The sequence below is a fragment of the Crinia signifera genome, chromosome 5 (assembly GCF_055691185.1).
Source record: "Crinia signifera chromosome 5, ASM5569118v1, whole genome shotgun sequence".
Taxonomy (NCBI): Eukaryota; Metazoa; Chordata; class Amphibia; order Anura; family Myobatrachidae; genus Crinia; species Crinia signifera.
In genome coordinates, this window is record NC_139221.1 from 213,928,726 (window position 1) to 214,217,083 (window position 288,358).

The window sequence follows — 288,358 nt, forward strand, 5'->3', positions numbered from 1 at the left end:
CCGGAGTCCAGAGGTGTCATCAAGGAGGCGGCGACCAGGCTGCCGCAGCGTCATCCAGGAGGCGGAGAGGGGCGGAAACCAAAGCGGTGATCGTCCGGAATCTGCAGCAGACACTGAAAAGAGAGGAGGTGTGGTGAGTCGTGACCCAGCCCCAAACAGGCGGCCCAACACCTCCCCAGTCCCGCCTCCCGCACAGCATATGACACCTTACTAAGTCTAAGTGACAGTTCACAAGTAGCACCCCGCTGCTCCGCTCAGCCAAAGCCGCATATTTGTGTGCTAAGCCAGCATTAACTCTATGAGTGACCTATGTTCAGGACTTAATTACAAGTCTATTCTCCAGTATTAGGGGAAGCAAATCTCCCAGCCAGTATATTCTGGGTCAGCAGCTATTACTGAGGCGACAGTGATTATAGAAGAACTTTATCATTAAAGACTTTTATTGCTCTCATAGTACCCAATAGACTCTCTAACCTGGGAGCTTTAGACCACAGCTGCCAATCCAACTAGAACTTTAGGAAACTACATCTGGAGATAGCATTACTAGCAGCAGTGCACCAGTACAATCTTAAGCCTCATTCAGTAATCACAGGGACAATTCATAGAGCACAGTCTCCAGTGAACAGAAATTAATTCTGCATTGCAAACAGCAGAGAGTTCAAGGCAGAGCACGGAGAATTATTATAAAGAAAAGTGTCAGCGCAGGTTATTCCTTTATTGACAGTTTATTCTTCGAATTGGGTATATACCAAGGCAGGACATTATTTAGGAAGACTTACCTGATACGTTTCCCACTTTGGATTACAAATATCTAGGAATAAACATCGCAGCGTGGGACCTGAAATCCTACAATAGAAAGGATAGACAATTATTAAAAGCGTTTATATTACAGGTGACTATAGTCATAAAAAGAGCTAACTCCAGACTATTATCAGTCAGAAATATTATTGCGCAATAATAACCCATTTGGGTAACTAAAGGCCTTATAGGAAACGAAAGGTACTGGGGAAATGTTTAACGTTCTAATGTAATTGATATAGAGTAAATGTTTTAGCAGCAAATTAGTTTGCCTATTTATAAAAGTAATAACTACCTAGGGTAACAATTTAGACAGAGGCCTCTGGGTTTTGGTAGAGTATTTATTTGCGTTATTTACCATCGTAACGTTTTGATTATCCATTATAATTGAAGTGCTAAATACTTATTTATTCTGCTGTCAAACGGTGGAACTGATTCTTAAGTATTATTGTTAGACAGTAACTTCTCACAAATGTTATGTGAGTGAATGTTTGTATTTGCATGTTGATATCTCATGCCCAATAATAACCTTGATTTCAAGCAGGCTTTCATCGAAAGTAGAGTTCCAGTGTAATAAAACTACCTTATTGTTTTATTTGTGTTTTATTGTAATGAACTGTCCATAAGTGTATATCTGGATATCCTGTAAATGAAAAGCGATACTTACCTGTAAAGTAGAAGATACTTACCAGTGAGGACTACATGTGGACCTTACACTTCCAACCTGGCAGAGCGGCACTGCAGGGGCAGACAGGGTGACAGTTTAATAAACTATCCCAAAAAAAGAGAAATGCTCCAAAGAGCAAATACAAAGAGGTATCCGCCTTGTCATGACTGGTGGTAGCAGCTTCAGCACTTCTATCAGGTTGCTGATCTCCCACTATTTCCTCCTCCATCATCCTCCAAAAATGTGTTTTTATTTTATTTATTACTTTTATTTATTTTTCTTACTTTACACTGGACACAGCCTGTCACACTGGACACAGCCCCTTGGACACTGGACAATGCTCCTGGACACTGCCCCTGGACACAGCCCCTGGACACTGCCCCTGGACACTGGACACAGCCCGTCACCCTGGACACAGCCCCTGGACAATGGACACAGCCGTCACACTGGACACAGCCTCTGGACACCGCCCCTGGACACAGCTCCTGTACACTGGACACAGCCGTCACACTGGACACTGCCCCTGGACACTGGACACAGCCTGTCACCCTGGACACAGCCCCTGGACAATGGACACAGCACGTTACTCTGGACACAGCCTCTGGACACAGCCTCTGGACACTGCCCAGGGACACAGCTCCTGTACACTGGACACAGCCGTCACACTGGACACTGCCCCTGGACACAGCCCCTGGACACTGGACACAGCTCCTGTACACAGCCCCTGTACACTGGACACAGCCCCTGTCACACTGGACACTGGATATATGTAGTCACACTGGACAATGGATATGTCGTCACACTGGACAATGGATATATGTCACGCTGAACACAGGATATATGCCGTCGCACAATGGTTACATGTCACACTGGACACAGGATATATGTCGTCACACTGGACAATGGATATATGTCACGCTGGACACAGGATATATGTCGTCACACTGGACAATGGATATATGTCACGCTGGACACTGGATATATGCAGTCACACAATGGTTAGATGTCACACTGGACACTGGATATATGTCGTCACACTGGACACAGGATATATGTCGTCACACTGGACAATGGATATATCTGTCACACTTGACACTGGATATATGTCCTCACACTGGACACAGGATATATATCGTCACACTGGACACAGGATATATGTCGTCACACTGGACACAGGATATATGTCGTGACTCGTGACACTGGACAATGGATATAGGCCATCACACTGGACACAGCCCCTTGTATTACTGCAGCCCCTGTACACAGTGTACTACTCAGCAGCACTGCAGCCCCTGCGTGTGAGCACTGCAGCACTGAGTTAGTTAAATCACACAACACAGGGCTCAGGGCTAAATAAATCACAACACAGGGCTTAGGGCTAAATAAATCACAACAGGGCACGGGCCACAGGACAGCCCCTGGACAGTGGACACTGCAGCCCCTGCGTGTGAGCACTGCAGCACCTAGTTAGTTAAATCACACTACAGGGCTCAGGCCTATAAACAGTCACTGACTCTCACTCAATACAAGTCTACAACACAGTGCACGGAGCACAATGGCAGTGAGGGCACAGGGCAGGTCACGGAGCACAGCACAGCACAGCATGGCACGGAGCACAGCACAGGGCACACGGAGCTTCCCAACCACCCTCTTCCCTCTCCAAGATTGGAGTGAAGATGGCGGGGCGCGCGTGCGTCTTTTATAAGATCCCGCTCCACAAGAATCCGACAGCGCGATGATGCCGTTTTGCCTCATTTTCGGTCCGGAATTGAGGCGGGAACTCCCGAGCCGCCTCGGATCCTGACCCGGATCCCGAGGTTCGGATCTATCGGATCTCGGGATCCGGACCCGCTCATTTCTAATTTTGAATACGAATTTTATCGATGGAGAATTTCATTTACAAATTCATATTCCGGAGCATAATTTACAGAGGTGTAGTACAGTATTTTGGAGATTCGTATTTATTGATGTATTATGGAGTCATATTTGTATTCATATTTACGGCGGCCATAAGTACGAATCGGCAGCCTGCACCTATCAGTCAGATCCGTGCAGGCTGCAGTGTAAAAAAATTAAATTAAAAAAAAAAATTCATTCAAAAAAACAGCGTAGGCTCCCCACCCCCCACAGCCATAACCAGCCCTAGGCTCACAGAGATGGTCATGGTTCTAGAAATTCACAGGAAAAACACGTAGGGGTCCCCCTGAATTTCTACTACCAGCACCAGGGCCGTATTTTTGGGAACCAGGACCGGCCTTTAAGCCTAGGGCTGATTGTAGAAATTCAAGGGACACCTATGTGTTTTGCCCCGAGAATATCTAGAACAAGGACCGGCTAGTTATGCCCCTGGGGGAGTACCCCATTCCGTCTATTTTAACTACTTATTTACTTTATCTTTTATTTTTTTACACTGAAGCCTGCACGGATCTGACTGATCCGTGCCAGATTCAGCCAAATACGAGTGGAAAATGAGCTGTATTTCCCAGGCGTATTTTCGCTGCAATTACCGGCCGTATATTGCATACGGCTGGTTAGTAAATTAGAAATCACCTAATTCAACTGAATGGTGATTCCTATTTTATTCTGTCGATGGTGTATGCATTCGTATTCGTAAATACGAATACAAATGTGTCATGAATATGAATACGTATTACGTATTGAGGTATATGCTAAAAATACGAATACCCATAAAATAGGCGTGTTTTTTAGACACTATATCATAGTGTATCATGCCTAGCCTCCCGGAAGTTAAAATCCCGCGATTTATAGGTGCATGCGGAGGGTTAAAAAATTAAGCAATTTGCGTCATTTAGCCCCTCCTCCTCATTGTACACCTGCAAATCACTGGACTATTTTCAATGAGGCAGGGCTTGATGATGTAGGGCGCCATCCCAACCCAACTAATGGCAGCTAAAAGTCTCCTCTCTGGGCTTCTCCCAGAGAATAGAAATTAAATGTCGGTAAGTATGTAGATTATTTTTCTATGTAAGAAACCAATCAAAAAGTGGATTGTGGGTTCTGCAGATCTGACATGTACTGTAGTTTTCCCATTTCCTGGTTTATGACCCAGGTGAAGTAAAGCGTGTGCATGGCCATTTTCAGTACATGTGCCATTGCTCACTATTGGAAAACAATGCCTCAGATGCTTCTCTGGGACACATGATTGTAGAATTGCGGCCAATAGGATATAATAGCCAACTCCAGCTAATGATGCAAGCTTCACAAAATTAAGGGTTTCCGACCTTGCAGCAGATATTGTACGGCTTAGCCTTAAGGTGCCCACAGACGCTACAATTATCGAATGCGTTTTGTACTTTTTAAGCACAAATTGCATCTTATGTACAATTATTGGATGGTGTTTATGGGCTTGTGCGATGCGATGCGCGTTCCCGGGAGCCCGATATTGTATGTCTAAAAAAGTACGTGCTGCACGTACTTTTTAGACTACATCTGAAATTTAACATTACAAACATGGGTTCATCACATCGCATCGCATGCATCCAAGTGCACATCGCATCGCAAGCTGGAAGAAAAATTGTATAGAACCATTGTACAGACAAAAACACATAGCACAGTACAATTGTAGCGTCTGTGGGCACCTTTACAACTGAAATCATGAAAGTGTCCCTACATCACCTGGGCTGCAAGCCACACCCATAGTGGCAGTGGCTGCAGGGCTAATGGTAATGGAATATTGTTTTTACAGGCAGACTTCAGGTACCAGCAAGCCTTCCACACCATAGCAGCACTTGTAAGTGCCAGAATGTTTGTGACATAAAGAACTGCTGGCACTTGTAGTCCACATGTAAAGAACAAGACAAGTCATCATGTGGTTTTTAAGCATTATTGCAGGGTAGTATTGGGGTATGAAAAGCACACTAGAAAAAGGGAGTGGTAGGAGCCCATGTTTAGGGGTGTGACCAGCTGACATAGAGGCTTGGAACCAGCCAGGATCAAGCAGGTGAAAGTGAGCTGGAAGCAGCCGGGTGCCCAGTGGCTTGTGGCGAATGGCCTGGCAGCCGCTGAGAGCTTGGGCAGCTGGGAGCAGAGAACTACACCTCTCTTACGGTCTTCAGAAGGGGCACTAATCCTGGTCACCCTGGCTGCAGGGTGTTAACTGTGTTGTGGGAGAAGGTGTCCAAGTAGGGAGAGCACTGCTGCCTGTCCGGCCAGTATACGCATCAAGACTGCGCTATAAGCTGTCAGCCGCTGACAGGTAAGCACGTCCCTAGATGCTTTAAAGCAGGCATGCCCAAAGTCAGGCCCGGGGGCCAATTGCGACCCGTTCTGTCACTTCAAGAGGCCTGCAGCCTCCAGCTGGAAGCGGGCAGAGCATCAGATGTGGGAAGCACAGCACATAACACTAAGGGTGGGGCCCCGGCGAGCGCGCCTTTACCTTGCTGTCTGCTGCAGTGAGGAGGTGCCGGCCGCCACAGTCAGATGTGTTTGGCGTCCTACCCCTGCTGCAATCATATATCACCCTACTCCACAATCACAGTGACAGCAGTGTTTGGGGAGTGGGGCAGCAAGGGGGAAGCTTGCTCCCGTAACATGCAGAGCAGAGGAGGGCAGCAGCGGGAGCCCAAACATCCCCTGTTCTTGCAGTGCCTGCTTTGCCTCTCCTTCCTCTGGTTCACACAAGGGGCTGGGAACCATACAGAGAAGGGAGGGGGCAGAGTGGGGGACATACAGCCAATGGGGGCAGAGTGGGGGACATACAGTGAATGGAGGCAGTGATGACCATTCAGAGAAAGGGGAGCAGGGGCAGGCTGGGGGGCATACAGTGAATGGGGGCAGAGTGGGGTACATAGTGAATGGTAGTCATACAGTGAAGGAGGGTCAGGCTTGGGGCATACAATGAATGGAGGCACTGATGGACATTAAGAGAAGGTGGGAAGGCTGTGGGACAGAGTGAATGGGTGCAGAGTAGGGAACATACAGTGAATGGGGGACATACAGTGAATGGGGGCAGGCTGGAGGAAATACAGTGTAGGGGCAGGCTGGGGGACATAGAGTGAATGGGGGTAGAGTGGGTGACCATTCTGATGTAATTAATGATTCAAAGAATGTCAGGCTGAATGGTCGGCCCCCCACATTTTCACCTCACCAAATCTGGCCCTCGTTGCAAAAAGTTTGGACACCCCTGCTTTAAAGCATACCAGCCCATGGGAAAGATATCACACTGCCCTCTGGTCCAGCCCTCCACTGCTTACATGCTAATATACACCAGACTGAGTGACCAGTGCATAATTAAATACAGTAAGCCATAATTGACTTGCCAAAGCCATTAAACTCTGCAGTAGCAGCTGACAGGATTCAGGTCAGTCACCATACCGGTGCCCAGAATCCATTGGGATTCAGTCTCGCTTCAACAGGAGACACTTGATAAGCTCTGCCCTCAACAACAATTTCTAAACAGCGATCTGTCAATTGTTCTATCGGTAATACTATTGACACCATGCAAATCTAAAACCCGGAACGATTGGTAAAATATATTACACTAGCTGACTTCATTTTCCAATTCCAATTACTTTTAGATTGGACTTGCCAATTGAAGACCCCCATACATTACCAATTTTTTGGCATAATCATCTGCAAAAAAAAAGAGATGTTTCCCAATTAATCACAGATATGGGGGGGGGGCCTTAACTGATACTCTATATATCCCCAAAATGTTCCTGGACAGGGCAATGTACCACCCTGTAATGTTGAAGCATTCACATTTATTTTCTGACACAAAAGTATTCCTGTTATGTGATGGTTAAGGTAGAGTAATGTTTAATTTCTATGAGTGTACAAATATATCTATGCTAACTAAGCCGGGCTTTCAGATGAAAATGGTATAAACTGAATTAGATGAAAATGGTAAACTTTCTATTACCCTACTCAGGTTTTCTATTACCCTACTCAGGTTTTCCATAAGAGATTAAGGGGGAAATTTACTAATATGAAAAACCTAGTTTTTCGTATTAGTATTTTCCCTACGACTGCATACGACTGTTTCAGTCGTATGCAAAGTCGTGTTCCGGAGGGGGATTTACAAAGCAGTCATATACGACTGCTTTGTAACCCTCCGATGTCGTAGGAATTCGTATTAGCAGCCGTATATACGGCTGCTAATACAAATTATTTGTAGGCAGTCTGCACGGATCAGTCAGATCCGTGCAGGCTGCAAGGTGTAAAAAAAAATTTAATAAAAAAAGAAGGAGCCGCCTAGCGGCCAATCAGGAAAGACCTTTCCTGATTGGCCGCTAGGCGGCTAGGCGGCTCCTGATTGGCCAGAATTCATTCTGAGCCCAGACACCGAAGAGGAAGGTTCTCTCCGGCTCTGAAAGCCGGGGAGCGTCGCGGAAGATGCCGACAGCTGCTGGAAGTCGCCAGCAGCTGTCAGAAGACCTGGATGTCGACAGATGAAGAAAGAAGACCATCCATGCAGGACCTGGGTGAGTAGGATTTCCTTCCACAGGTCCAACATGGATTATCCTCGGACAGGACGCTGTCCCCGGAGCCGCCGACACGGAGCCGCCGAAACGGAGCCGCCGACACCGGAGCCAGCGACCTACCAACGGGATCAAGATAGGTAAGTATCAGTATGTGTGTAATGTGTGTATTAAACTTTTATTTAAAATGGGTGTCAGTGTGTTTTATTTAACTATTTTTTTTACTGTGGCACTACAAGACCCAGCGGGCCCTTTAATGCCCAGCAGGCTGGGACTTGTGGTTCTCCAAGTCCCAGCTTGCTGGCACTTGTAGTGCCACAGTAAAAAACAATCGTTTGTTCTATTTTTTACACCGCTATCAGCTCGATGCCCACCGCCCAGGGGCATCGAGGACAGCACCAGGCTTCAGCCTGGTCAGGTAAGTCCTGGAGGGGGGGGACCCCTTTATTGGGGGGGTCCCCACTCCCCCAGGCCAGGCTGACTGGTCGGTAGGGTTAATGCTTTGGCCGGGGGGACTTGCATAAAAAGTCTCCCCCCGGCTGTGGCATTACCCTGCTGGCTGGTTTTGCCTGGGGCTGGTTCTTAAAATACGGGGGACCCCTAGTCATTTTGTCCCCCGTATTTTGGGAACCAGCCCCAGAGCAGGAGCCTGGGGCTGGTTGTTAAAAATCAGGGAACCCCTATTTGTCGGGTTCCCTGATTTTTAATTACCGGCTCCAGGCTCTGTCAGCCTGGTGCTGGTTTCGGCTGTGGGGGGGACCCCACGCCGTTTTTTTATTTTTTTATTTAATTTTTCTATTTTTTTACACTGCAGCCTGCACGGATCTGACTGATCCGTGCAGGCTAAAACGCAAATAGAACAGGAAAATGGTGTTCTATTTTCCTGTCGTATTTGCGTGGGTGTTTTACACCACTAAGCAGCCGTATTATCAGTACGGCTGCTTAGTAAATCAGAAACCACCATTCTTTTGAATGGTTATTTCTGTCGTATCCTATCGATGGTGTAGACATTCGTATTTGTAAATACAAATACGAATGTTCCATCTTTAGGACTACGAATTGTTGTATTTTTGGGATTCTAAATCCCGAAAATACAAATTCGTAAAAAAAAGGTGTATTTCTCCCTACGAATACACCTTTTTTCTACGAATCCATTTTGGTAAATGTCCCCCTAATTCACCGTTTCAAAAAAAGTGTTCCTTTATTCCAATAATTTATTTTCATAATTAATCACAGTGCTATGGAAATTATTGGCTTTTTATAACTACTGTATAAACTCGAGTATAAGTCGACCCGAATATAAGCCGAGGCACCTAATTTTACAACAAAAAACTGGGAAAACTTATTGACTCAAGTGGGAACCTCACTCGAGTATAAGCCGTGGGGGGCTTTTTCAGCATAAAAAATGTTCTGAAAAAGTAGGCTTATACTCGAGTATATATGGTAAATAAAAAATAATAATATCAGAATTTTTTCTTAAGTATTCAAAGTTATAATGGTGTTACTATAATCAGTGCTGGTTGCAGATGTGATCAGCATCCCTGCAGTCAGGATGCCAGAGTTCAAAATCCCTACTGCTGTCCGAAGACCAGTGCATGAACCTCAAAAAGGATCAGGATGCTGATGTCGGAATACCGACAGCTGGCATCCACTCTGAGTATGTGGGGAGGGTTAGTGTCATGCCAGGTGAGGAGGATTAGTTATAAGCACTAGTGGGGACATTTAGAAATAGACTGTGGGGATGGAAAGGTTAGGGTTAGAATGCAAGTAGGAGGTAAGGCTTTGGAACTTTAAAGAATGGTTTAGTGTTAGGCTGCGGGGTGGGAGATTAGGTTTAGGCATTAGTGTGGAATGTTAGGTTTAAGTTGTGGGGAGGGTTCGGGTTAGCCTGCTACAAAGCATAGGGCTATGGTAGAGGGCATGGGTGGAGGGTTAGGGTGCCAACGGAACCCCTGTTGGGATTATCTGTATTGTGATGCCGGGGTAGGACTTTTGAGCACTGGGAATCTGTTTGTATCCCTCTGGATGTAAGGTACTGCAATATGCACTCTTGAATGGTCCATGTTGGACAGGCCAGGGCTGTAACTGCAGCAAACAGTATATGCCTATTCCTATAGATGTACAGATTATTCCGATTTTCAGTGGATACAGGAACAGGAATCACAATTCTTATCATGTAGATGTATGTAATACACCAGTGGTTCCCAACCCTAGTCCTCAAGTACCCCCAACAGTGCACGTTTTCCAGGTCACCTTGGAGGTGCATTCATTATTTAGACACATTTCAAAAGATCGAAAAAATACAGAGTGATAGCAGCGCTCAAAATTAGATGAGTGAATCAAAATTAAAGGGTAAAATACACTTATTTATTAATACCAATTAAGGTATGGCATTTCAAACACATAATAAAATGGACAAAAAATATATTAAAAAAATGTAGATTTAAAAACGAATGGTAGCCAGATCTCACGTTATGGGGGCAGTCCCAAGGCAAAAGATGGTTGGATTGAACCTGCACTGTCCTTCCAATTGGTCCCAATTCGAGCTGGAGTCCCAAGAACGGCGATTTGTAATCCGAGTGGGCCAAATGAGGGAGGAGCCAGTTGTTGGGGGCTCACCTACAACCTCGTGGCTGAAGTATTCACTCTTCTGGAAATTAAGCCGGTGACATCCAATGAAGGGAGATGACGTGGGCAGTGGATTGAGCAGGTAGATCCTCCAATGTTAGTCCTTAGATCTGGAACCAAACAATAGCACAGCACCTACGCGTTTCGCTGGCCTTACACCAGCTTTATGCCTTGATAAAGCTGGTGTAAGGCCAGCGAAACGCGTAGGTGCTGTGCTATTGTTTGGTTTGCAGGCTTCCTAAAAATCAGGTTCGACCAAAGGGTTCAATTTCATGGTTAGGCCACACAGCTTTTCCAATCACAGGCAAGTTAGTTCAATTTAAGCTACAGTATATTGTCATAATTACCTTCTGTGGTGTTTTTTTTCAGGCTGTGAATTTGCACCAGCTAATTAGCTCCTAACTGTCAAGTTACATACCTGAATTTAAATGTGACAGTTAGGAGCAGACTGGCTGCTGATATATCACCTTCCACTTTATCACTTCACTATGCTAAATACATCTGACCCTTTGATAGGAGACTGGTAATGGTCCCAGGCACCTGAGTGGACAGGTGTGGTATAGGAGCCCGATAGTCGGGATCCCGATAGTCATTAGCCCGACCTCGGGATCCCGACTGCCTGGACTCAGACAGTGGGGGAGCGCAACAAAGCCCCTTGCGGGCTTGCTGCGATCACCATGCTGCGGGCACAGTGGCTCACTACCTATTCTATTCTCCCTCTATGTGGACCCCCATGAGGGAGAATATCCAGAGGCCGCCAGGACCCAGAGTGTCGGGGTTTTAACAGTCGGGATCCCGACTATCTGTATCCCGAATGTAGGGATCCCATCCGGCACCCAGTAGGCAGTAGGGTGGTACAGGGTCCCTTTCTTATTAGACATTCACTTATGTTACACAACACATTTATTGGCAAGCTGCTCATACAGTTTGTGATGTCACTCAGGTGCTAAAAGGGAGGGGTAAAGGGGTTAGGAAAAAACATTTTGTATCACTGAGTGAGTAATAACACTGCATAATGATCAGATAATACAGAGATCATGGTTGCATATATCTGCAGATATAGGGCTAAGCCCCAGGCCGTACGTTAAGGCATCTCTTTGTCACTGAGGGAGAACCACAAGACCCAGCATGTGGGTGATTAAAGGTCCAACTGGAACTTGCAGTTCCCAAATAGTGGAATAAACAAACACTGACAAAATGAAAGTAAAACTTTATTACATACTGAGCCCATACCTACACTTACCTACCTTGACACATATGTAGGTATCCATCCATTCACTGGTCCTGAAGAAATCCATATGGGGTACCTGTGGACGGAAACTATACTCACCAGGGTCCTCTGGTGTATGTCGGTATAGGCACAGGTCGCTAGGCCAAAATGAACTGAGTAGAGCCGCAGAAAGCTTTGTTTACTTTCTATCAGTGGCGTAAGTTCATCCGTGACACCCGGAGGCAAGAAATAAGCTGGTGCCCCCCACACACACACACACACACACACACACCAGCATAGATACATAGCTATAGAGAGGGAAAATGAGATAGGGGGAGCAATGGAGAGAAAGAGAGAATGATAGATAGGGAATCATGGAGAAAGAGAGAAACAGGTGTCAGAGATGGGTGAGAGGGGTGTCAGGCAGAGAGGGTTCAGGCAGAGACAGAGGGGGAATTAAATAGGTGTCAAAGGAGAGACGTAGGGAGAACAAAAGGGTTTTTGGGGCACACTTGAAATTTTAAGATAGTGAAAAAATGGTGTACGAATGTGTGACTTAAAATCTAACCTTTATTGATTACTCTTAAAAAGCATATAAGAACACGTCAATTAGATACAAAGAACAGTTTCAAGATCAAAAACAATTTTTTAAATCAATCAGCATATGGGTATATCTACGGAGTTTATTTTATAATCGTAATATACAAATGCAGACAAAAACGAAATTATGATACAATCACCGTCAAGTGGGCGAAAATGTTTTGGCAGGGAATTTCCCAGAACGTAAATATTTGGGCAAGACAAATCAGCACAAGATAGTGATACCATGCAAATACATGCTGCAAAGGTTCATAATATTTAAAATATTTTGGAGTCTTGCTTCAGACCCTCCTCTGACACAAGATATAATTTGTAATGGACCCAAATGCAATGATACGGGTAACAGGTTTACATTACTATTGTTGAAACCGAATTTAATGGATAAAGGGAGAGATATGAATGCTCTTCGTATACATTCGTTACTTCTGCTGTCTGAATGTGTGATACAGCACTGGATATTCCCTGATGGTCCCCCAGGAGGTACTGATCCAGCCAGTCGCTGCTTAGCTGCTGAGTTCAGATGGGATCAGGCGGCCCAGCGTTGTATGGCTGTATATGGCATCAGATGAGAGAGCCCCAAATGGAACTAGGAGCCAGTTGTCACTTCTGCTTTTCCCCGATGTGGCTCAGGAGAATGAGAGAGTGAGCGAGTCCAGATGCAAGATGAAAGTAGATTAGAATGAATAAGAAAGAATAAGAGGGATAAGGAGAAATATGCTCACAGAGTAATGGTATATGTGCCCACTGCTGGATTCAATGAATTCGTGGTCACTGAGCTAGTAATGGGAAATACTGCACACAATGCCACATACAGGGGTGAGTAAGGTCTTTATAAATCTTAAATCGTTGTATGTGCAAGATATATTTATTCATCAGCAGCATACATCACAGCATGTGGTTTCAAGCATGTATCAAAACAGGAAGTATTTGTTAAGGACATCAAATATTGTTACCAATTTTAAGGAAGAAAAGAAGACAGGAATTGTCAATTTAACTGATTATTGCTAAATAGCAATGGTAGAGGGTTCTTAATTAGGGCTGTTAGTAATGGTCTAATGGTAATACCCGTAGAGCAGGTAAGTGGATTTGAGAAAAGATAATTTGGTATAATAAATGAGACAAAACAACAATAATATGCTGAGAAGCTCTCAGCAAATCACATTCATAACAAGCGCTAAGTTTTTCAATTGTCAGAAAAGAAAAAATGGTGGTTTGTCAATTTGACTGACTGTTGCTAAATAGCAATGATTAAAGGTTTTAAATTGGGGCTGTTAGAAATGGTAACACTGGTAGAGCAGGTAAATGGATTTTAAAGATAATGTGGTATATTGAATGAAACAACAATAGTATGAAAGGAAGTTAAACCCGCAGGTCACATTAATCACAGGTGCTCAATTTCTCATACAGTGGACGCCAAATTAAAGCGTAATCAATAGTATGCAAGGAAGTTTAACCCGCAGGTCACATTAATCACAGGCGCTCAATTTCACATACAGTGGACGTCCAATTACAGCGTGCCCCATATGATAAAGAACAACAAGTCCCGCTCAGTAGCGGTATCGGGATGCGTACGCATCAGACACAAAGTCTGTGCGCAAGCGGCAGCCTGTGAACTGAGAAACAAGTTACCTTGTGTAGGCGGCAGCGGAATCCAAGCTTGGTATAGTAAACCGTGCGGTGAGAGATCCCACCGTCCAAATTGTAACGGCCGCGCTGCTCTGAGGAGAACTGTGGGAGGGCTCTGAGTGGCTGGAAAATGCCCTGACGTCAGAGACACGTGTTTCGCCCCGATTGGGCTTGATCACAGTAACGTGCTGGACTGGGGACTCCCAGTCTGTATAAGAAAGGTGGACAGGCCAATCCTGTGTTTGGAGAAGTGATGGACATAAAAATGTCCCAATGAGGAAGGGGGGTGTGTAAAGCCTCTGATGTTTGTAATTAAGGTATTAACCTGAGCTGTAATAGCTGAGGAAATTTATTGCCTTCGACTATAGGCACCCTAAGTACTGCGCTGGGGTTATCAATAGAGGACTATGATGGTGTCTGCATATAAACGTTTAGGATAATAGTTATAAGACATCAATGGTGTCTGAAAACACTTGTGGCTATGATATAGGTATTGATTCCTATTCTGTGGTTGACATTAATTGTGTCGACCCCTAGCACAAAGTATGGTGTTGAAAATAGAATAATCAAAAAATAATATCAATATGAAAATAAATATAGAAAGAGAAAATAAAAATATGTTTATTGGAATGTTTTAATAGCGAAAACCACTATATAATCGACATAGTTTGTGTCGACTATTAATACCACAATTAGGCATTTTATGAGGGGTGGGGAGAATTTTTACTATTAGGTAAAGTAATAAGGGATGGGAAAAGAAATAATGGTAAAGAAAAAATGGTTAAAGGGAATAATGATAATTGATATACTTAATGATAATTGGACTTAAAAAATGGCCTGGATGGAGACCAATCTAATGGCCATGCTGCAGACATGGGTATAATTAGTTATTTGAATGGACAGCTTGGGTGGGTCTAGACTATGGTGCGAATGGAATGACAATATATTATTGTCATCAGATAGTTATGGTTCACCCGTTCTGAAAGAAATAATTATAGCATGTGAGTATACATTATTATTAGCATATTTAGCATATTTAGCATATTTGGCATATTTTGCAATTAGCCATCCCTTGATCTTGTGTATCAAAATGTTTGATATTGTGATAATAACGTCAAATTAATCATAACTTGGTTAGTATGTTGATACACTGTAGGGATAAGAAATTGTAATGTATTGAGGGTAGATACAACTATATGGATAAAAATTTTTATTTTTTTTTAAATTTATAATATATACATATATGGATACAAGATAGTCAATATTATGCTCATTACAATAAATATAATTAATAGCATAATGACTAGATCAAACTGGTTAGATCCTACGGTAGCTAGCTGTCCAGATGGCCCGTATGTCCTAGAAGAGAAAATGTGGAAAAGTGATGTTAAGCAAGATTCTTATGTGCTGTAAAACCAGAACAGCACAAGATGGTTCAAAAAAATAAAAAAAAAATATATATATATATATATATATATCCCTACTGATCGGACCAAGGATTTTACAAGAATATATCGATTTAATCATTTTGGTGATTAAATATGGCTAAGGTCTAATTGGTGATAATGGATGAGGAATGTCAAAGGAAAGAGCTGAAATTAATGTCTTTGTTAAGACCTTTGGGAGAAAGAGTATCAAGCTGAAAAATCCACCAGCTCTCTTTTTGCAGCAAAGTTTGATTTATGTCACCCCCTCTACGTCCGAGATGGATTTGCTCAAGTCCTGAGAATGTCAGCAGGGAGGTATCCGAGTTGTGGTATTTAAGGAAATGCCTGGCTACTGAGGTTAGTTGTTTCATTTTAACTTTATCAGTAGCCGCATTCCTAATATTCCCAATATGTTCAAGCAATCGTTGTTTGAGTGGGCGGGAGGTAAGGCCAACATACTTCTTGTCACAGGGGCAAGTAATGCAGTAGATTACGTTTGGAATTTTGCAATTGAAGTAGCCATAGATGGTTATTGGATCTCCATAGCGGTTCTGTATAGTCAAAGTATTCCTGATGTGACTGCAGGCTTTGCAGTTTCCACAGGGGTGGCTGCCCTTGATTCTAGGTTCTTTGCGTTGGTTTTTCACAAAGTGACTGTGGACAAGGTTGTCCTTAAGATTTGGGGCTCTTCTCCAACTCAAATCTACCTGTGGCTTCAGTTTCGCCGCCAGGTCTCTGTCCGTCAATAGTATCGGCCAGTGTTGTTGCAGGATGTTCTTGATGTCCCTCCATTCTTGGCAATATGTGCCAACCATTCTGATTGTGGGTGGTTCAGCCTCTTTAGTTTTATTTTTAAACAGGATGTCTTCACGGGGGGTATGTTCCACTGCTTTCTTGGCTCTCTTGATGTTCCGATTGGAGTATCCTCGTTCCCGTAGTCTATCTGTCAGCTCTTTACACTTGACTTGAAAAACTTGTTCATCTGAGCAGTTGCGACGTACCCTAAGGAATTCCCCTTTGGGTAGATTTTTAACTGTTGGGGGAAAGTGAGAGCTGGTGCTGTATAGTAAACTGTTCGTGGATGTAGTCTTTCTGTAGAGCTCTGTACATAGTTTATTATCTTGACCTCGGTAGAGATGTAAATCCAGGAATGTTATGCTTGATGGGCTGCTCTCATGTGTAAATTTCAAATTGAGTTTATTGGTATTGAGCTTCTGGATGAAGGTGGTAAGTTGATCTTGTGTGCCCTTCCAGATTATGAAAATATCATCGATGTAGCGCATCCAGTTGTGGATACACGCTACATCGTTATCATCTTGGAAGACCACCTCCCTTTCCCACCATCCAAGGAAGAGGTTGGCATAAGTAGGGGCACAAGCCGCCCCCATAGCGGTCCCTCTTCCTTGGATGTAATAATGATTTTCAAAAACAAAATAGTTCTTGTGTAGAACAAATTCCAACAGTTCCAATAGAAAATCATGAAATGGGGTTTTGCCTTCCATGTCCAAAAAATATCGTGCCGCTCAGATGCCCAGGTCGTGTTGTATACAATTGTATAACGACTCTACGTCGAGTGATACCAGGAGATGATCTTCATCCAGTTGGATATCATGTACTTTTTTAAGTACTTCAGTGGTGTCCTTGGTATATGACTGTAAGCTGGTCACATGGTGGCGCAAATGGATGTCCAAAAATGAGCATGCATTTTCAATTAATGAGCCATTGCCTGAGACAATTGGTCTTCCGGGAACTGCCTGTGACACCTCACCCAGTTATTTCTAAGAGACAGAGGGGGGTAAGGTAGAAAAAGGGGAGTCAGGCAGAGAGAGAGAGCGAGAGGGGGCTAAGGCAGAGAGAGGGATGAGAGGTCAGGCATATAGAGAGGAGAGTGAGGCAAAGAATGAAGAGGTTAAGGCAGAGAGAGAGAGAGAGGTGAAAGAGGGGGTTCAGGCAGAGAGAGGTGGTGGTAAGGTAGAGAGAGGGGTGTCACGCAAAGAGAGAGACAGAGAGAGGGCTAAGGCAGAGACAGAGGGGTCAGGCATATAGAGAGGGGGGTGAGGCAGAGAACAAGGGGGGGGGGTCAGGTAGAGAGGGGTCAGTTAGGTAATGCGCATGAATAGCTCCTGGTAAACAGCAGCCCCCTGACCTTAGCGACACCGCTGGAGCTGAGTGCTGGGAGCCGCAGGAGCTGCCGTGCCACTGCTACCTTCCAGGCCTCCTGTCCTACCCGCCGTCCTGTCATGGAGCCCGGGGCTGCAGGTTTGAAGTTTCACTGGACAGGCGCTAGCTCTGCAGCGCCGGCAGCTGTCTATCAGCGCCTGCTTAGGACAGCCTGATAAAAAAACAACCAGCGGTGCTGCAGAGCTAGCGTCTGTCAGGGGGCTGTCGCGGATAGGGGTGCGGACGGGGGAGGGGACAGGGGGGAAGCCCGGTGATCGAGAAATGTGCCCGGTGACAGGGCGATGTGCCCCTTCAGGGCTTAGCGCCCGGTGGCTGGAGTCTCCGTTGTCTCCCGGAGTTCCGCCACTGCTTTCTATGACTCCACCCCCTAAATAGCGCTATTGGCCACCTGGCAGCCTAGCGACTCCTGATTGGGTGCTAGGCACCGCTATGCGTTTTTTTATTTTGCCACATCCCCGGGATGCCTACATGGAACGAAGACGTGATTTATGCCGGAGGACCTTGGTAAGTATGGTTTCCTTCCACATACCCATATGGATTTCTTCAGGACCAGTGGACGGTCGGATATCTACCTACGTGTTAAGGTAGGTAAGTATCTGTATGTATGGGCTCTGTATGTAATAAAGGTTTACTTTCATTGTGTCATTGTGTGCTTATTCAACTATTTGTACTGTTGTGGAACTACAGTAGGCCCTTTAATCCACTGCATGCTGGGACTTGTGGTTCTTCAAAGTCCCTGCATGCGGTGCAGGCTTGCTGGGACTCATATTTCCACAGTAATACACAATAGTTTATTCTATTTTTTACAGCACAATCAGCATCGGGGACAGCCACAGGCTTCAACCTGGGCAGGTAAATTCTGGAGGGGGTGAATTCCTCAGGATCCTTGACTGGTCAGGGAGAAAATGCTTTGGCTGGGGTGACTTGTATAAAAAGTCTCCCCCTGGCTGTGGCATTACCCTGCTGGCTGGTTGGGCCTGGAGCTGGTTTTCAAAATACAGGGGACCCCTAGTCATTTTGTCCTCTGTATTTTGGGAACCAGGACTGGCCCTTTTTTTTTAACTCCTTGCTGGTGGGAATTTTACATATGTATATTTTCTAAAGAGCCAGATTAGGAACGAGGCAGGTGGAGCTGCAGCTCCAGCACCACCCCAAATAATAGGCCAAACGGTGGAAGCATGGTGGTACTGTCTGGTGGCCATACCAACTTGCTTGTAGAGAAACTACCATATAGGTAAGGTCTATTTTTATTTAGTACACACAAATAACTATACAGTTTTTTTAGTAAAGACGGGAAGCAAAGGGACTTTTCACTGTGGGTCTACTTTGTGCAGATCGCGCCCTGGTGACGGAACAGGTCATAGTGCTTGTTGGTAAGACAGCTCCTCCTATTTTTGCATGGCAGCACTTTGTGTCCGATTCCAAATCACCAAATAAAAAACGACATTTTGCCCTTAACCTTTTATGTCCTGTCATTTCTGCTATCTCGAGTAGGTACATGGGAAAGCTGATTGGGTAGCACGGACAGTGCAATGCTTAGTATTACTGCCTCACAGCAATGAGGTCACTCAACATGGCGCCATGCCTGCATACGTTTCCTCCAGGTACTCTGGTTTCCTCCCATTATCCAAAATATACTGGTAGGTTAATTGACTCCCAACAAAATTAACCCTAGTGTGACTGTGTGAGCGTGTACATGTGGTAAGGAATATAGATTGTAAACTCCACTGGGGAAGGGACTGATGTAAATGGTGAACCTGAGGAATATGTGTTATAGGAATAACTGGTAATAAATAATAAAAATAAATCATAAACATTACAATTTAGAAATGAAATAATGATGACAATCAGAATATTTACAAACCGGCATAACTAAATGAAGGCATAAATGTTGGTAAAGAAAGGGAAAACTTTTTTGCTAATTAATAAACTGGTTCACAAATGTATGGCCGCACCACAAAGAGACATTATTGCATTCCTTTGATAAGTATCTGCATGCATCACTTCAGGTAAGTTTATATTAGTCTTTGGGGACAATTAGATATAATGTCCTAACTTACAAAATCTATATACTGTAGTAGACACCGTATAGTACATTTTATTTCAATGCTTACTGTACTGTTCTATGGCTTACTGCTACATAGGGCTATGGCATCAGAGCAGATTACATAAACGGGGTTTTTTTTCATTTCTGAAGTGATGTTAACTTTATAGTAACTAAAATATTATATTAAGTTCAGTAATTAAGATATATTTAATGCAGAAATCTTTTGGTTTAATTGGAGTTCTGTTGATTACATATCGGATGAAATTGCTGCAGTTAATCTAATATAACAGAATCAAATGACTCTTATAAATCAGGTCATCTTGTCCTATGAGTATTACAACTTAGTGAGGATAGACACCTAATAATATGAAGGATTAGTAAATGTAATAATAGATAACTCTCTGCTCAGTATAAGCCTACACTGGCACTGTAGAGCTTGCTATACTTTGTACCTTTATAGGGGAGCTTGAGACACTCTAAGGAAGTCTGACTGCGAGAATATTCACATGGTCTAAATTGTAATTAGATGCTATTTGGTATTTTACTATGGAAATCCCATGATATCAGCTTCATTTGTGTTATAATATCATATTTGCAGCTAATCTGTGAAGTCAAACTTCTATTATACCGTCTTTATAGGATTTCTAAGCCTGCTGACTTGCACCATAGAATTCTAATCCCAATGTGTAATTAATTGCTGAGCCACTGTTCTCCCCTAGAAAATAAATCCATGTACCCCTCATCAGTTTTATGGCACCTGGTTGGCAGCGTGGAATGATGGTTGGCAAGTGAGTTGAATTTATTGTTGCATCCAATTTTATATCCATCCTGTTATGATAGCAGTTACCCATTAGTGTATGCAACATATAAAGACATGGTAGAGAGAACCGGTATGTCTTTGATTAAGTCTCTCAGAAGTTACCCCAAAAATAATAAATTCTTTTTTTTCCCCTGAAATTAACAAAATTAAAATAACACTTTGTGATACCACAGGAATGCAGTAAGATTGGCCAAATCCATGATGTGGACAGTGGTATACTTTACCAGCATGTGTAAACTTATGATGTGGTCTCCTTTTACTATGCGATTAACTGTATTACAACTGTGTCCATACAAAAGCGCTGTAATTTCATTGATCACATGGAACAAGGTAAAAGGAGGAACAAAGGAAATGGGATAGTTTAGTGACTACAAGCAGACCATAGAATATAATGGGGGGGGGGGGGGTCAGTATACATACTTTAGAAATGCCTACCAGTTCTTTGCTCAGAGGCAGGTACATGAGATTTTTCCAAGTTATACCTAAGTCTAATGCCTAAGTGGAGTAAAGGGGTGATCCCTCATATTAAGTACGCATAGGTACAGTGGCGTAACTAGAAATTATGCGCCCCCCCCTGCCAAAATTTCAGCAGTGCCCCCCCCCCAACAAACACAGTTAAAGACCCCCCCCCCCACCTGTCTTGCCACCTGCCGGGAGCTCAACTGTGGTCGGAGCCCAGGACCCGCAGGAGATTTGTCTGTGGTCCCGGCTCCCCTGTCCACTCCTGGCTCCGAGTCCAGCGTCTAATGAAAATGGACCATAACAAAATGTCTGCCCCCATACAGCAGACAGTTTTCTGCTGTATGGGGGCGAACATTTTGTTATGGTCTGTTTAGATTAGAAGCAGAATTCAGGAAGGGAAAGGGGAGCATGGACCGTGGCACAGACAAATCTTCTACGGGTCCCGGACTCCAACCACAGGTGAGCTCCCTGCAGTGGCAGCGGCATTAGAATAGCCCCACAGACCACGGCACCCACACCTATACAGCGCCTCCCCACAACCGTGGGGTCTGCGGGGCTATTGTTACGCCACTGCATATGTAAATGATGTGCTTCAGATGGTAGATACCGGTTTCACCTCATAGTTATTGGCCCAGGTTGCGCAAGTGGGTGCAAAATTATTTGGGAGGTCATTTAAGATAGCTGTGATACTATTAACTGTGGAAGTGGGGTATTGTGGTTGGAATTTTTCAAAGTAAAAGCATTTTGCTACTGAACTGTATTACACTATGTGTATGTTGCTGAGAATTCAGCCTAAGTTTGATTAAAAGAGAATTGTGAAGGGATTCAGATAGCTGGACTCTTACCCAATATAACTGTAGACGAGGTTATATGAATTGTTTGTGACTCTGAGATTGAAATAATTTATTTTGTACCATTTTTGGAATTTTTGTGCCCCTCATTAGACTTCACCACTGTCCTCTGTGCTGTAATATTAAGATCTGTTTCATATTTGTGTTTATTAATTCCTTAGATGGTACTAGTATGAATTGTCTGTCATTCGCTTTGTAGATGGCAGTTGGGGGCGGCATTGCCATTTTCTTCTTTATCTATACTCACCCCCTTTTCCGCTTTTCATGTCTGAGCCCCTTTACAATTTACCCCATCTCTTTCTCTTCATATTCCTTATCTGGCACTCCGGTGGGGCGGCATCTCAGGTACTCAGTAAGCTGCGAGCTAACCTGAATCAGGGGGATGCAGTTAAGATCCCGGCGGTCGGGATCCCAGCGTTCAGAATCCCGACGCCGGAATCCCGACCGCCGAAATGCCGACACTTTCTCCCTCCTGGGGTGTCCCCTGGAGGGAGAATAAATTAGTGTGCCGAGCGTAGCGAGGCACCGGGCCCGCTGCATGGCAAGCGCAGCGAGCCCGCAAGGGGGGGGCGATCCACGTCCCCCCCTTGTCGGCATTTCGGCTGTCGGGATTCCGGCGTTGGGATTCTGAACGCCGGGATCCCGACCGCCGGGATTCAATACTGAATCCGAATCAGGCCCTCAGTGCAACGGAAATTAGATTTACTGGTGTGATCTAAAGGATAGAGGATATGACATGACTATGCCAAAGCCAAATCTGTACAAAATATTGAGGAAAAAGGGTTTCTGAAAAGAACGTATTGGGCCTGATTCTAAGTTGGATGCAGCCGCTTCTGCGTCTTTTGATGGTAGCACATCTGTGACTTTGGGGGATATTTAGGTTCACTCCTTCTGGCAAATTCCTTCTTAAATGGACAAAACCATGTGCACTGCAGGAGGCAGATGTTAAATGTGCAGAGAGAATTAGATTTGGGTGAGTTATTTTGTTTCTGTGCAGGGAAAATACTGGCTGCTTTATTTTTACACTGCAATATAGATCTCACCCACCCAAATCTAACTCTCTCTGCACAAGTAACATCTACCCCACCTGCAGTGCACATGGTTTTGTCCATTTGAGAAGGAATTTGCCAGAAGGAGTGAACCAGAATAACCCCCTTTGTGCAAATGCTCCTACAAAGCCCTACTCTGGTGTATATCCACACATAACAATGTACATGAGATGTGCACTTTGAGCATCCATACCTGCTGTAATACTGATTGGTGTGTCTGTTATGGGGTAAATTTGCTAAAATGGGAGTTCTATTGAAGATGGGGATGTTGCCTATAGTAACCAATCAGATCCTATCTTTTATCTTCTAGAAGGTGCTAAATAAAAAAGAATAATCTAAGCAAAAAAGGATTGGAGTATTCGGCGAGCAGCTCCAAAATCACAAAAAGTTGAATAACCCAAACAAGTAAAATGGAAATTGTGAACTGTAAAAATTAAGGATATCTGTGTGTAGAAAACTTTGTGTAAATGTGTAGAAAACAAATTCTAAACAGCGGGGTTTAAGCAGGGTAAGCGTGGGTACAATGTGGCTGCTGCTTGAAAAGTTGAAAGCAGTTTTACGGAACAGCGGTGACGGACGTACAAAGTCCGCAGGAGAACACTGGCTCTCTTCTAATTGGGATCTGCAAGGAGCTTCTACGTGGCCGTAAGTCTGTTCCTGTGAGCGTCTGCCCCCAGCCGAGTGTGTGCAGACGGCTCGCTGGTGCAGGAAGCTTATTCCATAAAACTGCATTCAACTTTTCAAGCACCAGCCACATTGTACCCACGCTTACCCTGCTTAAACCCCGCTGTTTAGGATTGGTTATCCGGAGTACATATTAACATTATCCAACCCCTTATTGGGGTAATTGAAAACTGCTAAATACAGCGACTAAAGATCAGTATACTATTGATTGGTTCTTAAACAGTTATTCTTGCAAAATAGCCCTGAAATATGGGTAAATAAGCTAATACTGAAAAATGTCAGAATCATTCAGAGACTGAATTGGAAGTTGCCATAAGTTTAACAGTCCTCGGATACGCATAAATACAATCTTGCTAAATAATTACCAATTACAGAGACTGATCACTGAGTACAACTATTCGTATATGCTGCTAAAAATTGGGCCAACAAGCTTATGATCTAATGTGTTGTCCACAGCTATTTTATGCTTTTTTTAATTGACGTGTATACAATTTATTGCTTTTTATGTATAGATTTTTTATTGTCCATCATACAGGTGTGTGAATATGAATACATTTTTCTATTAGAAAATTAATAGTGTCACATATGCGCTCTCTAATTATTGTCTTGATATTTTGTATGCATTTCTGGACCTTGCTGGGGATTGCAGAATTCCCCAATTGAGAGCATCAGGTGCCACACTTTTCTTTAAATTTGATAAATTTTACTAGATACTGTGCGCCCGATTTTGGTTCTCCTGATCCTTCCCACTCTATGTGCTAAGTGGACGTGTGTCTAAATATATCATACGCTATCCTTGTATAACATCGTGAGGGGGGGAATAGGAGACCAAAGTTGTGTATCTTACATTGTGCACTGAATTGTGAGTTTTGAAAACGATCCAAAAAGAAACCTTTATATGTGTATTCACCAGTGTGTACATGTGAGTTGAAAAAGTACATTACAGTTATCCTCTCTTTACCACTGGGTATATCTCATAAAGGCTGAAGTACACCAGAAAGAAACCTTTATGAGTTTATCACCACACTATTGCTTGTGAGTGTGGTATGTCACACAGGGATTTCTCCATTAAATTTTGATTTTGTTACTCTAAATTTTTAAACGTTTTCTACAAATTTGTTCTCTCCCCCATCTATTTCCAACATGCCTAACTTCATGTGAGCTGGAGTAGAAGGGAGGAAAGACTAAAAGCTTTATTGTTCACAAAGAAGAACAATTTGATTGGTTGCTATGAGCAACATACCATCTTCAGATTTACCCCTTTAAGTGCAGATTTTTTCATCCGAGTATTGTCTCTAATGTGAACGATGAAAGGCATGCAGTCACTTCAGCAACATGCCCATGGCACTCATTTGTGTTCTGACACCTTTCTATTAACCTGCATTAACTTGTTCAGTAATTTATGCTATAGTAGCTCTTCTGTCACACTAGAGCAGATAGGTTAGACTTCATTCCCCGGTGCACAATGAGCCTGAGCCTGTTCTTTGGTTATCCTTCTTTGGACCACTTTTTACCACTTTATATCACACACTACAAATGTTTCAGTGTAAGTAAAGTAGCACCAGACTAACCTAGAAACATAGATGATGATGACAGATAAGAACTATTTGGTACATCTAGTCTGCCCCTTCTTTTATTCTTTAGGTATAATCTCAACCCTAATGAATGTCAACCTAGACATGGTCAACCTAGCATTCCATAACCCTCCCCTGGTAATACTTCCCACCATAGAATGCACTCCATTTACTACAACTGTCTGTTTCTCATCCTCCAACCAGGTCGTTATCCATTAAACTGTTTTATAATCCAATCCCATGATTTTGTGTTTATTTAGCAGTCTGCGTTCTAGGACCTTACTAAAGTCTAGATAGAATTTTTTTTTTTTTTGCTTCATCTATGCCCCCCCCCCCCCCATCCCCCATATATTATTTTAGTTATAGAGTCAAAAAAGCCAATAAGGTATGATCTCCCCAGTAAATATATGCGGTTTGGGATCTTGTAAGTTGTTTGATTCATGAAATCCCACAGTCGTGTCTTTTAATAGTTATTTTTTTTCCATTGCTTTATCTTCTACTGATGTAAGGCTTACTGGTCTGTAGTTACTCAAATTTTCCTAGGTTTTGATCTTTTGCAGTTCACTGTAATTGCACCTGTAGGTAGTGCCTGGTTGAATTATTCTGTTAATGGTGCTACCAGCACATCTTTAAGCTATTTTAGTATCCTTGGATGAATCCCATCTGGCCCCATTGATCTATTCACCTTCAGTTTTAAGAGTTCTGTTTGGACCTTCTCTGTAAATGGACTTTCATTTACCTTATTTTTGTGAATGTATTTGCAACTGAACTGTGGCCCCTTTCTCTCTCCTCCTGTAGTGATTACTGCTGGGCATTTGGGTATACATGTATCATTACTGTATATTCTTAATGCATGATTTAAGTTATTTCATATTTATCAATAAGCCTGATATTGAATATTGCTGTCCTCATACCTAGTCCGTATTTCTATTGTTTCCTCATTAACGTGTTTGGATAATCCTATTTGCGTATGACGCTGCCTTGCAATACGTGGTGGCATGGTCTATTAGCAGGGTGAAGCTATGGCATACATATAGAAGCAATATGGAATAAACTGGGGCTGTGGCATTTCCTAAGTTCTGAAAATAACCAATTGCATTACATTTTGTGCCATATAAATACCCAAATGATGTATCTATGAGAATATATTTATAGATATTTATCAGAATTATATTTAATTTGTTTTGGGCAAAACCATTCTGCACTGCAGGTTGGGAAGATGTAACATGTGCAGAGAGAGTTGCATTTGGGTGGGGTGTTGAAACTGAAATCTAAATTGCAGTATAAAAATAATGCAGCCAGTATTTACCCTGCACAGAAACAAAATAACTCAAACAAATCTAACTCTCTCTATACATGTTACATCTGCCCCACCTACAGTATACATGGTTTTGCCCATTTTGAGAACAAATTTGTACTGCGCTCAGGTCTGAATAAGGACTAGTGAGTAAAGTCCACTTGGGTTAAAAAAATAATATAAAAAATCAATCTGGCAATAAACAACCTCTTAATTTTACTTATGTGCTTTAGTAAATAGACTAACAAACATAGGTAAGTACAAAGTTCTTTTATTAAGGTAAGAATTTTTTTCTTTTTCTTTTTTGTTACAAAAAGCTAAGTGGGTCTGAGAGCAAAAAGTACAATTATTGTGTACATAGTGCTACAGATCCTTCACGCTGGTCCAAGGTTCAAGACTATTAGATCCACAGCTGCTGCATGTCTGTAATGAACTATGGCTAGCAAGCCTATAAAGTCATACTTCTATGTCTAGCGCACTTTAAGGTATTTACACAGTAAAAAAAAAGGAGTACACATTTCAATACAAAAAAAGATTGTAAAAAAAAAGTGACAAATAAGAGTACTTGTTTTTATCTTACAATTTTGCTAGATGCGCCATACAGAGGCCATTCTGTCATTTCACACAATGAACGATCATGAAAATTAGAAGATAACAGAAGTCAGACATGAGTAAAAGTGGCATGCTATCTGCTGACTTCACTGACAAACTGTATCAAGATGACTCTGATTTGACAATATTCTTGGTCCCCTTAAAGAATAAACATAAAATAAGGCACATACATTTCAAGAATGTAGTAAACAATGGTGTGTAATGAACAAAACAGTAAAAACATGAGAAAAACGTAGTACCTTTTTAGAATTAACAAGTAAAACCAAGTATCTTTGGGAAAACATGTCCGCAGTGCTACACGAAATCAAGTACTGTACCGTTCCGCAATATTCAAGAATACCATACACTTTGCACGTAACAACAATTATACTGATTAGAAGTGGGTAGTTCCCTCTCTATGAAAATAATGCCTCTCTGCAAATCAGGGCATAGGCAGAAATGACCGTACGTATTAATGTAGATCTGGCCTTTAGGCAGAATATAATTTAGAAGGACAAAACAAGTAAAGTATGGCGTTTTTAAAATCAGACATGACACAAAAACACAAATTGATTGCCTCTGTTCTAGATGTGCCCATTTCTAAGAAACAAACTTGCTGTTTAACATATGTTTTTACACCAGATAGAAAACAGGTCTATGTGAAATGAACACAAATTGAAAGCAACATTTATACAAAGACTGGGACATGTCTGTACATCCGTTTTAGCATGCAACCTTCAACACTATCCACATAGACATTGCCCTATAGACTAGTGGTGCAGAAATATGACAGCATGTTCCTTATAAACAGGCTGAGAACACATTGGATAGAAATGTGACTGAGACATGGGCAGAGAAGTCACAATAAGTTGTGATGAGTCTGCTGAAAACTGCAAACAAATTCGGATTATCCTAACAAAGTACATTTTATATAACATCAGTCTTCTAATTGACTAACATAACAACTAAACAGAATAAGACGTTTGTTCTTTTTTTACATGTCGTACATGCACAGACATTACACATTTACTTTGTGTTACGCTAAGGGAGAAAGCATTGGGGGAAAAACAAAGACATGGTTTTCAGTTGACAATACTGATCCAAAATTGAAATGGAAGACTATTTCTCCCTACAACACTTTAGGGTGTGAGTCTTTATTCCATAAATGGAACATACTTGGAATGTATCCCATTTCGTTGGGATAAAAATTGCTAAAATACATATAAAACGAGTTGCTTTCTTTTTCATTTTAAAGTTCAGTCCAGTCCTCCAATCTATTGCATTACAGCAAGAAACTTGCTTTCTTCTGCAAGTGAGGTTAGCAAAGAACTCATGTCCCCAATTGCCATGTTACTGGTGCTCACTGGCATGGTTGGGAATGTAAGAGACACTCGAGGAGTGGTAAGACGTGATGAATTACGCGACAGATTCTGGATGATGCTTGGACTAAGAGCGCCTGAAATTAAGCTGGCGTGATCACCATCATCTATAATCGCATCAAAATCAATTTGCACCCCATCTAAAGTGCTACCATCAATGTTGTTTACTGTGCTGGTCACTTGGTTAGCGCCTGGCGAGAGGAGCTCTGAAGTATTTGTATTGTTGCTATCTTCTAGGAGACAGTTGGCTTCTGTGAGAGTCAGGGAGCCAGATTTCATTCGCTGTTGATTGTAGCCAATGGACAAGTCATAGAATGGACCGGAGTAGTTTTGAGTAGCCGCACAATGTTGCTGTGGCTGCATTTCCACTTTAATACCATTCACTTTGTAAATCTGCTGGCTGTTGTCATTCACGTGTTCCTGCAGATAGCCCATGCTTCTTTGTATATTTTGCCTGCCATTTCCACTCATGCTTGCATATGACTGGTAGTTCCTGCTCAGTGGCATCTGCTGGTTAGCATTGGGCTGTGACAAAGATGGGAAGCTCTGTGCAGCCTCCATGTTGTGACCTAAGACTGTCTGATTAGAACGATTTACTCCTAAGAAATGCATGCCATGTATCATGTGTTCAGTCGCAAGTTGTTGCACATATTCTTGGTTTAGAAGATTTTGATTCTGAAATAGGTCAGCTGTATCAGGTGGCTGCTCACTATAGTGCATGGAAGGTACAAGGTTCTGCTGAGCATTATTCAACTGACTATTACCCGTACACTTCTGTCCCCGGGTGGCTGGACTGCAGGAAATCCCTGGCACTGGGTACTGCTGATCTTTGTTGGGCTGGCTAGACAGAGAATTATTATACAGATTAAGATTGTGCTGTAAAACTTGAGGATTGTTTTGTGTATTCTGATATGCTCTTTGCTGCAGCTGTATGCTCTTTGCCATGTTTTGCTGCTGAACCATCATATTATTGTATAATCCAAAAGCTCGATTCTGCTGTGTAGCAAAACGCTGCCCATACTTTACCCTGGAAGGGGAATGATCTGCACTGCCTGAGGTAACTTCATTCCATTGTATCGGAAGGTGATTTTTATTATTAGCTTGGTCTACCTGCTCCACATTGTGAAATGACTGATTAAGGGAGTTGTTAGCGATATGGGATTGATCATAATTGTTAATGTTCCTCCCTGAAGCTGCACTATTTTGTAATTTATCTGTATCACTGTTTTGAGAATTTGTTTGATTTTGGTTTTGTAAATTAAGATACTGAACCACATCATCAGGTAAGAAATCCTCATCATCCAGGTTTCCTTCTGCTTCCATGATCATGGCCTCAAGAGCCACATTTTCACTTATACTGGGAGGACAGGGAGAATACACGCCGTGGGTATAGTTTTGCAGGGACAAGTTGCGCCTTTCCATAGGTGGCTGCACATCATGATAATTTATGCTGTTGAGACTATTGAAGCGATGAACTCTACCAGTAGACAAGTTAGCAGAGACCATTTTTACAGGGTCGCTTGCTCTTCGCATAGAATTTCCTTGCAGCTCATTTGATATCAATTGCCTTCTTCCATAAGTGCCTACTCCGCCATCACTACATCTTCTTGGGACATTGTTTGAAGAAAGAGGATACAATCTACTATCTCTGGTATCACCCAGCAATGCCATTCTGGACTTTAGACTCATCATGTCCATGTTAGGCAATGGTGTTGGTGGAGGACCACCTGTAGCAGCAGCATATTTAGCTTTTAGCCTATATTGCTGTGCAGGAGTAAAGCTAAGGAGGCTTGGTAGCCCATCACACTGACTAGCTTCACTTGATCTCCTTGAGGCATCAGTGGAGATGGGATCATATGAATCTGTAACACTTATATTCTGAACCCTTCCTTCTGCCTGGGAAGCTTCACTGGATCTTCGACTGGAAAAGCATGGTGAGATTCCTGAAGACCGTCGACTGCTTAAGTACGCAGAACTAATTGTGCTAGTATTGCTGTCCCTCCTGTTGTTCAAAATATTCAATACTGTGATGTCCGTGCTTGAAAGCTCATTTCTGTTTGGAAGAATGGTCATTGATCCTCCCAAACTGAAGTTGCCGCCCAACTGCAAACCTGAAGCGGAAAAAAAGGACACAGATTAAGTGTCATCAAAGTACAATATATGCACATGGTAATGTGTTGCATACATGACATTGTGAACAGAGCAACAAAGTACAAAACTATGAAAAAAACACAAAAATATTTGTTACTCTTGGAAACAAAATAGAAATGAAGAGTATAGAAATAACTAGATTGCTGGAGAGCTAAACTTAAGATCAGGTATGAATCCTCCACTCCTTAAGTGCTATACAGTATTTACAATATGGACTGAATTAAAAAAAATGGAATTGTGCTCCCAACCATAATAAAATTATATTTTACCATTTCCAGTGTGTGGTGGTAGAGACAGTGTCTTGGAAGGTGGAACTGGGTTCAGTCTTGGAAGCATCCCATTAATCTGCTTGATTCTTTCTACTTTTACTTGTTCCATCCATTTGGTTCCTGTCATTATCCTCCTGCCTTGTAAACCAAGTCCGGTGGTTGCTGTGGAAATGGTAGAGTCCATGATCGGGGTATCATCCAGGGTGCTGAGGTCTCCTACGCTGCCTCCATTATTTAGAGTAAGCTCGATCCCACTGTTGGTATAGTTGCTGATGGGGGACTGCTCGCTGCTGCATGAAGACTTACCACCAGGGCTTGGCTGAGATGTCTGTTTGGAGAAAATGACAAATAATAAACATCAGTCTACTATAACCAAATGTATATTAATATATGTAAATATTTTTGAAAAAAAAACTATATCGCTTTCAATAAAACACTAGACACAAACTTTGTATACCTAATAATAATAGTAACATTATACATTTGTTAAAAACAAATGATAGTTATGTCTAGGAGCATGAATGCACCTTGTACACCTATTGTCTGATGATTCTGTATAAAAGTGTGCTATGAGCTACAGTTTAGTGCTGTTAATGTAGTGCTGTGCAACCTGATAAATGTCAAGAGCTGCATGTGTGCACCGCACCCCAGCCTTCAAAGGGATGAATAAGCCTTATTTCAAGAATGAAAATAAATAAATGCATAAATAAAACCTGCCCTGGCACCCTCACAGCACTCATCCCTAAAAGGCCCCCACAAGCTCCTTACTTGCTCCAAAATGTCACCACAGCCCCCCCTCACATGTTTATCAGATATTCACACATTCCACTAAGGCTCTACCATATGTCCCTCATAGACCTTCTTTCATGCCCAACCGGCCTCACAATATGCCCATCATACTTCCCAACATGTCGATCAGACATCCCCACGTGCATTTATCTAATGTCCCTTTTCTTTCAATCAGTCCTCCCTATCGGCCTGATTAGAAATTACAACTCCCGGCGTTAGGCTGCAGGGGGCCACCCAGCACAGGGCAAAGCCATGATCCGTGCTGGTCCCTCCCCATGATGCAACCATAAGATTTTGCGTGCACATTGCTATCGCACACTACTGGCTCCGCCCTGCTGCGCAGCCTAACTGCGAAGCAGACCACACCATGCTGTCGTCGCAGCTCTATGCAATGCAGTCCGTTGCTGCCCCTGTCACACGTCTAGAGTGGAACGCCCAGCGTTTTATGAGTTTCCCAATTAAAATGCTCGATCTTCCCCTGGGAACGCAGATGGGCAATGCCTGGCGGGGGTGGATGGCTGCTGTCACATGACGTCAGCGACCGCCTCGTCTTCAGCGGACATCGAACAATTTTTTTTGCAGGCATTAGAAATCATTTCATGATCTGCGACCATCAAATGAATTCTCCTGTTAGCGGACACATGCGAGGGGATGTTATTGAGCACATCCCCTTGCACATCCCCTTGCATGGTACTGAGGGAATTCATTGGGTGCGGAGGGCGGTCGTTCGGTAGGGGTCAAGCCAACATGAATCACCCCCATAATTCAAAACTAATTCCTGTTACATCATGTGACAGCTCATGTAATTTGACCAATTCCTTAACTAGGCTCATTAATGTACACTTTCACTTTATACACTGATAAAACACACAAAATACAAACATCACTAATGACTGATTGAAATAACACATACAACATGGTACAATGTAACAAAAGTAATGATTGCTCTTCTAGGAGAAATGACATGAGAATCACAATTTATACAGAAGTAAGGCGATGCATTTTTTACTGCAAACATATACAAAATAATGTAATCCCTCACCTTATTACCCACTGTCCTTAGTAAGTTTGAGTAAGACATTTAAGAACATCAGACAGAAAAGACATTAAATTAGTCAGAGTAAGTTACAGAAACAATCAGACAACACAGTAGCAGTCACAGAAACATTACAAGGTTATTTTACATGCATTATGCTGATAGACAGATGTACTGTATCCCTTCTCCACACAATTCATTACAAATAAACATATTGGATACACACATCGGCAGTACTTTATATTACCCACACATTTTATATGACTTATCTCTTTAAGGGCCATATTTGTTATAAAGGATTCCTTATTTCATGCATTAAGGATTCTATTTTCATGGGGAATGTGCCGATCTCATTTACTGGCACATGGATGCCGATAAGAGGGAGAGGGATTGACCTGGATGTATAAATATAAATAAGGCCATCACAAGCCAAGAACTGTAATTACACTGTAAAGTCATGAATACACATACAGAATCTCTCATCTCTAAGATAATTTACTGCTATTAATATCACTAATATTAAATTGTTGAACTCAGGATTTTAAACTTTATATTCATAGTGAATACAACCCAATATATTGCTACAAATTGTAAGTATAATGCTAAATAAGTATTACGACTATAATATTTATTCTGTGCAATTGCTGCCTATGAGAAAGATCTCACTGGAACCTGTAAGCTAAACTATGAAGAAGAGTCACTGAAAGAAGCTGTGGGCTTTGTTAAAAGAATCATTTTTTTTCAATTGTTCTTTATTAAAAAATGTAAAGCATGCGAAAAATCCAGACTGCTTCCTAAAGCCCTGTGCCCCCCTACCCTTTGCTTAGGCTATTTTACTTTAGGTTTTATTTATTGTAGGTCTAGCAAATATCTCATGCACTGATTAACTTGTTAGTAACCCCAGAAAAGTTGTCACAGGCTTAGACGTTAATGTATCTCCTTTCACTTGCCCTACAATAGTACCGTATATTGTGGAGGAATGCTGTTTGAGTTTCAGGAAGAGAGATGTCTTAATAAATAAATATTAAATTATTTTCTTATGCCTTGTAAATTGAAAGACAACATTTCAACTTAATGTATCTGGTTTGAGGGTTAAATAAAGCTTCATGCTCTTTTATAACAGTAAGAGGAAGATTTAGCAAAGCTCAGAGAGATAAAGGGGTCTCTGTACTAAGCCTTGGAGAAAAAGTGAAGATAAAGTACCAGCAGGGCCTGATTACAGGTTCCAGGTGCCCTAGGCTAATACATATGTAGCTCCGCTTGTAATGCTGCTAACACACGTGCATGGGTGCTCAGGGACTCGCCAATCATACTGCCCATGTGCATCTGATGAAGGTTATACAAATGGCATGTAGGATCTAATGCTTGCTGTGTGAGAAGGAGACTTTGTCTTTAGGCTGCCCAGCTGGCGCTGTAGCACAATGTACATCAAGTTCATCAGTAAGTTACATTGGCATAGCCAGTCAGTCACCTTAAGAAGTTTTCCCCCCACAGTACGTTGGGAGGTCTGATAGCTAACTAGCTTGTAATAAAGCAGGTATTAATTGTATTCCTTGGCCATCACTGACAAGGTAATAATTGCGATTACTAGGTAGGGTGAGGAAGGGTAACTATACAACAGTAAGTGACATACCATTGGCTTTTCAGTTTTCACTGCTTTGACATGGAGACATTCTTCGTGCTTTGAGGTAGTGTTACTGAGGTCCTTGGGCTCTCCATGCGCACCATGAATTGAATGGCCTGGTGACCGGGATTGTGAATGGCTTCCTGGTTCTCTTGGTGGAGGAGGTCTTGGATGGATGTCTCCCCTCTGCTTCTTCGTGACATGGGCCTCAGGACCATGCACTGTCTTCACGTGTTTTCTCAATGAGCTGGGATCTGTGTAACGCTTAGTGCAGCCAGGGATCTTACACACATATGGTTTCTGCAGGGAAAATTGTTAACCATTAAACTTACAGAATGGAAACATAGTTGATCTATGACTATCTAAAAAAACCTAAATATTGGTTTAGCAACAAAAACGCTTATTTTTAATTTAAATAATTTAATATACAAAGATCCATATAGAGACATTTGCCCTAACCAGTATCAAAAGAAGTAAAGTACAAAACCCGGGTTGAGCGACCTGGGTCCCAGTGACACTATAGGGAGGAGGCAGCGTCAGCTCCAAGTGCTGCATCCCCCACCTCCTGTTCACGCACCGCCGCCCCGCCATCCCGATGATTTCATCGACCTGGCTTATTGCCCGGTTTCTGTGGAAGCTTCACCTCGCAAATGTCAAGACAATCCCAGGGCAGACCCATGTCAAAATCCCAGGTTCGACCTGGCATTTGCAATGTGAAAGGGGTATCACTATGTTTCAATCCAACTGATGTACACGTCCCAGAGTTTAATGAAACTTATTTGTAAAAGTATTAATTCATGGCTGATTGTAATCTATTTCTATATAAAGTGTAAAAGAGATTGATCATATGTTGGTGGTGACCCACTTCTACCATGTAATATCCTAAAACTGCCAGCTTACAATAGGATGAAGAGGAAACAGCTTTGTCATCAATTCTCACACATGTACTGCCATTTAGTGATGTATTTGCAGCAAAAACAAAAGAGGGACGAGCCGCCTGATTAATGGCAAAGGCACTTCTAAATACTCCACACACATAAACACGGAACATAAAATCAGGTCAGACTAGCTGGCGAATGAATGTATGTCTGCAGTGACACAATTATAGAGTACAATGTGGCATTCTGAATAAGAGCATGAGAAATATGTTTTACAGCACTGAACTACCATGGTGAATTCTTCCCTAGTCAACGTTCTATTCTCTATCGTATTTACAGAGGAAGACTCATATCTGGAAAACACCTATCTACTTCTCTCCACTTCACCTAAAATATTTGATTACAACCTAAAAAAGTATAATACACTAAAAATGACTTCATAGTCAACAGCGATCCTTTTAACAGTGGGGTAAATTCAATTCAGCATGCTAGTTGCATTCTGAAATTACTGATAACAGAGAACACTAAGGGGGGCATTTACTAAGATGGGAGTTTTTCACATGGGATGTTGCTATGGGCAACCAAACAGATAAGAAGCAAATTCTCATTGTTTGCCCATAGCAACATCCCATGTGAAAAACTCCCATCTTATTAAATGCCCCCCTTAGTGTTCTCTGTTATCAGTAATTTCAGAATGCAACTAGCTCCTTCAGAAGCTTAAAATGTATACCCTTTAAAAACAATGATCATACTTGAAAGCACTTTTATTTCAAATATATTAAGAACTGACTATTATTAATATGACTTATATACTAAAAATCCAAGAAATTAATAATTCCAGTAAAAAACAAAACAAAAAAAACCTGAGTTCACTCTCCACATTCCTTGCATACTTCCCATGTAGAGAACTGCTCAATTAAAATATTATCCTGATGATATGTTATAGAGACAGCTGGTAACAATGGTACACCTCAATGAACGATTATAAGCATTATCCGATTTTGTAATGTTAATAGGCATTTGCCAGATGAGTGTGAGAAGAGTAATAGTATAAAATGAATTAGAAATGGTAGAATGAAAGGGAAATGGATAATAATAATGTCTGATATAGTAATATATATATATATATATATATATATATATATATATATATATATATATATATATATACATTCTGTACATGTAGACAAAATTGGGTTTTCCATTTGGCAATACATGCTTTCAAACCATCAGACTTTTATAGTGTATTTAGCAATTTATATTCCTCATACTGTATATAATCTTATGTGGCTTTTGGATTAATTAACAATACTGTATGTCCCTTACACATTGCTCCCTGTAGACACTGACTGGGTTGCTGAACTTTGACTGTCTATTGTCAGTTGAAGTTTTCCATAGGATGATAATGTCATAAGCTGTGCACATACGGTGTGATTTTCACTATATAGTCAAAATTGCATAGCAAGTTAATCAAAATCGCACGGTATTCAGCCGCATGCAATCCCGATGCAATTCCTGACGCGCAGCCTCGCAGCATCGATATCGCATGGCTAAATAGATTGTACAGGGAAGTCTATCTTGATTATGTTGTCTGTAGAGTGTATTTGGTCTAGGGCCAAATTGCAAGATAGCGCTAATCTCAAGTAAATATTAAGTGCAGTTAGCCAAAATCTGATAGTCAAAACTCTACACACAAATAGCTCTTCATAATATAATGGCGTGGCAATGATAAATTCCTATAGCAATTGGCATATACCTCATTGGAATGAGTTCGGTTTTGGTGCTTGGCTCTGTCAGATGCGTTAGAGAAAGCCTTGTTGCAGCCTTCATGCTCACAGACATACGGTTTCTCTCCAGTGTGAGATCTTAAGTGAGTTTTCAAGTTTTCTAATCTGGAGTAAGCCTTCGAACAACCTTCAAACTAAAGAAAATAGAGAAAAGTTTACTAACATTCTCTTGAAATAGCTGCTAAACCTTGGTAAAACTCTTAATTTTCTTTTATTTGTTATCGGGTCAGCATCCACATTATCTAGAAGATTTTTAAAACTAAATATATTTACCAATTTTAACATACTACTAACAAATTGAAAAATAAAAAGGTCACATGGGTCCAAATTATGACAACTAAAAATATAAATCCACATTTTTACAGAAGGAATCAAACATTATTTTATGGACTAAAACAAAAGTTATATGGTAGAAGCCGGACACAAGCATAGAGTGGAACGTTTTTGGTTTCCTAAAGAAAGTAAGGGAAAAAATCAACAAAACAAAACCTCATACATCTTTTATGTCTTACTTACAGTGCATTTGTGTGGCTTCTCTCCTGTATGTCTCCTCATGTGCACCACCAACATATATTGAGCCTTGAATGGTTTCTGCTCTCTTGAACAGTCCAGCCACCTACATACAAATTCTTTTTTTTCTCCATGTATATGATCGTTGTTTATATGCTGCAGGTAGGGAATAAGAATACTACTATTAATATTTATACAAACACAGTAAAAGAGCAAATTGGGCTTAATTTACAAGAAGATGCATGGGAGTGTTGGTGGTTTATGTTGCACACTGGAGATGCCATTTTGTTTCTCTTCTGTTATAGAAAATGTGTTCTTTCAAACAGCAGTTTTTGAATATATCACAATATGTGGAATGCATGTACCTTTTTAATTGTCCAAAAAGTGCATGGAGAGTTGTTAATGTGATCCTTATGGTGCATACAGATGGGGTGATTAAAGCCCAACTTGTAAGTGATCTGACTAGATCGCTTAGGAATGAAGCAGGGATCGGTCCGTGTGTATGCTCCTTGGCAATGCGCGGTCCCGTGCGCCACTATAATCTGACTAAATATATACTGCACGTGCTGAACGATCTGTGCTTAACTGTCAAGAGCTTTGCTTTTAGTAGGGAAACATTTGTAGGGAAACATTTAGAACATACGTATTCATTTCATAACAATTATAATGTACAACACTCTAGAAGTATGTAGTACAGTCACCAGAACGTGGGTCTTCAAACTGTGGCCATCAAGATGTTGTGAAACTACAAATCCCAGCATGCCTTGCCACAGTTTTAACACTCCCTTATAGCAAAACTGTGGCAAGGCATGCTGGGATTTGTAGTTTCACAACATCTGGAGGGCCGCAGTTTGAAGATCCATGCACTAGAAGAAACCACTTTTTATAACACACTTTGCTAATGGCTACAGTACTCAGTTACTCGTGTTAATAAGTCACTCAGTTCCTTTCTGTTTTGTGTAATGTTTAGTTCCCCACACACCTATGTGGTTATTTTATTCAATTTTGCACCATTTTTACTGACATATTAAACCACTAAAGTAGTAAAACCAAGCCGGTAATGTCTAGGTCAAAGCTGGCATGCAGCTTTACTTCTAGAAAGCTACAGGGACTAATCTCTGTAACTATTCCAGCTGTACTGATTCCGCCAAAATGACAGCAGGCGTTGTACAGACAAAGACACATAAACCTACTTTCTTTGTGAGGGAGGAATGGATCAAGCAGCAATTAGAGGTAATGACATCTGAGAAAAGCCTAAAGGGACTATTGTTAAGTCCATCAATTTCAGCAGACATGGCCTCTAAGTAGTAGAGAAATGAACAGTGGAAGACAAATATACTTTAGTGAAAATATAGTGAACAGTAACTTCACATATGTCATAAGTCTGGGAACAAAATGGCGGCTGTCCCATATTAATGAATGTCCCCACAATTGTCTTTGCACTGGGGAGAATGCTCCCGCCCCAAAAAGGAAATGAAAAATCATTAAAGACATATGCTGCCCATGTCTTGTACTGTGGTACAAAACATAGAAATCATATATTTACAATTGTAATTAAAATAAACCAGATATGTTCTAGGGTACAGTTTGTGTGCTGACACACAGATGTGTTTCCTCTGTGCACAAAATATCATAGTAGTAATTCTTCCCTATTACCCCTAGATGGCAGACTATACATAGCAAATGCATAATAAAGTGAAAATGTCCTATATCATTATAAAACAGATCAGTATATTTTGTTTTATACAAAGTAATAGTAAGTTACTTGTAATCAATACATTGAAAAGTATCCCCCCTCCCAAAAAAAAAAATTGTAACAGCAACATATGTAATATTATTGTAGTTGTGGTTTTACAAAGTAACATGTTTGTTTTGACTCTTTAACGGTGGATCATATAAAACTTGAATGCTTTCAGACAGCGGCAGACAGATTATACTTCTAGTTGAAGTTCAAAAACAGCTACAGCAGGGTTTCTCAACCCATGGTGCGTCTATAGCCCGGGGACTATGTCAATTTTAAAGATGTACTTTAATTGAATGAAGCTCAAAATATCAGTTTGATATCCAAGTAATGAAAAAGCAAACATTGAAACAAACCAGGTCAGACTTTTTTATGCAAAGTCTGCAGGCATATAGGGCGATTTTTAAACACCTACAAAAAAATCAAGTTATTTGGAAACATTTTTTTCCCCACTGCCGTTATATACAATGAAATTGGTGCTATATGATACAAAGTGGTTAAGAAGATCTGAGCAAGAGGGACGACGGAGGCTATTTGTTCTGTTTTATATCAAACATAAATACTGCTCGTTTGTAATCAAGGTTTGAGTATGATATCTAGTGCATGTTTTATATGAAAAGCAAAGTTTGCAGTCTTTAGACAAGTATTCAGGGGTAGATGTATGCAGTGATAAAGGAGAAGAGAGCCATAGGAGAAATATTCTATAGCAACCAATCAGCACTGCAGTTACATCTATAATTTGCATAATATAAAATTATACAGAGCAGCTAATTGGTTGTCATGAACCACTTCCCATCTGGCTCATTTCTCCTCCATTATCACTGCTTCATACATCATACTCGTTCACAGGTAGGATGTGTTCTGAGGGCATTTGTGAGCATGTAGACACAACTGTTTTCAAATTAATTTCTCACACAAGGCTGGTGCTGATATTTATGACGCCTTCTGCCACAAGCGGATTGATAGGGGAGAGCACATGCATGCCTTGTATCAGGCCCACAATTGTTATTAAATAATAAAGACTTATTAATGCAACATGATTTTTTACAATACTTCCAATGAATGAAGAGTTTGTGAAACTCATAAAGCTCTTTACAGTGAAATCTAAATAAGACATTGCTATTGCAATGTACACAAACTGACACTTTTTGGATAAGTGCCCATTTATAAACCACCAGTCACACTGCATACCATGTGTAACAACACTTAATGATAATTTTAATTGATAAGCCTTCTTTAAAAGAAAAAAACTAAAAGCTCTATGCCATCCAAATATAGTTACTGCAACAAGCGACAACTGTGTGTCTGTCAGATTTTGTAGGGTCTCCTATTTTTCTACCTGTCAACCTTCTTGAATCCCTCAGATAAAGCCGAGCTGTGTTACCAGAGTAGTTTATGCTCATGCCCTCATTTCATGCTATAGCGTGCCTCTATTTTTTATCCATTGGTTTTGCAGCTGCCCATACATAACAGTCAATAGGTTAAACACGCTCAGTTTGTATGTTCAAATACAAGTCCGAGAATTCCCATAAGAGAAGAAAATCCCTGGCTCTTGTACAAAGAAAACACTGTACTTTGCTCCAAAGAGCTTTCTGTGGCAATTTAAATGTACAGAGACAGACACAATATCCTGGAGAAGCAAAATCTACCTTATAACATTCCTGACCCCAAGAAGAAGATATACCCCCTGGAGGGACGTTAAGAAGTATCTATCCAGAAAGTATACAGTCATACATAATGCAGCACGGAGATGCTCATAATCCCTTCATGTTACAGCACATATACGTGTGTGTTACACAATAACAATAGTCAAACTCTATAACAATCACTAGCATACAGATGTGTCTGGATACATCTATCCTCCGTACATTACAAGTTATGTTATATATAATGAGGCATCTTTTGTGTGCGATCTTTTCCGCTAAAATTATATTTATTCACAAAACGGAACAAATAAGACACGTTTGCTGACAATGATATGCGGGATGCCAATATTCAGTGTTTTCCAGTAAAACAATGCAACATAACATTTTGTATGCAGATACATCCATGGTCGCACACAGAATATAGGCATGCCACATGTAATTTTAATCAGTAGAAGCTGCTTGCTCTGTTTCACGAATAAGACGCATTTTAACATGAAAAAAAAAAATTTGCCCGGGTTGTTTAACGTTTAAAGGCTAGATGTATGTGAACACATCTGTATAGCTTAGTGCAATGGAATATGCTGCGCTATATAAGAAACGTAATAAATAATTAAATAAAATCTAACAGTGTGTTTCACATTATCCACACAATGCAAGGCAAACTGTATACCGTGATAATGTTTGGGGTTAAAACCACTATTAGGCCAAAAAAGGATATAAAAGTACAAGTAAACATTTTATGAGTTTGAATAATGTAATAAACAGTCCTTGAACATAATTGCATGTTAACAGTTCACAAAATGTTTGCTCTCCTAAATAATGAGCACCCAAATTGGTCTTCTACTAAGGGGGGTATTCAGTTAGTCCTGTTTTTCGCCTAGCCCATGTCAACCAAATTGTGGGTGTTTTTGCACTTTTTTTGTCATTTTTCTCCCATGCCTTTTCACCTTTTTTTGGAGGGGAGAAAAGGCATTGGGGAAAAAATGACTAGAAACAGGTGGAAACGTCCTCAAATTTGCCCCAAAAAGGGTGAAAACACGTGAACCATTGGATAGCTTGACCATCCGCATGTTTTTCACCAGTGTAGATATTTTTGCCTAAGCTAAGGATTGGCACTTTAATTGAATAAGGCTAATCCAAAATGTACCTACATTTTTTTTAAAATTACCAAATTTTTGCCTAGGCAAAAAATCTCCACCAGTAAGTCTATAATAGCAAATTAAAGTATATTTTACAGGAGTCCCCTTCAAATATTTGCAAAGTTTTCCATGCAGTATATGTGTTTGTATAGACAGTTAAAGGTTTGAAGCAAATATAACTGTTCTTTAATTCCTTTAAAGCAATTCTGAGCTCAGGAACACAGCAAGGCTTAGATATACTCTGTTCCACAGCAGTGTTGCAGCGTTTGTCTGCTCTGTCAACAGTGCGTTGGAAGCCAGTAGCAATGCGATGCTATTTCACTTTCCACATGCAGCCTTTGCTCTGCCTGAAGAAATGGAATCCAGCAGGAAGCTAGTTAAGGAGGTGGCATTTATGATGTGACATTTATCCCCTGAGATATGTACCTTGTTGGCCTGTGTAGTCTCCGTGGAATGGAGAACAGCCCTGAAAGATGCATTTAATATTTTCTAAAAAACTTTCTTTTCTAAAAAACTGTGTCATAGGAATACAGTACTAAACACACGGAGGAAATCTCAGACAGCACAATGGTGATGATTTACGACAGACAGGCGTACTGAAATAAAAATATAAAAAGAACATTTATTTTTTAGCCTAATTATGTATGGCCATTTGGATGCCTGGACAAGAAAAAGTTTGCTTCTAGTCTCAGATGCATTATGTTGACCAATGCAAGCTATTAATGCATTTAATTATTAGTACTTGGCAAGAGTTGCTGGCATTTGTAATGCCTACCCAGCAGGGCGACATATAGAGTTGCGCAAGAAAAATCGCTAATGTTCTCAGCAATTGCGGACATTGGGCCTAATTCAGCATTGATTGCTGTTTATAGGATTCTCAACTCTGGACAATTATGAACCAACTGCGCACGCAAACGCATATTACCGTAAATATAGCAGTCGCAGTTTCATTGACAGGAATTCATTGTTTCAAGGCAGAAACATGGGGTTTCCTGGGTGTGTTTGCCAAAACTCAGTCTTGCCAGGGCATTTTTAAGTTGGGTCTCTGACGTCAGCAGATTTGGGGAAGCCTTAGACTGGCGCAGATGGAAAAAACTCTCCGATGTTTCAGGTTTATTCTTTATTTCTGGCAGCGACTTTTACATTACAGTCTTTTCTTTAATTAGCGATCTAAGCCCATTTGGCCAGGTTCAATGAAGCAAAAATAAAGTAATGTTGTGTCTGGAACAAACCATGTTACTATGCATGGGGAGCAAATATATATTTATATTGTTTCTCTGCAGATTAAATACTGGCTGCTTTTGCATGTAGCCCACAAATGTTAGACAGCTTTATTCTTACTTGCATATCAGATTTAAATTTGAACACACCCACCCAAATCTAATCTCTCAGCACATGTTACATCAGCCCCACCTGCAGTGCAACAAGGGTTTGCCCATTTTGAAATGCAAGAACTTCAGCAGCCACATTGCCACTACATGAACAGCTTCAATGTTTTTGGCGTCCATGCACTAGTGCAATATCAGCTTTAAACTCTTCCTTCCTGTATCTATTGGCCCACAGCACTCATTAAATCACGATCGCCTTAGTGCTGGCAATATGCTCTGCTGCAGTTTCATATTAATCAACTCACCACATAAAGGGAGTCAAGTAAAAGTGTTTTATTCCAGCGTGCTGTATTTTCCCAAGCACACATCTGCACGGCATGCGCTGTACATGTAACATAACATTCACAAAAAATAATGAAATCTCTACCAAAAAGGCCCAAAGCCAAGTTACTTCTCATGCATCCACTCCTAACGTAGGGAAACTGTTCAATTAAGTTTGCCCTTTTTCCATATAAAAGCAAGGCAATTTTAAAAATATGTACAGGTTCAAGAGGAGGAAAAAAATGCAGATTTCATTGTGAGATTTCTTTCTTTTTCCTACTTGCAGGAAACACTATTTTATAGGTGCAATGAATTTTCTCATGAGGTATTAAAAAATAAATTCCAGCTAAATTCAGGAATTGATAGATGGAAAGTTAATAGCTTAAATTGTGCATTCCTGTGTTGTGGAAAAAAAAAAGGCTTGAAACACCTCCAATCTGGCGCACAGACTGAGTCTTGCCAATCTCTTCCACACGGTGCTGACATTTTTATAAAGCATTTGCATCGGTCCAAGGCAGGCGTAATTATTTCCACACATCATGAAATTCAATTGCCAGAGTTCAGTGTTTTCACATGTTTATGGGAAAAATGTATAAATCAGGAGACAAATTTTACACCTCAGACCTCGCTTTTCCCGTTACCACTGTTGTGCTTATTAAAAGGTTAATGTACTGTAGCATTGGAGCATTCTAATAATGTACAATCCTTGGAGACAGTGGCATAGCTTGAAATCGGGCACCCCCCCCCCCCCCAGCAAGTAAATATTGGGCACCCCCTCACCTCCATCCATTGCTGCCCGCCGGACCAGCAGATCCTCCTGTCTGCGGTCCCGGAGCTCCTCCTGAATGTCACTTCCAAAATGTCCGCCAACTTAAAGCAAACCATTATTTAGGATGCAAAAGGAGGTCACCGTCTAGCATCCTTAATAAACATCTGCTGTGGGGGGCTGCCATTTTAAGTGTGACATACTGACAGGAGGAAGATCTTCTGTTCCCGGTGGGCAGCAGTCACAGCAGTGACATAAAGACACAGACACTATTGCGGCAAAAGAGACACTTCATCTGGGGTCGTCTCAAAATAAAGCTCAATATATTCATTTGATTAATTATTATGTATGCTTTACAGACTTATCACTCCTTCCAAAGAGGACAAGTTGGTGTATTGCCTACATCAACCAACCAGATTCTATTTATGATTTATATAGAACATTCTATAAATGACAGCTAAAATCTTAGGGTTTGCTATGGACACTTTAGCAGGTTTGATATATCTCCCACCCACATATTATAAAGATAACCAGCTTAGGTGGAATGTTTCAGTAACTACTAATCTGACATGCCTGCATCCTAAAAAGTACAAATCAATTGAAAACAGTAAGTCACTGCTAGTTCTGAGAGGAATTACAGACTGACCAACAGGACAGCAGAGAGAGGAGGGGGAACAGGCACTAATTACCCAGCTTGTTGGACAGGCCCGTCCCCTCTTAAGGGGGCAGATGTATTAAGCCTTGTGAAGAGATAAAGTAGAAGGTGATAAAGCACCAGCCAATCAACTCCTAACTGTAATTTTTCAAATATAGCTGATTGGCTGGTGCGATATCACCTTCCACTTTATCTCCACTTTTTCTCTTTACAAGGCTTAATACATCTTCCCCAAGGTCTGTAGCAGCCTTTCTCCCCAGCCCAGCACACTATACTATGTGCAGAATTGCAGTGGGACATGCTGACCAAACAACAAATGTATATATGAATCTGGGGTAGTTGTTTCTAAACTGTTTGCCGTGACACACTGGGGTGCTTTGGAACAATTGTAGGGGTGCCTTGGATTTGTGACTCAGGACTATTTCAAATTATTTATGGTCAATATAATATGAAAAATCAGTGCTGGTGCCTGCCAATCAGAAATTATGTTGGCAAACAAGTGAATCTTGTCCCTCACCACAAAACTGACCCTAAAAAAATGTGGTACTTTAGGGCGTTCTGACACAAAAAAGATAGGGAACCACTGAACCAATATGTCGGTATCAAATTACATCCACTGACTTGGCAAACAAAAAAGTCAGTCAGTAAAACAGACACAAGTATTTTAAATGAGGTTATATACAATATAACTTAAAAAAAAAGGTATACCTGTGACTAGCTGCCAGTGAAATATATATCACACATCCGAGTTACTTTGCAGTATTCATTTTTACTTTGGCAATGTTGTTTTAATTCTGCACCAGAAAAGAACACAGCTAAGGCACGATGATGTGTTGAATAACAAAGTAAAAAGGTATAGAGCAATATTACTTATGACATCTGGGATGTGTGATGTATTTCACTGGCAGCTGGGCACACACATAAGATAATAGTCTGCCCATATACTGTAAGCTCTAATAAAAAAATCCAGGAAAAATAGCAGGCTAAAAACTTGTTAAATAATTTTATAAGTTGCACTTTCATAAAAAAAAAATACCTGGCAATGTCACTTTTTGTGTTTTTTGGCAGATTACATATAGAGAACTGGCAGTGCCAAGAAATGCGTTATTAACCGCTGGCCACTTAGCTGTTGAAGGGAATTTAACCTGTTTCCTGCAGAGAAGACAGACAGGATTCTGTAAGGGAGAGGTTCCAGGTCTAGAACAGGTTTACGGAGTCCTGTTTTCAAACACATAGCACATTGTGGGGTTTTATTGCTCATTTCCAACATGGAGAAAATCTCTAAAATATTGCAGGAATCAAAAGGGTCGGCCTGGAGAGTCTCATCTGCTTGGCACTGTTTCCACTTGGCAATCTATCTATGTACTTTCTGTGTTGTGGAGTCCAGGATTCACTTAGTCATGCTAATAAACTACATAACAGTGCAAAAATACAGATGTAGCACAGGTCAGCAGCTGAAGGAAAACCCAAGAAGCGGAAATACACAGAAAATCAAATTACAACTAATTGCAAAGATGAGGTGAGGGGTATCATTGTTGGTACCGAGCTGAAGGAATGCTGTTATCTCTCGCCTCATCTTAACCACTTGTAATCATTATCAACCACAGTGCCAAGAACTGCTTTGATTAGCATCCAATACGACACAGCTTATTGAGATTAAATATTATAAATTGGTGCAAGAGGCTAAGGTGAAAAGACATCAACAAATGATCTGGTTTACCCTGCTGCTGAGACTAAGCAGTTTTTCCCTTCCTATCTTGCCAATGCCTTCGGGCTAGTGTCACTTAAGCATGCTAGCGCTATGCTCTTCTGCAAACAGAAAGCCACGGTAGTGTGAGTCTCCAGCAGTGACACACAGCAGCAATGAGAAAGCCCCAGTTTGTCATCTCGACGGAAAACTTCAGCAGCGAGAAGGCGACATGCAGCATTAATGCAGATCAAGCTCTCCAAGTGAGAGCTTGATCTGCACTTGTGGGAGGGGAACGTATTCTATTATACCTTCAATTAATTAACACCAGTTGTCAGTGCCCTTCTATATACAAGCCTGGCAAACTGACCACTCTTACACTCTGAACATGAATAGGACTATACCTTTCAACAAAACATCATAAACTTGACCTTACTCGCCCCTGGTCTGGGAACATGAACTATGTTTCTTTGTATGAATTTTGTGTAAAGATACTGATTACTTGTTAATGCTAAATGCTAATTTAACCTTTTGGCCAGCACTGCTTTATGACACAATTAGGAGGAGGGCCAACAATCACACCACTTAATCTTATTACATATTACCAGTTATGTATATAGCACACACATATTCTGCAGCGCATTACAGAGAATATTTGTACATTCACATCAGTTTCTGCCCCAGTGGAGCTCACAATCTATATTACATACACACAGTCATTCTAGGGTTACATTTTGTTGGAAGCTAATTAACCTACCAGTATATTTTTGGATTGTGGGAGGAAATCGGAGTACCCGGAAGGAAACCCACGCAAGTACGGGGAGAATATACAGACTCCGCACAGTTAGGGCCATGGTGGGAATCGAACCCATGACCTCAGCGCTGTGAGGCAGTAATCCTAACCATTGCACGGTACGTGCTGCGATATGTAGTAGGACATTTGCTCTATGAGTAGGGTAACCTGTGTTAATGCATAAACATAATTTCTTCTGGGCAACAACAGGTGGATTGTATCTGTGGCTCCATTAACCATTTCAGTGCCAACGTTGGTGTGAGAGATCCTCAAATTATCCACTAAAAATACCTACGTCGCTCATAGCGACTTATTTTTTTTTGGGTGCAATTTTTAATTAAACTTCAGTTAATTGGCTTGGCTGTATTTGTATTTATTTATACTAAAAGAAAATTTGCTGTGAGTGATGCTGGCATTTTCAGTGGATATTGTGAGGATCTCCCACAGCAATGTTGGCACTCAAAGGATTAATAGAAGTAGAAGATCTTTGAATCATTATGAAGTTCAAGTTTCCACAAATTTTGTAACATGCTGATGGAACCATCTTTACAGTGCCCAAGAAATTCTGTTTTTCCACTTATAATTTGGAGTTTGTGGTCAGGCAGCAGCACAGCCGCTGCCCGATATATCTGCATATATGCAATTTATGTGCGTATCTGGCTGTGTGTGTACAGGTGTTTTTTTCTTTCTTTTTTTTAAAGAAAACTATATATTTATTTTTTGTAATTTCCTGGGGGCCCATTTTTTCGCTTGGTTTTAGTTCACAATAACTTTTAGCTACAGAGTTTACTGACACCGGGGGCGTGCAGATCACTGACACTGAGGGCATGCAGATCACTGACACTGAGGGTGTGTAGATCACCGACACTGAGGGCGTGTAGATCACCGACACTGAGGGGATGCAGCTCACTGACACTGAGAGGATGCAGCTCACTGACACTGAGGGGATGCAGCTCAATGACACTGAAGGGTACAGCTATATTGCTGTTGCAGGACCATCAATAGAACAGTGAAGTATTTTTGAACAAAAACCTTAATTTATCCATATCTTGCTGATAGCACTAGTATAATAGCATACTTAAATTTCCTTACTTTTGTACAGACAATCACACAGAGATTTGTATTCCGGAGGGGGTCTATGTGGTACGTTGAGTGAATTGGACAAGTCTTGCAGCTCCACTTTCAATGGACTGGAGACAGAGCAGACAGCTTAATGTGATGCCAGTTTGGCTGAGTCTGCAAAGTCTATCCATGACACGATGAGTGAGTGGATTAACATCTTGGAAACATCTTAATTCACAAAGTAATAATTTCTAGATATGCTTTAAGTGATAAACCATCGATAATGAGATTGTGATGCAGATGAAATGGTGACACTCTAGACCACAGCAAAAACACAAATGGATAGAAATATATACTCTGATAGAATACCCTGAATGATCAATATGGTTGTCATGAAAAAAATGAAAAATGTGTCCTCCAGTAGATAATCGAAAGAACAGTAGCTGCCCACTGACAATGTGCCCTATAATAATGTTTGTTAGTACCAATACGGTAAAAGTTCAAGACAGCACTGAATAGGGACGGGAAACTATACATTTTTGAGAGAGATAGAGCATGATATTCTATGCCAGAAGTAGCACTTAAAAGTTGCTTATTCAAAATTGAAGAAAGGGTTAATTAATCTTGCTCTAGAGACGATGATGGGAAAGTTGGCCTTCTAAGCAGGTTTTGCCTCACATGTGCTCTTCAATAGACTTCCGTTTGAACTTCCTGCTAGATTTCTCCTTGCACTATCGTAACCTTCGTTGAGGCATGTAAAATTATAGTTGTCCATGTAGTCTGTATAATCTGCTGCCAAACATCGAAACAGTTTGTTGACCGATATCAAACTGTGGGATGAATAACTGTTGAAAGATTATTGGAAACACATTTCCTTTTCCTCAATCAACAATAAACTGTTGGCCAATTATTAAAGCTAAAAGATTTTGGTGACTATTGTTGCCATTTGTTGAGATAATTGTATGAATTGGATAGGATGAAAAACAGAAAATGTGAGGGGGCTTTATGAATGATAATCTAAAAAAATGTCAGAAATAACTAGAAATTTACAGCAGAGGTGTGCCAACTGGAACAAAACATAGAAGACATTTACGAATACTCTCTTTTTTCCAGTGGGATTTAACTCTGAGAATGCCAGCAATAAAATGACTTTTTGATGTGTACTAGTGCTCAGACCCAACCACAGTGTGTGGATCTGAGAATCAACATTGTTGATTTTCAGACACAGGCCTATACATTAATTGCAAGTGTAATAAATGGAGGTCAACTCAGTTTCCTCAACTGACCTCCACGATTACATGCACCAAGAGGGCCTATTAGCCAACTCATGTCAAATGTGTTCATGGTTGATTTGCAATGACACTGGTGTGTGAATTTGCAGTATTTTACGTCAGTGGGTGTAAATGCCCATATACACTGGGTGACTTTGAGCTGAAAGTCCCTCAAAACAGGATGTTTGAGTAGCTTTCAGCTCAAAGCCGCCCAGTGTGTGTGCCCCGGCGATGAGCAGTGAGCACTGCACTCCCACATCATCATGGGGAAAGATACCAGCAGATGTGTATGCACCGAGCGGCTTTCCCCCCAGAGATGAACGCGATCATCGCCGTCCATATATACACGGCCATAGTCACCCAGTGTGTATGGACCTTAAAGGCCCGTACACACTGGGCAACTTTAAACTGAAAGCCAGTCAAAATAGCAAGTTTGAGTGGCTGTCAGCTCAAAGCCACCCAGTGTGTATGGCCCGGTGATGAATGGTGAACGCTGCTGCGCGCTCCCGCCTCATGGCAGAGAAAACCAGTGTGTATGGACCTTTAGGCAGATTCTACTTTAATATGTAGAACAGAATTAATCCTCTATATCTGTGGTAGTATCTACTATCTAGGCAATTTGCCACAGGGTGGGACATAATTATATAGTGAACTAAATAATTCTTATTTAGTTATTTCTAAATGCTGTAGCACAATTTACTGGCCACAGTGACCACCTTAGCATGAATTCTAGACTGTGTATGCTCACAAACACAATATAATTTATTAACAAAAGGTAATATGTGTTCTCATCTAAAACAAAACTAATCTGAGTCCAATAAAAAAAGGCAGCCTCAGAACTGTCTAGTTTCTCTGTGATCAATAAAGTTCTTTCTAAGTGGGCAATCATAAAACAAATGACTGCCACCCTCTGTTCTTCTTCTCCGGTGTGACTTTGTCTTTGTCATGTATTGCTGCTATGGCTTTGCGTGTTGTTCTTAGTTTGTCGGCACGTATATAAAATGGATATCCCTAATAGGTGCGGATGTCACAGCAATATAAATGAGCCCGGCAGAACGCATGATTCATGGCTCGGCATCTCACTGTCCGCTGCTGTTTGTGATTATGGATCAACTCACAACCTAATGACACTTTTTATTTAATCAATAATTTCCATGCTGAGCAGACAGGCCTCTTACAGGGAATTGACAAGACGCTACTGATAGTGACAAGGCACTGTTATTAATCTTCCGTTTGCCAGTATATCAGACAGAACTGGAGAAGAACCACCAAGACAGATTTGAAGAAATGTAGGCTGGCTTTCGTATCCTAAAAATGCGATTAACATTTTTCAGCTCATTTCTCAGGTCTTTGCATCCTTTTCGCGGCTGTTTGTATCACTTATTGCAAATGTCGTCATTTTAAGACATATTAACAGGGAAATGTATATAAAAAAGCAATTCATTTTGCAAAATGTGCAAATCAGCGAGACCTGCAGTAGACTACTTAGGCCAGGCCAGCCAATACAGGCTAATAAATCACAGTTTCATTCGAGATGTCAGTCGCCACAGTGCCTTGCAACAATGTTGGCATCTGTGATTCAGCGAAGCCTTTTCATCTTCAAATAAGATGCTTTATACTGATAACAAGAGTAATCCTCTCCTGATCAAAAAAAAAATCTGCATTTTACCAATTAATGCTTCTGCCAGGAGCAGCACTGAGTCTCCAGTGAAGTTTATCTCTGCTAAACACAAGGAGGAATACAGTCAGAGCTTTGTTTCAGTTTCAGCTAGGATACTTATCTTTCCTTAAGAACTGCAGTGTCTAGGCCCTGTGATATGCTAGTCCCATACCTACACCACAGCTAAGTATATGACTAAAGCAAAAATGCAGACACACAACCAATTCATTTTGCTGATCAGATATGCAGACACCTTGGCTGAAAATAACTATCTGCGCTAAACACAAATACATAAATAAATAGCACAGAGGATAGATATGCTGAAGTTGGAAACACATTTTCTAACCCTTCTGCTAAGGGAGAAAAGGACCTTAAAGTCAGATGATAATTAAGAATCCTTTTAGGTGGCCGGCTCTATGCAAACCACTGCTCTCTTCCAGAGCTTTGGCAGTAGTTTCACAGATCACTAGCTTCATTATCTAACTTATAAAGTCTCATCCTTGTCCACATTGTTACGAAGAAAGCACGGGTTATATTAATTGGCTTAAATAGGCTTACGTTTTGTCTACTGCGGCTTTCAGACATTGTCAAGAACATTAAATAGTTGCCTCTTTTATATGGTTTGTATGGTTTGTGGATTGATCTGTAACTTCTAATGCTCACATCATTTATTAGTTATATATTAGCATGCAAAACAGAAGTGGTATTAATAAAGGTACAAGCTTTTTCAAGTAATATCTATGTAAATATCTAATTAATGAAGTTGTTGCATATATAAATGAATAGCTGTGTCTCCAGTTCAGCATTCATTTACTGCATTTGGAACCCAAAAAGAACCAGTCACTTTTATAAGCTGGGCACACTTCACAAAACCATGTGCACTGCAGGGGGGGCAGATGTAAAATGTACAGGGAGAGGAGAGTTAGATTTTGCTGAGTTATTTTGTTTCTGTGCAAGGAAAATACTGACTGTTTTATTTTTACACTGCAATATAGATCTCTCTTTGAAGTAAAACCCTTCCCAAGTCTAATTCTCTCTGCACAAGTTACATCTGCCCCACCTGCAGTGCACATGGTTTTGTCCATTTGAGAAGAAATTTGCCTTTGCGAGTGAACCAGAATAAGAGCCAGTATACTACTGTATAACCCAGTGTATAACCCATCTGCACTAACCATTATGTAAACCCCTCTCTAGTCAGTCAAGTCCAACAAGCAGGAACCTGCCTTTCATCTTATACAGAACATATCTGTAATGTCTCAATTGTAAAATTGCTGAAAAATAAATCCAGCACTTAATAAAGAATAACGATGACAACAAAGCAACAACTGCATGAAACAACGGAATTGTGTGTGTAATATAACTATGTGTAATGAAGCATTGTGTGTAACATAAAGATGTATGTAAAATAACTGTGTATGTAACGTCACTATGGGCCTTATTCTGATCGGTGCGGCCCGATCAGAATATGCAGCCAGGACCGTGCAGGCGAATCCCCGCCTTCCATACGGATCGCCACCTCCGTACGTACGCGGATATGTGCCGGTGATATGTGCCGCATGAAAGTGGACAGGGATACGCCTCCTCCATCTTGGGAGCAGCCCCTGCATTCGATGGTCGCCGACCATCGAATGCAGGGCCGCACGCTCCACCAGCTGCCGCCACCCAAGACCACACGGACACTTGTCTGTATGAAATCATGTATGGGGGCGGGCAGCTGACATCCGGCGATGTCAGATGCCCGCCCCCTACACATGCGTCACGGCTTCATTACCATGCATACGCCCCGCGTTTGCATGGGAACGCCCATGAAACGCGGGGCGTATGCATAGGGTAATGAGGCTAAGTAGCCCTTCACGCCCCTCTCCGCCCCCTGTGCGGCGTCTGAAGAATACGTGCGGCGAAATCGCCTGCACATGCGCAGAGTGACCTCTGCACATGCGCAGACGATAACCATCGGCGGGACGACCGCATGCGGTAAAATCCGCACCGATCAGAATAAGGGCCTATATGTGTAATGTAGCTGTGTGTGTAGCTTCACTATGTGTAATATAACTGTGCAATGTAACAACTTAACTGTGTGTATACAGTATGGCAGGGTTGTCTACCCTCCCAGAATGGCCAGGCGGCTCCCAAAAATCAGGTCCCCCTCCCGGCCCCCTGGAAAGTTGGGCAACCCTCCCGGAAGGACTATGTAATGTGGCTTCACAATCATCTATATATGTCTAGTGTCTGTGATTTTCCGAAACACTGCCATCTGCTGGCAGAGAGTGAAACTACATCTCTTTCTCACACATATGTAGCAGACTAGCTTTCGAAGTTTTTGCTTTGAGTGGGTTTACTAGTATGTAATATAACTGTGTAATATAACTGTGTGTAAAAAGTAACTGGGTGTGAACTGTAACTGTGAGCAATGAGACTGTTGGAAAATCAGTATCTATCATGACTAATAATTTCCCTTTCATATAAATAACAGCTCTGTAGTGTTTGTGTGACTTAATAGAAAAAAAAAAGTACTTCAAAGATTCCGTTTCGCTTCTAGTAAAATACAGTAAGTTATTGAAATTAATGTAGGGCAACAACAGAACAAGTGCTGCAGATGACTGCAGATAATTGTAAATACTTCTGCTGTGTGATCTTGAATAGTAAAACAACAACTGTTTAATACAAAACTGAATGAATGTAATATATTTAGTATAAACTTGTCTTTTGACCTTGCTTCAAAGCCAGAGAGAAGTAAAGCATTTCATAAACACTTCATAAATTAAACACCACAGTTATGGTAACAAGAGAGTCTGGAGTAATAGGGCCTACACACATGCCGATGTTAAGGCATTTCCTTTGCATAGTTTGGCAAGATCGCTTAGAAAATTCTCCTGCATCGGTGTGGGTGTGTAGGGGCTATAGCGCCAGCAATTGGAATCGCTGGCCGAGGTTGATGGACAGTGTCCATCAGTCTCGCTGGTCGCCAGTGTTCTCCACGGGAGATCACTGGTGCTGTCAGCTCGCTCAGCACACATAACTGACAGCTTGTGCTGTGTGTGGGCTGTCAGCACTGTGTGCTGAGCGACAGCGGTGCAGCAGTGCCCGACCTAGCATAGCTAGGTCACCCTACACACATCGCTATGTGTGTAGGGCCTATATACTGCATTTTCCTGCTTCCCGAGTTAAAATGTTGTCCCAGGTATGACCTTGTTGTCAAGTGCTGCTATTTCTAGTGTTCTATAAGTTATTTACCTGCATGCTTTATAGGCCAGTTACAGTGGCGTAACTACTGTATGGCAGCCCCAGCAGCTGCTTGGGGGAGCAAGCAACAGCAGGGTCTATGTGGGTGCCGGCACCCACTTGATGCACTGCCATGCTGCTGCCTGCCGCTGCCCACTGACTGAGCACTGGACGCTAGTCAGCTGCAGCGTGGGTGGGGCCATTTCAGAGATGACAAATTCCCTCCCTGATTCAATTTACTGTACACAGAGCCGACCATTGGCTTCTGTGTACAGGAGGGGCGGGCGGATGGGTGTGCTAGGGCGGCCTGGGATGCATTGGAGCAGTGTATGCTGGTCTCTCTTCCTCTCTCCTGCTTCAGCTTCTCCGTTATGCATGTGATGTGATGACGTCACATGCTGGGGAAACATGCGGGAGAGGAGCCTGGAAGGGGGGGCACACTTTTTGGCAGGGGTAGCAAAATTTATAGTTACGCCACTGGCCAGTTACCCAACTCAGACCAAGTATCTGTGGTCAAGCAGTGACACAAACTTTGTTGGGAGAATCTAGTGGCCTGATAGTTTTAACTAATTGCCAGTGGAATGTGTAGTGCAAATAGAGATAAACACATGGTAAATTATTGCCTTGCAACAATGTTGGCATCTGTGATTTAGCGAAGCCTTTTCATCTTCAAATAAGATGCACCCACTCCCCTCTTCTGTGGAGCCGGCAGGTGACTTGACAAGGCTGGATTGGAGTGCCTGCTTGTATAATGGTCTGTGCCACCCTGCCCCCAGATGCACAGCTGACAATCCCAGTACATTTAGGTTGAGGATGCCTCATCTGAACACCCCATGCACACACCTATACATTAATACACATTGCAAAACCATCCTGATAGCATTATCTCTCACTACAAGTAAGCCATGGCAAAATCAAATATAAGTGTTTGATATAGTGTTAAAAAATTTGAATTAAAAGAAATGTAGAAATATAAGAATCATAGCCTTCCACCTCTGTACAACTTACTTTATTAAATAATACAATGCCAATGTAATTAAAATAAATATAAAATAAAAATCCCATTTAACTTTTAAACCTACGTATGACTGGTCTCATCATGGCACACACTAGCTATTTCCCTGTACTCGCATAAAGCCACATGCATCTTTAAAAAGCTGAAACAAGCCTCACATATCAGCAGCTCACTCAGTAGTCAGAACAAGAGGCAAGTCTTGTCAGGATTTAAAACTGCTCAGCAAAACTCTTCAATTGCAACCTATACCCCATTCCGTGGAAGGATATCAATTATAGATAGTGACTTGCTGTAGGAGGAAGCCTGCACTGTCACACACTAGACAGACAACCATGGAGAATCATGAATCCTGCTATTAACTGGATGCAGTAGTGGCCACGGATAGGTGCTATAAATACGACAGGGAGTCAGGATGGTTTAAAACACCTTGTATGTCAGATAATGTATCATGAAAGCTTCGTTATATCAATAGTGTAAAGTTGCTTTTTCCATTTTTTAGTCTCACATTCTCTTCTTTTTACTAAAGCTAAATAGCATATATATATATATATATATATATATATATATATATATATATATATATATATAGCATGTACATAAGTCAAAGGCATGTATTCAATGCCGGTGCGAGCGGCCGGCGAGGGGGTTAAACTGCGAGGATCGCAGAAAACCAGTTTAACCCCCGCGCCGGCCGCTCGCACTATGCAATGTTCCGGGGGAATCCTCGCAGTCACAGAACTGCGAGGATTCCCCTAAACTGCGAGAGCCGCGGCTATTGCAGCAAACTCGCTGTAATTAGCCTCGATTCTCGCAGCTTTTGAAGGCACATACGCCAATTCTCCCTCGCTCAAAAAACGGAGCGAGGGGGAATTTGCGTATGAGGGGGGTCAGTTGAATACTGACAGGGTAAGCGGTGACTGCGAGCAAAAAGTCCTGCTCGCAGTCACCGCTCGCCCACGGTATTGAATATATGCCAAAGTGTATGTATACTGTTCATTATGTACATTACTTTACAGCTGAATTTCAGTTTGGAGCCTATAAATCTACAACATACATCAAACACATAAAATACACAAATATATTTTATTTGTGCGTGAAAAAAGGTTTCAAAACATGAAACAAAAGTTTGTGTACTATCTCAGGCATTTGAATGGTAAGCAATCATTTTCTAACACACATTCAGTGCCAGTAACATATCATGTCCCCAGTAGTGCCAGTGACATATCAGATTGTAAGCTTGCAGCAGGGCCCTCTAACCCCCAAGTCTGTCTGTTGTTACCCAGTTTGTTTTATCACCGTCTACTATTGTAAAGCGCAACGGAATCTGCTGCGCTATTTAAGAAACTGTAAATAAATAAAAATAAATAAATGTCCCCAGTAGTGCCAGTTACACATCATGTCACCAGTAGTACCAGTTACATATCATGTCCCCAAGTAGTGCCAGTTAGATATCATGTCCCCAGTGGTGCCTGTTACATATCATGTCTCCGGTAGTGCCCGTTATAGATATCTCCAGTAGTGCTTTTAGCAAAAAAGTTTTGTAGCTGTAAAATATGAGAAACATAAAATCATAGTAGAATGAGATAGGCTGGCTTTAACATTGTGGTTTGATTAGACAACGGGAAACTTTCAGATGAAACCAAACTACTCATTGCACTGTGAAGCTACTCCCATAACATGGGCACTGTAACAGTAATAAAAAATAAAAAAAAACTGTTTAATTATACATTCTATGATTATGGACATAGTATGAAACCTCTTTAAAAGGGTACATACATCTCACCCCTAAGTAGAGTAGGTTTGAATTTATGTAAAGAGTACTTATAAACTAGTGAGCTACAGTTATTATGGCATGACCAAAGCAGTACCGCCACCAGAGACACCAAGGGGCGTATTCAATGAGAATATTGACGGCGTGCAGTGAATCCTGTTTAGGATTCGCTGCACACTCGCAACTGCCCGCCGTGTTCCGGAGGCTCGCTGTCCCCCCTATTCAACGTCGCAGGGGCTCGCTGCCCCTGACGGCGAGTGTGAACCGCCGCAGGGAGCCTGAGGATGGTGGAAGGCAGGGAGATGGAAGTCTCCCTGCCTGCCCCAGAATGTATGTGGGGGGGAGGTGGGCTCCCCGGGAGCCAGGCAGTACAGGCTGCCCCCCCGGGAGAGCCAACAGGGGACCAGGTATTCACTGCACCCGATCGTGCATATGTAATGATCGGGTGCAGTGAATGTAAGAATATGTAATGAGCGGCTCTCGGCTCCCGGCCCCCTGCTGGCTGCTCTGTGTAAAAAAAAAATTTTTTTTATTAAATATATATTCATGTGCTATAAGCACATGAATAAAAATAGCATGCCCCTTCTCAGAATAAAATTCCTGATTTTTTTATACCAAATGTAAAAAAACAACAACTTTATTTTAAAAGTTCACTTTCCACTTCACCATGAAAAGATGGCGATTTGCTACACTGTGAGGGATGGCGAAAATCACTTAGAAAGACGGCGAAAATCACTTAGAAAGACGGCGAGAAGTGCACATTCAATAGGGTGATTCGCTTTCTGACCCAAAAAACACCTTCCAACGCGAAAATAGCACAAATTCGTCATGAAACAGGGTGAGTTATCCTCATTGAATACTGCCCCAAGGCTGCTTTACAGGAGAAGCAAAACTTTTTATAAAACATTCTTTATAGTTCATGTTGACCATCCAAATTGATTTCTATTAGTATGACAAAAAAGTTCCTGGGATGTTCTGTGAAAGTAAATCTAGGACCTAGCAGAGGCAGTAAGAAGTTTAAAGGTGGTAAAAGGTCCCTTTTGTTTGATTTACAAAAAAAACCTGCAGTATTACTTGCTGATCACAATACCAGCATCCAGCATTATCTGGAGCTGATATATTTCACCCTCTACCAACATATCTACTGAATGATTATTATTATCCTTTATTTATCTAGTGCCACAAGGGATCCGAAGCGGCCAATTGCAGAGTACATAAACAAATAGGTAAAAAAAAAAAACAGTGACTTAAGGTGCCCAGGGTTCGCAAATACTCGCCATAGCGAGTATTTTACCCACTTTTGAGTAGCAGGGACTCAGTTTCTGATTATGGCTGCGTCCCTTGGGACGCGCTCTGCCCGGAATCACATGCGCGTCTGTCTTCATTTTATCTGGGGTGGAGGGATATGTGTTTGTTTGTTGTGATGCGGCCACAGAGGTGAGAGCGCCGGCGCCGGGGTGGACGGAGGCTCATAGCAGCCGGCGCCGGGGTGGACGGAGGCTCATAGCAGCCGGCGCCGGGGTGGACGGAGGCTCATAGCAGCCGGCGCCGGGGTGGACGGAGGCTCATAGCAGCCGGGGTGGACGGAGGCTAATGCAGAGAAGGATGCCGTGAATACTTGGCGCCGCCTGTCCCTCCGGTGCTCCAGAATATTCGGCTACCGCAGCTATTCAGGTTCTGTGTCTGGTGAATAGCACATACTCCGGCATCAGCTACATGTTGTCCAGGACCAGTAGTGAGTACCCAAATGTGGGGGACTGGGGGTATCATGTTAATTAGTGGCCCTTAGCAGCACAGGCTTGGCAACATGGGGGTCCGCTCCATGTGAGGGGGATGTGCAGAGTGGTGGCATCTGAGACACTGCCACTATACACATTCTGCATAGCAGGGCAGCTTCTCAGTTCTACAGCTTGTATAATGGTCTACCTAGTCACAAAAACAATCGGTCAGTTACCACCATGATCTGCCAGCCTCCCTCTGCCTTCCCTAACTAGCCCACATTACCTGCCAGGAACCCCACTTTCTGCCACCCCTTTCTAGTTTCCACTGTGATTTGCCACCCTCCTCCACTGTCACTTTCAGTATCTTCCACCCCTGCCAGTCACCATGATCTGTCACCCACCCTCCTTCTGCTGCCCTGTTTACCTGCCACCTTTCACCCCGTTTATACCACCTCTCTGCCCGCACAGCCAGATGTCATTTAAATGGCACTATTGTGTGGTATAATGTGAATTGGTACTAATATTTGGCCACACCCCTTCCCCAGAAAGCAATGCCCTAATTTTTTTGCGCACACCCTGTCCCTTACACCCCCCCCCCCCCCCTCCAAAAAAAAAAAAAAATAGGCTCTGGATGGCCCTTGACCCAGAGTATATGCCATATGGGGGAGAGGAGGAAGTTTCTGTATGTGCTATGCTGGTGGGGAAAGGTAGAGGAGGTTTATTTCATTGGGACCCAGAAAAGTTCAGGTAGGACCCCGATTTCTGTAAGTGAGGGGTCCCAGGGACCCACTATTTTTTTGAGTTTTCGCAATCACTGGTGCCTATACACTACTGCGATGTATCACAGCAGTGTATGGGCCATCCTACTCCCTTGAGCCACCCGGGACTTTCCCGGGCATCAGGATAGCATATGAGATTGCGCATTGGACCAGAGGTGGACACCACACGCATCCGATTTGGGTCGTTTTTTACACCGATCTGTTGGATAAGTATATTTATTTATTTATTTGCAGTTTCTTATATAGCGCAGCAGATTCCGTTGCGCTTTACAATAGTGAGCACCCTTACAGTTCAAGACAGTATAGGACAAATACAGGGTATATAAACATAGATGAATCAACAGGCAATATTGAAATAAGTATTACGGTGGCAGAAAACCAAGAGCTCTGGTGCCATCGAAGGTATATGGAATAGAAGATGGTTTCAGTAAGATGGTTTAAGCAAAACAAGGAAAGGCACATACGCTTCTAAAGTATTATAGTACGTTCAAAAAAATATATACATATTTATTTATTGTTCTGCATAAGAACCTGCAGACATAGAAGCAAAATTGTCCTCTCTCAGCAGAGACAACTTGGATGCTCTACTATAGGAGATGGGAAATTTAGCTGAGTTCCCAAGAGGTGGTCGAAAGATGTGAGGGTCAACAATCATTTTCCGCCAAAAGCGAACAATCTTCTTTTAACAAAACTAATAATGTATTAAATTTGTGAAGAAGAAAAAGAAGCTTTGGTTAATAGAAAGAAGCCTTGGCTTCAGGTTAGTATTAATTCATGTTCAGCTTACTATTACTCAATAAATATCAAAGTCTCCTACAAAAAAAAATAATGTTTGCTGGCTTACAAGATCAGAGCCATTACACTCTCTGCTGAAGACTTTATTGAATTTTGCAGAGAGCTTTAGCTGACTGAACAGGTCAAGCACCACAGCTAAGACTTCCCTTTATTCTCTGAAACTCATAAAGTCCTCTCCAGCATGCAATGCTGCTGGCTAAGAAACTTGACTCAGCACGGGGTCAAAGACCCTGACCTCCACGAAGAAAGGTCACATAGCTTTCAAACCCCAGTTCCTGAATTCCATTAACTTACATGCACTAGCTGTTCTTGTGTGTCAAACTCTCTGGAGCAGGCTTCCCAATGGCAGTTTGTCTCATAGACTACTTCGGGCTCTTGTTTACTTTCATCTTTGTCCCCCTCCTCTTTCACCAGAGTCATTCCATCTGGCTGATCCTAGACATAGAGATAAAAGATGGGAATGTTAAATGAAGGAGGATAGGTGGAGATCTGTAATGCTTAATTGTTCAAAATATTTAGCTATTACTTTTACGTTAAAAGACGTTCATTTTGCTGAACTGTTTAGCGATAGAATAACAAAAAAAACATATTTTTCACTTGTTGCAGCCGTTTAAAATGCATTTCAAAATTAAAACACATGATTTCACTTTGTTTAATAAAGCAGTATGGAATGAGGAAATAAATAATAAGTATAAAAGATATAAGTTTGTATAAAAATGTATAGCTCAGAATGAGACCCAAAATGTATTACATATGCTATTGAAGCATGGGAGGAGGATTTTGTGAAACTAAATTAAGGGCTTCATTTATTTACTAACAAAACTTGCCATGTGCGATTTTTCTCAGCTTTGCAATTGGAGTTATTAGCAAGCGAATCAAATGACCAGGAGTGAAAATTGACGGCCACTGGAGCCAAGTAACATTGGGTCTAAGGGTTGGCCTATGACTGCGCAGACTGGACATGGCAGTAGCAATGCAGCCACCATGTTTTTGAAAGTACTAGCCTGCAGCTGACAGCAGATACATGCCAGAAGATGGCCAGCGGCACCGATGCATGCGCAGTTAGATCGCAGCACACAAAACAAATGAATAACTAAGAGAACTCTGAAATAGCGTGCCAAAGAAAGTGTTCCTACAGCTCCAACCTTACACTCATGGTTCACTTACACTATAGGAAAGAAACATGCCCCCGCTTACTTAAACTCATATTGTACATGATGCCAGTTGTGTGCAATACTAATACCATATGTTTATACAGTAAAAGGAAACAAATGTTGTGACACTGTCACTAGCACTACAAGCATCTAATAAATAAAGCATATATAAATATCTAAATATAAGCTGTATGTTCCCCAACTCTTTAGCTGTCTGGGTTTGAGCTTATAAATCATGCACTTTTTCCTGGGCAGAGAAAGCATAGAAACATTCTGAGCAAAAATCAATTTTCATAAGAAGTTTAATCACATATTTTTATAGAATAGAACCAAACACAATATAAAAATAACCACAACCAAAACAAAAAAAAAAGTACAAAACCTAAGATATTACCTGAATGCACCCTGCAACAGGACTCGGCAGCTCTTCCTCGGGTTTAATCTTGGAGCGCTTATTGTGCATTGGGTCCCCTGTACTGCTGACTGCAGACTCACTGGTGGGTTTGTTCTGCTGAAGGATTTGGTATTGTAATTTTGTCAACTTTAGGCATCAAGTAAGACCATCATCCTAACCTTACACACATATACAATTCGAATATACAGTATGTCCGAATATACTCACGTTGCATCATGTGCGTCAAGTGCATATATATATATGTGTGTGTGTGTGTGTGTGTGTGTGTGTGTGTGTGTGACATTAACTATTCTTAACAATCTTAACAATGCATAAAGTGTTCTGAAATCATGTGTTTCTATTTGTAAGCCAATACTACTGATTAGATGAGTTTGCTGTTATAGTACTGTTTAGAAAAGATTGACATATATAGGTGAAAGCTGCTTCCATGTGCAAGTGATGATCAGTAGCATCAGTGTGTCCATATCTCACAACATGAGGTGATTTGGGACATACTGCAGAAGGGGCTGTGGTACCATGGGGGAGTGGCCTTGTCATGACCATCACAGTAATTTTGTTCTATGTATTTATTGAACATGAAAGTGTATTTACTGTGGGAGCGATCACTGCAACTGTGTATACAACAGTGTGGCAAGGTGCAGAATATACAGAGGAACAATAAGTAAGTTACAATGCCTATGGTTTCTTTTTTGAAATAGTTAAACAGTATTTCTTACAGAAATAACAATTTGGATCACAAATTAATCTTTTATCTTTAAAAAACATGTAATCTGTATGAAGGCAGGAAGTGTTTCTGATTTGTGACTCAGATTAAGAGAAAAATCCTAAAATAATTGAAACCTAGACAGTTTACTATGGAGAGTATTCAAAACTGATTGCTGCAACGGCTGATTATTGATTGACTGTGCATGCGTATGGATCATGGTGCATATGCGCAAGGCCAAACAGTGAAAAAATCCAGCATTTTTCCGATGCCAAGTCATTCGCCACTTAATTGACAGAAAGCCGGCATTAGGGGGTGGCAACCAGGCAACCAGGTGTACCCCGGCGTTTTCAGGGAGGGGGTGTGATGTCAGTTCCAGGCTCAATCAGTCTGTTTCTATCGCACAGGCAGAATAGGTTCTGCATTACAAACAGACTGCACACATGGGAAAATCATTCGGTGGTGAGCGATGTTGCGAATGGATTGCAGCTAAATGCCAATCTGCATAATTATTGCAAGCCATTTGCAGCCTTGCACAGGGCGGGTTTTCACTGTGTCTGGGTGGTGGCTATCTGATCGCAGGGCTCCGCAAAATCATCCATCAGCGATCAGGTCTAAATAGCCCCCTATGTTTATATATATTTGGAGATAATCCAATCAGATCATGTCATTTATCAAACACAGCCTGTAAAATATAAGGCAGAAGCTGATTGGCTAGTACTTTATCTCTAACAATTTAATATTTCTCCGAGCTTTGATAAGTACCCCCTATATGTGTAGATATCTCATATGGAGGCTATAACTGGTAAACAAAATCATTTAGTAGAGACATAGAATTCCTGGAATATTAATTTGTCTAAATGCAGGCATGCAAATCCTTTCCACGGCCATCCCCAAACAATCTGATGGTATCACATGCTATAAGACAGCATTGGTTGGGACTGTATATGAGCTATCCTTTGCATCAAAGGAATCCTCTTTATGCAAGAAAGCCCATTAAAAAAAAAACTTGTATAAAATGTGATTTATTAGGGAGGTGGCATTTTCAACTGTTGTATTACATTTGCCCAAGTTCCCATATCAGTCTGAAATCCAGCAAATTGTCACAAAGACCGACAAATATAAATCATTCTCAAAATTGCAAATCGGCAGATTTTGTGGTCAGGAAATGACCCTATTGTCATGTTTTGTTTATTTGTATAAGGATGACAGTGAGAGGTACTGTATGTAGGAGTGCATGTATGCCTCTGTCCTGGGACATATGATACAATGACACCAGGCGGGCGTATGCTCTGAAATGAGGGTGCTGCTTCTTCATTACTAAGGTAGACAAGAGGTACCAGGCTTGCACTGACAGTTAATTAGCAGCCGACACTGAACAACATGCTAATATAATGATGTGCATAAAGCTAGATGTGCAGACATGGGAAAACCTAGAACAATGAGCCAGACAGCAGTGATATATGTACTTATAATGTATACTCTACATAACGCCTCTGCAATCTACCCTGGAGCTTTGAAGTTGCAGCCTGGGATGGACAGGCAAGTACAAGTTGATATCTATGATTTATCAATGCACTCACACATTAAAAATGATTTTCTATTCATGCAATGCACATAGAAACAAGCATTCAGAAGTTCCTGTTTAAAAAACATTATCTAGAAGGCAAAACCAGATACGTAATGCTAGTTTGACAGAGGAACACTTATTTGTTATTCCTATTACACTTACTAGATGATAGTTCTGACCCCGGACGCACAAGAGTAAGGTTATTATATAACTGCCAGAGGTGGAATGAGGCCAATTCCAAGCAGAGGCTGTGTGAATTAGTGGATAATGTGGATGTGTGTAACAGAAGGTGATATAGAGGTTATGCATGTATACATAAGAGACTATATCCAAGTGCACAGGCTAATAGCTAATTATATAAATGTTGATTATATGAAGGAAATATAATTATTTGTGTTTCGGTCATGGAATAAACATGAATGATGAATTTGTGTGGACACAATTGTATAATACTCATACATGTGGCAGCTGCTATATTTATGGTGTAGTCTGTAGCGTGGGAGTGTACACACTTCCCTGGCTCTTCCTTTAATAAATTTCCCTAATTGATATCATAATACAAAATGTAAACATGTCTAATATTCAAAGTAACTGAAGGCAGAGCTGGCTCAGCATTGTAGTTAAACAAGACATTTATGGCATTCTAAGTTGAAGGAATATCTATGGCCTGTATTCAATGCGGCCGGCAAGGGGGTTAAATGGCGGGGATCGCAGAAAACAAGTGATCCTCACCGTTTAACCCCCGCGCCGGCCGCTCACCCTATTCAAAATCCCAGAGATTCCTCGCTGTCAGAGGATGGCGAAGATCCCCCAAACAGCGAGGCTCACAGGTAATGCAGGGAGTCCGCTGCATTTAGCCGTGAGTCTCACTGTTTTAGTAGCCGCATACACCGATCCCCCCTCACTTCAAAAATGGAGCAAGGGGGAATCGGTGTATGCAGGGGGTCAGTTGTATACTGACCCTACGAGCGGTGGCAGCGAGAAGGCAGCATTTTATGTCTCTTTTTTTTTAATTACTAAAAAGAAGTTCTCACCTGTGTGACCTCTGATGGCCCCACGCTGACCTGGACTGGATTCAGAACACTAGGGATCCCAGGAACAACTCTCTGAGTGGGAAAGGTGGGCGCAGGATGTAATAGTGGCGGGCTGTGTCCAAAAGCTGAGCCTATGCTGTGCTGCCGATTTATTATATGCTGATGCATATGCTGCAAGGACACTGGGGTCGGAGGGTATGTAAAGCTCAAAGCTGGACTGCAAAGAGACAAAAGTAGTATTGTAAAATGAAATCACGTGTACATACATACATATTAATAAGCAACATATTAACGTAGAACGATGTATTGTACATTACACTTCTCATAAATCAGAACAGGGAATTTTCTAAATCTGAAACTTTGGGAATGAATTTGTACTGTTTTTGCATTGCTTGCATGGAAAAAATACATATATTCCTGTGTCTTCGCAGGTGAATGCATCTCTGTGGGTGCACCACCAATATCCTTCTGACAAGCGCAATTGCACAAATGCACAGATTTGAATGCACTGCAATCCCACCAGCGCACCCTCACTAAGACACGCAGCTCTGCAAATTTACCTATGTTCAATTCTGCATCAGCCCCTTGGTGTGTAATAAACAAAACAGCTATAAAACATCTGATCTGCAAACATATTATACAACATGGAAATGCAAAACTAGTTCTGAAATACTTTAAGGCAATGAACAGTGCATGGCTTAGGTTGCCTTGTGTAATGAGGGAGATCTTTAATCTTAGAAAGTTAAACTCCTACATATGTCTCCAAATGGCATCAGGAGAGAAAATCAATTGGTAAATGTGTTTTATACACAGTGCTTGTCATATCACTCATTTCTTTTTAAACGATGGAAGGTTCTGCTCAGCCAGGATGTCACCTAAAAAGAATTTCCGTCGGTGTGACTCTAAAACCTGCTTTAAGACTGCTGATCAATGTGTTTCAGTGAGGGGATATTCCAATGGGAGATCCTGTCTCTCTCTTTCAGTTTAACATCATTAAATGTCTATTAAAGCCCATTATGCATGCTAATACCTGTCATCACTTCATTACTCCTCTGTGTTTCTGAGCCTACAGTTCAATTCTGAGGAAAATTATATTACAGCATAAAGACTTCACTCTGCAAGCAGGCATTGCAAAACCACGCTTTATTGCCTGCTCCTTAAATAAACTGTTCTCAGTGATACAATTTAATTGCAAATGTAAGATAAGAGAAAGCAACATTTAATGCTTGCTTTTTCTTCTAATCACCTCTCCAGTTTCCTATTGTATGTTTGGTTCCAGGTGTGTATTAAGGACCCCTAACTATCTAGTCTACAGCTATCAAGAGCTAAAACAGTCTGTCAAGAGTCCGTCAATTCTGTTTTACAGCCTGTGATTAATTTCTGTTTAAGACATTAGTGGTAGCTTTGCAGATTTGGGGCCAGATGCACTAAGCTTCAAAAGTGATAAAATGGAGAGTGAAAAACAACCAACCAATCAGCTCCTGCCTGATATTTTCAAACACAGTCTGTGACATAGCAGGTAGGAGCTGGTTGGCTGGCTGCTTATCACTCTCCATTTTATCACTCTTGAAGCTTAGTGCATATGGCCCTTGTTGTTTTAGCACAGAATGGCAAAAAATAATATATATTTGTGTACATGATTTATGGTGTGTACACACGGTGAGATCCCCTTGCTATTCAATTTAAGATTTGAGTGCTATGCAATCTTTGTACTTTTTACATACAATTCCTACAATCAGCATTAGATTTGCACTATATAGTCATTGCTGCCCTGTCTATCTGGGTTTTGATTTGTGCTGTCATTGGAGCGCGCATCGGGATCACAAGGTAAAAAACCTGTGCGATCTGCATACAATCTGCATACGATCTGCATGCGATCCCGATGCAGTTTTGACTATATAGTCAAAATCTCATGCTGATTGTACCTGTGTGTATACACCATAACACTCATCATAAAAGTTAACTGTGAAAAAAAAAAAAAAAAAAAACTTTTCTGACAACTGAAATAAGCAGCACCGTTTTCATTGTTCTGGTTCCTCTTCTTGTAAATGCAAACAGATAAGGGTGGCAAATCTACCTTCTGATCTAACCTAAGGGTATACTGAGATCATGTGATACACAGCGTTGCCTGCAGATTAACAGCCAATGTAGAAATTAATACATCTCTCTTGAGTCCCATTAGATTACAAAATAGACATCTTATAATTAAAGCCAAATTAACTCATTAAAGCGAATAATTCCAACAATTTTCATTATTTCGCTTTCTTGATAAAGAGCAGCCCAAACAGAACTTATTCAGAGTAATTATATTACTATTATTACCACTTGCAAGAATGATGCCTTCTAAGACAGAATATCATTATAAATACCCTAAGAGAATGTTGGCAGCGTATGAACTATTTTCATTTTACTCCGTGCTGCTTTTTTTTTTTTTTTATAATGCAAAGCTCTAACATGGGGAACATAATAATTGTTCTCTGGAAGAGTCAGTAGGAAAACAGTAATAATGTTCAGTTATTACAAGCCTATAGTCCCTGCCAGTGTTCCTGAAAGGAACTATGAATGATTACAGCCAGACTTTGCTAAGGTAACCACTACGGATGATTGATAGGGCATTAATCAAAAGATGCATATCAGCTTCAGAATTTGTTCACAAGCTTCCTTCTAATAGCTGATTTCATGTTCACTGACTTCTATGCCAGTTTGTTCAATTTATTCTTCAATGTACAGTACAAACCATTCATCACAGAGCACAATGATTTAATGCTCCCTCTTCCTTTCAGTGAACATATATTACAAAGTGTAACTACCCTGTTCTGTTCATTAAAACGCAGAAAAACAATGTCATACGTGGCTTTGGAAGAGCACTCTGAATTGATCGAGAACATATGCACAATGAGGGAAAACAGTTATTTACGGAACCAGTGAAGTTTAATGTTTATTTTCAGAACGGTTTATTTTTCCAATTTAAAGTACTATCTATACCTGACTTTAAAAATCATTGCCATTTGAGTAAATCAACTTGCAGTCAGTTATATTTTTCCCAATAACCCTCAATGCTCTGCATAGTTTATCTGTCCTGTACCAATAATTAATTCATGTACAGTAATTATCTATCCACCCACAGAGGCATGTTGGAACAGCATAATAAGACACTACAAGGTAAGATGAAAGATAATAAGAACTATAATATATCCACTGCTGGCCATTAAAATATTTCAAAGCCTATCCATTGCTAATATATGTGAAATAGTGGAGAGTTTATTGTAATGGAAAACAAACAATCATGCTGTTCCGATGCTTTTCCTGAGAGACACCAAGCTTAAAGTTGTATAGTTAGAAGCTTGTCTATCTTACAGGAATCTGGGCCAGGAAGCACGGTGCCTACAGCGGGTGCCGGACAGGGTCCCGACAGTTGGAATACGACAGGTATTTACCCGACGTCGTGATCCCGACTGTCAAAACACGGACAGCCTGGTTCCCGACGGCCACCTGCTATTTTCCCTCGTGGGGGTCCACGACCCCCATAGAGGGAAAATAGAATAGGTGGTGAGCATAGTGAGCCACTGTGCCCGCAGCATGGTGAGAGCAGCGAGCCCGCAAGGGGCTTAGTTGCACTCACCATGCTGTCTGAGTCCGGCCAGTCGGGATACCGACGTCGGGCTAATGACTGTCGGGATCCCAACTGTCGGACACCTGTACCACACCCGCCTACAGCTGCACTACACTGACTGAGGGACTTACTGTCAGCCACACATAACAGGAATATTACACATATTTTGATTGCATTATACAAAGTAATAGCTCTACTTGAGACATATCTGTGAATGTACATATGAGCCGCAAGGATTTTGCAGGTGTGAATCATCGCGGCAGCGGAAGCACTTTAAGAAGCCGAAATTCACACAAAAGTGCTCGCTGGCCAGCAATTTTATGCAAATTTTGGTGTGTGATGTCATTGCCGGTGTTTTCATGCCATAGCAACGTATATATATATATATATATATATATATATATATATATATATATATATATATATATATTACAAAGGTGACCCCAAGTGCGCCTCCAATAATCAAGCAGCTACTCTATAAATCTCCCCTGTTAGTGGGAGATAGAAAGGGGATAGAAATGGAAAAATAGAGAGCTCCGATAAATCCACCACCTTGTTAGGTATCAAAATGAGCTATAATTGGACAAATATGGAAAATGTGAACAACTGGAGACAATAAAACAGTTATGTTTTTATTAAAACATTTTTTTTTTTAAATGTCGTAATCCACAATTGCTTGTTCAATTCAAGACGATACAAGGTAAGGGTACTTGTGTATTATAGCGGCGCCCCCAATGTTGTTCGTACGATGTTTTTATCGCATTGCATGCCCGTGAGGGGCGGTGGTACGCGTCCTACGACCTTTTCATACCCCCACTATCCACGTCGGCGTGGAGTTGAGAATAGACAGTGTGGCGAGCACAGCGAGCCACCGAGCCCGAAGCGTGGCGAGCGGACGCGGAGACCTTCACAGGTCTCCGCATCCCCTCGTGGGCTTCACAGGTATCCGCTGCGCTCGCCACACTTTCTATTCTCAATATAACCTTATCAGCACCCTATTTATCTCAGCTATCCAATGCATAATCGCTATCCCAGTGATTAATATACCCCACAATATGGACTACGAGTCTAGTCATTTGTATGCCTAGTGTGATTTTTACATATATTTGAGTGTTTTTAATAAATTGTTGTTTATTTTTTGAGAAACGTCTGGTACAATTATTTGGTACAGCCAGCGCAGGCACTATTCTTTTATTTCTATTATTGGGTTCACGTTTATAGTGGGGGGGTGGCATGGGGGTGCATTTAACATTGTAAGCACCCATTAGGGTGCTTATACAATTTTTAATCGCATCGCATTGTATGGAATTGTATGTCATATACCATGTCATACAATTTAAAAATTGTATGACATTGTACAATATTGCGCAATATCGCATCGCATACCATCGCATGCCTTTTGGCATGCGATGCGATGGGCGCCGCTATAATACACAAGTACCAAGGTAAGTCCAAACCCTACGCGTCTCGTCTCAAAGACTTCATCAGGGGTTACACAGACGGGTAATACATCAAAAGTATGAAGCAAGTGGGTCCTTTCAGACAGATTCTTACTGTAGGTATCCATTAATCAAAAGCTGGGTCTGTCAGGGGAACTCCTAAAATTGTACAGGTTGTGTTTGAAAAATGTCAGGAGCTGATTAGTTAGTGCTTTATGCCTCTCCACTTTATTTCTCTCCATGCTTTGATAACTATCCTCCTTAATGATATTTATGCACTTTTTGTATATATCGTTTTCTATTAAGCACTGCATCCACCCTCCAGCTATAACAGACTATATAGCCCATACTGTTATTTTGCAGACTAAAACACAGCTTCTCCTATGTGCAAAATACTAGATAAACAACTTATACTCTGAGCAGTAAATTGTGGTAACATGCTAGGTATGCTGGGGGAGGAAATCCAGAGTGGGTAACAATCTGTAGTAAGGTTGACCAGAAAATGATAAACCATAATAGGCAGTACACACATGGTATATAGACAAGCAGAAGTAGAGGCTGGCAGCAGGCTAGAGTAGTCAGGACAAGCTCATATGAGAAGATGAGAAGACCAGACAATTAGACAAACTTACTTTAGAAAAGGAAGATACAATGAGTTAAGCTATCAAATACATGCCTCCGCCTTCTAAACCTGCCCCTAACCAATCCCAAACAGTGCATACTTCCTAGTGATGATGAGGATGAGATGCCAACGTTTTAGAAGAGACTCTGTCCACACTGACAAACATTGCAACATAAATTCACACATATCATACTGATCAACTAAAACCCCTTACTGACAATCACAAAAAGAGCTTTTATCTGGGCCTGTGAGAAGCACTGGTAGAGCGCAAGAACAACCCTCTGCTTAGATAAATCCCCAGTGTTTCCATTAGGGAAGGAAAGAAGTTATCAGGAAAGAAGTCCATCAGGTAAGTATGAAAAAATGGTTCCGAGCATTTCGGATAAGGGATACTCAACCTGTATTTGTAAGTAAAATAAAAGTATTAAACTTCAACCATTCATAATGGAAATAAAGGGTGAAATTTAATAGGATGAGAGATTCACAAAGTGAAAGATTTGGTAAGAAATCTCCAGTTGTTTTAAAGCAGCAATCATTTACACCTAAAAATGGTTTTGCAGTGTAATCTATGATTTTTTTATACTGCAGCCTGCACGGATCTGACTGATCCATGCAGGATGCTGACTCATATTTGTATTTAGCGGCCGTATATACAGCTGAATACGAATATGAATCTGGCGGAATACTAATGTATATGCCATCGGTCAAATTAGAATCTGTAAATATGTCAGATTAGTAAATCTGCCCTAATTACAAATTGTATTTCTGCAAAAATACGGCCGTAGCCAGTCTTATTCCTATTCTTAGTAAATTTCCCTTGTTATGAGCAATGCTGCTATTGTTGTTTATGTAAAGTCCTATAGATTGTAAGCTTGTGAGCAGGGCCGTTCTATCTAAACTAAATACCCAGTTTGTTGTATCACTGTTTCCAATTGTAAAGCGCAACGGAATTAGCTGCGCTATATATTAAACTGTTAATAAATAATTTTAATAATAATGAATAATAATGAATAATAAGTCCTCCTACATAGGTCTTCCAAGTGTACCTGCAAGTATTTTTATAAACACTGAAGACTTTAATGCACATTAAATAATGCACTGTGGGGTAGATTATTAAATTTCTACAAATAAAATAAAAGTGGTTGCGCAAAGGAACCAATAAAATTGCAGCTTTCATTTTCTAGACAACACTAGGTAATGACAGCTAGAGTCCGATTGATTACCATGAGCAAAATCGCCATTTTTTTCTACTGCTAAAATGTATTAAATCGACCAATATGAGATCACATAGCATATCAAGATAAACCCTATTGACTTAAATGGTAAATTTAAGTTCTGGTAAAATTTATGTAAAATAAATTCTGCATGTAAGCAATAACAAACCCATATGTAAACACAAAACAATATATGATCAAATGTAAGCGTATTTAGCTAACAGCTTACTGAAGATTTTTAGAAAAAAAAATAGAAGCAAGCAATACCTTACAGATGGGGCACCTCTTAGCCAGCTCAGGGAATCGCCAGATTCCCTGAGCTGACGAAGGCTGGCAGAGGCGCTGCATCTGATGGGGTCGCGCCGGTCTCCACTTCAGGGAGACGGGCAGGATTAGGGGGTGCGGCAGCTGCTGAGGACCATCGGGGAGGCGGCGGAGGGCTCTATCACAATGGGGTGCGCAAGCGTCTCATGCGCGCGTGCCCCTTTCTGGCGGATGGCGAGCGGCAGCGGATGGCGATACAGCTGCTACATCTGTATTTTACAGCAGCAGTAAAACACTTATTTTTAAAATTCAAATGTAGTCTAAAAATAGAAGTAATTCTAGATAATACAGATGCTTGTAACACATAAATTTGATCACATTATGTAAATGTGTCAGTCATGTTGTTGGCTAAGAAAATGTATATTTCCGTAAAGATGTGTCCGTTCCGTCCTATATAAGGGATCTCTGGCAGTCTGAGAGTTCCTACTTCTGTCAATCTACTATTTCCTTGTATAGTGTTTCATTTCTGGTGTGATGCAAAATAAGTCACAGCTCCATGCCTTATTAGGCCAACGTGTGGAGGATTAGCTGCGTGTACATGAGAAATATGCAGCAGGAATAAGAGCTGCTGCATGTGGCAAGCAGGACAAATGAACAACTCCTCTGTGTACATGGCATTCCGAAGACTGATACTGCATGCAGAGCTCTGGAAAGAATTGCCAAGCAGGGTCAGCGAAGTGCAATTTCATTAAGACGTGGAGTCTGGAATAACCAACATAACTAACTTAAAAATAATAAAACAAAATATTCAGGCTTTATAATAAAAACCAAACCTATGGCAATTTTGCTAACAAGCTCATTCTGATACTGGTTGCAGCTGTGGATTTACAAAGAAACAGCTGCGACTGAAGCTACAAAGTTGCCTTCTATTTTATCTGCTATACAGTAGTATCATTATTACTTATGAAACTCATTTACTATGGTTCAAAAGTGCAAAAATGCTTGCTTTAAACACTGCAATCGGTTTCAGATGTACTTATGTGTCCAGCAAGACTCCACAAGCATAACGTTTGTGAGAAGTGCTGTGTAACGTAGGCAGAGTCAGTCTTTTGTAAAACCACATTCTCAACAGGCAACAGTTGGAATGTCTGGGCACTTCATATGCTGCAGGAGATTTTAGAAGGCCAGGGGGATCCAGGGTGTGGCCTCATTGGAGAAGGCGACATTATGTATGGCAGAAATCAGTTCAATCATTTATATTTGACGTTAGTAGGAACACTGGTAAAGAATTGCAAAGCATATGGTAAATCCATAGTTTAGAGATCCTAGCAACCAATCAGTCTTTTGGGGCCAAATATACTAGCCAGATGCAGATTCAGAAGTCACGTGGCCCTAAGATAGACACTTATTTTGGACCCCCTTCCAAATAATCCTCAGTGAATCCCCCTATCTTAATTGTAGTAGGTGATAGTGTACTTAAGATCACACTGCAACATCACATGAATAATACACTGAATAGGACACACACACAAGAACTGGGACATTATTTTGGCAGAGCTTGCAGTCCACTGGAAATCAGAAGTTCCCTCCTGACTTCATGATTCAGCCCTGTCTACAGGGGTTAGGATCATTTGGTCTACAGCATGATGGTCGACAGTCATTAGGTCAACATGGGAAAAGGTCGACATGGTTCTAGGTCGAAAGGTTATTAGTTGGACAGGTCATTAGTTCGACAATGTCTAGGTCGACAGTCAAAAGGTCGACATGGGGTTTTTCACCTTTTTTTTTTTTTTAACCTGAATGTCAACACAGTCGACATGGGCACAGTTTAAAGTGCACATCATCCCTTCGCTGCGCTCACAATGCTTCGGGCACACTATTATATTCTCCAACCATGCCCTAGTGGATGGTAGGGCATGAAATACCGCCTGTCGGCACATGTCGGCTCATAAAACAGTGAAAAACCCCATGTCGACCTTTTGACTGTCGACCTAGACACTGTCGAACTAATGACCTGTCGAACTAATGACCTTTCGCCCTAGAAACATGTCGACATTTTCCCATGTCGACCTAATGGTGTCAACCTGTCAACCATCATGCTGTAGACCAAATGACCGCATCCTGTCTACACGACCCCTGGGACCCACAGGGCCCTGAGTAGCCACCTTGGATACTAGCCTGCAAATTTGTCGAAGAAGGAATCACACCAATGACTGTAAATCATAGATTGCTACATTTAGGCTTTGCCATCATATAGGAATGTAGCCAACTGCCTGATATAGATAAAATAAAAACATTCTCACACCTTGGTTTTTATGGAAACTGCTCTTAAAAGTTAAGCTGTGATCACTTCTTTTTTAATGCAAATGTACCCCACAATATACACATCTATTGGGGTGCATATCAGTTAATGAGTTAAATGATGGAACACAAGTGAGGATAACATGTGAATCATATTTAAAATGGCAATACACTTTCCACTGATCGGATAGTGATTTATACAGGATGAGTATCCCTTATCCAAAATGCTTGGGACCAGAAGCATTTTGGATAACAGATTACTTTTATATTTGAATGAGGTATCTTGAGGTATCTTGCATTTACATTGTATAAACACATAAAACACATGAAATGCACACAAATATATTTTATGTGTGCATGAAACAAACGTTTGTGTACTATCTCAGACACTGAATTTGAATTGTAATCAATTATTTTCTTGCACATATTTAGTGCCAGTTGCATATCTTGTCCCCAGTAGTGCCAGTTACAGATGTCCCCAGTAGTGCCAGTTACAGATGTCCCCAGTAGTTCCAGTTACAGATGTCCCCAGTAGTGCCAGTTACAGATGTCCCCAGTAGTGCCAGTTACAGATGTCCCCAGTAGTGCCAGTTACAGATGTCCCCAGTAGTGCCAGTTACAGATGTCCCCAGTAGTGCATTTGGCAAAAAAAAAGAAAAAAGTACATTCTGAAAAGTATGATTTGCAGAATAATTTGTATAACGGTTATCTGGATAAGGGATACTCAACCTGTAGCATCTTAATAAGCCCTTATTTTGAGTCCCTTAAATAGTTCCAGAATATAAACAGACTTCAGTATGTTGTCCCCTGGTATGTAACCTGGCATTGTGTTGATGCATGTATTGGACACCAGGAATGTAAACACTTACAAAATGCAGGTGACAGAACAGCACCCAGAATTTTTCCTTACTGGTACAGCTTACTGGTAAGCAGCACAATGGGGCAGATGTATTAAGCCTTAACAAGAGATAAATACAAGGGTGATAAGGAGAGATAAACGTCCAGCCAATCAGCTCCTTACTGAGTTTTTTCAAACACAGCCTGTAACATGGAAGTTAGCAGGTGATTGGCTGGACGTTTATCTCTCCTTATCACACTTGCATTTATCTCTTGTTAAGGCTTAATACATCTGCCCCAATGTCTTTAGGATGGAAGAGAAAGATAATCCCAGTATTATTGATGAGAAAATAAAGAGATAATTGTACCAGGTGTCTTCATTATTATCAGTGAAGAGTGTCCTAATCATACAAAGCAAATATTTTAGGTATCACAAGATAAGCAATTTCAAATACAATTGTTACCATATAGCTATGGTTTGCTGTGATAATGGGTCAATACAAAAGTTATTTATAGTTAATTTTTTTATCATAACGTGAAAAAAGAGCGGTTATGTTTCACATAAACAAACATTTTAGCGTTTTTCTAATCTCATACAATATTGTATTACCTTAATGCACTTGCTGATAAATGTCCATAGGAGCCGCTGGCTGAGGAGCTGCTACGTGAGTTGTTGAGAATGGTAACAAGAGAGTTTGGGGATGTCCGTATCATGGTCTGGAGGTCAAAGCTGTGATCCGAGAGAGGGGATATAGATAATGTTCGTTTTCGACTTGGTCGGGCTGTCAGTCTGGGACTGGAGTACCTGGAACCTGAGAAGAAGTAATGGAAGGTTACAGCTAACTCTGTCATAGTACAGGTATAAGGAAGATTATCCAGCACTGTTGGGGGGTCCTGAGGACCAAGGTTGAGAACCACTGACATAGAGGATTATGCTGATTTGGGTGAAGCCCATATTCCCACAAAAGAATTGAATGCATACATCAATATGGAGACATTGTACTTTCCTCTCCTTAAACTAGGAAAAGTGAAGTGGGGTTTTGTATAAGGGTGTGCAAAAGCAGACTGAATACATCAACGGTTTTCTTTCAACATACTGTAATTCAGGGGTGGGGAACCTCAGGCCCGGGGGCTGTATGCGGCCCCCGTAACCGGTCTAAGTGGCCCGCCCTCCCGCCTGGTGGCTTTGCCGGGAGTCAAGTACAGGGGAATTCTCGTGAGAGGTCGGTAGTTCTTGCGAGAATCCTCTTAATCAACAGCAGCCGGACACTGTCAGTCCTATTCAGTGGCAGCCGCCGGAGCATGGGATGGCTGCAGCAGGACAATTTTTACAAGAAATTTTTACATATGGCCCCCGAAGGATTTTTTCCCCATACAAACGGTCCTTGGCACAAAAAAGGTTCCCCACCCCTGCTGTAATTCAATATAATCTGAGGCAGGTAAGAAGTGAGGTATAGATACTGTATGCTAGTCCGTAGCTGTACTGAGTACCAATGCAAATGCATGCTGCTAATAATGACGACAATGAGTGGATGGATGCTTCCACCATTGTTGGTGCCATGAAATCTGGGTGTAGGTAGATGACTGATAGCTGGTTGCATCATGAAAAACCACTGTCTCAGCACATGGATGCAAATACTCTTTGCCATAATGTGTATATTCTGTCTCTGATAGCACAGCTGTAAAATATGATGTGTACATACAGTACAAGATACTATTATTACAGTGTAGCCCTTGTTCTCATTGAGTGGATCAAAACAGCGAGTGGTTTTGACAAGTGCCTTCACGTTCCACCTGTGATCTACTGGCCACAATTGCGGAAAATTAGGAAGAAAAATGTATCTTCCCAAAGCTGTCCCCAAGGGAGCTCTGTTTATTAATGTGCAAGCAACATGATAAATTGCTAAACAAAAGGATAAGACTTCTATGTATTAGCCCACTCATTTCTGCTGATTTATGAATCTGACGGCTGCTACAACATTCCCATCATTAATTCACTACAAGCGATGAGACGCTGAGAAGCAGCGGTTCGGGCCTGAGCGGCAGAAAGTACTGCACCTTCTCCAGCAAATGAGTTGTGCTGAAAATAAACCAACATTCAGATTGAGTTACAGTACATGCTGCTTAGTCCTGTGGCCCCAATTGGTTTCATTTGCAAACTAGGACTAAAAACATTAAAAAAATAATAATAAAAAAACAAATCTTGACAAATGTAATAAATATAATGAATCACTAAAGTCATGATTTTTATTCTTGTGATAAATGTACTACTGAGGGCGCATTGTGGTGAGTTGATAGTGTGTCCTACTGTATGTGTATTCAGCGAGTAGCATACATGTACAGTGACAGTGTATACTGTATGTACAGTAGATAGTTATGTGTGTGCTTCTTGCTATTGGACAACTAGTTGCTAATGCCGCACAGATAGGAAATAAGGAGTTCTGGGCTAATATAATCTACCCTTTAGGAGTTGTGGAGAAAAATTAATTATGAGTTTACTAAATCAATTGTCAAAACTCCGGCACTGAAGTAGCAAATATTATTATCTCTTATTTAAAGGGGAGATGAAATGTCACAGCCGCATTAATTTTCAAGCACTCATGCCATGTAACCCCATTAATGTCATCCTGCTACTGAGGAGATTAACATACGTTATCCACCGTGAATACAATTTATCTGCTGTTTAAATAAAGCCTTTGGCTCTCATTATAAGCACACACGGCAGGATTTATTTGATGCCCAGAGATAATTATCTGTTCAAAATGTTTTTCCAGTTAGGCCACTGCAGACTGTTAGAAAAAAAAGGGGGGAGGGATGCTCTGTCCTTTTTGCTTCAAGTTTTAGCAACCATACCCCTGAAAGTTGGATATTTACTTTCTATCTGTATAAAATGGATCATTAAAAACCTACTGGGCAACATGCTTGAATCAATCATATATTGCAGTATAAGTAATGTAGATGAATGTATTGAGACAGGACTGCAATTCATGCATATTCTTTTCAGATTTTCACCTCTTGAGCTTTTCAGACATACAGTTTTATACTACATCCAGTTCATGAACACAAGAAATATTGAAAGGGCAAATGAACAATAGGGCGATTTAAAGTGAAAGGGGGGTATTCAATATGGGATTCCGGATGTCAGAACGTCCCACCTGTTGGAATCCCAGGCCATTTTCTCACAGCTCAGCTAAAACTCAAAAGCGGGTATTTAGGGGGGTATACAATCACCGGCGACCATCTCGTGAGGGGGAGGTGGCCGCCCGGCCCTATTCAATGCTGTCTTCCCCGACAGCATTGAACAGGGGAGCTCGGCAGAACGAGCCCGGCTTCACAAGCAGTCGTGCTCGTTCTGCCGAGAACGGCCGGGAAGGGACAAGCTGCCGGCTGCAGCTCGCCTGTTCCCTGCCGCAACTCACGGACATGCCCCCGGGATGATCACAGCTGTCCAGCAAGATTGAACACTCCCCTTAATGTTTCAGCTGTCGAGTGTCGGAAAGTAAGCGGATTGTCCAAAAACCTTCCTTGAATTTGACAACACGCTGCTTTCTGTTTTAAAGTCGGTTCTGTTTTGTCGCAATCTGTGTCAAAATCCATTTGGGTGTATTCTATGTGTAAATTTACATAATGTAAGATGCCGTGTATAGCATTATATACTTTTTACATGAGTAACTGAGTAGTTTCTAGGAAGAGAACATTTTTCTTAAAGTTGGCTCTTCAGCACGAGGTACGTAATGACTGAAAGACAACAAGCAATTCATTAGCTCAGACAGAAAATTGTTGTTCTTGGCTACTAGCCCCAGGCTGCAGCGGCTGCGAGGATATGGCTTCTGTGCTCCATGTATGGTAAACACGATTTACAATCGCACAATAAAGGTAAAATTCTAAATGCAACTATACAAGGCAGTATATTGTACTGAAGTCTAAAGATATATTATTATCTCAGTAATAATCCGCTTGAATACAATTCAGGTGTCCATTCTATAAAACTGACAAAACTATACAAAAGAAAACTGGAATAATTTTAAATAAATAAATCAATGTGGCGCCATTGAGTTGAGTGGGCCGTGGTGATGTACAGATAAGTTCATGCTTTGTTACTCCGATATCCCTTCCCACCCTCACAACTGCATCTTGAATAATGAGTAGGGATGATGTCAAAATGGCTGGCTTAGTATTCTATAGCTAAAAATAAATATTAGCAATATTATTGTTATCCTTTATTAAGCACCACAAGGTATGCAAAGCACCGAACAAGGGATGCCTTTAAAAAAAAATTATGAAGCAAAAATACTTCCCACAACTGGGAACACTACAAAGCATAAATACAAGTACAACAATAAAACCACAGACAAGTACAGGGGGAAGAATAGGGCAACTTGCTGTAGCTAATGAGCTGTAGGGGCAGGTACAACAGTTCTCACTGATCATGTATTTTATATAGCTAACTACTCCTTACCTCTACGAGGTGAAGTAAAGCCAGCGACCACTAGAGGTCATTTGACGGATAAAATTACTTTGTGCGCTAAACGATGTTATAACAGAAATTGAAAGCAATTTTTGCAGAGACACTGATCTGTTTCAAACTTGCTGGATATGGAGAGAGGGAGCTTTTAAGACAGAGATTGGAGGTAAGAACAGATAGGGACTGGGGGTGAGGTGGACAGTTTGTGGGCTAAAAACTGTCACAGCTCAAAGTGAAAGTAAAAACTGTCACAGCTAAAGGTGAAAGTACATTGCAGAAGACATCCATTTTGATGGGCTTTTAACTAGTTCTCCAATGATAATATGCAGAAAAATTCAACCTGGACAACTATTTGTAAAAGCTGGCATACCGTTGATGTCACTAAGATTTAAAATCCATTAAGGGCTATGTGCTACTGAACATGGCTGCAGGGCTTGTACAGGGAAAGACTTTTGTTTGCGCTGTGTGCAGCAGCTACTCTATAAGACCTCCCTGTTAGTGGAGGACAGGTTTAAGGGATATGTGCAAAAGATGGATATACAGAGCGCTAGATAGTTACCTCCACCTTAGTGCCAAATTCAACAGTGGATACAATTTTTTACAATTTGTAAACCGATTTATTTAAAAATATATGACATAATTTGTGTCAGACACTGTGTACATTTGAAATGATGATTACAAGATGATTACAAGATGGATTCCAGTTGAAATAGAGACCCAACACGTTTCGTCAAAAACAACTTCTTCGGGGGTTATTGACTCTAAAAAATGTATAGACAGCCTTTTATAAAGTGATATTTTATACATTAATTGCAAAGTCCCATAAAAGTAAATAAATATATATACATACCCAAACTGTAGGGTTTGAAGGTTAAAAAATAGTCTTCCCGATGTAATTTACCAAATCATCTGCCTGTGTGGGCTGAGTTACATCGGGAAGACAGAGAGGTCATTCAAAGAGAGGATGGCAGCCCATAGATCCTCTATTAAGAAAATGATTAATATGGGCAATAGTGACCAACCTGTGGCGCGTCACATTGCCACTCATGCCCACCCTCTGATTACATTAAAATATCAAATGATCGATCATGTGAAAGATAATATTCGACGTGGGAATAGGGGTTTGCGGCTGCTTCAGTGTGAGGCAAGATGGATCATCCACCTTAACACATTATCACCTAAAGGTCTGAATGAGTCTATCGGTATGATTATATTGCTGTAAATCTGTCTGGCTATTTGATTTTGAGTGGCTATTTGAATTAGATGTTTATACTTATAGATATTCACTATGGTTTTATTTATATGATAACTCCACCCGATGACAGTTTGTTATCCAATGTATTATTTTATTGTCAGTATTTTGATTAATTTGTATGTACAGTAAGATATATATTTGCGACTTTTAGAATTTGTCACTGTATTGTTTGTATGTTAATTCTATATGTTTTATGTTATATGTATCTATGCACGATTGCACATTTTTTATATTTTCACTGGCGTCTCCGTCCCCACACGAGATCACCTTGTATGGGACACCTGTGAATTGATTGCACTGTGAGCGCGCGTTTGTTGCGTGCACGGTGTCGGACCCTTTTGTATTTATATGGCTTTTGTTTGCAGTGTATTTTAAGCCTGACGACGATGCACTAGCATCGAAACATTGCTGTGGTTTCTATTAAAACACATTACCAGTAATTGCATGGTCAGAGTGCTGCTCTTTGTTGGAATATATATATATATATATATATATATATATATATATACATACATACATACATACATACATACATACATACATACAAGATGGCATTTAAAATCAGCTTGCTATATGGAAGCTTATATTGCTCTGTATTGTCTTGCATGTCTCTGAATTGTCTGCCAGAAAATAAACGCTAGCAATGCCTTAAATGAAATGTGTTGCAGTCATTACTGTAAGTAGTGACTGCAGAACTTACATATAACTTAAGTATACTGCCTAAATGTAAGGCACGGGAAGGCTACACGGATAGAAAACATGACTTCATTTGCACTTCCACGTATCACTAAGGTCGCTTGTGATGTTCAAGTCTGATTGTTAAAGGTTTCATTTTCTCAAGTGATGAATGATAGGGCATTAAACACCCATCTTAATGACAACTAATTTACAGACCAGGGAAATGGTTTTAATTGGTTTTCCCGCTTTCTTTTGTCTAAATAAAAACACCCATCATCCATTACCTGACTAGACCAATTCTCATCATCTGAAGAAAATGAGACTGTGTCACTGTCTTTTGTTTTTCTCAGCATTTTAAACTTAATTTGTCTCTTAAAATTAATCATTAGCAATATTTCAGCAAATAATTAGTATTTTTGGAGGCTACAAGGATACACAGACAACAAAAAAGACCCTCTTCTGGAGCTTTACAAAAATAAATGAAGAAGCAAAAGTTAACATCTGCAATTATAATTTAATTAGGGTGGGGGCGGGGGGGAGGGGGGTAATAGAAGCCAGAAAGTACATAAACGAGTGTATTTTGTCTACTGCTCTCATGCTTCTTGCTTACCTTTGTGAACTGTGCACAGGTTACACAACCTGAATATATAAAACAGTCTATCTACTATTTGCTGCACATGGAGAACCGGGGTAAAACAAAACGCTTGGCTCAAAGAACATTTTATATTTTTATTTTGTTTTTATTTACACAGTACTTCTCAGTGCATCCCCCATTTTACAACATGAGCTACATATAATATATTTTATGGATACTGCAGTTTCAAATCCAATAGTTTCATATGCTTGATCTGATGTGCATAGAAGGGGCATATAACATCCTGGTTGTGTATAATACAATATTTTAGACATAACTGTCCCACGAAGCAGGACTTTTGTCATGATTCCAGGACAGTTTAGAAGGTATGTCCTGGTCATGGGTCAGATGTTTTTAAATTATGGTGGCCATAGAGATGTAGTTATGCCGTCTATAGCATGCCCAAGGCTCTGGTCATGCATACCACATTTCTAACTAGTTTCAATCAATCCTTCATGCTTGCTGAACACTTTATATAACAGTGGAAGCTCAGGAAGGTCTGTACTGAGACATCCTGGGTACACATTCTGGTACGGAAGCTATTGACTCATACACGAGATGCAATAACGTTGGTGGTTAAACTCTGTCTTCATGTGGTGAAGGGAGTCTAATCAGTTACTAAAATTCTACACTAGGAGGTGTGCATCTCACCCTTTTTCTTTCAGATTTTTATGTATAGGATTTCCGGGAACAGGAACCCATAGGAGAGGAGCCGCCACCCCCAAAAAGGAGGGGAAGTGTATCTAAAAGCCAACACAGGACTGTGTAACTTTAGGGACCAATAGATCCAAGTAGCTGGGGACATTATTAGCGCTGGTACCACTTTGCTACATATATATATATATATATATATATATATATACACACACACACACATACACTAGTAAGCCCGTTCAAAGCTAATGCTTCGAAAGCTAGTCTGCTACCATGTTCAAATATGCACAAACATTTGATTCTGTGTTTGTGCATGTGTGAGAGGGAAAGAGCTTTAATTTCACTTGCTGCCAACAGATGGCAGCATTTCGGGGACACACAGACACTAGACCTATATATAGATGATAGAGCTACTTCTGTAAATGCTTACCTATATTTTATTTTATATACGTGACTTCATTAATGCACACCTATATCACAAATATCATGGAATCTATGGTTCAACGTACAAAATGATTCCTTAGCCAAACGTGCTATTGAATCCATGTACGGTAATACAGTAAAACAGACATAATTACAGTATATTATGTGCTGCCCAAGCTTTTTCTATTGCCTCTGTGAAAATAATTCCTTGATTCAAAAAACAAAAGTTGGTAACACAGTTACAAGATCAATCATCATGTTTTCTTCACAGAATCAAAATTATCTATATTTATGTTATAATGTAGTGCTTACTCGCAGATGTAATAATAGTTCAGCAAAGGGAGTGAGGGGGAAAAAGTGTTTTTGGCTGGACACTCGATTCCTGTCTGCTACAGTCTGGCATTCTTTGTCTGCTTAGTAGAATAGTTTAGTCTAACATTTATACAATAATCCCTCTTTTAATGAGCTTCCTCGAAAGTTGACCCATTAAGTGTAAGCATTTTACAAAGGTTGTATTAACGTAAATAGTGGACATATTCAGATGAACTCTCATGTCAGGTAAATACTGTTGCATTGATCTATCCTTGTCTACATATAGCTATTCGAAATCTTTAACATACAGTATAAAAAAATGTAATCAAGCAACACCTCTGTAAACACATAATTGAAACACCATGTTTAAATATAATACATAAGCAAAAACTGTCTGATGACAGTTTGTATATGGCACCTTTAGTTCTTTTTTTGGTTGTTGTTTACATAAAAACAATAGTTTATTCCATACCTTGTGGAAGTCTAAGTGTAATTCCTCATTGACCTCATCTATAGACTTGCAATAATGTATTTTTATATGCGTAACAGCATTTTTCAAACAATAAACTCAATCCAATTAGATGCAATGAACTTGCATGTGCAAACCACCGTGGCAGCCGCCATACTTTTTGGCTGCCTGAACTCACACAATAGTGCTTGGTCTGTTGGTTTCTTCCCATGACTGTATTCATTACATATATTTGAAAAAATATCTGGGCAATTTCTTTCATGGAATCGGACATAAACTTGGATGAAAACGATAAACTAAAAATATTTTGGAACATTGAGTTTAAAAGGATGGTATGCCTGTTTATCTTTGGCACAAAGATGAAGGTTGTAAGCCTTTTCCAGAACAAGAAAAGGAATAAGGTTCATTTGCAAGTGGTAATTTCTTCAATGAGTGGTTCATCTCTCATCACTCCACATTTACCTCCCATTCCGACCATGCCACAGCAGTGATAGCTGCATAGCAATCTTAGTCGACTATGGCTATTTTATTTTTATATGTATAATAATAATAATAATAATAATTATAATACTTATATAGCACCTTTCTCCCAATAGGACTCAAAGTGCTTTACCATTGTCTTTACAGCTCAATATACAAAACTTATACTGGGCATACACTGTCAGATATCATGTCCGGCAGACCAGCAGACATTTTATCTGATGGCACGAAACCCAGCAGATATCGTAGCCATACACTGTGTGATATTTCACAGTGATGGCCCCATGATATTGACTTCACCCCTCTGAAGGAAAAGGACAGATGTTTGTTGCTTCGGAAATGGACAAGCATACAGTACACTTCCCGAAGTGGCTGAGTCACAAATGATACGACCTGTATGACAATTCCACATATCTATCGAACTGATAATTTGCGGTCAGTCGTGGCTACACACCGCACGATTATCGGCCGAAAATTGCATAATTATGCTCAGCATTACTGAAGCAACATGTACTTTCACCACAAACAGCTACAATTGTCATTTCACTACCTCATGTATCCATTGAAAACAACAACAACAACACCTCCTAGACTGTAAGATCATGTGGGCAAGCATTGTTTGGCACTGTATATCATGTAATTTTATGTTATATATTTTTATTATAAACTCACTAGAACTGAGCTTTCAGGTATAAATTAAGTAAAAAATGAAGTATAACTAAAGTTAATTTTGCAATTAATAATTCAGTCAACATATTATAATTGTAAGTTAATTTTATTTATTTTTTAGTTCATTTTGCAAGACCTTATTATAGTGCATGCATCAAGTCATTTCAGGAAGAATGCTCAGTGGCGTGCTGGTCATATTTAGTCATGTACAGTAAGCTAGATAACTATTATTCTATGCTGCTCTGACTATTATACATGAACTGTTCTATGGACAATCAGAAGTATAAAGACGACAAACATTTCCTAGTGCAGTACTTATTTGTCTCTGTGCCAGACTGCTATTGCTTGGGCCAAAAGAATTTATGATTAAACACTACATTTCCCAATGCTTCTCCCATGCTACTTAGCGGCATAATAAATGTCCTAGCTGGAAACATCTACTAAGAAGAGCACAAGAAAGCATTTTTAAAACCGTCCACAGCTTCCCTTTGATGTTCTTACAAGGTCCGCTCAAGAAGTTGTTTGACTTTGGACTTAATCCCAGAAAATAACCGGGCAAACAAGTAGTGTAAAGTTAGTGATGACTTTATTTGACTATTAGAGTGGCACACAGAGGAAAATAATGCTTGGAAAGGAAGTCAATTAAAAATAATCACAGCTACAATGGCCAAAGTCAGGGGTTAGTAGTCATTTCAGGTTTCTGCCTATTAAAATTAAAATTTTATTTAATTAGACTGCTGGACTGTAATAACATAACACAAGAATGAATTGTTGAAAGCTTATGACCCTTTAATATATAGATATATTTACAGATACAAGCACTCTTATCTGTAAATATATCTACTGTATATACTGTATTTACAGGTATAAATTATGTTACACATATAACAGGTTATATGTGTGCTTTGGCAACAGTCCAGGTTGCTTTATTAGAGTGTGAGGTGATCAGTGCAGATTATAGGTAATTATTACTGATTGTTTCTTGCGGCCAAACTTTTCTTTTTCTTTTATAAACCATTTTTATTGAGTAGTGAATAGGGACCAATACAATCAGATCTTAATATTCCATAGATTGAGTAATATAAAGGCAAGGTCTATACAAAATAAAACAAGAGCTATGATCTGTTTTAATTATAATAGATATATACCGTATATACTCGAGTATAAGTCGACCCGAATATAAGCCGAGGCACCTAATTTTACTACAAAATAACTGGGAAAACTTATTGACTCAAGTGGGACCCTCACTCGAGTATAAGCCGAGGGGGGCTTTTTCAGCATAAAAAATGTTCTGAAAAAGTAGGCTTATACTCGAGTATATATGGTATATATATATATATATATATATATATATATATATATTTATTTTTTTTTTTTTTGCAGACTGTTCATTTTATTACCTATGTACTAGCAGCTGAACGTTTTCTCTCCATTGCAGCCAACTCACCTAAATTATAATGGGGAGGCAGATAAAGGTGACCAAGCAGTGAGCACATGCAAGGTCCCTTTACAAGTTTTCTATAGAAATATTATTAATACTGTATTAACAAAAATGCCAATGACACAAGACTTAAATGTGAAAATAATGACTCACTTTCCATTGCGTGAAGGTACTCCATATGAAGAGCAGTGGCCCCGGCACTTGGAGTTGTCGGGGAAGCGATGATGTCAGCATAGGGACTGCGCTGTCCTGCGAGCAGAGCCATATGTTGGTAATATTCAGCAGGACTCACACCGGCATGTGGCACTGGAATACATGATAGCAATGAACATGACTGCAATGCACCAAAATGATATCTACTGACCTGACCCTATCTGATACATTATACTGTTATGTAATTAAAAACTCATCCTATAATACCAACAAAGAATGATATAAGTATGACAAACTCAGAACATGCAAGATTCTGCAAAAATTAAATCAAAGGGGTTTATTTACTAAGATGGGAATTTCACTTGAAGATGGGATGTTGCAACCAATCAAAATCTATTTATTATTTATTAAGCACCTTCTAGAAGATAAAAGATGGAATCTGATTGGTTGCCCATAGCAACATCCCATCTTCAGTAGAACTCCCATCATGTAAATAAGGCTAAACAACTTGAATCATATGTTATACAATTTGACATACCATTTAACGGTTATGTCTCCCATGCATCTGCAGGTGTGATCCCCTAATACGCCGGCACTGTTTATCCACCAATCCTATGTGCCAATCGGTGGTCAGCAATAATCGGCGATTCATCAAGGGATGTTAAATATAACCAATTCCCATAGCCATACCAAGATCGGGATTTTTATTTATTTATTTATTAACAGTTTCTTATGTAGCGCACACATATTCCGCAGCGCTTTACGGAGAATATTTCAACATTCACATCAGTCCCTGCCGCAAAGGAGCTTACAATCTATATTCCCTACCACATATACACGCACACACACAGAAATTCTAGGGTTAATTTTGTTGGAAGCCAATTAACCTACCAGTATATTTTTGGATTGTGGGAGGAAACCGGAGTACCTGGAGGAAACCCACGCAAGCACGGGGAGAATATACAAACTCTGCACAGTTAGAGCCATGGTGGGGATCGAACCCATGACCTCAGCGCAGTGAGGCAGTAATGCTAATTATTACACCATCCATGTTTAATATCCCAGATTCTCTGACACCACAGTTAGGGGATACGGGTATTGCTCCAATCCGTGCCTAATGCCTGAGGGCTTTACAGCTAGGAAATTGAATATCAGCTTTAATGCAATCACAGGAAAAGAAAAGTAGGATGACTGAACAGAAGAATTGGTTTCCTACAAAGAAGAGGCCACAGGCACCAATGGCCCCACTGGCTGCTTTAGATTCTGACGCTGACTGATCTACAGGATTTTTGAGTGATTCATTATAGTTTTACTATCTAGAATCTCTAATCGGTGTATTTGGGAGAACATTGAGAACATTGCCTTTTTCTAAAAAAAAAAAAAGTGTCCTTATTTCCCTTTCAATCGAGGAAAACCTATTAGGATAGATGAGATCTGAAAATTTTGTCCATTAGAGGGAAAGTATCCTATTGCAACACAGTTCTGCTGATACTATTGAGGTGGATTCAAAATCTGTGGGGGTTTTTTTGTGTTTATTCTTTAATATGTAACCAAGTGACAAAACTGTCAGGTTTTATACACACATCTCTTGATGTGGTGCTGTCAGCAAACTCATCTTTCTGTAATATGCTAATGCAAACAGTACAGATGAAATAAATGCTGTGGTAGATTGTTACGGTTAGATTTACTGATGTTATTTATGTGTGTAGACACAATACAGAAAATACAATGTACACAGTAGGTTAACGTCAACAGCAGCGCTTGTTGAAAGAAGACAGAATGCAAGATCTTTAGAAAGTGTAAGAGGAAATGTTAGCAATTTCCTACCATTCTGTCTTATCTTCTATAATTTATGAAGGTGTCTAATAGACAAGACATGTCCTTTGCTGTCATCCAGTCAGAACAGAAATGGCTGGGGATGCCTTTCACATGCTGAGCAGGAAAATATGTCCTGTAGCTGGTGACTCAATTTACACTATGATATGCCAGGCATTCAGATTAAATCTGTGTACTTCTGGTCTAATATAAAGGTCACAGAGTTCATATGTAAATCCCTTATTTATCATTGACTAGTACCATATCTTGCATGGCTTTTCTAATAAATAAGTTTAATTACATTATGACATTTACTGTTCCAAGTACTCATGATGTGAAGGTTTCTCTTGTTGCTGGCTCACAAACAGCTGATGTAGAAACTATGGGCCTAATGCAAACTGGATCAAAGGACAAATTTGTTCTTAAAATAGGCAAACCCATGTGCACTGCAGGTGGGGAAGATGTAACCTGTGCAGGAGAGTTAAGGCCCCCGTACATTAATGCTAAATACATGAGACACTAACGGCCAGGTAGTCTTTTTTTAAATTCTGCAACCCCCCCTCCACCCCGCCACTCACTGGTTGTTGCCCGCCCCGCCACCCAGACCTCTGCCGCCTACTGCCCGCCCTGTCATCCAGACCTCTGCCGCCCACCTAGCCTTCAGCCGCCCGCACCACTGCCCGGACCTCAGCAGCTGCCCCCGCCCAGACCTGCAGATAAGTGTGCCAGTGGTGCTTTACTGCTGGCAAACACATTAGGAATCGGACCCAATACATTGCAGGTGCTAAAAAGTACCCACGATGTGCCGCTAATGGGTCCTATCCGATGAATCCTTGGTGCAAGAGGTTCAATCTGTAAGGTTCGGCCCGATGCACACGGTACTGCACGAGGTCGGATGAAATATCAAACAAATGCGATTTGGTCCGATTTATCCAGCCGATCTGTCAGAATCGGGTCAAATCGCAGTAGTGTATGGGGGCCTTTAGATTTGGGTGAGCTGCGTTGAAACTGAAATATAAATTGCAGTGTAAAAATAAAGCAGACAGTATTTAGACTGCACAGAAACAGAATAACACCCACATCTAACTCTCTCTGCACATGTTATATCTGCTCCATCTGCAGTGCACATGGGTTTGCCCATTTTGAGAACACGTTTGTCCTGCAATCAGGTCTGTATTAGGCCCAATATGAGAAACACAAATTCCTTTGAATTTGGATTGGCCTTTCCTTGAAGGCATAACACAGCTAGAAGGGTAACTGCAGGCAATTGGACTAAAAGGGTTGGCCTTTGGGCATGAATGCATGGTGTGAAGGCACACTGCACTTGCTAGTTTTTGTCAGTAGGGGCACCTCTATGACATGGCTTTCAAGCTTGAACATTTGCAGTTACAGTAGGTTCCATTGCAGAGTTAAGGTGGTAGAGGTTCCACATAAATACAACAGAGGCTCCAATGTAAAATGTACTTACATATGAGAATGAATTACCATAACGTTGAGAAAATTCCGCAGTGTGATTAAATTAATCATTAAATTACATGATGTCCGCTAAACTGAACAGCTTTTCATTGATCAGGAAATAGCATCTTATTTGTTTACTGATGTTGTGGTGTTGTCCTTCTTTGGTAATAAAAACTTTACAATACTTTGGGAGTTTTTCCTTTCCAATAAATGTGTTACTTTATTTCATACATATTGGAACTCTGTGATGGCAATTTTAATATTATTTTTAATTACCATTTAGGAAAAAAATAAGCTTATCTCAAACTGTGAGATATAAAATAGACAGTTACAGCAATAAGCCATCTATGTGTTTGTATGACTATAATATACAACTTATCGTGACTGTTCCATACCAATCAGTTTCTTTTACACCAGCTAAGTGACATCACAAGGCTGAGGGATGTCAGTCACATCATGAGCCAAGCCAGCATTTCATAATTTGATGTAAGGAATCATGTTCTTCCTTACAGGGAAGCAATGGCTAATCTGTACACTTAAACCTAGACTCCAGCATGTTATTCTGGACATTATAGCGATGCTCAGCTGCAAAAATTAACATATATTACAGACCACAATTTTCTCTAATTTTCCCTTGCACCACTATTAGGTGTTAGGTAAAATTAGTAAAGATACTGGCACAAAGTGACTTTGACTGATTGTTCTATTAGCTCTTTGCCGCTATCATGCGGAATTTAATTTTGATATCACATCTAGAACCAAATTCTATGCCCAGAATTGCCATATGACAGCTCATCCTACTCCCCAAACCACATGGGGCATTTCTGTGTCAGTAATATACTAAGTCATAACAATCAATGGATTATTCGCATACACGCCACAAATTTTGGGTCAAGAAATGATGTTCAGCATGCCAATATGGCTGAGATATCTACATGTGTGGCCAGCAGTAGAAACATCTATAGTTATCACTATGATAAACCTTGTTGTACAATAACAAAGCAGTAATACAGAGGTGTAACAGCAACATTATTACATATACAGTACCACATCTTTATGTTATCTATTTGTTTTATTGTTTCACACACTCACCATCAGTAGGGCTGAGTCCACGAGCTGCTGATATCATGGAGAGTGAAGGGCTACTGTGCAAAGACCTGATATAGTCCATATATGGGTTGATGTAAGGGTGAGGAGGGCTAAATGGTGAGTCGGAAGCTGATGCAGGATTCCGGTGTGGAGATATCCGTATGAATGGAAGATCTGAATATGTTGGGCTGCTTGCTAATGCAGAAGGCCTGGAAAAAAAAACCCATCATAATTAGGAAATCTCTATGATCATTTTACTATTGTTACAGTTCTTTCACTTTAAAATCCTTCAACCTTTAGAAATGTGGAGAAGTTACAGTATGAAGGTTCGGATTTACCCAAATCTCGTGACGGGATCTTATTGGCTATCCAGCTGTCACATGTTTTGGAGCAAAAACATGTGACAGCATGTAACCAATACGAACAGGTTTTGAGATCCAGGTAAATCAGAGTAAATCCAGACCTGCACATCTCTAGATAATATTTGGATGGTTACATATTACAGTTTTGCTTTTTTAAGTGTAGTGTACACAGTAGTGTATATAACTGTTTTGTAGCCAATATTACCAAAATAAGAAACACTGTAAAGGCGTGTACACATGATTAAGATTTGGCGGCAGCCAATATCGATTCGGCGGCCGCCTGGACCTGGTGGTCTGCCATCGTCTGCTAGCATGGAGGGAGAGATGGTGCCGAGGGGGGGCATGCTGCTCAGTCTTTTTCTAGATTTCATTCCGATGCCTTGGGGCCACAAATTGGGATCAAATCGGTATTGGGTGCTGCACGGTGCAATTTGCACTATGTGCTATGCGATTTTTGACTATATTGTCGAAATCGATAGTGCAAATTACACTATGTGAACACAGCATAAGACCAACTTAAAATGTGCACACACTAATAGATATAGTGCATACATTGTATACATTGTACCCTGCCTTACAGTAATATGCTTTAGAAACTAGTCCAGATTAACAATCAGTAGTTACCACAAATCAAACAGTATTTGCTACACTGTAAACTAGACAAAGAGATACTCTTAAAGTCAGCCATATTGTACTGCAGTTATCACTCCGCCACATAAAAAAAACTTCCTTTCACAGTCTGTAACTCTTCTCAGCTTTACTATAGTTGAGGCTCTTATCTGATGTTTCCTGCAGTTCAACCCTATTAAACAATCAAAACATGGGAACTATCTGTGGTCACCTCTCGCAGACAATTACAGCTGTTACAGTATGTGCCTTCTCACACTCTCTCACCCTGACACAGACCTGAGGCGTCTATATGTTGGTGCATATACAAATATATATATATATATATATATATATATATATATATATTTACACACACACAGGAGTGTTTTAGTTTTATACTATAATATGTGAATGTATATAGAAAAACTTTCTTGAATTTTTTTTCATGTATTTATTTTGGCTTTTCTCATACACTACAAAAACAAATACAGGTTAATTGGCTTCCATTCAAATGGACCCAAGTGAGCATGTATGATGGGAAGTGCTTCATTACTATATTATGGCATGGATATTTCTTCTGTGGGAATTTTCCTAAACTTAGAATCACCCTTGGTCTGAAGAAACAGCAAGTGTAATCATGTAATATATAGCAGGAAGGCAGAGGGCTCCCCAATACAGAATGTAAGAGATGTGTTCTGATAACAGTGCGGGCTGCTATTGGCAGATGTCACCAAAGCAGACTGTAATCTAATGTAAAAGGCAGTTCTACCATGTCTTCCAGGCTAGACACAAAGATATCTTAATCACAGATCAAAGCAATTCCCCGGAGAGCTCAAGAGCCAATGAAATGTAGTATGGTGGTTATGATACTTGTCTCTTTTCCCTCATTCCTCTTCTATCTGCTTGATCTGTAACTCGTACAACTTTGTTTTATCCTCAGCACAAATTAAAATCTGTTATAAATTGAAGTATGCAGATTCTAGTAAATGGGCAGCCCTGCCGAGTCACTAGAGCACCACACAACATCTATGACATAAATGAGGAGAGTTAGGCAGCAGCTTCTAATGTGTGTCCCTTGGCAACAGGAATTTAACAAAAGAAAGTGTTTGTTTTAACTTTTAAAGCATTTTCTACACATATTATGGGCAGCAAATATAATGGGCACTGAAATTTTTTTCAGTGTTTACATTAGGGCAGTACAGACAGTGTAATGGTTAGCATTACTGCCTCACAGCAGAGGTCATAGGTTAAATTCCCACTATGGCCCTAGCAGTGCAAAGTTTGTATATTCTCCTCCCCAAGTTTGCATGGGTTTCCTCCCAAAATCCAAAAATATACTGTTAGGTTAATTGGCTAGCAGCAAAATTAACCCTAGCATGTTTGTGTGTACATGTGGTAAGGAATATAGATTGTAAGCTCCACTGGGACAGGGACTGATATGTATAAATGTATAAATATTATCTGTAAAGTGCTGCAGAATATGTGTGCGCTATATAAATAACTGGTAATAAATAATTAAGGGCTATACTTAATAGTCCCCAGAGCTTACTGTGGTTTGGTTGCATTGTCTGGAGCTATTCAATAGCAGGCTACACTTAGCGCAGATTCCTGCTCACACCCTCCTGACGTGCTAACAGAAATCTGTGGAGAATAGCTGTTTGCCCTTACCTCAGCAAGCGCATTAACTAAAGAGACTTAACTCTTGCGCTAGACCACAGGAAGAAATGGGCTTAAAAATGTTTCCGGGCATTAAAGATCAAGGTTATCCTCCTGCAGTAAGACCCACACCTAATTGAATGGGCACCTAAAGCTAGATACGCATATTCTCAATCCTTTGTAAATCAGGCTAAATGCTCGTGATCAGCTGAGCAGTGTGCTTAGTGGGAGAGGCAGCAACAGCAGCAAAGCCGGGAGTGAAGGTGAGGCTGACTAAGGCGGCTCCTCTATGGGATCAAGAGGTTGGCTGTGCAGAACATAAGATGAAACCTCCCGATCTCAAACGTTGCAGGAACGTTATAAACTAGCAGCTAGCGCTCCTGGCACCTTTTCTGAATAATCGTTTGTACAATCATTGGAAGAATGGGCCGAAGATTGTATATGTGTGTACCTATTAAGAGAATGGGGGTCCAACTGTGGTAAAGTTTCGGAATACCAGCCAATTCGACAGTCGGAATTCAATCTTTCCGACAGGCGGAATACATGTGGATTATTGAATCCACAAGCATTTTGTCAAAAACAACCGCAAATAATCCAGCGGACATTTTTGACAATGCAGTTTTAACTTTTTAAAAAGTCAAATCTGCACGGCCTTCAATGCGATTGAAAAACAGACGCATTGAATAGATGTGTGCCAGAAATATCAGCATACATTGAATACTCCCTAACACTGTAAATATATGCGAAATGAAGAAAAAGACTAACAAATCTAAAGTGACATTTCTCTGGATAAGTATTCTACCATGCATGGCCCGTGCTTTAGCAGCAGTCTCTTCAGCAGCAGGAAAAAAACATAGGAATGTGTGGTGTGGCTAGTTACAGACAACGTAGTTGGCAAGCTTTGTAACAATATACAGTTTCATTTAGTACAGTTTATGCTACGTTATTAATAAATGCAGACTCACATACTTCTTACCTTTCTGTCTGCCTAATAGTAAGTTGCGTGCAAATGATTGAACCATGTCATGTATATTCAAATACACTATAACTATGAGACACTATTCTGCCTCATTTGTATTTGCCCTTAGGAATGAAATTCATCTCACAATACTTTTCTAAATACTGACAGTTGCGGGCAAACATAGCAGATATTCGCAAAAGTAATTACGCCTTTCTTTCTTATTTGTTCTAGTCTTCAGAAAGTATTGATTGCAAAGAAGCAAATTGGGACTGAATACTGAAAGAGCAGAAAATACAGTGTACAAATATAAAATGTAATTTTAAAATTATTAGATCATAAATAGAATTAAAGTTCTTATCAGCTATTCTAGATATACTGTGTACATTTTTTTGTCTTTTTTCATACATAGGACTTTATTCTGGTCCGTTCGGTCTCCCGCGCGCTTGCACCGGGGACCGATGTTTGGCGTCTGTATGTGCGTATTTTTGCCCTTTGCGAACGGGCATGGCCATCCTATTCACACCCACCAGTGCGGGGGAGGGAGTGGGGCAGCGGCGGATGGACACGCCCACGGGAACGCCCAGCATTTCATGGGTGTTCCCATGAAAATGCAGGCTATTGCCATGGAAATTAGGCAGTGACGCAGCTGCCGGGGCAGACAACTGACATTACTGGATGTCAGCTGCCCGCCCTGTTCTCGTATAAGGCGCACGCAAAGTTAAGGCACCCGAGGGTGCCTAAGGGGGATATTCAATCTCCGGCGAGCACCTCCCGTCGGGAAGATGCCCGCCGGGCCCTATTGAATGCTGTCTTCCCCGACAGCATTGAGCAGGGTATTTCGGCAGAACGAGACCGACATCACTAGCTGTTGGGCTCGTTCTGCTAAGAACAGCAGGGAAGTTAGAGCTGCCGGCTGCAGCTCGCCTCTTCCCGGGCGCAACTCACGGCCTCTTCCCGGGCGCAACTCACTCACGGCACGGCTCCCCCCTTCTCGCTCCCTGGCAGGAGGGACATTGAATCCCGCCTGCATGTTCTCGGTCGAGCTGACCGAGAACGGGATTGGGTCACGGCGGTCGAGCAAGCTCGTCTGCCATGACCCTCACATTGAATACCTCCCTTAGTCTTGCGGGTACGCTCCAAATCATTTCATGGTCAGTGACCATCGAATGATTTGGTCCACCTACTCAAGGCTCAAAATAGATGTTTATGCAAAACATTCATTCGCAGCAGTGCAGGCGAATTAGGCGAGCAAGGGGGGGTGAGCGGCTGGACGAGTGGCAGGCGGCATTAAAATCACACGCAGCACTGCAAACTTTGCATCACTGCGTGTTAACCAGAATAAGGTCCATAGTACAATGATATGTGCATATATTTCAACATAATTGCATGCCGGCTCTTCTAAGCAATGGCAAAATGGTTACTTTTGTATAGCTGCTAGTCTATAACACATGTAAGGGAACATAGCAGATGTTTTTCATTCATTTTAGATATTATATTGTCAGTTTCTTAAATAGATTGTTAAAAAGAATGCAGATACAGCCTGCAATTACATCACATTGGGGTAAATGTATAAAGTGGGTGTTCATATCTCTATTGCATCCTAGAAAATGCTATGGGTAACATCACCTTTATCATTTTTAGAAGCTTTAGTAATTTACCCCTATGGGAGTGAGCATTTTGCAAATATGCAAAGTGGTCACATCACAAAGGTAAGGATCAATTTATGCAATGAACAATGCAGACACAGAGGTTAAATTCAGGGACAATTATATCACAATGGGCTTCAAAATGGTGCAATAGTATGCTTGATACAATTCACACCTAATAGTGTGGAGTTTGTATGTTCTTGCTTTGTTTGTGTGGGTCCAGGTTTCTTCCCAAACACATAAACATACTGTAATGTATTTGACTTGCGCCAAAAATTAGTGAACATAAATTGATAGCTCCGCTGGGGCTGACGTGCATCAATAAACTTTATTTACAAAGCACAAAGCAATAAGTGTGTGATACATGAATAGCAGTTAACACATAATTAAGGGGATTGTGATGGTATGTCCACAATGTCTAGGTGGACAGTCAATAGGTCGACGACATATGGCCGACATTCATATGGTCAAAAGGTCTACACAAACAAACTGTTCACATGGTTATGATTTTTTTTTTCTTTACCATCCCTGTGGACTCTGGTTAGGAGCGATAATGTGCCAAGCGCAGTGATAGGAGAGCAAAGCACCTGTCTCAAAGTATGGTGAGTGAAGCAAGCCATGTGAGGGTACACTCCATAATCAAGGATGGAGAAATCCTACATTCTTTGTTTTATCAGCTTATCCTGCTCTGTGGTAACAAGGACTAGTTATCCCAGACCCACCAAGTTACTATGTACCAAACAACATGCTCTCTGAAAATCCCCATATGGGACATTCCAATTATTATCAAGAACAGGAGCAGGCTGATCTAGTACTATTGATCTGGAATGACTATCTATTAAGAGATCATTAGTGAAACCATCCATTCACACTTATATAGCCCAATCTGATAAAAGGACATTAGTGTTTTGTTTGCAATAAAGCAGTTGGCATAATTTATCAAGATCTCGTCAACAGTATACAGCTCTTGTGACAGCTACTCCTGTAAGATAAGTATGTTTGTATGCCTCAGCAAGTAGCCGGGTTCCATAAGTTCATGTGTCAAGGACTGGGTGTCAGGCCTGTACATAGTTGTCTCTCCTGATCCATGAGAAGTCTAAAATATAACATGGCACCAGGACCCTATCTGACAGCAGATGGCCTCCAGCAACGTATAACTCCAAACACCAGCCACACATTATTTTGTAGATTTAACTCAGCTCTGATTTCAAAATGTACGTACGTTTTTGGGGTGTGGTATAGTGGCCCACCATTCTGGATTCCGACGTCAGTATAACAACATCAGAATCACTACTGTTAAATGCGCAACTATTTTCCTTCGTGGGGGTCCATGACCCCCCATAGAGGGAGAATAGAACCTGTGGCGCATGCAGTATGCCACCGATCCCACAGCATTGAGAGTGTAGCTTTGATGCGCTTGTGAATCCAGAATGTCACACCACTACGTACATTTTGAAATCAGAGCTGAGTTAAATCTACATAAGAATGTGTGGCTGGTGTTAGGAGATAAATGTTGCTAGAGACCATCTTCTGTCAGATAGAGTCCTGGTGCCATGTTATATTTTAGACTTCTCACGGATCAGGAGAGACAACTACGTATAGGCCTGTGTTACACTACCCCTTGGCAGTAATGAGGATATAATGAATTGATTGATGGTACTTGCTACAGCTTAACGCTAGTCAGGAGCTGCTCAGTTTAGGGATTAGAGCTGAATTGTCTAAATCATAGTGTTCAATTATCAGTAAATCTACTGAAAAGGAAATAACCTTCGTGTTCAGCAGTAACTACAAATGTAAAGGAATAATTGGGGAAAATCTAATAAGGAGAAAAAAGTGACATCCTGCTGTAATTAGTATAAATTCATAGCAACTATTGTACCACTGTTTCATCCTGAGTGGATTGTGCGCCCCTTAATTCCTGTTTCTAAGCACAGTATACTGTAGCTATATCCTATCTCCTTTTTGTTGTGCTATGTTATGAACAGTTTGTACAGTATGTGTGTGTGACTGTCAGTTTTTTTTTAGAATTTGAATCATTATCTATTCAACCCAGTCTTTACATTACTGTACATTGTGAATTGTAGTTTAAATTTTATGCATCATGGTTTGTATGTATAAATGGGAAACATTATATTCATAACACTTCAGGAGATGCTGAGGTACTACAAAGTTGCTTACTGTACTGTATATAATTGTTCGTATTGCAAAGAAGTGCAAGCAAAAAATAAGCAATGCTTTATCTACCACTAGTTAAAAGCCCATCAAAATGATGGCTTCTGCAATGTAATTTCACTTTGAGCTGTGAGTTTTTAGTCCACAAACTCCCCACCCCCAGTCCCTAGATCAGGGGTGGGGAACCTCTGGCCCATGGGCCGTAAATGGCCCCAATAGCCAGTTTGTGTGCCCATTTGTCTGTACCGTAGATAAGGAAGGGAGTCTCGTGTGAGGTGGTGAGTAGGGTGGCCAATCCCGGGATCGGCGGGATCCTGGGATTTGGCCCCCAAAACGCTGGGAATTCAATCCCGGGATTAGACTGCGCTTGCGCAGTCTAATTCCGGGCAACGTCTGAGCACTCGCTCAGACGCTGCCCGGCTTCTCCCATACCCGGAAATGTAGCACTGCACGCAGCGTGACGAGGTCACGCTGCGCAGTGCACAGCCCGCCCATCTGCCCGCCTTCCTGGCTCCAGGCGCCTGGCCAGCGGCCCTCCCAACTCGTATCCCGACAGCACCCTGCACCAGCCCGGCGGCCAGGGCATCAATGATATGTTCTGCCCGGTGCCGCTCATCGCTGGAGGTCGCCAGTGCCACTACCGCCTCGTGGAGCTCAGAAACAGGTTACCAGCCCGGGTCATGAGTCCTAGGGATGCCAATCCCGGGATCCCGGGAATCCCGGGATTGAGCATTTTTCAATCCCGAATCCCGGGATTGAAAAATGCATCGGGATTGGCATCCCTAGTGGTGAGTGACGTGGGCGAGTGTGAGATCACGGGACAGGCATCCAGCAGCACTGCAGCAGAAGTCGGGCGCCGCAGCAGTTATTGAGCGGCAGCCGGAGGGGGTAATCAGGATACTTTTTAAGGTGATAATTTTGGTCTGGCCCCCGGAAGGATTTCATACATTACAAATGGCCCTTCTATGAAAAAAGGTTCCTCACCCCTGCCCTAGATGCTCCTACCTCCAAGCTATATAATTTCCCTGAATCCATTTTTCACATCAGATAGGTTAGTAAATGCTGTAGAGCTTGTTTTAGAATGATCCTTGGCCACCTTTTTTGATATGCTAATTCTATCATCTCTCCCTGCTCTGTAATAGCTCACACAGATGACTCCTTGTAATACTGTCATTTCACTGAGCCTACCTGCTTGCTTATCCATTATGCCTCCACAACATTCACAAGGTCATACTCCAGTAAGTATGGGAGTCAGAACTGGACTTGTGCCACAATATTTGAGAACTGCTCACCCCAACTGAATTTATAGCCACATTTCCTACTCTGTATCACAGTATAACTTCCATTGCTTCCCTTATTCACTTCCTCTACAGCAATCTCACAAATATTTCTGGCCAGAGATTCAGTGATTTTTTTGACCTGACACAGTGATATGTGTTTTGATTCCTGCTATAGACTTATGACATGGTTCATTGCTGCCTATATTGTATATGGTGGATTGTTACAAAGGTGGACTGTGTTGCAGTCACTTTCCATAATACGGACCATGTCCACATGTCATTTTAGCCAGTGCCCAGGAATGCCAAGCATTTGCCAATACATCTCTGATACCGTGCGCTGTGCCTCATTTGCAAATCTTTGTACACGATATTGGGACACATGGAAATACGAAAAACATATCCAATGCATCATCAGTGCGACCCATAATCAGACCCAATATGTCAGGGGGAGGTGACTGGATTGCAGCCCACCAGTTCTGTTCTTCTACACTAAAAAAAGTGACTTCAATTTCAGACTCCCCAGGCAGCTGTCCTGCTCAGGTGGGCAGACACATATCCATATTGTAAACATAATTAAGTTTTTCTAAATTTATTATATGACGCAAACACGCAGGTATGTGTTGGATCGCTGAATTATTGGAGGACACTGAATCTTTTCTCTACAGATCAGGATGTATTACAGGAAAGTTAGTGAAAAGATACTGTTTTCAATTAATTAATGGATAAAGGGAGACATAAACACAGTATCCTAAGCTCTATTAGTAACAGACATGGCAATGGTTAGGGTCTGGGCTATTCAAAAACAGGGAATTTTATGTGAGAACATAGAGCTCAGGAAGTAATTAATTTGTCAAACAGCCTTTGGGAATCTCACACCTGCAGTGTTCTTATAAATCCATACTACTGAAAACTTTACAGTGTTTCCTGTACACTAATAGCCAGACTGATAGAACACGGGGCAATTTATCTCTGCATCAATGCACAGCAACAAAGCCGCAAGTTTTTCAACTACTATTTGGAGAATGTCTTCTTTCACTAAATTGATAAACTGCCGGGGCTGACTAAATATTACACATGATGCAATACAGAGTCTCATGTGCTGATGTAACTGATATACCATGATGGCTGATATCATAAAGATGCAAAGACCAGGCAAGGAAGGAGCCAGATGTGAATCAAGTAATTCTGCTGATCCTACAGGAGACAACTGGAACAACACATTCTTGACCACTTAGGGGTACTAGCTCCATACATCCTATATACAGTACAAAAGTCTATCCAACAATTATTAATGAAATTGCTCTGTCACACACAGAGAGAGAGAGAGAGAGAGAGAGAAGGTCTCACTCTCCAGAAGAATGGTGGTAAACGGTGATGGCTCTGTTTGAGATGTTTGGGAGGGTCTTATGTATCAAAGCTTGGAAAGAGAGAAAGTTCTATTTAGCCACTGTCTATCTTAAAGTAATTAACATGCTTATTATTATTATTATAATTATTATAATTATTATTATTATTAATGACATACTCCTCTCTATAGTCACACTTTCAAAATTGTTAAAAATGTCAATGTATTTTGAGTCTTTACCACTTTCATGGGGCTTAACACACACATTGCATGGTAAACACATTTCCATGAACTTTTCAAGTGCGTACTATTCCCTGCAGTGTACTGTTAACATCAGCACAAAGACAATATATAATATTTTACTCTGAAAGTTTGATACACTGCTAAGACCCAGAATGCTTTTTACTAAAGCACCTACTGATAGTAATTTATAGTAATTTTTAAGATCTGTACAGTTTTCAAACTGTATTTACGCTAGTTTACGCTAGTTAAGGTGTTTTGCATACTGTAAGATTGTTTTAATTATTAATTGATCTCTTAATGGTGCCTGTATTGATTCTAATGAGGGTCTTAACAGTACTGTATACTGCAGCTTTACAGACTGACTTGGAAATTGGGATTTAGTACTGTTGTTACCTTTGTAATTGGTAATGGCAGATTAAACAAAAAAACTAATGGGATGTATTAGATTAGCAGTACACATGAATACATTTTACACATTAATGTACATTGTAACATCATATAGAAGCGTAAGTATAAAGATGTTGACTGAAAGGATGGCTCCACTAAAATGTTGTTCTGGATGGAATGCAACCACATTATGGCCCTTATATCTAAATGCAGTACAAATTTGTTCAGAAAATGGGCAAAACCATGTGCACTGCAGGTGGGGCAGCTGTAACATGTGCAGAGAGAGTTAAATTTGGGTGGGGTGTGTTGAAACTGGAATCTTAATTGCAGTGTAAAAATAATGCAGCCAGTATTTACCCTGCACAGAAACAAAATAACTCACACAAATCTAACTCTTTCTATACATGTTACATCTACCTCACCTGCAGTGCACGTAGTTTTCCCCATTTTCCAAACAAATTTGTACTGCGATCAGATCTGAATAAGGGCCTATATGTGTTACCAGTCCCAGCACAGAGAGGAAAGAGCAATGGGAGAAGTGCCAGAAGCATTAGCAATCAGGTGGATCCACCAAGCAGAGTTATACCTGACATTGAACATTTGGACTGCTTTTAGAATTGCCCATGCATACTGTATTTTTTTTTTATGTTTTTTTCTGGCTAAACTAATGCCCCATTACCACTAAAGTTGCATATGCACTAGGTGATTTTGAGTGCAAAGTAGCAAAATGTTGCCGTTTTGAGAAACTTTGAGCTCAAAATTGCCTAGTGTTTTTGGGTGGACGATAAGCGGTGAGTGCTAAAGTGTGCTCCCTCATCATCAATGGCCGCTGCCATCTGTCTGCCTGTTCTACAGGTCAAGTGAACCACTTTTCACAGTCTCCTACTGTGGAAAGTGGTTCACCCCCAGTGAATATTAGTTCAAGTTAAAATAGTTCAGTGTGTATGCACTGAGTGATTTATCAGCCAGCGATTTTCACATCTTCGCTCAGCATACACACCGGCCAAAAATGGCCAGTGTGTATGCACATTAACACCATGCATACCATCAAATGTGGCCATTATCAGGCTGTTCTTACAGACTATCCTTACTGACCTACATTATGACAGACCCCAAACAAACGTTGTTACGGATCTGTGGTCCTTCTGTAATTTGCAGGCAATTTGATTTAAAATAGCTTAATGAGTTAGTAATAATGTATTAAACATATTAACCTTACAAATAAGGAGAAACTGCTTGACAAATATGGTTTTCTTAAAATATGAATGCTAATGGCTAAGCTATCTATAAGTGATTTAATTGTCCTGCAATCACTTAGTCTGCAGGAGTCTCAGATCGTATTAGCTAGATACGCCTTATTATAAGACTTGCTCATCATTTGCCGTTTCATTTCAAATTGCCATAAATACTGAATGGAAATTTCTAAACAGCCAGCGCGCTGGTCTATAATCAGCAAGATGAATGATAGGGTCTCCCTGAGACCAAAGCCGGGATGTCATTGATTAGAACAAACAGAGCTACATATCAAGGCAAAATGCTTTAAACTGATCCTCAAAGTTATAATACTGAAGGACCTTTTCACAAGTCACTTTACTGCTATTAGACGATTCCACATTTACATCGTTTCCCCCATCCAGGTCTCAGCTTCTTTATCTGTATTCTTTCAAATCCTGAAATTGCCTGGATAAGAGTGAGGTATTTTTTTTCTTTTGCATTTCTAAGAGCAGTCTGAACTTTCAGTGGAATTGAAGAGGCTTTGTGTCAAGTACAGCTAAATCCAGCCTTTCCGTATCAAACCACTGAGAGAAAATTACTGTGAGGATGATAAGGCTGTGAGATATAATAAAAAGTGACTCTACTCAATTTACACTGCAATATTGGTATGACTGAATATTTCTCATTCAGGTGACTGATAAAATCGCTAAACTGTATTGCAGATAAATAGAGGAGGCTTCTGTCAAGAATAAACACCATTAATCATGAAGTCTCAGCCACGGAGTGGATGTGCTTAGTATTGCTATACAGCACCAGGAAAACATTGTATGTAACCTGTACTTTTGCGCCTTCCCATCTCTGCTTAACCTCACCACCTTTAATTATTTTATTTTTTCCCCTTCCTTGGAGACGCGCTGAACAGTTGGATTGCGGTGATAACCTCCTAATGGCTTATCGGGACCAGCCGGCGAGTGGCCCACAGCAACTATAGTGGTGTTTATGTACGTCAAGTATAAGGCAATAGAATGAACTAGGTGGTCAGGAAAGAATATTTGAAGATGGATGATGGATGACTCTATTTGTCTAGGTTCCATCAATTAGCTGGCCCAACACTTATCATGTGCTATTTATATCATGAGAAAGGCTTTTATTCCTAAAACCAACATCCTAATAAACTCACACTTGGTTCTACAGAATCCTGGTCAACATGATTTAAATAGTGAGTTAAACAAATCATTTATATGAAAGTTTCCTAAGCAAAAGCCAGTCTTTAGCGTGAATTCTCTGTGGGAGAAACCCAGTTGAGGTTATTGGGCGTCTAGTCTCCAATATCCCTAAGTCCCCTGTTATAAGGTTCACAAGGATGAAGCTACTGACATTATGGTATTCCCATTGTAAATCATTGATTTCAGAATGATCTGCAGTCACTGAGGCTATTGTTCATGTAGGAACTGTAGTGTCTGCTGGGCAGAAATCCTGGGTTCATATGATCTTATTTAAAGAAGAATTCCTGGGCTGCGGAACTACTACTGTACCAGATCAGGGCTATAGATATGTCAATTGTGAAACAGAAATAAACATTCTTAAAATTGCAACCTATCTAGTTTCATGGTTGATTACTACACTTCGAAATACTGTAAACTGGTTAACTGGATTCCCTAAAATATTTTTTTTATTCTAGTACCAAATTATTATTATTTTTATGTCTTTCTTCAATATTTTATAAAGATTATGTAATACCATCCAATACAAGCAAAGAATGGATGAGAATTACTTATTTACAATACAGGTGAGAGACATGGAAGCGCTGGTCTACATGCTAACTACAGATAATCATGCACTACAAGCTATACAGTTGAGTATTTAAAAAACACACAACAGTTTACTAGTCCGGGGCAGCTGTAAGTGGGGTCTAATAAAAAGAGGCAGGAATCAATCCCTCCACAAGGACTAACGGGCTGGCGCCCAAAGGAATGTCATTCATGCAGAAAAAGAGTTGGCAGGGAGGGATCAGGCTGGAAGAGAAAGACCAGGGATCCCTATGGGAAGAAAGAAGAAAAAATAAATAAACCTCTCAACAAAGAAAACAAAAAGCCAAGGAACAATACCCCTCCAAACACTTAAGTGCTCTGGAACTTTACTGGGAGCAAATATCACAAAGGCTTAAACAAAGGACGCCCTTCACTCAAGTAAATACTACAGCCCAACGAGGCCAGTGCTTAACTTTGTGGTCCGCCTGTCCAACTTGGCTCCTACATTACTCAGCACTGACCATTTGGTATTTATTATTTCAGCACTATGGGGGTTATCAGACCTGATAGCGGCTTTCCTGGCGATAAAAAAAAAATTAGAATTTTATTGCCGGAAATCCTTGCGCATGCCTACTAACCAGCAGTGCGGATGTGCAGTCTACCGACAATCACTTGGCCTGCGAAATTGTAGCCATGCGATCAGGTCTGAATAACCCCATATGAACATTCTGAGCCTGAGCCTATTTGCTGCAATATGACACACAGACAATGGGATGTCACATACTAAAATTAGCAGATGCGTCAGCGTGGTTTGCATAGTAAAATTCACCTTGGAATAAATTAGAGATACTGTAGATCAAGTCCATAATAATCATTAAAAACAATGATATTAGTCATTAGAGAAAATTTTATTACGAGAACGGAGTATTGGCCAGATTCCGTAAAGCAAATAAAATCAGGTAACTTTGTGTCTGGAACAAACCATGTTTCCATACAAGGGGAGCAAGCGCATTTTCTCGGCAGGGTACAGACTGGCTGCTTTTGCATGTTGCCCACCAATGCTAGACAGCTTTATTTTTGTGCTACTATTTAGATTTCAGTTTAAACACACATCAAACAAATCTAACCTCTCTGCATATGTTACATCTGCCCCACCTGCAGCACACATGGTTTTGCCCATTTTGAGAACAAATTTGTACTGCGATCAGATCTGAATAAGGACCATTACTTCAACTTTTTTGCACATGAATCCATACTATGGGGGATGTTTATCCAAGCTTAGAGATAGATAAAATTGTCAGAAATAAGAAACCAGCGTTTAATGGGCAATCTCATAAACCGCTGGGCCAATGCCTGCTCGGAGCAGGCGGCTGACATCACATGACATCAGTGGCCGTCCCCTTTATGGCCATCTCCATGTGAAATAAAAGTCAGTTTTCACTGAAGACCATCGAATGATTTCTGTCCCCTTCGGCCGCATGCGAGGGGATGTGTTCTCGTACACATCTCCCCGCATGGCAGCGAGGGGATGCTGGCAGCGCACATTAGTCAGGGTGGTGCTTACCCGCTCGCTAGGCAGCGAATATATGCGAGTCCGAATCAGGCTTTTAGAGTGTCCAGCTGCATTTCCTTTACTATGTTTGTTGAAGTCATCATCCGATTCCAGGAGACAATTTGAAATGATTTGGGGCCAGATGCGCTAATCTTCAAAGAGTGGTAAGGTCCATACACACTGGGCGACTATGCCCAGCGTGTATGGACAGCGATGATCGCCATCATTGCTGGGGGGAAGCTGTTCAGTGCATACACACTGAGCGCCTTTCCCCCTGCCCGGCGCCGTCAGCAGGGAGAGGACGGCTTTGCATAGCGCAGCGCTATGCAAAGCTGTCCTCAATGCCGCTCATCTGCTGGTATTACCAGAAGATAAACGGATTTACCGGCGATGATGCGGGAGCGCGCAGCAGTGCTCACCGTTCATCTCCGGGGCATACACACTGGGTGGCTTTGAGCTGTTTTGAGCAGCTTTAAGCTCAAAGTCACCCAGTGTGTATGGGCTTATAAAGTGAAGTGATAAACCACCAGCAAATCAGCTCCTAACTGTCATGTTACAGGATGGGTTTGAAAAATGACAATTCGAAGCCGATTGACAGGTTGTTTATCACTGTCTACTTCATAACTTTTTGAAGCTTGGTGCATCTGGACCTAGGTATCAAATAATTAATGCCTACATTCATTATAACCCAGGTATAAAATGTTTGCATAGTGAATTAATATTGCAAAATCCTGAATATGTTTTTTTAGAGATTTAAAACTTTAGTAACATGACTCCGCAGTCATCAATGTTCTATTCTGATTATAAAAGATAGCTTAGTACTGAGGAGAAACTCCAGTTCCAGTTCAATGCTTCCTTGGCCACTGCAGCAGGTCTGCTTGACAGCAGTCTGTGGCAGCAGCTTGCTTCAGGTTCACTGCTTGCGAATACATGAGTTCATATCTAATACTGCTGACTGTAGCACAAAGAACACAACAGTTCTGTCCAAGGAGTTCACAGCAAGACCCCAAATGTACACTATACGGAGAGTCTGCATTCCTTTACTCCTTTATGATTAATTAGAATGCTCAAAATATATCAGTGCGTAAGTAAATTCTAAAGTAAACTCCATGCCAGGCAAATACTGACAAATATATATTTTCTAAGTTTATAAAAGAAGATAACATATATTGTATGATTTTTTGCTAGGGCCAATATTTCATATATACTTTCAAATCTGCTAATCTCAACATCTGCTTCCTGTGAGCCCAAAGTTATTATTTATGGAGTGAACTCAGCAAGTGCTAGCTCACCTGTTCTCAGCCATTGCCTAATTTCCAACTTCTAGAACACACCTGTGTATATGATCACTAGGCATTGCAGGGTTAATGTGAAGAGAATCTGTCAATGTTGGGTAAGGTCTCCTTAATGCACTAGTCCGCTGCAGCAGCAGGGAGCCAACCATGGGTTGCAAAGGGGGAGGGTGATCGATAAGGACATACAGTATATCCATACATTTCATCATGTATGTGTAATATATGTGCTGGATTGATCCCCACAAATCTGTACACATTATGCTCCATGCGGCGCCCAGGAATCGCATAAGCCTTTACAAACAGTTTGTAAAGGGTTATGCTGATTACTGGGTGCCACAAGGTGCTAGTGGCTGCCAATCATAAAACGTGTACAATCAGGACAACTGTCCATCACCACATAACTAAATCTATCAATGACAGGTAGGCACAATTGAATTACTCTAATAATTTTAAAAATATTTCTAACACACTGTAGAAATAATATGCAACATTACTAAAATGCCTGTATGGATATGTTCACTTGTATCTTGGCACAAGTGAATTGGGGCATAGCGGGTTATGTGCACATTGCATTGCGGTCAAGGTGGCTGCCGGTGGGTATGACCACTCGCAGCATGCCATGATGCCTGCCAGTACTATGCACTGAAGAAGGAAGCAAGGAAACAATTGGGTACATCTAAAAATTGCTGTTTACATTGTATTGTGCAAATCACATGAAGGAGCTTCATAATAATTAGTCATGATAATCCGGCATGGATGGCATGGTCCGGAACAAAGCGAAATAGCGCTGACCATCGAGCCCGATTGCCTGACACTCAGATGTGTACCCAGCCTAAGATTTTGATCACTCTATTTCATTGGCATGTGCTTTACACTTTTTAATCATCATATCATTAAATTTATATATTTTTTTTTCTTTTTATGTGTATGTCACATTCTACATTAGTATGGTTTTAGGATTATTACCATTTATAATTGAAATGATCTGACTATTCAAAAGCTAGTGCTGGCAAACAATGGTAGGTTAATTTGCGATTTCTTTGCATATTCAGCAGCAAATGAGTTGTCATCCAGTTAATATGGAGCATATTTCATGTTATGAGATTTTAATTTAATCTGCTCTTTTGTGATGAAATCTTAATATGTGCTTGCTGGTGTAAGAGCAGCAGTTGGAGCACAGCTACAGCACGCAGAGAGAATGTATTAATGAAAAACAAATGAGAAATTGCAGTTCCTAACACTCAGATCCTATTGATCCAGTGTATGTTTCTGCAAATTTAAAACATGTAGATTAAATACATTGTATATTTACAGAAATCAAAGCTCTTCATAAAACATTATCTATTGCATAAGAATATTGAGTAATTCACTGATTATTTTATTTGATATACTCTAATGACGTTCTTCTGTACTAAGCTTTTAACCATTAATATATTGGCAACACATTTCTTTCCTTTTTGTTCTTATTTGAAGATATAAGCAATAATAATGGAAAGCAAAATAATTCTGCACAGAAATACCTCTATCGAAGGTATTCAAGTTTTATGTGTGCTGCAGCCACTAGATGGCTCCATGTGACGTGCACGTGTGTCTAATTCGCTCTTGCGAATTGAGCGGCAATAACGCAGCATGGCGATTTCGAGCCGCAGGTGCAAACTAGTCTCAATAAACGGTGAGCAAGCGGTGAGCAAGCGGTGGTGATCGGAGATAGATGAGCACAGTTACATCTGTACATCTGCTCCATAATATTTTACTGCTGACTATAATAAAAGGACAACATTGTTTATTTTGTATAGTTATCAGCAGTATACTAATACCCCTTTCACATCGCACTTTTAAAACGGTATATTGCCGTTTTTTTCCCATTTTAAAACGTTTAAGGCTGCAATGTGAAAGTGCCAGAGTTGATTTACCGGTTAAAGGTAACTGGTATTTCAACACGGTTAAAAAGTCCTACACGTTTTAAAGCCGTTTTTTAGGCAGTGTGAATGGCTCTATTTCAATGGCTTGAACGTGTCCCTTGGGGGTTAAACGGGTTGAATGTTTGAATGGTATTAAATGATTTCTAAAATGGTTTTCACCTGCAATGTGAAAGGTCTCAAGGCTCAGACCCGTTTTAAAGTCCCATTTAAGAATACCGTGTCATTACCCATTTCTGCAATGTGAAAGCAGTATAAATTACTTTTTCCAATTTTTTGTCTTGTGTTTCTCATTTTTGCCTTTACTTCTGTAGAACTGTAGCAGCATCAAGACCCTGATTTCATTCATTTGTTTATTTATTTCTTGAACACAAAAAAAGTTTAGTGTATTATGTTGCAATTTTTCAGTTGTAATAAACCTGGGCATTTCCACTTTACCGAATTAGCTCTATAAAACATATAAAACATCTCTTTTCACCAAGCACATTAGCATCCCTCATATTAAAGTCCACTCAAACCCATCAATATTACGGTTGGCCATCCTGTACATTCCCATTATACTGTATTACAAGAAACGTTTATTAACACCATATATAGAAAGTACAGGGCTCTGTGGAAAAAGCAAGGAAAAGAAAAAAAATATTGTGACACAGATCTATTACTTTCCTTCTGGCAAATCTCCTCAGAGACTGCAGCCTGGTAATGGCTAGACTAGAGCAAACATCATTAGCTGTGTACTTCAACATGTAGTTAGGAGTGTTAATACCAATTAATTCTGCTCATAGATGAGGACTTATTCAAAAAGAAGCTCATCCATCGTCTTCATAGACCTAATTACTTAGTAAGTAAAGACTACAAATATTACATACAACATAGAATACAAGTACCACCTCTCAAATGAGCAATCCGGGGAGTTTTTGCTAGCATTTTTACAGAAAATGTGTCCTAGTCCCAATGTAATGCAACTAAGACGCATAAGGAGACTGTACTGATTCATTTGAAATGCAAAACTTCTATACCCGTGTGCAACTGAGTTTATATACAAAGTGCTAAGACGCAGCTTTTTTCCATGCCAAGTTCGACTGTGCTTCATATGCAGACTCATTCGCGTACATATATACAAATGAGTCCTCATTCAGCTGAATTGCACCAGTCTTGCGATATAAAGGCTGCATGCGTATGCTTGCACCCACTTTGCATAGAAAATTGGCAGGTGCAAGAGTATGCAGTCTAGCGAGCCTTAAGGTGCCCATACACGGTCCGTTTAACGGATCCGTTCGGCACTTAATTAGCACGCATCGCATCGGATCGCATCCCTAGTGCATGCACTGTGATCCGATGTGATGTGTACCTAGTACAAAAAGTATGTGCAGCACATACTTTTTGTACCGTACGATGAGATGCGCGGGAGCGCGCATCGCATAGTACAGAACGGAGCCCTACACAACGGACCGTGTATGGGCTCCTTTAGCTTTGCTGCGATGTCTGTGCCCATGCATACACATATAGGCAATGCTAAATGAGTGTACATCTGTACAAGTGTTGCATATCAATTTAATCAGCACATTGCATGTCATATTTTCAGCAATAAAATATGCCTGATGCTCACAGAACTGCACAGGAAACGGTGGCTTACTCACGCCAGATATCTTGCACTGTGTGGTGTATTGAAACTAGAAGTATGAAGACACATCTGTATATGCACACATACTGTAGGTATTATAGTAGGTAAGAGTCACTTAGGAAAATGTATTAAGACAGGAATTAAATTTCAGATGGGATGTTGCTACTGGAAACCAATCAGTACTATCTATGATCTTCTAGAAGGTCCAAAATAAATAAGAAATAGATTATGATTGGTTGTCCATAGCAACAACCCATGTGAATTAGAACTCCCATCTTAGTAAATTTCCCCCACTGAAATAGGAATATTTCTAGTTATAATGGTACCTCATTCAAATATCACTTGCTTAGCAATGCTGACATAAATTTCAAACTGCTTTTGATTGTTTCTGTGCAAAAGAAAAGAGAACAGCATATACGTACACATGCAGTGGCGGAATAGGGGAGGGCTCATAGTGGTAACGTCCCTCGTGATGTCTTGCGTCTATTGGCACAGGGGGGTGAAAAGCTGGAAACAGATGAGGGGGATCTATAAAAGGGAAAAAATGATGTCAATAATAATGCAAGGCTTCTGTACTATCAATTACACACTCATTTAAAATGTATTTTATACAGACATTAAAGTGGAGAGTTCCCTGGAATACACAAACATTTCTACAGTATGTTATGTTTACACAAGCATCAGCCGTTAGTCAGTATTTACTAATGTAAAAATCCATTGATATTATTAATACAACATGTAGTTTTACTATACAGTATGTCGTAAAAAAGCCATGGAGATTAAATGGATAACCAAAGTGTTTACAGTTAGATGTAGGTAACAAAAAATATACATTTCATTTTCTAATGACCAACATCTTGCACAATGTAAGAGCTATGGTGACAGGGTTAAGCAAAGGCACACCACCTATATCGCTATGATTGATAGTCCCATTGCATTCTAGTAAATATACACCAGTGCTATAATTACCCTGCTCAGAGCAGTGTGTCCCCATCTTGATCTTCTTTTCACACCCATACACACATATACAATGGGCAGCACGGACAGCATTAGCATTACTGCCTCCCAGCACTGAGGTCATGGGTTAGATTCTCCCCGTGCTTGCATGGGTTTCCTCCGGTTTCCTCCCATAGTCCAAAAATATACTGGTAGGTCAATTGGCTATCAACAAAATTAACCCTAGAGAGAATGTGTGTGCATGTATACATGGTAGGGAATATAGATTGTAAGCTCCAGTGGGGCAGAGACTGATGTGATTGTTCAATTACTCTGTACAGCGCTGCAGAATATGTTTGCACTATATTAATAATTGGTAATAAATAAATAAAATATATACTGACGTGAACTGTATATGTGTGTACGGGCTTCAATGGGATCTGGAGGTTGGCCTCACAAATATTTAATAGTATATAATATGCAAACTGTTGCAGGAGTGTTATACAGTAAGTCACTTATTGGCTAACTACCCCCCACCCACACACACACACGCGCGCACACACACGCACGCGCACACACACCCCGGCACTGCATACACACCTACTATACAATAAAAGGCTGTTCTCCTGACATTGGGAGAATGGGCCGATGATTGTATCGGTGTGTACACAGCATTAGAGCTACATCAGTGGTGTGTTCATTCCTGTCCATAACTTCCTTAGTCAGGACTGCCTGGATTCCTATGTTTTTATATAAAACAATCCTGTCTATGTGTCCAATAATGGCTGCTATTTGTGGAGGGCTGTCGGTGATTATGACTGCTATGTCAGTGGTAACAGTTTTGTTCTATGTGACATCTACAGTGTCAGTTTTGTAAGTCTTTGCAGAAACAGTAAATCATTCATAAGGAACTGTCTCAAACTGAACGCCTAATACACTGCTGCATAAAACATTGGGCATCTGATACAATTATCCGTCTCGCGGTTTATTATTTACACATGAATAGAGCAGCTGGTGCTCGTCATATCTCAAATACATGTGAAAAATGTTACTGTATGTGATCAATCTCTCTGTGTTACCCTTTGACAGTATATCACATGACAGCCTCTCCAAAGTCAGCCTGAAACTGCTGAAGCGGAGTAAAGTGCATGCAGACCTGGCTAGCTCCAATTTATCAAACAATTTCCTGACTGATGTTCCAAAAAGCAGCTGCTAAGCACTGTATAATGTACCGTAAAACAAGCAAACTAATAGAAAGCCACTTTTAATCCAACACAGCTTTTCACCTTACTCTAGGTATTAAATATTAAACACATTTTTTTTTTGTTTCAAAACCTTTCCTCGGATGAAAACGGCAAAATGTGTTTGTAGATTATAGTACATAGAATTATTTTATACCACATATTTACATTAGAAGAATGCAAATATATGGTAAGAAATCCTTTAGCTATTGGTTTGTGAACAGTAGTATATGTGCAATTCTGTGAATACTCTGACACTGTATTAGTATATATAAGCAACTCAGAACAGAGCTATTTATTAGTCCCTTAGCCAAACTCACCTGCAACACCAAGAGGGGTATTTCAGAATTGCCTACTCTCCGGAACGGCCCTCCCTGCCCCTTAGGAAAGTAGGCAAGGCTCCCGCATCCTGCTACTCCCCCCTCGCCCACACTTCCCCATTCAGAAACAACTCCATTTGCTCTGCCCCCACTTTACAATGCAAGGAATGCGGTCATTGAAAAATAAATAAAATTGTGAGGAATAAAGTATCAGCCAGTCAGCTTCTCCCTTGCATTTTACAGGCAGTGTTTGAAAAATGACAGTTTGGGGCTTTAGCTGGTAATTTATCTCTCCTGATGTTATCTCTCTTAAGGGGGGGGGGGGCTTAATGTTGTACTTACTAAAACTTTTTAAAGTGATTTAGTCTGTTTTGGAGTTTGTATAAATAGTGCTGGTTTATAATAAAAATCTGCAGAAAAAGGCAGTTTAAAAAAATTGTGAGAAACAGAAAATTAGGTCATATGGCCAAAATGTATTACAGGTTGAGTATCCCGTATCCAAAATGCTCGGGACCAGGAGAATTTTGGATAACGGATTATTCCGTATTTCGGAATATTTTAATATTTCAATGATGTATTTTGAAGTTTCTTGCATTTATGCTGTATAAACACATAAAATAAACACAAATATATTTTATTACCACATAAAATACACACAAATATATTTTATTTGTTCAAAAAACAAGGTTTCAAAACATGAAACAAAATTTGTGTACTATCTCAGATATTGAATTTGCATTCTGGAAAGTATGGTTTTCGGAATAATTCGGATAATGGATATTCGGATACGGGATACTCAACCTGTATAAAGAACAGGAAGTTATGAGCTGTCATATGGAATCTCACAGAGGGCAAGGCCAGAAAGTTTTCTGCTAGCCTAAATATCCTGGGTTTTTGCACGGGAGCATGCAAGACCTGGGATTTTAGGCAGGGGGAAACACTCCCAGTTGAAATAACCCAGGTCGTGAGACCCGGCATTTCAACCCAGGTAGCGACCATGGTTAAACATGGGTTCAACCTGGGTCACTGTAGTGTAAACGGGTAACCTGGGTCAATGCAACCTGAGTCCCGTTCACTACATTGCAAAAGCCGGGGCTGGGAGATGCTCTCATCTCCCACCGCCTCCCCGACCCCAACCTGTACGTTATCTTGTAATTTGTTTTCTTTCTTTGCTATGTACGGCGCTGCGGACACTTTGTGGCACCTTATAAATAAAGGAAACTACTACTACTACCTCCCGATGACGTCACCTGCCCGGCATTATACCGGGTGGAGTCTCTAGTGTGAATGGGTTCACTAGCCGGGTCGCACCCAGGTTGTAGCCGGGTACAAAATCCCAGGTGCGACCCAGCTTGTAGATGGAAAAGGGGTATTACAGGTAGAGTATCCCTTATCCAAAATGCTCGGGACCAGGAGAATTTTGGATAACGGATTATTCCGTATTTCGGAATATTTTAATATTTCAATGATGTATTTTAAAGTATCTTGCATTTATGCTGTATAAACACATAATATACACACAAATATATTTTATTACCACATAAAATACACACAAATATATTTTATTTGTTCAAAAAACAAGGTTTCAAAACGTGAAACAAAATGTGTGTACTATCTCAGCACTGAATTTGAATGCCAAGCAATCATTGTCTTGCACATATCTAGCATACCTCCCAACTGTCACGATTACAGCGGGAAAGTCCCGATTTTCGGGTCCTGTCCCGCTGTCCCACCCGCGGCAGGCATTGTCCCGCTGCGGGGGGTGGCAGTTGGGAGACCCCCCAATCTAATAGAATAGACGCTGTGCGCATGCGCACAGCGTCTATTCTCGTATGAAAATGAGGTTGCGGCTAATTAGCATAAGCCGCGCCCTCATTTGCATACGCCCGCCCCCTTTTCGGGCGCACGCGCGTGTCCCTATTTCTTCAACTGAGAAGTTGGGAGGTATGTATATAGTGCCAGTTACATATCATGTCCCCAGTGATGCTGTTACAAATGTCACCAGTGAGTTTTTAGCACTTTCTGGAATGTCTGGTTTTCGGAATAATTCGGATAACGGATATTCGGATACGGGATACTGTACTATACTGTATGTCAATAGAACAGAATATTCCACCTGATACATGGCGGTTTATTATAGTATACCAACATGTACACTTAAGTAAAATTTATATACTGAATCTGCAAACAGAAAAACTTGAGATCTTCTCTTCCTGTTACTTACTGTAGGTCAGTGTAATAAATGTAATTATTCAAAATGCTATATGAATCATATCACACAATGCTGACTTCCACGAACAATAACAAAATAGCAGCAATACAATTCCTTAGTAACTGGGAAACTCTGAGGCATGCAGCCTTGTACTAGATAAAAGAGTTAATATTAACACTATACAACGAGGACCTGAAAGGCTGCAATGACAATAGGCTGCTCAGAACAACTCTGCAGAGAACTTTTTTTCTGAGCAAGTTCATTCTTCAACACTGACCTCACCAGACTGCTCACCTTATAGAGAGAAGTATAAAAGAGTCATATCTGTAGTACTTCTGCTAATAAATGCACCAGTTGATTGAAACTAAAATTGGTAATTAATGCGTTAATAGTAATTGTGTTTCTTCCATTTCCATCCTTCTCACACAAATTTTCTTTTGGCAGCTGCACCTCAAACTCCCTCTATTCTTTCAGGATAAATTCCTTAGTTCATATTCTTAATCCCCTATCTGACAGGACATTAAGCAGATCCCAGCCTCTGCATTCCTTATACGTTTCTTTTTTTTCTTCTTTCAAAGTAAGATACTTGTAGGAGTTCTACTTAAAAGGGAAATCACACTCTTGATACTCCACTCTGGGAACAGCACTGACAAGATACCTAAAGTGTCTTGTGTTTTAATGCAACAAAGTCTACACTTCTGGCTTACTAGATGAATGTACTTTCTTCTTTTGTGATGAGATATGTTTTAGCCAGGGATGTCCAATAGTTTAAATTGCAAGACCTAAATAAACTGATTCATGCTGTCTACTTTTGACTCTGTGAAATAATTAACTCAGGCCCTCTGCTGTCATATAGGCCTCACACATCCGTTCTAGGAGAGCTACAATATAAACAGCTTCCTTGCAGTCCTTCCTAAAGGTAAACTAGGGCCAACTAGCTTTTACATAGCACATATGGAGAGTTTATTTGAATGACTTCAATGTTTAAACTAGTCACTATTTAAATATGCTCGGTGACATATTTCAAACAAACAGCTTTGTATCATTAGAAAGGCAAACTACACGCAGCAGAATACAGGCCCTTGAGAAGAGCATAGCCGGCAGAGAAGCCTTTTGTCCTGTGTAAACAGTCCCTGGTCTTCAGCTCCACACACAGAACACAAGCTTTCTTCAAAGCTCTGTTTGCTTACACTTCACTTGGCCTGACTTGTGACATAATGATAATCCACAGAGGTTATCAACCCCAGTTGCCTGCTGTAATTGTGCTCAAAGTCAGACTACACTGTTGCTTATGAAGCATAAAGAAGTATTCTGCACTGAGTGGCATTTAGCATGGTAACTTCCATAAACCTATAGCACCTAGCTTTTTGTTTTGGGGGGAGGGGAGGATTAACCCATTCCTATTGTTTTCTTATTGAGGCAGAGGTGTAGGAAGCCTTGGAGAGTGATGCAAGCAGTGAGATAAGTACCAGCCAATCAGCCCCTCACTGCCATGTTACAGGCCGTGTTTGAAAAATGGAGCTGATTGGTTAGTAGTTTCTCTTGATCCACTTTATCACTCTCCAATATATCTGCTCCAAACTGTCTTACTATTGGATCTGCTCATTATACTTGTATAAATTAATTTCACCATTGGCATCCACGTGTCCTTAGTCACTTTAATAGCACTGCTTTAGTACTTTGTGGTGCTTATAACTTAGTATTTAGTAACATCATGTTGTCATACTGTTGTGATGTGTCATAGATCACTGTTTTTTACAGTATTTTTTACGTTTAGCTGCATTGTTCTTAGTCTTCTGTATAGAGAGCGATGTTGAGGAGTCTTCAGCTCTTTTTCACTAATATGATGCTACTCTTGATAATATTATGCTATTTGTAAGCAAATATTTATGCAAATTTTGTGCAGTTGAAAACACTATGTTCAGTATAGTACAGTTCACTCATGAAACCTTAGTGCTAGATGTGACGCCACTGTTTAGTGAGTGTGTGCTAAAAGCAAAGCTGAATACACATCTGTATGCCATTAGTCTACTGACTGGTGTGCATGGCAGCTTACAGCTCACCTTGCTGAGCGCTGTTACTATAAGTTATATACCCAGCACAATACAATACATATTTAAATGCTTGAAACTAAACAGAAGCTGCAATAGTACAGGACTGGGCAATGAAACATAAACTAAACACTGCAACACCGCTCCTTTGGTCAAGGATGGCCTGAACCATAGGTGGACTAGGTATTCAGTTAGCACCCCCCTCTGAATCAGGCCCAAAATCTCCCCAATATGACACTACCTATGATTGCATTCCATTAGGGCAAATTTATAAGGTATGTTTTTGTAAGATGTATTTGTGAAAAGTAATACATTGATATGTATAATACTTTGGAAAGGATTCTCTGTGTTCTATATAAGCAACAATTATAAAAATAACGGTACTTGTTTCCTAGCACGGCGCCCGTCGTAGGTGATCGCATACCTTAACTTAAGGTATGCGATGGATATGACCGACGCGATTTTAGGGCTATTTTTAGCCTTTTCCCCAACAATTAAAAAATCGCGTCCATCGCATGCCTTAAGTTAAGGCATGCGATGCGACCAATGCGATGGACGCGATTTTACATAGGGAACAATGTTAAATGGGCCAATGGACCCGATTTTTCATTGTATATCCACCCTTATGGGTATTTTACATGACAAATCCCCCCCCCCCCCCCCATTGTTAATGCCACCCCAGGATGAATGCCAACCCGAAGCGTGGCGAGCGCAGCGGTACGCGTCCTCCGAATTTTTCATACCCCCACTATCCACGTCAGCGTGGAGTTGATTTTTAATAGTGTGGCGAGCGCAGCGAGCCACCGAGCCTGAAGTGCGGGGATGCGTAATACCTGTGAAGTAATGCGCGTCCCCTCACGGGGCTTGCTACGCTCGCCACGCTTCGGGCACGGTGGCTCGCTGCGCTCGCCACACTATATAAGATCAACTCCACGCTGACGTGGATAGTGGGGGTATGAAAAGGTCGTAGGACGCGTACCGCCGCCCCTCACGGGCTCGCTGCACTTGCCACAATTCGGGTTGGCGTTCATCGTGGGGTGGCGTTAACAATGGGGGGGCATTTGACCCATCAGGGTTGGGAAACAATAAAAATTGGGGTCTGGGGGCCATTTAACATTGGGGCCAATGTAAAATCGGGTCCCAGGGACCATTTTACATTGATTTCAATGTAAAAATCGCGTTGATCGCATCGCATACGATTTGGTTGCATGCGATGCGATCGACGTGATTTTTGGGGGTCCCGATGGATACAATTTTTATTGCTGGCGCCGTGCTAGGAAACAAGTACCAAAATAACTAATGATTAATTGCAAACTGTTTCTTAAGGCCCCCATACACTGAGACGACCTTCCCGGGCAGCAGGATCGCATGCTCTCCTTTTGCATGCGATCTATCGGTGCGATGCATATCGCATCATACCTGCTGTCATTCACCTGAAACTTGGTCTCTTTTCCTGCGATGGATCGAAGCCCAAATTGCAGGTGAACTGCATAGTATATGGTCGCCCGCTTTTAATTGTGGTTCAATTCAGGGCTACAAACACAAGGTAGGGGTTTGGGCAGCAGACATCTTGGGATTTACAAGCTCTTGATGATCATACTGATCTGTAGAGCCCATCTTGATGTTGCAGTGCAAAAACATGCTAATGCTGCATGAAGCGTCTAGTGAAAATAGACCACAAATAATTGGCAGCGTGTTCGCTAATTAACTGCCTCACGCAGCCACCTCCTTCAAGCTTGTGTGATATGCTTCTGGCTCCGATGACACAGCATTGGAATACTTTTGTAAACATCGGCCGTGTCAGATACGCTCAATTTACTCAGGATGGATGGGCTGCTCATGCTGCCGGGGCTAGTAAATTGGAAAAGGCAGACTCTAAACACAGCACTCCCAGAAAATGGGGTTACGCCCTTTTTTGGGAATGCAGCCCAATGCCACCCACTCCCAAATGACCGCAGCCTGTTATAGTGCTGCGGCTTTGAAGGCAGTGTGTGCAATGGTGAAAGACCAACTCTGGACACACGTTCCATTATAGATGTACAGAAATCACTGGGGTGACACACAATATATAAGTAGGGCCCAATGTCTCAATTATCAGCTACAGAGAAAGTGTGGGCAAAATAAGATTCACATTTATTTTCCTTTTTAAAACAAACCTAAATTATGAATGCTTCTAGACAAGGCAGAGAGTGGACACACAGGAGGAAGCTGTATTTTCCCATACATTGCATATATAAATAGAGTTTAAGGTGAGAATTCCTACTATCTGCATTCCGCCCAAGATTTATTGCATTTCTAAACTTTTAGCTCTTTGATATTTCCTCTGCTGCTTGTGGTACCATCCTAACATGTAGTTTATTTATTACACAATGATAGTCTATGCAACCAGATCAAACCCTAAATCTAGGCTTTCTTTTCATTTGAAAAGATTTATACCCCGTAGCTACAGACTTAAAGGGGCCTGTTGGAGCACATACTAAGAGTTGTGTTGGTCACATATGACCAAGTTATGTGGAATGCATTTAAAGGTCAGGACTTAGAACCACATGAAACATATTTCCTTTTTTTACATTACAAATATATGTTACATCTGTGGATTATTGGCCTGACTCGGTGTAGTTTGTACATCCGCACAACTATGAAGCAGACCTAATGTAGTGGAGGATAGCCATGCTTGTTAAATGTAGAAGTTTAACATCAAGTATTGTATATTTATATATTTATTTATAGAGTGCCAACAGGTATGCAACAATGTGCAGAGGATATTTTACATTCATATCAGTCCCTGTTCCACTGGAGTTAGCTTAAATTCCCTAGCAGACCAGCAAACACACACACACACACACACACACACGTCATGGTGGCTTAGTGAGCATACACTAAACCTACCAAAATGTTTTTGAAGCATGGGACCTGGAGCTTGTGTACAGGAATCCCATACAAAGACATACAGAACATACAAACTTCACACAGACAAAGCCCAGTTAAAAATCGAACTCAGGATCAAAGTTCTGTGATACAGCACAGCTAGCCACTCAGCCACCCAAGTAAGACTCTGTCCAGTCACTTGTGTTAAAGACGGAAATGTATTTTTTAGACTCTTACGATTCCTCGCCACAAAGCTGAACAGGAGGTCATCTGCCTTTTTAAATTAAGGTAGAACCTGTCTACCCCCTTCTTTTTATATCATATCAGTAGCAAAGACGATGGGGAAGAAGCAGATAAAATGTACAGCACAGTATTTTCAACAGATTAATATAATGATACACAGGTGGTTTTCGAATTACTGATAATTTAAACATATTAATTAATAGAAACTAGTCCGCAGAAGAAAAAAAAAGACACATTGGTGAAGCTGCATTAGCTTAAAACAGTACAAAGATTATTTCTTATGAAATTCAGTCCTTTTGTGACTATCCTTTTATGTCAGATTTCCTTTATCAGTGGCATTGCAAAACTCTTCTGGATCCATTCCTCCAGCTGGCATTTTGATAGTAGCAGTGAGTATGGAACCTTTAATGTATCAGTTTAAAGAGTACAGCTTCCCTCTGACAAGTACTTGGGATGAATATTGAAGCACAGTATTCTGTCTCAGCAAGTTACTGACACTCTTGGTCTAGTTATTGCACATGCCTTTGATCCATTCACTGTAGAGATGCAAAATTTTTGTAAAATATTCACCTTGTTCTGCATTTGAGAGTGGAGTTTTGCATTTCACACTACTAGTGGAATGTGGTTTTAAGCATTCTCAGCCCAACCACACAATACAGCACCACGTCAGCTGTATAAATAGACTAAAAAGGTCCACAAAAAGTTTACAAATATAGTGTGGTGTGGAAAACATTGTATCACGGGACTTCGCACCGTTCAGAAACAGGCTGTTCTGTGAAGAACCTGAATGCCAAACTGACATTTTTCAGCAACCCTTATCTCTAAGGCACAGGCTTATCCATACTCCTAGCTAAAGGAGCCATAGTTGCAGCATGCAGGGAACTCAAGCAAACAAGGTCTTATTATGGAATAAGAGTTTTGACTTGTTCAAATTGCTCGGGGTCTGGTTTTACTGTTGAATGGAATAAATGATGTTACCAGCTTGAAGCTGCCAGGTTGCATTAGCAGTTTATGATCTCACAGCACAAGCATGTTCATTTACAGTTTAGTTTAAATATATATATAATCAATGTTCACCTGGGGAACTGCAGAATGCTTTCCTAAATTTAACTGTTCAGCTAGAAATGTTCTATTAAATACTCAATTCGCATGTATACAGTGGTAAAATGCTGCATGTTCCACCAGCATAATTTGGCCTCAGGTATTCCCTATTCTGCTGAAGCCACACAATACAAAGAAAATGTTTTTACTGTTATCTCAACTCTATTCATAGTCTGTAAATGCTGTATAATACAAATGCAAAAAACAGTGCATGAATGGCATTCCCCAGAATGGTAAAGTAAAAGCTGTGTACACAGCTTATGATTGGCTTATGATTTTGACTAAATAGTAAAATTATATAGTAAGCTAGCCCTGCATGTGATACCAATGCGTTGTCTCGTGAGGAAGGTATCGCAAGTAGAGATAGCCTGTGCTGGCAAGAAAATTTTGACCAAGTCTATGTGTATTTGGCAATATCACATACTGTAGTCAAACTTTTAAGTAAAGAAAGTAAAAATTGTAAGTGAAGATAGTCAAATTGTCTAGTTAAAATAAGTCATAAGCCAGAATCGCACCTACACACTACGATTCTGTCTCATGGCCAATTTTAACTATACAATTTGACTATCTTCACTGATAGTACACACACTTCTAATTGGACACATTTTCGATTTGATTTTGATTCTAGAAGCAAAATCAAATCAGTGTTAACTTCCTTTGATTCAGATTCAATTCCGATGCGCGACCCCACGTACTGGGATCCAAAGCAGAAATAGACTTGGCAGGTAAGTCTATTTCTGCTTTGATCTGGAAGATCAAATGCAGTGTAATGCTGCTCTATGCAGCATCCCCCCTACCTCCCCACATGCACCGTCCGTCCCTCTCTCCCTCCTCTTCGATGCTGGCACACACTGGCCAACGATATAGATTCGGCCACCGCATTGAACCGCCTGTACGCACCATAACAATCTTGACTAGGTGCTATTTGGCCATGTCTTGCCTGCACAGTTTATCTCTACTTGCGATACCGACCTTGCGGGGCCACGCATCAGTATCACATGCAGGGTGAACACTGTGCAATTTTGTCTAACTTATTATACAATTTTGATTATCCAGTTAAAAACTTAAGCCAAAATCGTTCTGTGTGTACACAGCCTTAGAGTGTACTGCAAAGAACTTTGGCCCTTATTCTGGTTGGTGCGGCCGGAGCCGCATATGCGGCTCCAACGCACCAGGCGAATCCCCGCCTTCCATACGGATCGCCACGGCCGGGGATACGCCTCCTCCATGGTGGGAGCAGCCCCTGCATTCGATGGTCGCCGAACATCGAATGCAGGGCCGCACGCTCCACCAGGTCCCGCAACACAAGACCACACGGACACTTGTCCGTGTGAAATCTTGTATGGGGGCGGGCAGCTGACATCCGGCGATGTCAGATGCCCGCCCCGTACCAACGCGTCACGGCCTCATTACCATGCATACGCCCCGCGTTTGCATGGGAACGCCCATGAAACGCGGGGCGTATGCATAGGGTAATGAGGATAAGTAGACCCTCACGCCCCTCTACGCCCCCTGTGCGGCGTATAGAGAATCCTTGCGGCGAAATCGCCTGCACATGCGCAGAGTGACCTCTGCACATGCGCAGAAGATAAACATCGGCGGCCCGTACGCAAGCGGGAATATCCGCACCAACCAGAATAAGGGCCTTTATCGCCAGTATTTCACAGTTCACATTGAAAACTTTATTTGCTCAAACTTTTGCCAAAACTTTGAATAAAGTATTACATTGCACTTTTGCAAAACAAAGGGACTGAATGAGTGTTATGTCAGTTTATATATCAAATCCCTTTGAGAAATCATTGGGCAGTATTCAATGCTCTTTTGCGAGCTGTGACAGTGAGCAGTGCTGATTGCTTGCCGCAAACTAAGTACATACACTAGTTTTTACAACCTGCATGCATCTTAAGACAGTTATAGATTTCACTAGTAAAAAGCCAATGAAAATGATGGCTTCTGCATGTACTTTCACTTTGAGCTGTGACAGTACTTATTTCTCAAACTCTCCAACCCACCCCCAGTCCCTATCTGCTCCTAGTTCCAATCTCTGTCTTTACAGCTCCTTCTCTCTGCACATGTTACATCTGTCCCACCTGCAGTGAATATGGTTTTGCCCCTTTAGGGAGAGATTTTGCTTTTGCAAACCAACTTGAATTAGGCCCATGATACAATGCAAGTTGACCATGGACGTGAAGAACCTAAGGTGTTTGTGTATATTACATTAAGTATTAACAAATATACATATAGCCAGCATAAGTATACAACCCCAGATTCCCTTTAAAGCAGTTCCTGGCATCCAGCATTCTATGCAAATAAAAATCTAACTGATATTTAACCATGAAATCTTTGCTGCCAATGGAATTAAACATGCTGTTTGATTTTATATCTCATTATTAAACCTTGTTGTAATATTTACAGGTATTTTCACAAATATAATACTGCAGCACATTAAACCCCCTCCGTCACTTCCTTTCATAAACTTTCACAGAAATCATTCTTTTAATATTAACTATTGCAGGAGCTGCTACCTGCAGTACATCGGGATTTCACAAGTCACAGAAATACATCTGATTAGGTAAGATAAAGGTACAGTAAGAAAGGTGAATTATCTGCAGGAACATAATAGTGTGAATAAGACTGGATGAATTCAATGGTTATAAAGCAATTCATACAAAGGTGAAATATCAGAAGGTAACAGTAAACCCCATTATTACTGCAAGCTATAGCTACCCACAACAAATACAAACCTAGCAGGAATTACAGTAATTAACATGCACTTAACGAGAGAACAACAGTGTGGAGTGATTTAAATGTGAGAAACAACCTAATCAACTGACATAAATGGTGCAAAGTGTTGTACTGTATCTCAGTTTACATGATGCTTGGCAGTGTTTCTCATGAAAACATGTAACACAATCACTAAGTGACACTAAGGGTGACATTTAATAGAATGTGATTTTTAGTAACTTTTCAAAATCGCCCATTAACGCACTTATTAAAATCACATTTTTTCCCGAAAATTTGCATATTTAATGAGCAGCGTATTCCTGCCACAAAAATTGCGATTAAGTGCGATAACTGCCGATTTTTAGTCATGAAATTGTGCGATTTTTAGTCATGAAAATGTACGAATTTGAGGAAATGTGCGAATTTGTATTAAAAAATGGCGTGAGGTCCCCCCTCATGAGCATAACCAGCCCCGGGCTCATTGAGCCGGACCTGGTTCCAAAAATACGGGGGACAAAAAGCGTAGGGGTCCTCCGTATTTCTGAAACCAGCCCCGGACTCTTGGACAGGTCCTGGTTCCAAAAATACGGGGAGACAAAAAATCTGGGGTCCCTCGTATTTTGAAACCAGCACCGGGCTCCAACAGCCCGCGGTCCGTCTGTCCGTCCCCCCCCCAAAAAAAAAACTTTTGCCAAAACTTTGAATAAAGTATTACATTGTTCACTTTTGCAAAACAAAGGGACTGAATGAGTGTTATGGCAGTTTATATAGCAAATCCCTTTGAGAAATAATATTTTGGCAAAAAAAAAGGGGCTAGAAGATTATCAGCGTGCCAAAAGGGGCTGTTTGGTGTGATGCCAGCAAAGATATATGGGTACATGGCTGATTTGGTACCTCTACCTGGAGATATCGCACTCACTCTTTGGTATGAATATCTAAGCAAGTCTGTGGAATAATAGTTACCTTATTTCCATGTTGCCAAGTAACATAACACATGGGCCCATCATTATTAGGTACACTTTGCCTGTTTGAATTGTCCTGATCAAACAAGTTACTGAATTTTTCTAAACAGTATATTTATTCCATTACAGCTATAAGTACGTTGCATAAAAAGAATGACTCTACCTCAATGAAAGGAAAAACATGTCAGTACCTTTATATGCCGGATATGAAACATTCTGTAGTAAAAACTGACAATGTTTTTTCCTGCATGTGTTGCAGCTGGATTATTTCTTTACATACAGTGACTGGATGAAAAAAATGTGAGCGTAAGTTGATTTTTAACATTATGTCCCATGGCAATTAGGCCAGGGAACACTTATCAAAGCAATTTCAAATCAAAATAGTTTGTAGCAGCTAATTACACAGCCAGGGCCGTATGCTAAAGGCATTTACAGTCCTGCTGCTGTGATTAAAAATATCAGCTATTACATCTGCACAGAAATGGATAAAGTGGGCTCTTTACAAATTGTTATGGAGCAATTTGCACACAGTTAGTCCTTTGTTTAATCGAGAAATCTGCCTAAACCTTTGATTGTGCGCTTATTTCCCTACGGCTGGAAATGAAGGTTATTTCATTATGACTTATGGGAGCAGCAATCTATCTAATATGTTGTTGAATTATTGCAGACCAAGTTAAACATTGGAGTGCATAGTGTAGAAGCTAGCTCCCAGCAGGGATTGGTTTACTCAGAGTTGTATGTGTAGACACAGTCACTATCTGGTAACTAAATGTATCTACTTTTTTTTGTTAAATCCTATTCAGCTAAATAGTTTATTTCAATATCCCGTTCTTGGAACCCTAATGGACGAATTGATCATTATGTGCGCTGACGTGAATGCATAAAGCAAAGAGAAAGGTGATAAATAGCAGGCCTGATGAGGCATGCTGGCACATCTGTGTACTATGAGATTGCCATTTCCAAGTTTTCAGTCAAGATCATAGTTGGGGGGTAGAGGGGGGAGAGGGAGAGGAGGATGGGAGGGGGAGGTAAAAAAATTACAAATTACAAAAAGTAACAAACTTTATCAATCTTTAACAAGAGCAAAAATCCTTTGCAACAACAGAGTCATCAGGGATAAAACAGAGCAGGTACACCATCGCCATCAATAAAAGCAAGAACAAGACATACATTGTGCAAGATTTCTCCATTACTGATCCCATAAGATTTACCTTTTTTTAGCAATATTGTCATTATTAGAGTTTATTTTTTATAATAACTGTTCAATAATAATTAAAACAAAATCATTGTCCAAAAGAACTTTACAAATATATTATATGTAGGGCAACAGTTGCCTAAAAATTCAGGGTGACCAGCTTGTTTTATCAGCATTGCAAATATTGTCAATTACAATTATTTATATAGCGCTTACATAATAAAAAGTGCTTTCAAAAAGATTATTTAAATGATACTATTTCCTGGCTCACTGGAGCTTATAATCTACAGTAAGGGAGATAGGTAGCTAAAGTTCTAAATAGTGGAGAAGCATCCAAGTGGAGAAAGTTAGCAACCAATCAGCTTCTAGATAGCATTTATCAAATACATTCAATAAAATTAAAGCTGATTACAGTAGTTGGTAAGAGCAACATTTCAGATCTCTACTGTTTAGAAGATATGATACATCTCTCCATAGATTTATATTCCTTACCTAGTGGATACACATATTCCTTACCAAGTGGACACACATATTGCTAGATACATAAATGACTGCACGAAACTGCATTAGTAACAAGGTGGGACCTGCTCAACTGAATTAAAATCAACTTCAGATGACCGTAATAGCGGAACAGTAAGAAAAATATGCTTTCCTTTACCAAACATTAACTTCTGAAGAAAGGAATTATAGAACATAGGTGTACATTTTGCCACAGAACATTATTCTTAATATCTAATGTTTCAGTATGAGTATAAAGTGCTGTAATTTAAAGCTGCAATCTCACACAATAAAGAGTAGACTTCATGCTAATAACATCTTAGAGCAGTGGTTCCCAAAATTGGTCTTCAAGGCACCCTAACAGTCCAGGTTTTAATGCTAAGTCATGGCTGAGCGCAGATGGTTAAATCAAATCGACAGAGGTACTAATTAGTCCACCAAGCACGGTTATGCTTTGAGCCTGGACCATTAGTGTGCCTTGAAGACCAAGAGTGGGAACCTCTGTCTTAGAGCAATATAAATGAATACTACATGTGCTGTAGCACCAGGTATAATGTATATACGGTACAAGGTATTCCTATGACAGCAAGATTTCTTGCAATATTAAATCTTTAACCTCACATAATAAATCTCCCAAAATGCCACTGGTGGGCAATTATCAATTAACAAGGTTATACTGTATTTCCCACTTAATAAATACAGGGGTGGCTTTTATATCTTAAGAACACATAATGACACCATGATTTCTGAAACATGTCTTTTATGGTAGCATTTATCTGGGCCTATGGTTCCCAAAAACAGTCCTCAAGGGACACTAAAGCTGGGTATACACCTGAAGTTTTATCTGTCCAATTAATCTGGTTAGAACAAAAATCTGCTAATTGATTGGAGCATATGAGAATCGACATTTGCTCCCACAAACACTGGAAAACAGACAAAGAACTTTCAGACACATTGGTTAAATCCATTTGATTTAATACATTTATCCGAACAATTGTTTTTGTCCATTTTCAAACATTAGGAAGAGAATGTTTGATTGTCACATGCTTCCATACATTACCAGATTTTTGTTCCCACAGATAAATCCTTAGGTGTGAACCCAGCTTTCAGGTTTCTGCACATGACTTAATATGTACTTCATTCAGGGCTTGGTCCTGGAGAGGTAGTGGAACTCATTTCCCTCTGCCACCTTATTCCTCCACCTCCCCTCCCCCCATTAGGCAGAGACAGGGCAAGTTGTAGGGTTTATGGTGCCCCCTTGCAAACTAAAATACTGTTTTGTTACAATTTCTGTGCAGGGCCATGTTGGAGTTTGAACTAGTTCCACCTCCCCATTACAGGTAATGGAACTTAGTTCCCCCCGTTATCCTATAGTAATTTAGTTTTGGAAATATAAGTATTTAATAGATAATAAATACCAGAAAGTCATTGAAAAGGAAGTAGGATACTTTTGGGCTGAGCAATTTTGAAATTCCGGTTACAAATCTGAGGTCTCTTACAGTATATATATATATATATATATATATACCTCAACATCATACTATTAGACTTTTTTTGCATGATTATGTTGTCATTCCGCATAAATCAAGAACAGGAGGACAATCTGCCAAAAACAGCAACACAAATTAAATAACCATTTGTTGGCAACCTGTAATGGCTCCATGTCGGGCACTGGACAGCTGATGCTCATGCTGTGGTTAACACTATAATTGCTTGTGCTAACGTGATGTTAGTATTTCCAGTATTCTCAATGTACATGAACAGTTAAAGGGCCAGTGCTGAAAATCTACAGATGAACACAAATTACTTATTCAAGTTGGCTGTTGTTTCCATGGACACTTACATTTACATTACCACCTACTGAAAAAATGTTTACTACTGTGTACAAGCATGTGCTACAGATCACGCTGCAAGGATGAAGTTTCATTTTGTCACATAGGTTATGCTTTCTGCATAACGTACACTTTTCCACCTATTGATTGGCCCTTGATTGCAACTAATAGCACATAATAGCATATGCTGTCAGAATGGTTATCATAGAGATCAATAATCTCTGTGAATCCGCTTTGTCAAGTTGCAGCCGCCATGCAGTGAGGACATACTGATGCTGCCATATGGTGGTTTTTAACTTAACCTTCATCTTTCTAGACAGCACGTCAATGTGGTGCTCTATGTCTGATTCATCAAGATAACATACCTGTAACTATGGCTGTAAAAGTTTTTATATAGTGCACACATAGTTCTATAGCAAATGTGTTTTATTTCCATGTTATTTACCAGTTAGAGAACTTTCTTTCCTCTTTCATTAGTATTACTTGTTTTATGGTCTAAAGTGCACTTTATGCTACATGTCACCAACAATACTGCCCCCTCCTTTTTACAAAGGCGATGAATCAGACACAAAATAATAATGATAAAAAAACAACAAACAAACAAGATTGCGGAAATCCAAATTCATCTGAAGATTTGTACCAAGGTCCCTGGCGAGGTAAGCAGACAAAACCTCTCAATGTTGACCTCAAAAAAGGATTAATCCTCAAGGACTGTTGCAATAAGACCTTAAAAGGTAGAACAGCAGAAGCCTATCACCAAGGGAAAGCACAACCTCCTCCCAGAAGTCTTGCCTAGCATACTGTACATCAAAGCAAACTGGGACCTGATAGCAGGATTCTGCGCGAATCCCTTATCTCAGAGCAAGCGGATGCTTCTCCTCTGATTGTCTTGAACTGCCACCTGTCCCGGCATCTTTGAAGGCGATGCTAAGCTTGTGATGGATCTGACCTCCTTGAGCTGGGATCCTTTTATGTCTTTCTTCATTTTCAGCTCAGTTACATTTTCTACCCTTGCAATACACAGTACATGAAACAAAGAGAGCTCTCCCTCTTGACACATTTTGTCCCCAGCTATTTAGAAAGAGAGACGGTAAAAAAACAATGCTATGGATTAGATTATACTCCACCCCACAATAAGGGGGCTGTCCTCTTGAGACAAGCCTCTTATTTATAAGTTACAACTAGATGTCTGCTGTGAGAAGAGGCTTTGCAAGCAGACTCCTATTAACTGAAAGCCAGAATATGAAAGCTGCATATCAGAGATAGCTTAAAAGCATAAAGCCTTATAATAAACATGTAGAAAGCAGGACTGCACAGCTTGGAAAAATGCTATTTGCTTTTGTAATCAGTAACCTTGTTTAACATTAGCCAGATCCCAATAGAATCATACGTAGGGCTTAATATTCATGCGATTGCTACATGTTGAAACCCACTTGGCTATAAGCAGCCATGTCAACCCACAAGTCAATGTTTCGATAATAGCATCAGACATGGTGCTCAGCACAACAATGTACATATTATCTAGTCACATGATTATCCACTATCCAATAGAGCTAACAATCTAATATTGTATGATTGTGCATGGTACAAGGTCATAAGAATGTCACATACATCAAAGTACCCTTTAATACTTACTTTGTGTGCTGTAACAAGAAATGTGTGCGGTAGTAGGCACAGCACACTAAATTTACTAGCCAAAGGGATTAAATTCTCAAAAAGAGTACAAAAAAACTTTACTCAAACATAAAAAAGTGAACACAACAGGTTTCCGGTCAAGAGTGAATGTAAAAATAAAATTAATTGTTAAGTGTTCTATTCTTTCACCACTATTTTTTTTTTAGGACTAAACTCAACATTATTATTTAATATTGCTAATTCAGTCCATTTTAGCATTAATATTAATTGTTGATTTTAAAGCTGTGTTCCTACAAGTTTCCTCAGAATATTCAGTGAGGATTTCTAGTTTGTCAACCATGATCAAATAAACCCAAGTAATCAAGGAATCAGCAATAGAGGAAATATATGGCCTTACATATGTCAAGTTTATTTCTTATTTATTTATTCACAGTTTCTTATATTGCACATACATATTCCGCAGTGCTTTCCAGAGTATAGTTGAACATTCACATCAGTCCCTGCCCCAGTGGAGCTTACAATCTATATTCCCTACCACATGTACATGCACACTCATGCATTCTATGGTTAATTTTGTTAACTTGGAAGCCAATTAACCTACCAGTATATTTTTGGATTGTGGGAGGAAACCGGAGTACCCGGAGTTAACCCCACGCAAACATGGGCAGAATAAACAACTCTGCACAGTTAGGGCCATGGAGGGGATCGAACCCATGACCTCAGCGCTGTGAGGCAGTAATGCTAACCATTACATGGTCCGTGATGCCCCAAAGTTGCTGTTTAAGCCATTAATAATAAAATGGTAATTAATGCATTGTGGGAAATATAGCAAGGATAGCCTCGACAGAATAATAACACAAAGCAAGATATTTTACAGTCTCTTGTAGACATGCGGTTTTGTTCATTATAAGCAGTAAGTTGTCTTATTCTTAGCTCACTTTGTATAACAATACTTTTCTACTATGGTAATAATACATGAACATAATGTGCCTGCAGCCGCCTTTGGGGCTGGATGGCCGCCTTGAAACCTTAGGTGACATTTCAAAACAGAGAAAGGGGAAAAAAAGGAAAAAGCAAGATAAATATTAACATTATTCTGACTTTTCAATTAAATCTTACATATGTTTTGACACAGATAAGAGTGGGTTTAATACAAACTTCATTCTCAGCTTTGTGGTTCAACCGCTAGAGAAATGTCCTTTTTAACCTCTTTCAAAGCATTAATATCAATGTGTGTTTTTAGAGTTTGCTTTCAGCTTTCTATACATTCTTTAATCATATAAATGGGTGGTGATACTGTAGATTATAAACTGCATGTGGTAGGCATTTTGTTACCCTGCATAACAGCGGGTGACCCTTCCCTAATGTCTATAGTGAACAGAAACTGATTTTCTTAACCTTTTGTGCTACTAACTTACAAGATTCACCATAATCTTCTTTTCAGGGCCAGAAAGTTATCCAATATCACAACTTTTGTCCTACACTTCCTCATCATTAAGCATGGTTTCTGAGCAGTTATACTAACCACATGCCGAGTCCCTTTAAACTATGTTTACATTTGCATACATTTTCTGACCTGCTTTTTAAAATCTATATTAACGTCTGTTTAATGTCTGTTTAGCAGTTTAGCATTAGAGCTGAAAGGAGGAGTCCCTTCCTGTAGCCTCTCAGTAAGTGCTAGGTACAGAAAGAGGGCAGAAAGGAGGGGACCCAAGAAAGTGGGGGGTGGACCACATGTCAGGGTAGAGAAGAATGGTCCCAGGAGAGAACAAGAGGGAAGAGAAAATGGTAATGAGGCACAGATGATGGGAGCCATGAAATAGAGTAGATGAAACAAGATGGCAGGGTAGAGAAGGAATTCCATGAGAGATAGGACAAGGTGGCAAGGCTAAGAGGACAAATCCCAGGGGAGAGAAAAGAGAGGGCAGCGTGGGTAGCTCCCAGTGGATTGCTGTTCGGGTAAAAGCATGAGGAGACACTGATGAAGCTGCATACACAACCAGAAATGACTCAACGTGGTTCATCTTCAGGGCAATGGGAGACTTCTTCATTATCAATAATATTATGAAGTACCCCCAACAAATATGCAATGTAACCCCAGGGGTAAACCTACCCCTGGTTGGGAACCACTGGCCTAGGGTATGAAAGAATGCTTACTTGTAATAAAAAAAAAAATTGTGAAACCCCTTTCACACATAAATGCTGGTTTGAACTCGGCTTGGACCTAGGACTCTGTTCACCTCATAGACATAACCGGGTAGATGCGTGTGCACCAGCAAAAAAAAAAATATTATTTAGGCTGTGTAAAAGGGGTATACAATAAGTCACTGGTCATGTAGAGGACAAGACAAAAGTGCATTTCAAACGTTTATTCTTCCATGAAACTTTATCCACTATTATGCTGCTTTTCTAAAGCATATGCTATCCACTATCAGTCTGTGGTTTTATTTCTAATCATCTGGAGTAAAATTCTTTGCATATTTAATGAATGAAAACCAGAAAATGCCAGTTGCACTGTGGTAAAAGTGTTATTAGAGATGAAAGTGTTATACTCCAGGGTTCATGTAGGAATATATATTCAAGCAAACATTATTTTTTGAAAAAAGGCAGTGTGGGGTTTCCAAATCACATACTACTGGTTATTCAGTAATGCAAGAAAGTGTCCACATTTTACCACACTGGCACACCACAAAGATAAAACATGTTATACAGTCTGGAGAACATTCTAAGAATCAGACTGCAACAATTTTCAAGAAACGTAAAGATGATAATGTCCCACAAAACATCCACAGACTGTAGCTACAAACCACTGCAACTCACTACATACTAGACCACACGTTAGACCTGTAAACCACTGCAACTTATTATACAGACCACTATATAGAGTAGACCAATGTATACTGCAAGTCGCTTTAAAAACCTGAAAACCTGCCAACTACTGTATAGACCACATAATAGGCCTGCAGACCACTGCACCTACTACACAGGCCACAATACAGACCTGCAGACTGATGCAATGCACAACATAAACCACTATATAGACCTCTAGACTGCTGCATCTCCATATACAGACCTGCAAACCACTGCAACGCACTATATAGACCACTATATAGATCTGCAAACCACTGCAAGTCACTTTTATAAAACTGAAAACCACTGCTACTCAAATAATCATCAAGCGACAAACTGAGGCAGTGGTTCCCAAACTTTTTTGAGTCAAGGCACCTTATAGCATAAAAAAAATTCATGGTGCCCCTAGGACAAAAACAATACAATATATTAAAGTAAAAGGGTGGTTTTATATATTATTCAGTTTAGTTATGTGGTTAAATTCACCTCTGTTAGAATTGGTTCTGAACCATACAATATTTGGAAGTGCCTCAAGGCCTGTACAGTAAACTCTGAAATGAGTTGACCCATTAATTTAAAATGTGGTTGCCATATGTGAGCTAAAAAAGCCATTGAAATGAATGTGAATATTTAAATTATTGCAGTACTTCCACATTGCAGGTCACCCATTTTCATTGAAATTAGTTGATTATACTAAAGATTTTTTTTTTTTTTTAAAGATGAAAACGTCATTAAAAAAAATGCATCTTTAGTGATTAAAGAACTATAATAAAGATATCCCTTCTTTTAGGATATTTTAGGATATAATGTTGTTATGTCAAAAGGCTATTAGTGCAATCTCCATTTATGAAATCCATTGGTTTATCCATTTGTGAAATCCATTGGTTTACACCATGCAAATCCAGATAGTTGGTTCCTAAATAACAGCTTATTTAGAGCTTTATATAGGTTCTTAGTTTATATTTCACAAAGAGTCCTACTATTATAGTCACAAAGGTGTCTATTTTCTGATCATTGTGCAGGTTACATCCATACAGTGCCATATAAAACAATTAAGGAATGCTTCCATCTTGCACAATCTACCCAGCTACCAACACTGCAGCTCATGGTCCACAGATTTATTTTACTTGTCTGTGATTGGCCACCCATGGTTTGAATTTGAGAGGGTATCCAGTTAACTACTACGTTGTCAGCATAGCAGGCACCGTCGTGAAACTACACTGGGAGCAGGGTGGTGGGTGGCAGAGGGAGCAGGGTGGTGGGTGTTTGTATACTTACCAATCCCCGCGGGCGATGGTCACAGGTGACGGGCGGCAGCTTTCAGTCCCCCTCCTCCTGCAGTCACTCCCCGGCGCCAGCAATGTATGTAATTCAGCACATTGCCGCTGGAGTAGTATCACATGGTTTCCAAGCTCCCCCAGTGGCATTACGCTAATTGCGTACATTGTCCGCTGCCAGTGCCGGAGGAAGGGGACTGAATGATGGCGCCAGGGAGTGACTGCCGGAGGGGGGGGACCCATCAGTAGATCTTGGGGACTCAGTGGACGCGGTGGCCAGGCCGGAGGAGGGCAAGTATAGCGCACAACACACACATTTCCCCCACTATCCACGTCATACTCCCAGTATCCACATTGGCGTGGAGTTGATTATAAAAAGTGTGGTGAGTGCAGCGAGCCACCAGGCCCAAAGCGCGGCAAGCGCAGTGAGCCCCGCGAGGGGACGAGTTTCGCTTCATAAAATCAACTCCACGTCAACGTGGATACTGGGGGTATGACGTGGATAGCGGGGATATTAACCATTGTTTAGTTTCAGGGCTACAGAAGCAGTTACGTAGTTTATGTAGGCAGCATAGTGCTATATTGGTATTCTCGATACAGCACTACGTAAACTACGTAACTGCCGCTGTGAAACTAAACAAGTACCATTTTTTATTAATGAGTGAGATGTCAGGTTTGGGGTCAAAAAGTGATGGAAAGGGGGTACATGGTACGGGGCAGTTATATTGGGGTGCTTTATGATTAGGACAGGTGCTTTTCGGCTTGCAGGTGGGAATAATTGGTTATTTTTGTAAAGTTTTTGAAAGTCCCTTTAAGTGAACCAAATATGTACTTATTCCCATTTACATGTACCCCAGATTGTACGAGAGCGTCTACTGGGTATTTTACACAAAAAGCTTGATAATTATTTTTTTTTCAGTGTTTTTAAAAAAGGCATATTGCTGCCATTTAACACTTATTATGTCCCCCAAATATTTTTATTTTGCCTCCTGATCTACTTCTATACTGTTATTCTATGTTACTTTGCTATTTTGGGGGATGCAGGCAGGCTACAATATTTTGATCTGCACTTTTCACATCGCAGGTCACCAGTTATCCTGAATGTCTAACAGGATAGGCCTAAATTTGGGAGCGCGCATAACCATGATAAGCTTTTTTTGGGGCGATAGATGCGATAACCTTTCCCAAGAACGTGTATCACCTTATCCGAGCTCATTGGATAGCCCCATAAGTGTTGTCTCTTTCCTTGGGCGGGATGCTCTAACATTTATCGCCCCTTCAGCCGGGCTTCAAATTGTTAATGATTGCATATGCTCTAACATATGCAAGGGACAGCTCTTGCGCTAAGAGCTGTCCCTTGCGATGCGGCTCCGGCACTGGACTTCCGGATCTGAGACCTGGGAGTCCACCTGCGCATGCACAGAGCGAGGGGGGCAGCGGGGGGGCATGCTGGGAGGGATCCGTGGCGGATCCCTCACACAGCGCTGCGGTAAGAAGCCCATAGGCTTCTGCAGGTAATTGCCAGCTTTCTCTGGGGTTACAGAATACAGAAATTCGGTAAAAACCCTGATAACAGGGTTTTTACCGCATTTCTGGTTTAGAGCATCCCGCCCCTTTTTTGCTGTTCTTTCATTTATTTATAAGCATTACAAAATGCAAATTTAGTGTTAAAAAGTAATGATATTAAATAATAATTACTACATTCATTTATAATACAACATAGTTTGGCATGAGGATTACAGCAACTCTAAAATATATTTGAAATGAATATGCATATGCTAAAACTCCTCAGTACTATAGTATCCTCATGGAGTTAGCAAATGAGGACAATTATGTTTAAGTTATACTAGTCATGTGTGGTTATATATTTATCACCCTGTTGTTCAACTGTACTTTTAACGGGCATACACACGCGGTGATTTACCTAATTTCTAAACAATCTGACTAGATAGCTATCGCTCCATGTTTATAGCCCCGGGCGACAGTGATGCATGGTCCTGCCTGTTGCCATCACCTGCAGGGAAAGGCCATGCTTGCACTGACTTTCTGGCTAGATCAAGGGGCTTTGCCTCTAAACAATATACAAAGTGCCGCTCTGCACAGCAACCATGCTTGAGCGCATCACTCATCCTCCCTGCACCCGTCGCCCAGTGTGTACGGGCTTTATATTAACCATTTACATTTCAGAGTTGTTCCTCAAGCTCAGCAGAAAATGCCAAAGTGTTTCTCATGTATGGAGGAAGGGGTTAATTTTATAAATATCCTTCCGGACAACTCATGGATAGCACATGTTGGCTCGTTATCATTTTTAGCATGGGTACCTCTATAACAAATATTTAGTAGTGTTGTCATGGGGTTTAAGTTATGTCAATTCAGAAATCCAGACAGGCCAAGCTCATCCTGGAGCTACGCTCAGCAAGGGAGCACACAGCCCCCCCACCCCACGATGTTTTTATTCTACACATATGTTATGGATGTTTGAAGTAATGGTTACCATCCGTCTGCAATGAAAGTCTTTCAGCTCTGCCTGATAAGTGGAACTCCCCAAGAGAACACTGCATTCCACAGACACACTCTTGCAAAAACCCATAGTAATAAAAAAAGAAAATTCAGAACCACACCAACATATTTTACAATGAGACGCATACACATGCCTTCCAAACATCATTTTCTCCTTCTCTGTGCTTCAGGAAGCTGACCCTTTTCTCTGCAACACAAAACATTCATATCTCCTAACTTTAAAGAATACATTACCCTAGGGCACATGTTTTGTACTACACAATTTCTGTACCACGAGAATACATATTTGTACACAGAGACCTGGAATGGACAGAAGGGGTAAAGCTCTGTAAACAGCACTTCCCACAAACAAAAATCGGAGGGAAAATGCTGTAACGGAGCCAAGTCAAAGTTGGTGCAGTAAATAATGAAACATTCAGAAACACAGAACAATGGGCCTGATACAGTGGTGAATGCAGACTTGTTGCAGCTGCTATTGCGTCTGTGTGGTAATGCTGCAGTCGATGGGAGTCCTATTAAGACACATACAAATTTGCTGTTGTACACACAAAGAAGCAGCAATGATCAGATACTGGCTGCACCAACGGACATTAGAGCTACACCACATAGTGCAGGAGGAGGCTGGTTAGCACATATAAACATATATGTATAGATATATGTTGCAGATTTACGTGCTCAGCAGTACTGCCTCTATTAAGCAAATTGCATTCGACTTCGATGTCCTTCACAGTCTGCCTCCAGACTCCCGTGAAACCTAGCCAATGAGAGTCTGGAGGTGGGCATAGAAGGACAGTGATGCAGAATGCTTCGTCTCAGGTGCACACAGTGGCTGTGATAGACACAGCGCTGCTGTTCTGGCATAACAAGCCTGCACATATACTATATATATATATATATATATATATATATATATATATATATATATATACCAATCCAAGTCCAAAAGGACAAACAGGCACTCAGGAGACGTTTATCTTGGACTGTATATATATATATATATATATATATATATATATATATATATATATATATATATATATACATAGCAGTAGATATGTCTGGCACTCCTGTCTCCAAAGTATAGTAACCGGGTGCCTTTCCGTGAAGGTCCAACTGGACAATCAGAAATATAAGACTGGTCTTCTATTGATGCTATTTAAATCCTTGGAGTGCCGTCCACCATCCTGTATATATATATATATTTGCAAAAAAGATAGAGAAAAACGCACCAATGAGCCAAATATAAACAACACTTTTTACTTGTTATTATGCTCACATACATAGAGGTTTAAAATCATATGCTTGCCAGCCATATGTAACATCCGATCTCAGCACAAGATGGTATGCGGATACGCAGGAAAGGAAGCCGCTCAGCCGCCGACCAGGGACCACGGACTCAGCACTCATCGCTCTCTGGACACAACCGCAAGTGCAGGATACACCGGTGGACAGAAGGATGTCTCCACGTCGGACCAAGTTAGCCACTAAACTGGTGTAGTCCACATTCTCGTCTGGTCAAGATATATGGTGGTATAGACATGACCCTGTTTTCTTGAGTCTTTCTAATAAACCTATAGACCATTCATGGGGTATTTTTCTGTAACCCAGATGCAAGAGTGGAGTGGGGTGGATCTTATTCACGTTTGTTACTCCAATGGAATTAGTCTTATAACCTTTTTCCTATGTGCCCTTAAAAGGACAAAATGACCGTATGGTACGCTTATGGACCTGAGCAGGATATTTTGTGGTTCCTGGTCTGGTGATGCTAGTGTCCTCCTCAGAGTACAAAGTGCAAGAAAACAGGGTCACGTCTATACCGCCATATATCTTGACCAGACGAGAATGTGGACTACACCAGTTTAGTCAAACTTTTTATACTCCATTACAGGAACAAAATATATCTATATAAGATTTACTCTAATCCAGAGATACCAAGAAGGTCCAAAGAAGACACTGTTACAAAAACCGTCTTTACCCCTGATGAAGTCTTGCTAAAAGACAAAACGTGTTGGGTTTCATCTGTAAAAACAAAGAGTGTACTCCTATGACAAGAAGAACTTGATTTTATGGAATTCATGTTTTAATAAACAGCCTTTTTATACACGTAAATATATGTATGGTTCTTTTGGAATACTATTGTGAATACGGAAAGACAGAAATAATCATTGCAATATAGGGGCCTGACACTATTGTGGTAATATATATATATATATATATATATATATATATATATATATATATATATATATATATATATATATATATATATATATGCTAAGTAAACTTCCTACCTCCAGTACTATGTAGTCGGCCCTGCTGCAGCAGCCACTGGGGCTACCCTACGATTGACCAGAATGTGTGATTGTACATGGCCACCAATGTAAGCGGTGTGTTGGTAAGTGCATTGGTGTTCTGCTGCCCTTCATAAGGACTCTTTAATGCATATGACAGTGGAATCGGGGACAGAGGAAAAAAATCCACCAGAATCCCAGGTCAAAATTCTGGGTGTGTGTGACACAGGATTATGGTGGAAAAACAGTATAATTAAACATATGTTAAAAAATGTTGCAACAGTTTTACTGAGTGATACAGATAATTCTTCCCTGCTGATTCCTACAATTCGCATTTGGTGGGTCGTGCGTACAACTTCCAGGTAAAAATTAAAACATAACATTATGAAAACTGTAGCAAATATATACACAGTATGTTTCCAAGACTTTTGGCTAGGTATCCTTTATTTAAGATCCCATTAGTCATCCACTCTCAGTTATATGTAAAGACTGATGAGAGATGACACTGTGGGATCTTGTGGACTCAGGTGCTATCACCACAGTAGTGTGAAATATAGAACAATAAAACTGGTGACTACATCAGACAATGTGAATAGCATAGACCATACTGATCCTGAAATGCTGAATTTCTGGACAAACACCAACAACTGACAAGTGAATAAAATCCATTTAGGTTTTATAGTTTATAGTTGTAAACTGTGTGGCTGAAATTTATATGACGTCTATTCATGAAAAGCAGTATTTTACTGATAACAGGGCTGGAAACTCCTTCATCTTACTCAGGGAAGGGATTTTTGTGGCAAAATCTTAAACTGGGTAAACACTATGCGATGTAATGTACAATGTATCGTTACATGGCTATTGGGAATAATAAATTGTTCATATTCTATAGTATTTATGCACTATGGGGCTTATTCAGACCTGTTCACTGCTAGTGTTAGAAGCTGCCGCGCAAGAATGCAGTGTCCGCCCATTACCAGGCAACCAGGATGCTGCATCTCCTCTGTGCGCAGGGTCTGGCCTGTCTTCTGACAACAGGGATGCTGTGTTGCCGGCGGACGTGAGGGCAGGCGGCTTCCATAGAGGCACTTAGCAACACTGGCACTACAGTGGCGGGAAGCCTAGCTCATTGCACGGGCAGCACGGATGGTGTAATGGTTAGCATTACTGCCTCACAGCACTGAGGTCATGGGTTCGATTCCCACCATGGCCCTAACTGTGCGGAGTGTGTATATCCTCCCCGTGCTTGCGTGGGTTTACTCCGGGTACTCCGGTTTCCTCCCACAATCCAAAAATATAAAAGTAGGTTAAATGGTTTCCAAATGTCTGTATGTACGTGTACATGTGATAGGGAATATAGACTGTAAGCTCCACTGGGGCAGGGACTGATGTGAATGTTCAAATATTCTCTGTAAAGCGCTGCGGAATTTGTATGCGCTATATAAGATAAGAAACTGTTAATAAATAAATAATTTGTTTGCTCCTTCTGTTAAAACTACACCAAGTGCTCAGACCCAGTGCTGGTGATAGTTCCTGTCTGCTTAGGAAGAAGTCTGTGCTTATGTAGTAGTGATTTAGGTTTACCTAAATTATTATCTGTACCGAATTCCTACCTTACTTCTGCCGTCTTCCTAGTCTGACCTATACAACTACCCTATCCGTCCCGCTATCCTCATCTGCCTGACTCCCTCTTACTGACAGTTAACTCCGGCCACTTGGGGTTAAGCTCACATTGACACTAGCAGCGTAAGTCCTGGTGGCATCCCAGTACCTGTAGGCGTATAAAGCCATACGGGAAAGTGGCTATTATAGGCTAGATGGCCTGTTGGTGTCCTTCTGCGAGTCTTACTATTGAGTACACAACGGTTAATGTCCAGAAAATTTGTCGTCAAGTGTTCACATTACTCTGTGGCGTCTGACTGTTGGTCACTCCTATCCAATCTTCACAGGTTCTTCCTCCGAGAGCATAACAAGTCTGCAAATGGATTGTGAAAATCACACTGGTTGGCGGCTAGCTGCAAACCCATACACAACTCACACACCATCTAATGATTTTCCCTGCCTGTGCGTAATGCAGAACCTACTCGATAAAAATAGGCTGATTGGGCCCGGGCCTGACGCTACAGATCCTGCCTGAAAATTTTAGGAACATTTTCCTGACACTCCCAGAATCAACCGCGTGGCACCCATCAACCTGCGAGCGGCTAGCGATCAGAATAGGCACTGGATTTTGGCACTGTTTGGGCTCGCACATGCACGGTACAAACCGTACACATGCGTAGTCGTTCAATAATAGTCAGCGAATTTGCACAGCAGCAATCATGTCTGAATCGGACCCTATGTGCACTCTCCCACATCATCTGTCATCTATACATGCAGCTCAATCTGACGTTATATCATTGGTAATTTGGAAGATCGCACAGTGTGTATGCTCTATATTGTTTAACTGGGAGTTCAAATAGTTGACGATATCATATTGTTTGCACATTGTAAGTGTACACAGCTTTAAACATCCCCAGTATTTGATTTTGAGAGCTGCCACCATCATCTGCATATGCAGCAGCCGAATACTTGGTGCAAAAGTTACAGCTGGAATAGGACGGATGTCTGCCGGATCTACTCCTAAATGGAGTCCTGTGTGAGCAACACTATATCACATAACAGTCCTAAGAATAAATAAAAACTGTATTGTTCCAATGAAGGATAGGTCTTTGCGACAGGGGCTATTACCCAGATTTCAGCAAGCATCCATGGTGTTAATAATGTCTGAGAATGTCACTGGAGCAAACCTAAAGCATGCGATGCTCTGTATCAGCACTGCCAGGTGCTGCACAATCCAGGTGCTGGTGTTTTGTTGACGGCATTTAGCAATGACTACAACGGGCACAGGAGTCTAAGCCTTTGGGGAAACTGTTCTCTGCCGACTCTGCAGTATGCCAAATGGTATCACTGGCACCTGTGACATATTTAAGAGGTGACACTTAAAGCTGAGGTGCAGGGAGGGTCAAAGTGGCATTTGTCATCACTAATGTTTTCTTTACACATTCAGCTGCAGGGCTGTGAAATTAGATCATTTGCTTGTATAAACCCCCATGGCTCTTTGAATATACTGTGGAATGCACATGTCTTGGTGTAGTTTTATAGGTTAATGAGAAGCAGTCAATGTGATCTCACCGGCTTTAAATGAACCTTACTAACACTTACACTACATGGCTTCATCACTTTCTGGATTTTTTCACATAAAGAAAAATAGTAAACTTTGAAATATGGCCACGTTTTCAGTTCATTTAGACCCTGTGAAACCATTATCCAATGCTCTGCAAGTTACAATTCTACTTGTAAATGAATATCCTGTGTTGCGGTGCCAGAAAGCACAGCATTGTGGTACTACACCAATCTGAGCCAAATGCACTAACCTTCAACAGTGATAAATTATAGAGTGATAAACAGCCAGTCAATCAGCTCCTACCTGCCATGTTACAGGCTGTGTTTGAAAAATGTCAAGCTGAAGAGGGGGTGGGCACTGACATCATGTGACATCAGCCGCCCACTTCCAGCAGTCATTGGCCCGCCTGTGTTCCCAGGGAAACGCCCAGCATTTTTATGGGGAAACCCATACAACTCTGCTACCTCCCCCTACAGGCATCTGGCCTTCCTCTCTGCAAGCTTCAAAAGTGAAAAATTGGAGAGGGATAAACAACCAGCCAATCAGATGCTACATGTCATTTTTCAAGCCCAGCTTGTGACACTGTAGGTAGGAGCTGATTGGATGGCTGTTTATCACACTCCATTTTATCACTTTGGAAGCTTAGAGCATCTGGCCCTGAGTCCTGTACACACAGTGCGATTTGGCCAGGTGATTTTGACTATATATATATATATATATATATATATATATATATATATATATATATATAGTGTTCATTCTAGCACCCGCTATATTTGAAAACCAATGTAGTTCCTCTTCCCTGCCTGGGGTGTCACTGTCTTTTCTGGTGTTTCTAGCACAGGTCTGGTTTGCATATCAGTGCTGATATACAGGCCACACTGTGCTAAAAGCACTACAGCAGACAGAGACACCCCAGTTTTCAAATATGGCGGGTGCTAGAATGAACACTATATATATATATATATATATATATATATATATATATATATATATATATATATATATATTGACTATCCGTGTGTACATAGTGGGCAATAGCAATGCACTGTGTCACTATCACCTGGCAATCTACACCGTGCAGGAAAGTAAATTTTTGATTAACTGCACATCTGCATGTTTTTGGCCTATGGCCTGATACAAACAGTGTCATAATCGCTCAGTGCACTCAGCAGCCTGCCCATGTGTACACCCCTTATGGGTCGATTCACTTAGCAGTGGGGTTTCTTAATTGTCAACCCTAAGCTTTTCAATTTAGGATCACTATGCAGCATGTTAAGCCCCATAGGGTGCAATTTAGGCAGATCTGTTTCCTTGCAACTTCAAGAGCTGCTGTAATCTGTGTTAAATGTGAGAAAAAATGTGAGGAGTAGCCCACAGATTTCTGCAGTTAACGTGGAATCTACGGGTTAATCAGGGTTGTCGCCTTTCAAAAAATCCTCTCCGGGAGAAGCCCGGAGAGGAATCTTTCATTACGATTTTTGGGGGCGGCGCTTAACTGTGACGTCATTAAGCCCCGCCCCCATTACTGGAAATAGTCTAAATAACTGATATCCATGGAGGGGGCGGGGCTAAAACGACACGATTGTGCCGTTTTAGCTCCGCCCCCTCCCCTGAGACCCGCGGATTGCGGCATATAAATGCCGCGATCGGGGGGCTCAGTGGGGGTCCCCCTGATTCCGGGAGGGTTGCCCACCCTTCCGGGGGCCGGGAGGAAGGACCCGATTTTCGGGAGACTCCCGCAAATTCCGGGAGGGTCGGCAACCCTGGGGTTAATGCACATTATCTGAGGGTTTACAGCATGAGGAAATTAACTTATTATTGAATAGCTCCAGGCGTTAAAGCAGAGCTTTACCAGCATTGTAAATACTGCAAGTATTTGAATACGCTCCTAAGTAGTTTTAAGATATCTAAAGTATCTATTTTTAAACATGACTACATTTGATTTTATAGTATTAAAGATGATATTGCTATGTGAAGGTGACAATGTTTCTGGCATAGACAGAAATGTGCTTTGCAATGTCACTTACTGCTTAGATGATTAAAGGTAACCCCCCCGAACAGTTTCATTTACCAGGGAATAAAAAAAGAATAAAGAGTTTAAAACAGGCAGAGTACAAAATCCATGCATATGAAATTTAGAGGAAACCCAGAAAGTAGTAAAAGTGGAGAACATAGTTTGAGAAATCTGTGCCCTGTGTTCCAAATGTATTGACTGTTCACTGCACAGGGATGAATAATCCCTATTTGAAGCTCCAGTTGTAGTCTTTTGCTTGTTAAAAGGAGCATGTGAGGCAGACACCAATGTGATTCGTTGATGAGTACATGTTCTACAGTATATATAAACACTGAATGTTAAAAATATTACATTTTGTTAAAATTGCATGACTGTTTAAGCAGAACATCAACTAATAATTCATCATATTGGGTGTGCTGCAAAAAATGCAGTGTTAACAGATGGCTTTGAAATATCTTTCGTGCTGGCTGCCCCATAGACTTCTATTTAAAGGAAATTTGACATTAGAAGTTCATTACTGTGAGACGTTTCTTTCGATTTAATACATTTGGAGTATGTAGTATCATCTCAAAGTCTGCAGGGGTCAATATAACACACTGTTGTGTCAGGTAGCACAACAACCCGAGGATTGCAACAGTGACACCTGCAGCTATTCTACTGGCCTCAGGCTTAGTAAAAAGTTTCAAATGATTGTTTATGCAGGATACATCATTCACCAACTGGGAAACTCTTATTTTAACATCTTGCCAAACACCTATTGACTATTTACATCAGGAACCGCTTTTCTCTAACATGTCCTGCATGATGGCAGCTCAGGAACATGTTTTATCAAGTAAAAGTATTGGAAAACCAATCTAGCTATCCCCAGAGCTATGAGTTATTAGATCATTGCAGAAACAGTTAACATTGAGCAATCTAAAGGCCCCCATACACTATGCAACTTCTCTGAGGGGAAAAGTCGCATCTGATCCCCCTTGAGCCACCCAGGACCTACCATGACGACAGTATTGCATGCGGTCCTTCAGCATGTGATATATTAAATGCAATTCCATTCTTCGCCGCTGGGGGGGGTCAGGGGGTTCCGACTTGGAGGTCGGACATAACGCATGCCCGAGCTCCGGCTCCGGTCCTATGCGCAGTCCCGTCGGACACATGCGACTTGAGCCGATTACACCTGTTTTCTTGGCCTGATCTACCAGAATGGGGTGAAATCTGGCCCAAATCGCATAGGGTATGGGGGTAATTTAGGCAGAACTTCCTTTCACTTAATTCCCATTTCAGACCTTCAAAATGATATCACTTGTTTGTCACGACACTGATTTGGCATTTTGCATGAATGCCACACACAAAGCACACAGCAAATGAGCAATAAAAAAAAACACATTTATTTCTCAGTGAAAGCAATGCATCGATAAAACATAAGAGGTTTTCTGCCTGAGTATGGCCTAATGTGAAGGATGAATTGTTTGCGTGTGCAAACGCATTCACTGACACACACCAGCGACCACAAATGTCCACTACATTGTAAATACACTTCTTGCTGAGTGCACTTGAAAGTGCAACTATAACCATGTACAGACACAATAGGGATGCATGCATGGGCCAACTTTTACAGTAGCAAAAAATTGCTCCTCTTCGTCCAATGTCGGCTGTGCATACGCATCTGAATAAGGCCCGTTTTATGGTGCCATCCCTATAAGTTATTACTTCCTATTATGATACTTATTACCTTGATATGTTTTAATATAGTTAAAAATCTTTTATTTTTTAAACAAACAATTATAATGTTACTATAAAATAATGTGGCACTTCATATGCTTATGACTACTTTAATACTTAATCATTACTTACTGAAACAATGTTGTATAAAGCCATAACTGCCCCATACTGTTAATACCTACCACTCACTTTGGACTCTGTTGCCAGCAGCCTTTGCACAGTGTTGCTTGGTCTTTTTTTCTCTCTAACTTCTAAATTACTTATTTATTTTTGCAAACTGCTTTGTTTAAAAAAAGTTATGCTTTGTAAACACACATGTATAACATTATTAAACCCTTCGTTAAGCCACTCCGGCAATCAATACCTCCAAAAAATTAAATTAACTGGATTCTTTCACAAAACATTAAAGATGATTATGGCTCATAAATAACCTTTTAGGAAGGGGTTTTCTAAGCAAAACAACATGTGTTGTCTCATTATTATTATTAACGGCTGAAAAATAAAGACTAGCTGGTGAAAATTATTAAACTTGTGAAGCACTTTGATCTGTTCCCCAATGAGTGAGCATTTCTTGTTTATTGCTGCTTACCAACTAATGAAGGGATAACGTTAGCTTTTATCCTTGCCACTTCTCCTCAAGCACAACCTGTGCGCTAATCAGCTGTCCCTGCTAATCAGTCATCTGGTCACTGACCTCTTAACATAAACCTTAAACTCTGGTGAATAATATGGGGGCTTGTGGGAAAGGCTGGAGCTTTGGGTATTTTAGGTCGCCAAGTGTCATGTGGAATTGGAGACCAAAAGGTTAAACAGCGAAGTTATATCCTGCCTGGGTGATAAATCTGTAATGGAAAGGCGTGAGCTACGACACCTTCAAAATGCACTTCATTATTGGATAGCTGTTTCTTTTCTTTCTCTGAACACAATATAGTTTTATACAATCACGTGTACTAAAAATGTGGTTGTTCTGTATATATAAAGAAAAATATGTAACAGCGTGAGGTAAAACTGATGTTATTTCTAAACATTACAGCAGTGGTTCCCAAACTTTTTTTATACCATGGTAGAGTATCAGAATATTTATCACGGCACCCCTCGATGCAAAGTTTGTTACCAAGAATTTCAGAAAAACAGTATTCAATTAAATATATTGTGCTTTTATGTCATCCTGTGGTCCAGTTATGTGGTGAGACAAATTATTAACTTATGCTTATCCACATATTTTTGAATTAGAAGCCACAAGCACTGTTTTTGCCTATTACATGGACCACAAACAATTTGAATTGGTTCTGGATAATCAACCCAGGGCACCCCTGCAAGTACTCCGAAGCACCCCAGGGAGCCACGGCACACAGTTTGGGAACAACTGCATTACAGTATATTTCATACATTAAAACACAAAACGTTTCGTTAAATACAGTAACAGGGCCATAATTGCCTATGCTACTAGAACCAAATTCTAAGATAAGTCAGCAGTCACCCTCAATGAGGTTCTGCAGACACATGTGGAGATATTCAATTAGCGGGCAATACCCCAGGCACGAGTTCCTGCAGTCAGACTGAACTCCGTGTCTAACTGATTTAACATTATATCATTTATTCTGATTGGTAGATTGGATTGTCTGTCTGCTCTCTGGGTCAATGGTAAAAATTAATAATATCTGCAAAAATAAATGTACTGATTTCATTCCACAAAAAATACAAATGGGCTTATTCTAAGACTCTGCTTTGGAAAAAAAGAATGTAAAGTACAGCTAAAACACAATAAAATACGAATCAGGATGCTAGTAGCATGACATCTTTGAACTTACGATAGTGTGGTTCAATGTATCCATTCCGTGGATCCATTGCAAATAATGTGCCCCTGTATGGAATAGATGGTTCATGCAGGTGCGTTATAGATCCATGAATCTCTTTCTTTATTAATGAGGCCCTTTCCTCGCTAGACGTAGAAGGTTCCTCACTGATTTTACTAAGGCCTTGCCCTCCTTGTGGCTGCATGGTAATTGCGTTCCTTCTTTCTCTGTGATAGGTCTGACCAGGGCTTTCATCCTCTAGAAGAAAAAGAAAAAAAAGGATTGTTTATCATACCTATTATAGTGTATGGAATTATATACTTATCTTAATATATATTGGGTCATAACTAACGTTATTTGCAAATACAATATCCTGTCTTGGTATTAATAAAACAAAAGGTCACAGGACTTTTAGTTCTTGGCTTAATTAGAGAAAAAACCAATACGTTTATTGGCGATGTACAAAACAATAGACACAATGATGAAAAAACTTGCTGACTATACCAGCTATATACAATCGTTATGCAAGCCCAGTGAGATTGAGACATTTACCAAATTCCATCAGATGCTAAGGTTGCTATCACCTGCTCATATTTCAGGTTCTAACATTACATGTAAACTTAAATCTATATTGGTTAGCACATCTGCTTTACATGAGTCTGATTCCCTCCAAAACACTGTTTTGGTATGTAGTTTTGGTTGCCCTTGGTGACTTCCAGCTGTTCCTGTTTCAGCAGAGTATCACTAACAAATCACCCTACCTCTGGTAACTAACCCTAACCAAGCTTCATGTCGCCTCACCCTTCAATCCTGTTGTCTGACCTTAGCTCTCTTCTGCCACAGCTTAACCCAGTGGTTCCCAAACTGTATGCCTTGGAACCCTGGGGTGCCGCATAACTCTTGCAGGGGTGCCACGGATTGGTGGTCCAAAACTGAATTTAAATAATTTATGGACAATGCAATAGACAAAACCAGTGATGGTAGCTGCCAATCATAAAACATGTACAAACAGAAGCCAATCTGCTCCTTCACCACAAAAATGACCTTAAGGATGACAGGCAAACGCAATCTACTGTATTTCATCAATTTTTTTCTCTACGTTGTTTTTTTGGCCTAGAGGTGCCATGAAAAATTCTGATACTTTAGGGTGACGTGATTCAAAAAAGTTTATGAACCACTAGCCTAACCCTAAATCTAAGCAGGGAATGTTAGTTCACATGTTCTATATCAACTTTTCAACAGTTTAAATTGTGATGTTGACATTATGATTGTTGACATTGTAAATGTTGATATGACTGCATTTCCCTTCTACTTGGTGCTAAACATCTACTTCCTAACAGGCATTTATGAGTGTAGACATGATGAGGAAGCGCACTCACTCTCAGAGCATTGCATCAGGCAAGATAGGCCGCAGACACAAGCTCATGTTCTACTCATTAAATTGGTAATTATCTTGGTATCTGTAAGCAGAATACACATTTGTTATTATGGGTGGGATGTATTAAAATACATCGCCGCCCTTCGCCGCCCCCCCCCCCCCCCCCGCCACGATGCTGCCGCATATGTACTAACATATGCGGCTGGCATCGCGGTGCGGTGACGGAGGCCCCCCGTGATACCTGTACTCTAGTATGCGGGGGGTCTCCGTCATCTCCCTGCCGCCACGCTCTCCCCTCACGCCGGGGACAGCTATGCATGCTGTCCCCGGCACTTCCTCCTCCCCCCTGCAGCCAGAAGGATGTCCGGCTGCTTCACTAGGGGGAGGAGGGGTTTACCTTCCAGGGTCCAGGAGGACCCTTCAGGAAGGTAAGCCAGAGGGGGGGGGGTCGGCGAGGCGGCGGGTTTGTGTCGGCGGCGGCGGGCGGCGAAAAGAAGCCCATAGGCTTCTATAGGGTATCGCCACCCAAAGGTGGCGGTAGCCTTCAATGCGGTATCATTTTTGATACATTAGAAAATGCGGTAAAACCGGTGTTTTACCGCATTTTCCATTTGATACATCTCGCCCTACAACACTTATCCAAATCCACTGATTCAAGAAAGACAGAACAGTAACATGGGATAAAAAGAATTATACCCTCGGAAACATTTCAATAAGAAGATGTAGCAATAGCTGGCATTGTCATAATGTAATATGTCTGCTCCTCGCCTGCTGCTAATTGCTAAAATCACCAGCTCTGCTCTGTAAAAATTCACACTTGTGTCTCTACAAAAGCTGACAATTGCACAAATGTGACCTGGCATTTTGTTAATTGCTGTAGGGTGATAAATGAAACCCCGCTGCCTAACGCTAACAAATGGTTGGAATGAGCCGTACTTATTTTGACAGAGGTTCATTTGTTAACTAAACAAGCAGGTGCAATTAGTGAGACATTTAACCAATGAAGCTAAAAAGATGGTGGGAAATATTACTATCTTCTTCCTGGCACCATTTCTGTCCAGGCTAAGCAGGGAAAAGGAAAATAGCAGGAATGTATAACATACAGTACAAGGCTTCCAGAAATATAAGTGTGAATAAGTACTTCGTGTGCTGTAAGGTGAAGAAGTACCTCATAGTGTACAGTAGGTCTTGCAGATCTAAACACAACTTCTATTACAAGTTACATTTCCAGTGGGTTGTGAGTTTTCCTACAAGAGAATGCGAATTATCCGTAAGGTCTTTTAAATATTAATGATGTGTTTGTATATAGTTAATACATATTTTCACTGTACGGGCAGACTATTTAAAAAATAGGAAATTAAATATGATTTATAAAAGAAACATCATAAGATTCAACCCAATAAAAACCTGTTGGATGTGCACAAAAGAAAGAGTAGACATAACAAAAGTTTAATATATAGGTGTTTAGTGGGTAAGCTTTGACGGGCAGGACCCTCTCCACATAGGTCTGGACTGCAATTAATAAACAGCGTTTTCAATGGAAATTCTACCCTATTTGTTACACAAGTTATTCAGCTTTTAGGGGCTGCAGCCAGTGCAGTCCCTCAAAGCCGTTTTTAGTTTTCTTTTACCCTGTTAGAAGGCTTTGTGCATGCGCAATGGAGCAGAGTCTGTGTCCAGATCAGATTGCGCTAACTTGGACTGAAATCCCAAGCAGCCTCCCTTATTTAAGGGGAAGGATATGCCAGAGCTTGTAAGTTTACATATTTAAGGGAGTGTACACTCTCTAGAGAATAATATTGGTAAGGTTCGTGTGATAACAACTTTCCTGGGAATTAGTAGCTGTCCCTCCCTCTTTCTGTACACCTCTACAAAAATAACTTTTTTTATTACAGTACATTTTGTGGGTGAGGCTGACCATGAAATCAGTTTGTAATTGGGTTAACATCTACTATTAATGGATAAAGTTGCAGATGTGGCACTTAAAGATTTTTTCCTGTATTTTGATAACTCAAACTATTTTGAAAGCACTCTGATACACTGGTCACTCTATCTATGATAGCCATAAGCAGGCAGCTTATAGTAGACTAATCCATGTTTACCTACCTGCTGTATATATATGAGGCAAACACAGACATATCAATTGTTTCTGATCTAGGCTGGTATTTTTCCCTGTAAATGAGGCAACTACAGTCAAGGAACAATTAAGGATCAGAGTGGATGAGATTAAGCTGTTCTGCCCTCAAGTCATTTGTTTTTAGTGTTGTATTTGTTTGAACCTTTGCAATATGTGTTAGGATTTACAGCATTTACAAATGAAACGCTACATCTTTCTTCAGGCTATTCAATAAAGCCTACCACTGCTAAAAGATCATGTACTTTTCATATAAATAAATTACCTTATGTATGACAAGAAACGTGTGCTGACAATCTTAGGAAAAACAAAAATATGAACTACTATTATTTATAATTAAACAGCGACTATCTTTCTGGTTTTCCCCAGTTTTAAATGCAAAATGTACAGCTAAATATTAATTTTACCAAAACAGTGATTTCAATTGTAGGAGACTGGGGGCTGTTCCATATTGGGGGGTTACCTCTAGTTTTGTAAAACAACTCCATCAAATCGATTTAATTTACCATTTTAAATGAATGGTTTAGGAGGGACCAATCAGATGCCACAAATTCTAAATTGTAGATGCTGACGGGCTCTCCTGTTCACAACCTCTCCCCCCATTATCCTCAGTTTTGTACAGATCCACTGATCAACAAGGGCTGTGACAATAAATTCAGAACCCTGGGTAAAATGGCTGCTTGGAGCAGCACATGGGGTGTCTGCTAGTTGAATCACCTAGTTAGAAAATTACTTGACTTGATTGCCATGAGCACTGGTAGGGTAAGCATGCCAGCAATGTGACAGCCAAAGGCAGGGAATCTCTAATAATCACATTCCATTGGGTTCGGTTTAGGGCAGCTTGCTTGGAATCATCAATGTAGAAGTGCAATGTGAAATGGTATTCGGGGATTGTCTATAGCATAGTTTTTGGATTCTTTAAGTTCTCCAGCAGTCTGTTTTTCTTATAGTACTGTATGTTTCATAAGCACCTCATTTGGGAACATTCCAGCGTTGTTCAGTCATTTTCCTGATTCTGAACCATAAAGTAATATAGTTGTAACGGATGCATTGGATACCTTTATTTTTGTTGCAATGGTAATGTTCTGTTGGATTCAGAGGCCTTTTTTTAGAAATGCAAAGACAACTGTGTCTTGGTTCTTGGGTAAGACTGTTTGTGGACACGGATGAGGCCCTGACTAGAGGCAGCAACAAGAAATGTAGCAGTTTTTAAGACAGGTTTATTCATGCACTGGATAGAATTACAAACATAAATAAAAGCAAATCTATATGACTTGTGATGTCACTTGTAGCTGCTATCTGTTAACCATTGACAGTCGAACCAAGGTATTTATTTATTAACAGTTTCTTATATAGTGCAGCATATTCCGTTGCGCTTTACAATAGGAGACAGTGATACAACAAACTGGGTATTTACAGACATTCAAAGGTATGAGGGCCCTGCTCGCAAACTTACAATCTAAAGGTATCCATTTGTTCAATGATATTTCCATCTAGGTTTAGTTGCACAGGCGTGGTTCCAGTAAAAAACATGATTTATGTTTGCCAGTAATGGTTCCGATTTCCATAAGGAAAGTTCCTAAGTTACTAAATGTATATACTATTAGTAGTGCAGCCTTCAATGAAAATTAGCGTTAAGATATAAGTGATGAATCCACGGGTCATGGTTAGGCTGACATTCTACCACACCTCTACCACATGCTACTTCTCTGCTTGTGAAGCTCCTCATATATCTTTAGAAAAGTGTCCGAAAGCTGAAAGTAGAGACATTTGCCCATCAATCCCCACAGTGCGTTTATGGACAGCAAGTTTGCTGAGCTGTCACTTAAACTAATCCTACTCAATTAAGAAGTACCCCCTTAACAATAGGGCAGATGTATTAAGCATTATAAAATAGAGCTAAACATAAGGGTGATAAAGAGTGATAAACTTCCAGCGAATCAGCTCCTAACTGTCATTTTCTATTAAAAAAAGCCTATACCATGGCAGCTAGGAGCTGATTGTGTCAGTATTTATCACTCTTTTTCACCCTGGCGTTTATCTCTTTTTAAGAATTAATACATCTGCCTCAATATGACAACCTTCTGCAAATTAGTAAAGGATGCCATTATGGGCTTATTTACTTTTGGATGAACACTCCCCTCATATGTCTATTATCCTGCTCAGAAATAGACAACTGTTTGTATAATATACTAATACCCCTTTCACACCGTACTTGTTAAACGGTATATTGCCATTTTTTTCCCCATCTAAAAACATTTAAGGCTGCAGTGGGAAAGCGTCAGAGTTGATTTACCGGTTAAAGATCACCAGTATTTCAAAACAGAGCAGCAGAGTCCTACACGTTTCAGAGCCATTTTTTATGCAGTGAGAATGGCTCTGAAACAGTATTTAGTAAAAACAACAGATTACAGACCTGTGATAGGCTATCCCATGCATTCTGCCTTGAAATGTGTTCAGAGGATTAAATGGGTTGACTGATGTGAATGGTACTTAAACGGTATTTAAAACGGTAATCTACTGCAGTGCGAAGGCTCAGACCCGTTTTAAATACCATTTATAAATACTGGTTTTTGAAACGTTTTCACATTTTGAATGCGGTATAATGTTAGTGGCAGCCATACTCGTTGTTTAAAACCTTTTATGTGTATATAGTTCATATGGAAGGAACACACATGAATCTGCATACTGAGACTATGTAACATTTATGTAAGGATAAATCTGTGCTTTGGTGCTCAGCCTTATGTAAATAGTTTATACCTATGGTAAAAAAAAATACTAGAGAATTCCCAAGAGTTGTGCTGGACAAGTAAGTAAGTATCAACAGCTGTAACATCAGAATGTAGGGAAAGAATTAATCACCACAAACTTTTACACGTAGGTGCTGACTTGTGGCTTGTTCCAAATCTATAAAAAAAGACTAGAATATAAATATCACATACAATAGAAGTGAGTAAAACAGACACTCCTCTTTAAGTCTTGGGAATGTCCCATCATATTACTTTGTCTAATTATTAGTCTTTTACAAATAATAATTATAATGATGATGATGAATAATGTGCTTTTCTCCTCAAGACTCAGGGCAAGTTATGCTAAGCTTGAAAAGTGATAAAATGGATAGTGATAAACCACCAACCAATCAGCTCCTACCTGTGATTTTTTTAAATACCGCCTGTGACATGGCAGGTAGGAGCTGATTGGCTGGTGGTTTATCACTCTCCATTTTATCACTTTTTAAGCTTAGTATATCTGGCCCACAAAGTCACTTTACAGACATGAAAAACATGATACATTGGGTCTGATTCAGATGTGTTAGCTAAGCAGCATGTACACACTGCGTAGTTAGCAGGTAAACACCGCCCAGGCGAACGTCCACTCACTAACCCCTAAGTGAATCCCCACATTTGCATGCGAGTGGATGTGTACGCTTACACATCCACTCGCATGCAGTCGCACAGGTGAAGAATCATTTGATGGTCACTCTCCATCAAATAATTTTTCTCCCTTCATAGATAAAAGTCAGTCTAAAAAAAAGCAGAGGAACACCCATAAAATGCTGGCCGTTCCCCTGCTTCCTCCCACTGCCCATCCCCTTCCCACCCATCATGGAGCAAATGCCCCGATGAGTGTGAAACTGGCCAAAAGTGTTCACTCAGGGGTTTGCACATGCGCAAACCCTCACCATCAGCCAGGGAAGCAAATTCGGACCACTACGACGGGACTGAATCCCCCCATTCTACAAAATAATTAAATTACACCACACAGAAATAGTTAAAACCAATATCTAGAGAACACAATAAGCATATGAGTGTTGGTGCATGCATTTTGAGCAATAAATGAATGTACATTACACCCAAGAAAGATACCAGAAGAAGCAGCTGTTTTAGGCGTACTACATATAATTACACTGGGTGGAACAGGATACGCCAAGAAGAAATGGTCCAAAATAGGTAGTTGCAGCACCCTAACAGGAGTAGGGTCCCGACATGATTGTCAGGTCCCTGTATTTTTCAGCTCATCCACAGGCATACCAGATACAGCAGCCATGTTGGGTACACCATAAAGGTTATACTGTGAAAGATTAGTCATATGAAGATCCAAGACATATGTGGAAAGCCTGACACATATATTAATATGGTATACCGTGTACGAAAAGTACCAGATGGGGCAGCCATGTCAGGCGCATTTAACTGTTTACCATGTGCAAATAAGCATTGCATGGAAACACTATAGCAAGAAAACATAGTTCTTGATTAAAACAGCCGATGTGGAATATGTTGCATACAACAGACCAAACAATGGGATAGCATTACATTCTAGTCCAACGTATAAAAAAATGTGTATGTGTGTGTGTGTGTATATATATATATATATATATATATAATGGCCTGCTTCTAGGCCATGAATCTGCAGTTTACTCTTGTTCCTGAGCAGTGGGTGTAATATGACCACAGATGAAGAGAGGACCTGGCAATGTCCAGGGAGGCGGAGTGACCCCAGAGCAGGGAAATGCAAGTGCAGGAAAATGGGCAGCAATATGGTGGCCTCTCTGTAGTAGGGCAGCATATGAGCAGAAAGAGGGTGGCCTCTCTGCAGTAGTGCAGTATGAGGCCAGCAAGATGGTGGCCCGTCAACAGCAGGGCAGCACTTCGGGAAGCCAGATGGTGGCCCCTCAACAGCAAGGTATCATGGGGGTAGCCAGATAGTGGCCCATCAACAGCAATTTACGTAGTCTCCGTGTCCAGCCTTTTGTTTGGTGGCCTGAGAATCATCTAATGTTCTTCAAGCAACACATTCTGCCAATTTTACACTTACTGGAACTTTGGTAAAAAAAAAAATAAAAAAAAATCTCAGAAGTAATACAAGGTTAAAGAATACACTGTGAAATTCTTTATTCTTTACTAGTTAGAGTTCGGTGTTAGTAATGCAAGAGCTTGTTATTGCTGTCTAAAGAAATCTAAAATACAATTTTTGCCAATTCAATGTGTTTGTTTAAACTATTACGCCGTATACTGTGATCAATTATTTCCGAAAGCCTTGATTGAAAGTCGTAATTGAGTCCTGTTCCATATTATTGTAACATCACAAATAAAGTCCTTTAATTATGAATGTAATCATGGAAATTAATTCCAGGTTTTTCCAAAAATGAATGTCTCTATTTAGGCCGATTTTTTCAATAATGTTGATGTTTTAGGCCCCGTAAGCTTTTAGAATCTTCTCCACCCCAATGCAGCTCAAATAAAGTATGCTATGCTTGCATACAGTATTATCCAAAATTGTGGAACATTCTCTTATCCAAAAATGGCAAACAAACATAGTATGCAATAATAGCTCATGTAATTCACAGAGGTTGATATTTAAATGGAAATATAAGAATATGTTCCATAATTTTAAGGTTTTGCTGTAGACTTCACAACCATATGAATAATATGCTTACATTAACAATAATGTATGTGAATCATTGTGTTAGTGTCTAACCAATGAAGGTATCAATTTTGTACCACGGTTCCAATCATATATAGAAAGTCACTAGGTACCAATATGTAATTGATATAAATACACCCTTATCATCCTTTCTTCAAGCCTGAAGGCAACTTATCTGGACTTGTAACATTTTTAAACAGTCTTTTAAAAAAACATTAAAAAAATAAAGAAACTTTCACAAAATGTCACAACAATGACCCATTATGCTAAACCTCAATTCTATTTTGAGCAACATCACTCTCATCAGCCTAAGGGGGGTATGCAATGTGTGATCACGGCTGTCGATCCCTGCCGACAGCCGTGATCCAGGCCCGTTTGTGGTCAGATCGACCGCATAACGACAGGCGGGATTCAATGTCCCGCCTGCCGATGGGCACAAAGGGGGCTTGGCCACGAAAACGGCCGTGGATTCTGCGTCCCGGATAACGACAATCCACGGCCATTATCGGTAGAACGGGCCCGACAGCTTCTGAAGTCGGGCCCGTTCTGCCGTGATCCCGCATCAATGCTGTCGTTAATGACAGCATTGAATAGGGAGCCGCTGCTATTTCCCACGTCGGAAATAGCGGCAGAAGATTGCATACCCCCCTAAATACACTAATGATACAAAAAGCTACCCTCTTAAATATAAAACATACTAGAGTCCATAACTGCTAGTGTCACGTCAGGGATGGTTAACAAACTATTGCACTTGAGTTTTCATGGAATCCAGAAAACTTTGGAAACCCATGTCACTAAGCAAAGACTACAGACTGCAAGAGGAAATACTAATGTTCAATTTCCACACATATCCACATGTTTTAATTGTCATATTTTGACATCATTGGGTAAGAGTTTCGTTTTGTGAGCCAAATATTTTCCGGTATATACAATTAACTTGCAGTGTTACGTGTGAGAGCAAAGTTGTGTCATCTGATTAGACAGCTTATTACATGAAAACACTAAATCTGGGTACATAGTGGGCGATATATCGTTAACTATATGGACAATATTTTGAATGATACCATGTGCATATAATCCAGTCTATACCTTCAATATTGCCAATGATGCATGCGGCCGCAGGTCGTTTATGACCCCCCTCCCCCCCCCCCCCCCGTCATGTGCACATGCAGCTCAATATGACAATATCGTCAACGACTGCATGTACGGAGCAGGGGGGTTGTTAACGTCACCAGCCAATATTGTGAACAATATCGTTGACTGTGTATACACTATATCGTTCTCCCTCGATATAGTAAACTAGTGTGTACCCAACTGATTTACAGGAAGCTGGTGTTTGGGGGTAGTAACCGACTGTTTCATGGGATTAGCCACAAAAAATGTGTGCCTAGGCAAAAAAACTCAGGCATGCACAAGTGTTTTAGGGGTGGGCGCATGATGCTCGATAAGCCTGTTTACATGGCAGCCGCAGTAAATCCAGGGCTACAGGACACTGGGAAAATCATTAGATGGTGAGCGGCTTGGTTTTGTAAATATTTGCCGGGCTGCAAAAAAGATTCACTAGCCATGCATATCTATTGGCAAGGTGGGATTTAACTCTGGCAGCGCGGAGTACACCTGACCGCTGTGATCAGATCTGAATAAGGCCCTATACTAGTGTGCATATTACACATAAGCAGGATACACTGCAATAAGTTATATTTTAACAAAACTGGTGAAATATGTAGGGAGAATTGGCTGGCTGTGACTTTAAGTAAAATAATAATAATAATAATAATAATAATAATAACAACAACAACAATTATTTTATTTTAAACACAGGTCTTTCATCATAATCTATTCATCTATTGTGAAATTTGCAGCTTTGTGAGTCAACCAAATGCCACCAGCATGACCGTCCACCCACTCCTGCATGCCGCATTTCCCCGCGTGCATGCATATGGATATTCTGCATGAACATCCATTTGCAACTTGCGTGTGGGGAGAAGATCATTCGATGGTTGCCGACCATCAAAGGATTTCTACAGCGCTCTCAGACACCTCTCACCGCTGGGCAATCCCATGGGGGCGACAACGGCCCACAACCCCACGCCCCTCACCCTCTGTGCCATGTGCGAGCGGCCGGCGAATAATCAATTTGCCGTGCCTGCTTGCACCACAAAAATAATGTAAATGTTTATGAGCATGCGCAATATTTTAACATCGCTCACAGTTGCTATTTCACAACAGTGAATGAGAAACAGAATGGCCCCCATAGTTCAATTTTCCTTCTAAAGATTTGTCTATAAATGAATGAATAAATAAATAAATAAATAAATAATAGACATTTCATTGCACACTAAAACATGAGAAGTTGAACAGACAAAATAATTCTTTCTAGTCATGAAATACAAAGTTGATGCCATGCTGATAAGTGCAGAGTGGTGAAGACGAGCATTTGCTTAGCTTCCCTGTACTGCAGATTTACATTTCCTCATACTGACAAGGAATTCCATCAGGCAAACATTATGTTAAGAGTTTACCTTCTGCCCCACATCACAGAGATGCCTTTGAAAGAGGCAGATATAAACTTGACAGTGCACGCACTCCAGAATACAAATAGCTAAGGGATTTGCAAGACTTTTTTCTCCCCTCTATGCTATCAGTGAGAAGAAACTTCCCTAGCAATAATTCTGCTTGCAGTAAGTGCAGCAGCCACTTCAGCTGGCCAAAGACGAAAGCTGCCTAATCTTGTTCAGTTGAACTGAATTGTTCAATAAGGTTTTTAAGAGGATGTGTAGAGAGGCTGCGCCAAGCCAAATTATTGACAGAAACATACTGCCCGCCATGGCAACAAGTGGGAGCCTATTGCAAAAATGTAAGCAAACAGCCCACTTCTCCGGCAGTATGTGCCAAAGGATTTCGACAGCCAAACACAAGACAACTGTTACTGCTTGTCCAGGTTTTTCAACAGACAGCTTCAGAGGCAAAAGCAACATCCGATCTGCAAAAATGTTCTTCCTAGATGAATGCCTTACAGTTTAGGAAAGATATTCCCTATGGGAGGTTTTTTAGATTTTTTTTTAATTGAGCCCCAGTTCTCCAGCAGTTACAGTATATGCAAATCCAAGTCCTCTAAAAATGTATATATTCTTTAAAAAGAAGTACACACTAAGAGCAGAAACAAACTCAGAGTACAGATTGGTATACACCACTGAAACAAAACTGTCCCGCAAGTGTTGACCAAGGTTTAACAATTTAATTTAATAGAGCCAATTGGTGTCTTCTAAAATAGTTTATATTTCACAAAACAATAAGGGCCAGATGTACTAATCTTGAAAAGTGATAAAATGGAGAGTGATAAACCACCAGCCAATCAGCTCCTTACTGCCATGTCACGGGTTGTGTTTGAAAAATTACAGGTAGGAGCTGATTGGCTGGTGGTTTATCACTATTTAAGGCTTAGTACATCTCGCTCTAATGGAGAATAGCTGCAAGAAAACTGTCATGAAAATATAAATGTTAAAAATGTGACTTTGTTTCCGATGTTTTATGGATCTTTTTATCAAGCCCCTGTTTTATAAAATGATGCATTAATAGCAATTTCTCCAAAACGTTATGTATTCCCACTCTGTGCTACATTAGCCTGCAAATGGCTCATTAGCACTACAGCTTGTAGTCCTAATTATTATCAATGGAGACTACAGTCTGACCCACTATGTACAAACTGGAGTTTGGTCCTATTGGCTTACGTTGTCCTCAGATGACGTAAGCCGCATTATGCCTATGGAGGCATTCTTGCAGAAGGACCTTACATTCCCTCTCCTGCAGTGTCTGTCTGGCATGTGCATCGTCAGAATCACCAGTTGTCTTTTACAGATGTGAAAGACTCTGGGTCCTGCAATATGACGGGAGTGTTACTTGCAGGGACATTCATTATATCTACTGCTGTCCCTACGAGTTCCATCGAGAACATAGCAGGATGGACTGCTGATAATTGTGGCACTTCCACAATTATTAATACACAAGCGTCTTAGAACGGTAAATAGATGTAATTTAAAAAAATCATTTGTTCACACATATGCACTAAATTAAAAGTAAATGCATAAAAATTAACTTGTATATTAACAAAGTCTTGTGATGTATTGTTATCATGTTATGATGGATTTCCAACCTACTCTAACACTGGCTGCATGCATTAGCACATGAAAAATAGGTCATGTTGATAACATGTTAAATGTCGTATTCAAGTTGTATTAAATATAGTTGGGTATGAGCCCGTGAGCTAACAATTAATGCTATTTTCAATTAGATTATGTGTTAGCAACTTGAAACTGCAGTTCCAGTGTCCTTAAGATATATCATGGAAAGTATAGGAAAGCAGGAACCAAGGGCATGCAAAGTTATTGAGACTGCTTATTTTTAAATTGTGCTAGTTGGTCAGCAATGAATGAAGTATATAAAGTTGAATGAAGTATATAAAGTATATGAAGTATATGTGGAAAACGGTGTTCCCAATGCAGAATTGGCAAAGGGTTGTTAGTTATATACAGTGCCACCCTGGAAGCAATAAGTAAGTAGGCATGTAGCAGGCATGCATGTACATTATACTATGACATACCATTCTCATGAACAGTTAGGAACCATTAATGTCTAGACCATAATAATACATAATACTCACAAAAACATGGAGAACCAGCGTGTCTCACTGTACGAGTTTATTCTTTCAATGACATGTCCTACTTGTGCAGATATTCAGCACTTTCTCAGGATCTCCCTCTTCCTGGCTCTCGTAGGAACACAGCTTCCCCCAATAGAAGTTGAGTGCTTGGTACCATGCTAAATTTAACAAGCTCATTAGTATTCCTGTGGAGTTCCTGCAAGTGAACTCTCCTCATTGAACAATCCTTCCCTGTTTTAGGGGTCAGCCGGCTACAGTTAAATCAAACTAGTGTCACATTGTCACAACTGTCTGTCGCAAAGGAGAGGTTCATTATTTTGGCTTATGCTATATAAATAATCGCTTTGTATTCTTTTTATTATTATTTTTTAAGAGGTTAACGCTGACAGTTTTGAGAGGTCAACAGCAACTTCAACAAGGCAAACTTGACATGGAGTTTCTGGGAAGCAGGGAGCAGCAGCCATTAACTTTAGCTCAAGTTGTGCTCGCAGATTGCCAGTAGAGGGGCTGTACAGGAATGCATATAGCATATTATCATACAGAGGAAGGGGAATCTATTCTTTGCCAAATTTGCGACTGCACAGAGACTGCTCATTCACCTCTCCCCAGCCAGAGAGCTGCTCAGCTCAATTCACCCCACACAAAGGCTGAAGACCAGACCTCAATGGACCGAGTGAAACATGTTCAAAACTAGGCTCTCTATTGTGACTGAATTTCTTAACATCTTTTCAAATAGCGGAGAATGCCTTGAGGCTAAAGGAAGAAACAGGCTAATGGTGAATTGGGAATACTGAGCAAATTTCAGAGCCCTTTCCTCCTAGCTTTTGAGGTTGAAAGCAAGCTCTTTCCTTTCAAGTTTCAAAGTCCTTTTTCCTCCCGCAGTGTCACAGAAGGATTTGAAAAGAAGGTAATTGTGCTCACACTCTCCCTGATCAGAGCTTACGTCCTATTTCTGGTATTTCGAAATACTTCTTGCAATAATGGTGCGTGGAGCTCAATCCCTTAGCCGTCCTGTACTCTGCAATTGCTCATTAAATGAACAATTGCTGGTATAAAATGCCTTTTATGTTCAAGGTCTGGATATAAGATAAGCATTCCAGTACTCTAAATTTGGTTTACTAAGGAAACTCGTCTCCATCATTAAATCACATCCACTGAAGTCAGTGTGTGAGTCTATCCCAGAAAAGTAGCAGGTTCCAGCCATTCACTGCATTTGTCACAGTGTACTAACAGAAGCGGACACGTTTACCTCCGAGGAGCACTGTTCATGCAGTATGTTCCAGAACCACTGTAGTGACAAATGTCCCCCTTTTTTTTTTTACATCTTGTAGAGCGATAAAGTACTAATCAATCAGCTCCTGTCATTTTAGCAGGTTGTTTGGAAATGACAGTTAGGAGCAAATTGGTTTGTACTTTATCTTTCTCTCTCTCCACTTTAGCTCTTTCCAAAGTTTGATACCTCTCCCCCAAAATTCCATCTCCTAATTATTTATATGGACAGTGGTTCAATTCACTTTCAAATGAAGAAAAAGATGGATCAGGTGGTCTCCTGCTCGGTGATTCCTACACATACCTTATATCCCTGCTCCATTTCTAGCACTCAACTACAGCACTACTAAATCACACGGCAAACTCGTTTCTAATGCAATGTGCATGAGATTTATTTGGACATTTATTTGGACATACAGGCCATACAGTCACATGCTGCATGTGCAATATATCTCAGAGCAAACATGAGCCAGTATATATCTCAGTTGCTGCTCCATGATGGGTGTAACTGCGTGGGAATTGCACATTTGTATGAAGCATCCTGAGAACAAGAAGCATTACTTGAAACCTAGTCATGAGTACCCATTTTCAGTCGCATATTCCACATCTAGCATGGCGCCGGCATAAGCGGTTCAATTGTATAAATGTGAGTAATTTAGAATAATAGGTGTATAGTCGTATAAAGTGTAGGCATTCAAGAAGTACATCTCAGCCTGGCCGGACGAAGGGCAAATTAGATTGAGATGCTGTACAGTGCAGTTATTGCCGTGCTGATTCATTCGGGTGAATGGACTCACTGGCAGTTGAATTTCCCCCTTTGTCTAACTTGTTTAAATGGTTATGCCAAATTGAAGCTTAATTCTTTAGGACTTGAGCACAAGATGCAATATAGCATTTAGTAGGTCAAATGGTAAAGTTTTGCTTCTGTTACCATATGATAACAGTTAAAGTAAAAAATAAAACCATCTTTAATGGAAGCACTATAGTGATTGAGGTCTCGGCTTAAATGTCGTATTTTTAAAATTTATCAACATATTCATCTGTTCTCTTTGAAATGAGGAGTCCTTTCCATAGTACACATCTGGCTTTCATAAATTCAGAGTGCACACCTCAGGTCCTTATAATGCCATGTTTTCTGAGATTCCTCAAACTGATAACAAGTCACAGACTTTTCAGCCATAAAATACTATGGTTTAACTGTATGGTTCCACTTTGACATAAAAAAAGAAAAAAACTGAAGGAAAATACATTTGGCATTTCTTGCCATAAGTAAAGGGATTCCTTTACCCAGAATGAAGAACATTCTGTTAATACAGATATTTAGCTAATCACAACATCACAGATAAAGCTAAACACACACAGCAGCATACCAACTACCATATGTATAACACAATTAAGTGATGCATAAATAGATATTATATAACCTTCACATGCATCCCTCTGCACACCAGATGATTCGCAAAGTTTTCAAAGTGGTACCTACAGGGCTTAGCCTTCTCTCACTGAGCTCCTCCTGCTTCATTTACTTTTCTCACAGAGGAGTTTCTTCAAACCACCCTCCCAACAAACCACCCAACAGACATAGTGCTTCGTATATGAGTCACACACAGTTCTAGTTGCATCACTAAAATGTATTTTTTACAAAAACAGCCTCAATGAGCCTGGCATGGCAAGAGGGTCTGTTTGGCATGACTACAACATTAATAACAAATGTTGAAGTGATGACATCAGAACTCACTTATATGTAGTGTCACTGTCAGAAGGAATTGGATATTATAGTATTTATGAAGTGTACCAAAACACATAAATTTTTCACCAGTGTGCCTCAATTGTCCAGCCAGCATACTTCAAGATGAATAACTGATGCCAACTCAAACTTAAGGTGAACCTTAAGTAGGCTGCATCTGCACATTGTGTTTTAGTTGGATGAATTTGAACAGGATCCTGTTTAGTAGGGTGCAGATTCTTATGTCTACACATTGCGTTTTAGCAGGATCCAGCAGGCTTGTGTATTTATGCTCATGAGTATGCATCCTGCTAAACAGCTCCTGTTCAACTGAATCCTGCTAAAAAATGTGAAGACACAGCCATAGATTGAAATGTGCAGGCTTCCTCCTGTCAAACTCCTTCACCCTGTCAGCCCAACTCCTTCCTTCTGCCTGCCCAACTCATTCACACTGCCTGCCCAACTCCTTCCCTCTGCCTGTCCAACTCCTTGCCTCTGCCAGTCCATCTTCTTGCCTCTGTGTGCCCAACTCCTTCCCTCTGCCTGTCCAACTCCTTCCCTCTGCCAGTCCAACTCCTGTACCAGCTTCAACCACATTTGCATACATAGAGGTGGTTCTAAAAGTGTATTTTATTTTTACCGGTATCTATTTTTTGCTATGAATGCAGCTGTTTGTTCGTAAGAAATTACCTGCACCTTTCTACAGATATTTCATTAAAAAAAGTTATGCATCTACTTGTGTTTTATAAGCAATCAATACCATTGGTAACATGACAAATAGACAATTGGTCTAAAGTAAATAATAATACAAATGATACATAAAATATAACTGTTTTGCTTATTGTTAAGTATTTACTCAGAATCAAAGCTCTTCACAGCCTGGGGAAGCCACTAGTGAAGTACAATAGGAAAGTTGTTATATTTCTCAAAATAATTAATTACTGGACTCTTAACTTTGATACTAAATAGAATGCCTTCATTTCATTGCAGCTAATATTATATTCCTTTTTTTTCAGCAATTTGCATTTTGGTTTTATGTAAGAATTTTACAAAGCTTTTTATAAAGAAAGCTAGTTATCGTTATAGAAAGCAGCTAATTAAGCACATCAAAAGGGGAAACCCCAAGTATAACTAAACAACACAAGAAGAAATAAATATGTCCCATTGGAGACACAACATGCCATTTTTGTCTATGTATTTGTTCTTATCATTAAGTAACAGTTTGAGTCATCTTACAGGGTATTTAATACCTAAGGGGAAATGGATGACAGTCTAAGCCCTTCTGCGTCTAACTCTGACAGTGTGGTAATAACCACTGCTGGACAGAGAGGGTTAACACCGGGGAGGCTGTTGGATTTACCTGCTCAAGCTGCTTAAACCAGATAATTAGCTCTGCAGTAAGCAGTTTAACTACAACAGTGAAGCGTGAAAACCCTTTTAAATACAGATATTAGTTCATCTCAATAATATTCTTTGTGACTTACATAGTTCCAAACTGTCCCTAATATCCAGGGACAGTCCCAGTATTAAACATTTGCACTAAACATTTCCAATATTTTTATATAGCGGATGCTTGAACAGGTAGGTGGTGGTGGTTGGCATCATAGTAACACAAACCATTTTCGCTTTTTTACTCTGTTGGCTTTTTTATGGATGGCATGTTTATTTCTAAATATATTTTATATTGTTCTTTTCATTTGGTAATATACTGGACAAATGTGTTATCCATTTTTATTAGAACTGTATTGGGGAAAACGTTCAAGAAACTTCAGTTGTGATTACTGTGTTTTGTCACAGAGTTCACATTACTTGGCACAATGCAGCTGTACCACAAATTATGTGCCTACTTGTTTTTGTTTGCAAACAATGTGTCCTCCGAAATTATGTTTTGTGGCTAATTTGAAATGTGAAGTTGTTAAAAGACACCACATTGCTTAATTTGAATGTTACCATACCCGAAACAACTTTTCACTTTGCATTTACATTTGCAAGATAGACAACCTTATAAGCTATTTCACACAAAGAAATAATATGCAACATCCTTCAGTAGACTTAAATTGGCCATATACTGAACGATTATAGCTCAGATCAAATCAATACAGCTAACATTGAGTGTCTGTTGTTGTAGAAGATACAACTTAGTCGTGACTAGGGTGCACCAGGAGACTGTGATTAATTAGATATGTAACACTATCTGGGTGCAACTGAATCAGTATACTGAACACAACTTTGCATTGACTAAAGCTGTGGCTGCTACATAGTAGCATTTTGTATACATAAAATACATATACAACCTCAATTTCCCAGCATCTCTTTTCTTCCAGACACATCGGGCGCACAGTTTGGCTGTGGGAGTGAGTCATGCTGCTGGCGGATGAGGTTTAGGTGTGGGGAGGAAGGAGGGGAAGTAAACCATTGGAATGCCACTGAATGTTACACTGGCAATCCAGCAAAATGGCTAACCCAGCATTGTGCTGGAACCAATGGTGCCAGGTTATCGGTAATGAACCTGTAGCCACCCCTCTTGGCACACCAGATAGCGCGAGAATCTTTTGGCAGAAAAAAGATGCTTGACTTAGCAGAGCTGCACGGGACCTGACTGCACACTCTTGCGCTGCATGGTGTACTGAAGCCGGATATATAAAGACACGTCTGTGGAATCTGATCACTGAGATCCAGCTGTCAGTATTCTGACTTTTGGAATACTGACCACATCCTTTTAACTCAAACCCCAATTGGCTCTCTAGGATAAATATTTTGGGACAAAATATGTCTCTGCTTAATCGAAGTATTCTTCCTATGGTGGCACTAGTCTCCAGAACATAATACTGTACAGAGTATACGTCTATATTTCATAGTAAATCTTTTTGTTCCTCCCATTGCATCCCTGGAATGTACTTCCTTTGTGAATACCTCAATGTGAAGTAATTGCATACTGTATATAGTGATCACACTAATTTATGCTCTCTTGCAAGTTTGGATCAAACTATTATCTAAACTAAACCTATCATTTTACTAAATATTTTATGGCAGAAAGCTATAAGCACAAAAACAATCCTCTCTCAACTTCATACACACTTCTAGCTCATACATGCATTTTGGCAATATTATCAAAGAATGCCAACATCAGTATCATAAAATTATAATACTGGGAATATTCAGTCTCTGAGCAGGATGGAGCATGTCACTTCTTTTCGGATCTTATAAATTAGAAGGTGAAGGTGTAAGAATGCTGACTCCGCTACACATAGTATTCAGACATTTAACTTGGCACACATAGTAGGAAAGAGTGTTTCTACAGTCAGGAAAACAAAGCAGTCAAAAATAAAGCATCCAGGTATAAACCATATAGAGAATTCTATCTGACCATTGTGATGGGGTGTACATTTTACAATCAGAGCAGCTGGACAGCATTCTTTACTTGCCTTTCAAGAAGATTTGAAGGCACCAGCCTGGGGGGGGGGGGGGGGGGGCAATATATATATCCCCCGGCCCAGCCCTCTCTTGGGCAATGGCTCCTAGAATCATGGGACCCTGGGCAGTTACCCAGTATACCTATACATTAAGATGGCCCTCATTCTGCTCTGTTCTAATTGCAGTGATGCACTGTTATTGTGCCATTACACTCATAGTGTGACCTTCAGGATAAAGGTTTCAAAGAAAGAATTTGAAAGTTTTATATTATATTTGCACTTAGGGCCAGATGTACTAAGCTTAAAAAGAGGGTTACAGTACCAGCCAATCAGCTCCTAGTTGTCATGTCACAGTCTGGGTTTGAATAATGACAGGTAGGAGTTGATTGGCTGGTGGGTTATCACTCGCTTTTCAATGCTTAGTACAGTACATCACACCCTTAGTGAGTGGAGTCAATGATGTGATACCAAAGTACTAAAGAATTCACAAAGAAGTGCCAAAAGGTGTAAAAAAAAAGTTCTAAACACAAGAAGCATGACATATCAGTTTGGATGCTAAGTCTGCGTCTGAACAATTTGTTCTAAGACCACAAAATAAATCAGACTGTGCATCTGTAGAGCATGTAAACACAGCCTTAATCCAGCATCTGTAACCAAGCATCTTATGAAAGAACAGCTGCAACATGTGTGTGTTGGCACAGACGCTTGGCATGTGCCAGCAGGCAGCTTATTTATTAAATATTTGTGCACGAAGACATTTTTTGTCTCCATATTTCCGCCGGAAGAGCCTGAAGCATATGTGGGTTAAAGCTGTGACACCTGTTAGACTTCAGTTATCAAAACTTAGACACTTACATGATTATTTTTTTTAATTTTTTTTTGTCTATTGTCTATGTCTATTGTAAAGCGCTACGGAATCTGCTGCACTATATAAGAAACTGTAAATAAATAAATGTACACCTTCTAAGTGCTTTGGGCACTTTGCACTCACCATGCTTCAGGCCTGTTGCCTCGCTGCCCTCAGGAAACTATTTGATTCACCCACCACACCATAGGGGATGGTAGGATATGAAATACCGCCTGTCGACACAAGTCGGCTCAAAAAAACTGTGAAAAACTACTAGGAAAAATCACATTTTGCAGTAAAACAGTTACATAGTGAACAGTTCTGATGGAACGATCGTCAGTTCCGCTTTTGATTCCACATTCTACTGTGCTATTCTATCTTCAATTCGTATATGCGGAATTTCTCATCTATGACTAGTGATAGGACAGTGGAAGTCATGTGATTTTGTGGTGTGTGCTATGTTTAGGCTAGTATTGTTAGCACAGGAGGCCAAATCCCACTGGAAGTATGTATGAAATGTAGCAGCCAAAGAAGGATGGAGAATATTTTACAGAACGGTTTAGAAAGTTTCCATATATAGGAACAGGTAAAAGGCATGCACTGTTCATATTAGCAGATTTATACAAATTAACTTTGCAAGAATTCCTTGGCAAAAAACATGATTCCCAAACATTCATGAATCATGGTGCCCTAGAGTATCAGCATGTTTTTCATAGCACCCCAAGGCCAATAGTGTCTTACTGAGAAAATATGCAAAAAATATTAAATTAAGTAAATTGTGCTTATGTGTAATCCTACAGCTGGGTACACACTATGCAATTCACTCCCCAAGTGATGGTATAAACAATATCAGCAGACTTCCCAGGCAAACTATATGGTGCATACACACTGTCCCTTATTCTGGTTCACTCGCAAATGCAAATTCCTTCCAAATGGACAAAACCATGTGCACTGCAGGGGGGCAGATGTAACATTGTAGAGAGATTTAGATTTGGTTGAGTTATTTTATTTCTGTGCAGGGAAAATACTGACTGCTTTATTTTTACACTGCAATATAGATCTCACTTTGAAGTAAAACCCCACCCAAATCTAATTCTCTCTGCACACATTACATCTGTCCCCCCTGCAGTGCACATGGTTTTGTCCATTTGAGAAGGAATTTGCCTTTGCGAGTGAACCAGAATAAGGGCCACTGAACGATAAGCTACTATAAATATAGGTTGAACTAGATGGATGCAAGTCTTTATTCAGCCTCACCTACTATGTAACTATATGCATCGCTCAGTGGCGTCACCTGGCCTCCATGCAGAGGCGTAGCGAGGGCGGTGCCGGTGGAGCACCAGCTCCGGGCGCAGGAAGGTATCATGGCACCGGAGCTGCGCCGGCACCGCCAACTCGCCCGCTCCCCTGCTGCGCCGCCGCCATCTCCCTCGCTGGCTCCCGGCGAGTCCTCGCTGTGGGAGACCGTGACGCGGTGCTATTTAAAATTCACCTCTCCTGCTGGACCGCTAGCCAATAGGCGCTTGCGGACCAGCAGCCAATCAACTGGTGGCTGCTGGACCGCGTGCGCCTATTGGCTAGCGCGGTCTAATGGGAGATGTGAATTTTAAATAGCAGTGCACGTCTCCTAGCCAGGCATCCCAGGCATAGGCGTGCGCATGGGGGGGGGACTAGCCGCAGCCCGGAGCCGCGCGGTGTGTGGGGTGGGGACTAGCCGCACTTCTGACGTCACAGCCAGCTGTCAATCAAAGGGGGCACCTGCTGGGATCCAGCTGCGGGAATGTGCTTGTCCACCTGGCAGAGTGGTGACAGACTCGCCCCAATACCCTAAATCACTTCACCTGAGAAGTAGCTGGTGGGGGATAAGCATTCTGCCCACACTTCTGCCCATAGCCTCACCATGAAGGGGGGAGAAGAGGGAGAGGACACACTGCTGACGCCTTTGCTTCGCACAGGGAGGAGGAGCCGCTGCCATTGTCTGATGAAGGAGAGAAAGTAATGGTGAGCATCCCAGCATCTGTTTGTCTTTGCCCCCCCAACTCTTCCCTCTGTCTATGCTTCCCCTCCATCCATCTGTCAGTCTGTCCCCCAACATGGTACTTTGTCCCCATCTGTCTATGCTCCCCTTGATCCATCCATCTGTGCTCCCCCTCCCCTCGTCCATCTTTCTATCTATGTTCTATCTGTCCATCTTTGCCCCCCCTGTCTATCCTGTGCCGTATAATATGTAATGGGCATTACAGTGTGTCAAATAGTGTGTAATGGGCATCACGGTGTGAGGCGCAACATCTAATGGGCATCACGGTGTGAGGCATAATGTGTAATGGGCATCATGGTGTAAGGCACAATGTGTAATTGGCATCACAGTGTGGGGCGCAGTGTGTAATAGGCATTATGGTGTGTGGCATAATGTATAATGGGCATTATACTATGTAATGTCTGTGTGACGTTTAATAGGCATTACGGTTTGTTATATAGTATGTAATGAGCATCATGTGTGACCTTATGTGTAATTGGCATCACAGCATGTGGCTTTAAGTGCAATGGGCATTACGGTGTGTGGTATAATGTTAGGCCGCATCCCCTTTTTGCAAGAGCCCTTCCTACTACAAATCGGGAAAGGGGGGGGCGCGAAACATGCCCTTGCTCCAGGCACCGTGGCACCTAGCTACACCGCTGCCTCCATGCTAAACCTGCAGTCGTCGACGATACAGGTGAAAATTTGACTGTATGTTCGGATGATGGAGGATATCGTTATCAATATACTGCATGAACACTAGACAAAATGCAGACTACTCCACAATTATATGGTGGTGGAGAGGGCTATGATTCTGTTTGGCAAATCTTTTTATGGTCCGGATTTCTCCGGCGGTGGGTACGACCTTGGTGGTGCGATGCAATGCGCATGGGAACACGCATTGCACCGCACCTCCTGTCATGTACATACAATCTGGGCATTGTACATGTGATTTATTGCTAAAACCGCATGTGAATTGCCAAAATCGCATTTATATCACCCTAGTGCAGGGCTGGGCAATTGCGGCCCTCCAGATGTTGAAGAACTACACATCCCAGGATGCTTTGCATTAGTTTTGCTATGTGGCCATGCTGAAACTGATGCAAGGCATGCTGGGATGTGCAGTTCCTCAACATCTAGAGGGCCGCAATTGCCCAGCCCTGCCCTAGTGTATGGGGTCCTTTACTGTCCAGGATATTCTGAGAACTTGCCAACTTTAAAAATTCCACTTCAGAAAAATTGCGATTAAGCATTTGGTATATTTAATTTAGCCTCTGTTTTCTATAGAATAAATCTTGCGTTAGTATGCTTAGGCTTAAAATCATATTCCAATTGCTTTCGTGTTTCAGAATAATATTGGTAATATTAAATCATATCCAAATGGCCTACATTTTTTTCAGTTGAACAATTATTGGTGCCGCAATGGTCTTGCGATGGTCTCAACTATTTTGGGGGTGGTCTTGAGGCTGCTACTGTGACCCCTGCAAAGTGTCCAGCGCCTTGCTCCCTATGGCCATGTTGCACTGCCATAGGACTACTCAGAAATCAGATAATGGACTGATCTGTGACAGATGCTGTGTTTTTGTTCGCAGCCGCTGGGAATTGGAAAAGTCTTTGGTGGGCAACTCTGTCCAAATCCAGTTGGCAGTGATGTGTGCATATATCTTTGAATCAGGCCCTGAATATATATTTAAAGAAAGCATTAAAGCATTATTCCATATTTAAGTATCCAAAGTTCACAGAGATAAGTTAACTTCATCCCATGGATAAAGTTACCCTTTAATGGCAAACAAATACCTTTCTTATTAACCAAGACCTTTCCGGGGGGGTGGGGGGGGGGGGACATTTTCCTGCTTAAAAAAAAAAAGAAACATCAGAAAACAGCACTTTCTTGGTACAGTACATGAAAAAATATATGTAGGCAATCTTTTATATACAGCATCTACCAAGCTATTACCAGAACACAAACGATGTCTTACAACAGCAATAAATATTTTATCACACAAGTACGCTGCTACAAAAGACAGACTGATTAACATTTCTTTGCTGAAGATGTGCAGCATATCAGAAAAAGGGAAAAAAAGGAATCTACATTTAAATGGGAAGACACAATAAAGTGTTGCACAAAAGCATCCACAGACATTCACTTTAGAAAAAAGTCACAGGTGAAAAGGCTGATTTATGTAGTCTTTAAAAAGGTAGTGTGTTACTTGTTGTGGCAGACCTTATATTGTACTTGCATGCTCACCTCACATCAATGAGGCACAGAGGATGGCAACTACTGTATTAAGTAAATTACTAAACAAAGTGTTAATTACCACATACAGTTCAAGGACAAACAGCTGGCCTGTGTGCTGTGCATACTGTATATGTAAAAGAGAAAGTGCAACTTTATTATTTATTTACAGATTCTTAGCGCAGCTGATTACGATGCACTGTACAATAGTAAACAGAGATAAAACATGCTGGGTAACAACAGACAGACATGGAGGTAAGAGGGCCCTTCTGCAAGCTTACAATCTATAGGGACATAGGAAGGAAACACAAGGACAAACACCAGTAATAGCATAGCAGTCCCACCAAGTTGCAAGTCCAGAAGAAAAGCTGTATATTGCATAAGTGCCTCAGAGGGTTATGAGTGTGGAATTTAAATATGATAGGCTTGCCCGAAGAGGTGAGTTTTCAGGGAAAGGTTTGGAAGCTAGTGGAGAGTCTTATTGTGCGTGGAAGGGCATTCCATAGGGTGGGAGCAGCCCAATGAAAGTCCTGTAATAGTGAATGGAAGCTAGTGATCCGTGCACAAGACAGATGCAGATCCTGTGAAGAGCGGAGTGATCGAATTGGGAGATATTTTGAGCTGAATAAAGAGATAGATGCTGGTGTAGTATAGTTAATAGATTTATATGTGGGTAGAAGTATTTTATATTGAATACATTAGAATATGGGCAACCAATGGAGGGACTGGCACAGCAGATCAGCAGACGATGAGCATGTAGCTGGGAAGATCAGCCTAGCAGCAGCATTTAGAATGGATTGCAGTGCCGAGAGTCTGTTTTTGGGAAGACCAGTTAGGAGACTATTGCAATAGTCAATGCGGGATATAATGAGTGCATGGATAAGAGATTTAGTAGTGTCTTGTGTGAGATAGGGTCGTATTTTGGATATGTTTTTTTTAAAAGCATGTAACATGACTTGGAGACAGATTGAATGTGGTGAACAAAGGACAGTTCAGTGTCGAGGATGACCCCTAGGCTGCGAGCTTGTGGGGTAGGGTAGGTTGTCGAGTTGTTAACAGTTTTGGAGATAATAGGATGGTAACTGTTCTTGGCTGGTGGGAATATAATTAATTCCATTTTGGAAATATTGAATTTGAGGTGGCAAGAAGACAACAAAGATGAGATGGCAGAGAGGCATTCAGAGACTCGGTCCAAAACCACTGGTGACAACTTTGAGGTTACATTTGAGTATTGTCCACATAGAGCAGGGCCCTCCTACCTTTTGACTGTCTGTAAATACCCTGTTTGTTGTATCACTGTCTCCTTTGTAAAGTGCAACAGAATATGCTGCGCTATAAAGGAAACGGTTAATAAATAAATAAATAATACAAGTGATACTGAAATTTGAAACAGAGGATTAGTTTGCCAAGAGATGAGGTATAGATTGAGAAAAGCAGAGGACCTAAAACTGAGCCTTGTGGAACTCCGGCTGACAGAGGTAGTGAAGAGGAAGTAGTCATAGAAGCGAACACTGAAATCTGTTTATTTTACATATATCAGCATTTTATTTCATAGCCTCTTTCTCTTCCTCTGTAGTTAACACAGTCTGCTTTTTAATCTCCATAGCACGGGTCTCACATGAGGGGCACTACAACTGTGGGCATAATGTAAGGGGCAGTACAACTGTGGGCATAGTGTAAGGAGAACTAAAATTGTGGGTTTACTGTGTAACAAGCACTACAATTGGACTTTCCTCATGAGACCACACCCCCTTAATTTTTTTCAGGCAAATGCCTTCAGCACATGGAAAAGGACTCCAGTGCTAAAGGTATATATGTTTACCAAAACACTGGCCTTGGGCCAGCCCTGCATTTAACTGTGTTTTATCCTCAGGGTTCAAATCACACAAGTTATCTGCTCTTTCTGTGCAATTGCCTGTCTCACTTTCTATCATCTCACATAAGCAAGCCCAATTGAGTATCATTATTGTTTTATGTATCATTTGATTGTATATTTGGTTTGCTTAATGCACTGTGGACCAGTAGCGTATAGCTGCCATATCCATACTGCTGTAACTGCACTTACAAAAAGGTATCAATAATTTGCCTTAGCTTAAAAAGGCTGGCTATCACAGGTCACCTTGTGAGGCCAAGAATTGTGCGCCCTGGTACGCAGACCTGGGCCTTGCCACTCCCATGAAAATGGAGGGAGAAACATGCTCATTTCCAGAAACGCCAGCCGTCCCCACCCCTGTCTATCAGGCAGAGGCAGTGATTCGGTCTTTCCTCCAGAATTTTTTTTTAATTACTCAACCTTACCAACAATGCCCTCAATACCCCCATTTTAACATCTCAGACCTAGGGCCATATGTATCAAGCTTCAAAAGTGATAAAATGAAGAGTGATAAACAACCAGCCAATCAGCTCCTACCTGACATGTCACAGGCTGGATTTGAAAAATGAAAGGTAGGATCTCATTGGCTGGTTGTTTATCACTCACCATTATATCACTTTTGAAGCTTGATACATCTGGCCCCTAATCTCAAAAAAAATTTCCCTCATCTCCTTAGATTAACATGTGACCATCACCTGAACTCAGGAATCGACCAGTAATTCCTAAAGGCTTCTATCCGTGCCACTACAAACTTATGGAATTCCCGGTACTTGTGTAATATCTGGGCACCCGATATATCGCATTGCATGCCACTAATTAAGGCGATTGGACCCGATTTTGAACCATATGATGCCACTCCACTATCAACGCCAAACCGAAGCGTGGCGAGCCCGCGAGGGGCGGCGGTACGCGTCCTCCGACCTTTTCATACCCACACTATCCACGTCGGCGTGGAGTTAATTTTATATAGTGTGGCGAGCCACCGAGCCCGAAGCGTGGCAAACGCAGCGAGCCCCGCGAGGGGAAGCGGAATATACGTGAAGTAATACGCATCCCCTCACCACGCTTCGGGCTCGGTGGCTCACTGCGCTCACCACACTATGTAAAATCAACTCCACGCCGACGTGGATAGTGGGGGTATGAAAAGGTCGGAGGACGCGTACCGCCGCCCCTCGCAGGCTTGCTTCGCTCGCCACGCTTCGGGTTGGCATTGATAGTGGGGTGGCGTTAACAATGGGGGCCATTTAACATAGTAATTACCCATCAGGGTGGGTCTACAATGAAAAATCAGGTCTGGGGGGGGGCATTTAACATAGGAATCAGGCATCTGGGTGCCTGTACAATTAAAAATTGGGTCCAATCGAATCGCATCGCATGTGATATGATTGTATGCAATGCGATGCGACACGATTTTTTACCCTGCGATGAAAAAATCGGACACCCAGATATTACACAAGTACCAAATTCCCTAGCATGCCTAATCAGGCTCTACCATAGACTTCAAGTCTATAATCAATATCTGAAAAACCATGTTTTTATTAACGTTTACCCTAGTCCTTCTCTTATTAAGCCATCTTTGATGGCACCAAATCCTGTGGGTTTTTTTTGCCATGCTGGTACTAATAGGGCCTACACACAGTAATATACAGGCATTTTCTAAGCACTCTCACAGAGAGCTTGCTATCGTTATGGCCCCTACATGTGGAGCGATGTAGGGGCCATAACGATAGCAATGTGCGGTCATGCGCACTGGATATTAATCGGTATGGGCCAGTGCTCTCAGACAGATCGCTAGCACACATCGCTGACATAGCGCTGTGTGCTGAGCGATCATGCTGAAGTGTTCTAATAGATATAGCGTCGCCCAGAATGCTACGATTGTAGGCCTCTTTATACCAGTGTCCTTTGCTGATGCAGATATATTTATGTACACTGTATTTGCCCTCTATTGTAATCAACTTAAAGTCACTGTTTTGCATATACATTTATGGGTGCTGTTGATCCCTTGTGGCGCTATATAAATAAAGGTTATTAATAATAATAATAATAATAATAATAATAAAAATACTCTCTCACAATTACCTCTTACTGAAAGTGCTTTAATCCTTTGTGTGCCAAGTAACTTTGTCAAAATAGGTGTGAAAATTGGCACACAAATGGGTACTTGTGTACTAGCATGGCGCCTACGATATTTGGTCGCACAACTTTTAATCGCATCGCATGGCATACACCCGATGCACTGCGATGTGATTTAAAATTGTATAAGCCCCCTATACAATGTTAAATTGTATAAGCATCCTAATGGGGGCTTACAATGTTAAATGCACCCCCACGCCACCCCCACTATGAACGTGACACCGAAGCGTGGCGAGCGCAGCGAGCCCACGAGGGGCAGCGGTACGCGTCCTCCGACCGTTTCATAACCCCACTTTCCACGTCGGCATGGAGTTGATCTTATATAGTGTGGCGAGCACAGCGAGTCACTGAGCCCGAATCATGGCGAGCGCAGCAAGCCCCGCGAGGGGATGCGTAATACCTGTGAAGTAATGCACGTCCCCACGCTTCGGGGTCGGTGGCTCACTGCGCTCATCACACTATATAAGATCAACTCCACGCCGACTTGGATAGTGGGGTTATGAAAAGGTCGGAGGACGCGTACCGCCGCTGCGCTCGCCACGCTTCGGGTTCACGTTCATAGTGGGGGTGGCGTGGGGGTGCATTTAACATTGTAAGCCCCCATTAGGGTGCTTATACAATTTAACATTGCATCGCATCGCATTGTATGGCATTGTATGCCATATACAATGGTATACAATTTTAAATTGTATACCATCGGGTGCCAATCGCGTCGCATCGCATACCATCGCATGCCTTAAGGTCTGCGATGCGATGGGTGCCGTGATAGTACACAAGTACCCACAAATGTTTTTATTCATCATAATGACCTGTAATGTTTACCTTATATAGGAAATATAATCTTTTTTTTTTTACACATTTTTCATTATTACAAACGTGAGCGACGCGGTATTTTTAGCAGATTTTTTGCACATCTCTCACAGAGGAGGGGTAATGTTATTGTTGCCAACAGTAGTTCTACAAAGTAATCAAGTCTTTCACATGTTGCTTCTTCATCCTATAGATAACAAGACTCATTTACAGGCAAGGTGATTTTTTTCAATTATTATTATTAGTATTATTGTCATTATGTATTAACAATTATTTCCATTGTGCACTATATTATTATTATTATTATTGTGACATTTTATTTATCCATTAGAATGTAAGCTCTCACAAGCAGGGCCCTCTTCACTCGTGCTTTTCCTTCTCTTACTTAAATCATTATTGATGGCACCAAATCCTGTGATTTTCTGCCACACTGAAACTCAGGGCCTGATTCTGGTTGACGAAGATCGCAGCTTACCGAGTCCCAGAATGGCCGCCCCGCTAATGATTTCTTCCAGTGGAGACTGACTTATATTTGCAGGCTCCGGGAGGAAAACTGGGTGGGCGGCTGATGTCATGTCACTGCACATGCGTATAATCGGCTGCACCAACAGTCTATGGAGCTAATACACAAGGGACCGATCCAACATGAATCAGGACCTTAGTTGGTTGGAATGAAACAAACAGTAATATGGGAAAGCAATACTAACCATTGTGAAGATTACTTTTTACACTGCATATTAGTAATTGATCTAATCTCTGTAACCTACTAAATTTAAATCTGTCTGTCACATGACGCTAACTTTAGTTATTTATTTACTTGTTAGATAAGTATATTGAAATATCCATTGGGTCCCAAAAGATGTGAGTTTAGTTATTTTTCTCCAATAGTCTTTTATCAGACTATGAAAATATCAAATACTCAGTGAAACTTAATAAAAGCTAATTATTTTATCATTATATTTCCTCAATAAAGAAGACATGTGCTGTATGGACCAATAAAGAGTCGGAGAATGTAAAAACAACATTGGGGGAGGAGGTTGGAAGTTATTGTAAGATTAAACAGCAGGAACTACTTATTCACTGGCATTCCACAAAGGCTTGTGAAGGATACAGAGAGAAGGAAGGAAGAGCTAATGAAGAGGAGATCACCCATCTATTTATATGGATATTGCCTAATACATTAACTGTGGTAACATAAGCCACATTCCTTGCATTTCAAGGCCAATTTGAATAGGGTAATTGAAGAGTTACACAATGAATACTTACACCAAAGTGAGACTAGAGAAAGAAAGTTTGTAAATACTCTGTTTTTGTTACTACTCATATAAAAGAACAAAGATAAATATATTCAATGTACATTGGGATGACAAATATAGGTGCTATTTTAATATATATATTGTATTGCCTTTTTTCCTCTAAATCCCCTTGCAAACGGCCAGCGATCAAAAATAGGATTTATTGCAGGACAGCCTCACACATGTACTAGACACATGTGCAGTCTATCGATAATCGTCCGGCTTGCGAATTCGCTATATCAAGTCTGAATCAGGCCCAAACTGTATGTCCAGACTGTGAGTGCCATATTATAACGGCCCTAATTGTGTGGAGTTTGTATAATCTACTCATGCTTGCGTGAGTTTCCTCTGGGTAATCCAGTTTCCACCGGTTAATTTGGTTTCCTCCACCTAGGAACAAAATTAACCTTAGTGTAAATATATGTGTGTGTGAGTGTGTGTATGTGTCTGTGTATACATGTGGTAGGGAATATAAAATATAAGTTACACTGGGGCATGGACTGATGCCAAATATATATATATATATATATATATATATATATATATATATATATAACCAGTTGAGTAACAAAAATGATTATATGCAAATATATTTCCACTGTTTCTACTTTGTGACTCTGCGCTCTTCCAAGAGAAACTTTGTAGCCCTAAAAAGTGCCTTTCCAAAATCCTTCAATCAATCTTCATCCGTAATTGCTTTACTGGCTTATCACGAGGATAGACTCATTTGCATTATCTGTTATCTATAGATACTCATCCCGTCTATAAACAGAGTTATCAATCCCATTCAGAGGCCAGCCCACAAATTGAAGTTTTCTCTAGAGGGAATCAGCAATAAACAAGCCTGCGGCAATCTCTTTTGACAGTCAGTGGCAGCCCTTAGGAAGTAACTCTGCTTATGATTAATAGTTCTGCTCTGGTTTGCATCAAACTTTTCCTTTTACAGCTCCTGTTCCATCGAACTGGAATTCTGCAGATGTTCTCATTTTCCATTCAAGATGCAATCACTCCACACTATTCTTAGGTGTATCTGATTCAATTTATATGCTGAATTCATGGTAAGCATAAAAAATCCCTCCATCCCTCCCTCCTCTCTGTGTTATTTCAGTTATTGTATATATTTTCTGGACAGCCCTGGAAAATCTGTGTTTACCAATTGCTAATTATTACATGCAGATAGCGCAGAGTCTTAAAGATTTTGCAGAATTTATTAACTATTTTACCAAACAATACCAAAAAGTTTTAAATCTCTATATCCACAATTAGCTTTTTCGGGGCCAATTCAATTAGTCACGAGAGAGAAGAGTTGCCATTGCAATGGCGAGGAAATGGTGGCAAAGACACCTCTTCCCACCATGATTGTGGGCAAGATGTGGATTTTTGAAAATAAAATATTCAATTAAACATAAACAACCACTGTCTCTCTACTTAAGAAGGAAATTATAATCTACTTTATATTGTCAGGCTGATGTACTGATCAAGGACAGCGGCCACACTAACATTTGTAATAGTGTGAAGAATCAAGACACACTCAACCAATTAAAAGAGATTACCAACCATCTCATTACCAGTTCATATTTGAAGGTGCATATGTAGCTTTGATGTGTTCTGCAGAAGACACATTTGCACCAATACCCCTTACTATACTTGACTAACACTTGTACGCACCCTCCATCCTCTGTTATATATCCCATAATAACGATGACCCAGACAAAACTGGGTCGCAGTAATCTGCAAGTCTAGGTGAGATCATGCCGCAAGGAGTGAAAAGAGGTGTCATTGCCAGCGTTTTTAATGATGTGGATTCTTTGTTGGCCGGCAGCAGAAGCATACGCACCAACACCCCACTGTACTCACCCAATGCCTGCTGAATCTAAAGATTCATAAAGGTGAAATTCCACCAAATTTACACAGGGAAAGAATTGTAGAATTTTTTGATTCACAAGAGAGTGGACAAAAAAATATGCTTACATCTAATTGTACAGTTCACCAGTACTTCATCTCTCAGAGCATGGCTACAAAGACAAACAAGCTAAAGGTGCATACACACTGGGTGATGATGGGGAAAATCGATGGGCTGGAAATCACTCAGTACATACACAATGAGCAATTTTCTCTGGTCTAAGCGATTTTCCAGGGATGGATGGCTTATAGAAAGCCATCCATCCAGTCGCTCATCTGCTGGTAGTACCAGCAGATGAACGGCAGTAGACGGTGTTGTTGCGGGAGAGTGCATCATCGCTCACCGCTGGGCTGTACACACTGGGCGGATTTTGAGCTGAAACCAGCTCAAACGAAAAAACTGAGCTGCTTTCAGCTCAAAATCGCCCAGTGTTTATGGACCTTAAGTTGCAGTAATGTACACTAGGGATTCACCCCTTCATTTATATTCCTTTGTTTCATAAACTTTGCTACACACTTCAAATTCAGCTGTTACAGGATTTGAGAAGGAGACATCACAGCTGCCTTAAATTCAATTGTCATATACATGGATTACATTTCTTATAATAAAGATTCTGGGTCACTTTGTAAACTATAATCCATTAACAGTGATTTTGAACGAGCTTTCATACATTTCTTGTAAACTGGCGCCAAGCTGTCACATCTGCAAAACCTCCTGGATATCACCCCTATTCACAGCTATTGATTTTGTGATTTTAATTGATTTAATTGCAATGAGCTGTGCACACAGTTATACCTACAGTATGTGGCTAGGATTTGCAAGCAATTGTTAAGGTCACCTCTTTTGTTATGGTAAAATCAGGGCCATATGCTTCTACTTTGTTGCCATCCCTCCATATCCCACAAGCATAACAACATTTTATGCCTTTATCTAGCCATCATCCTGAGCAAATTTTCCCTATTGAGGTGTAAAGCTTGATAATATGGCATTAGCTTTCTCTAATTGGTAAAAGGTGACAATCAACTACAGATGAAAAATGTCTTAAAAAAAAACACAAAACAATCATAGCATGGGAAATGCCGATGTTTACATATTGAAAATAAATCTTATTGTCCCACACACATACACATTTATTTACAATTTTGGTACTTGTTTCCTAGCAGGGCGCCCAATTTCAGTACGTACGGTACCGTACTGAAATCGCATCGCATGTTGTTATAGTGGCATGCGATGCGATTTCAGTACCGCTCCCGCCCCCTGTCAGATTCTCTCAGAAATCATTCTGTGATTTCAAGTGATTTTTTGACAGTACTGGAAGAACCCCTCAGAGCTGCTGGTTAACTTTTACTGATCTATATAAAGTTTCGCAAATGGCTTTATCGATGAGAATCTTTAGCTTGCCTCAGACGGAGAAGGAGGCTATACAGTTTTTCCAAGAGCATGAACTCCTTCCTCTGGCGCAAAATTGCGCGAATGGGCACGTAATGCGCCTCTCAGTGAAGGAGTCTATGTGGCGGTGCCATGTGAACGTGTGCCGGCTGAAGGTGAGCCTCAGAGCGGCCCACTGGTTTCCAGGGTGCCGCTTATCGTTTGTGACCTTGGTGCGCTTCATTTACTCCTGGGCACAGAAGCTCACCTCCATTGAGTATTGTGGGCAGCAGCTTCACAATTTTAACAAAACTGCGGTCCTGTACAACCGCTGGATGTGGGAGGCTTGCGCCCTGGACAATATGGCGCACAGCGGCGGATCGGTGGACCTGGCCACATTGTGGAGGTAGATGAAACATTATTTGTTAAGCGCAAAAGTGACATCGGACAGATTTTACCACAGCAGTGGATTTTCGGTGGAATATGTAGGGAAACCGGACATTGTTTCCTGAAAATGGTACAGCTTGAACTGGCAGGATACCAACATTTCCAAGTCAATCATCGCTACAATTTCATTGACTCGGCCACAGGGGTTCATACCCAGAATGTGGAGAGATTGTGGGGTGCATGTAAATGGCGCAATAAGCACCAAAGAGGCACAGCGCGACATGAGCTCCAATCCTATTTACAGGAATTCATGTGGAGAAAGACATTGGGAGCTGATGACGCATTCCACCGCATACTCCAAGCACTTAAGCTCCTCCATAAGGATGATTGAGCGTGATTTTATTTCTTGATTTTTAAGCATTAATGTTGTTGTTTTTAAAGTTCATATATTCTTATTATTAGCATTAATTATTGTAATCAATGTTCTTAATTATTTATGCTTCTTCAATGAAATTATTTAAGTAAATTACAGTTATTCTTTAACAGATATTGCAGGTGTGAATGTGTTCCTAAAACACCACCACTATCCATGCCACCCCTAAGCGTGGCGAGTGCAGCGGAACACGTCCTCCGACCTTTTCATACCCCCACTATCCACGTCGGCGTGGAGTTGACTTTATATAGTGTGGGTATGAAAAGGTTTGAGGACGTGTTCCGCACTCTTCGGGGTGGCGTCGATAGTAGAGATGACACAAAAAAAAGGCATAGGTGCTTTCAATAGTAAGCACCCATCACATGTCATACTAAGCACACATCACATCTCATTCAATCACATCTCATAGTAAGCACACATCACATCTCATCGCATGGGTGCCTGCACAATGAAATATCGCATCCAATCGCACCCTGTCTAGGGTGCTCTCCGATCCCATGCGATATTTCATTGTATAAGCACTCCTGTGCACTTAATATGGACATTGCATCGCATCGCACAGCACTATACACGCTGTGCGATCCGATGCGATTTCACTACGGAGAATAGCCCAGTACGCTACATGCGTACTGGGCGCCCTGCCAGGAAACAAGTACCATGATTTTTAAGTTATTTCCTCTATAGGATTTTGGAATGAGTGCTCTCGTTCGAAACATACTGTTAGAAAGTGTGCTACTGATATTTTTGTGCTACTTTACTTGTAACATATAACTTAATATACCATGTACAGTACTACATTAAAGTAGAGTTGTGAACAATTTTTTTTTTTTACTTGTCATTTCAAATTTGCAGTTAGTACATGCAGAGTACCGTCACTATCAATGGTTTAAGCCATGTAAATACTGAACCATTAAACTCCTAACAACATGACAGCCACAGTTAGTATTCAAAGTGCGCGCTATGGTACTGGTTCCACATTTGGGGCCTTATTTTGGTTCATTCTTTCTGACAAAATCCTTCTTAGATGGGCAAAACCATGTGCACTGCAGGTGGGGCAGATGTAACATGTGCAGAGAGAATTAGATTTGGGTGGGGTTTTACTTCAAAGTGAGATCTATATTGCAGTGTAAAAATAAAGCAGTCAGTATTTTCCCTGCACAGAAACAAAATGACTCACCCAAATCTAATTCTCTCTGCACATGTTACATCTGCCCCCCCTGCAGTGCACATGGTTTTGTCCATCTAAGAAGGATTTTGTCAGAAAGAATGAACCAAAATAAGGCCCTTGGAGAGGAATTCCAATGACATCAATACAATTTGAGGAGAGCTGCAAGGTAATGCAAGAGAAACCCATATTGGATCTATCAGATCCATGTCATTTGGACCAAACAGATAAGCAAAGGCAAAAAGATAATAAAAAAAATGCAAAAAAATAAAATTGTGAACATTATTTGCTCTACAACTCTCTCTAATACAGAGAAAACATATTTGGTGTTGCTGATACGCCTTTAGGCAAATGAATGTGCATGCACTAACTGAAAGTACCAAAAAGTGAAATTCTATCAGTGGAACTCTGTAACATTTAAACAATTAAATACAATACAGATGTTTGTTCCAATACTATAAAGTAAAAGATTGTTCCAACTACAAAAATAATCACCTTTATAAAATAAAAAAAAAATGTATAAAATAAACATGCTGTGGCCATTAACAGGTAATGGGAACTTGTTGCTCATGACAAAAAATCAACTCTAATATAAATATTACCATTTAATAATATTTACTGTTTTATCTGACCTTTGGTATTTTACAATTTATATAGAAATTAATTAATGATAACAGTATCCAAAACGCAAGACAATATTTTTCCAGTTTTATTTGTGCTTATTCTTCTCTTAGAATATTTTTTCTTCTTTCAATGGCCCCTTACCCTAATGCTGCTTTCCCACTGCAAAACCGTTTTAAGTTACAGGTAATCTTAAACGGTATTTAGCATTCCCACTGCAGCAGATTACAGTTTGAAATGCCATTTAAGTCCCATTCCCATTGCAGGTAAAACGTTTTAGCTCTTCAAAACGTTTTTACAGCATTGGTGTGCAGTGGTGCTAGTAATATATACATTGCTGGCCTGTGCCAGCAATGTATATATTACTGGCTGATAAATAATCATTGGTGTGCAGTGGTACCAATAATATATACATTGCTGCCCTGTGCCAGCAATGTATATATTACTGGCTGATAAATAATCATTGGTGTGCAGTGGTACCAATAATATATACATTGCTGCCCTGTGCCAGCAATGTATATATTACTGGCTGATATATACGTTACTGTTCCGTGTTCTGGCTCCGTGTTCAGCGGGGGGGCGGGGCGAGCAGGTCTCCGTGGCGGGGGGCGTGGCGAGCAGGCCGGGAGGGGCGGAGCGCCCAGCCTGTGTGGCCGGGCGGGGGATCAGGACTGCCGGGCGGTGATTGACAGCGGGACGGCGCCGGTGCGCGACAGCGGGACGGCGCCGGTGAGTGACAGCGGGACGGTGAGCAGTGGTGAGTATATGACGCTGCGGGCGGGGAGGGGGGGGTGGCAAGGGAGGGAGCAGACAGCTGGACTGAAAGCCGCGCATCTTTCAGCCCGGCTGCTGTATACAGATTCAGCGATGATGGCTCAAATATGAGCCATCCTCGCTGCATCTGCTGGTAAAACCGTTTAAGAGGCATTCCCATTGCCTCTTAAACGGTAGATTACCGGCTAAAACCCTGCTCTGAAAACGGGTTGAAATACCGTTTAACTTTAAACGGTATTTCAACTCTGGCGCTTTCCCACTGCAGCCTTAAACGGTATTTTGCCCTCAAAAATCGGCAAAATACCGTTTTAAGGCTGCAGTGGGAAAGGGGCATAACTCTCTGCCATCATAATAATTATTAAATTGTCTTTTACTGTAAGTCATTGTTTTCTTGTTTTTTCCTCATTTATGTATTGTTAGGTAGGCACTGTGGAACCCTTGAGGCACCATATAAATAAACAATAATAATGATAATAATAATTATTATTATTATTATAAACTATGCAGTTTTACTAATAAGAAGTCTGCTAATTTTGGTCATACTGTATTTCCGTTTTAATAACATTTTACTACATTTTGGCTTCAATTTTATAATGTTTCTATGTCGTGCAAAATGACAATGTGTTACATAATGCATAGAATAGAAAGCCTTCTAAAACTGCATTTATTGTAAATGCGTTCAGTCCTCTAGCACTGCTTTCTTATTAAACCCCAAGATATAGAGAAAGCTTGGTTTTAATTAAATCAAATGAATGCCAAATTGTTATTGTGAAACCCTGTTAAAGTTAAGTCACCCTAAGTAGAAACAGGTTTCAGTTTGAACTTATTCCACAAAATATTTTGTTAAAAGATAATAGAAGAGGGTTAAAACATAACCACAACTTCAATTTAAAATAACTCAAACTTCTTTCAAAATGTTTGAAATGAAATAAAGTAAAATGTAAACAAAAATGTAAACAATATGAATTTATTGTTGTTTTAGCAACTTAAAAAAAAAACGAGATGACAAAGGATTTAATGTAAAAAGAAAGAATACATGTAAAATGCTGCAAAACTTCTGTTCCCAATCAATCACCAGAGATCAGTGACATCATTAAAGCCTTTGATCACAGATCTTCTTTCAAGCACAGAATAGTGGATGAGTTGACCCATGCTAGCACAACGAATGGTGAAACACCTAAGAAACAATTCAAAGTGAAATATGAGAAGCCCAAAACATTTCCCCAAAGAAAAAACTATAAAACATTCACATTCCAGGAACTGGGGAACAAAAAGAGTTTTTAAATCTAATTATAGAAAAATTGTAATCAGATTTAATTTCGGTTTTATAAAAAAAATATATATTCAGTTTTTCTTCCTTGTGTCCTTGATGCATGAATGTGACTGTGTTTATTTAATCTTTGCTTAAACCACTCCTTACACATCCCTTGTTCGCATCAAATCTAATTGTTAGATTGCAGAAAAAGATCCTGTGTATTATCGTCCTCATCAAATGATCAATGAGTTCATTAATAAGACCTATAGCAACACTGACATGTCATCGACACGGTTTTGAAAGATGATCCAGGCTCCCAGCTCCGAACGCCAAGGTCTAAGATGCTCTGTGGCAGCTTGGAGCCCATTCAATATTTTTCTCAGACAGAGGAAAGTGAAAATCCATTTTGAAACCAATTTCAATTAGGATCTGAGAGCTGTTATCACAGGTGTCGCAGAATGGGTCCGTTAGGGGAAATGTCGCCTATCCATTCTAAAATGAAACCTTATCGGGGCTACAAATATGGCTAAGGACAGACTATCTGTAAATTACTTTTCATCCAGGGTTAACTCAGCCTTAAGTTCTGTCATGTGTGATTCTTTCTATCCACTTGCAATAATCTAATGAGTAACTAGACGCCGCATGCAAGCGGCTGTTATTCTCGGCAGAGGGCTTCCCTTCCTACAGTGTTAAAATGCAAATAACCAGAGGCCAGACAAGCCAACTTACTTAGCTACATCACAGAAAGCCTTTATACATTATTATGTGGAATAAAAGACTTGCATTCTGAAGTTGGTCTCCACCCCTCATTGCATTCCTGGTGATTTTTCAATTGCAAACTCCAGGGCCCAAGTTATTTCATTAATTCAGCACCCAAGTAGTGAAGCTTTTCTCTAAAATCTTTCAGGCTCCTTTTAGCAAATTATCCCATGACGGTGGATTTATTCAGCCAAAGACCCCCGGACTTTGAGAAGCAACAAAAGAATCAAGAGACTTTCTGGTCCACCTGCCTGGCGAATGATGAGGCAGGGAAAAGCCTCCCCCAGAGAAACCAATCAAACCATTGTGTGGCACAGTCAGAGCTTTTCAACTGTCAAGCCAGGAGAGCAGGGAAAGAGATGAAAGAAAGCAGGATGAAGCTACCATTTACACAACCATGTGGGAATGGTCTCCAAAGATTTCATAATTGGAATCGAACTTAACTTTTCCCTTTCTTATAAAAAAAAAATGTATCAGTCACTTAGGCCTTACGAGAACATCTTGTCAATACCCTTTGCCACATGAACTGAGAGAGCTAACATATATAATGAGTAGAGAACTGGCATTGCACCAACCCCAGCTTGTGGTAGAGAGTGAAAGTGCGTTTAGACACGTGAGGAATCAGTGACAATTATTCACTGTTTTAATTACATTGTAATGATTTTTTCATACTTGGTAAGATATTTTATCTGTGTTTTGACATTATTGTTAGTTTCCAGTTTATTTACTTCTACTCTGAAAAGAAACTGAATTATTCTTCTATAAATGTTACCTTTTCGCCCATTAACCTTTTATTTTCACCTAAGTGATGGTGACGCAAACTGCTGGTATATGCTGTTTGCTCTAGCTACTGCTGAAATATTGTGGCAATCACTGCTTTTATCATGAGTTCAATTCCTAGCAAAGACCATCTATGTGGAGTTTGTATGTTATTTCTTAGTTAATGAGCGTTTCCACCAGATGATCAGGTCCCCTATCGCAAACACAAACTGATTGGTTAATTGTTACATGTATACGTATGTGTACATGTATGTTAGGGGCTTTAGACTGTAAGCGCGAAAGAGGAAATTAATAACATTCTCCTTTTGTTCACCCCTCTTCCTCTGAAACATCTGCTGTCATACTCACTTACATGCCACTGCCACTACATATGGGGTTTTAATATATAGCTACAGATTCCCGAAGCTGGCAAAGGCTGGCAGAGAGGCGCTCCATCTGACGGAGACGCGCGAGCATCTCACATGCACGCGCTTCCCCGCCAGCATGCAGCGGGGAGTGCTTTCCTTGCCCATCTCCGCTTCAGGGAGATGGGCAGAGATTGGGGGAGAACTGGGGGGGGCTGCAGGGGAGCTGCAGAGGGCCGGCGGAGGGCTCAGACGGAACGGGCCCTTGAGCGCCTTGTGCGCACGTGCCCCCTTCTGTCTGCTGGCGGATGGCCATTGTATCAGTAGGAACAGTTCCAATGGGAGCTGCTCCATTTGTATATGAACCAGGGAGCAGGGTTGTAAGTGGAAGGCCCAAATCAACTATTGAACCTCCTGTTTGGTTTACTTGCTCTCACACATCCTCTTTTACCATTTAAGGATGTTAGCTTAAAGAATCACTTTGCTAGTTCTGTATTACAAAAAATAGATACATATGGCATTCTAGGGGTCAATTGATAGGGGTGGGGGGGGGTGGGGGATTTGCAGCAGGAAATAAATTCCAACGCAGTGGTGCAGCTTTAATGTCAAATGATCAATGATTATTTTGAATTTTAGTTTTTCAATAGATCAATGTAAGATATGTACCAATTTGTATAATTACTTTAATACATTACTATCTGTAAACTCTTGGACAATATTATCTAGTGGTGTGAGAGAGTGCTGCAATATGAAGCTGTCCAACATAACAGGAAATGTATCTACAGGACATGTACTGGCAATGCCCAAACAATCATCCCACAATACACAAGGGTTTGTAGTAAAAAGTTGACCTCTAGTAACCCATGGCCTTCAGTGGTTTCTAAGGTATGTCAGGTTTAAATTGTCTTTTAAAAAGAAGATTGTTTATAAGTAAGGAAATGCAGAAGAAATCTCCCATTTACTCATATGTCAACACCAGTGTCATGTTGCACAATCATTAAGATAATCTTCTAGGGCCCCTAACTGCTCAGAATAACCTGAGAACATACAAAAGGATTGATCTTTAAGCAAGGATATGATTATAATCAATTCTTTATTTATTAAGTCAGCGTTGAAGTTTAACAAGAAATATTAAATTACAACTGTAAGAAGATAGGTCCAAATGCAAAAAATGAAATCCAGGGAACACCTGGTTCTAAAAGAAATGACCTAAACTTAAAAGCCTGATTCACCATAAAATAATCAGTCTTTAATTTAAAATCTAGGTAATCATATAAAGTGAGGTAGACAGACATGACATACTTTTCACTCTCTATCCTTACAAAATGATGCCTAACACAAGGAACAAATCATAGAAAGTTATCTAACAAAAAGAACAAGTCATAGAAAGTTATATTTAACATTGATTGAATTGTTTGGGGTTATGTTTTGAGGATGGATCTGGAGGTTTTTCAGGACAGAGACAGAGTATGCGTTATAGATGCATAGGATTTTACAGGTGAATTTGAGTAGTGAACAGGACTTTCAACATAATGGGCATTACTAGGGGGTAATTCGCACATATGCTAATTTTAGTGAGAGGGTGTAGTAAGAAATATACGGGTAGGGAGGCCAATCTTGCGTCGGCTGGGAATATTGGGACAAAAATGCAAAGATTTAAATCCTGGGATTGGAGACTCCAATCCAAACTTTTTCCATTTCTACTTTTTTCATTTCAACGTTTTCACTATGTCACTATGTTACCGCATTTCGAGCTTTTTCATGTTTTGACCTTTTGATGGTTGACCAATTGACCAATTGTGGTCGACCTTTTGACTACCTCAACACAGTCAACCTAATGAACACATCCTGCTAAATGTGCCCTGCCCATCACTACAGCAGACAGCTGGTGGTGTTTACCATGGCTGCTGCACTGCAGACAGAGGGAAGCTATCTCCAGTGTGAAGAGGTGTAGCCAGGAGGTAGTAAGTGTCTGTAGGATGCAGGATGATGGATGCAGGGACTGGCTACAGCTATAGAAATGGGCTGGCAGGTTAGACAGGAGGGTGGTGGTTCTTGCTGGTTGGAAAGAAGGTGCAAGAGAATGATGCTGGGGGTGCCGGACGGCTACCCGACAGTCGGGATTCCGACAGTCATTCCTCCGACGTCGGAATCCCAACTGCTCCCTCGTGGGGGTCAACGAACCCCATAGAGGGAGAATAAAATAGGTGGCGAACGCAGCTCGCCACGTGCCCGCAAGGGGCTTAATTTCGCTCCCCATAGTGTGCAGTCGGGATACCGACGTCTGACTAATGACTGTCGGAATCCCGACCGTCGGGTATTTATACCACACCCGATGCTGGCTGGGTACTTGTTTCCTAGCAAGGCGCCCAGATTTCTTACGTACGCAAAAGTAGTGAAATCGAATCTCATCGCATGGTACATCTCATCACATTGTAAGCACCTGCACCTACGCCATTGTTTAGCATCAACCCCAGTATCCACGCCACCCCAAAGCGTGGCGAGCGCAGCGGGCCCAACGAGGGGCAGCGGACCGCGTCCTCTGACCTTTTCATACCCCCACTATCCACGTCGGCGTGGAGTTGATTTTAGATAGTGTGCAAGCGCAGCGAGACACCGAGCCCGAAGCGTGGCGAGCACAGGGAGCCCGTGAGGGGACGCGGAATACAGGTAAAGTTATCCGCGTCCGCTCGCCACGCTTCAGGCTCGGTGGCTCGCTACACTCGCCAAACTATCTAAAACTATCTCATTGTAAGCACTCATCACATCTCATGGCATGTACAATCAAATATCACATCGTATTTGGTGCCATGCGATCCTATGCAATATTTCATTGTATACGCGCTCCTGTGCAGTTAACGATTTTCCTACGCAGAATAGCACACTAAGCTATTTGCTTAGTGGGTGCCCTACTAGGAAACAAGTACCGCTGGCTGAGATAGACACCGGGGTGCTAAAGCTGCAGAGACATGGAGAACTGGATAGGAAGTTACAGGATTATGGCCCCATTACTTCCTGCTTGGTCCCCTCAGGGGAGGGGTAGCATCACCATCTATTTTGTCTTCAAGTGCCTGGTTTTAACTCATCCTCCAACATGTCCCATTCCATTAGGTACAGAATGCTCTGTTCTTACTTCCTTGCCACTTACAGCTGCAGAGGTGGCCACTGCAATCCCAAACACTGACAATATCGGCTTCCGGGACTCACTGGCAGTTGGTGTGACTCCCCTATTTCAACAATTTTGGGCTGTTCTGCAGCCCCAACTCCGCAGCTGCCACTGGCAAGGAAATCTAGGAACAGAGCATTTTGGGGAACATATATAAAGTGATGGTCATATTATAACTCGTTATAATTTGTAAATGGTGCACCAACCAATCAATTTCTAACTGTCACGTGTTTGAAAAATGACAGGCGCTGATTGGCTGGCACTCAATTTGTCATTTGTAATGAGTGATAACAAGAATACAACTCGGTGATTAAGGAAGTGTGGCTCATCATCTGCATATACATTAACTGCAGGTGGTAAGTCCCATGTATATATTTTCTGTAATGACACTGGCACCTTTAAGGGCACCCTCATATTTAAAAGAGGGAAGTCCTCTATTTGAAATTATGTGTCCCACTAGTAGCTATACCAAGCAAAAATAGTTTTCTGTATAAGGGTAGGAGGGCACTACGTGCCCTATTACACCTACACCTGTGGGTTGCTTACATATGAAAGGAGTTCCTTCTTCTAAGTAGTGTGGCCCAAATTTGCTGCTATTGTCTGGTGATCACCACTATTGTCTAGCGCATCGGAAATCAATACTTCTCTTCAGATGTGCCCTATCCCTATTGTGCCCTATCTCTCCCACACTGACATGCACAGCCATAGGGCCACCCTAAAGAGGGGAATCTCATTTTTCAAATGATATGCTCCATTAGTTGTCTGGTGATCAGTAGACAATAACAAGCAGGACACACAAAATACATTTCAATTTAAAAAAAAAAACACCTTACTTTTGCTATACAGTAAAACATTTCAAATGCTAGAATGAGTCATAAGACTAAAGGGGAATTCAATTGTGCACAAAGGGGGCAAATTGATGTTAAACACCGGGAATAGAAGCCTAATTTGCACTCATGGCCTGGCTTAAGTAAGACCCCTTTTGCTCAAAAGATTTAAGGTTGCAGATATCTAGTATATATAGGTGGTGGTAAATGGTCACAAATACATATTTACATGTTTTTATTCTAAATAAATACAACACATACACTCAAATGATTCTGCCATTAGGAGATTCTCATGCTGCCCATACACTTATGCGATCAGATGCGATGGGACATCGCAATGCGATGTCCCATCGCATCAAGTGGTGCCCAGTGCAGCACCCAATGTCGCATGCCATCTGTGATGGACATCGGGTGCTGCGGGGTACTGCCTGGCTGGGGACCGGAGCTGTCAGGCTGCGGGACTCAGCAGCAGCATATGACTTTGAAATACTGGACGGCCCTCTGATTGGCCGAGGCTGCTGACTGAGAGCTCTCTCAGCCAATCAGCAGCCTCACATTCAGACGGCCACTGATTGGCTGAGAGAGCTCTGTCTCTCAGCGGCCTCAGCCAATCAGAGGGCCATCCAGTTTTTCAAGTCATCTGCTGCCGCCGTCGAGTCCCGCCACCTGAAAGCTCCACCGCTCCGGTCCCCAGCTCCTGCTAAGGTACCGGCTCCCGCTCCTCGTCCACCGCCGCTGGCTCCGGTCCCCATCCCTGCCCCGCTCCTGCTAAGGTACCGGCTCGCGCTCCTCGTCCACCGCCGCCGGCTCCGGTCCCCATCCCTGCCCCGCTCCCACAGCTGATTGCATTCGAGCAATCGCATTTGGTTAAAAACCACATGGGATTGCTCATGCAATTCGATAAATATTATGTGCAGCTCATAATATTTATCGATGCGACATTCGACCGACGGACTGCCTGTGCATCGCATCGAATGTCAGCTTAAAAATGCATGCAATCATTCAATTTATCAGCCAGATGTGGCCGAAAACGAATGATTGCATGCAATATCTGACATATGTATGGGCAGCATTAGGCAGTCAGAGTGCACTTCCTCTGTAAAGGGCAAAGGGTCATGATAGATAGAGTGTGAATTTATGAAGATGTGTTGTCTAAATACATATCAAACATGTAATTATTCTAAACTTTGCATGACGGTACTCTTTCTAGCAACAGAAACTAATAACACCACTCAAAATGAGTCATAATAATGCAGGTATAAAGTCTGGAAAAAGCTCTCATTGACACCCCTGTCTCAAAGTTATTAATCAGACATTATCTGGCAGATACATACATATAAGGTAACACTGGAAAATAAAATGTTTCAATGCTTTGCACTCACCATTGGAAGTTGTGCTGGAGGCAACTGCCTTCTCACTCACGTCTGTCCGAGTGTGGCCCTTCACTAGGGAATTCTCAACTTTTTTCTTTTCACTCATGGTAGTGCTGTGAGACTGTGCTTCCATGTTGACTTCTCATTACTTACAACCTCCCTGTTTAAAGTAATGCAAAAGATATAAGGTTTTCAGTTTTAGAGCACAGGAAAGCATTATTAAGATGTCACAAAAAAATCTGAGGAATTTTTTAGCATCAGTGCATCCCTTACATAGCTATAGGATTAAGTTACAACAGGGACCCATCTAATGAAGTTCACCTGGACGCGGTGGATGGGCCCACATATTTGCGCAAATGTGTGCTAAGAACTTCAATTATACTCCATGTTAATTGTAAGAGTTATCAAAATTATTTTTACTATCAGTGTTCTTAGCACCTAGAGTGTGCATCAGTATTGTTCTTTTTTCCTGTATGGTACTAGAAGCCTTAACTTGGTAGCACCTCTCATTATGTTTAAAAATATGGTGTGCAGTCCAGTCCCCCCCTCTTTCCCTGATATACAGACCACACTGTGCTAGAAGCACTACAGCAGACAGCGAAAAGGAACTGCATGGGTTTTCAAAGATGGCGAGTGCTAGAATGAACACTATATTGTTAGTAACAATAGCTTCAGGATTGAAATCTTGGTCAAGGATTGAAGTCTAGGTCAAGCTGGAAGGCCAAACTATGGCCCTCCAGCTATTGTGAAGTTGAATCATGCCTTGCCCCAATTCTGCTGTTAGAGAATGCTAAAACTATGGCAAGGCATGCTGGGATGTGTAGTTTCACAACAGCTGGAGGGCCATAGTTTGGCCATGCCTGGTCTAGGAAGACAGTCAATAGTTCAACACCAAAAGTAGACTTTGATAAAATGTTGACTTAGGCAAAATGTCGACACATGTAAAGATTTGTTCCCAGTTTTGGAATTTTTCCACATGCTCAGGTGTCAACATGTACACCAAAAAAAGCCTGAAAAACTCATGCCAACCTTTTTAATGTGTTGATATTTTACATGGCGACATTTTGCGGGTGTCAACCATTTGTCAATGCCGACCTAGTGCATGTTGACCTTTTGTGGATGACTGTTTACCTAGACATTGTCTTTGAACTAATCCAGACCAGGAAATCTCACTTCACAATTTTTTGTTGGGAGCTATGTTTTCCCATGCACACCAGCAAAATAATGCAGACAAGCTTGTGGTGTATTATAAAAGAGGAATTAAATAACAACTTAATTGAGTACTGTGTAGTACTGTAACTTATTGCAAATTTAACAGAGTACAGGCCCAAAAAAAGCCTCAACAGTGAGTAGACACCTAATGACCGCATCTTACAAGACCATTGTTAGATTGAACTAATAATTGTGGTCTAATATAGCTGCAAAGCACAAGGGCTAGACTTACTAAGCAAGTGGTGTGCCCAAAATTAAAAACAGAAACCCAAAAGCAGGTAATATTTTCAATATTTTTGCCATTTCAAGTCTTATGCTGGGTACACACCAGCACGATGCTGGTGGGCGTTCCAGCTTTGGGCGTTCCAGCTTTGGCAGTATAGTCGCAAGGACGGCAGCATATCGATCGAACGTGAGTACAGACTGCACTTTTGTTCCGATATGGGGCCGTCCTGTCGGATGAAAATTAGAACAGCAAAGAACCGTCGACCGACCGAGTATGGACGGTCAAGACAGTTTTTTGCCGTTTATCGCTCGTACGGGACAGAGTATACACCTATACAATTGAACGACCCGACAATTGTATATATGTGTACCCAGCTTTATGCCAGAGATAAGCTGGAGAGAAGATGAGATTCTAATCACTCTATGGAGAGTGTTGATGGCTGCAGCGTTTCTCAGACTTTTACATAGTGCTGATAGATGTACTGTGTAATTATTAAAATAATAATAATAATAATAATAATAATAATAATAATAATAATATAATGCACTAATGCACTAACTACTGGGAATTATAATGCTATTAAATAAATGAGCAGTTCTGTGACTATCTCAATATATTTATATAACAGAGTACTAGGGAATGTGTTATTGCATATAACATACCAATCAAATAGAATAAAGAAATAAATAGGCATGTTAAAAGCGATACAGGGGGTGATCATCAAATCTTAAAAGGGGAGATATACCAAACATTGGAGAGAGATAAAGTTACACACAATCAGCTCCTACCTGTTATTTTTTAAAACAAACCTATAAAATGGCAGTTAGACGCTAATAATCTGGTTCTTTATCTATCTACACTTTTTCTCTCATCGAGGTTTGATACATCGCCCCCCAGAAACAGGTAAATGTGGAAGAGAAAAAAATACCAACCTATGGGCTCCTATTATTTTTAAACCACAGAGGTCTATGTACTAAGCCTCTGAGAGAGATAAAGTGGATGGTGAAAAAGTACCAACCAATCAATTCCTGTCATTTCTTAAACACAGCCTGTAACGTGGCATGTAGGAGCCCGTTGGCTGGAATTGTATCTCCATCCACTGTATCTCTCTCCAAGGCTTAGTATATAGTGGCTGCCATCAGAAGTGACATGTAAACCAGAAATGCAATCATGTTCACCACCAAGTAACTGAATGTAAGGATGACAAGTAACCATATTATTCATTTTTTTAATCATTTTTGCTTAGTATCTAAATAGATATAATTGTGGCAAATAGGATGCCATGAAACAACTGCCAGGGCTTTTATGGTGCTGTGATAGTAGAAAGATACTAGAAACCACTGACATATTGATATACTGTAAGCATTTACTGGGACACATTCAATAGCTCTGCTATTCACGCTTCCACATTGCTTACCAATCCGCCACCATTGTGGAGATGGCAACAAGGACCTTCACAGTCAGCAAGTAGGAAGATACATGATCAAAACCTAATATTAATGGACAATGCTACATTTTCCAAGCTGTATGAAACCATGATCAGTATGAAAGTAGAAGGCAGGAGATGAGAACAGCAATTGAAAACATCTTCTGTAGCCTAACATCATACCTTCCCAATGGCAGGGAAACATATTCACAGTTCTTTATACACCTAAATGTATAATAAGTCTATTATGTATGGAAAAAGTGCCAGCTATGGTAGTTTACAGTATATTAGGTGGCTGATTCTGAGTCTGCTGCATGTGCCATCTATGTTCCATATACACATGGCAATCTCAATGCACAGGAAATCCTGCCAACTGAAAGTGAAAGCCTATTCTGCCCAGCAGACACAACCATCCACATTTTTCCTTGTCCAAGCTTCATGCTAATTGCAAAAGTAAGCATCATGAACAGAGATCCTATCTCGCTACAGATGCTATAATCATGCTTGGAAATTACCCACCCAAAACAATCCTAGGATACTTCCAATACTCCTTTCTTAGGACCCTAAAACTCACTGCCAAAAAAGGAATGGACACACCAAGTACATTTATCAAACCTTAAGAGGAGTTGCCCATAGCAAGTGGCTGATGGAGGTAAAATGCAAGTAAATAATCTGTACATGCTGTTGAAGCACATAATATGAAAAAGTATTAAGTATATTATATCAGATAAGGTTTGTCCTTACTTAACATCCTAATATGGACACAGTAGTGAAATATATTATATTTGATGAGTAGTAATGTAAAAAGTTGACAAAGATATGAATACCTTTCACATGTACAAAAGTATTCACATCAATTATGCATAATAATAATAATAATAATAATAATAATAATAATAATAATAATAATAATAAATAAATAAAACTAAATGCCCATACATAGTAGTTTACAAACAGTGGAAAAAATAATTATCTAAAATAACTATACATGAGACATAATTGTCAGGAAAAGATCAGCTTTATTTTAAATGATAAAATTAGAGAGGTATAGTGGTAAGAAAAAGAGTGTCCAGAACTCATGACAACAAAAATCAAACAGACCAAAATGGTGGCCAACTGCAAACCCATCGGGTGCCGGGCGGGGTCCCGACAGTCGGGATCCCGACAGGCATTCACCCGACGTCGGGATCCTGACTGTCAAAACACCGACAGCCGGGTTCCCGACGGCCATCAGCTATTTTCCCTCGTGGGGGTCCACGACCCCATAGAGGGAAAATAGAATAGGTGGGTCGCGTAGCAAGCCACCGTGCCCGCAAGGGGCTTTGTTGCGCTCGCCATGCTGTCTGGGTCCGGCCAGTCGGGATCCCGACGTTGGGATAATGACTGTCGGGATCCCAACTGTCGGACCCCTATACCACACTCAACCCATCACCAGCCACTCAAGGCCTAGATGTGGTCTAACTGACAAACCATCAACAGCAATTAAAGGTATCCAAACTCCCCTATCAATGACACAAAAAGGCCCACCTAGACAGATGTGCCACTGACCTCTGTAGGGATAATCAGTTATGTAATGGAAGGGAGAGTACCTCTAAATGGCCATAACTCCCATACTTTCTCAATCAACAACATAATCCCAACCACTAAATTAGGCCTAATCTTTACAAAATCAACTAGATGACATTGAAAAATCTATCCATAATAGCATCTAGACCAGGGATGGGGAGCCTTTGGTTGCCAGCTGTTGTTGAACTACACATTCCAGCATGCCCTGCAACTGTTTAGCATGGCCAAATAGCAAAACTGTAGCAGGACATGATGCAATGTGTAGTTCAACAACAGCTGGGAGCCAAAGATTTCCCTTCCCTGATCTAGACAATCATCCCAGCAATGAAAAACACCCTTTATTTACCAAGTGGTGAAAAGTGTATGTTAAACAGCCTTGGGGTTTATACCCCTCCAGACATATTATAACTCAACATACTGATGAAATACAAGTAGTCTGTCCAATAGTCACAAATGGTAAGATACATATTACTTTATTTAGAAAACATTAAAGTATTACATGTGGAAAGCAAAGTGGTGACAGGAAAGCAAAGTATTATAATTTCTCTATAACAGCTCCAGTCCATCTATGCAAGTATTTTGTGTGTTAATTTGCTATGTAAGCATTCATTTGGAGAAACATACTGTACATGAATAAGGGAATATGTAACTTCATTCATCTGTGTGATAAAATGACAATTCTTGTCCAGGCCTGTTACTGCAGACTATGTCACGGCTCTGAACTTTCATATAGGATAAACATTCTTTCCTTAATGCAAATATCTCTGGTCTCACTTCATCCAACCATGCAGCAGCCATTTCTAATTCTCCTTCAGGCATGAACCCAGTGGACAATTCATTCCAGACCTCTCTAAAACTTAATCCCTCTCAAACCAAAAACTTGCCTACAGGTCTGTCTTTCTTTCCAGACCGTAAATGCGATTACAGTCGGGTTACTAGTACTATAATCTCCTCTATGATTAAAGTTGCTTGTAATGTATTGATCTGGACAATGGTTCATCTCCAGCCAATATACTGTCCAATGAAGAAGGTGGTTGGTAATCTACTAAAGCTTTAGACAAGGCAAATCTGAGATTTTTACATAAATATAAATAATATATATAACATTCTTTCAGGTTGTGTAAACAATACTGATATGTAATAAAAAGTTTAAAGAACAATATAAATGATAGATTCTAGAGGCAATAAACTACATAAACAGTACTGTATTTACAAGTTGTAAAACACAGCACATTACATATGTCAATAATACACAGGGAAAAAATAGGACTTATAACTCATTGCCGCTCCTGCAAAAACCCAGGTTTTTGCCGGGGCACATATCATCTCAGCTCACATACCCCCTTCACATGGCACCTTGGACCCGGGAAATTCCTGGGTCTGCCCCATTTGCAATGGTTCCTGGGTCTGCCCTGCCAACAAGTGTGAGGAATCTAAGAGCAGGTTTTATTGTCCATACGGGCATCAGCACTATATATCCGCTTGAGATCATGCACCTTGGAGTACTTCTTACAAAGTGCTTTAAGTTTGTTCATAATCTGTTACTGGATTTTATGAATGCCATGGGCAGACAGTATTTTTGATATGTTGTAGTACACTGTTGAATCCTTGACAGTGCCAGTCACTTGCTTCTTTATTTCCTCCTCCCCTCTCACAGCCAGCAGTTCCAGCACCTCTTCATTCCTCCACATGTCACCTGATCTCATTCCCCAATCAGCCTGCTTTTTCACGTCCTGTGTGGAAAACCCAGGCCGTGCCTGTTCACACTTGTGGACACCCGTGTAATTCCCAGAAATAACCCTCCAAAAAACCTGTGTGCAATTACCGGAGCTTTACACCCGGGAATTTCGCTCACACCCAATCATACTGAGACACGACATGGGAAATTAGTTCTTGTGCTGGTAAAATCCCAGGATTTTTGTGGCAGTGAGAATGGGGTATTAAAGGACATAGGGCCAGATGCACTAAACTTCAAAAGTGATAAACTGGAGAGTGATATACAGCCAGCCAATCAGCTTCTGCCTGACATTTTTCAAACATAATCTGTAACATGGTAGGAGCTGATTGGCTGGCTGTTTATCACTTTCTATTTTATCACTTTTGAAACTTAGTGCATCTGGCCCATAGTCATGTACATAGTTTTAAACAACATTCATAGCCTACAAATTTATCAAAACTTTTTCTGAATAAAAGCACAAGTTTTAGGCGCCATGGATGGTTCGCAGTAGCAAGACCTAATGCTTAACCAAAGTGAAAAGTAAGTTTAGCAGGCTGCAGAATCTTTAAGTTTGTGTGAAACACTAAACTAAACTAAAAACAAAAACAAATTTATGGACGGATTCAGAGGTGTCTGCCGAAGTGCTTTGACGCATGTACACGTCCCGAAGCGCACAAGCCCTTAAACTACAAACACAGCTGATTGCCGTTTCAGAGCTGGTGGGAGCTGCAGCAGGTCATTGCAGGGGCTACATTTTGTGGGAGTGGTCTGACCAATGCATGCAGGAGGGAAAAGCCGCAGTGACTGCATGACATTACATACAGCCATTGCGACCTGGAATATGGCCGGCCTTTGCCTGGTTTAGCAGCTAGGCTGCTCAGCCGGTGAGGTGTAAGTGCTTTGCTGTGCAGCGAACGGTTCTGTGCTATGCTGTAGTGAGCGGTTCTGTGCTGTGCACCTCTCCTGCCTGCCTACTAGCACTAGCAGTAGTTGTGCATTTCATTTGACTTCCTTGGCTTAAAGTGATGCTTTCCCAATGCTTAAGCCTGCCATTTTTACTATCAGAAAAGTCTCCAGTCTTTAGGCAGCAACTTATAATGGAGCCTAAACACGGGGCGATTTCATGGCATTTTCTAAGCGATCTTACTAGATCGCTTAGAAAATGCCCCGACATTGCTCCATGTGTAGCGATAGCGATGTGCGGCCCTGCATGTCGCTATTGCCCAGCTATTAATATCCAGCATGCTGGATAAATCAAATGAGATCGCAGGTCAGTGCCAGTGTTGTCACTGAAGAACACTGGTCCTGACAGATCACTCAGCACACAGCGCTGACACATCACTGTGCAGCGCTGTGTGCTGAGCGATCTGAGGGATCTACATTGCTTAGATCACTCAGCAGTGTTGCCCCGTGAGTAGGCCCCTTAACATTTAATCCACTTTATCCTAAAATAACAAAGTAGCTACATTGCCAGTGAAATCACAGTCACTCAGATGATTTTGACTGGCACGTTTTGTCTTCCTAAAAGACTTTTGAAAGTATAGAGATTCTGCCTGATTTGTTCAACAACTGGACTTGGCACATTACATATGCTATGCAACCAGTGCTACATCACTTTGTTCCAAACAGCCCTGATTCATCTGAAGATTCCCTAACATCTGTAGGTTCCCTAACAACACACAGATTGATCTCAGAGAAGGTTTTTTTTGCATCTAAAGAACAAGTGCGTATTGGTTTAGAGCACCAATGATAGAAAACTGGTTCATATGATGACTAAACAAATTGTCAATATTAGACACACTGCATTCCACGACTGTATATTCACATCAATGAAACAGATGTAAGAGTTATTCTGCTTCATACTTGAACTAACAGCGTCCCTAGATAGCAGTGATTTTCAGCCTTTTTCAACTAATGGCACACCAAATAAGATTTTAAAATTGCCATAGCACACCATCAGACCGACAAATTAAAACACATTGGACCCCACAGGAAAAAACAAACCCATTGGCCCCCATATGGAAAAAAAAATCACACTGGTCCCCACAGGTAACAATAATAAAATACATTGGCCCTCATTTGAAAACAAATATTACTTTGATCCCCAAATAAAACAATGAATCACACTGTGCACCGTAGAACACAAAAATAAAACATACTGACCCCCAGATGAACACCGTACAGTCTGTCAGGCTCATATGCTTGCAAAACACAAGAGAGACCTTATGCCAATGCCAACAGCCTTTCAGTGTGTAGTGTTAAAAATGCCCTCCTGTGAACAATATATGAGTCACTATCTAGCTGCCAATATGTTCTTCTGGGGAGCTAGCAGGGAGGGTATAAAAGCAGGAAACCAGAGCAGCTCCTCACCTAGCTCCATGTGACTCATCTTATCTAAATCTGATTCATTTGCTATGCAATCTCCAGCCAGCTTCTTAAGCAACAAGCCCTTGAACTGGGACTGACACTAACAGCCACCGCCAACCAGTGATGATGATTAGTGGAATGGATGATGAGAAGAGGAGGGGCCAGCAGCCAGAAGGGAACCATTGACGTCAGAAATTGGCCGTCTCATCTATCCACTATACAGAATACAGGAAGAGACCTGTGAATAACAGGTAGACTGTTGGTGATAGCTGTAGACTGGTGTGGCTATCTCTAGCTCTGGTGGCACACTTGAAAAAAGCTCAAGGCCATGGCACAGTGATTGAAAAACACAGCTATGGAGCACACAGAAATAAATGCATACATCCTACTGTATACAGATTTGCATATATGTGAATACATAAAAAAAAATTATATCAAATTCATCTTCCTTTTGCTTCAACTCCCATCACTTATCTTAGTTTCCGTAATATTTTATCCAAATAAATGTATATTTCAAGAGTTTAAAATAAGGCATAGTTAAATTATTTTAGAAGTCCCTAGAGTTCAATAACCTGTGTAGAAGCACACTGCCGTAGGCCTCTAATTGATTAGTTATGTCTACAGTGACTTGTAGAATGCTTATAACATACAAATCACAATACACCATCATATTCCCCACTCAGTGCAATATTTACAAGAGTAGCATGAAGCTGTAGTGCTATTAAGAAGTTTAAATGACGTATCCTCAGGCGGGCACTGTGAAAACACACCTGTCTTTGTACAAACTGACATAAACATTTCTCATTAGTGAGATATACTCTATAACAGGGCTCGACAAATCCCAGGGGCCAGGTCGCCATGGCGACCAGATTCTGCTTCCTGGCGACTAGATTATTTAGCAGGCAGGGAGGAAGCAGAATCTGGTTGTGGCAGACCAGTACCCCCCTCTGTCCCCTCTAGAGGTCAGCAGCAGCAAAGCCCAACCCCCCTCTCCTGCTTAAATTTACCGGCAGTGCGGGCAGCAGAACCCGCCCCCCCCCTCTCCTGCTGAAAGTTAAGGGCAGTGCGGGCAGCAGAACCCGACCCCCATTCTCCTGCTGAAAGTTAAGGGCAGTGTGGGCAGCAGAACCCGACCCCCCACTCCACTCCTCCTGGAAGACAATGGCAGCAGAGATCGATTCCTCCCCGCTGCAGATCAATGGGAGAGGGGACAGCAAAGCCTGATTTCCCCCCCTCCTCCTGCTGGAAGTTAATGGCAGTGGGGGCAGAAGAGCCCGACCCCCTCCTCCACTCCTGCAGCAGCAGAGCCTGACACCGCCCCTCCCCTCCTGCTGGAAGCAGTCAGCGGCAGCATGGGCAGCAGTGCCAGACTCTTCCCGAACACTCCGGACTGCCTGCCCTACTGCAATGCACCACACCCCTCAGCGATCAGTGCAGCCCAGACCCCACCGCTGCCTAGCTCCCCAGGAATGGGATAAATTGCATGTGTACTAAAAATGGCACATCAAGTGCCTTATAGTTTGTGTGATGTCCTGCAGATCTGTCGGGGGAGCTCAGAGGAAATTGGGTCTGACTTGTCCTCAGGACAAGTCAGCCTAGTGTATGGGGGCCTTCAGTTTGTCTGGCTCCTACACATTCATCCTGGCTCCTAGATTTTAAGAAAATTTGTCAAGCCCTGCTCTATAAAATACATATTAATCACAATACTAAGATGAGTCCTTTAGAATGCTGCAGCAATAAAAAAAATACACTTTTCTAATAATTCCTTATGTTCTACTTCTCCAACAAAACAGTTCCTCTGAGGCAGCCGTCTCATGATAGGCATTTTCCTGAGAAATCTAAATCTACTAGTCAGCTGGGATTTTCAGCCACTTGCCTAGTGTGGCTGCATCACAAGCATGTCAGACAGCCAGCAGCTTCCTAGCTCAGCTCACCCGATAGCGACACCCTCCTCCCATGGTCAACGCATTGGACATACATTGTGTAACTCACGCTGCTACAGGCTGATCACCTTGCAAGACTTTAAAATCTTTAAATTGGAACAAAATTATGTTTTATAGTTTTTGGTGTGTGTGTTTCGCTTGAAATGTATACATAGCCATTTGGTGTAAATAGGGAAGAGTATACCTTGCAAATACTGCAGCACAAACTTGTGAAATAAATCTAGTGTTATTGGCAAATTCAATAAGTTACAAGGTTCCGTGGCAGCTTTGCGCATTATGATACTGTGTAATTACAGTGACTACTTTCGTGATAAAATTGCTCATCATTTATCGCATCTCTAGGAGGTGAAAGCAAAAATGAAGAAAGGTAATTAAGTACACTCAACAATTTTCCCCTTAAACTAATTGAAAGATGATCATTTTTAGACTATTATGCAAGTTATATGGAGAGTTATGATGCATTGGAGCTGGGATTTCAAAAGTAATGGAGACAAGACTGGAGGAGAGTCTGGTCCTAAGAAGAAAATTTGAGGAGAGGTGCTGAATAAAAAAGATAAACTTTGTTTTTGGGACATGTTGAGCTTTAGATGGTATTGGGAGATATGTCTGGAGATAACATTGCTGGTCACACAAGATAGTAGAGAAAGCAGTAGATTTGGGGGTAGACCGCACAGATGTGGTGCTAGAAGCCAAATGAGAAATACAGCTAACCAAAAGAAAAGGTGTGCAGTGAGAAAACCACAGGACTCACAAGAGATGTTCGTGGGGCTCCAACTGGGATCAGGAGTGGAGAAAAGCATGTGCTATTGCTTTATTTCCAGTAAAAAAAACAATCTATATTCCAAGCATGGCTACATTCTTTACTGTTTATTCATGTACGTTAACTAGAAATGTTGGTCTCTACGGAGGTATGTGATTTGCCACATAGGAAGAAAAGACTTCAAGTCTTTTCTTCCAATGTGGGAAAAGCAGTTTATTCATGTGACTGCCAAAAGTACCAGTGATGCTTCAAGCTATGCCATTTTTGAGAATAACTATTGCTTGAAACAGAAACATACAGGCTAAGGGGAATATTTATTAATGATCTGGTTCTAAGCCCGTTGGTTATCACGGAAATATGAAACTGCTGTCCGCCCGAATGTATTAATGATCCCTTTGATATCAGCATGTATCTCCGATAACTGCTGGGGTATGATTGTGGGGAACTTATTATGTGCGGGTACTCCCAAAAACGTTTAGGGATGTTCCTGCTCATACAATAATAAGGGAAATAACAAGTCGATCAACTTTATCAAGGGAGATCCAAGGATATGAAGAGATGCCAAGAAGATATTTGTACTTTTCCACTATTTTGTGGTTTGTCTAAGGAGAGCAATGCTATCCTACTTATTCATAAGTGGGGTGGATATGGTTGATTGCCATGACTACTACAGTAAAATAATGGAAACTGATATATATATAACACTATAAACACAATATTATGCAATTGTCCCGTTCATGTTTATAAAAATCCTGCTTTTCAGTAACCAGTTGTACAGATTCCAGGCCCAGAATATATATAATGACCATTTAAAGGTTGTGAACAACTGCTAGCTGTGTACTGCTTAAGGCTGTAATATGATAACAAAGTGCTCATAATGCAGTCAATGATTGTGTATCTGTGTTTTCATACTATGACTTCCTCTGCAGAGAGTCAAGTTAGTGTTCTTGAGTGTTCTTCAATAGTGCTACATTCACAGTCATTTTCACATTGCTGACCTTTTAGTATACTTGAAATTCTATGGTCATCATCCATCATTTGCAATAAAGCAATTCTACTAGTTTCCCATAGTCATTTTAGCATTGATTTATTATTATTATATTATTATTTTATTTCTTTACCAAACTATGCCTAAAAACGGTGTATTTAATAAATGACAGCTTTACAAGCCAATCCTGATCATTATCAGTAGACTCATTTACACTAACAGGTCACTTCCATTATCTGATGAAAGGAGGAGATGATCTTTAAGGGATCATTACAGCAAACATTACTTCTAACCAATAGCCTCCACCCCTAACTCTGTATAAAGCAGAATTGTGACTGACATGCTAGGGGCACTACCATTTGGTGACATAGCCCCTGCTGAAACTCTTAAAATTTCTGTACAAAGGTTGATGGGAACAGTTTATATTCACAGTGCACTATCTTAGATTCCACCACATTGGGCTAAATGTGATAGCTTGAGAGATTCTGGAGTAGTAAAACTTGGGTGGATTTGCCTTTCTAAGGATTGCCGCTTTAACAATAAGGGCATTTTCGCACAAAATCCTGCATATCCTGCTTCATGCAGACCTATTACATCTAGCTCATAGTCTGACTATGTCAAAATTTATCAATTACGGCACATTTAGGTCGGTTCAGAGGTTGAAGTATCTTGCATTTTTTTCTCACCTCAACTTGTATAGGTATGTGAGATGGGCCGAACTGGGTGGTAATATAGGCTACATTTAACTAGTTCATGTTGAGGGCATGACAATGGAATTGTAAGCTCTGCATATGTGTGTGTGTGTGTGTGTGTGTGTGTGTAGTATATTTTGCAAGCAGAGATAAAGCTGCTGCAGCACTGATAATGAAAATGGCTATCAAACCAAGCATAGGTATGAGAGTGGTCGGAGAACAGACATCCATACAACTCAGCATATCAGCGAATATGCACATAATGTAGTTATGTCCCAGTTATAAAGCAACGATTAAGTCATACTTGCTATTAACTCTGCACCTTAAGGCCCCCATACACTTATGTGATTTGAAGGCAATTTCCCCTGATTCCGAAAGATCCAGATGAGAAATCATGTGAAATCAGCTCAAATTGCATGTTCTTGACATTGCATCAGAATGCGCTGCAAATGACTCGAACCCTTTCCTGGCAGTGGGGTGTGTGGCGGCATACGATCCGTCACATGCAGAAGGACCGCATGCGATAAATCACAATCGATACTGCCACCCGAGTGGATCCCTGGTGGCTCAAGGAGGATCCGATGGTCATACACTGCTGTGAGAAATCGCAGTAGTTGTATGGCCACCTGAAGACTAGCTATTCCTCTTTATAATGAATTGTGAATCTGGAATTTAAAAGCATTGTTGGGGGGACTGATTTGAAATTGCCCCTGGGAAAATGTATGTCAATTTAGGCACATCATATCAAGATTTATTTTTAGTGTTTATAGTACTAGTGTAGAATATTTGAAAACAAAAAAGTCCAGTTTAATAATTAACTTAACTGAATTGTAGACATGCTCTGTAAATACAAATAAAAGCCAATGATAAATGATGTAGTCAATACTTATATTATAGGTGTTAATCTTGTTCCCAATGTAGTTTTAAAATCACACCAATCAATCAATTCATATTAATCAATAGCATATCTGCACACAACAGAACACATTACTTTACATCTACTGTGCAGCTGTTAGAAGTTAGAAGGTTCAAAAAAAAAAAAAAAGAACATGCAGTAGGACAGAAGACTGGCCTTAATGTGTCCATCATTCCACCACTTCTAGTTACACATAGGAAAACAAAACACAAAAAAGTATTACACGCACTCTATTGCACTTACATCTATGACAATGACATTATGATGTACAGTGCAGTAGATATCTCATCAGGAATGAAAGAGTTAATGGTATTCTGGCTTAAGAAATATATTTATAGACTTTAAACCTTATTCTTTATTTTATATATATTTGTATTTTCCTACAGTAGGTTTTCAGTTAGCCCAATTTTTTAGTGCCTTTGTGAAATTCAATGACTTATTTTGCCAGCACTAAAGGATCCCACATGTATATTTATGTCATTGTATCAGATCAAGTAAAAGAGATTACATGGTACAGATGTATCCTCATATGATGTTGCTGCTATGTGTATGCGCAGGTGCAGCATCACGCAAACTTTTCAATACAATGCCAATGAATCATGAGTGCGAGCATATGCCTGCATCGAAGAATCTTGCAAATTGTATTCTGCGATGCAACATCATATGAGGACACGCGTGTACTAATGGTATAGTATAAAATACTTATTGGGAGAAATTCAATTGAGTGTGATGGCTGAAAAGTCCTTCTGAGACAGACAAATTCACTTTAGAGACCAGAATTTTCACTAATCTTTAAAGGACATGTCCGTCGGCACATTAAACTGAATTTAATTCCCACCATATAAACCAGTCTATGAACAACTGAATGTAGTATCATAGGATTTTTTTTTTATGTTTGTACTTCTAAGAACACCCTATGGGGTCAATTCAATTAGGCAAGACTTTGTAGCAGTGGTAAGCAAGTGCAGCTATATTCCGCAAGAATGATATCGTTGGTTTGGCCGTTTTTTTTCGTTCACATCCCGGTAGGACTGCTTAGAAAAATCCATAAGTCTGAGGCAAGATCTGCCAGCGTGGGGGCAAGATGCAGTGCCACTGGTGATGCTTCCAAACCACTGCAACAATAACTGTTCCTGATCGCTAATTGAATTTAACCCATGTGTTGCTTTCATAGTGCTACATTGCCAGTTATCTACATAGACATGAGAATTGTTAAGACAGGTTTTAGATCCTCAACCTGACAAAGAGAAACCGGAATTGAACATAACAATATTTGTACATAGAAGACCATCCGTGCCAACAAATCAAATATCCGCTTCTAGTTTATTACATAGCTAACGGCGTGGTAATATGCTGCTGCTCATGTCTAGCAGAGGAGAAGGAGCAGTGGATGTGCTGTAACTGAACTTATGGGAATCATTTGTAAGAACTTGCAGTTAAGACAATATTTTAACTTCAGCATATGCCTGATATACCCAAGCAAACCAATATCCTGTAATCCTATACTAAATCAGTTTCCATCTTTATACACAGTTTAGTGAAGTAACATGATTTTTGCCTTGGAACAAAACATTCAAACTGAAACAGTTTTGGTTCCAAGGGCTTGTCCTTATGAAGATGTAAAATTTGGCTCGCAAGACAAGTCAGTGAGTAAGACTCCTTGGAATGAAATACACAGGGGGTGTGAGAAAGGCATTTAATAAAACAAAGCACATATTCCCTCTTAGGGGAATGATTTTAAAAGTAGGCAGGAAACATTCATTTCATCAGGCTACATTGTTGTCATCGGTTCTACATTCGTAATGTAAATTTTAGTATGTGCCAATATACCATTAGCACATACTGCATCACAAATACACTATAGATGGAGGCATTATTAAACACATTATAATGCGTATTAAGTAAACTGCTTTCTTACAGCAAGCAAAAAAAAAGTAAAACTCCTAGCGTTAAAGTCTGCTGGTAAAGCAGGGTTAAACTAATAGCAATACTCTGCGTTAGTTCTATGGCACCATCGTGTGCCAGATTTTGCCACCGATCTGAATTAAACATATTACAATTGGAAATAACAAAATTCCTATTCTTCTAGAAGCCACCAAAATCTGGAAGCTTTTTGTATAAATGTACTTGTGCATTCTATTATTATTTGTTATAATAACCAGCAAATTAAATGATACTAAATAATATTTCATCCTATTTAGTATAGAATGTTAGAATGATGCAACAATTTAAACAAAATACAAAATATCTAAATACACTGCATAACAAAATAATATGTCCTCTTATTTTATAACATGCCACATATTTTACAATACTTTGATGTAAAAATGGTAAAAAAATATGTTGAATTATGAACTTGTGCAGTATTTTATTTTGGATTTCAATAAGTATCTCGAACTTTATTTACAACAATAAATGACATTTCATACTGTATGTGCATTTTATACAATATCAGTAGAATGGAGTTTACATGGCAGTTCACACTTCCAGTGAGTGAAGTATTCTACAGCTGTCCTATCTTATCCAAAGAACGTCATTTATAAACATTTGTGGTCGAAACTGCCAAATGTCTCGAACCATATGTTTTAAAAGTTACTAAGTATGCTTGAAGGTTTTCAGTTAATAGCTAGGGCCCCAGAGCAGCCAAAACAAGGACACACTCTGCATAAAAATGACTTGATAATTCATGAAAATGTGGTGGGTTAGAATTGCATTTGAAAAAAGTTCAGAGAATTTGAAGATATGCAATTTCGGTGCTAATGCAGTAAAGTACAAAAACAGCACACAATTGTTATAAAAGTAGACATTAATTGACAATTCTCACTTTAATTCAGTAAAACAAAAGAAACAAATAACAAAACTTAAACCTGATTACCATTATAAAATACTGATTCACAAACTGTAAACAAGCTCATATTTTAAAAAATATTTGTATCCCGGGAATACATCTGACAAACTGGAAGGTTTAATGGGATGCAAAAGAAATAGCCATGAATCCTTTCCTTAAAGTCACAGAAAGCAGCTGAACAGAAAAGGGGGATTATGATGAGTGATAAGATGGGGAGGGGACTTACCTAGCACCCAGTTAGGCGGAAATAACAGCAGTAATTCTACAAGTCAGTACAGTACGCTTTCAAAGTCATGCTAGTGTGAAGTAGTGCGAGGCTGGACAGCCTGAGGGCAGTGCTAATACACAGATGACTAATGACTAGGTCCTGCAGACAATGAATTTGGGGGTTGAAAACTAACAGGAACCTTGTACTACCTTGAAAAATGGACTTTCACATTTCCATTCATTAAACAACCTTTGAGCACAATATTGGCCTCGGCCTTCTGGGTAATGAGCTGACACATGTTATTGTTTAGAAATAGGATATGACTTTTTTTTTTTTGCTTCTAATTAATGGACTCACACCACATTTATAAGAGATGGGGCTGCCATGTCAGGCACCAGCGTGATTATCCTGTGATTAGACAAGGGGGTATATTTACTAAGATAATTTACTTGAGGGTGATTAATAGGCTTCCGCTCTTTTTCATGGGATAGGACTAAATCAACTTAATGCCACTTACAAAGAATTAATATTGATGTCTCTGTTCGCAGTTAGATTTTGTACTGCATAAACATACAGACATGTGGACATGTATTGGTGCATATTACATGTTGTATATGCTGCCTCAGTATTGTCTCACCATGCACATGCAAGCTTTGATTAAGTATTGTAGTAGACAATTTTATTACAGCTGAAAGTGTACTTATGAAAAAAAACAATAAATCAAGACAATATAATTTAAAGAAAAAAAAATATTGCCATACGCACAATATCTGTCAATGATAAATACATTTGTGCATGTACCATAAAAAAGACACTTGGACCTGTTCACTCATAATACATTACTATTGCTTGTTCGTATCACCTGCAATAGCATGAAATTCTAGAATTGGGAGTTTGTACTGATATGCTGACCTAAAGCAAATGAAACTGAATGTGACTAACCAAACAATTTTCACCCCTCTATACAATGTCTTCCAATGTTAAAGGAAAGGGCAAAGGGTGCATCCTCTGCAAAAACTACAAATACAGATTGTGATAACTACGATTCACTATATCCTTGTCACTCTCATTCTCAATTACTATACTTGTTAGATAGCAAAAATATATGACTACACTGACAGAGAAACTTTTCATTAAAAATATGTTCCTTTAAAAAAATTGATACTTACTAAATTCAAAATTGTGTTAATGTAACAAAAACCTAAAAACTACAAAATGTAAATGAACAGACACTCTTGCTCCACAAGTGGCAATGTCGGGTTATCGATATAGTTATGTGAGTAGTGCATATATATATATATATATATATATATATATATATATACACAGTATATATATATATATATATATATATATATATATATATATATATATATATATATATATATATATATACACACACACACATTCGATAGCAGACAAACTTTAAACTGCTTATCAGTTTATGTCTACTGGGTACCATTATTTTTCCTTTCACATATAGGGGCGTCTGTATCAAAGCTCTGAGTGCTATAAAATTGTAATAAATAAACCAGTAACCAATCAGCTTTTACCTGTCATTTTTTAAACACAACCTGTAAATTGTAAGGTAGAAGCTGATTGGCTACTACTTTATATGCCACCATTTTATCTCTGCCAGGGTTTAAAGTTAAAACACAGAATATGAGTATTTTTGAGACTGGTTTTGCGGTTGATGTGAACTGCATCCTTTCATTCTCTGCATTACACTTATGCAGTGGTTACACTAATCAGCTGTGATAGGAGCATATGTAATAACAGCATTCTTCTGAAAACATATAACCAAGCAAATAAGTTCATCACAACTTTTTATATCCTTATTTTGCATAATAACATAGCCGATTTAAAATCTTTTATGTGGCAGGCCCCTTTGCCAAGGATAATATAAATAAAATGTCTTCGAATTATTGAAAGGCCCTTATTGCAGACTCCTTAAATCTTCAGAAAAGGATTATTAAAAGCTTAGTAAATTTATTGGGCTAACTGTTGTTGGGCTAACTGTTGGGGCCAGGAACACATAGCATATTTAATCTGCAAACTGTGCAACTTTACAATGATTTCACTGAGATCTGAGGCATGCCCTCAAGGTTTTCAGGGACTTGGGATTATGGAGCTGATAAGAACCTCAGCTGCCCACAGATATGCTATTTCTTCTGCACTTAAACACAAATGCATGGAGACGTTTGACTGCTGCTTAGCATTGCCGCTCAGGCTGTATAAAAGCTTTGCAGGCTCCTTTTGCTGTCAATATATCAAAGTTAGATGCAGGAAGAGAAGAAAGGGGGGGGGGGTCATCAAAGTGTAAAATTTCATTGAAAGTCCTTGCTAAACTACACAAGGTTTTTTTTTTTCTCAGACCTTTATGAATACCTGTAGAAAGAAGGAAGATGATAAGATTGATGTAAGCATTGGGAAAGTTTATATTTGGCACCCTGTTGGTTTAAGTGTTTTTTTCACATACAGTATTGTCCATTGTATAGGTTTAAAGCAGAGGCAAGTTAATTCTCATGCATGAAGGGCAGGGGGTATTGTTGTTTTGTTTTCTTTTAGATATTCAGAGCTTTAATGGACATGAGGAAGTGTTAGGACTATTGGGTGATGTCTTGTGGGTCTTGACAGCAGGGGAGGAAGACTGCAAAGGACCTCTCTGCATGATTAACCTTTTACTGCTATGGGGGTTCTAAAAACATTGGGCTTTTTCTTCACTTTCAACATGCCAACCAATTAAACTCTCCAGTACTGCGCAACTCTGCAACTTTATTACTTAGTCTTTTTTTTTTTAAATGCCCAGGGATTAGCTATCCGGTTGCTCATAGGGTTGCAGTACAATGTGATGACTGACAGTTTAAAGAATGGACTAAATTAACCCCTTTGGTGCTAAACAGGAATTTACACAAAGCGCATGACCGACATATGTAATGGATGCTACAGCAAACACACACACCTAAACCGCTTTCCAGCTTTGAAAAATCCATTTCACTTAACAAATACTGTATGCCTTGATTAGGAATTTTACTGGTCTAAACAAGCCAAACTTGGATGTGGTACTAAAGTTTGTTACTTGCATACTCAAACCTACAGTATGGCTCCAAACAAAATTTATAAATTTGGTTATGCTATTCTAAGACACAAAGTTAAGGATATGAGTATTATATATGGGTATGATTTGAGAATTGTATACCATGATAGAAAATCATTTCGCACTTTCACTGTTGTCCATGCATTTAATAAAATCACCAACACCGTTGTTGTACACTGAATGTACTGTATGCATGTATGTATATATATATATATATATATATATATATATATATATATATATACATACATACATATATAAAAAGAAAAATGTAAGCCTCAATGAACCACTCATACGAAGACCTTGAACGTAAAATCACAATTAGATTTTAAATGAAGTGTTAATTGGTTTTAAGAAACATTTGGCCTGGTCGTGATTTTAAGGAAAATTCGTAATGCATTAAATATTATTTTCGATAATTATAACTAAAAAAAATATGATACAACATGAATAGGATTCATCTGCTTGTTCTAGAACTCGGTTATATATTATTTATTTTTATTTTATTATCATCATCATCATCATCATTATTATTATTATGGTTATTAATGTGGTTTTATATCAATCCACCATGTTTGTAAAAACAAACCATTTTTTCGAAACAGAGAACAAATTCACTATCATGGCTTGTATCATATGTAATGTCCCAAGTGTCTAGTCAGTTCAGTAATTTCCTGGGGTTTCAGACATTCTTTGAGGGTCTTTAGTTTGCTTGTAACTTCCATCAAAATAATCTTGACACTGCTAATTTAGAAACTGCAAGGCCACTGTTAATTTTTAATAAAGCAACTAAATGAAATAATTATAAAATCAATCAGTATGGCCCCTTTTCTAAATTATAAAGCAATTATATTAAGAAAAAAACTGGAAATTGAAATTATGGGTGCAAAGCTTTTTACATTCAAATTATTAATCTCCAAATAACAAACAAAACTATGAATCCTGGAAGATGAATGAATTTCATGTTTCCAATTACAAAGACTGGCCATGCAAAAAAAAAAAAGAAAGAATGAAAGAAAACAGGAGACTGGCGCCCTCTTTAAATTGTTTGTTAATTTTCTTTAACCCCTTCAGCTAAACAAAACACAACATAACTGAAAGACTGATGATTTTTAATGGACACACCAAGGTTTGTCTTCTTAAATGTGGACACTATTAGGTGGGTTAAACAAAGAAACAATGTAAAAGTTCTAAATCACTGTTATGGAAGTTAATGAATTCTGTCTGAAATAACTTGTTCTGTTCATTAGAGTAGCACTCCAATATAGATGATCAGTATATAAAAATCTATTGCAAATCAGAATTAAAAACAAATTATCGCTAACAAATTTAACTTGCAAATTGAATATGCTTTTGTAAACAAATAGAGTAGAAGCAAAAAGTTTTAGAAATCATTTCCCAAAGTGAGTCTGATTCTGTTCTAGATTCCCTAAAACCATGTTCCTACAGCGATGCTGTGCTCCTCTTCTGGCAAAGGCTGCTAAAACTTTATGGATCTGCTAGTGTGTGAACTTTTATTGGTTTCACACCAAACTCCATTTGTTATCCACTGCTGTTTGAAAAGATCATGTGAGTAAATAAAGTAAGTACATATGCCACCAAAACCTCAGTATCCGCTCGCCTCCCTTTCTGTCTCTCCAAGCTATTTGTTTAAAAGGTGTAGATCAGTTAATCCAGTCTAGTTTGTGGTGTACTGTGTATTTACTTTACTTCTTTCTCTTCCCTCTCTCTCTCTCCTCTTGGAGAAAGTGAGTATCTGGCATGATTCATCTAGACTAGAGTCCTTGTTTGCCCCCTCTAGAAAGTGCCTGGCCCTCAAACCACAAAGAAAAAATGTTTTTCAATAAAATGACACTAAATCCAGCAGTTATAACACAAAAAGGCAACAAAGAATAAACACAAAAAGGCAACAAAGAATAAAGCGAACAGAAAAGTAATATATTGCAAAACACAAACACACGCGCACACACACACACACACACACACACACTAACATACACATAAGAAAAACACTGTGATGAATGACAGATGACAACTTCTTAACACGCATCTTAAACTATGCAACCTGACCAGCATGAATATGAACTAGTCTTTTCAGGTCTGGGGGATGGGGGATCTTACTCTAAACTTTAAATACACACATATTAAGGCAGACTAGAAGGGCCAAGTGGTTCTTATCAGCCGTGAATTTCTATGTTTCTAACCAAATGCAGTCCTGATCTGTAACACTAGAACCCATAACTCAAGTTTCAAAGTTCTTTCTGTTCATTTCCAATCACATCAACTCTGTAATATAAGTGAGCAGGGAGAGACCACAGATAGGGGCAGCGGTGCATGTGGCTCCCCTCCCTCTGCTGCGTCCAGATGTGAGTACCGGGCGGCTTACAGCACAGAGTTCCAGCAGAGCTCTAGGACTCGGGACAGAAGCCCAGCACTGTGCATGCAGAAGGGGGAGGGTGCAGAGCTGCAGCAGTATACAATCATTGGGTCCCAAAATGATATTTTCGCGCCTACAGCACTAGCTCCAAACTAGAACAACATAGTGACCAATGCCAGATCTGTACCTGTAAATAAATATGCCTGTGCCTATGATATGGCTCCTGCATAGTTACATGTAAGTGCACATACTTCCTTATACATGCATTGCAGAACATAAGTGCAAAACGTGTGTGTGTGTGTGTGTGTGTGTGTGTGTGTGTGTGTGTGTGTGTGTGTGTGTGTGTGTGTGTGTGTGTGTGTGTGTGTGTGTGTGTGTGTGTGTACATAGTACTGTACTGTACGCCTGCACACTTAAACATAGCACATGCATGTAGCTGCTTCCATAAACTTCCTAGAGAAAGTTTAGATGAGCAGTTCCCAGTCCCCAGCAGTCCAGCTCCCCCCTTCCTTCCCTGGGTTACATTGTAAAACAAAGACATGAAACACTTGGAGAAAAGTCATCCTACCTCCCAGGATCAGCCAGCAGCACAGTGGGCCCCTGGCATGGGTGGCACCTAAGTGATGCCCCCTAGCTCATCGGCCTCACTACACGCAGCCGCTCATCGAGCACTCACTCAGCTTTCTCCTACTCTGCAGCACTTTCTGAGTAATGTGTCCCCTCCTATCCGATACATACAGACATCTCCCATGTGTTACAGAGTAATACAATGTGATCAAATAGCAGCAGCACTGCAACAAAGTGTCCACCCGGCACATGCAGCCCATACTCACACGTTCTGGTCCTAAGTTTCTCTGTGGGACTCTTCTTCCCCTCACTCACTCACTCACTGGCATCTCTTCCTCTCCTTCCCGTCCTCCTCTCTCCGCGCTTCCTCCTCCTCCTCCTTCTCCCTCACTCCAAGTTTTACAGATGTTGCTGCTTCTCTCCCAACTTGCAGAGCCAGTGGCAGCTCCCAGTGTCAGTGTGCAGCAGCAGCAGCAAGGGTCACACACAGACCGGGCTGCTGTGATACAGGCAGGATTGGGTGCCTGGGCTGGGATGCTGTGATTAGGGGCTTTGTGACCAGGGCTGGACTCTTCTGGGCTCTACAGGACATTATTACTGAGCCTCATTTATTTCCCCCCCTCCATCCTCCGCTAGTGAATGAATCCAGCAGGAAAGATAGGGGAGGGAGTGGCATAAGTTGGGATAGGGAGAGTAGGAGGTGGGGGAGGAGGAGGGCTGTGCGCGTGTATCTGTCCCCCGTGGCTCAGGCAGAGCGTAGTTCGTGCCAGTGAATGGAGCAGTGTGTGTGCAGCGCCGGTGACCAGGCACAGCGGCAGCAGCAGCTCAGAGCAGGGGAGACATACACGTGTGGCGCCACCCCTCTCCTCCCGGGCATTCCGTCTCCCACTCAGCGCTGAACCCCTGGGCGGACACTCCCACCGCAGCTAGGCGGGGAGGGATAAAAGAGTCAAAGAAGGGAGAGAATAACTAGAAGCCTGCCCGGCTGCTGCTGCTGCTGGAATTACTGGCAGTCACGGTACACTGGAAGTCTGTACAAGACATATGACAAGTCGACACCTCCTTCACTCATCTATCTTCTTCCTCTCCTTAACACCTCTATCTATATTTTCATGTTGTTCCTACTGTGGCCAGAAGTTTTAGCCATGTAATCATATGTAATGGTCCAGTACCAGAACTAGAGATTGTGGTGTCCTGTGCTGGAAAAAATGTTGTACACACACACACTTCAAATAGGGAAATTTACCATTGATCACATTTACAATGTTATCACCCAGGATTGCATTTAAAATGCGATAATTTCACCCCAATGTATTACCGGCCAGGGGACAGGGACAGGGCTCCGAAAAGAGCCCGCCCCTGTCCCTGCGATGCCCGGAGACGGAAGCCGGGGATGTCTGTGCATGCGCAGTTACGCGCTGACCCCCCGCGACCCCGCAGGGCCGCCAAGAGAAATCCTGGGCTCCAGTACAGCAACTTGTGGGGCCCCCATGGAGGGACCCTTGTTATGCCACTTCTTCCAAGGTGGATACAGAGACAAAAATTTACACTGTAATAAGTATTACACATGTCACACACCCATTACATATTATAACCAGGGCTTAAAGTGGTCATGCAGAGGTGGGGGAACTCATTTCTCTATGCCACCTAATTACCCCCCCCCCCCCCCCCCCCCCCCCTTAGGCAGAGACAGGGCCAGTGGTAAGGCCCCTGCAAACTAGAATGCTTTTCTGTTAGAATTACTGTGCAGGGCCAATGTGGAGGTTAAAATGTTCCACCCAGGGCCGGATTATAATGGGGGCACAGGGGGTCAGTACCCCTGGGCCCCCCTCTAACTAGGGGCCCCCTGTGGTTGGCATGTATTTTTAAACAATATATATATATATATATATATATATATATATTTTTTTTTATTATTTTTTTTTTCTTTTTTTTAGCTAATAGTTTTGTGCATGGGAATGGGGTAGTGCTGCAGCTTCACCTATCTGCCAATGTGACATTGATTAATGGTGCTGAGCATCAGGAGTCAAGGCACACTAACTGTTTTTATTAATCCCCACTGCAGTTGACCAGTGACCAAGTTTATACTGCCATTACTCTGTGTTTTGACAGTGTAATATTCTCCTGTGCAGTTTGCAGCCAGTAATGACAAGTAGGACGGTCCCCGCTTTCTAAAGTGCCCCGGGCTCCCGAAGGCTTAATCCGGCTCTGGTTCAACCCCACCATTAGGGGTGGTGGAACTCAGTTCCACCTCGTTCCCCCTCACTTTAACCCCTGATTATTCCACATGCCATAATGCTCATTACACCATATGCCACACACCGTAGTGGGCAGTAAACATTATGCCATACACCGTAATAACTATTACATATTTTACCACATGCCACAATGCCCATTATATATTATTCCACACAACGTAATGCTCATTGCTGATTATGCCACACACTGTAATGTCTATTACATATAATACCTCACATATTATGCTCCGCTTACCTAAATGCTCATTGCTATGGGCTTCATGCTTGATGCCAGGGGTTAACATGCTCTACCAGGGGTTAACATGCTTGTTGCCATGGGTTTACATGCCCTGCCTGGAGTTATATGCTCTGCCAGGGGTTAATATTCTCTTCAAGGGGTTAATATGCTCTTTGCCATGGGATTAACCTGCTCTGCCAGGGGTTACATGCTCTGCCCGGAGTAACATGCTCTGCCAGGGGTTAACATGCTCTACCAGGGGTTAAAATGTTTGTTGCCATGGGTTTACATGCTCTGCCAGGGGTTAACTTTCTCTGCCAGGGGTTAACATGCTCTTTGCCATGGAATTAACCTGCACTCAGAGCTGATGCTGATCTTAGTTCTACCAGCTATACCCTTATGTATGCTGTATTTTATTAACACACCCTATACGTTACCTTGTAATTTGTTTTTTGTTTGCTATGTACGGCGCTGTGGACACTTTGTGGCGCCTTATACATAAACAAACTACTACTACTACTGCCAGTGGTTACATGCTCTGCCAGGGGTGACATGCCCTGCCTGGAGTTACATGCTCTGCCAGGGGTTAACATGCTCTGCCAGGGGTTAACATTCTCTTCCAAGGGTTTAACATGCTCTTTGCCATGGGATTAACCTGCACTGCCATTGATTACATGCACTGCCATGGGTTAACATGATTGTTGCCATGGATTTACATGCTCTTCCATGTGTTACATGCTTTCCAGGGGTTAACATGCTTTCCAGGGGTTACAGTACACGCTCTGCCAGGGGTTACATGCTGACTTCCAGAGTTGGATCTCAGCCCCAGCAGCATGCAGGGAGGCAGCACACACAGAGCAACCAGACACCCACCTTCCACCTTGGAACGCAGTGACCTGGACACATGTGTGGGGAATCTGATCTGGGATTGCTGGGCTGGAGACATGGCACTGGCACCTGCTGCTGCTGGTGGCAGCTGGGATGGGAATGTGGGGAATGGAGCGGGCTGGATTCTGCAGAGTGGGTGGTACTTCCGAGGAAGGTGGCCTCTCTCTGACCCAGCTCCTCCCGGCACCCAGGGACTACCAAGTATCCTCTTGTTGCCGATCCACGGTAAGCTCCCAAGTCACGAGGCTGGTTCTCAGCAGGCCCTGTAGTCAGAGAGCAGAAGGACCTCTGTAATGCTTCTGCCCCCATGTCTGCCCACATCCGCACTCCCAATGCCGCTGATGAAAAGCTGACTCCGGCGCACTCAGACCCGGTGCACTCGCCACCAAATAAAAAAAAATTGTGTGTCCAGACCGGGGCCCGCCTGAGAGGCCAGGGCCCAGGTAAATTGTACCTGCTCCCACCCCCCTCTCTGCACCCCTGCGACCCCGCTGACCGCACTGCCGCTCGGGTAGTGCAATGTGTAACCATAGGCTACAATGGGCTATTGCCATATCAGATTGGCGATAGCCCAGGGGTGTGAAGCTGGGCTGCCCGATGTTGATACATTGGGCAGCTTTGCATCCCCCATAGAAACCTATGGGGGATGTGGCCGGCGGTGCTGCATGGGGGAAATCACAGCAGGGATCGGAGATTCCTGCTGCGGCCCCCTCTGATACATTAGGGGGATACTTAATATTTGCGGTTAACCCCCGAATGTTTTCGGGGATTTAGCCGCAAATATTATTTGATAAATGCAGCCGTAAGAATGGCCATCGACCATTTTATGGTTATGAGGTTTATTGCCAATGTAGAATAGTTTTGCAATCGATGTATAGAACCAGATTTTCCCCTCGGAGTGCTCCATCGATGGCAAAGCATAACCAAATAGTGTTTTTATTTTCCTGAAGGTGCCAGGACACAGGGCATATCCTCCCTGCCCCTGAAACCCATAAAACCCCAAGTTCTGATTGGCCCAAAGGCCAGTCAGTCACAAATAATGGATTACGATAGTTAAAACCATCAATGGCAATCAATTACATATTATGCTGCCATCGATGACTGTTTGTACTATTGCCATTGATGGCAACCATCAACAGTGATTGCAGCGATGGCCATGCCTAGTGGGGATAGTGCTAGCAAACATAAAGGCGCATGGTCTCACTGTGAAGGGGTGTGGCCATACAAACGTACCAATTCACTTTAAATCTCATATGTGTCCATTATTTACATTACACTGCACAACAGTCCCCTTATTTACATGGTACCATTCAGCAGTCCAGACCCTCCACTCATGACCCTTAATTTTGTATTTATTTATTAACAGTTTCATATATAGCGCATACATATTCCACAGCGCTTTACAGAGTATAGGTTAATATTCACATCAGTCCATGCCCCAGTGGAGCTTACAACCTACAGTATATTCCCTACATGCACACACAGACATTCTAGGGTTAATTTTGTTGGAAGCCAATTGACCTACCAATATATTTTTGGATTTTGGGTGGAAACCAGAGTACCTGGAGTACACCCTCGCAAGCACAGGGAGAATATACAAACTTTGCACAGTTAGAACCATGGTGGGTACCCTTACCAATATCTACAAAATGTTCTCCTCCTGGACTTCCCTCTTAATTTATGATTGCCATCTCCTGTGGGGAAACATCTTTCTTATTAATTAACTACTTCAACACAGATGACAGCAATCATAAATTAGGAGAAAAGTCCAGGAGCAGAGTATTATGGGGGAGATTCTCTAAGCTAACCGATAACGGGGTTTTTACCGCATTTTGGGATGCTGTAAGCATCCCCCGCCGGGTTATCGCGGCGGGGGGCATCGCCAGAAAAATCTGGCGATGCCCCATAGAAGCCAATGGGCTTCTATCGCAACCCTCCGCCGCCCCGCGCCGACCCCCCGCCGCCCCGCATCGCCCCCTCACCTGTGTCCGGGCAGCGCAGTGCTGCCCGGACCTGTGACCTCCTCCCTGCACTGATCCTCTTCCGGGTGCAGGGAGGAGGAGAGCCCGGCGCAGCAGCGCCCGGTCTGGGAGGGAGGGGAGAGCCGCCGGGACCTGCTGGGACCCGGCGACTCTCACCGCAAAGGACAGCTCTTAACGCAAGAGCTGTCCTTTGCCTTAATTATCGCATATGTTACAGCATATGCGATAATTAAATATGTGAAGGGGGGCGGAGATTCTTAGAGAATCTCCCCCTTTGTGCCTGATGGAAGGAGTCATGCTTGAGGGTTTGGTAGTCCTCTTAATCACTTTACATAACACAGTAGTACCTCTTATTCCCTTATACAGATTACACCACACAGTAGAGACACTTGTACACATTATGCCACAGTAGAGTCCATTACTCACATTACACTTACACATACAATAGTGACCCTACAGGTTCTGCCCACAGAAGTAGTGCCCCTTACACATTACACATTATGCCCACACAGTAGTAGTGCCCCTTACACAATATGACCATACATTAGTAGTTTGCGTTACATATTTTGCCCATACATTTGTAGTGTTTCTTGAGAAGCTGCTAAACCCAGTTTTTCCCAAGGACTTTTTTCCTTTTATCAGTGATGTTTACCAGAGAATCACTTCTTTACTTTAAACTTTGTATCTATATAGGAATAAGTCATTTGACACTTAACAGGAGTTTAACCCCTTCCCGCCGCAGCCTGTTTTTTTTTTTTGCCTTCCTAACAGAGCCCTTTTTTTCAAATCTGACATGTATCACTTAAGTGGGGATAACTTTTTTTTGCTTTTACTTATCCCAGTGATTTTGAGATTGTTTTCTCGTGACACATTGTACTTCAAGTTAGTGGTAAATTTGGGTCGATACAGTCTGTGTTTTTTTGTGAAAAATACCAAAATGTCGTAAAAAAATGGAAAATTTAGCAATTTTCAAAATGTTAAATTTTCTGCTTGTGAGACAAATAATCATATCACTCAAAATAGTTAATAACTAACATAGACCATATGTCTACTTTATGTTTCCATCATTATTTCAACCTCCTTTTAATTTTTTTGGACACTAGGAGGCTTAAAATATGAATAGCAAATTCTCAAATTTTCAAGAAAATTTCAAACACTGATTTTTTTAGGGACCAGTTCAGTTCTGATGTGACTTTGAGGGACTTGTATGTGAGACACCCCCATAAATGATGACATTTAAAAAACTGCACCCCTCACAGTATTCAAACCAGCATTTTGGAAGTTTTTTAACCCTTTAGGTGTTTCACAGGAATTAAAACAAAGTGTAGGTGAAATTTCAAAATTTCATTTTTTTTTGCAGATTTTCAATTTTAATACATTTTTCTAAGGAACACAGTAGATTTTACTAGAGAAATGTGACTAAAAATTGATTCCCCCAATTCTTTTGTTTTCATAAATATCCTATATGTGGCCCTAGTGTGCACGTTGACCAAACCACAGGCTTCATAATAGAAGGAGCACCTACTTGATTTTGGAGCCTCCTTTTTATGAGATTATTTTTTAGGCACCATGTAGGTTTCTAGGCACCATAAGATGCTAAAAGTTAGGAACCCCCACACAAGTGACCCCATTTTGCAAACTACACCCCTCAGGGAATTCAACTAGGGGTATAGTGTACATTTCAAACCCCCAGGGGTTTCACCAATTGTGGTACAACTGGGCAGTGAAAATGAAAAATTTAATTTTTTACACAAAAATGCAGTTCTGGCTCAAAATTTTTCATTTTCACAAGGAATGAAGGAGACAAAGCACCCCAAAATCTGTGCCCCAATTTCTCCCGAGTACGGCAATGCCTCACATGTGACCAAAAAATACCATTTGGGTGCATGGCAGGACTCAGAAGGGAAGGAGTGATATTTGGATTTAGCAGCACAGATTCTGGTGGAATGTTGGTGGGTGCTATGTCGCATTAGCAAGACCCCCGAAGCACCAATACAGTGGAACCCCCCCACAAGTGACCCCATTTTGCAAACTACACCCCTCAGGGAATTCATCTAGGGCTAAAGTGTACATTTCAAACCCCCAGGGGCTTCACCAATTGTGGTACAACTGGGCAGTGAAAATGAAAAATTACATTTTTTACACAAAAATGCAGTTCTGGCTCAAAATTTTTCATTTTCACAAGGAATGAAGGAGACAAAGCACCCCAAAATCTGTGCCCCAATTTCTCCCGAGTACGGCAATGCCTCACATGTGACCAAAAAATACCATTTGGGTGCATGGCAGGACTCAGAAGGGAAGGAGTGATATTTGGATTTTGCAGCACAGATTCTGGTGGAATGTTGGTGGGTGCTATGTCGCATTAGCAAGACCCCCGAAGCACCAATACAGTGGAACCCCCCCCACAAGTGACCCCATTTTGCAAACTACACCCCTCAGGGAATTCATCTAGGGCTATAGTGTACATTTCAAACCCCCAGGGGTTTCACCAATTGTGGTACAACTGGGCAGTGAAAATGAAAAATTACATTTTTTACACAAAAATGCAGTTCTGGCTCAAAATTTTTCATTTTCACAAGGAATGAAGGAGACAAAGCACCCCAAAATCTGTGCCCCAATTTCTCCCGAGTACGGCAATGCCTCACATGTGACCAAAAAATACCATTTGGGTGCATGGCAGGACTCAGAAGGGAAGGAGTGATATTTGGATTTTGCAGCACAGATTCTGGTGGAATGTTGGTGGGTGCTATGTCGCATTAGCAAGACCCCCGAAGCACCAATACAGTGGAACCCCCCCACAAGTGACCCCATTTTGCAAACTACACCCCTCAGGGAATTCAACTAGGGGTATAGTGTACATTTCAAACCCCCAGGGGTTTCACCAATTGTGGTACAACTGGGCAGTGAAAATGAAAAATTACATTTTTTACACAAAAATGCAGTTCTGGCTCAAAATTTTTCATTTTTACAAGGAATGAAGGAGACAAAGCACCCCAAAATCTGTGCCCCAATTTCTCCCGAGTACGGCAATGCCTCATGTGTGACCAAAAAATGGCAGGACTCAGAAGGGAAGGAGTGATATTTGGATTTTGCAGCACAGATTCTGGTGGAATGTTGGTGGGTGCTATGTCACATTAGCAAGACCCCCGAAGCACCAATACAGTGGAACCCCCCCAAAAGTGACCCCATTTTGCAAACTACACCCCTCAGGGAATTCATCTAGGGCTATAGTGTACATTTCAAACCCCCAGGGATTTCACCAATTTTGATACAACTGGGCTGTGCAAATGAAAAATTACATTTTTTTACACAAAAATGCAGTTCTGGCTCAAAATTTTTCATTTTCATAAGGTATGAATGAGAAAAAGCACCCCAAAATCTGTGCCCCAATTTCTCCCGAGTATGGCAATGCCTCATATGTGACCAAAAAATACCAGTTGGGTGCATGGCAGGACTCAGAAGGGAAGGAGTGATTTTTGGATTTTGCAGCACAGATTCTGGTGGAATGAATGGTGGGTGCTATGTGACATTAGCAAGACCCCCGAAGCACGGTGAAATGATGAACCTAATAATCCATAGATGTGTGGTATATTTTAAAACACTCCTTTATACATAGGCCGGGTTTGTCGGGGCAAGTTTCACAGTGGAAAATAGTATCCTTTCTTATTCCCTTTTTATAGCAAACTTTGCACCTTTTTTGTGTCCTGCCCTTTTTTGCAGTGGAGGGGATTTCGTTAGGAAAATGCTGCCCTGGTACAATACGGGGGCCAGTACTAGAAGTACTGGGGCCCTCTGCCTGCTGGTTCCCAAATATTAGGCCCTTTATGACTTCCTCTTGAAAGTGCATAAATGTCCCCCTCTGGCTGGTAGAACGGAATAGCACGTAAGCGTTATACAGTGCCATCTGGATGATATACACGGCCAGCTTCTTGTACCAGATTTTTGTTTTCCGCAGGGCACTGTACGGCTTCAGTACCTGATCTGAAAGATCCACTCCGCCCATGTACTTATTGTAATCTAGGATACAATTCGGTTTTGAGGTGTGGGTACTGGTACCTCGTACAGGGGCGGAGGTGGTACTGTCTCCGTGAATTGTTGTCAGTATAAGGACATCCCTCTTGTCCTTATATTTGACCAACAACATATTTTCGGTGCATATTCCCCTGCTTTCACCCCTTCTCAGTACTTGCGCAATGTGCGTTTTTGGGAGGCCTCTTTGGTTCTTGCGCACAGTACCGCAAGTTGCTGTACCTCTTGAACCAAGGGCCTTAAACAGGGGGATGCTAGTGTAAAAGTTATCCACATAGAGGTGATAACCTTTATCCAGGAAGGGGTGCACTAAATCCCAGACAATTTTTCCACTAACACCTACGAGGGAGGGGGGGCATTCTGGCGGTTCAATTCTTGAATCCTTCCCTTCATATACCCTAAACCTGTGGGTGTACCCTGAGGTGCTTTCACACAGTTTATACATTTTTATGCCATACCTTGCCCTCTTACTGGGAAGGTACTGGCGGAATTTAACCCTTCCTTTAAAATGTATAAGGGACTCGTCGATACAAATAAATTTTTCAGGGATGTACAACTCTGCAAATTTGGCACTGAAATGATCAATGACCGGCCTGACTTTGAATAGCCGGTCAAAGGTGGGATCATCTCTGGGTGGGCACTGTGCATTATCGGTGTAATGTAAAAATTTAAGGATTATCTCAAAACGAGTCCGAGTCATGGCCATACGGTAAAGTGGGGTGCTGTACAGAACATCTGTACTCCAATATTGCCTAATTTCTGGCTTTTTTACTATGCCCATATGTAACACCAGACCCCAAAACGTCATCATCTCTACTGCATCTACAGGGGTCCACCTAGCAAATGATGACGTGGGGTTTTGAGCAATAAACTGCTGGGCATATAAATTACTTTGGTCCACCATTAAATTTATAAAATCATCAGAGAAAAATAATTTGAAAAAGTCAATTTCTCTGAGACCTGTTGAATCAAATTGGATTCCTGGGATGGCCAAAAACTTAGGAACCTGGGGCTCAAAATTGTCTGGTGGTGGGGTCCATACGGGATCAATCATTTGGGGGGGGTCTCAGCTGCTCTACGGGGGCTTCTTTGAGGGGGTCCCTCATCACTAGAGGAGGAAGATGAGGTTAAGACGAATCCTTCAAATTCCCCGCTTGCATCACTGGCTGTGTCAGAGTCAGAGGCAAGCATGGCATATGCCTCCTCCGCTGAATACATTCTTCTGGATGACTGGGATGACATTTGGGATGACATTTGGGATGCCATTTTTATTTTTGTGTTTCTGTAAGTGTAATGTTTCAACACGTGTATAGTGTAGGGGGGGTACAAACTTTATTTCAACACGGGGGTATGTAGTGTGTAGTGTGTATGTAGTGCAGAAAAAAAATACTTTATACAGGAATTTGATCCCAATAAAAAAAAAAAAATTATATCAACCCTGTGCCAAAAATGCTGTTCAGTGATGTACGTCACTGATCAGCGCTCAGCGGCCACAGGACACCCACAAAAGCAACGTGGGTGTAAAAACAATTTAAAAAAAATAAACCACAGCACTCTCCAAAAAAAAACAATTAAAAAAAACTGCAGAAAAAAAATTATATCAACCCTGTGCCAAAAATGCTGTTCAGTGATGTATGTCACTGATCAGCGCTCAGCGGCCACAGGACACCCGCAAAAGCAACGTGGGTGTAAAAACAAAACCCCACTGCACTCTCCAAAAAAAATTTTTTTAAAAAACTGCAGAAAAAAAATTATATCAACCCTGTGCCAAAAATGCTGTTCAGTGATGTATGTCACTGATCAGCGCTCAGCGGCCACAGGACACCCACAAAAGCAACGTGGGTGTAAAAACCAAACCCCACTGCACTCTCCAAAAAAAAAACTGCAGATCAGTGATGCAGTGATGCAACACTGATTAGCAGTGAGGGGCAGCAGGCACACAACTGTGGGTGCAACCTGACAGGGTATATATAAAAAAAAAAACCCTGGACCCCAAAAAAGGTGCTGATCACTTAGTTTATACTGATCAGCACAAAAGGGGTGGCAGCAGGGGGGGCAGCAGTCAGTTGCACAGGCAGCACAACCTTTAGTGCAACTGACAGGTATATATATATATATAAAAAAAAACCCTGCACCCCCAAAAAGTTGCTGATCAGCACAGATATACTGATCAGCACAAAAGGGGGGGCAGCAGACACAAAATATAGCACTCTCTATCACTCTCTGTCACTATCTCTCACTATCTCTCACTATCTCTCACTATCTGTGACACTGCAGCAGCAGCACACAGGAAGTCACAAGATCCAGGAAGCATTCAGCTGCTGGCAGCACGCTACCAGCGGTGATCAGGTAAGTATCAGGCAAGGATCAGGTCAGTATCACGACAGATTGGCACGGTGACCGCTCTGCACGCAATTCCAGACCGGAATGGCGTCTGCAGCGCAGTCACCGTTAGTTTAAATCACGCGCCATGGCTGTGATTGGTCCGTCGGTCCGACGGACCAATCACAGCCTTGGGGGCAGGTGGGGTGAGGTGGGGTGAGGTGTGGTCATCACCGGTGACCCCCTCACGCCCCCTCCCACCCGGCGGTGATTGATCCCTGTGTTACCGAGCGTCTGATTCGCCGGTAACACAGGAAAACGCTGCGACTGGCTGTTCACATTGAACAGCCAATCACAGCGATCGCCGACGGGGGGGAGGCATCGCCGCCCCCCCTGGGCATGCTGGGACATGTCTGCTGTCAGGGACAGCAGACATCGTCCCTCTGTCACCGTGTCCCTAGACGCGGTGACAGTTTAAAGTCATGACGTATATATACGTCATGTGTCGGGAAGTACATCCCGGCCATGACGTATATATACGTCAAATGTCGGGAAGGGGTTAAATTCCCCAGAACTTATTTTCATAGATTTGCACTGATCTATTAATAAGGAAAAAGTGTCGACAATCATATCAACACCTCTGAGGAAGGTCCACTCCATACAAATGCACTTGTTTTATTAATTCCAAACATATTTTAAACTGTTTAATTGTGTTATTTGTAAAGAAACTTCTTGTTGTATTAAAATAGTTGTTTGTTCCTTTGGGTATCCTTTGTAACAAAACAATTGAGTCCAAAATTATCCAACACTAAGAAATGATTAGCATTCGGTGAGCCCTGAGTCACTGTTGGCTTCTCCATGGAAATGCATAGAGCCAATCGGTGCTAAGAAGAGACCCGGGGTGGAGGTCACTGGGAATCCATCGTGGGATCGTGGAGCGGTGAATATGTGTGCATGTGTGTTTGTGTGTATATTAAAGTTTTACTTTCTATATGTGTGTGTCTTTTTTTGTACATTGTTTTCACAGTAGACTACAAAAACCAGTAGGCCCATGAATTCCCCACATGCATTGTTTTTTACACAACAAGAATCAGCCTGCCACTTACAGCCCAGGGGGACAGCTCCAATCTTCAGCCCTGGACAGGTGGCACGTCTAGGGCTGACCAGCCATGGAAGTCATGGCTCGGCCAGGGGACCTTGCATAAAAACAGTCCCCTGGCTGTGGCTTGACACCGCTGGCTGGTGCTGGTTCCAAAGTATGGGGGACCCCAAGTCTTTTGTCCCCCATTGTTTTAGATCCAGGACTGGTTCAAGAGCCCATTGCTGGTTTCTTAAATATGGGCAAAATCCCCCCCCCCCCCGTATTTACGGAACCAGGACTGGCTCAATGAGCCCGGGGATAGTTATGCTCGGGGTGGGGGACCCCACACCGTTGTTTTGTTTTTTACATAAATCCACACACTGCCATTACAAAAAAAATTGCACATTCACCTTACTAAAAAACGCACTTGTCTAAAAAAAAAACGCACATTTCCATTACTAAAAATTGGCAGATATCGCAAGCGAATTATGACTGCCTAAAAATTTGAACCCCATTACATGTGCGAATTTTACTTAAAAACGTAACTGTGTGGTTTGATGCAATTTTTTTAGACTTCTGGCCCTTTGTTATATATTCTAGACAAGTATGAAAAAGAAGAAAAGGCTAACTCAGTTGAGTCACTGGTGACATCTGAATTTGCTTTGCTCAAAGCAGCCAGTAGAGAAACTGTCATCATAGGGCAAACCTTTCAATATATAACTAATCTGCCTTCAGCTACTTGCCTGGCATGTCACATTTTAGGCAATCTGTCACAATCCCATTGTTTGGATGCAGGAAAATAATCTTTCTGTAGTTGCTGCTATTAGAGCGATCTCTATTCCCTCTGCATCCTGGTTCCCTTCCCCTACTGTGCCCAGAGCAGCCGAGAGGTATGCCGGGCCACTGTAAATTTTTTGGGGGGGGGGCGTGGCCCCACTGGGAGCCCTCCAGCAAGCCTAAGCCTGGGGAATTAGTACCTGCCCCCCTCCTCTCGGTGGCCCTGACTGTACCTGCCATGCAGCTGATCAATACTTAACCCAGTGGTTGAATACTTTAGCAGACTTTTGACAATTGTGGAAAAGCAGCCCCTTAATGCTCCTCTGGACCACCAGAAGCTACAGAGAGAAGGAGGTGCTAGAAAAGTAAAATCATTATGATCAGGATGTTCCACCATCGATGCCATGCCATTGAGGGGGGCAGCCGTAACTAACTGCTGGGTACAATGGCCTTGTTCTGCCCCTTGTCTCCAAGCTGGGGGGCTGCCGCGCTGGGGGCATCCACTTCCCTCCTCCGTCCTCACCTTCGTCCTCTGCTCCAATCTCCTCTGACCACACTGAGTGGACCACCCCTTCTTTCCTTCTCCGGGAGCCTGGGATGGGAGCTGGGATCTCCACGTGCGTTCGACCATCCTTGGCCCCGCCGACCATCCCACTTAGATATGAGATCTACCTCATGCTGTAGGTGTGTGCTGCTGCTGCCTGGGAGGAACATGCCCAGGCCTGGGTAATTAGTACCCGCTGCCCCCCTCCTGGCGGCCCTGACTGTGCCTGCCATGCAGCTGATCAATACTTAATGATCAGCCTGGCAGCCACTGCCACCCAGTGGTTGCATACTTTAGCAGACTTTTGACAATTGTGGAAAAGCAGCCCTTTAACCCCTTCCCGACATTTGACGTATATATACGTCATGGCCGGGAAGTACTTCCCGACACATGACGTATATATACGTCATGGCTTCTAACTGTCACTGCGTCTAGAGACGCAGTGACAGAGGGACGATGTCTGCTGTCCCTGACAGCAGACATGTCCCTGCATGCCCAGGGGGGGCTGCGATGCCGCCCCCCCGTCGGCGATCGCTGTGATTGGCTGTTCAGTGTGAACAGCCAATTACAGCGTTTTCTGTGTCACCGGCGAATAACGTTCGCCGGTGACACGGGATCGGAGGTGATTGGTGCTGTAAAGTACAGCACCAATCACCGCGGGGTGTAAGGGTGACACTGGTGTCACCCCACCTCACCCCGCCCGCCCCCAAAGGCCGTGATTGGTCCGTCGGACCGACGGACCAATCACAGCCATGGAGGGGGGTTTAAACTAACAGGGACTACACTGCAGACGCCATTCCGGTCTGGAATAGCGTGCAGTGCGGTCACCGTGCCCAGCTGTCGCCATTTACTGACCAGAACCTTGCTCAATACTTACCTGATCACTGCTTGGGATCTTGCTTCATCTTGTGACATCCTGTGCTGTGTTGTGCTGTGTTGTGCTGCTGCAGTGTCATCGAGTTAGAGAGAGAGAGAGATAGAGAGAGAGAGATAGAGAGGCCTAGTGACAGAGAGTGCTATATTTTGTGCTGCTGCAGTGTAATAGAGTTATAGATAGAGAGATAGAGAGAGAGAGATAGAGAGAGATAGTGACAGATCGTGCTATATATTTTTTTATATAACTGACTGCTGCCCCCCCTTTTGTGCTGATCAGTATAAATTAACTGATCAGCAACTTTTTGGGGGCGCAGGGTATTTTTTATATATATATATATATACCTGCTGCAGTGTCATAGAGTGATAGATAGTGAGAGATAGAGAGATAGAGAGAGATAGTGACAGAGAGTGATAGAGACTGCTATATTTTGTCTGCTGCCCCCCTTTTGTGCACCCCCAGCAACTTTTTGGGGGTGCAGGGGTTATTTTTCATATATATAACTGTCAGTGCTGCTGCTGCAGTGTCATAGAGTGATAGATAGTGAGATAGAGAGAGATAGAGAGAGATAGAGAGAGATAGAGAGAGATAGTGACAGAGAGTGATAGAGAGTGCTAAATTTTGTGTCTGCTGCCCCCGCCTTTTGTGCTGATCACTATATCTGAGGTGATCAGCAACTTTTTAGGGGTGCAGAGGTTTTTTTTTTATATATATACCTGCCAGTTGCACTGTCAGTTGCACCAAAGGTTGTGCACCTGCTGCCCCTCACTGGTAATCAGTGTCGCATCACTGATCACCTTTTTTTTTTTTGTGTGTGCTGTGGGGTCTTTTTTTAATTTTTTTTTTACACACACTGTGATTTTGGGGGTGTCCTGTGGCCGCTGTGCGCTGATCAGTGACGTACATCACTGATCATCTTTTTCGGCACAGGGTTGATCTATTTTTTTTTTTTTTTTATCAAATTCCTGTTGCCTTTGAGCGCTGTTCAGTGACGGACGTTACTGACCAACATCTGTGCTCAATTTTTGGCGCAGGACCTTTTTTTTTTTTTTTAACCCCTTCAATTTTTTTTTTTTTAAACCCCTTCATTTTTTTTTTTTTGTATAAAGTATTTTTTTTTTTTTGCACTACATACACACTACACACTACATACCCCCCTGGTTGAAATAAAGTTTGTACCCCCCCCTACACTATACACGTGTTGAAACATTTCACTACCAGTAACACAAAAATAAAAATGGCATCCCAAATGTCATCCCAAATGTCATCCCAGTCATCCAGAAGAATGTATTCAGTGGAGGAGGCATATGCCATGCTTGCTTCTGACTCTGACACAGCCAGTGATGCAAGCGGGGAATTTGAAGGATTCGCCTTAAGCTCCTCTTCCTCCTCTGGTGATGAGGGACCCCCTCAAAGACGCCCCCGTAGAGCAGCTGAGACCCCCCCCCCAATAATTGATCTCGTATGGACCCCACCACCAGACAATTTTGAGCCCCAGGTTCCTGAGTTTTTGGCCATGCCAGGAATCCAATTTGATTCCACAGGTCTCAGAGAAATTGACTTTTTCAAATTATTTTTCTCTGATGATTTTATAAATTTAATGGTGGACCAAACTAATTTATATGCCCAGCAGTTTATTGCTCAAAACCCCACGTCATCATTTGCTAGGTGGACCCCTGTAGATGCAGTAGAGATGATGACGTTTTGGGGTCTGGTGTTTCATATGGGCATAGTAAAAAAGCCAGAAATTAGGCAATATTGGAGTACAGATGTTCTGTACAGCACCCCATTTTACCGTATGGCCATGCCCCGGGCTCGATTTGAGACGATCCTTAAATTTTTGCATTACAACGATAATGCACAGTGCCCACCCAGAGATGATCCCACCTTTGACCGGCTATTCAAAGTCAGGCCGGTCATTGATCATTTCAGTGCCAAATTTGAAGAGATGTACATCCCAGATAAATTCATTTGCATAGACGAGTCCCTTATACATTTTAAAGGAAGGGTTAAATTCCGCCAGTACCTTCCCAGTAAGAGGGCAAGGTATGGCATAAAAATGTATAAGCTGTGTGAAATCACCTCAGGGTACACTCACAGGTTTAGGGTATATGAAGGGAAGGATTCAAGAATTGAACCGCCAGAATGCCCCCCCTCCCTCGTAGGTGTTAGTGGAAAAATTGTCTGGGATTTAGTGCACCCCTTCCTGGATAAAGGTTATCACCTCTATGTGGATAACTTTTACACTAGCATCCCCCTGTTTAAGGCCCTTGGTTCAAGAGGTACAGCAGCTTGCGGTACTGTGCGCAAGAACCAAAGAGGCCTCCCAAAAACGCACATTGCCCAAGTAATGAGAAGGGGTGAAAGCAGGGGAATATGCACCGAAAATATGTTGTTGGTCAAATATAAGGACAAGAGGGATGTCCTTATACTGACAACAATTCACGGAGACAGTACCACCTCCGTCCCTGTACGAGGTACCAGTACCCACACCTCAAAACCTAATTGTATCCTGGATTACAATAGGTACATGGGCGGAGTGGATCTTTCAGATCAGGTACTGAAGCCGTACAGTGCCCTGCGGAAAACAAAAATCTGGTACAAGAAGCTGGCCGTGTATATCATCCAGATGGCACTGTATAACGCTTACGTGCTATTCCGTTCTACCGGCCAGAGGGGGACATTTATGCACTTTCAAGAGGAAGTCATAAAGGGCCTAGTATTTGGGAACCAGCAGGCAGAGGGCCCCAGTACTTCTAGTACTGGCCCCCGTATTGTACCAGGGCAGCATTTTACGAACGAAATCCCCTCCACTGCAAGAAAGGGCAGGACACAAAAAAGGTGCAAAGTTTGCTATAAAAAGGGAATAAGAAAGGAAACTATTTTCCACTGTGAAACTTGCCCCGACAAACCCGGCCTATGTATAAAGGAGTGTTTTAAAATATACCACACATCTATGGATTATTAGGTTCATCATTTCACCGTGCTTCGGGGGTCTTGCTAATGCCACATAGCACCCACCAACATTCCACCAGAATCTGAGCTGCAAAATCCAAAAATCACTCCTTCCCTTCTGAGTCCTGCCATGCACCCAACTGGTATTTTTTGGTCACATATGAGGCATTGCCATACTCGGGAGAAATTGGGGCACAGATTTTGGGGTGCTTTTTCTCCTTAATACCTTCTGAAAATGAAAAATTTTGAGCCAGAACTGCATTTTTGTGTAAAAAAATTTAATTTTTCATTTTCACTGCCCACTTGTATCAAAATTGGTGAAACCCCTGGGGTTTTAAATGTACACTATACCCCTAGATGAATTCCCTGAGGGGTGTAGTTTGCAAAATGGGGTCACTTGTGGGGGGGTTCCACTGTATTGGTGCTTTGGGGGTCTTGCTAATGCGACATAGCACCCACCATCATTCCACCAGAATTTGTGCTGCAAAATCCAAATATCACTCCTTCCCTTCTGAGTCCTGCCATTTTTTGGTCACACATGAGGCATTGCCGTACTCGGGAGAAATTGGGGCACATTTTGGGGTGCTTTGTCTCCTTCATTCCTTCTGAAAATGAAAAATTTTGAGCCAGAACTGCATTTTTGTGTAAAAAAATGTAATTTTTCATTTTCACTGCCCACTTGTATCAAAATTGGTGAAACCCCTGGGGGTTTGAAATGTACACTATACCCCTAGATCAATTCCCTGAGGGGTGTAGTTTGCAAAATGGGGTGACTTGTGGGGGGGTTCCACTGTATTGGTGCAACATAGCACCCACCATTCATTCCACCAAAATCTGTGCTGCAAAATCCAAAAATCACTCCTTCCCTTCTGAGTCCTGCCATGCACCCAACTGGTATTTTTTGGTCACATGTGAGGCATTGCCGTACTCGGGAGAAATTGGGGCACAGATTTTGGGGTGCTTTTTCTCCTTCATACCTTCTGAAAATGAAAAATTTTGAGCTAGAACTGCATTTTTGTGTAAAAAAAATGTAATTTTTCATTTTCACTGCCCAGTTGTATCAAAATTGGTGAAACCCCTGGGGGTTTGAAATGTACACTATACCCCTAGATGAATTCCCTGAGGGGTGTAGTTTGCAAAATGGGGTCACTTGTGGGGGGGTTCCACTGTATTGGTGCTTGGGGGGTCTTGCTAATGCGACATAGCACCCACCAAAATTCCACCAGAATCTGAGCTGCAAAATCCAAAAATCACTCCTTCCCTTCTGAGTCCTGCCATGCACCCAACTGGTATTTTTTGGTCACATGTGAGGCATTGCCGTACTCGGGAGAAATTGGGGCACATATTTTGGGGTGCTTTTTCTCCTTCATACCTTCTGAAAATGAAAAATTTTGAGCCAGAACTGCATTTTTGTGTAAAAAAATGTAATTTTTCATTTTCATTGCCCAGTTGTATCAAAATTGGTGAAACCCCTGGGGGTTTGAAATGTACACTATACCCCTAGATGAATTCCCTGAGGGGTGTAGTTTGCAAAATGGGGTCACTTGTGGGGGGGTTCCACTGTATTGGTGCTTGGGGGGTCTTGCTAATGCGACATAGCACCCACCAAAATTTCCACCAGAATCTGAGCTGCAAAATCAAAAAATCACTCCTTCCCTTCTGAGTCCTGCCATGCACCCAACTGGTATTTTTTGGTCACATGTGAGGCATTGCCGTACTCGGGAGAAATTGGGGCACATATTTTGGGGTGCTTTTTCTCCTTCATACCTTCTGAAAATGAAAAATTTTGAGCCAGAACTGCATTTTTGTGTAAAAAAATGTAATTTTTCATTTTCACTGCCCACTTGTATCAAAATTGGTGAAACCCCTGGGGGTTTGAAATGTACACTATACCCCTAGATGAATTCCCTGAGGGGTGTACTTTGCAAAATGGGGTGACTTGTGGGGGGGTTCCACTGTATTGGTGCAACATAGCACCCACCATTCATTCCACCAAAATCTCTGCTGCAAAATCCAAAAATCACTCCTTCCCTTCTGAGTCCTGCCATGCACCCAACTGGTATTTTTTGGTCACATGTGAGGCATTGCCGTACTCGGGAGAAATTGGGGCACAGATTTTGGGGTGCTTTTTCTCCTTCATACCTTCTGAAAATGAAAAATTTTGAGCCAGAACTGCATTTTTGTGTAAAAAAATGTAATTTTTCATTTTCACTGCCCACTTGTATCAAAATTGGTGAAACCCCTGGGGGTTTGAAATGTACACTATACCCCTAGATGAATTCCCTGAGGGGTGTAGTTTGCAAAATGGGGTCACTTGTGGGGGGGTTCCACTGTATTGGTGCTTGGGGGGTCTTGCTAATGCGACATAGCACCCACCAAAATTCCACCAGAATCTGAGCTGCAAAATCCAAAAATCACTCCTTCCCTTCTGAGTCCTGCCATGCACCCAACTGGTATTTTTTGGTCACATGTGAGGCATTGCCGTACTCGGGAGAAATTGGGGCACATATTTTGGGGTGCTTTTTCTCCTTCATACCTTCTGAAAATGAAAAATTTTGAGCCAGAACTGCATTTTTGTGTAAAAAAATGTAATTTTTCATTTTCACTGCCCACTTGTATCAAAATTGGTGAAACCCCTGGGGGTTTGAAATGTACACTATACCCCTAGATGAATTCCCTGAGGGGTGTACTTTGCAAAATGGGGTGACTTGTGGGGGGGTTCCACTGTATTGGTGCAACATAGCACCCACCATTCATTCCACCAAAATCTGTGCTGCAAAATCCAAAAATCACTCCTTCCCTTCTGAGTCCTGCCATGCACCCAACTGGTATTTTTTGGTCACATGTGAGGCATTGCCGTACTCGGGAGAAATTGGGGCACAGATTTTGGGGTGCTTTTTCTCCTTCATACCTTCTGAAAATGAAAAATTTTGAGCCAGAACTGCATTTTTGTGTAAAAAAATGTAATTTTTCATTTTCACTGCCCACTTGTATCAAAATTGGTGAAACCCCTGGGGGTTTGAAATGTACACTATACCCCTAGATGAATTCCCTAAGGGGTGTAGTTTGCAAAATGGGGTCACTTGTGGGGGGTTCCACTGTATTGGTGCTTGGGGGGTCTTGCTAATGCGACATAGCACCCACCAAAATTCCACCAGAATCTGAGCTGCAAAATCCAAAAATCACTTCTTCCCTTCTGAGTCCTGCCATGCACCCAACTGGTATTTTTTGGTCACATGTGAGGCATTGCCGTACTCGGGAGAAATTGGGGCACATATTTTGGGGTGCTTTTTCTCCTTCATACCTTCTGAAAATGAAAAATTTTGAGCCAGAACTGCATTTTTGTGTAAAAAAATGTAATTTTTCATTTTCACTGCCCACTTGTATCAAAATTGGTGAAACCCCTGGGGGTTTGAAATGTACACTATACCCCTAGATGAATTCCCTGAGGGGTGTAGTTTGCAAAATGGGGTCACTTGTGGGGGGGTTGCTAACTTTTAGCATCTTATGGTGCCTAGAAACCTACATGGTGCCTAAAAAATAATCTCATAAAAAGGAGGCTCCAAAATCAAGTAGGTGCTCCTTCTATTATGAAGCCTGTGGTTTGGTCAACGTGCACACTAGGGCCACATATAGGATATTTATGAAAACAAAATAATTGGGGGAATCAATTTTTAGTCACATTTCTCTAGTAAAATCTACTGTGTTCCTTAGAAAAATGTATTCAAATTGCAAATCTGCAAAAAAAATGAAATTTTGAAATTTCACCTACACTTTGTTTTAATTCCTGTGAAACACCTAAAGGGTTAACAAACTTCCAAAATGCTGTTTTGAATACTGTGAGGGGTGCAGTTTTTGAAATGGTATCATTTATGGGGGTGTCTCACATACAAGTCCCTCAAAGTCACATCAGAACTGAACTGGTCCCTAAAAAAATCAGTGTTTGAAATTTTCTTGAAAATTTGAGAATTTGCTATTCATATTGTAAGCCTCCTAGTGTCCAAAAAAATTAAAAGGAAGTTGAAATAATGATGGAAACATAAAGTAGACATATGGTCTATGTTAGTTATTAACTATTTTGAGTGGTATGATTATTTGTCTCACAAGCAGAAAATTTTACATTTTGCAAATTGCTAAATTTTCCATTTTTTCACGACATTTTGGTATTTTTCACAAAAAAACACAGACTGTATTGACCCAAATTTACCACTAATTTGAAGTACAATGTGTCACGAAAAAACAATCTCAAAATCACTGGGATAAGTAAAAGCAAAAAAAGTTATCCCCACTTAAGTGAGACATGTCAGATTTGAAAAAAAGGGCTCTGTCAGGAACGCAAAAACTGGCTCTGTCAGGAAGGGGTTAAAAAGGAGTCTGGACCACTGGAAGCTATAGAGAGAAGCAGGTGCTTGAAAAGTAAAATCGCTATGATCGGAATGTTCCACCATTCCATGTCCTGAATTTCATTTTATTTTACAATATTATGGGGAAAGATTTAATATAGTGCCATTTTTAAACTTTTGAGATTTTTTCAAGAAAAAAAAAAACGCTGAATTCGCACATTATCCAAAGATCGCAATTTTAATAGGATGCAAATTGCACCAAAAAAAAAAATCACAATTTTTGCCGCGAAAATCGCACATTTTGACCTGTCAATTTTTTCTCACATTTCAATTTGCATCCAGATGTTTTCCCATTATAAAGTATACAACTAGCAAATGTAATAAGGTGCGATTTTTGGTAAACGTTACCAAAAATCACAAAAAATATATAGACCAGGTTCTGACAGGTGAATTTGACAGAACCATGCACAGATCATTGAGATCTTTGCATGGTTCTGTCTTAAAAAAAATGTGTAAAGGTGGCCATACACATGCAGATTTATCTGCAGATCTGTCTGGTTGGAAAAAAAACATGGTTATGGATGAGAGCAAAAGACAGTTGACCATTTGCTTGGAAATTCTGGAAAACTGACAAACTGTCACTCATCCATAACCATGTTTTTGTTCCAACAAGCCAGATCTGAAGATAAATCTTACTAGTGTATGGGCACCTTAAAAGTAAAAAAAATGGTACTTATGTATTATCTGGGCTCCCATGTTAAATGCACCCCATTTTTTCATACCCCTACTATCCAACTACGCATATAGTTGATTTTATATAGTGTGGCGAGCCCAGCGTGCCACCGTGCCCGAAGCGTGGCGAGCGGACGTGGTCTCATAAGAAAAATGGGAGCACAGATATTACATAAGTACCAAAAAAATAATAATAATTAAAACGGCGTGGGGTCATTGCGACAGCCAGGTAGGCAACAGTTAAGCAGAGACAGTACGGTTATAGGTTGCGGCATTCCCCGCATGCTGGGACTTGTAGTTCACCTGTAGAAAGCAATGTTTTTATAATTTTACGCATATCATCCATTCGTCCACCGGCCACGGACACCGGGACAGCCCCGGGCTTCAGTCCTGGAAGCATGAATGCTGGGGGGGGGCTTTATTCGGGGTCCCCACTCCCCCATGTACCCCTTCCAGGGCTGACCAGCCACGGTGCAGCACACCACGGCCAGATGACCTTATGTAAAAAGTGTCCAGCGCCTGTGGCATGACACTGCGGGCTGTTCGAGCCTGGTGCTGGTTCCAAAATATGGGGGATCCCCAGTTTTTTGTCCCCCGCATTTTTGGAACGAGGACCGGTCCAAGAGTCCGGGGCTGGTTTCAGAAATATGGGAGACCCCTATGCTTTTTGTCCACTGTATTTTTGGAACCAGGACTGGCTCAATGAGCCAGGGGCTGGGTATGCTCAGGAGCATAAAAAGGCACATTACCATGTCTCCCAAATTGCACATGTCTTCAAATTCGCACATTTTCATGACTAAAATGTGCATATGGCATTTTTTTGCTCATTAAATAGCTGAAAATGCAATTTTGAAAAATGTGATAAAATGCGATTTCGAAACCTTAATATTAATCGCATCCCCTTGAACCTCTCCCTACTGTATATTTTTTTTCTTATTTTTGAACATCATCGTATTGGATATATTTTAAACAGGTGTTAACCTAATTCAATCATAAAAAAAAAAAATCACAATTACACAGTGTTTTTTTGGAAAAAATAATAGTCATGAGAATCCCAACATTCAAATCGCTGCAGATCTTGTATATATGCTACAGGTTGCTTTATTCCAAGGCAAGACAGAACTCTTAGAAACTTTCAGAAAGGGTTGTATGAGCCACATTTTTGCTATCTGAAAATGTTCCTCCAGTTTAAAATGTAGAGGCACTGAATGGATTTCTAAAGCACTAAAAGATCTGTTTGAAATGTTTATATGAAATTTTATTTTTGTTGACCAGCAGTTGTTACGGTATAAAAATAGATCTCAAGGACATCTTCCACTGTTTTCCTATTCCCAAATCACAGAAGTCTGCTGCTCCAGGGAAAGGTGATGGGTTTTAGCTCAGCAAATTCCCCTTATTCCTTCACCAGAGTAATGAAGGCAGCCATAGCCCGCCTCCATTGCCAGGACATACTGTACATTGCATGGTCTATTTGGACAACATTCTTATAGTAAATTTGTACATGGGGCCTGATTTAAAGTTGTACAGTATTTCACAGCAAGGTAGCAGCTGTGCAATACTTACAGCTAATAGGCTAATGCAGTAGAAAGTGTCTAGTGTAAGTAGACATCTCCTGCCTGATTCCACGATCCATTGTTACAGTATGTCTCAAGATACACTGAATTACATTCTTGACCATTGGTCATCTGAGTAACATTCAGGTGTGGATATGCAATATGGAAATAAGTCAATAAGAATATTATGAAACTGAGAAAAAACAAAGTGACGTGGCAAAAGAGTAACGTGTCAGCTAATCTGTGGTCCTCAATACTGGTCTGGTACCGTTCTGCCAGCGAGAGAGACAAATACAGACTCCAAAAGGTAGTCAGAACTGCGGAGAAGATAATCGGGATGGACCTTCCCTCTGTCCATGACCTGTACCTGTTCAGAGCACAAAAGCAGGCAACGAAGATAGTCAAGGACCAATTACATCCTGGCCATGGCTTGTTTAACCTGCTGCCTTCAGGCAGACGCTGTTCCCACCAGGTCCACCAAAAGCCTAAAAACTTTCTTCCCTCATGCGGTTCACCTGTAGACATGTGAACTCATGAACACCTCACTGTCTAGTCGCGCCATAACCCTTTACACATAATCTAACACAGTGTCCCCTCAGAATAACTTTCTGTATGATTGTACATGTTCCCCCACCTGTTTATATTGTTTATTGTTTATACTGTATGCTGTTTACTTGTTACCCAAGAAAACAAGTATATATTCTACTGGAGAATATATAAAGGGTGCCTTTTGTGTGAGTTGTCTCCCTTATGCAGCTGCTTGGTAACAGGGGTAGTCACTCCCTGTTGGGACTGTCACTAGGACAGATAGCACAAAAAAAAGAGAAAAAGAAGCAGCGCTGGTGCTACAATGAAGAAATACACAACCTCAATTAATGTTATATTGATTCCTTTATATAAGAAAATGTTAAAACATTGACATATACATTTAAAATAAAGATAAAAAGGGGGGGGATTCTCACTCTCAGGATGGACATTGGGTACTCTGTCCAATTTTGGGTAGGTGTACTTTGCCCAATGTACTGGAAACTGCACCAATTGAATAGGTGGGACGGAATGGTCACAGGTCCTCACTATGACACGGAAACTGGATCTTTTGCCGCTGGAGGATTCTGTGAATGAAGACTTTTCCAGTACAAGCCATTGGGCAAAGTGCACTTACCCAAAATTGGACCGAGGGTACTTGTTTCCTAGCACGGCCACAATCGCATTGATCTTGTGCCCTTAATAGTGGTATGCGATGGCCCCCGACGCGATGGACCCGATTTACCATTGAAATGCATTGAAAAGTTAAAAAATTGCGTCGGTCGCGTCGCATGAGGCTAAATAAGCATTAAATGGTCCCGACGCGATGGCCCCGATTTCCCATAGGGAACATTGTTAATTGGCTCAATTTACCCAAATCAACAGGGAACAATGTTAAATGGTCCAGAAACCCCCCAAAACACCCCAGAACAGTGAAATGGCCCCCCAAAATTAGTTAACGCCACCCCACGATCAACGTGAACCCGAAGCGTGGCGAGCGCAGCGAGCCCGCGAGGGGCGGCGGTACGCGTCCTCCGACCTTTTCATACCCCCACTATCCACGTCGGCGTGGAGTTGAGAATAGAATAGTGTGGCGAGCGCAACGAGCCACCGAGCCCGAAGCGTGGCGAGGGGACGCGGATACCTTTACAGGTAAACGCATCCCCTCGCGGGCTTCACAGGTGTCCGCGTCGCCAGAGACACCTGTGAAGCCCGCGAGGGGACGCGTATAACTGTGAAGGTATCCGCTGCGCTCGCCACGCTTCGGGCTCGGTGGCTCGCTGCGCTCGCCACACTATTCTATTCTCAACTCCACGCCGACGTGGATAGTGGGGGTATGAAAAGGTCGGAGGACGCGTACCGCCGCCCCTCGCGGGCTCGCTGCGCTCGCCACGCTTCGGGTTCACGTTGATCGTGGGGTGGCGTTAACTAATTTTGGGGGGCCATTTCACTGTTCTGGGGTGTTTTGGGGGGTTTCTGGACCATTTAACATTGTTCCCTGTTCATTTGGGTAAATTGAGGCATTTACCATTGTTCCCTATGGGAAATCGGGGGCATCGCGTCGGGACCATCGCATGCGATTTTTTAGCACGCATGCAATGCGACCGATGAGATTTTTTACCTGCGATGCCCCCGATTAGAATCGGTGTGGCCGTGCTAGGAAACAAGTACCGGACCGAGTACCCAACGTCCATCCTGAGAATAGAGAATCCCCCCTTTTTTATCTTTATTTTAAATGTATATGTCAATGTTTTAATATTTTCTTATATAAATGAATCAATATAACAATTTAGTTGCCACCACCCCCCCCCCCCCCCCCCACACACACACACACACAATTCTTCATCGGGACCTGATTATGGAGTTTCTTTTGCTACTTTCTTGCCATATTTCTTGTATTTCCACCACTAATATCGTTACTAATGAAAAATAGTAATATAGAGATATTAAACTACTTATTTGGTGGATAAAATGCAGAAACCAAATAAGTATTTTCCCATGAGCTGGAAAAGCTTGTTTGCCTGATGATTGCAGGCAGCAGTGAATTCAAAAATTACTAGGGCCTCTAATGTGGTTGAATACAGGGAATTAAATCATGGCTTATTAGCATCCTGATTGCAGACTGTTGTGAGTTCCCAGACTTGGTTGCATAAATGACCTAATGAATATTTGCACTACTTACCAAATGGAATACTTCTGCAACTCTAGGGAAAGTAAAAAAAGGGAAAAAGTGAAACATGGTAAATATTTATTTTAGTTACTGTAGTAACATTTCATTACAAATATATAAAATGTATGTTTCAGTAATTGTGTTCTTGTTTTGAACTGGAAATTAATGTTCAGTGATTTACAAGATTATTTATTATTTATTACCAGATATGTATATAGCAGACACGTATTCCGCAGCAAATTACAAATAATGGGCTAGATGTATATTAAGCGTTAACAAGTGATAAAGTGGAGGGTGATAAAGAGAGAAAAAAGGGCCAGCTGATCAGCCTCCTAATGTCATGTTGCGGACTGGGTTTGAAAAATTTTAGGAGCTGATTGGCTGGTACTTCATCACTATTTATCACGCTCCACTATTATTTCTTGTTAAGGCTTAATGCATTTGGCTCAATATTTTGAAAAGGCAAGGTAGGCACAGCAGTGAGTATGTAGGCAGTATGGTGTGGCATAGGTAGATGGTGTAGGGACTTGATGGCACAATTGTGCCATAGTGGCCACATTCCCAGCAGTACAAAACTGAGATTATTGTCCATGTAAGCAGTGGGTAATTATGCAATTTTATCAAATCAAGTGATCAGTCCCTAGACCACCCATTTCACCCATGTATTGGGTGGTGCTGTACAGGCAGTGAGCATATGAGGGAAATTTGAATGCTTCTCTGGGTGGGAGGGATCAACACAGAGCAGGCCTTAGGCATAGGCAAACTAGGCAATTGCCTAGGGCATTTGGAATGTCTAGGGGCACCAGCAGCTTCTGCTGATTAAAATGATATGCAGCATGCCTATATTCTGTGCGTGAGTGAGGCTGTATCTGTATATGAAATAGTGTATTCATGGAAATCACTGTAACATATCCGTACGCAGGTGCATTTTAATCATCGGAATCCTTGTGTGTCCTGGTAACATGACAATGCAAATAAGACAAATTTTCAGCAAAAAAGGCACCCTCCTGTCCAGGAGCTGCATGGCCTATTGAGGCAAGATGTATGAGGAAACATCTGAATCCAAGCAGAGGCAGAGGTCACAGTGTTAGCGGCTGTGCGAGTGCTGTCTGCGGGTGGGTTGGTTGTGCAATAGTGTTCGGCATATGTGTAAGGGGCATTATGTGTGTCATGTATATATGCATTAATAATGTGCAACATATGTGTAAGGGGCATTATGTGTGTCATGTATAAATGCATTAATAATGTGCGACATATGTGTAACAGGGCATTAATAATGTGCAACATATGTGTAATGGGCATTATGTGTGTCATGTGTATAAGGGCATTTATAATGTGCAACATATGTGTAAGGGGCATTATGTGTGTTATTATGTGTATGATGAAGGGCATTAATAAAGGTTGGCATAATGTGTAAGGGGCATTATGGTTATAAGGACATTAATAATGTGTGTCATGTGTAAAGGGCATTACTGTGTGGTATTATCATGGGTGCCGAGAGAAAGGGGTAGGGGGTACAAATTACCCAGGCCAAAGTCTGATGGAAGTGCCCAGTGGGGGCCCCAGGCCCCCTCCCCTTAAGTGACAGCAGCAGCTGCAGCTCTCTCCTCTGCCCAGCACACACTGCTTTGTGCTGGGTTGCAGTGTGGTCATGAAGGTGCTTAAAATACAATATTTTCTCAGGATTTTTTTCTAAGGGTATAATGTGAATAATGTGAGGAGTAATGTACATAAGGTGTTACTACTGTGTGATGTAACGTGAATAAGGGACACAATCGCATGATATAATGTGAATAAAGTTGCACTACTGTGTGGCATAATTTGATTTGGGGGTACTATTGTGTGGCCATGCCCCTTCCCAGCAAGAACACACCCCTGTTTGGGCTGCCCGCCGAATGTGTGCACTGTTTCTATTTAAAATATTGCGGGTAGGAGCACCAACATGATGACTGCTATGATGAGGGTTGATGGTGCTGGGAAAGGGGAGCAGGGCCAGAGGCGGAACTAGTGGCGGTGCTAGGGGGCACCAGCCCAAATTTTGCCTAGGGCGTCATTTAGGCTAGGGCCGGCTCTGGATCAACACATAGGAATCTGAAGCCCTTAGCATTCACAAGTATGCAAGTAAACCCCAAACTTGCATTACCAGACTTTTGCCACTGCATCTATATTGAAAAGTAAAGTATTATTTTCACAAGTTTTGACAGCTAAAGACCTTCCTATATTTTTAGAACATTATAATGTACGATGCAGACAGAGTCAGATTAAGTTTTGTGGGGGCCAAGGGCAATTTAATTGTGGTGGCTCCTATGAATTAAATTTTTCGATGTGCTGGTGATCATGGGCGTCAGAAAAGGGGGAAAGGAGAGGGCAAGGGGGTAGTATGATTTCTGTCTGTCTGATTTCTGTCTTCTCCTCCATTGGCTGTAAGATAAATAATCTTTAGAGACTATGGGTGAGATTTAATAGGATGAGAGATTCAGAAAATGAGATATTTGGTAAGAAATCCCCAGTTTTTTTAAAGCGGCAATCATTTACACTGCAAAACAAGTTTGAGTTTGCTGTGTAAATGATTGCTGCTTAAAAAAACCTGGAGATTTCTTACCAAATCTCTCACTTGAATCTGTCATTCTATTAAAGCTCACCCATTGTCTGCAAAGCTGAGGGAAGTTGTTCTGCGGAAAATGGTGCAAATTTAAATGAAGCCTAAAGATTCAGTATGAAATGCCGGCGGTCGGAATCCCCGTGGCATATTGACCGCATCTCCCTGAAACCCTGAAAAAAGGGGTGCTTAAGTACAATGTCTTTTCATTCTCAAATTTATTGAGCTGATTCTTCAGAGTCAAGCAATAAAGAGCAAATAACTGTGTACAAAACCATGCTGTACTGCAGGTGGGGCAGATGGAACATGTGCAGAGAGATTACATTTGGGTAGGGTATGTCCAAACTGAAATCTAAAATACTGTGTAAAAATAAAGATGCCCTTTGTTTCCAGCAATATGCTGAATTATCCATTTTGCTGGATTATCAGTGGTACATCCCCACAGCACCCCCAATCTTAAGGCCCGTATACATGATGCGTTATCGGCAGCATCACAATACATGCATTTTGCATGTGATTTGCATGCGATGCGATCCGCGGGCAGTACAAAAAGTATGTGCAGCACATACTTTTTTTGTACTGTGTGATGCGATGCCCGTGGAGCGCGCATCACATTGCATTGTGTATGGGGGCCTTTAATCTCCCACAGCCTAGCCAAGTCATACTGCAGCCTTCCAGAGGTCAAACACCTCCTCACAGGACCTAAATGTCCCACAGCCTGACTACCCCCATAAACTAAAAAGAAAAGAAAACCTTTAGTCCCTAAGGAAAAGAAGAAGAAACAGGATGGTCAGTCCTGAAAGGGTCAAACAAAGTACATATACAAAAAAGCAGCGCTGGAAAAATTATGGATTGGACTTCCATTACAGTTTAATAATAGTAATAAGGCATTATGCCAGCAAAAATATAAAAACATTAAACAATTCATATGGTATTTAATACCATATGAATTGTGTTTACTGTTGAGTGTTTTTTTTATAGTTTTGCTGGCATAATGCCTTATTACTATAATTAAACTGTAAGGAATTTTTTTTCCAGCACTGCTTTTTTGTATACAGTATGTACTTTCTTTGTTTGACTATCCCCATAGCCTTACTCTACCCAACCCTAACTGAGCCCTCCTGCAGCCTAATTGAGCCCTCCTGCAGCCTAGCTTCGCCTGCTGCCTAACTTCCCTCTGACTCCTGACGTATTAAGATTAAAAGAGGTGCCAGACAATCAGGTTTACCGGCATTTTTGGGCCACATGCAAAAGCAGCCATTATTTACCCTGAATAAGATTTTTTTTTTTTGCAGTCCTTGAATTGCAACAGGGATTATTTCAGATTAATTGCACTTTTAATATTATTGGGGGGGGGGGGGGGGGGGGTTTTGCAACCAGCTCAGAGTCAACCCCGTTATGAGGCTCATTAAGCATTAGAATCATTCAGCGTCAAGGTGCAAGTTTTACAACTTTGTGCTGCAGACGCGGTAAAAATAATTAGAGAGGATACTGTTTTCCTTACATGCATAAACAAATGCACAAGAAGAGTAGTTCCCAAACTGTGTGCCGTGGCACCCTGGGGTGCAATTGGGGACTTGCAGGGGTGCCCTGGATTGGTTGTCCATGACCAATTCAAATTATTTTTGGCTAATGTAATTGTGGACAGACAGAAGTGAATCCTATCCATTACCACAAAACTGGCCTTAAGAAAAAGATATAAACAGTTTACTTTATTTAATATTTTTTCTGATTTTCTCAAGGATAAACTTTTGGCCTTAGGGGTGCCATAAAAAAATTCTGATACTCTGAGGTGCGATCATTCAAAAAATGTTGGGACCCTCTGACCTAGAATCTAACATGCTTCATTTGGGACTCTACTTTTAGCTTAGCAGCTCCTACTAGCAGCTGATACTACAGTACTCTCTATAATCATCTTTAATGCCCTTTTAAAAATAAATAAATAAATGCTTACCCTATCTTTTCTTAGTTTGTTTATTCTTTATATTATATGACTAACCAATCTGTATGTCTAAGACTGGACTAAATGCAGAGTTCTGCTGGTACTATATCATATAGTATATTTTTTTATGTTTCTGGCCTATATTAAAATTGCGTAAATTGTATATAAATGTGTTAGAATTATATAAAAAAGGTTAGGTCTGTTGTTTTGTTTCAACAGTAAAATTATAATTTTATATATTAAACATGGATTATTTCTATAAACAAACAAATTAATTTACGGTAACTATGAATGCCCATATGTGTGTGTGGACATCGCTTCTATTTATTTTAGATTATACTTTTTAAGGGTTAGCTCCTCATTACTGACACACATCAATTAGCACCTTCCTATTTTATTTTTTGGGTACTTGTGTACAAGCACGGCGCCCACGATAATTAGTCGCCCGATTTTTTATCGCATCGCATGCCATACACCCGATGGCATGCAATGCGATTTTGACCCATATACGATATTAACTTGTATAAGCACCCTAATGGGTGCTTACAATGCTTAAATGCATCCCCATGTCATCCCCCAAGTATAACTGTGAACCCGAAGCGTGGTGAGCACAGCGAGCCTGCGAGGGGTGGCAGTACGCGTCCTACGACTTTTTCATACCCCCACTATCCACATCAGCGTGGAGTTGATTTTATAAAGTGTGGCGAGCACGGCAAGCCCCGCGAGGGCACATGGATACCTGTGAAGGTTTCCGCGTCCCCTCGCCACACTTTATAAAAACAACTCCACGCTGACGTGGATAGTAAGGGTTTGAAAAGGTCGTAGGACGCGTACCGCCGCCCCTCGCAGGCTTGCTGCGCTCGCCACGCTTCGGGTTCAAGTTTATACTTGGGGGGTGGCGTGGGGGTGCATTTAAGCATTGTAAGCACCCATAAGGGTGCTTATACAATTTATAATCGCATCCCATCACTTTGTATGGCATTGTATGCCATATACAATGCCATACAATTTTAAAATTGTATGACATTGTAGAACATCGGCCGATATCGCATCGCATGCGATATGGTCTGCGATGCGATGGGCGCCATGCTAGTACACAAGTACCATTTTTTGTTTAATTCTTTATATGTTTATTCTTTGTCATTTATTTTTAATCTGCAACAATAAAGCAATTTAAAAATCACATTAAAAAGTGCTATATAAATAAAACATTGATGATGATGATGATGATAATGATTTGCACCCCTTGCATTGCAACATGAATTGTTCAATATTGTACACCATTTACTCCACACAAATTGTAAATGTATGAAGCCTTTTTCATCAGAATCTTCCAGTTGTGTTATTTAATTATTGAGGTTTGAGAATCACCTAACATACAGCAATGAGGAATAATAGTTTCCTTGGCCGATATAAAAAAAAAAGAAAGAAAAAACAGAAAAGAATGTAATAGTCACCTAAATGGTATATTGTGCCAATTGTGCACTATATAAGAATTATCATTGTCACTATACTCAAATCTGTTATTGGTGAGTTATATGTATACAGCCAAGAACACAATTGTTTTGTTCATTTTTGAGAATTAAGTTCAATTTGATTGATAACCTATGCTTATCCCATATCTATTTAATACTTGGGAATACTCTTTGTAATTAATTAGAAACAAGGAGCAAAGGAAAGGGTTTAAAAATGAAAATTAAAATTTGGGCTGGAGCAATATTTAAAATTTTGCATTTATTGTTTTCAAAATAGTTTAGCACTTACACTAACAATAAAATCCATATACAAATCTGAGCACCCATGGACACTGAAAGTGGACCTTCTGTTGTAGAAGGTCATTGAGATCTTTCAGCTTTATTTCAGCGTATTCATTATTCCACACAAAAAGAAACAACAGCATTCCCCAAAGACTCTTTTCTACTGCTTCTCAATCCTATTTACATCCCTTTCCACAGCTAAAGAATTTATCCCTCTCGTAGCAAAGGTCATGTGCAAAACCTGGATAGTTTTCCATAGTTTATGTACTGGGGGTTATCCTGTGAAAATGAGAAACATGTGAATCATATGTTCTATTAAGTCATTTTTTATTCAAGACTCTGGACTACCTTACCAAAGCTAAATGCAATGGAAGGTAAATAAAAATGAGTTAATAATAATAATTGTTTAGAATGAAATTAACTGTAATATTATTTCCTCTAAATAAATAGACACAAATGCTTGTTTATGAACACATAGGCCTAATTTTGTGTTAGTACATGGATTTGTAGACCAAGGTGTCAACATTTGCAATATGAGCCGAATGGGTCATACTTTTTAAATGCTACTTCTTACCAGCAACGACGCTAGGCCACGTGGCATGGGGTATGGCCGAGTGTTGTTACTGGTAATAGGAGTTCAGGAGTCCAGGAGAGTGTAACCTGCTCCAAAAAACAGGTGCGGTGCACTAGTATGCTGTGAGATTGCGGTCATCTGAGCCGCCAACCTCGGTACGTGATCCATTGCTTCTAGTTGGTCTTGCGTTATAAAATAAAAACTTGTTTTTAAATTGCTTACACGTACTATGGATGCCTGTTCTGATCTTTCTATATATATATATATATATATATATATATATATATATATATATATATATATATATATATATATATATATATATATATATATATATATATATATACACAATCCAGTAGACCGGCACCCTCCCTCTTGTGCTGCTGCCGCGGTGCTAGGAAGACAACTAATACAACATCTCCAACGTCCTGCACCCACGGTCTATTCAAGAAATAATCATACCACACAGGCTCTTAGGAATGACTAAGAGCCTGTGTGGTATGATTATTTCTTGAATAGACCGTGGGTGCAGGACGTTGGAGATGTTATATATAGATATATATATATATATATATATCTATATATAGATATATATATATATATATAGATACAGAAGTACCAACACACTCGCCATTCCTAGGAATGGGGTGCAAACTGCACCCACATCCCAGGGTGGGGTGCGGTGGCCTGTGACCACACACTAGTAAATACAAACACAGGGGGCCCAGCACTCACTACAACAAACTAACTCACCTTAACATTCAAATAATCAATAAATAAATAATGGGGTTTTAGTTCATGAATTGATCAATGCATTTAAGCTTGCAGCCCATCGCCAAGGGACCCCATTTCACTGCAAGTCCTACACTAGCAACTGGTTATCTTGAGAACCTGGCACCTGCTTACACATCATAGCTAAAATGAACATGTGTTTTTTTTTTCTGGGTTAATGCTCAACTGCCAAGTAACATGGCTTTTATAAGGTGAGACAATCCCAAACACAGCACCTGAATTAGAATTAAAGGGGCAGCTGTCACAGGTTTCAGGTAAATGAGCTTATCAAGGGTGCATGAGAAAGCTATGATCACAGTAACCCAGGTTAATTAAAAATCAACCCAAATATATAGATACAGAAGTACCAACACACTCGCCATTCCTAGGAATGGGGTGCAAACTGCACCCACATCCCAGGGTGGGGTGCGGTGGCCTGTGACCACACACTAGTAAATACAAACACAGGGGGCCCAGCACTCACTACAACAAACTAACTCACCTTAACATTCAAATAATCAATAAATAAATAATGGGGTTTTAGTTCATGAATTGATCAATGCATTTAAGCTTGCAGCCCATCGCCAAGGGACCCCATTTCACTGCAAGTCCTACACTAGCAACTGGTTATCTTGAGAACCTGGCACCTGCTTACACATCATAGCTAAAATGAACATGTGTTTTTTTTTCTGGGTTAATGCTCAACTGCCAAGTAACATGGCTTTTATAAGGTGAGACAATCCCAAACACAGCACCTGAATTAGAATTAAAGGGGCAGCTGTCACAGGTTTCAGGTAAATGAGCTTATCAAGGGTGCATGAGAAAGCTATGATCACAGTAACAGAGGTTAATTAAAAATCAACCCAAATATATAGATACAGAAGTACCAACACACTCGCCATTCCTAGGAATGGGGTGCAAACTGCACCCACATCCCAGGGTGGGGTGCGGTGGCCTGTGACCACACACTAGTAAATACAAACACAGGGGGCCCAGCACTCACTACAACAAACTAACTCACCTTAACATTCAAATAATCAATAAATAAATAATGGGGTTTTAGTTCATGAATTGATCAATGCATTTAAGCTTGCAGCCCATCGCCAAGGGACCCCATTTCACTGCAAGTCCTACACTAGCAACTGGTTATCTTGAGAACCTGGCACCTGCTTACACATCATAGCTAAAATGAACATGTGTTTTTTTTTTCTGGGTTAATGCTCAACTGCCAAGTAACATGGCTTTTATAAGGTGAGACAATCCCAAACACAGCACCTGAATTAGAATTAAAGGGGCAGCTGTCACAGGTTTCAGGTAAATGAGCTTATCAAGGGTGCATGAGAAAGCTATGATCACAGTAACAGAGGTTAATTAAAAATCAACCCAAATATATAGATACAGAAGTACCAACACACTCGCCATTCCTAGGAATGGGGTGCAAACTGCACCCACATCCCAGGGTGGGGTGCGGTGGCCTGTGACCACACACTAGTAAATACAAACACAGGGGGCCCAGCACTCACTACAACAAACTAACTCACCTTAACATTCAAATAATCAATAAATAAATAATGGGGTTTTAGTTCATGAATTGATCAATGCATTTAAGCTTGCAGCCCATCGCCAAGGGACCCCATTTCACTGCAAGTCCTACACTAGCAACTGGTTATCTTGAGAACCTGGCACCTGCTTACACATCATAGCTAAAATGAACATGTGTTTTTTTTCTGGGTTAATGCTCAACTGCCAAGTAACATGGCTTTTATAAGGTGAGACAATCCCAAACACAGCACCTGAATTAGAATTAAAGGGGCAGCTGTCACAGGTTTCAGGTAAATGAGCTTATCAAGGGTGCATGAGAAAGCTATGATCACAGTAACAGAGGTTAATTAAAAATCAACCCAAATATATAGATACAGAAGTACCAACACACTCGCCATTCCTAGGAATGGGGTGCAAACTGCACCCACATCCCAGGGTGGGGTGCGGTGGCCTGTGACCACACACTAGTAAATACAAACACAGGGGGCCCAGCACTCACTACAACAAACTAACTCACCTTAACATTCAAATAATCAATAAATAAATAATGGGGTTTTAGTTCATGAATTGATCAATGCATTTAAGCTTGCAGCCCATCGCCAAGGGACCCCATTTCACTGCAAGTCCTACACTAGCAACTGGTTATCTTGAGAACCTGGCACCTGCTTACACATCATAGCTAAAATGAACATGTGTTTTTTTTTTTTCTGGGTTAATGCTCAACTGCCAAGTAACATGGCTTTTATAAGGTAGATATATATATATATAGATATATATATGAGAGAAAGAAATAGTTTCAGAGTGCGCTGACAGTGATTACACAGTATTGATAAAAAATTACAATATTTTAATAAAAAAACCTTAAATACATTTAATGATATTTCATAAACTATAGTCAGAACTTCCAACGCGTTTCGTCACCGAAATGACTTCATCAGGGATGAAGGCAGCCATTTTTAACAGAACCAATTTCGGCATAGATCATCGCAAAAGGAACGATCTCATAAAAATTGTGATTCTGCAATAATGGTCCCAAATGGTGGAATCAATGATAAATGGGGGCAATCGCCATAGAACAATAGGTTAAAAAATAGAGCTGAACATAGCAAATCAAATGCATATCAAGAATTCACAGCTGGTTTGAAAATGACAAATTTTGATCCATATCGGATACCCAATACTGATTTTGAAAATATTGTCCCCCAATATAGTAGTAATCAGTAATGGGGTTCAGGCCAATATACATAGAATGACTAGGACAGGATGTGCTCTCCAGGGATCCAAAAAAAAGCTGTTTTTGGATGCCTGGAGAGCACATCCTGTCCAAGTCATTCTGGATTTGATTTGCTATGTTCAGCTCTATTTTTTAACCTATTGATCTATGGCGATTGCCCCCCTTTATCATTGATTCCACCATTTGGGATCGTTATTGCAGAATCACAATTTTTATGAGATTGTTCCTTTTGCGATGATCTATGCACAAATTGGTTCTGTTATAAATTGCTTCCTTCACCCCTGATGAAGTCATTTCGGTGACGAAATGGCAGCGACATCCTTTGGAAGTTCTGACTATAGTTTATGAAATATCATTAAATGTATTGAATGTTTTTTTTTATCAAAATATCATAATTTTTTATCAATACTGTGTAATCACTGTCAGCGCACTCTTTCTCTCATTTCTAAAATCCTTTGGATCTCATCTTACAGGTGATCCGTCAGAGTTGCTGCTTTTAACGTTTTGGGCACGGTAGGGTTTTTTTTTCCTTTTTACCATAGTTCTGTGCAGTTACAGTAATTGTATAATTCAAATACACAATCTAGAACCCGATCACCATAGAGAAGAAAGTGGACCTGCAGGCAGTGTGGCCCACTGGGGGTTTTCCCTGTATCCCTGTGGGTCAGTCCAACACTGGTGGCTACAACTTTTGCACTGTAGTGTAAAATGGTATTCCATGATGTAATTGTCAGGAGATTGGATTGCATCTGGGGCTACTAATAATTATTGTGCACATTATTTGTGCCAACATGTCAAAACCACATCCCTTATATATACACAAACAGAGCACACACACACACAATACTGCAAGAATGCTATAAAAAATTAAAGTGTTAATAGTTTATTTTTATCGAATAAGAAAATGCATAGTGAATGAACAGAGGAGACGTGTACAATAAATCAAGTCAGTATTTTGTGTGATCACCTTTTGCCTACATACAGTCTAGGTACACTTGCACAGTTTTTAAAAGGAACTCGGCAAGAAGGCCGCATTTCACAGGAGCTTCTGGCCCCCCTGCCACAATACCTTCTTTCGGGGCTTCCATCTCCCCTCACAGGCGGCGATTCAGAGGGGGAACTGCCGGGATAGACGAAGGCAAGGAGCGGTCAGCGGCGCCAGCTCCCTGCACTCACAGCACCGGACAGCAGGCTTGCTGAAGACAGTCGGCGGCCATCTTGGTAGTGGCAGGGGACGGACGGCAGCCACCTGAAGTGGGTACTGCGCTGGTCGCTGCCCACAGGACAGAGGCACTGCAGTGGGGTAAGGCAGTTTTCTGCACCCCCATCACCCATCTTTAAACAGGGACCCCTGCCTCCAAGCAGCTGCTCCTCTCTCCCTGCAGCAGCAGCAGCAACAGCAAGCTGATAATGGGTTCGCAGACTGCTAATGCCTCTAACAACCTAACCAAAACATCACTTTGATTAGTCTCCTGGAATGTGGAATGTTTAAACTCCCCAGTTAAGCAAAAAAAGGTCCTAAAACATCTAAAAAAACTTCGCCCAGACGTAATGTTTCTTCAGGAAACACATTGGAGAATTACTGACCCAAATAGACTGTCTGACTCCTGGTTAGGTGACTTTAGAAGTGCTTCCTTTACCACAAAATCTAGAGGGGTTTTGATCCTTTTTGCCAAATCTTTTAACTATGAGATAAGGGATGAATGGGTTGACCCTGAGGCAGGTTTATATTTCTAAAACTCCTCATTGAACAAGAAATGTTTACGTTGGCTTGCATTTATGCCCACACAGGCCCAAATGCACAATTTTTTTCTGATTTCTTTGTGAATTTACAAGATTGGACTGAGGGCTCCTTACTTTTAGGGGGCGACCTGAACACAGTCCTTGACCCTACACTTGATAAATCTAACAACCCTCAACAGATGAACCTAAGATGTAACGCCCCAGCTACAATATCCCTTATGATGGACTCATTGCAACTAATGGACCCGTGGAGGTTCCTGCACCCAGTTGCCAGGGAGTACTCATTTTTCTCTCACTCCCACAAGTCCTTTTCTTGATTAGATTATTGGCTGATAGCAAGCCCTCTCTTACAAAGAGTGGTTGACTCCACAGTATCTGATATTTGATATCGGATCATGCTCCCATTTGTTTAACATTAGCTTTAAAAACTATAAGACAATATTCATATAATCAGCATTTTTCTGACTACCTGATTCCTTCAGAAGACCTTAAAAACTATTTGACACAATCCTTCCGTAACTACGAACAAGACAATGACATACACACTGCTGACATCAACCTTTTTCGGCATGCCTGAAAAACCTGACTGGTCCTCCGGGCCACATTATTTCTTACGTGGCTTCAAAACATAAAAAAGTTTCAACAGAGATTAATACACGCGACCCATCCAGTCACAACTACTTATTCTGCATTATTGGCTAATCCATCTGAACCGAATAGGTTGCTTTATAAAGATGCAAAGTCTGTCTATAACACTCTATGTACCGAACAAGCACAGTTGCGATTGTCTTATCAATCCAACAATTTTTTCAGGTGGGGCAATCGTCCTGGGAAATTATTGGCCAAGTTAGTTAACACCTCCTCTAAACCCAAAATGATTTCTTCTGTCTTAACAGCCCAGGGCCATGTCACCACTTCCCAAGAGGAAATTAAAACAGAATTCCTCGAAATCTTTGAAAACTTGTAGCCGCCCCACCAGACCATGCTATACAAGGTTTAAATTCCTATCACAAGCTAACCTGACACCGCTTACTCAGGATGACAGAGATATTCGAACATCTTCTATAACTGAAGTTGAGATTGAAGCGGGTATTAAATCTCTAGCTAATGGTAAAACACCAGGCCCTGATGGGTTATCAGCTGCATATTACAAACTTCGGTACTTGTGTATTAGCAGGGCGCCCAATTAGCATACGTACGGCACCATAGGAAAATAGCATCGCATTGCATGCGATTTTTTGCATGAGATGAGATGCGATTTTCCTATGTAATTTATTCACTGCTCTCTACCCACTGATCACATCGCACTGCACATCACCGCAAAATCGAATGCGATCGCATGCGATTTTATAGGGTGCCATACCATTGACTTTGCAATCCAGGGGACGTGGATTACCTTACATGTATTCCACGTCCCCTCACCACGCTTCGGGCTCGGTGGCTCGCTGCGCTTGCCACACTATATAATCAATTCCACGCCAACATGGATAGTGGGGGTATGAAAAGGTCAGGAGGAAGCGTTTCGCTGCCACGCTTTGGGGTGGCGTGGATAGTGTGGGGGGGTGCCTAAATCTCATTGCATCTCATACAAATGTATAGTAAAGTCAATGGCATCTCACACTATAAAATCGCATGCGTCGCATGCATTTTTGCGGTGCGATTCGATCGCATCGCACCCGCGGCCAGAGTGAAGTGAATAAATTGCATAGGGAAATCACATGCGATGCGATGCAAAAAGAGCATGCAATGCGATGTGATTTTCTTACGCAGAATCGCCGCTAAGCAATTTTCTTAGTGGGCGCCCTGCTATTACACAAGTACCAAAACTTCTATCCAACAAACTACTGCCTCATCTTTCAAGCATTTGTAATCATGTTCTGACAGGTAACTCAGCGGGCGGGCTTTAAATCACACGCAGCACTGCAAAATTTACAGCACTGTGTATGAACCAGAATAACCCCCAAATAATTGCCCAAAGCAGCTATCAGATTTTATCTACTATCTTCGGGAAGGTGCAAAATATGAAAGAATTCCCATCTTAGTAAATGTATACCATTGAGAGTGGAAGTCATATTCTTAATTTGACAACAGTGATTAGAATGTACAGTAACTTCTATAAAATATGTAGTCTAATGATAATAGATAGCTGTAAGTGTTTGGAGAGAATAGATGAAGGTGATTATCAGGGAGTTTTCAGTAATATCAGGAAAGTGTCTCTGCCACAGAAAGCCCTGTAGTATAAGTGCCACTAAAATAAGGTATCTAATATTATGATAAAAAAAATTACTCCCCAAGCAACTAAGGGATATGAATGCATTATCTAAGAGGTTGTTCCAAGCCTGGAGTGGCAGACAGGATAACATTTTACTAGTATAATGCGGGGCCTGTAAAAAGGTCAGGTCACAAGTCATAAAGAAATCAAAACAAAGTTTAGAATGTTTAAAGGTCAGAGGTTTTTTTAGTGTGGTATTAGGGAGCTGTCTAACACACCTCAAACCATGTGAGGCCCAAGCTCCGAACAGGCAAGATGCCATCTCTTCCTGGAAATCAGGCTTACCAGCAGAGGAAGAAACATGTAGAAGTGCCATATTTGCGGTCAATGGTATGCTGCAACTACCATGCCAACATTAAGAGAGGGTTATCAATTATATGTGATTGAATGTCACATTTATTTAATTGCAAGAAGATGGTTAAGGCCATTATATTTAAAAAATTGCTTTTCTCATGAGTAATTTGTGCAAAGATTTCTATGGTGAATCCACTCCTTAATATAGCAGTATAATCACAGTTTGATTTTACAGTGCGATATTGTGCGATATTGGGGATATTCTAAGAAGATTATTCCTTTGTAGAAATTTCATGTGTGTGTGTGTGTGTTCATTCAAGGTTGAAAGGTGACATAATTTCACAGCTATATAATCAAACCTTGCAGCCCAGTGAACAGGCCTGAATCAGGCTCATTATTTGCTGTAAATTACCTCAGATAATAAAATAGTGCCAAATAAGTTTTTATTTGAAGGACAGAAGGATATAGGTATTAGTATTGTTTTTCCAATTTACTATGATTCTCTTGAATCATTTTCAGTATAATACTTCCACTCCTCCAACAGATGTACAGATATTTAGCACTTGGGATACAAATGTCCAACTTCCCAGTGTAACAAAATTTAGATACCTTCAACTACTATAGCATCAAATAAATAACGTTTGTATCAAATGGGATATGTATGGATGACCGGCAGTCAGGATGCTAGTAGTCAGAAGAAATATACTAATCCTCCCCCTGCCCCAAGTCTAAACCTAACTTTTCTTTCCTGCAGCCTGACCCTAACCCTTCCCCACAGCCTGACCCTAACTCCCCCACTAGTGCTTTAACCTACCCCCTGTACTCCGCCCCCTTATCCTAACCACTGGCCCCACAGCCTAACCCTAACTGCCCCATCTTGACCTACTCTGAGCCTAACCCCCCCCCCCCACCGCCTAACCCTAATTCCCCCAGTAGTACCAAACTTATCCCCCCTTCCATGGCCTCAAGCTAGCAATCCCCGCAAACATATTGATTGGGATGCCAGCTGTATTCCAACGTCGGTATCCTTACCAATAGTGCCTAAACCTACCCTAGTATCCCGCCTTCTTATCCTGACCCCAGCCACAGAGCCTAACCCTAACCGCATCATCTTGGTGCCTAAACCTAACTGACCTACTTGGAGCCTAACCCCCCCCCCTGCAGCCTAACCCTTATTTTCCCCCCAGTAGTGCCTAAACATATTCCCACTTCCACAGCCTCAAGTTAGCAATCCCACATATTTTTTAATTAGGGTGCCAGCTGTTGGTGTTCCGGCGGCAGCATTCTTATCATTTCAAATGGGTCTCCTAAAGTCAAGTATACTGAAGGTATACTGACTGCCTCCCTGTATTGAATACCCACAAAGAGTCAATGGACCACTAGTCCTAACCTTGGCCTTGATTCTGGTTTGCTCAGTAAATTGCAACATTTCACCTTACCAAGCACCAATTACACTGCCCCCACCACCGATTTCCCTAGCTACCAAGCGAGGGGAAGTGTAACAAAAACACATCCCTTCGCATGCCTCCGCTGCAGAAAAAAATCATTCAATGGTTGCCAACCATCAAATGATTTCTCCTGCCTTCACAAATAGAAGTCAGTGGAAACTGACTTTTATTTGTGCTTTGCTGGCTGAAGACAAGATGGGCGGCTGATGCATTGGCCCACCCACGTACCCAATGGAACACCCGGTGCTTTCATGGGGATGCCCAGAAAATGTTTCTATGTTCCCATGGACGATCAATCCCCATCCCTGCTGGTGTCCACCCCCGGCCCACCCCGAAGATTGGGAACGGCTCAGTGACTATGCACATGCGCATAATAGACCATGCATATGCACAGTCCCCAAAACATCGGGGCGGGGCCAAACTCGCTAAAAAGCGAGTGAATCAGAATGACCCCCTTTGTACTATTCCAATTTCAAATGTATAATTTCACCAGTACAGTTCCATAGTTTCCACCCGCCTCACCCATATTTAATTTTATTTTACCATTCATTTTGTTTGTGTACTATTTAATGACAGCTTGCTCTATAAGTTACTGTATATGTTTTGTTTTAGTTTGATATGTATCACTGTCCTCAATACTATTGTTTTATTTATGTTATTCTGGTATTCATATTGTTTCTATTTCCCTGAAATCAAAATAAATGATAAAGCCAGGACTCCGGCCTGATACTAATACAGGGTATGTGTGTTGCACAATTATCAGCTGCTGGCATGGGGTAGTCACTCCCCAATTAAACTACTAAGAAGAAATGGTATAAGTGCCAGCACTGGCTGAATAATCTACAAGACAGTAAGTTTAAATAGATTTTTTTTTAATAACTATAACATAAACCACATTGGACATACACATTAAATATAAAAACGCAGAGGTCCACATCAAGGATTCAGTGTAAATGGGGCTGACCTGATAATAACCCGGGTCAAAGCTGCAGTGTAAACAGGGTCTGACACAGGTGTGACCCAGGTTGAAACAGAGGCCATTATTCTAGTTGACTCAGTAAGCTTATGGAGTCCAAGAGGGCACAACCTGCCGCCACGCCAAATCACCCCCCTCCCCCCACTGTATCCCCTCGCAACCATGTGAGGGGATGCGTCACAAAGACACATCACCACACTGTTACGATCCGCCTCTGGCGGGTCTGTGTAAATGCAACCTGACTACTGTGTCCTCAAGGTGGAGCACAGCTGCTGCTTGATTTAACCATTAGCTCTGGGCCTGGTGTTTGAGGCTGCTTACCTGTAGCAAGTCTTCTTGTTAAGGGAGCTTGTCTGCCTTGGTTATTCTGATTGGAAGTCTGCCCTTTATCTCCCATGCTGCCTTTCACCCAGACGCCGGTGATTTACCTTGTGCAGCCAGTCCTAGTCTGTTTTGCCTGTCAGCATCTTGTGCAAGCCTGAAGTCTGTGTCCTTGCTGTGCATCTGGGATTGTGTCGCAGATGAGTCCAAGTTTATTCCTGTTCCCTGGTAGCGGCTACTGATGTCCTGACCCAGACCTGTACATAGATAAGTGTCCTTGTACCATCTAGGAATTTGTGTTCTCTGCTAATTGCAGTGCAGTATTATCTATGTGTGAAGTTATATGGTTTATCTCTGGTATTCCCACAAGCTATCATCAGCTCCGTGTTATAACATCTTTCTGCAGAACTGCATGTATAGTTCTAGCTGTTGGAGTACTGTGTAATATTTCACACCTTCATGCATTGTTGCATTTAGGGTAGTGTGGTGGGAGCTGTATCATTGCTCCCTACTTCACTATCTTCCTAATTGATTCAGGTAGGGATCATTTGTTTATATAAATGTACGTTGGGCTGCTGCAGGATTCCCCCCGTGGAGGACAGTTGTGCCAAATTATTGTTTTGTTTCCCTTTTTACGGGTTTCAGTCAGTTATCCTTTTTTCCTTCTCTCAGTATCGGTTGATGCGTTGTCCTACATAAGACCTGGGGGAATAGGGGTTGGAGCAGTCCTAACTCGCTTCTTCGGACACGGCTGCTATAGGTGAGGTCTAGCACTGCATGTGCCAATCGACCACTGGGATAGACAAAAGAGTTAGCAAGTAAAGGTGTCGCTATGATCCTCACCACTCACGGACATGGCCTCACAGTCTAGTCTGGAATCCCCTCAGAGTCCTTACACACGCATGTCCTGTTGGGGAGAAATAATTTGATAGTCGGCGATCAGCTATTGATTTCTTCAGGCAACGCAAAAATAGGTCAGTGGAGACTGGGACCTGGCCAAAGACAGGACGGGCGGCCGACATCATGTGACGTAAGCCGCCCATCCCCGGCACCCTGCGTCACGCCACCATTAGCATGAGAGTGCCCAGCAATTGCATGGGAACGCCAATGAATCACTGGGTGTTCCCATGCCCCCACAATGCCACCACCCATGTCTGCCCATAGTTACATAGTTACATAGTAGATAAGGCTGAATAAAGACTTGTACATCAAGCTCAACCTAGGTTTCAATAGCTTATACCTTGTTATACGTAGCGTATTCTGATATTTTTAAAGACAGATGATTCTTATTTGTACCCCTGGATGTTTTTAACCAATAAATGTTTGTCCAACCTTATTTTAAATGTATTTATTGTGTCAGCCAACACTACTTCACCAGGAAGAGAGTTCCATAGTTTGGCTGCCCTGACCATAAAGAAATGTTTCCTTCGCCCCCCTCCCCACTGCCGCAGGCACTAACCATCGGTCCAAGGGGACAGGAGGTGAGACATACTGTATGTTTTTGAACAAATGTATGGAATCAGGAGCAAACAGGTCATGTTTTCAGCATTTTTATCAGTGGAAAAAGATGTGATGATTAGTAAACCAGCATAATAGACTGAATCACCGGTGCATGATTAAAGAAATATTCCCAAGGAGAAAAAGAAGACTCCTAGTGGTAAATTTACAAAGATGGGAATTCTATTGAAGGTGGGATGTTGCCCATAGCAACCAATCAGATTATACAGGTATCTATTATCTTCTAGAAGATGCTAAATAAATAAGAAGTAAAATCTGATTGATTGCTATGGGCCACTTCCCCTCTTCAATAGAACTCCCATCTTGGTAAATGTACACTTTAGTGCTGGGTCACCTCTTCTCCACACTTATATTTCCCAAAAAGTTTACTTTATCAATATACATTAAAATAATAACACAAAAATTACACAAAGGTAACACTTCAGATAATAATATAATGACCTGTATTCAATTTTCAATGGGAATTTACAAAAAGTAATTGAAAATGGGCATAGGCACTATCAATGTGCAACTTCATGCTTCCTACTTCGAGGACAAGATTGATAAGATATGAGATGAAATGTTATGTTCTTCCTCAGTCAATGGCCTGCTCAAATTCCTTCCTGAAGCCTCTGCACTTTCTTTTCATTTGATCCCTCAAATAAAGATGCAGTATCATTACTCGTATCTTCAGCAGCCCATACACGCTGCTATGAGGGTGTGCTTTCCGTGCTGTACTAGCACAGATCACATTGCATTGCATTGCATGTGCATCCGTTGTGCATGCAATGCGATGCAATGTGAGGAAACCTAAGTACAAAAAGTATGTGCTTGCACATACTTTTTGTACTTAGGTTTCCTCACATTGGCCCTTATTCTGATCTCGGCGGTACGGCCCGCGTGCGGCCGTACCGCCGATGTTTTCACTCTGCACATGCGCAGAGGTCACTCTGCGCATGTGCAGGCGAAATCGCCGCACAAAAATTTTATACGCCGCAAAGGGGGCGTATAGGGGCGTGAGGGGCTTAATACCCTCATTTCCCTATGCATACGCCCCGCGTTTCATGGGCGTTCCCATGCAAACGCGGGGCGTATGCATGGTAATGAGGCTATGACGCCAGTGATGGGGGCGGAAAGCTGACATCGCCGGATGTCAGCTCTCCGCCCCCATACAAGCTTTCACACGGACGATTGTCCGTGTGGTCTAAGCTTGCGTGAGCTGGTGGAGCGTGCGGCCCTGCCTTCGATGGTCGTCGACCATCGAATGCAGGGGGCAGCTCCCACCATGGTGGAGGCGTACGCCCCACCATTTTCATGCGGATCGCCAGCCGTCCGCGTACGGACGGCCGTGGCGATCCGTCTTGTAGGCGGGGATTGGTTTGTGCGGCCGGAGCAACGTATGCGGCTCCGGCCGCACAGATCAGAATAAGGGCCATTGCATCGCATTGCATGCACAACGGATGCACATGCAATGCAATGCAATGTGATCCGTGCTAGTACAGCACGCCCACAAAGCAGCGTGTATGGGCTGCTTTCCTCCTACAATATCACCGCTCCTCTTGATCCTATACCCTCACAAATAAGCAAAGTTCTGTCTTCTGTGCTCATTGACACTGTGCCTCATTAAAAAGATATTAATAAAACTAGTTAATTTAGTGTTAGGAGATCAAATTTGTAATTGGAATAAAAACTGGTTGCACAATCGGGTTGGGATCGTTTGGTCTACAGCAAGTAGGTCGACAAGCATTAGGTTGACACCTTTAGGTCGATATGGGGAAAGGTCGACATGGTTCTAGGTCAACATGGGTCTAGGTCAGTGATGGCTAAACTTGACACTACAACTGTTGTTGAACTACACATCCCAGCATGCCCTGCATCAGTTTTGTGATGGCAAAATAGCAAAACTGTAGCAGGGCATGCTGGGATGTGTAGTTCAACAACATCGGGAGTGTCAAGGTTAGCCATCACTGGTTTAGGTCAACATCGGTTTAGGTCGACAGGTCAATAGGTCGACACAAGCCATAGATCGACAGGGTCTAGGTCAACGTCAAAAAGTTGACATGTGGCTTTTCACAGTTTTTTTTACCCGAATGTGGACACAGTCGACATGTACAGTGCACCGCATCCCCTCCCATCGCTCGCAATGCTTCGGGCATGGTGCCTCGCTGCGCTCGGCACACTATTTTATTCTCCCACCACGCCTTAGTGGAGGGCATGAAATACCGCCTGTTGGCACATGTCGGCTCAATAAACAGTGAAAAACCCCATGTTGAACTTTTGATTGTCGATCTAATGCTTGTGTCGACCTAATGACCTGTCGACCTTGACCCATGTCGACCTAGAACCATGTCAACCTAGACCCATGTCAACCCAATGCTTGTCGACCAACTTGCTGTAGACCCAATGGCCGTATCCCGCACAATCAGGGACAGAGAGTGGTGGTAAATGGCATACATTCAAGCTGAGGTAAGGTCCAAAGTGTAGGTTCAATATTGGGACCCACCTTGTTTAATATATTCATTAATGATATAAGAAGTGACATTGTGAGTAAAATTGCAATATTTGCGGACAAAACAAAATTGAGTAAGGAAATTAACTCAGGAGAGGATGTGGAAACACTACAAAGTGATTTAGCTAAACTGGAAAGCTGGGTGGAAAGGTGGAAAATGCAGTTTAACATTACGAAATGTAAAGTAATTCATTATGGGAACAAAAATGAACAAGCTACTTATAGGATAAATGGAGTTATTATAGGGAATTCTGCTGTAGAGAAGGACTTGGGGGTCATCATACATGAAAAATTGGGTAATAGTGCACATTGCTTAAGTGCAGCTGCAAAAGCAAACCGGACACTGGCATGTATTAAAAGGGGAATGGATTCAAGGGATGCCAATGTCATAGTTCCTCTTTACAAGGAATTGGTGAGACCACACTTGGAATACTGTGTTCAGTTCTGGGCACCACACCTTAAAAAGGACATAATTTTATTGGAACAGGTACAGAGAAGGGCGACTAAGGGAGTAAAAGGTCTTGAATCACTAAAATACAAAGATACATTAACCAGGCTGAATATGTGTAACGCTTAGTTCACTTGCTTAGCTAATATTTTGTGCCTCCACCCAAGCTTTTGTTATAATGACCCTATGGGTAATTAAAATAGGTTAGCTAGGGATAACCCCTAATTATAATATACAGATTAGTTATCCAATACAATTATAAAGTAAAAACATCTTTATATTTTTTATGATAAATTAACAACACTTAGGCTATATTAGTATACATTAGTATAATAACAATTATCATATATTAAAGTGGAAATAAAAACAAATATATATATACCTGTACAACAGACTACTTGCATGCAGTACAAAAAAAACTTTAGAAAACCAATTTGTTAGATTTGAATATATATATACCCGGGTATAAATAAAAAAATGTAAAAGATTATTATTACTAATATGTCAATCCCAGTTGTGCGCAGTTGGGGCCCATATAAGATCCAGTATAGCCACTTACTGGATAAAGTCTCTGTATTCTAGTAGAGCATTAAATTCCGCTATGTTCTCCTTTTACGTATTTTGACCTCCAGTTTATGAAGTGTTTCTCAGGTTCGTGTCCTTTGCAACAATGACATCCAAACTATACTTGTGCTGAATCACACCCTGAGAAGTATACTGTACAACTCTTCTCTATGGTCCAATTATGAACAATTAAAGTTATTTTCTTTAATGTAAAGTAATTGTGTTAGCTGCATATGAGTTTATCTGAGCACAGTCCTGCAGAAGTACAACAGGCTATGAAGGCAAATGATACAACGTTACAATGGCTAGCAAATCACTTGGATCTCTTGAAATGTAACATTTAGATGAAAGCATGTATCAATGTCCTCAGCACAGTTTTGTACTGTAAGTTCAGGCCAGACTGTCAATGTATAAATGTATAAAGCTTTACTTTTATTCCTGAAACTGTTCCTCTGGAGCTTATAGTGAGACTAAACTCACTTCTTAAACATGCAACGTGTCCTCGTCAGTTTACGTTTGCAATAGATATTAGAAGCTGTCTGCAGATGTTAATAGTTATAGTCTCTGTATTCATAAAACAACAGAAATTATCATCACATCATATGGCGTAGATAGCAGCTCTAACATAGCACCACACACAGGTTATACTGGCTGCCTGGTCATTGTACTACAGCTTGGCTGCTCCCCCAATCTCTGACTTGCTACGGCTGGCTTGTGTATGCTGCAAGTAGTGTCTGTACACAAGGCTGCTGGCTTCACTGATGCCACTCACCGCTGCGTGGACTATATACTCATCAGTCCTTCTTCAATTTATGGCCACTACAGCATCCATGGAAGAAAGTCTAGCACAGAAGCTGCTGCCAATTATAGTTAAGGCCCTGTATGGCTTTACTCTATTACTGACTACCGCCAATGCCGAAAAGACCACCCTCATGACAGGTATTGCTCCCTTGATGCCCTGCTCTGGCTGTCACTCACTCACAGTGCCCATCTTTGCTCTAGTTACAGCACAGCTCCTTTACCAGCAGTGCAGGTAGCTCCTAGGATGTTAGTACTGTCCGGGGTAATGGCTTTTTTTTTCTAACTGTCAATATGAGATGTTTTCATACTCTTCCCTAGGACTGTCATGTGACTGGCATCATGTGACTCCATTGTCACGAAGGTGGCTCTGGAAGTTTCCACAAGTGTCCCCTCAGTCTCTTGCCAGCCATGTGTAAATACATGAAATACATTAAAATGTGTAATACATTATACATCATCCATCAATAAAAATGACATATATATATATATATATAAACATATCTTCTCATGAACTACAGATTAACTTTTAAATCCTTTACAAATATTTAACCCTCTTGCAAGGCCGTCTTTTCATATGGGCTTAATGGGCACTTGCCCAGGGGCCCCAGGTGTATAACAGCCCTATCCTGATAGCTGAGGATCCCTTTTTTCCAGGGATACCAGAATTTTGAAAATCGGCCCTGGGAAAATGGAGATATCCAACATCAAAGCAGCAGTCCACATCCGACCTGTTACCGTATATACTCGAGTATAAGTCGACCCGAATATAAGCCGAGGCACCTAATTTTACAACAAAAAACTGGGAAAACGTATTGATTCAAGTGAGACCCTCACGGGGGCTTTTTCAGCATAAAAAAATTTCTGAAAAAGTAGGCTTATACTCAAGTATATATGGTAATTGCACTTCATAGTCATATTTCTCAGGTTTTCTCTGACTTAAGGTGGCCATACACACGCAGATTTATCTTCAGATCTGGCTGGTTGGAACAAAATCCTGGTTATGGATGAGAGCAAATGACAGTTGACCATTCCCTTGGAAATGCTGGAAAACTGCCAAACTGTCACTCATCCATAACCATGTTTTTGTTCCAACCAGTCAGATCTGAAGATAAATCTTACTAGTGTATGGGCACCTTTAGAGTTTTTCTGAGTATATTCCAAAAGCTCTCCCCTTTCTGACGACACTAGCGGCTTGTCTCTATCATGCCCAGAAGCAGAGATATCAGCCTTCCAGCAGTCGGTCCCTGCTCCAGCTCCAAACTTGTGGTGTACAGTGTTATATTTTTGTCAATGGATTGCTCTGGCTCCTGACCTCTGATCCCCAAGTTCCCAGCACCTCCTAAAAGTTGGGACTCTAGGTTTTTATACTATTGAAGGCTAAAAAATCTATTTCCAGATAGTGGTGATATCTGCAGTCAAACAAGCTGCCCTTCCACCGGAAAATTATGAATATTATGTCCACTCCATTATCCAACCCTCCCCTGCATATAAAACACCCCCTACCTCCCTGGAAGTAATTTACAAGGGACCCTTCATTCAGCTCAGTGCCCCCTTCCACACGTTAGTGTTCGCCCTCCCACCACCTGTGCAGTAAAGGAGTAATTAGCAGAAGTTACTGCTTCAGGTCCTACATGTTGAATGGAAGATAGAGCACCCCCCTGCCACCCGTGGGACATCAAAGCTGCTGCTGATAGCACCCCACACCCCTAGGAGGGGAGAATGGGTAAGTGCCCTAGTGCATTGCTTTGCCCAGGGGCCCACACTGCTGTTAAGATGGCCCTGCCCTCTTGACAATTATGCTGTGATTATTCGTTATTTGGAATTACTGTTCTAATCTTTTAATTATTTATACAGTATGTATTAAAGAGGTTGAAAATTAAAGGTTGTCTCCTGTGAATAACATTTGAAATTCTGACGGCATTAGGTCTGAGTTATCACAATACTGTAGTGCTTAGAATTAAACAGGCTTTGGGCTCACTTTTGACATGTCAGCTAACAAAAAACGTCCCACCTTGTGAGCGGGAAGGGGGGGGGGTATGAACTATAGTTAGGTAGTTAGGGGGCACTGGACAACTGGCCATTAACCAAAGGGGGCCGTAGGCTGGAAAAGGTTCAGAACCACTGCCTTAAACCATCTCCCTATACAGTATCAAGGTTCAAAATACTTTAATTCTGCCTAAACTTAACTGTTGGAAATGTGGGAAAGTTTCTGCCATGGCTGGCGAAAGATCTGTAACCATGAATATAAATAGTAGACTGTCCCATATAAAAATTTCTGCCATTATTCACGTAAATTGTAATACCAATCACAGCGATTTTAATTTAGCAAAATCCTTTCTTTGGTGAAAGCACCATTAAGATGGATTTAAATTAAAATTGTATCATAATTTGTACAATACTTTATATGGTACTGTATATTTTGGCTAATTTTCTGATTCAAAAGAGAGTAAGGAAAGACTATAGTGTGTAAAAAAAATTAGAACATTTGGAAATGCTGAAAAGCATATACATTAAAACCAAAATAATAATATGTGACTTTAGTAGATTTCTGTTTCATTGTCAATTTAGTAGTGATGAAGTTGATGCAAGTTAGTTCTACAGAATGTGTAATTTTTCTGGATTTTTCTAGTTTATTGTATCTCTGTGGGAGGAAATTTTAATGAAATTAATTGTAGTGAGTAGAACATTTCCTATTAAAGCTTAGCAGTTTGGGAATTCTTTTTAGTTTTATTTATGCCTCTAATCGAAAAAATATGTTGTTCTGCATGTTAAAAATGTGAACATAATATTACTTAAATATTCTCATTTTTTACCAGATGGAAATCATGGATTTTATAATTATTATTATCCCTGAATATTTTTTTTATAATGTGCTGTATTTTATTTTAGTGTACTATAGTAAAATATCCTCGTGGTAACATGAAATAGGTACACATGTTTTTAATACTCTATCATCATGATATGCTTTTTGGCTGTTTTCCAGTTCAAATTCCAGCTCACGGTTCAGTTTGATAGATGAGATGGATTTTTTTCCCCTCAACATCACTAGCAAAAGAGTTTGGACAATGGAAATTAGACCATGGGGATTAGTTACCACATACTTCTGTTATGATAATGAACCCTGGTAGTTTTTTTTTCAATGTTTAAAACATGTTTCGATCACGAACATACATTTTCATTGTTTTGAATATTTCATCTATAACTCAAATAGTTCATGTTTGATTATTCTTAGATCATGCTGAAAAAAATACTTGATTTTAATAAATAAATGAATTAAATACTTTTTAGATTTCTTTATCTCCCCCGAATATGTTACTCTTTTAATTTCTCTGTAATGTCTGAGGTTTTCACACTAAAATTGGAAATAGCAGCAAGATATGGGCCCTTATTCTGATCGGTGCGTACTTTCCCGAATTCTTTCGGATCGCGTTTTTTAGCCGTCTGCGCATGCGTGGGGAACGCCATGTGCATGTGCCACGCATGGTCTCCGTACTTGTTCTCACTAATACCGTACAGAAATGTGCACCGCAATCACTCGGGCAATATGGGTGTGTTATGGGCGTCATGCGGAATGACACAGGGGCGTAGTTTCAAAGTGGGCTAAACTGGGCGGAAACATGGGCGGACACGAGGGAGTACACATATTTTGGTAGGCGTGCATTTGGACAGCACGCCGAATGCACGCGAACAAAAAGGGAAGAAATGTGCGGTGTCCAAAAGGCTAGTATTGCTTAGCGGACACCACTCGGTCATGCGCTAGGCAATCGGAACGCCTAATCAGGACGGACGCACCTCAACCAATGTCAGCTGAACACAATACAATCACCTACTTTACTCATTACTTGTTAATTACACGCTTCTCACTGCTACAATTGGAAGCATTGCAGCTTAAAGGGAACATTACATGCTGCACTTGTCACACACTTTTACACTGCAAATAATGAACACAACTTAATATTAATAATATTAATAGACATGTCACTTCTGCATGTATCAATTAATACAGACATTTGTGGGGCAAAATAACATTTATTAAAGCAACTTTGCAAAAAATGTCAAAACCATCACAAAATAAATGGTACCATAACAGGACTAAAAGTAAATAATATATAATAAATAGCCACAGCAGAATCATTAGGAACACATCAGGTGGCTTCACAACAAAAGTAGAGCACCAACACTTCAAGTACAGCACACAGTAATGCTAGCCGAAACAGGGCAACAGGGGAACCAAACATGACATTTGAACCGCGGGCAAATGTGGTGACCCTCGGCATGGATTTTGACACAGGATGCTGACACACACAGCTTAATGGAAGATTTGGGAAGACATAACGGTGGAGATTAATGGGGACACAAGTTCATTTGCGGGCACGTTTGCCCCTGGCAGGCTCCTTGCCACGTGCAGCAGCTCTTCTGCCTCGCCTACGGCCACAGTCAGATGGTGGGTCACGTGGAGCACATGCTGGGGAGGGGGTGGATGTTCTTCCCCCTCTGGCAGCAGGGAGTGATGATGGTGGTAATGCACCAGAAGCGGGTGACATTAGGACCCTATTGGTGGTAACTAGCTCCACCATAAGTTCATTATGGCGGAGGAGGAGTTCATTTTGCCGCAGGGCTTGATCAGCCAGCACCTGCAGGCTAGCAGCAATAGATTGCTGGCTGGCACTCATAGCCTGCAGGCTCGCAGCAATACTCTGCTGGCTGGTGGTCAAACCCTGCAGCACCTCCTCGGCCCTACGCACCCGCTCTGATGCCGAGTCTCCCTGCTGCACAATACTTTCTAGCACACGCCCCCACGTGGACAATTCAGCCGCGGACATTTCCGGCTGCTGCTGCACGGGCCTGCTACTGGGGCCAGGTGGCACAGACTCCACAACCTCCTCAAGAGATTCTTGACCAAGCGGTGGGGATGCTGTTGAACGAGAAAATACCAATTACCACACATTCCATGCCAAATTCTAAACATCTACTTATGGCCTGGCAAATAATTACCATCAAGCGTAGAAGCCATCACTTCCGCTGGGGACTCGCTGTCTATGGTGCTCACCCCCTGGACCTCCTCCACTGCAATGCAGCACTGTGCCATCTCTTCCAGGGGGGTGAGCTGCAGCTTGCCAGGCATGGGGCCAGCCCCAGAGGTGTGGCTGTGTTCCCACCGCTGGGTCAATTTCTTCTTGAGGTTTCCTTTGAAGTCGTGCCACCTGCAATCAAAGTGTACATATTAATACATGTAACTCCTCATGTTTGCTGTAGCACCCATTGCAATCTGATACATAATACAACATGTGCCTACTGACAACTTACATTATATTCATTTTTAAAACCAACCCTTAGAAGATACAACAACAGTCACCCTCCAATAACTATCAATTCAATGTCATGGCAAACATGTCTGTGCCTCCAAGCAACGTGACCACCCATTGACCAACTCCATCTAATATTGAATGTAAACATTACTGGACTTGTACTGCTCAAATGTAACACACATGTACTTGCCTCTTCTTAACGTGCACCGCCTCACGAACTTGTGGAGCCACTGCATTAATCTCCGCCGTTATCTCCTCCCAGATCTTCCATCTCCTTGTGTGTGTCAACTTTACCGCTGGGCACTCTATCAAATCACGTGCCCGGGTCACCAGGATGTCAAGCTCCTGCGGTTCATATGCCATGTTTCTTGTGGTTGGTTCCTCTGTTGCCCGACTGCGGCCACGGGCACGGCCACTGGCACCGCCACTGCCACGGGCACGGCCACTGGCACCGCCAATGCCACTGGCACTGCCACGGCCACGGGTACGGCCACCGGTTGCTGTACTTGAAGTGCTGGGCTGGCTACTCTGTTGGGAAGCCACCTGCTGTGTTCCCAATGATTCTGCTGATGCTGAGGATGGGCCAGCTGCTGATTGGCCTGATGTTGATGGCCCATCTGGCTGCTCTGGGTTGATGGGGACATAGGTGGTGTTGGACTCCATGCGGGACAAGAGATTCTGCACCACCTGTTCTTCCTCTGACTCTGAGCCAGCCATGTTTGCAACAACTGTTTGCCTTTCTAGCACAACTTTAAATACTATTTCTGTAATTGGCGTTAATCAGCTGCAACCTGCGTTCCGTACGGCCGCGTTCCGTACGCCAGCGTCAACCGTGCGGCACATACGGGACGCCCCTTGGTGTGGATAAATTTTTCGCAAAAACCTGGCAAACTGAGTAAGTCTGATTTAGTAGCTAAATGCAGATTCCAACACCAAAGACCAAATAAAACAGGTCACACATGAAATGTATATTGGATTGTACATCTGTACTGTGCACTTGTTTGGTATGTAGTACAACTGACACTACCCATTCCATATGTAAATCCAGTCCACCACTTAGGCACAAGTAATCAGTTCTAGCATCCAAATCACATGTGAAAGCACTCCAAATTCAGGCTGGATGCTAGCTACTTTTCATTCCACCTCTGTAGTATGGGCCAGTAAAAGGTAAGTGTACACATGGCAGCATGGCCTAATTTTGGGAAAAGGTCTGCCACTATTTGCTATGTGTCTGCTGCATAGCTTTCATTATAAAATAGCTGTTTAGTACTGTGTTGAGTTAGGTGTAAGTGGCTAGTGATGCAGATTATTTCACCTGTTGCTTATAGCCATGTTTGGTGAATGTTATAGATTATATATAATGGTCTGCTAAACTATGCAAAGGTACAGCACGTGTGGGTTTGCGATGCAAAGGGTTAGCTGTCTGTTATGGCGCATACACGCTGTAACTGTAAAAATGAACAATAAAGTTAATACCAAATAACAATCTTCCCAACCAATGACAGTCCATGATTGCTTGTGGTGCCCCATTGGGAAAATGGCGACCTCCCATCGTGCAGCACCATTCTGTACTGCTGAGCTAAGGGTCCTGGTGTCTGTCATGGAGACCAGGCTAGGGCGTGCGGGGCCCTTTATTACAAATTCCCAAAAGCGCCAGGCCTATCGTACTGCCCACAGACGGATCTTCGCACGCACACAGGTGCGGAGGTCCGTGGCCCAATTGGAGCGAAGGTGGTCAGATCTGCGCCGGCGGCAACCGGAGCTACTGCAACGCCTTAGGCTACAGATCGCAAGATGTGAGTTTTAATGCAAATATTACATATTAACCAGTAAATGTTTTTAATAGATTTTTTCAGTTAATGTGGGTACATGTCTGCTAATGATTAGAAAAATCATTCACTATATATGTGTGACTTCCTTTTTGACATGCTGTAATGTAGGTATATGTATTTTTTTTAAAGGAAAGATGCATGTAAAAATCATGTGCATTCATTAACACTCTTTAATTTTTTTTTTTTTTACAGCACGTGAACGCCAAAGACAGGCCCGGGAGGAAGCCGAGGAGGAGCAGGGCCGGGAGGAGGTGCCAGATGAATATATTGTGGAGGAGGAGGCTGCAGAGGTGGTTGTGGAGGAGGAGGCTGCAGAGGTGGTTGTGGAGGAGGAGGCTGCAGAGGTGGTTGTGGAGGAGGAGGCTGCAGAGGTGGTTGAGGAGGAGGAGGCTGCAGAGGTGGTTGAGGAGGAGGAGCTGGTGGAGGAGGAGGTGGTACCAGCTGAAATGGAGGTGGTGCCAGCTGCGGAGGACCATCAAGAAGAGGAGGATGAGGAGGCCTGTGAGGTGGCGCAGGCGGAGGAAAGTGGTATGTATACATAAAGATTCATTATTCCTTTTGTCATCTTCTATTTGCTTTGTAGCACTGGTGATTCAATTGTTTTTTTCTATACTATAAAGTGATAAAACAAACTGGATAGCAACAGACACACTTTGGGGTTAGATAGGGTGGCCAAACCATCCCTTTCATCCTGGACACATATTAATGACACAGGTTGTGCGGATGGCTGTCAGGTCGATTTTAAGTGCCACTGAACCTGTGTAGTTAATCTGTATCCTGGAAGAAAGTGATGAGTTGCTCATGTAAGGGTTACATGTCCCTGCTGCTTGCATACAATCTATAGCCTCATATAGGTGAGTAGAGTTTACTGGTGATTGATCTTTGTAAACTAAATTCAGTATGGCATAAATGGAGTATGGACAGGCGTGGCTTAGACTGGAGTAACAAGTGGTCAGTGCCCCTGGGCCCTCCTCTAGCTAACCACCCCCTGCGGTCTGCAGGTATGTTTTGCACCATAATTGTGTGTTGATTTGGTTTTAGTAATGCTTTTGAGCATGGGAGTGGGTTAGTGCTGCAGCTTCCCCTAACTGGCATTATGACAATGATTTCTGGAGCAGACCATCAGCAGGCAAGCCATGCTTGATTGCACAAATTTACTGAGCATTCCTGAGAGTTGTGTAACTCCCCTGCCAGGCTCCATCATATAACAGACACTGAACTTTGTTTGCAGAATTGTGATTGGTGCAGCGCGTGACATGCTTGTCAGAGCTTAGTCATGGGTGGGTTTGGATTGAGAAGGAGCAGTATGACTGTGAGGTGTTCGACAGAGTAAAGGGTAGAGGGCCAAAATCAGGCTTTACATGTAGTATGTATGCATGTATGTATAGGTGTATGTCTCATATATATAGTTATATATGTGTCTATATATATATATATATATATATATATATATATATATATATATACACACACACCTGTCACGGTGCATGTTTAACATGTAGGTTTGACTATGTTAAATGTATGCATGAATCGCAATAGTCATTTTTCTATTTGTATTTCCTCCACAGATGAGCCTGCCCAAGCAGAGGAGGGTCGCCGTGGGGCCCTCGTAAGACTGCGAGGCCTGATGCGCCTGATGCTGGTGGAAATAGACCGCCTAATAGATGCGGAGGATTAATTTATGGCCCTTTTTGTTGGCATTTGTATTCTAATAAATAGTTATTTAAAGTTCAATGTTGTCAGTGTTTTTTTCTAACATGCAAAAGTATATGTGTAACTTGTTTAAAATCTTTTAAATAAGAAAAATGTAAATAGTGTATATAGATGTATGTTAGGGTCACATGCTGTAAGGGTTAATGTGTGTCATGAATGTAGTAGGAATGTGGGTCAGTATAGATGAGCATTTAATTGATTGAAATTGATAACAATCCCTTTTTCAGGAGGTTGCTTAATTGCCTAAGTGGGTCATGTGATCGCTGTGCTGTCTGACGCGGTAAGACCGTGCTTGTGCGGGAAGACCGTGCAATAATCTGTACGTTTCCACCGCACACGCACGGTTTATATGTCGTCCGTACACACACCCTGTTCTTAAAGAGTGAGTCCGTCCGAATGCGGAGGACACGTGGGCGTTTCTACGGACGTTAGCCGTACGCCACCGCACAGCGTGGCGTGCGGACCGCACCGAAAGAATTCGGGAAAGTACGCACCGATCAGAATAAGGGCCATGGTGACCAATGGGGTTGCCCGAAGGCGTGACCAGAGCAGGAGAAGGTTATGGCAAAACAAGTCTTTTATTAACCTCATTAACATTAGAAATGTTATTCATTCCTTGAATGTTCCATATAACCTCACTTTAGAGGGTTAATACTCACATGGACATTAATCAGGCTTCTAACCAGCCCACTATCATGATTGGACAATTCATCTGTTAAATAGCAAGATACCTCTTGCTGTCTTTTACCTCTTTCTGAAGAAACCGTTGACTGGATAATGGAGAAACGCGTTAAGCGCTTTGGGGTTTCATTATACACCCCCTTATGCAGCTTTTCGGACTTCCTACCCCTGTTTAATCTCTGGACGTTTTTATTGGAGAAATTGTGGCTTTAAAGCTACAGTGCTAATTGCTAACACCGGAGCATATATACCTGCTGTGTCACCTGAGAGCAGGTAATGAGACTTACTGCCAGCTGAATACTTTATCAGCAAGCGGAAGGCAGCTGGCTCATTGCCTCACACATCCATCTGTCATTAGGCGACAGTTGCCGGAGGGACAGAGTGTGAGCCGCTTCAGCACTATCCCCCGACCACCGTTATTGGCAGCTGATTGTCTTGCTGAGCGGGGGAAAAAGGCTCCCTCACCACCAACTACATCCTTGGCAAGCCTGTCAGCAGAGTGGTAAGAGCTTGAGCCGTGGAAACCTCACAATAACATTGCTGCCGGAATATCCTCACCAGTGGTATCTCTACACAACCTCCAATTCTGCTGGATCAATATAAAGGTTTCCCGGAGTAGACCCTAGGGTTCAATACAACCCTATTACCCTCTTCATTTTGGGGTCCTCTGCACTATTTTCAACACAGCACAAATTTGCTTTTCTTTCCGATTTCTACTAGAGCCTAACAGGTTTAGATATTAACCTGCTCCTAATATAGGACATTATATTTGATACAAAGTTTTTTATGAATTATAACTGAAGCCAACTATGCTGAATTAACAAATTATTGTATTCACTCAACAAGTGTGTGTTTATTTGTTTATTTTTTATTAATTATTGTCTATATCATCTAATTGATTACATTTTTAATATATTTTTTAAAAATATGCTATTTTAATAAATTGATGAATTCTGTATGATCAATCCAATCATGTGGCGCTCTCTTTTATATATACCATTGACCACAAATTCAGTTCTGTGAAAATAGTACTATATTAATCTTCTTCAAATTGAACAATTGCCAGATTTGTATTTGGGAGCAGCCTTTAATAGTTTTTTTTAATTATTATGATTTAACTGATTCAATTGGTACAATTAATCTATCAATTATCAGAATGTTCTTTATTTTGGTTTTGCTCCCGAGTGCTTTTTTGTTAAAGTTTGTTTAACCTGGCAGCAGATGGTACAGATAGCGGCAGTTGGTAAATGACTTGGTATCTGTTAGGGATGCCACCAGGGTGGTATAGGTGGCACTGTTGCACTTGCCCAGCAGTCCTTAAAGCCTCCTGCAGGCTAAGGCTTCACTTATAACAGGCACATTTGTGAGGGCAAATTAGGTCTGCCACCACTCCGGTGCCGCCAGGTCTTACAGAGGGAGAAGGCTGCTACAGGAGGCTGGGCAAGGCAAATACAGGACTGGAGTCTGACTGGGACACAAAAAGAAACCACCAGACACACAGGACAAAACAATAGAAACTTAGTACACTACTGTCTGTGACTAGCAAGGTACCACTGTGGCACATAGCATACACAAGCACAACAGCACTGGAGATGGAATTACCTAGCACTGGGCAGTGAACCGCAATGGTCAAGGTGTAAGCTATGCAGTTGCTGTAGTGCCTGAGTACAATGACAAATCGACAGAACCTGAATGCAAACAATATCGGTTACAGACACACAGACAAGCAGGGCCAGTAGCCATAAGTAATCGCTAATAGCGACACAGTACTAGTAAACAAACAGGCAGGCATACAGACAGGCTCCAGTAGTGGAGTAGCCACTAGTAGTGACACAGACAGTACATATATTATATAGCTGAATAGGTGCTACTAGCAACACAGACAGACAATCAGTAGGACCAGACTGTGGGGCAGTTCTGGTTACAGACAGACAAATAGGCGAAAACACAGGTACATAAACAGAAGTTCTTAACAGAGCCAGTATAGACTGGAACACCAGGATCAGGCACTTGCAGGGGAACATCAAGCTTAGCATATCTCAGGGTACACAGGCTAGTCAGGATTAGATAAAATCCGGGTTAGTCACGAAAGACTGATTGTGATCTGCTGCAATAGCTAGAAACAAGCAGTATAACCAGTACAGAGCTTAGGGCAGGCTGGGTAATATAGGGAGCAATATCCAATCAGAACAACTCAAATGGACAAGCCCCCTAAATTAGGAAAGTCACTGCAGATGAGCAGCCTGACACACAAGGCAGAGTGCTAATTGCCTAATTATGTGACAGGTGAAACTACACACAGAACACATATAAGAGACAGGCTGCAATTACATAGACCAGCCAGAGGCAGCTCGTAACAGTAACAGCATTACAGAATAATGCAAACAGTAATCATATTCATAGAATCAGAAGTAAGACTGCAGGGAATAACATAGATGGTGAGCTGTAATAAGGGTGCACTGTAGGTCCAATAGCTATTATTAACAGAGATGCAATAAAGGTGCAGTGTGAATACACTAACAAAGGTACAGTGACTGAAAAAACATGGCTGCTTCCATGTTTGGATTTGGAGGGAAAGCATGTTTGTACTACACATGCTTGCGGCCCGAATTCTGAGATTAAGAAAATGACCCGGCAAAATGATTGGCATCTATACAGGCAAATAAATAATTCTGCCAAAACAATCAGTTTGTATATATTAGTGTCAAGCAATTACAGTGTAACATAATGCTGTAACATCTTTGACAAAAGAAAAGATTCATCTGCATACCTCTTCTTTATCCCAGAGCCACCAAGTGTAACTGTTCTTTGATCTCCTCCCAGATGCGTTGTTTAAACTCAGCAATGAAAGCTGTAATCACTATCATTATTACGATTAAAAATTGTAATTAATGGTCCGTGGTGTCCACTGTGAAAAAGGATATCCAGATTTAATGTTTGGTATTTAAAATAAAGACACAAATTTGCACCATATAAAGACAACTATTACAAGAGGACTTTGGATTTAAAACCTAAAATATTGATCAATAGAATTTAAGTGTGCCTCATCTCTTGTCATTTTTGTTTTGTAAATAAAGTTAAGAAAAAAATATTTTACTTTGTGTATTTCATAGGTTATCTGCAGCAGCAGGCCAAAGAGGTAAAGAACTAAACAATACCTTAGAGACAGAGGAGTTACCACAATAGTTTCATGAGGAGGACACATAAGCAACGGAGATGTTAAATATTTTTATTGAAGCAATGACTGTTCCATACGAAACATAAGAAACATTGTAGAGTGAGACACAGCACAAACAATCAAGGAAATGGCCCATAATAACATAATATCATATAAACTATACATTGAGAAAAATAACAAGAATTAGGTGGTTGTAATAAATTGCAATAATGCACATGGGATGCTTATGGAGTAACTATAATAAGATATCAAGAAATACCATCTTCAGAAAACCACACCTCCCAACATGACCCTCTCCAGGAGGGACACAATTCTCTTTCTGAACTTCCCTCTCAATGTATGATTACCATCACCTGTGGTGAACAGGTTAATGGATTAGAAAGGAGCTTCAACACAGGTGATGGCAATCATAAATTAAGAAGGAAGTCCAGGAGTAGAGCATTGTGTCCCTCCTAGAGAGGGTCATCTTGGGAAGAATGAGCAAACCCTTAATACAAAAGTGGCAGATGTGAAGATCCCATTAAGCTAGATTTACTAAACTTGAAAAGTGCTAAACTACCAGCCAATCAGCTCCTAACTGCCATGTCACAGGCTGAGTTTAAAAAACTACAGGAAGAAGCTGATTGGTTGGTGTTTTATCACTCCCAATTTTATCAGTTTCATGCTTTGTAAATCTTGCCCATTGTGAGTACAAGGATACATTACAAAGAAAGAGAGTGTCCCACAAAAGTTACAGGACAAAAAGCAAGTCCATAAAATTAAATATAACATTCTCCCCCCACCCTGCAGGGCAACAAGGCAATAGGGGGATCAGTTTCCAACATTCACAGAAGATACCAAAGATACTCGCAAAGGCACAATCACTCTCTTATGGACAAAACCATGTGCTCTGCAGGTGGGGCTGATGTAACATGTGCAGAGAGAGTTACATTTGGGTGTTTTATTGTTTCTGTGCAGGGTAAATAGTGGCTGCTTTATTTTTACACTGCAATATAGATATCAGTTTGAAGTACACCCCCCTCCCAACTCTAACTCTCTCTGCACATGTTACATCAAGTGAACTAGAATAACCCCCAATATGTAACCTTCACACATTTCAAAGTACTTTTCAGCTTTTTCTGCCTGGGATTCACCACATTTAAAGCATGTTTGAGTAGCAGAGAGCCGAGTAAAAAAACTTTCTTTGTGCAAAGAAATAAAATGTATATAGTAAGTTAAGATACATCTCTGTGATCAGTACATTGTGGAAAGGAGCAGCTAACTGGATCTAGTTTGTGCCAGTAACAGCTAACAGGTGGTTTGCAAGCCTGGTAGCAGTGAGGTCCAGACTGCAAGCTCCCTTGAGAGATTGGTCTGGCGAAACTTGAAAGTGTTGTCCAGGACATTGCCAGTTACACAAAGGTGGTTGATAAAGCACAGGGACAAAAGTCATTATCAAAGAAATTATGGATAATGGAACTAACATAATGTTGGTCTAATATAAATGCTGTGTGGCCTCATCAGGGAATTTATTAGGAGCCTACTACAAGATAAGTGGACCTCTCGCCTGTGTAGTGATTGGTCAACCAATAATGGCCATCACTACCACCCTCTATAAATTGAAGGGATACAATACAAGGAAAGATAATTTAGGTATTGGCGTTTAGCTCAAAAACAGTTTCTTAGTCCATAACATTGGATTCTGTTGAGGTTTCCACAGTTGTAGAGGATAACAGACCATGACTCCAGAGGAATGAACATGTAAAAAAGAAAACAAAAGCATATATGGTATAGTATGTATTGAGAGTCACACATGAGGCATCGCTACCTTATTAAAAGAGGTACTGTATCCAACTTACAGATAAGGGTGTCAAGAAATGCAAATAGAACACAAATAGCTTACCTGGATCGTACTCAAAAGTAGTTTAGCTGTGCTCATAAGGCATCATTATTATAATGAAAACACCATGTGCAAGGACCAAAAATGGATTCACCATCAGCTGCAGGAGTGCAGATGTCGTATCATACAATATAATGTATTGCTCACATAGCAGGATCTTTGGGCCTTATTGTGGTTATTGCTGTCCATTCCAAATTCTTTCGGAAATGATCGAACGCCGTGCGGACATTCTAAGAATACACGCCCACAGGTCATCCGCATCCCTTCGGACGGACTCACTAAGAACAGGGAGTGTCTTCGGACTACATCCAAACGTGCATGTGCAGTGGGAACACAAAGATTCTGCACGGTCTTACAGCGTCCGAACGGACGGGAAGCTGGTCGTCTGCACCGATTTGGTGTATTTCCGCAAACCTCACTTCTCTATTCGGAACTCATGCATCTGCAACATGACACACTTATGCAATTAGCCAACCTCATAAAAAATGGTTTATTTTTAAATGTAATCAATTAATTCCTAATTGATACTTAAACACATTATTAGCACTTTAGATTAACCCTTACATCATGTAAAGTGGTATTACTTCATTGTTGCCCCTTTACCTGTCTTAGTGGTTCCAATTGAACCTGTGAAAAGAGTGTAATTAATCACTAATGAGTAGAGGAGTGGGTTGTATTGTGGTTAGCTGAGAGTGCTTCAGGTACGGGCGTACTTATTGGGTGAACCGAATGCCTAGCACATGAACAAGTGCTCTCCGCAAACTGAAACTTGCTTATGGACACCGCATATTTCATGCGTGTTGGTTTGCTTGCAGTCGGTGTCCTGTCCGAATGCATGCCTACCACAGTTCGTGCACGCCCAGATTTACGCCCAGTTTTGCCCACTTTGAAACCACGCCCTTGTGTACGCCCACATGACGCCCATATTACGCCCATATTTCCCAAGCCAATTCGGTGCAAATTTCTGGACGGTATTGGTGAAAACGAGTGCGGAGACACTACGTTGCACATGCGCATTGCGTTGCCTACAAATGCGCAGACGGCTAAAATGTGCCCTCCGAAAGAATTCGGAACGGACCGCACCAAGCAGAATAAGGCCCTTTGTGACACCTGATTCGTGTTTGCTCTCTGAACAGCAAAGCTTCATTACTCTTATATGCAATGCCACATATAGGAGTTAAACAAGGGTTTCAGTAATCACAAATCACTTATTCAAAAGTTTAAAACATGACCATAAAACCATAAAACATAAAACTTAGCACCAAAAGCAGCTCTATAGGTAGATGGTATATGAAGCATTTCTAAGGAGTGGCGAGAATTGGCCCACACTAACCCCTTTTTAATAAAACACTTCCCAAATAGAGCTACTTACATTCAAGATGTACTCTCACCCAACATGTTTTGACTTGGATGTAGTCTTCTTAAAGTTAAGAGAGTTGGGCCAGATGTATCAAGCTTTAAAAAGTGATAAAGTGGAGAGTGATAAACAAGGTCTTCCTTCTTTTAAAGTGAGGCAGCAAGAGCTCATTTGCAAATTGGGACTATTGTATACATATTGTTTCTATTTTTCTTAAGGGATACAATGATTGTCCTTCCGAAAAACCTGGATTAGGAAGAAAGGGGGAGTTACTAGGATTTGTATGGATTTAAGCCACGTTTATGGTACAACAGCCGGATCCCCACGTGCCAGCTACTAAAACCTCAATGAGAGTGAGTTATAAACCACTAAACATGTGCACATGAGTGGGGGACAATTATATATATTTTAACAACTGTGAAGCAATTGAAAGTATACTAACCGGTTCACTAATGGACTAACAAGATAATTACAGATTAATACCACAACTAACAAACGTTAAAAAGAGCATTTTTGTTATATGTGTGTTTGTCTTGTTTGTCACAGAGGCCACCTAACATTAATTGTATCTTTTTTTTTATATACTTTTTATTGGTTTTTCAAGTGATATAAAACAGAATATTACAAACAAGAGTGTCATTGTAAACATTTACAAGCATTAGTTATATAGGCATTAGTTTTACATTAGACTGTAAAAGAACAAAAAAAATAATAATAATGAGTTCGTATTTCAGAGTCTAAAACATAGACACTTTTAGAACATATACACTCTTGTTCTCAACAAAATGGGAATACTCGTCGTAACGAATGTTCAGTAATTCTAGTATTGCAGTCTACCTAAGCACATAAGTACAAACGTAAGTAAAGAACGTAAGCAGAGACGTAAGTAAGTAATTACGTGAATGTTTCCTTATAGAAGTATCATATCTGTATCTATTCTTAGTTGGCCATCTCCCTCCCATGTCGCTTCTCATGCCTGCTTGATGACTTGTATGTACGTTGTTATTTTTTATTTTTTTTTATTTTATATATATATATTTTTTTTATCTTTTTATCTAACCCACCTCGTGCCTAGGGGTTGGTTTTAAATCAGATGGTCATCATATATGTTGTTATATATATCATTGGGGTTCTTGTTGGACCAGTATATTAGTTGGGTCTCTATAGCAGGGAATATTGAGCTCAACCCAGATGATATCAGTATTCTGGTGGTATCTAGTGATGTACACAATTGCGGCAGGGGGGGTGGTTTTGGCTGAGATCTCACTAGCAAGGAGTTAGGAATACATTATGATTAGGTAGTAAATAAAAGCTTACTTCTCCTAAGGCTAAACTAAGCTCAAAATTTTAACCTTAACAGTTAACTAGCTGAATGACACCTATGTATTATCTTATACAAACAAATAAACACATTATACAGTGACGAAGACAGAGGGGGGGGGGGGGGGGGGTGGGGAAGGGTAGGAAATGGGTAGCAATTTTCCTCTGCCCAATTTAATTTTCTCTAGCGTAGAACAGGGTTCGACTGGTACTTATCTGAAATATTCATTGCAGTCTTATCAGCATGTATTTACATGTCATCCCTCTTCTTTACAGTCCTCATTCATCGTGGGAGTTCGTCGACTCTGGGAGGCTCCGCAGAGTCTTTTCCATATCTTTAATGGGACTACGGACGCTAAGCCATTTAAGGAGTGGTATTACGGGCTCTGTTTTCTGCGAAGCTTTCCGTTAACAAAGGATTTACTCTGCTCCATGAGGAAGTTTCAAAGTAGTTTAGGATGATATGCCTGGAGTCTTGGTCTAGGGATGATATGTAATTTTGCCATTTTGAATGAAATTTATGTGTAGCATTATTTTCCTGTAAAATAATGGATTTAAGGTCGAAGTACAGGTATTGTAATAATAAAGATTTTAATTCCTGAATACTGGGTGCTGTCTTTTTTATCCAGTGTTTTAAAATCAGTTTCTTTGCCAAAGTAAAGATTAGGACCAATATCGGGATGTTTTGTGTTAAGTTAGGATTTTCCCCAGCTGTTTGGAAGTCCAATAAGAGGCAGACCTCCGGTAACATTGCTATTGAGCTTTGAAAAATATCATTGGTATAATTTATAGTTTTATACCAAAATCTACGAACTTTCGAGCATTCCCAGAAGCAATGGATGAATTTGGCATTGCTCATTGAGCACTTATAGCAATGTCCTGGGTCGTCCGCCACCATATACTTCCTTTGGGCTGGGGAAATAAAAGATTTGTGTATGAATTTTAAGTGTGTTTCCTGGAGATATGCCGAAGTCAGGTATCTAGTTGATGTACAATAGTTTTCTATGATATTTGCCGGGGTGTCAATTCTGGAAGTTATATCGGGTTGCCATTTATTTTCCAGATTTTTGATCTGGTTTTCAAATGTAATATTGGCCTCGATAAGATGAGGATATAATAAGTTTAATCTATACTTCCCTGTAGTTCTGAAATTTAATATATTGAGAATTGGATGAGAGGACGAGTTACTATTCAGTGACAGGTTTAATGATTGTGCATAATGTCTTACTTGAAGATATAGATAGAATTGGGCATTCGGTAGTGTATATGTTTGTGCTAATGTGCTGAAAGGCAGTATCTCACCTCCTGGGTCGAAGACCTTGGTCACGAGAGACAAGCCACTTTGTTTCCATTTCAAGTTCGTAGCATTGGAGAGAGAGGGGGGGAAGCCAGGGTTACCCCAAAGCGGTATATAAGGAGAAATATGTGGGTCTCGCTTAAGTTTTTTATGCAAGTAAATCCAGTTGAGATAAGTATCTTTAAAGATGATATTATTTAGCAATGTTTTCGGTATGTCAGCGTATTTCTGATGGAGCAGTGCTGCTGGGGAGTATGGATGGAAGTTTGCACAGTCTAAATCATGGTCAGTGTAAACAGATTTTTACAACAGCCAATCACTAGCATATCTAAATAGGACCGAGGCCGTATATGCTTTAAAGTCTGGAACTCTTAGTCCTCCATGTGATTTGGGTAGCATTAATTTAGTCAGTGCTATCCTTGCTCTTTTGCCCTTCCACAAGAATTTAGTAAGTGCTGAGTTAACCTTTTGTATATCTATTTGTTTCAGGGCTATAGGGAGAAGTTGAATGAAATAAAATATTTTGGGGAATATAATAGACTTGACTACCGCTGCTCTCCCAAGTAATGAGAGAGGCATTTGGTTCCA

The 288,358-nt window shown here is 41.1% G+C and overlaps 1 protein-coding gene, 1 long non-coding RNA gene and 1 pseudogene across 5 annotated transcripts in view; all 3 read right to left on the bottom strand.

Moving 5' to 3' along the window:
• LOC146079642 (uncharacterized) overlaps positions 1–19 on the bottom strand; it is a 6,345-nt gene extending 6,326 nt beyond the window's left edge. Inside the window, exon 1 of the long non-coding RNA XR_014474668.1 lies at positions 1–19. This exon is cut by the window's left edge and continues 98 nt beyond it. This is a non-coding gene — a long non-coding RNA (uncharacterized LOC146079642).
• A 12,764-nt stretch (positions 20–12,783) lies between these two features.
• On the bottom strand, positions 12,784–12,900 carry LOC146005892 (5S ribosomal RNA; annotated as a pseudogene).
• A 13,730-nt stretch (positions 12,901–26,630) lies between these two features.
• Positions 26,631–219,559, bottom strand: GLI3 (GLI family zinc finger 3). Of its 4 annotated transcripts, none has more exons than XM_083188516.1 (15): positions 218,929–219,559; positions 195,762–195,912; positions 149,395–149,637; positions 112,348–112,453; positions 91,912–92,117; positions 87,547–87,699; positions 76,524–76,725; positions 65,624–65,840; positions 62,296–62,409; positions 61,042–61,182; positions 37,382–37,531; positions 36,835–36,999; positions 34,210–34,500; positions 30,752–31,079; positions 26,631–30,442 (listed from the first exon to the last, which is right to left on the bottom strand). In XM_083188516.1, exons 2-15 carry the CDS (start codon positions 195,883–195,885, stop codon positions 28,227–28,229), a joined length of 4,656 nt encoding a protein of 1,551 aa, XP_083044642.1. In that variant the 5' UTR covers positions 195,886–195,912; positions 218,929–219,559; the 3' UTR covers positions 26,631–28,226. The 4 variants fall into 4 exon arrangements, with proteins under 4 accessions (XP_083044642.1, XP_083044640.1, XP_083044641.1 ...); XM_083188514.1 differs by having other exon boundaries at positions 62,296–62,412; XM_083188515.1 differs by lacking the exon at positions 218,929–219,559 and adding an exon at positions 212,640–212,707 and having other exon boundaries at positions 62,296–62,412.
• Between the last annotated feature and the right edge of the window lie 68,799 nt (positions 219,560–288,358).

Excerpts from the sequence above, each read along its gene's own strand:
- GLI3 (XM_083188514.1), bottom strand. The coding sequence starts at position 195,885 with ATGGAAGCACAGTCTCACAGCACTACCATGAGTGAAAAGAAAAAAGTT. Across the intron at positions 65,841-76,523 it reads TTATCAGCAAGTGCATTAAG|TCCAGCTTTGAGCTTTACAT; the intron begins GTAATACAATAT and ends GTCTCTTTGCAG. Across the intron at positions 30,443-30,751 it reads ACCACCACACACTGGAAATG|GTTTGCAGTTGGGCGGCAAC; the intron begins GTAAAATATAAT and ends TTTCCGCTTCAG.